This window comes from Nyctereutes procyonoides, unplaced genomic scaffold (assembly GCF_905146905.1).
Source record: "Nyctereutes procyonoides isolate TBG_1078 unplaced genomic scaffold, NYPRO_anot_genome, whole genome shotgun sequence".
NCBI lineage: Eukaryota > Metazoa > Chordata > Mammalia > Carnivora > Canidae > Nyctereutes > Nyctereutes procyonoides.
The window spans coordinates 6,008,754-6,297,111 of record NW_026575042.1 but is presented as its reverse complement, the minus strand read 5'-3'; the positions used below and the strand labels follow the sequence as shown (position 1 = coordinate 6,297,111).

At 38.0% G+C, this 288,358-nt stretch overlaps 1 protein-coding gene across 18 annotated transcripts; it reads right to left on the bottom strand.

The window, feature by feature from the left end:
- Window positions 1-65,462: 65,462 nt before the first annotated feature.
- Window positions 65,463-221,213, bottom strand: ARPP21 (cAMP regulated phosphoprotein 21). Of its 18 annotated transcripts, none has more exons than XM_055321601.1 (21): window positions 221,138-221,213; window positions 179,485-179,658; window positions 177,535-177,701; window positions 176,260-176,301; window positions 175,399-175,488; window positions 171,283-171,427; window positions 169,741-169,819; window positions 169,033-169,092; window positions 168,167-168,307; window positions 153,433-153,541; window positions 151,471-151,572; window positions 144,973-145,010; window positions 143,063-143,122; window positions 138,602-138,834; window positions 131,012-131,242; window positions 122,637-122,818; window positions 121,648-121,752; window positions 120,463-120,723; window positions 115,944-116,070; window positions 67,428-67,576; window positions 65,463-66,264 (listed from the first exon to the last, which is right to left on the bottom strand). In XM_055321601.1, exons 3-21 carry the CDS (start codon window positions 177,661-177,663, stop codon window positions 66,007-66,009), a joined length of 2,541 nt encoding a protein of 846 aa, XP_055177576.1. In that variant the 5' UTR covers window positions 177,664-177,701; window positions 179,485-179,658; window positions 221,138-221,213; the 3' UTR covers window positions 65,463-66,006. The 18 variants fall into 18 exon arrangements, with proteins under 18 accessions (XP_055177576.1, XP_055177581.1, XP_055177574.1 ...); XM_055321606.1 differs by lacking the exon at window positions 221,138-221,213 and adding an exon at window positions 219,860-220,099 and having other exon boundaries at window positions 143,063-143,119; XM_055321599.1 differs by lacking the exon at window positions 221,138-221,213 and adding an exon at window positions 219,860-220,098.
- Window positions 221,214-288,358: the final 67,145 nt, after the last annotated feature.

Below are 288,358 nucleotides of genomic sequence, written 5' to 3'. Positions count from 1 at the left end.
TTCTATTTGTAGTATTATAAATACTGTATAATTTTTTTAAAAGTCAAATGTAATGACTCAATTTTATAAAATGGTACCCGGTTTAATCCTCTAATCCTACCCATATTTTCAACCAATATTTAGAGTGCCTCTTCTGCATCAGGCCCCTCTGTAGGTGCCAACCTTAAAGAATTCAGACATAATTTCAGACTCTTAAGAGGATGTAGCCTAATAGATGAAGAAAGGGAGACAGAACATGAGAGACTCCTAACTCTGGGAAACGAACAAGGGGTGGTGGAAAGGGAGGTGGACGGGGGGTGGGGGTGATTGGGTGACAGGCACTGAGAGGAGCACTTGATGGGATGAGCACTGGGTGTTATGCTATATGTTGGCAAATTGACCATCAATTAAAAAATATGTAAAGAAAAATTTAAAAATCAATCTGTGGTCCTTACATATTCAGAATTTATTTTGTGAGGAAAAATTGTCTCGACATCATAAAACAATGACCAGCATCTGAGATATTGAAGTCAGTGTGCACCTAAAATTATTTTAAATATTCTTCAGAAATGAACCTTTTCCACAGTTCCAGGTTCTGAAGAAATTCTGAAATGTCAGTGGAAATTCAGTTATGATCCCAAAATCTACTGAGAGGGATGAATATCTAAACAGATTGTTATAGCATATGGTAAAGCTTAGGATGGACCAAGTAAGATTTCAGAGTAGGTATCATCTGAACTGACAGAATGAAAGTATATAGTGAGTTCAGCAAATGTGAACATTTGGGCAGGGGGGAAGGCGGGATATCAACTGGTAAGGTCACATGAGCCAAACCAAAGTTTTCTAATGAATTGCATTAGAGTCTACTGAATGATGTAGAGTGAATGTCTATAGTAGGTATTTCTTTTTTTTTTAATAAAAATATGTTCCTCTCCATAGATGAATACCTCAAACAGTACTTGAATCACAGAAACATACTGGAACATTCTGTCTCTGATGAATGAGAAACTAACTTTTAAACCACTTAAAATGTCAAGTAACATAGTGAAACTCTCTACTAGTGTGTATGAACTGTCAACGCTCATTCATGTTTCCTTGAACCTTGGAGCCTCTCTTTTTTTAGGTACTATAATCCTACAACCAGTGGACTTATCCTGAGGGATATGAAGATCATGTGCCAACTGAAGAATGCTTAAATCCCTTTGCTGTCAACTTCCTGTTGATTTTATTTAAATAAAAGCTTCCTAGTAAAAGGTAGAAAGTTTTGGTCACTTAAGTCCCCAGAAAGACTAAAAATGGCACTGGAGTTGTTTTTATGTGAAGATAATAAATGTAATTGGCCCAGTCGTGAAGAGTATGCCTATGATAGTAGAGCACCTGGTTAGCTATGTAGAGATCCAGCTGGCCCTCATACCCCACTTTATGAATTAACTTTTTATGAAAAAGGAAGTGAAAAATGAGAGTGACAAGAAAAGTCAATAAATCAAAAAGTAATGAGCAAAAACAGAGAGATTTAGAAGATACTTACCAAAATTACAGCTGGAGGAAGAATCAAATTTAGTATGGGTCAATTGACAAGTCTAAATAGAACCAATTTGTATCAAGACTTTTACACCCTAGATTTACTCTTTTTTTTCCTGTGTCAATTATTGACATGTTTTGCACAACAGTCAAGAATAGCAATTATTAATATACTGATCAAAATACTGAGCAAATTATTAATATACTGATCAATATACTGAGCAAAAACTCCTCATTTTAAAATGATTAACTCATTCAATACAGAGAATCTCCTACATCCCATTAATTACAGGTAAATAAAGCAAGTCCCATACTTCAATAGGCTTATAACTGAATAGAATAAGGAATACTCATTCATTTATTTGGCAAGCATTTTTATACCTAAAGACTCTTTTAAGTAGGGAGAATATAGCAGAGAATAAAAACAATAGGTTTTCTGCATGTAAGGAATTTTAAGGCATCTTTATATTCTTTCATAGCAGCTGTGGCAACTTACATTCCCACTAACAGTGCACCAGGGTTTCCTTTTCTCCACATCCTTACCAGCATTTATGTCCTATGCCTTGTTTATAATAACTATTCTAAAAGGTGTGCAGTGATACCAGTTTCCCCTACTATCCAAAAGTTGGCTTTATGTCTCTTTGCTTTTATAAAAGACTTACATTAATACCTGTTTTCACTAACTGAAAGAAATCCAAAGAGGATTTTGCCCTCACAAAATAATTGCTTATTTGCTTTATGCCTTTTTGGCTTATGAAACACTTCATAGGAATGCTCTACTTTTGGATACTGCAGGAAATCTCTATCTCAGTTTGGTTTTGATTTGAATTTCCTTGATGACTAGTGAGGTGGAGCACCATTTCATGTACTTTTTGGCCATTTGTATGTTTTCTTTGAAGAAATGTCTGTTCAAGGCCCCTACTCATTTTAAAATTATGTTGTTTTGTTCTTTGCTCTTAGGTTGTAGAGGTTCCTTATATGTTGTGGATATTAATCCCTTATTACATATATGATTTGCAAATACTTTCTCCCATTCTATAAGTTGGTTTTTCACTTTGTTTATTTCCCTTTTGTTGTGCAGAAGCTTTTTAATTTGATATAGTTCCACATGGTGACTTCTGTTTTTATTGCTTTTGCTTTAGGTGTCATATCCAAAAAATTATTACAGAACCCGAAGTCAAGGATTGATTTATTTTTTCTAGGAGTTTAATTTTAGGTCTTAAATTTAAGTCTATTCCATTTCAAGTTAATTTTTCTGAGTAGTGTAAGATAAGGGTCTAATTTCATTTTTCTGCATGCAGTTATCCAATTTTCCCAACATCATTTATTGAAGAAACTATTCTCTCTCTACTGAGTATTCTGTGAAATACTAGTTGACCTGAAATAAAGGGGTTTATTTTTGGCCTCTCAATTATGCTTCATATTGGTCTATGTGTCTGATTTTAGTGCTAGTATTATAATGTTTGATTCTTCTATCTTTGTACTATAGCTTAAAAATCAGAAAGTGGAATTCCTCTGCTTTGTTTTCAAGATTGCTTTGGCTCTTGGGGGGCTTTGTGACTCCATATGTATTTTAGCATTATTTTTATATTTCTGTGAAAAATATCATTGGAATTTTTATAAAGATTGCAAAGAATCTATAAATGTCTTTGGTAGTATTGACACTTTAATGATGTTAACTCTTCCGATCCATAAACATGGGATAAACTTCCATTTATTTGTATCTCCAATTTCTTTCATTTTATAATTTTTGGTGTATAGATTTTTCCTTTTCTTGGTTAAATTTATTTCTAAGTATTGTGTTTAGTGTTATTGTAAATGAGATTGTTTTATTTCTCTTTTTTCATATAGTTGATTGTTAGTGTATTGAAACACAACTTATTTATTTATTATATATTTTAAATATTGTATTCATTTATTTGAGAGAGAAAGAGAACAAGCAGGAGGTGGGGTGGGGTAGAGGGAGAATCAGACTCCCCACCGAGCAAGGGCTTGATCCCAAGACCTGAGCCAAAGACAACTGTTCAACTGAGCCATCCAGGCTTATTTATGTATGTATGTATGTATGTATGTATGTATGTATAAAGTAGGCTTTATGACCAATGTTGTACTTGAAGTCAAGACCCCAAGATCAAGAGTCATATGCTATACTGACTGATAGGAGCCTAGAAAACACAACTAACTTTGCACATTGATTTTGTTTCCTGAAACTTTACTAAATTTATTTATTCTAACAGGGTTTTTTGTAGATTATTTAGGATTACTTTTGCATTTTTATGAAAAATGTCATTTGAATTTTTGTAGAGACTACATTGAATCTATAGATGCAGTAGGTTTTGGTGGAAACTTTAGGCCTCATATAGTTGTGTTTTATTATTTTTTTATCCATTTATCCATTCTGTGCCTTTGGGGGGGGATTTAATCCATTTACATTTAAAGTAAATACTGATAGGTAAGTACTTGTAATTTACATCTTGTTGTTTTCTGGCAGTTTTGTAGTTCTTTTGTTTCTATCATTCTTTCTTGCTATCTTTCATTGTGAACTGATGATTTCCCAAAGCAATATACTCTGTTACCCTTATTTTTCTCTTATGTGTATATACTGTATGTTTTTGTTTTGTGATTACCCATTTTATTGATATTTAATTTTAAGCTGATAACAACTTACTTTGGATCACTTTTATGAACTTTAACATTTTACTCCCTGCCCCATCTTAGCATTTTATGCGTTGATGTCATGATTTACAATATTTTGCAAATGTGCCCATTAACAGATTAATGTACATATAGCTATTTTAAATATTTTGACTTTTTACCTTTATATTAAAATTAAGTGGTTAACAAACTATAGTATTATAGTATTACTCTAAATCTGATTTACCTTTACTCTTTTATGTTTTCATATTGTGTGATGCTACTACTAATTTGCATGTTTTCCTTTCAGCTTGAGCTCTTTAAAAAAAAAAAAAGAGATTGACTTATTTATTTGAGAGAGAGAGAGTGTGTGCATAAAAGGAGGGGTAGGGCAGAGGGGGAGAATCATAAGCAGACCTTTACCCTTCCCACTGCTGAGCACAGAACCTGATGCAGGGCCTGATCCTACTACCCAAGATCATGACCTGACCTGAAACCAAGAGTTGACATTCAACCTATGATGCCAGGCAGGGGGCAGCCCTGGTGGCTCAGTGGTTTGGCCCTGCCTTCAGCCCGGGGTGTGATCCTGGAGACCCAGGATTGAGTCCCATGTTGGGCTCCCTGCATGGAGCCTACTTCTCCCTCTGCCTGTGTCTCTGCCTCTTCCTCTCAATCTCTCTCTCACTCTGTGCCTCTCATGAATAAATAAATAAAATCTTTAAAAAAAAAAAAAAAAAAATGCCAGGCAGGCAGCCTGAGCTTGAACTGTTTAAGCTTTTTTTTTTTTTTTTTTTTTTTTTTGTACATCAGAACTTATGGTATGAATTCCCTCAGGTTTTATTTGTTTGAGGAAAGTTTTTATCACTCCTTGATTTCTGAAGACAGCTTTCTTGGGTAAAGTATTATCGGTTGGCAGGTTGTTGTTTTTTTTCTTTCAGCCTTTTGAATAGATCATGCTATTCTCTACTGGCTTGCAAATTTTTGCTGAGAAATCTGCTCCTAGCCTTATGAGGGGTCTCTTATTTGAGAGAATTTTTTTTTCTCTCACCACTTTTAAAATTTCTCATGCTTAAATTTTAGATCGTTTTATTATAATGTATATTAGAGAAGACAATTTTAGATTGAAATTATTTGGTGAACTATTGGCTTCTTAAATGTGAATGTACAAATATCTCTCCAGGGTTGGTAAATTCTCATTAATTATTTCTTAAAGTTTTATCCTCTTTTCCTCTCTCTTCTTGTGAGACTCCAAACATGTATAGATTGTTTTCTAAATGGTGTTACACAGGCATTCTTCATTTTTCTTCATTCCTTTTTCTTTTTGTTCTTCTGGATGATTTCTAATGATCTGTCTTCAAAGTCACTGTTTCTTTCTACTGCTTAATCCAGTCTGTTGTTGAAGTTCACTATTGAATTATTTAGTCATTGTCTTATTTTGTTGGCAGCAGACTTAAAAATAGGGTAATTATTAGTATTGAAATTGAAATTAGATTTCATAGCAAAGAAAATTATTAGTGACAAAGTAGGATATTATAAAGTGATAAAAGGATCAATCCACCAAAAAGGTGTGATAATCCTACACAGGTACACAAAAACAACAAAGCTTCAAAATACATGACACAAAGTCTAACAGAGCTGAAAGAAATAGTCTCACAATTATGGTTAAAGATCTCAATGACTTACAATCAGTAATTTATAGAAATATGAGTGCATTAGCAATAATATAGAACTAAAACCATCAACTGAAGGGTCTAATGAATATATGCAGAACATTTCACCCAGCACCAACCAAATATATATTCTGTTCAAGTACCTATGGAATATTCACCAATACATACCATATCCTGAGTAATAAAACAAATCTTAAATTTCAAAAATTTGAAATCATGTATAGTACATATTTTCATTATAATGGAATCAAACTAGAAATTAATAACACAACTACAACAGGAAAATGTCTAAATACTTGGAAATTAAATAAGATACTTCTAAGTAATCCACGGATGAAAGAAATTATTGAAGGGAATAAATATAATAAATAAAATGGAAACATATCAAAATTATGTGAGATGCAGCTAAGTCAAGGTGCAAGGGAAACTTATAGCACTGAGTAATTATATTAGAAAGAACTTAACCCAATAATCTAGGGTTTTATCTCAAGAAACTAGAAAAAAGAACAAAATAAACCAACAGTGAATAGAAAGAAGGAGATAGCATAGAGCAGAACTCAATAAAACTGAAAACAAGAAAATAGAAGGAGATAGCATAGAGCAGAACTCAATAAAACTGAAAACAAGAAAATAATAGTGAAAAATAATAAACCAAAAACTGGCTCCTCAATAACAATAAAATCAAAACCTTTAGTAAGACTGACAAAAATGAAAAGCAAAGATACATCAGGAATAAAACAGACGATATCACGACAGATCCCGAAATCACTGAGAAGATAGTAAGTGAAGACTACAAACTACTTTATGTTCCTAAATTTGACAATTTGGAAGAATCTGATTAATTCTTCAAAAACTACTGACTATGAGAAGTCAGCCAAATGAAATTGATAACCCAAATTATTCTGTAACTATTAAAGAAACTAAATTTGCAACTAAAATGTCCAAAAAATGATGTATCCAGGCCCAGTTTCATTGGAGCATAATTTTACCAAGCATTTAAATAATAATTAATGCCATTCTACACAATTTCTTCCAGAAAATTGAAGAGGATGGAGTACTTCCTAACTGATACCATGAGGGCAGAATTTTTCTTCTATCAAAATCAAAACAGCATAAAAAAAGAAAACTACACATGAATATATCTAATGACCTTAAATGTACAAATCCTCAAAAAACATTAGCAAATCAAGTTCAATAATGTATACACCAAGGCCAAGTGGGATTTATGCCAGTTATGCAAGGCTGGCTCAAAATTCAAAAATCATGCAAGGGTTAGGGAGAGGGATGGAAGGGCAAATGAGGCTATAAAAGAATATCAAAGGAGCCTTATAATAGTACATGCAAGGATCTTGCTTGTGGTGGTGCTTATAGGAAGCTACACATGAAATTGTACAGACACACACATAGGAATGCATATAAAACTGATGAATTTGGAGGGGCACCTGGGTAGTTCAGTCAGTTAGGTGTCTGCCTTCTGCTCAGGTCATGATTTCAGGGTCCTGGGATAGAGCCCCACATTGGGCTCCCTGCTTAGTCAGGAACCTACTTCTCCCTCTCTTTCTGCCCCTCCCCCTACTTAGATTTCTTACTTATTTGCTCTTTCTCTCAAATTAAGTTATTAAACCTAATGAAATTAGAATAAGCTGTATTTGATCAGCAAATTATAATAGAATACAACAGGCAATATATAAAGAGAGTAGCAAAGATTGTTCAAAAATTGAAGCCAAAAATTTCATATTAAGAAAGCATAAGAGGGGATCCCTGGGTGGCGCAGCGGTTTGGCGCCTGCCTTTGGCCCAGGGCGTGATCCTGGAGACCCGGGATCGAATCCCACATCGGGCTCCGGGTGCATGGAGCCTGCTTCTCCCTCTGCCTGTGTCTCTGCCTCTCTCTCTCTCTCTGTGACTATCATAAATAAATAAATAAAAATTAAAAAAAAGAAAGCATAAGAAATCTCAACCATGATAAAGAAGAAATCCACACCTAGACACAATAGTAAACTGTGTGCAACAAGGGAAAAAGAGAAAAAAATTCTCAGCAGTCAGTTAAAAGATTGTCTAAAGAGAAATAAAAACAGAACTCAAAAGTTAAGTCAGTAGTATCATAAAAGTGCTGAAAGAATCTAAAGTTGTTTCAAGAGGACAATATAAAGAAGTGTCAGAGAAAATAATTTTTTTAAATTTTTTTATCCAGAGAACTTCATTGACAGGATTTCAAAATCAAGGAAAATAATTCTAAACTTACTCTGTGATACATCAGGAATGGTAAGCAAAGAAAACCATGGGTTAAATTTTAGCAATTTCTGAAAATATAGAAGAATGTTTTTAATGTCTGTCTTACAAAGTTACAAAAATACATATTCTTAAAGTCTAATTCCTAGGTAACCAAAAATAACAAAATTAAAAATGCAAGGCAACGTTTGAAGTTAAAACTGCCTAAGTTTCTTGTATATTTAAGAGGAATATATGTATGCTGATTTGTTTTTTTTTTAGTTATGTATGTTAAAAATTTTAAAGTAACTACTAAAGGAATTTAGGATGAATTTAAAATTTTAAAACCAGTGAAGAAGAAAAGTGGAAAAAGAATTAAAACCTCAATAAACTAAAGGAAAGAAAAATATAAAAATTGAAGGGAAAAAGGAAAATTATAGAAGAAAATGTAAATGTCACATTAATAAAAATCATTAAAATATCCAATTAAAAGTCATAGATTATCAGACTAGGTAACAAAAAATGTATAGCAATATGCAATATAGAGATGTGTGTAAAACATAAGGACAAAGAAAGAACCATCCCAAAAGGGGAGAAGGGGTATAAAGGTGGTCTGGACACACCTTCAAAGAGATGATGATTGGAAAAGTTTGGAAGACTTCTGATTTCTGGCATGATGGAGTGAGAAGGATGAAAAGTCACTTCCCCAGAATGCAACTAAAGACCTGGAAAAAGTAGTCCAGAACAACCATTATAATGCTCAGAAATTTAACCAAGAAGCATACAGCAAACTGATATAGTTAGTAGTTAAAAACTACTGAAGGTGGATACAAAGCGTATGAGTATGTTATTCTTTGGGAGAGTTGCCTCCAAGCTCAATGGAATGGTTTTCAGCTAAGGTGGGGTAGGCTGTGTAACAATAAGCTTCACTGCCACTACCAGATGAGGTACATTTGAATCAAAGCACTGTCAATTAAAGGGACAACATAAGCAGCAAGTGGGCAGGAAGCCAGATGCTCGTCTTTTGGGAGCAAACAACAGACAAGTGGACTAACTAGGGATTTTACCAGGAGTTCCTGTAGATGAAAAACCCAAAGGGGACTTGATATTCTCATCCCATTTCCTGGGATGATTGGAGGCTATGTCAGAGCCCATCACCTGCATTTTCCTGATTGATAGAGCCCAAGCTTGTACAGAGTAGATGTGAGAGTCTAGTACACAGTAAAAGCCATAGAAGCCTTGGGGATAACCTGAATTTTTTTAAATTTTATTTACTTATTCATGAGAGACACAGAGACACAGGCAGAGGAAGAAGCAGGCTCCATGCAGGGAGCCTGATGTGGGACTCGATCCTGGGTCTCCAGGACCCAGGCTGGGCTGAAGGCAGCGCTAAACCACTGAGTCACCCACGCTGCCCTGGATTTTGAATGTACCTTCTAGCTTACAAACAAATCCATTAACAGAGGGTGGGAGCCTTAGTGACTTGAAATATTTGAATGCAACTTCTGACCAAAGTTTGAGCACTAAACTATGTGGCCACAGGGCCAATGATTAGAAAGCCAGAATTAAACATGAAGAGAAGAAATTTTTAAAAATGAGCAAATATGTTAGCAGCCACACATTGTGAGGGAGGCAGACATTACAAATACTATCTGAGCAAGTTACTAAAAAATCAAAACAGCAAACACCCTCAGACAGGGGAAGAACCCAGAATTGGTACAACATTTTATCTAAAATGCCTAATATTTAAGAAAATATTGCAAGACATTCAAAAATATATATGACTCATACTTAGGAAAAAAACAAGAGTAGATAGGAACTATATCTGCACATTCTCAGACGTTAGTTTTTACAGTTGAATAATTCAAAGAAGATATAAATTAGACATATTAATGAGGCAAAATAAACTACTTTTAAAATAAAGTGTAATCACGTTAAATCAGCAAATAGAAAATCTCAGGGCAGCCCAGGTGGCTCAGTGGTTTAGTGCCGCCTTTAGCCCAAGGCCTGATCCTGGAGTTCTGAGATCGAGTCCCACGTCAGGCTCCCTGCATGGAGCCTGCTTCTCCCTCTGCCTGTGTCTCTGCCTCTCTCTCTCTCTCTCTCTCTCTCTCTCTCTCTCTCTCTGTCTCTCATGAATAAATAAATAAAATCTTAAAAAAATAGAAAATCTCAAAAAGAGGTAAGTCCTAGAATTGCAAATAAGAAGGTTGAAATGTGATAACTGAGATGAGAAATTTGATACAAGGGCTCACCAGCAGATTGGAAATGGCAGGGGAATCAGTGAATTTTAAGATAGATTTAACAGAAATCATCTAATCTGACAAATTCATAGGAAAAAAGATTGAAGTATGGACAGAGCCCTAAAGACTGTTGGGACAAAATCAAAACATGCCAACATATGGGAAATGGGAGTCCTAGAAATATAGGAGGGAGGAAAAGAGGCAAATAAATCTTCAAAAATAACTAAAAACTTCTCAAATTTATGATAAATATTTGGCCATAATGCTAAGAATATCAATGAACCCCAAGCAGAATAAAATTAAAAAAAATTATACCTAGACCAATCAAACTGTTGAAAACCAAAGATGAGATCATTTTGAAGGCAGCAAGAGAGAAATGACTCATCAGATGGAAAAACAGATGATTAATGGCTGACTTTTTATCAAAGACAATGGCGTTCATAAGACCAAGTAATAAGATATTCAGTTTTGAAAGGAAAAAAAAATACTTCAATAATGAAGACAAAATGAAGACAGATTCTAAAAATGGAATTAATTGTTACTAGAAGACCTGCACCCCACCTCCATCCTCCAAAAATGTAAAAATGGTCCTTTAGTCCTTTCTCTATAACCTTAGATGGTAACTTGTATCCATAGGAAGTAATGAAGTACTGAAGAACTACTGAAGTAAGGAAGTAATGAAGAAAGCTGAAAAATTGAATATATGTGGATAATTATGCTATATATTTTCTTATAATTTTTCTACTTTACTTAAAAGATATAAGATGGTATAAAGCAAAAATTATAATATTGCATTATTGTTGTTATATAACTTATAGATTTAAAACACATGATAGCAAAAGGACAAAATGTGGGGAAGAAAAGATGCCTTGGAGTGAAATTTCTAATATTGTAGCTGGATTGTAACTGTAATTCTGAAGTCAATTGTAATAGATAAAAATGTACATTTTCACCTAGAACAACCATTAAGAAAATAGATGAAAATAATAGAGTAAAAACATAGGAATAAAAGTGTCATGTACTAAAAAAAGTTTATGAAAAATGGATGGTAAGAGAGGAACACAAAAGACAGGAGACAAATAGAAAACAAATTGCAAGGTGGTAAATACAACCACAGTAACAAATACATTCAGTGTCAATGTAATCCTCTGCAAAAGGGATTGTTACTGAGGATGAAAAAATAAGTTGCAACTGTATGCTGTCCAAAAGACACACACCCTAGATTTAAAAACATGAATAGATTGCAAGAAAAAGGATGGAAAAAGATATATCATGGAATGTATTAACTGTTATACAGCTGGAGTGTCTATGCTATCACCTTTCCAACATATAGAAACAGCAAAAATGCATGCATATCTTCACACACATATACTAAATGTTCACAGCAACTTTATTTGTAACAAAAAAAAAGAAATAATGAAAACAGAAACAGAAAGAAGACACATCGATCAACAAAAGAATGGGTGAGCAATTATAGAATGGTCAATCAAATAACATATAATGTAAAGCAAATGAACCACAACTGCTTGCTACAATGCTAATAATCCTATAAACATAATCTTAGCTTAAAAAGGAAATGGGCACAAAAGACATATCTAATGATTCCATTTATGAAATTTCAGGAAACACAAAATTAAGTTACTGTTAAATTTTGATAGTGTTAACCTTTGGATATCGGTGGGAAGCATGATGGAAATATGGAAGACTGAAAATGTTCTTTTTCTTGATCAGGGTGGTGCTTGGTATATGTGTATGTGTACATGTATGTGTGTTTTATGATTACCTACTAAACTTTACAATATACTGTATATATTTTATGTATCTGTAAGAATATATAGTAACAACATTTAACAGTGCTTAAAAACCTAAAAGGCTTTATGGTTTGCTTTTATATTTTCATCCATAAGTATTCTAAGTACATTTGTTCAAACACATATACAATTATACATCATAAAAAAACAATTATACATCATATATATAATTATATATCACACAACTGTAAATCTTTATAAAACACAACTATAAATCTTTTTTGTCTTCCCACAAAACTAATAATCAAGTTATAGTTCTTTGGTCAAGGCTCTCTGTAGTTCAAAATACAGAAAACCAATTTTTAATTTAATTTATGCAAAATAGGGAATTTACTATGCAAGTGTGGTATGTGAAAAAAGAGAATGGTGAAATATTTTTGCTGTGTCAAGGACAGGGGTACAGATGGGGCTCAGGAACAACTGTTTGTGGGTTACTATATTAAGTCAGTCTGGGTCAGGTAGATTAATATACTTTGTCTAAGTGAAGTGTCATGTTCCCACTGGAGTCATGAAAGAATGTGGTACGAGTGAGGAATTCCCTAGAGAATGTGGAAATGGGAGGGCTCTGAAAATTGTGGAAACCCACAAGAAGGAAAGAGAGAAAGAGAATACACCTCCCCCCCACAAGCTTTATTGAGATATAATTGATAAATCAAAATTGTAATATATTTAAGTATAAAATGTGTTAATCCAATTGATGTATACATTATGAAATGATTACCATCCCTCATCTCAGATAGTTACTGTTTTTGTGTATATGTATGAACACCTAAGATCTCTCTTAGCAAATTTCAGTATACAATAAAATTAACTATAATCAGTTAATATTTTTTTAAATATTTTTTTTAATTTATTCAGAAGAGACAGAGAGAGATGCAGAGACACAGGCAGAGGGAGAAGCAGGCTCCATGCAGGAAGCCCGACATGGGACCTGATCCTGGGTCTCCAGGATCACATCCTGGGCCAAAGGTGGCGCTACACTGCTGAGCCACCTGGGCTGCCCTAATCAGTTAATATTATTATAACAATTAATTATAATCACCACACTGTACATTACATTCTCAGAACATAACTCATAACTGAAAGTTGGAACTATGTTGTGCCCAACATGTCCCTATTTTTCCCATCCCTCCTGTAGCCCCTCTCTGTTACTGTGAGTTTGACTTTTTATTGATTCCACATCTAAGTGAGATCATATAGTATTTGTTTGTCTCTGTCTGGCTTATTTCAATTAGTGTAACATTCATCCCTGATGTCACAAATTGTAAGATTTCCTTTTGATGGCTGAATAATATTTCAATACATATACTAAATTTTCCTTATCCATTCATCTGTCAACAGATATGTAGGTTGTTTCCATATCTTGGTTATTCTGAATAATGTTGCAATGAACATAATAGTGAAGATATCTCTTTGAGATACTGATTTCATTTCCTTTGAATATATACCCAGAAGTGCTGGATCATATGGTACTTTTAATTTTTAATTTTGTAAAGATACTCCATACCACTTTCCATAATGGCTGCACCAATTTATATTCCCATTAACAGTGCACAAGAATTCCATTTGTCCACATGTATGCCAGCATTTCTTATCTTTTGTATTTTTGACTGAAGCTATTATAACAGGTGTGAAGTGATCTCTCATGGTTTTGATTAGCATTTCCCTGATGATTAGTGATGTTAAGCATCTTTTCACATATTGTTAGCTAGCTGTATGTTGTCTTTGAAAAAATATATCTATTCAGGTCCTTTGCCCATTTTTAAAACTGGGTGTTTTATTTTGTATTGAGTTGTATGAGTTCTTTATAGTTTTGATATTAAACCTTATTTGAAGCATGGTTTGCAAATATTTCCTCCCGTTTTATAGGCTGCCTTTTCATTTTGTTGATTTTTCCTTTCTGTGAAGAAACTTTTTAATCTCATGTAGTCCGATTCATTCATTTTTGCTTTTTGTTGTCTATGCTTTGGTGTCAGATAAAAAAAAAAAAAAAAAAAAAAAAAACATTGCCAAGACCAATATCAAGGAACCTTCATTCCTATGTTTTCTTCTAGGAGCTTTATGATTTCTGATATTACATTTAAATTTTTTATCTATACTGAGTTGGTTTTTGTCTTTGGTATGAGAGAAGGGTCCAATTTCATTATATTTGTATGTGGATATCCAATTTCCCAGCACCATTTATTGACAAGACTACTATTTCCTGCTTGTATATTCCTGGTATCTTTGTTGAAAATTAGATGACCATATATTTTTAGGCCTCTTTGTTTGGTTCTATTTGATCAATTTCTTTTAGCAATATTTTACAGTTTGCAGTGTTTGAATGTGTTCCTAAGCATTATCTTTTATGCTATTATAAATGGGATAATTTTTAAATCAATTTTTTGGTTAGAAATGTATACAAGGGCCATGAGAATCATGGAAGGGCATAAGGAAAATATGACCTATATTTTCCAAGCGTGTCTAGTGGAGGAGTAGAAGTTTAAATCAAACTTAAAATGAAGACCAGAATTAGATCACTGAGTGGGAAGATAGTTGTATTTGGCAAGGAAGGGAGCACAATTCTTTTGGAGAGAGCTCCCTAACTAAAGAGAAGAGGGGAAAAAAAATTCCTTGCATGACTGTAGCAAGAGCTGCATTTTGAGAAGGAATAAAGACATGTAAGATGAGGTTTAATTTCCAAATTAAAATATTACATCAATGCAAAGCATTCATTTTTTTCATACTGATTCTTAGAGAGGAGGAAGAAGTACATGCCAGAAGGAACTTCCCACCAACTGGAGACTTTTGGAAACTTTTTATGTTTCACAACTTGTAGAAGTATCAGCAAATATGAGATTCTTCCTTCTACATCTAACTTAGTTGGAAGGAGATAGCAAAGTTTCAAAGAAACATTTGTCTTCTAGTGGAAAATATACTGCTATATCAGATTGCAATTAGAAGAGTGGAAGATGGCTGCACCCAGGGCAATGAGCCTCCTGGACCCAGCTTGCTAGGTTAAAAGAGTTCCTGGTAGGTGCTTTTGCACTAGTTAAATGAAGAAACTAATGCAAAAACTTGACAAATATCTCCCTGTGGGAAAGACTTCCAGTTGAATATCAGGTTTTTGTTTTGTTTTTTGTTTTTGTTTTTGTTTTTTTGCCAAGTTCACATTATAAGAGAATAGCATCAGCTTGGAGTCCAAGGAGGCAAGTTGGGGTTTTGTTTTATGTTTACATTTTTTGAAGTTTTAGAAAGTCTAAGTTTAAAGAACTGAGTTAGACATATGCCCTATTCAGGGGGGGAAAAAAAAACAAAACTAAATTATAATCAGTGACCTGTGCAGAGCTCCTCTCCTTTAATTTTTTTTTTTTTTTGCTATATCCTATTGATCACTCCTTGTATCCTCCTACATAGGTGACCCATTCTAATATATCCTTACATAAAAATGCATTTTGTATAATGCATTGCATTTTGCTGTAAGTTTTAATTTACAAAAACCTTATTCTTATACTTTATTCTGTTCTTATTTTTGTGCTTAATGTGTATTTAATTTATGTTTATATATAGGATACAAAATTATCCACTGCATTTTAATCTATTTTTTATCTTAATGATGAACTCCTAATTTGCCTCCATTTCTAAGGAGGGCACTTGTGATGAGCACTGGGTGTTGTATGTAAAGTGATGAATCACTAAATTCTACTTCTGAAACTAATGTTACATTATATGTTAACTAACTAGAATTTAAATAAAAACTTGAAGCATCAGGGATCCCTGGGTGGCCCAGCGGTTTGGCGTCTGCCTTTGGCCCAGGGCGCAATCCTGCAGACCCGGGATCGAATCCCATGTCGGGCTCCTGGCGCATGGAGCCTGCTTCTCCCTCTGCCTGTGTCTCTGCCTCTCTCTCTCTCTGTGTGACTATCATAAAATTAAAAAAAAAAAAAACTTGAAGCATTAATTAATTAATTAAAAATAACAATGGGAAAAACAAATGCTTTCTTTTTAAAATATCTTCATTCTTGTAACATATGCTTGGGGCACAGGATGTACAAATATGCTAGACTGATTTTTTTTAAGATTTTATTTATTCATTTGAGACAGAGCACAAAGAGGAGCGAGGGGCAGAAGAGAGGGATAAGCAGACTCCTAGTTGAATAGGGAGCCCACTGTGGGACTCAATCCCAGGACCCTGAGATAATGACCTGAGCTGAAGGAAGATGCTTAACCAACTGAGCCACCAGGCACCCTTAAATGATTTTTGATAAAGATGCAAAAACAATTCAATGGAGGAAAGACAATCTTTTCAACAAATGGTGCTAGCACAATTTGATATCCATAGACAAAAACAACAACAACAAAACGACAACAACAACAACAAAAAAAACAACCTTGACCTATACAAAAATTACCTTATACAAAAGGTATACCTTATACAAAAGGTATACAAAAATTTACCTTACCTTACCTTACCTTATACAAAAATTACCTTATACAAAAATTTACTCAAAATGATCACAGAGTGAATGTAAAATGTAATTTTACATTAACTTTAAATCTTTCAGAAAAATGCTTAGGAGAAAATCTTTAGGGCCCAGAAAAATGTTCTTAGACTGGAGGTAAAAAGCAAGTTCTATAAGAGGAGAATAAATAATAAATTGTACCAAATCAACTTTTAAAATGTTGTTCTGAGAAAGACTTCATGAGGAGGATGAGAAAAAATGCTATAGAGATGCCTGGGTGGCTCAGCAGTTGAGCATCTGCCTTTGGCTCAGGGCGTGATCCTGGAGCCCTGGGATCAAGTCCTGCATCCAGCTCCCTACGTGGAGCCTGTTTCTCCCTCTGCCTATGTCTCTGCCTCTCTATTTGTGTCTCTCATGAATAAATAAATAAAATCTTTAAAAACAAAACAAAAAAAACAAGCTGTAGATTGGAAGAAAATATTTGCAGACTATATCTCCAACAAAGAACTAATATCTAGAATATATAAAAAGCCCTCAAAATTCGACAGTAAAAGTAACAAGCTTTCCAGCTGGAAATGGGCAAGAGATATGAACAGATATCTACTGAAGAGCCAGCCTATCCTTTCACAAATGAGAAGCACTTGAAATGATGCTAAATATTATTAGTCATTAGGGGATTACAAGTAGAAACTAAAGGGGGGGCACTGCATACTAATCAGAATTACAAAATTAAGCAGTGCAAAAAAATTTTGGTGAGTTTATGGAGAAACTGGATCATTCAGACATTAGGAATATATATTTGATATAACCATTTTGGAAAAGATATGGCAATTTCTTACTAAAACTAATGAAATGTGTTTCTTAAAGCCAAACATGTGCTTACCACAAACTTAGCAATTGCACTATTCAGTGTACATCACAGACATATAAAAGTTTATGCTTACACAAAGACATTCAAAAGTGTTCATAGCAGCTTCATTTGTAATAGTCTCGAGCTGTAAACAATCAAGTATCTTTCAACAGGTGAATAGTTAGAAAACTATAGTATATTCATACTAATAAATACTACTCATCAAAACAAAAAAAAAAGAACAGATTATTGATCATACAACAATTTGGATGGATCTCAATGTCACTATGTTACATGAAAAAGTCAAAAGATTACTGTTTTGGGCTGAATTATATCCTAAAAATTCATATGTTAAAATTTCAACTCTGTACTTCAGAATTTAGCTGCATTTGGAAATAAGGTATTTACAGATATGATTAAGTTAAATGAGGCTATTGGAGTGGGGCTTTCATCCAATGTGACTGGTGTCCTTATAAGAATTGGAAGAGAGAACAAAAGTGTGTGAGCACAGAGGGATGACCAGATGAGGACACAGTGAGAAGGTGACATCTACAAGCCAAGGAGAGAGGCCTCAGGAAGAACTAAACCTGCCCACACCTTGGCATTGAATTTCTAGCCTCCAGAAGTGTGATCAAATACATTTCTGTTATTTTAGTCACTCTGTCTACAGTATTTTGTTATGGCAGAGCGAGCAAACTCATATAATTATATGCTATATAATTCCACTCATACAACATTTTTGAAATGACAAAATTGTAGAGCTGGAGAATATATTAGTGATTGCCAGAAATTAAGGAAGGGTGAGAGAATGAGTAGGTTTTGCTCACAAAAGCCTAACATGGGGTACCCTTGTGAAGGAACTTTTCTGTGTCTTGACTACAGTGGTGGCCACATGTATCTGCACATGTGATAAAGTTGCAGTGAGCTGCATATACACACAAAATAAACGCATGTAAAACGGACAAAATATCAATAAGATGGATGGATTCTATCAATTTCACTTTCCTGGGTGTGATATTTATTGTACTATAATGTGTAAGATGTTACTGGGGGAGAATCTATAAACTATTATTTCTTACACTACATATGAATATACAACTATTTCAATATACAGAGTTTAAAAAGTATAGAAATATGCTAAAGCCTTGCACAATGTTATCTTTCTCTAGAGATAGTTTGAATTTGTTTCTGGAAGGTGCCTATGATCATTGTAATCCATGATTGCCTTAGTCTAAATGTAGGAATTGATCTCAGTTCAGGTGGAGATATAGCCTATGTGAAAGCTCTTCTATTTCCAGTTCACCTTTCCGAGAGTATAGCCCTTTGCTGCTATAATCAGGGATTGGCAAGAAGCCTCAGTGCCTGGTTTTGTAATCAAGTTTTACTGAGACACAGACACACTCATTTAAGAATTGTCTGCAGCCACTTTCATGCTACAACAGCAGAGCTGAGTGCTTACAACATAAATGGTATGGCCAATAAAGCTAAAAATATTTGCTATCTGGTCTTTGCTGAGAAAGTCTGCCTGCTTCCAGTCTAGCAATCTTTCTCTCTCTCTTCTGAATTCAGCAGAGGACTTTGGAGGAAAAGCAGCCTCAAATGACAGTCTTACCCTCTTTTTGCATTTTTTCCTAGATTTCTTTTCCTAGTAATGCTTCACAACTTTGTTATCAATCCAATGTCTTTAGGGAGGCTTTATTTGCAATGATTCTAATTGTTCCCAGCAGGAGGGTTGGTCTACTTTGCCTAGTCTGCCATCACCAGAAGCCAAAGTCTCAAATGCCCCCAGCTACTATTTTCAGAACATTTGATCAAAATGAAACTTCTCTATTAACCACACAAGCATGACTTTTCAAGATCAGAACATTTGGGTCATATCCATCTGAAACATCAAATTGTGAGTTTCACCATTTACTTGGGTTTCAGTCATCTTCATGGTGAGTCCCTAGTGAATTCATAAGACTGTCTGGCCATGTGAATAATTTGAGAATCATTAAACTAGAAATAGTCATTGGAATATCTATTATCTACAGGAACCACTTCAGAGTAACTAGAAAGAACAAGGTCAGGAACCTTCAGGTTTGGAGGCTATTTAAGGGGGTACAATCTAAAAGGCTGTGAGAGAAGTGGCTTTGATAAGCTTCAAAGAGGCACTTGAAAGAAATGGAAGCATGCTGAATACTGGGTGAGTAGAGATGTCATGGTCACGAAGGGCAGCAGTGAGAAAATTCAGGAATATGTAACTCCAGCAGAGAGACAGGAGTAAAAGGAGCAAAGGTATCCAATGGGATGCATAGAATTTGTTATATATATATATATATATATATATATATATATATATATATGTCCTTCCATTGACTGGTGGTCAAACACTGACCTCTTTGTGATAGCACCTTCAGATGTTTTTCACTATTTTGGGATAGGCTTTCGTGTCAGAATGTGTTGCCATGAGAACATGAATTCAGACAGACTTTTTTTTGTATTTACAATGAGATGAAAGTATTTTCCATTCAGAACATGTGATAAAACCCTCAAAATCCCCCCACTGTGAAGTTCCAACCCCTGATTCATTTATAGTTTGAAAACAGTAGCAAAGATTTTGTAGATACAGAGATCAGACATAACAGTGTGACATTGTTGTTAATCATTAGGAATGTGATAGCATCTACAATAACAAGCTTCACTCTGCCCATTGATATTGTTCAGTCTTATCCAATCCATTGTGCCTCAAAAACCTCCAAAAGGCAAATTATTTAGAAATAATGAAGAAAATTCTAATCATATTCTTAAATTCAAAAAATGTATTTTTATTATTACCTAGAATGTTAATTTCAAAAAGGTAATCTCAGGTAGATTGCAGTACTGACTGTACTTCATTCGAGAATGGCAGGTCCAGAGTCCACAGTGGAGAATCCAAAACAGCTGTGGTAATCACTAGCCCACATGGCACCTCTCTGAGAGTTTGAAATAACATTCTTTCCCTTTAGGGAGACACAGGTGCATTGATGTATGGCTTGGGTGAATGGACAGAGGATGTTTGTAGATTAGAAAAAGGAGCTATGGTTGGTAAGGGGAGATTGGACTTGATTTCATCTGTTCCTTACCATCTTGGCCAGATGTCTTTTTGTGAAGTAAATTATAAGTCCATGATGTCCCTGAAAGCAATCTTATATAAATTTTAGGAGTTGCGCACATCACTTACCTGGCATCTGGCTCTAGCAAAGTCATTTATCTTTGCTGCTATAAAATCATTTGAGGTCCAATTATGGGCTAAATGATTACATTTCAGAAGAATTGGTAATTTTCACTATGTATGTGTAATTTTATACATTAGTATAATATACTAGTATTTGAATTTACACTATTAGTATAATATACTAGTATTTGAAAGCCTACTATTAATACAACTGCCATTGTTACTACTAATGATAATAGCTAACATTTATTTATCGTAATAATTGCTCAGACCAGAGTGGAAAGCACATGATGTATCAACACTCCAGGCAAAATATGATAACAGAAATTTGATTTTCTTAGTTGAAGCATTCTGAACAAAATAACTTACCCACATATACGTTTTCAGTAATTGTTGCTGCATGAATGAATGAGTGAGTGAATACCAGAGCAGGACAAGTACCTCTGCCACATGGCCAACACAATACTCACTGTCTTTGGCCAAATTATAAAAATCACAATTGCTTTGAGGTCAGGCAAATCTGAGTTTGGAATCTGAAATGATCCTTTTTAATTAGATGATTTCAGAACCGTTGACCAGTCTTGCTAAGCTCTAGTGTCTTTCCCTGTAAAATTAGTAAAGAAATCACCCCCCACAAGGTTGTTCAAGAATTAAATAAAATTAGGTATGTAAAATGCTTTACATACTGTCTGATACCCAATACTGTCTTTGATCTTTGGTATAATTTTTATTTTTAACTTTAAAAAAAATTAGGTCTTCCCTCTTTATTGATGGAGTAATCATGCATTCACTGTTGAAGCCCAGAAATCTAGAATCCATTACCATGCTTTTCTCCGTATTCAACCCAAATCAACCCCTCAGAAATGTTACACAGACCAATATAGACATCTTCCTGAATTCTATCTTAACCATACCACTCTTCTGTTTGTATCTTTAAGCTGCCTCCTATCCCAATCCATTTCCAGATATGTGAGCTGGAGGTCCAGATGTTGGCCATCTTTAGTTGCAACACAGTGCTTCTGACAGCAAGAATACTGCCCCTTTGGGCAGCCCAGGTGGCTCAGCAGATTAGCACCACCTTCAGCCCAGGGTGTGATCCTGGAGACCCGGACTGAGTCCCACATCAGGCTCCCTGCATAGAGCCTGCTTCTCCCTCTGCCTGAGTCTCTGCCTCTCTCTCTCTCTCTCTCTCTCTCTCTCTCTCTCATGAATAAATAAATAAAAATCTTTAAAAAAAAGAATACTCTCCCTTCCACATGTGGGCTAAATCTGAGCATGTATCTTGCACTGCTTACATTGAGTGAGATACCAATCCAAGACTGCAATGGGTCTTTCCAGTCTTTCCAGACATTTCACAACTGTATCTATGTCTTTGCATTTCTAGGAAAGAATTTTTCTACAGAGTAGCTGCTTTTTACCTTTCAGATGGAATGAAGTTAGGAATGTTTAAGAAGCCACGTCCGGGCTCTTTCAGTCTACCATTTTGGCCTCCCAGACATATTGGCAACATCAAGACATTAGGGTTCTGAGGTGCTTTATTTGAATCCATGCATGCCTTCCTAAGTGGGTTAATTTTGCATATTTTTCTGTCTCCTAGGCAAGATGTATTCTGTTGGGTACAATGCCAAGCAGAGCATAAAGATTTGGTGACGTGTCATTTCTAGACCTCGGCAAAAAACATATTTCATGGTAATGCTCATTAGTCTGTGGCTCCTTTAATAAATGAGAACTCTCTGGAAGAACCAATAGTTTTACACATTGCTGCTGAGCATCCTAATCAATGAATTTGTTACTTTCTCACATCCTTATTTGAACACTCATTTCATCCACACAGACCGCAAATTGAGAAAACTGGTTGTTCCTCCTGATCAAAGTATAACTATCCTCTTACAGTTTCTGTCATCCACCTGTAATTTCTGTAGAGCATTATGTTAGGTGGTGAACAAATATGCTTGTATTATTTTTTCTGATCACAACCCAAAGATCCAGAATGAGTGGAATCAAGAAGGCCTCCATTGAAAATAGTGGAGTTGGCATTTGAATTTATCTCCTCCCCATACCAAGATCCATCTAAAATGACAGTGAAATATTATATCAACTCTGCAGAGCAAAGATGGGCACCCACCCAAAGTTTGATTCAGGTGCTGACACTGATGATGTCATACACACACACACACACATACCAGGAGGAAATGAAGAAAAATTTTTTACCCACATAATGAGACATTCTGAGGAGATCAAGGTGGCTCTCAAGTGATTTGCAAATGACTTGAGAAGTCAAGAAAAAGAAACAGCCTTTGAGTTTTCATTATGGTCTTTGAGTGCACCTGAGTCAAGATTTCTGCATATGACTTGAACTTCTCCCCAGTGGTAAAGAAGGGAGCACCCAGGCTTTCTCATCAGCTTCCCAGATTGGGGCAGAAGAGAAAGGGAGAAGACTGAACCTTACAAACTGCCAGGAAACAATTTTTAAAATTGAGTCTTTATTTCATTAAATTTAAAAGGTATGGCATGTACGTATAAAAATAACCCAAGTGGGAGCATCAGTGGGTGAAAATTTCAACAAGATGTTGAAAAATAAAAGCAGTGGAGATGCTGGCTAGAAGGATAGGGACAGAGGCTAAAGATGTATACAAGTGGGCAAGGATGTGGAGAGAGTCAGTTTACCCTTCAGTATCCCAGTGTACCACTTTTCTAAGGCTCCCAATGCCAGAAATGGGAGATAAGGTTCAAGGATGGAAATGGACATTGGTTGAATTATTAAGTGCTGATGTCCCTTAGGGAAACTGCTCTTGAACCACCTGAGGGCATTTTTATGACTTCAAGTGTCAATTACGTGTTGACAACTCACAGTCTTATAGCTTCAGTTCTGATTCTCTCCTGACCTCCAACCTAGACTGTGATTGTGCTATCCATCTCGTCAGAAAATGACTCCTCCCATCTCATACACACATTTTGACAGTGACAAAATCCTGCTGCTTCCATGTAGCTCTCCCTTTTTTCTTACTGCCACTGTTTTGCTTCAGGCTCTCATCATATATTACCTCAACTATTATTATGACCCAAATTCCCATTTCTGAATTCCCTTTTCTTAACTCATCAAAATTGATCTTCCTAAATATAAATTCTGATCACTTCTAGGCTTAAAATCTTAAATAGCTCCCTGTACATTCTAGGTATTTTAATATAGCAGTTAAGCTCACTAAAATTTGCTATTTCTTTCTCCCTTTCAATCCACCCCACCCACTCAGGGCATTAGAACATAGGCAATGCAAAGACAGTGTTTTATTTATATATCTGAATCATCAGCACCTAATACTTAACAGCTTAACATGAAAGCTAATTAAAAAGTATGTGGTACGAATAAATGTATTCCACAAGTGTTAGTACTGTCTTGAAACACTGACTTGATTCTCTCTGAATTCATTGTTCTTCCCAAACGATGCAACTCTTTCCACACAGTTTTTAATTCAACAGGGCTCAGAGAATAGACCCAATAGGTACTGAACTAAATGTTAAGAACTCATAATTTATAGTTTTAATATATGTAGTAAATCAGTGTCTAAAGTTGGTTTAAAATAGCATTCTCTAATTCCAAGCTTTCTACATGCATACATTTTACTGATAATACTGAAAGATTTTTTTCTCATGAATAGGATTGCTTTACTAAAGTATAATTCAGATGCATACTTGTGTCTCCCAATGATTAAGCTCAGCAAAACCAAATTCTACCATCTGAGAGTGTCCAAAGCCTCTTGAAGATTGCTGGGCATACCATCTGTTATCCTAACCCCTCTCCTCTGGGCTACTGTATTCATACATATGAAAACCTAAACATACACACTCTGCCATATAAGTCAAGTAACCAAAACCTTTCCACAAGATACACAGAACTTTAAAACTTAGGCTTTTCATTAATTTCCTCAAGAAATTCAATTATAGGGATCCCTGGGTGGCGCAGCGGTTTGGCGCCTGCCTTTGGCCCAGGGCGCGATCCTGGGGGCCCGGGATCAAATCCCGCGTCGGGCTCCTGGTGCATGGAGCCTGCTTCTCCCTCTGCCTGTGTCTCTGCCTCTCTCTCTCTCTCTCTCTCTCTCTCTCTCTCTCTCTCTGTGTGTGTGACTATCATAAATAAAATTTTTTTTTAAAAAAAAGGAAATTCAATTATACCCTTCTACTTTCCCAATGATTCCTTCTCCCTACTTTCCCATCTCTTCCCTTCACATTCTAATTTCTTACATCCCCTCTTTCCGGCTTCCTTAAAATTCTTCTCTTCTTATTTAACTGAGGAATTAATCTTCCCTTCTTATCACAAAACACTTACATAAGCATACTATTTGATGTACTCAGCAGAAAAATCTGATCATGTGACTGGACCCCCCTTCCTTTGGAAAACAGCATTATAAGTAAAATTTTATTTCTAATCTATTAGGAACAGTATAGGCTTTTTTTTTTTTTAAGGAACTTTATTTCTCTTACAAACCTCTTTGGGATCTTTTTAGAAAAAGTCCTTAATTAAAATTTGCCTTATAAAAACTGTATGTAAGCTAGCATTTGTTCTGAGTATATGGTCTTCCAGGAGAAAAACTTTCTTTGTTCCAACCTCAATCTGAATTCCTGACACATACATCTTCCTGCATACTAGGTCTTTCCAACCAGAAAACCCAGAGACTCCTCAAATTCAACAGGTCAGTAACCAAACTCACTTTCTTGGCCACAACCACCCCTGTGTTTCATATTTCAGTCATCAAGGTGAGAAACTCAGGCCCTCTTCTTCTCTTTTTAAGCAGTATTTATCAAATTTATACTTTGTGCCAGGTAAGATGCCAGTTTCCAGCAATAGAACCACAAACATGATTGGTTGTTTCTCTGCCATATTGATTTCTTTTTTTTTCTTTTTTTCTTTTTTTTTTTTTTTGCCATATTGATTTCATATCCCAGATTTTCCATATCCATTTCTACCTCTCCATTTAGTTTAGGTCCTTGCCAATCCTTATCTGAATTTCTGAAATTCTCTAATCATTCCTCTCTTCCTCCCCACCTTTATCAACATGTTTTTCCACTTGCAGAGCTGACCATGTTGCTTTGCTGCCTGAAAACACATAGTCAATAATATTGCATAACTTTGTCTGGTGACCATTCATAACAAGACCTATTATGATCATTTTCTAATTTATAAGACTACTGAATCACTGTTATACACCTGAAACTAATACAATACTGTATGCCAATTTTATTCAATTACAAAAAGAAGAAAGGCTCCACATGAATCCTGTGGTCATCAAAAATAGCAGACCCCTCTTGGCTGGCAAGGCCTTTCAGGATCTAATTCCTGCCACCAGTTTTATCTTTCTTCCTAATTATTGACCTTTAAAGTTCCAAAAAATCTATGCAAGAATTCATGAAGTGCATTGACAATCTTTGTGTCCTATGTAAAATAGCATTCCACCTATTTTCCATTGATTAAGGTCTTACTCATCATTCAAGATCTCGTATTACTTCACCCGAGAAGTCTTCCCTTCCCCACCGGTCTCCAGCTCATTCCATTGCTCTTTCAACTGACCACTGTTTTATTAGTGACCAAATAACCCAACATTGCAATTTATAATTCATCTTCCAAAATGCCTTAAGCTCCTGTATTGAAAGACAGCATTTAATTTATAGTTTTACTCTTATAAATCTGCCTGAATGAAAAATAAATGCTGTAACTGCTATAAATTTTGCCCCCAAATCTCAGGCGTGAAAAATATCACATTCCTTCATCTTATTAAATCCTATAAAGCAGTTCTAAGATTCCCTATATGACTCAGCTGGTGGCAAATTCAATCTCAGTCATGAGTTGTGGCAGCTCTTTCTCTATTCAGAAATATTCAAACTTTATGGGCTCTTTGCATTCCAGAATGCATGACAAAGGCCCTTCTAATTTCATTCCATGCTTAAGGCCATTGATAAACTCAAAATCCTAGTCTTTAAAATCCATTCAGGAAGGAAGTTAAGCTTTTTTGAACCCATGTCAGCCTTAGGGAATTTTGACTCCATATTCCAGGGCCTTAGCCATTTCTTTCATTTGACTTCCTTTCTCCAAACTTTGGGTTCTCTCACTCTCTAAATGATCCTGTCGTTTGAAGGAGCTCTGCAGTGGAGCTGGTTGGATGTTTTCTATTCACAGAAAAAGCATTAAATTTGTTCCTTTCCCGGTCTAAGAGAAGTCATCAAGAATATTTCCCCACTATGGTTGGCCCTCCTTTTGCTCCCCACCTGAAGATTTCATTTCTTTCTCCTACCAAATAAAAGCTTTCATTTGATGTTTTATTTTGGGATCTGAAAATGACTTCTTTGATTCCTACAATATTGTTGTAAGGAGTGAAAATCTCTTCTACAAAGTTCGAAGGAATTTGAGGGGGATTGATTCTTCCTATTATGCTCAACCTACTATAATAATGAAAACAAAGCATAAATACCTTAATAGATTATACTGTTGTTTATTGGAATAAATGGTAAACTACTTATGAGCTATAAAGTGAAAACTCATATAAATTAACACAATGTTTACTAATATTATCCTTACATTGCTTACAGATTTGTATTATCTGAAATAAGACAAATGTCTTTGAGGTCCTTGGATTAAGTGCCCTAAAGCTGACCTCCTTACTTAGCTCAATGACCATTAGGGGGCAGCCAAGAGCCTATGCTTTTGTTACATTACAATCCTGGAACATTTTCAAATAGATCTTTCTTGGGACTTAAACTAGGCAGATATTCCTACCAAAAAAAAAAAAAAAAAATCTATGTACTATCATAATGTGAAGTACTCTTTCGTATTATCAGTCTGATATCTTATGTCCACTAATCTCTCTCACTCATATAGCCACAGAGACCCCTCACAACCACATACCACAGCTACCACTAAGGGCTGTTTTTATTTCCAAAATTACATCCTCCCAACAGTCTTTTCCCCCTTGAATAGCTGAATTTTTTTTTAAAAAAAGAAAGACATAGGAATTTGACAACATCTGGAAAAGAACAAGAGGTGACATTAATTCATGAAACACATCTGTACTAAACAAAGACCAAACTAGCCAACATTTATGTAATGTATTCAGATGAGCCTAATTCTAGCTCCTTTGCAATGCTCACATTTGAACAAATAAAATGGCAGTGTGGTTGGATTAAATTTCCTGTGTTTTATCCTTGCCCCTGTATAGGCAAAAGGAAAATATTTCTTTTAAGAATATTTTCTTGTCATGTTGATGTAATCATAACTGGTTTTAACACACAGCTAAATTATATATATGCATGTGTGTGTTTATGTGCCTATGTATATATTAATCCTAATCCTCTCTTTTGTATATCATTTATTTTCTTCTTCTATCCTTGAATATGTTCCTCTCTTTCTTCATACACCCCAATACACACACATGCATGCACACAGATATGAATGAATTACATACGTATGTGACAAACTGATTAGAGTGAGGTTGACAGAGAATTCTTTGGTTTCCAAATTCTACTAAAGTAATGCCCATCTAGAATACTGTGACCCTGATTTTCCAGAGAGAACAATGAAGCTCAAAAAGAATTATCCATGATAACGTAAGAGATGTTGAGATCACAGCACCCACTGCATTCCATAATATGCTATGGAGGGAAGAATTGCAAATAGTAAGAATTCTTGACTTTCAAGATACAGGACAAGATATTAGACTATAATAAATCTTAGAGAAATTAGGGCAAAATGGAAACACTGTAGCTTCTCTTTATCAAGAGGATGGTGAAAGTCATCTTTAGTTGGCCTTTTAAAAACTATTGGATCTGAAACACCATGTTTTTGTTTTCTTTCATTGTTTTTTTTTTTCTAGTCTGTGCTTATTATCTGTCTTTTGTTCACTCTAGAAACAATGATCCCAATGGAAAAATTCTTTCCTCTTTGATCTGTCTTGACAAATCGGTTTGGGATTTCTTTTTTTTTTTTTTTTTAAGATTTATTTATTTTTTCATGAGAGACACAGATTGAGAGGAGAGGCAGAGACATAGGCAGAGAGAGAAGCAGGCTCCTCGCATGGAGCCGGATGCGGGACTTGATCCCAGGCACCCAACTGCTGAGCCACGCAGGAGTCCCTGGTTTGGGATTTCTAAAACAGATAAATGATATGTATGACAGAAGAGTCAAATCTTAAAGCTATATTTGATTTTTATCACCAAGACTACAGCATTTGAAACTATTCTTCCTGATTTTTTCAAGCTGTTGAATAGACTTAAATATCTTTCTTGGATAATCTTATTTCAGTTACAGTCAAACACCAGTGTTAGAAGAAAAAGGGGGAAAGAAGGAGGGAGAAGATGAAGAAAGGGGAGGGAAAAGGGGTAGGGATGGGGAAAGTGGAAAGGAGAGGATCAAAAGGAAGCCATTTACTCTTGAAGAACTTGTTTTTAATGAGTTGCCCAGGTTGATTTTTTACGAAAATACATCCGGCTGGGCCTTGTTATTCTTTTTAGCAAAACAGAATGGAGTGAGAAGATATGGTAATACTATAAGAATGCAAACAAAATAGAAATCCTACTTCTTTTGTCTGTGGGATCTCACATGAAAAATGTTGAGAAGTGGATGAAGTGCCCTCAACTGTTTATAACTTAGGAAATTGCTAACGTTTGGGTTCTAAAACCATCCTTCTTCAAGACAAATAGAAAATTGCTATAGTTAAGGATAAATAAGACACAAAGATAAGCAATAAAGGGCTTGTTGATCTGATTCTCAGTGATTAGGATTGTGAAGTTGTTCTATTCAGATTTACTCAGAATATTGAATGTTAGTTAATTTACCAAAAGAGTAAAACAAAGAAGTCTGATTTAATTTCATTATCTATTCAGAAGAGAATAGGCTACAAATTTGAAAGAAAAAAGTGTATGTGTGTGTATGTGTGTGTTTTCTTCCCCATCACTCAGGGGAGCATTTTTTAACTATGCTATAATTGATTTTAAAATTATCAATTTCTATTATTCTTCATTATAATCTCGACTTCCAAGAACTTGTTTTAGACTGCAGAGAAGAAAGACAATGTTTGAGGATAAGTCCTAGAAAATCCCACATATCAAGAGACCCAGCCAGGGAGAACATGCTCCTTCATTGCTTCTCTAAATAAATAAATGAATAAACAAACAAACAAATAAAAATAAATAATTAATTAAAAAAATAAATTAAGGTTGGGACAACATTTTCACTCAATCAGCAGAGCTGGGGACATGAAAACAAATTCTGAAGTAGTCCATTGCTACATAAAACTAACATTTCCAGTCAGGTTAATGTTTTAGAAATTTAAAATTAACAGTCCTGAGGATAAAGGAAGCAACAAGCAAGGAGGGATTGGGAAGGGTCAGCGAACGGTGAGTCAGAGGCCTAACTGTGGTCCTTTTCAGTTATGAAGATCTTTATGGAGATTATGTTTGCACTTTGGCCTTATGGAAAACCACTGAAGGTTTTTTTTTTTCTTTCCACTTGGGAGATGAGGTTTTCCCAATTTTCATGTATTGCTAAGGCTGAAAATGGGCCCCTGGCTCCAAATCCTATAAGGGATAATAGTGTTTCCTCCAAAAGAGCCTTTGTTATCTTGCTTTTCTGGTGAAACTCATGAGGAGTCAGTCTCTGCCTGATTCTACAGGAGATGTCACCAAAATCTTACTACATTCATGAGGGTTCCACTAACCAATGAGCTTGGAAGCTCCCCTAAAATGAGTCAATTCCAAGGTACAAAGTGGAGGGAACTCTTCTCCCTAGAATTCAACTTCTCTTTGGTCTGCTCTTGGCTTCTCAGAGAATCTCAGAGAATGCTTGAGAATTACAGATTGAAGGTATAGAAAGATTCTCAGTTAAACATGTTAATGTACACAAATAATCCTCCTTACTTCCTCTTAAACTCTAATACAGTGGAAGTAAAAGAAGGAAGGTATGAGATATGAGAATCAGTGGGAGACAACAGCCCATTTAAAAGGTTAACTCCATTAATTTTGGGGGCTGGGAAGAACATGGACACATGATTCCTGACTCCATATACCAGACAGAGTTGAAAGTATGTACTGAGGATGTTTTTAGGAAGCAAATTGATTCATGCCACTGGATCCCAGAAAGAGTGCAAAACTAGAGGTAGGATCTGAAGTTGGTGTGTTGGATGGAGGGGCAGAGGGAAGGATGGACAGTTTGTTCAAGGAGTAGTTAGACCCATTACATCATTCTCCAAATCCTTACACCCAGATGACAGCCCTCCACAACCCCAGGACATATTAGATTTACTTTTCTGGGGAGCTATAATTATGGATTGTGTGGTTATTAGGCATAGGTAGTAAATGAAATTCCCATCTGAAAATAGGTGAATGATGAGGGCCTCTGATCTATTTCCCTGCTTCAGCCACCAGACTTACCTACCCCAGGCAGGAGGTTAGGTTAGAGGATTCCTCAATCCAAGGACCATAGCTACAAAGAATAACGTTAGGGATATCTTAATAAAAATTCATTTAATTCCTTATCACTCTATATTCAAAACCACCTGTCAATTTGTCTTCCTTGTGTACTGTCCATTTCAGGCAGAATTTTAGTAACTCACTTGCAAACTTGAACAGACAGCCAAGAATCAGAAGAAAGCTTAAGGCAAGAGCATATTCATGAATTAATGGCAGGTACATAGAAAATGAAGCAAAACAACAAAAGAGCTGTAAAGTTTCCTCTTGAAAAGAAACAGTTGCAGAATATAACCATATAAAAATATTTAGATGGTTAGAGTAATATGAACACTAAATATTGATTAAATTAAAATTTGTGATATTATAATAGCAGAAAGAGGAGAGAAGGCCTCTGTAATCCCCATAAGATAAGTACCATCTTCTGATGGGATAGATAGATAGATAAATAGATACAGGTATATATATATAGATATAATCACATATATATGATTCAACTGTGCTTGACACAATTCTCTGTTTCAAGGTCAAATTAATTTTAAATCTAAATAGATCTTGGCCATGTGTATCTCTGATAGGGGTTTCCACTGTCTTTATTATTCTACATTTACATAAAAAATACAATTTTCTCCTAATTATAAACATAATTTATTGAGTAGTTACTATGTACCATTCCCTATAGTATGTGTCACAGAAGAACCAATGACAAAGCTATGATTGCTATCTAATTTTATAAATAGTAAGACTAGGTCTCAGAAAGTGTGTATAACTTCCCCTAATGGGTATTGAGATAACATTCGCTAGAAATATGGAAGTAATTTCCAAAAGAAATAGCAAAACAAGTTTTAAATAGCTGCTTCTAAGAGTAGGAATTAGGAATGGAGAGGATTGAGGTATATAAGTAATCATTTGCCATACAAGAAATCACCCCATAAGACTTAAAAAGAAAACACTTTTTTTTTTCTTTTTTTTTTTTCTTTTTTCTCTGGAGTATATTTAGTTTGGGCAGGGCTTGAAGGGAACAGCTCTGCTCTTTACAGCATCAGCTGCGTGGCTTAAATGGAGTTGGAGAATCCTTTGTTGTGGCAAATTTTAGAAAATATTGGAAGGTAGAAATATTGAAGTGTGACAAATTTTAGAAAGCATATTTACGTGTGTGCTGTTTATTTGCATTTAAACAGTAATATATGCTTTTCATCCAAATATTCATCTGATTCAGAATGGGACTGCATGGCCAGAATTGGCCACCATATTCCAGGGCTAACGTCTGCCTGTCCTAGAGTATCCCAGCCTTGAATTCCTGTTACGTTGGAATTCAGAACTATAAAAGGTTTTCAACTGTTGTAGATAAATAAGGAATGAATATGAAATTGAATATCAGAGCCAAGTGCAGCAGTGTTACATGTTCACCCTTAATGATACATCCAAACAGGTGCTGGCAGAGCTGACTATGAACATCAATCAGCAGGACACATAGCTGTGCCCTCAGGATCCCTGACACCAGCATGACATATAGACAAGATTCTGCAGGTGTCAAAATATCGGTGCTTGGAGCTGCATTCCATGGCTTTTCCCCAATTGACAGGTCTCTTCGAGATACCTTGGGATTTTGTCACCAGCTGGCAGTGTTCCATATCCCTTATCTTCTCAGTGTTTTATGATGCTTGACTGGTTTAACTTCAGAAAAAAAACAGCACAGAGTAGACTGGAGCAAGTAGCAACCACTTCCTTTCAGCTACAGATCAAGAAGTACCGAAGCACTGGGAAGTTAGGTGACTCATACAAGATCATAATGTCATAGATTCTGATGCCAGATCATATGTTCATTTATTTCATATCATTGAACAATTGTAGGTGCAGGGAACCAATTTAAACACTGAGCTTAGGTGAGTAAACAAGACAAAAGAGTGCCCTTCTGGAGCAATCAGATTTGTATGCTCAACATGGAGGACTGAGGCATGAGAGCAAGGCAGTGAGGATACATGGGGGGCTTGCACAATGGGATTCAGAAGGCAATATCTGACTTCAGTGATAAAGCATGAGTATGAATTTGCCCGAATGGTGACCATGTTCGTTTGTGTAGGATGGGAATGGGAGGAGGAAAAGCAGCATCTAGGGTCTAGAATGTTCAAGAAGCTCATACAAAAAAAGCACAGGGTCATGACATAGCACTTGCTCATGTTTTCACTTTCTTTTGACCACAAAGTGGTCTGTATAGCTGGGCATTATCACAATTATAATTTGCATTATCTGAACTACATGTGCTAGAACAAAGTCTTCTTAAAGCATTTAGGCAACAAGAGCACCAAATAAATACGGCAATTGATTAAACATGGGTATGTTATCTTTAAAACACATGGCACACTTTTTGCTAAAAAACTTATCCTGAATAAGAAGAGAATAAGAATTGGGAAAATTCAATGCTAAGAGGCACATAATCAAAATATTTAGTGATGGACCTCTGGACATTGGTCTTCTGCCCTTTAGACCAAACTGCGTGAGGGAAAGTTCTTTAAAGAGCTTCAAGTTAAAATTGGTAATGATCAATTATTCCTCAGCCATTAGCTCCTTTCTACAAGCACACAACTTATCCTGGTCTGGAAACAATCAAACCTGACAAATCCAATCTATACCTTGTTGTTAGCAGGTTAACTTCTGTACTTTCTGCTAAATTCCTAATCTCAATAGTCTTTGCCTTCTTCCTCCACTCATGTCTGTCTTAATCCAGCATAATCTAGCCCGCTGCCCCCCTCCCTATGTTTGTCCCCAGATCCCAGCACTCATACATGAATACTTAAATCGTGTCAATTCTCCATTGTCATGTAATAAGAAGTCCCAAACTTGGTAAAATAAAACAAAAACTATTAATTATCACAATTCTGAAGGTCAGGAACTGGGAAAAAGTTCAGCTAGGTAGTTCTTTTGTTCTCTGAAATGTTGACTGGGATCACTTGAGTGAGTATAATCAGCTAAGAGTTCAGATAGAACTGGAATATCAAGATGAACTTTCCTCATTTAGGGTCTCCCCGCAGGTGTTTTATAATCACTTAGTAGTTTAGCCTGGACTTCCTTGCAGTATGGAGGCTGGCCTCCAAAAAAAGAAGCAAGCAGAAGCTGTCATCCTAAGGCCTGGGTTTAGAAGTCCCAGGATGCCAACCTCTGTATTCTATTGATCAAAGAAAGGCAACACTGTAGCCTCTACCCCTTACTATGAGGAATGTAGTTTGCTTATAAGCATGGGAGGAACTGTGGCAACTCTCTGGAGATGATCTACTGAACACTCTAATAAAACTGCTCTCAAGGACCACAAATGGCATGCTTCCAAATAAATTATAAACCTCTTTTCTCATGTATCTGAGGTTCATTTTTTTTATAATGCATTAAAGCACCACAAACTGAGTGACTTAAAACAGCATACAATTATACTCTCACAGACTTGGAAGCTAAAAAACCCAAAATCAAGGTGTTGGTAGTATTGGCTCCTTCTGAGGGCTCTGTGGGAGAATGGGTTCCATGCCTCTCTCCTAGCTTCTGGTAGTTGCTATAATCCTTGGCATTGCTTGGCTGATGGATGCATCACCCTAACTCTGCTTTTGTTTTCACATGGCATTTTCCCTGTGTCTCTGTCTAAATTTCTGTCTTCTTAGAAAGAGATCAGTCATATTGGATTAGGGTTCCCTACCCCATGACCACATCTTAACTTGATTACATTTGAAAAGACCCTATTTCCAAATAAGGTCTAGATACTAGGAGTTAGAACTTCAACACATCATTTGAGGGGCATAATACAATCCATCATACCCATCACCAAGAGAAGTGGCACTGGGACGTTAACATCATCAGTAAGTGAAACTACTTAACAGTGGTCAATGCCATGTGCAACATTCTGAGTTTTTCTTTTTAAACATACTCTTGAGAATCTTGATTCTGGTATCTCAATTTGTGTCTCACAGCTCCTTGCTGCTAAGCAAATTCCAAACACCTATTGCATGTAGTTGGTTTGATTATGAGACCTCCAGGTTTCATGTGCAACAAGAATGGAATCATGCCCATACAGCAGGATAAATATACACATAAAATCCTACATGGTTCAAACTGTCTGACAAAGAGTGGTCACACACAGAGCTCTAAGCTCAAAAGTACACTACACTTCTAAAAGTGAAGCCTTGCACTTGAAATCCCACGTTGTCCAAATAGTCTTGTTGGTAGTATTTTATAGCAATATTTTAATCTCAGGTTAGAATCTTCTTGCTATTCCAAGGGTCAGATAATACATAAATATCAAATGTTGTTTTTTACACCTTCATTTTGGAGGTAGTGTATACTCATTTGAGACATTATGTAAAATACAAAAATGTACACTAAATAAAACAATCACACATAATTCAACTACTTAAATGCCACCTAATTTAAATTCTGGGACATTTCCTTCTAGTCTTTGTATACACAATATTTTACATATCATCTATGTCTATTTTTATGCTAAAGTGGCAGAATTGAGTAGTTGTAACAAAAATTACGTATCTCACAGAGCTTAAAATATTTACTGATTGGTCCTTTCAGGCCAAGTTTGCTGGCCTCTAAGCTAAAACATGCTAGCTTGGGCACCTGGGTGGCCCAGTGGTTGAGTCTGCCTTCTACTCAAGCCTTGATCCTGGGGTCCTGGAATCGAGTCCTACATCAGGGTTCCTGCTGAAAGGCTGTTTCTCCCTCTGCCTATGTCTCTGCCTCTGTCTGTGTGTCTCTCATAAATAAATAAATAAATAAATAAATAAATAAATAAATAAAATCTTTTTAAAAAATGTGCAAGCTCCGTCAGAAGAGTTCAAGTCTGTTTAATTTCCTGTAGTCTTTACATAGTGTCTAATATGTAGTAGGTGATAACACATTTGTCAACTGCTTTATATTGTACTTATAATACTGACTCTGCTTTTTAGTTAACACTGCATTGCAAAGATCTTTGAATTTTACTCAGTAGTTGGTATGCATGATCTTATTGTCTACATAGTATCTTGGTGGATGTAAGGGAAGAAGCAGCATGGATATTAACATTAAAAAGGTACTGAGTAAGCACTTTGCAGACATTTGTTTTATAATCTTAACAACTTTCTTAGGTAAGAATTGTTAAATTTTATCTTATTGTTGCATTTGGGGAAACTGAGTTTCAAGTGATTAAATAATTTGCATAAATTCACATTCCCCTATACTTAGACATTTTGCACTTCTTGGGTTACCACTATCTCAATGAAGACAATGTCTCAAGACATGTTCATTACCACATTGAACATGGACTTCTCTCATCTGTAAATTCATTTCTATAAACTGAATCTCCACAAGTGAAGTTATAGTGTCAAATTGCTCAGTTCATATGGCCAAATTATTTTTCAAGAGGACATTTAAAGTCATTTTAGGGTCCCTGAGTGGCTCAGTCAGTTAAGCATCTGCCTTCAGCTCAGGTCATGATTTCAGGGTCTAGGGATTGAGCCCCTCGTCAGAGTACCCCCTCAGCAAGGAGTCTGTTTCTCCCTCTGTCTGCTGCTCCCCCTGCTTGTGCTCTCTTTCTTTCTCAAATAGATGAATAAATAAATGAATAAATGAATAAATAAGTAAATAAATAAAATCTTTAAAAAATAAGGTCATTTTATTTTTGATCTAATTACTTTCATAAAAATAATCTAGTTCATTTGTAAAGCACATACACATGCATCACACATATCACACAGCATGCCTGAGTTATTAATATGAATCTCTTGAATAAATCCTGAGAATCAGCAGTTTAACACATTTTTCCAGTTGATGATGATTACGAGTGACCGTTAGTATTTGAGGAATCTTGTTTTTGTCTGAACAAATTTGACATTTGAATAGCCTGGTATCTAGAAATTTAAACCATTAATCTGCCAGTAGGACAGATAACGAAGAGTTTGCATTTTACAATGAGTGCAGCTTGAAATAATGTAGCTATTTCTTGATGGTCTCCTAAAAACATTTCCCTCTAATACAATATTTTGAAATAAGTCCAAAGCCAGCCTCCTACTTTGGATAAAACAGCTATATTCAGAGCAGACATTTGTACCTCAAAAGGTTCAATAAAATAAGTGATAGCTGAACACAAATACAATCCCAATGACTTTGGCAAACACTTCCTTTGATTTCTCATTATGAAAAAAAAATTTCTATTACTTTTAAATTTTGATTCGCATGCCAAATTGGGCATGTTTGTCAAAAGTAGAAAGGAGGGAAATGACAGGTTCGTATTTTGTGGGTTTTAGGTACCAGACCTAATGTAGTGGTGGTGGACGAGTGTACTGGGAGTTAAGGGAAAACAACTATCCAGAGGAGCAATATAGAATCAGGATAATGTTCTTGACTCAACGCTGGAGTTGGCTCTCTAAAATTAACTGAGGTCATTTGTGCAGTGGTTCCTAGCCCAATATGTGGCATAGGCTGCCCCCCACAAAAGATCTGAAAATGAGGTGGGTGGAAAGAACATGGACTTTGGTCTGATTATCCAAATAACTTGGATTGGGCCTATTTCAATCCATTTTACATGGAGGCTGTTGTAGGTGAGGTTAAGTTACAGTTCCTCAAAACACAGCAAGGTATGAAAAAATAGAACATATTCTTTTGAACAGGAGTGGCATTCAAGCAGAAAATTCAGTACTGCTCTGTGAAAGTTCTACTTGCTGCCTTGGGGTAGACATGGCATTTTCAAGATCTGGAGAAGTTACACACTTTCTACTTGGTTTACATATACAATTTTTCACACCAGAGTGAAACTTCTTTCTCACCCCCAATGCCCCATGTCCACTGAAAGGGAGTACTTTACCTGGGACATTTGCCCAGCCTGGCTTATATGAAAACTACCTGACTCTTCTTTCCATCCTAGTAGCTCAGCAAGTTGTCTCCTCCTGCTATTTTATGTCTTCCACTGCTGACCCAAATCATATTACATTATTCATAACTAGAACTGTAATCAATGCCTAGGATTCCAAAAGTCATCAACAAAACCAGTCTCAGAACACTAGTATTTGAGGGAGGAAACACAAATATTGCCTTTATTTTGACTCTTTTGGGCACTGTCATTGCCCCTAGCCACTCACTCATCCTTTCTGTATTCACTTCATCCCTCTAAAGTTATGTATTATTCGTACCTGAGAGCTATATCCTGGAAGGCAGAGGACATTCAATGTCTGTGTGTTAATACTGGCAAAAGCAGCCCCCTCTCCCAAGAATAGATAGAGACTATGTGGGAAAATACTCTGGATCCCTTGATTCTAAGTGGGGTCATGCTGAGGCCTATCCTGAAGTGTCTCTCAGAGTCTTGCAGCAGGGCTGAGATCTACTTTCCCATAGTAGCCCCTGTTTAACAACACATCCACTATTGGTTTCCTTCTCTTCTCTGCCTCACCTCCCCAATCCCTTAACTTGGTCTCCTGGGATCACACCCAGCTTTAAATATTTGCACTTGAATCATTGTCTCAGAGTCTGATTTCAGAAAGACCCCAAGTCAGTACAGAAGCTCCCAGCAGAGCTGGACAGATGACCTGCACTCTCTCAAAGGGCTCACTGCATTCTCTTCTAACCAGCTTCAATTCTACTGAGAATTTGGTTCTTACTTCTATTACCTCTCTTGAGACCTTTGTTCCCAAGCATGCAACTGGCACTCAACTGATATTTATTGAATTAATATTAATATCACCCTTAGAAATAATTATAGTAGTAGATGTCATTTATTGAGAAGTTTTCCTGCACCAGATAACATGCTTAGTACTTTATTCATATCAGTTCACTAATCATTCCATAAGCTTTGAATAACACCCTATTATTATTTATTATCCTTGTTTTGGAGAATGAGAATACTAGTTTGGTTAAGGTAAGAGATGGCACAAGATGAGTCTAGCTTCAGCCACACTCTTAACCACTGTACCCTCCTGGGCATTTCAAACTGCCTATGACAATTCAGTAATTGGCAATTTTTGTTTGAAAGGAGAAGACACAGCAGGCTTAAGTGCCTCAACTGATTTTTCCTTTCCCATTGGTTGGGGGTATTTGAGATTTTTTATAGTTTGGGAGCTCTTTCTCAGACATTGGCATTTGATGATCCTGTTCTCTGAGAGTTGCTCAAGAGATAAAGAAGAGGGCCCATCTCTCAATGCCTCCTCTGTTTGGACGGCCACCAGCCTGTGTGATAACCCTGTGTGGCAGAGACTTAAGAAAGCACCTTTCCCTAAGGAACCCAGAAATAGTAGCCTGGACACTTGGAGCCTAGTTGAATAAATGATATTGAATAAATTATATGATCCTTTCAGGGTTTTCATTATTGTAAATTAAGGGAGTTGAAAAAGTTGGTCCTTCACAGTTTGATAAATCTATGAATCCACAACCATTGCTCATCATGAGTCAAGAAGAGAATCATTGATTTCACACTTCTTTCTCGTTATTGAAGACACGTCTTGGGAGGCCTGGGTGGCTCAGTGGTTGAGCGCCTGCCTTCGGCCCATGGCGTGATCCTGGGGTCCTGGAATCAAGTCCCACATGGAGCTCCCTGCATGGAGCCTGCTTCTCTCTCTCTGCCTGTGTCTCTGCTTCTCTTTCTCTCTCTCTCTATTTCTCTTTCTCTCTGTGTCTCTCACGAATAAATAAATAAAATCTTTTTAAAAATGAAGACACACATCTTCATTGATTTTTGATTCTCTTCAGTCCTTGTGATACCCCTTGACATGGTTTCATATAATTGTCAATCTGTAACTTCCTAGAATATTACAGTTCAAAATACAATGTTCCAACTATTACAAATGATCTGTTGTTCCTTGACCACTGCATTCACTTTTATGTGTCTTTGTTACAGTGCTTTTTAACAATGTGACCTTGATTGTTATAAGTAGGAGCCTTTGGAGCCTTTTTTTTTTTTCTAAGTATGCTTGAACTTGAGGATTGGATCTAATACATCACCCTTCATTTAGTGCTTATACATACCTCATGTTTAGTGGGAATCAATATATATTCATGAATTCCATTTAGCAGCCAATGTGTCCTTTCATTACCATATTACAAGACTTCATGCTCTGCTATTCAGTGTAGAAAATACCGTTGCTGTGGGTCAGTAATTTCTACAATAAACCCTACCCTCGTCATCCCATTTCTTGCAAAAAACAATTAATATATTCTAGTCTCAGATGTAAGGACTTCTCTTCCTAAAGGTTCTGAGTGATGATATGTTAGAGGATTAAGATGACAATTTCAGGAGAGCTGACATTGAATCCAGGCTCTATTACTTATATGCTATTTACCCTGTAGACTCACTGAGCCTGAACTGACTCATTGCCAACATGGGAATTGTTATTGCAGAGGAAGAATGGATGGGTTAAATTAGATACTGTGCATTGAGTGCTTGGAGCCAAGGCTGGTACATAGTAAATGCCAAACAAGGCAATTATTATTATTATTATTATCATCATCATCATCATTATCATCATCATCACTACTACTACTACTACTACTACTACTACTACCATTACTGCTGCTACTACTATAAACTGTTGAGTCCATTCTAAATAGAGAATCTTGACCTGCAGTTGTTGCCTCAGTCGCCAAAAGTATGTTAGAGAATGGTCTGACTCAGAAATGAAGTCTCTATGCCCACAGAAACAAGAATGACAATGCACATTTCAGATTAGCTCAAGAAACAGAGGAAGAGGAAATTATATTTTTACAAACAAAGTTAGCTCTTGCTCCCAAAGATCTCTAGTGTTATCTTTTTTTGACTGGACAAACACAATTAGCTTGCAAAGGCAGATTTTATTATCGTTTTTCAACTTGATTCATATGGAGAAAGTAGGGAGAGAGATGAAGGAAAGAGAGAGAGAGAGAGAGAGAGAGAGAGAGAGAGAATTAGGTAACTGACCTGTCGCTTATGCCATGCAGGATACCGATTTACAAAATCTATATTGCCATGCATCTTGCTCCGTACCAAATACATCAGGATTATTGTAGGCATTTGGTAATCTCTCTCTCTCTCTCTCTCACACACACACACATACACACACACACACACACAATACATCTTATTTGACACAAAGGAAGAAAAAGCACTCTCTAGAGCTTCAGAGACATGGACAGCTTCATCTAAGAACTTAGAATGGAAATTTCATTTTTGGTGAGCTACTTGTTTGTTCAGCCTCACAAAGTCCATTTTTCTCCCTGACTGATCCCATTTTCAGATAGAATCATCACATGTCCAAATGCAATTGCCTAAATTGAATACATATGACTCACAGCCGTGTTTACAGAGTATTCTTCTAACCTAGAGACCAAGCTAGTGATTTTGTCATCATCACGGGAACTCAGTCACCCTCAGTTGAACATCCAGGACTCATTTGTTCTCATTAAGAAATAAAATTACTAGCCCCCTGTGTCACTGACACATATGTCTAGGGGAAAGGTGTAAAAACTGCAGAGTTGGGGAAGGTGATTCCTTCAGAAATAATGGTTGCTGAGTCTTACCAACCTGGAGTCTCCCTTTTATGTCTTTATCTTGCAGTTAATTCTGCACACTGATGACAGAGTAATTTCCCCAAAGCACAGTTCAGATCCAGCTCTACCCAAGCCAAAAGTCATCTCTAGCATTTTGACTTTCAGGAAGTGATTTTAGGAGAAGCTAGTATTCGAACTGGTGCCTATAAGATTGGCAGGATTTCTCTAGGGTGAGGCCTGGTGGAGATAATCCAGGGGAAGAGAAACAGTATGAATAAACAGAGAAGGCAGAAGGAGTTTGGAAAATAGCAAATAATTCTAGCTTGTTGAAGCCTAAAGTTTCTCCAGTATCTCTAGCATTGCCAATGCTGCAAATACTAACATTTACCTTTGGAGGTCCTTGAATTCGATCAGATTAGAGAAGATAGATAGATAGCTTGATTTAAAGAGGGAGGAGGGAGGACAGAAAGTAGGAGGAAGTGAGAGAGAAAAAGAGGGTAGGAGGAGAGATATAAGAAAAGATTACTAAGAAGTTTAACGGGAGACTGTACATAAATCCAAGATCATGAAGTATATGTCCCAGATTACAGGGACACGTATTGCTTACATTTTAACCTATCTTCTACAAGTGAAGCAGGTGTATATGGTTACTGGAAACTTTGTTTCATCTTGGGAAGTACAGATCTCTAAATTCTTTCTTTTCAAATTTTCTAGCCTGCCTTTATAGCAGCTACAAAGGTACATAAGAGTGGGAAAATTTGAACGAAGTGCAAAGAATTCTCTGTTGAATGTGAATTTCAGTCAGGTCTAAGGGTGCCTCCCTGGGTTCTGTCAAACAATTGTCCAGAGTCACTCTAACTTCATCCCTCTCTAAAACTCTGTCTGTAATGCCCACCAGCATCTATATGTTCTAATCCCTTGCTAGTGTTCCAACTTCATTCCACTGCATCTCTTAGAGCTTTCTCCCCAGCTTACTTGGAAGCAATCATACTGACCTTCTTGGAGTTGCTAAAACAAAGCAAACTGATCCTTGCTCAAAGCCCTTCACTACTCTTCAATCTCTTCCCTGAAGATCAGTGTTCTTGAACTTGACAAGACTCACTCTTTCCCTTCATTGTTATCTCAAATGACAGTCCTTGAGGAGGACTTCCCTAATCCCATTGGCAAAATTAGCCCCCTACTCACTCTCTTATACATACCACTACCACTTAACTCCACAACTTTAAATTGCCTTATTTATTCTCTAGTCTACATGTTTCTTATCTATTTTGTAGGTAATTATAATGAATTGTAAAGGTTAATGAGACAGCGGAAGACTGAATAAACAGCAAAACACTGAAGAAGGAAGGGCAAAGATGGAAGGCACCATTGATATCAAGATTTCTTATATGACTGCAGTGATCAGGACAGCATGGTATTGTTGATAGAATTCTATTCTATCTACATAGATCCATGGAACAGAATGCTATGCCTGGCAGTGGGCTCACACAAATCTAGTTAACTGTAGACACTCTGCTTTTAAGGAGGTGGAACACAGCTCCTTACTCCAGAAGTGTTGGCTAAATGTAGTCACTTCCTCCAAAGAGTATGGAACCTAGGGGAAAAGTAAAATAACTCTACTGTGGAGACCCCTGACAAACAAGACCTCAGCCAGGGAATCAAGGTCAACATCAGCAGTGATAGCCATGTTGGTACTATGTACCCTTGATATGGTGTGATGAATATGGCACTTTACCTCGTGCTCTTCTCCCAAAACCCATAGCTCCAATATAACTATGGGGAAAATATCAGACAAATCTAATTTAAGGGACATTATACAAACTAGCTGAGCATCAACCTTCAAAACTGTTGAGGCCATCAAAAGCAAGAAAAGTCTGAGAGACTGGCACAACCAAGAGAATCTTCAGGAGTCAAGACTAGTAAATTTACTGTGGTCACCTTAATGGCATCCTGGAATAAAAAATGGCAGATTAAAAACTAAGGAAATCTGAATAAAGTATGGAGTTTAGATAAGAATAACATATTAATATAAATATATACATTATAATAATATAATAATACATCAATATACTTTATTGTGATAAATGTACCATATTAATATAAGATACCAACAATTGGGAAACTGGATGTCATATACACAGAATCTTTTGCAATAATTCTGTAAATCCAAAACAGTTTCAAAGTTAAATTTTACTTAAAAACAACAAACTCTTCAGCATCTTCCTTTTTGAGAATTAGTATGAACATAAAAATATTAAAAGCTTTAGAATCCCTCCAAAAATAAATGCACAAACCAGCCAACAAGGTAACAATAGAAAGCTTTAATACAACCTAAGGAATTAAAACTTTTTTTCTCTCTCTCTGTTGCAGTTCTCATTCCATGATGTGTTTCAGAACCACATACTCTAGCACCCGCAGAGGCTCATTCTCCCTAAAAATTTTCATATATGCCTACAATTCATTGCCTCCATGTCTTTATGCAAGTTTTCTTCTTGTACCTGAAATGGCCTTCCCCATTAATGGTAAGCAGTCAAACGCTACATCTTAAAACCCAACAAGAAGGGTGCACCATCTGTCAATTTGTCCCTAATCCATCAAGTCTTCCCAAGTGGGAATAAAGCTCTTGGATTTACAATAAGCTTAAGCATTTTTCACAGTACTTTTCGCATGACATGACTTTTTATCTTATTTTTTTTTCTGTTTCTCATCTATCTCTGCAAAGTATATATAATTTTGATTGCAGGACCAAAGGTTGATTCATCTTTGTATTCATATAAACCTTTGCACAAAGCAGAGGGTTGCTCATAGGTTGGGTGCTTGTTAGATTACCTGCTCAATTTCTAAAGGAAAAAGCACATTTCAATTCTATTAGATTATACAGACATTCTCATTTGTGTCTTAATTTCTAACCATATAAGATAGGTGGACCCTGTGAGATTAATTTTACATGAGCAAGGCGATTGATGTCAAAGGAGTAAAAAAAAATCAACATGGGCTTCACTTCTGATTTTGACACATATATTTTCTTGGGCCTCTGGGCATCAAAGTCTCCCCTGCAAGCTTTGATGCATCACTTCATCACTAATGAAGATCTTCCTCAAACTCCTCTTGTTCACACATCCAGCTTTCCTTGAAAGATCTGAACAAATGTCAATTGCTTCCTGTTCTAGTTCATCACTCAAGATGCCTGACAGCATCTGATTTTAATGAATGCCACCAGGGCACCCAGTCCCCATAACACTACCTTCTCCCCTTGTTGGCTCACAGCCACAATAGCACTGCTTTGATGATGTGGGTACAACAGTCTGTCAAACAGATGTAATCACAAGCTACCCTCCATTTAACAGTCAATCAATTTAGCTGACATGATGTCCTTTTGGCTAGGTGTTTATATACTTATAATTGTTCTTGACTGCCTGTAAAATTCTACATCAGATTGAGCTGTTTTTCTAAACTTGTGCAGTGGTTATGTTCCTTGTTAAACCACCCAGGATTTTAGAAAATGCTTTGTTATCTATCTAAATCAAATTAAATTTAATCCTGAGCCTGTACCCCTCTGAATGACAAGAAATTTAAGCACAGTCATGTTTGAGGACTTCTTTTTTTTTTTTTTTTTTTTTTTAGCTGCAAACATTTTCTGAGTCTTCTGTAGCATTCAGGTGAGAAAAAGGGATGGGATAGATGGGCTTAGAGAGAAGTTCATTGTGATTGCCTCTTAAATGCTCCTTATCTAAACTCAGGAGTTAACCTCAAAGATGGGTGGCTCCCCTGCTTCTTGTCCAATGGGCATCCTTTGAAGTAATTATCACTGATACTCAGAAACAGCTATGTAATGCGTGGGATTCAGTGAAGAAAAAAAGAGAAAACTCAGAATCTCTCATTCAAATTTATTAAGAATTTCAACATGGTGAGAGCAGAGCTTTAAACCAAGAGCAGGTCCTTGTAAGTATGGGCCTGTGGAACTACAAAGATGGCATGTCCATGAAGCCTGATCTCCTATTACATTCTTTATGTCAGAAAATCTAGGTCACCTTGAATCACCTTATCAGAATTCAGGGAGGCTGGCTCTTTAAGGAAACAGATCCTTGTTAATTAGGGAAGCCACAAAACCTTAGCTCTTGGCTTCATTCTGGCCAGACTCTCCACCCCATTCTTTAAATGGCAATCTGTTCTCCTGCTGGAGAGAGCAGCTCTTTGTCTCCTTGGACTTTGAGTAGAGAAAACAAAGCCCCTTAAACCCTGCCCTGGAGCTTATGGAGGCTGCACTGCCTACAATATTGCTGCTCAAAGTGAGGTCCAGCAGCAAAGCATCAACCTGGAAGCTTGTTTATCAATGCAGAATCTCAGACCACAGCCAGATCTCCTGCAACCCAATCAGCATTTTTACAAGATCCACAACTCTAGGACTCTGTGCATCACTAATTCTTCTTAGGTTAAGGGCAGGGAGGAAAAGATAAGTTCTTCTCATGTTTCATTCTTCTATGCTAAGAAAAATGTACAAACTCATCATCCTACCCAATATTGTTAGCTCATAAATTAATTAATGGCAGAATTGAATTCCTGGCAAAGAGATGGGAGTCACAAATCCAAGTGCATCTAAAGGCCAGGAGGGTAACTGCTTGTGGAATGGAGGGATCTGCTTGTGGGTATGGTGGTGGCAGGGATGCTGGAGCTGGGGAAGATGGGGAAAAACATTCTCTTACATGGTTGCTGAAATGAAGCAGAATGGATTCTGTGCTATGGATCTTCTGATCTCAAGAGAAAGTTGGATTTGGGACTTGAAACCTTCAGCAACTAGTGAAAACAATTTAATGACCAAATAAAGCACATTTTAAGACATGTTTAATTGGCAGGATGATCACTCTTGTAATACTTTGAACAGGCATTTGAGAGGCAGCATCTTATAAAAGAGTGAATGACCTATCTACCACTCATTGTAATCTTAAACAGATTATGTGACGTCCTTTTTCTTTGAATTTTCTCATTCACAAAACCTAACCCAGACTGGTTGTGAATTATAAGAAATTGTCTGTATATGCAAGAGCCCTGGGTTTCCTGGATAAGCATTAGTAGATTATTACAAAATTGTCTGCAGTTACTCTTCCGTCTGTATCCATATTCCATGTGATGTGACTTTACAGCTCCTCCATCAAAAAGTGGAGACTATTTCTCCTGTCCTTGAGTCTGGTCTGGCTTTGTATTTTGCTTAAGCTCATAGAATGTGGTAGAAGAGTCATGTGTCAGTTCTGGGCCTTATTTCTTCCTCATTGGAATCCCCTTGCTGCCTTGAACATAAGCAGGCTGGCCTCTTGGAGGATGAGCCACTGTGTGGAGCCAGTACAGTTCCTCCTAGATAGGGCCATCCCACACCATTCAGCCCCAGGCAACCCAGCCTCTGACCATGCAGATCCATGAGCTTGACCCAAATCACCCAGAACATTGTGTAATTTTCTTTGCATTAATCTTTAGTTTTTGCTGAGCTTCTTGAATCTATGTGTCAACCATTTTCGGGATGTTAGGAGACATCTTGACCTGTTTGATTACTGTATCTCTCTGTCCTTTTATGCTTAGGACTACTTTCACCTATTTGTTAGACCATCTGTGTCCTACACGTTTCCTGTGCTGTTCTAAACTTTCCATCATTCCTGTGCCTTTTTGCTTTAATTTTAGTATATTATTTTCTTAATTTAAATTCAATTTTCCAACATATAGTATAACACCCAGTGCTCATCTCATCATGTGCCCTCCTTAATATATTCCATCTATCTTTGAGTGCACAAATTCTGGCTTCTGCTGAATGTCCCATTGCTCCAACCTAGTAGTTCCCAGTTGCAGGCATTGTGCTTCTTTTTTTTTTTCCTAGAATGCCCATTTAATTCTTTTTTGGTAAATCCCAAGTCTCAAATTAAATTTATTTTAAAAAATCTATTTTCTCTAACTTATTTATGATCATCATTTTCAACTTCCCCAGTTACTGCAATATCTTACTTAACTTTGGATTTGCTTCTATTATCTGATTCTTTTCTTTTTATTCTCCTTACAATGTCTTTTGATTCTTTTTATTTAAATTAGGCAATGTGAATAAAAAATATTGAGACTGATGATGATATCATATTACTTTTTTCCCAAAGAGGTAAAATAATGAAGTGAATTCATTTTAGAATGAATAAATACTAAGATGGAAACTAGAACATCTGGCTTGTAGTCCTGACACTCACTATAAGCTATCAAAATTTACCCTGAGGGGCTTCTGGTAGCATCAAATGCTCTCTACAGTCTTGTTATGTGCAAGAGTTTACAATTCAATGATTTCCTACTGCTATAGTGATGTAGGAAAGTCTTGTGGAAAGGAGAAGAATAAACAGAGTTTAAGTTTAGTGAAACCCTACCAACACCAAGGAAATACAAACGATTTTAAAAACATATTATGAACAGCTTTACACCAATAAATTAGGCAATCTAGAAGAAATGGACGCATTCCTGGAAAGCCACAAACTACCAAAACTGGAGCAGGAAGAAATAGAAAACCTGAACAGGCCAATAACCAGGGAGGAAATTGAAGAAGTCATCAAAAACCTCCCAAGACTCAAGAGTCCAGGGCCAGATGGCTTCCCAGGGGAATTCTATCAAACGTTTAAAGAGGAAATCATACCTATTCTACTAAAGCTGTTTGGAAAGATAGAAAGAGACGGAGTACTTCCAAATTCATTCTATGAGGCCAGCATCACCTTAATTCCAAAACCAGACAAAGACCCCACCAAAAAGGAGAATTACAGACCAATATCCCTGATGAACATGGATGCAAAAATTCTCAACAAGATACTAGCCAATAGGATCCAACAGTACATTAAGAAAATTATTCACCATGACCAAGTAGGATTTATCCCCGGGACACAAGGCTGGTTCAACACTCGTAAAACAATCAATGTGATTCATCATATCAGCAAGAGAAAAACCAAGAACCATATGATCCTCTCATTAGATGCAGAGAAAGCATTTGACAAAATACAGCATCCATTCCTGATCAAAACTCTTCAGAGTGTAGGGATAGAGGGAACTTTCCTCGATATCTTAAAAGCCATCTACGAAAAGCCCACAGCAAATATCATTCTCAATGGGGAAGCACTGGGAGCCTTTCCCCTAAGATCAGGAACCAGACAGGAATGTCCACTCTCACCACTGCTATTCAACATAGTATTGGAAGTCCTAGCCTCAGCAATCAGACAACAAAAAGACATTAAAGGCATTCAAATTGGCAAAGAAGAAGTCAAACTCTCCCTCTTTGCCGATGACATGATACTCTACATAGAAAACCCAAAAGCCTCCACCCCAAGATTGCTAGAACTCATACAGTAATTTGGTAGCGTGGCAGGATACAAAATCAATGCCCAGAAATCAATGGCATTCCTATACACTAACAATGAGACTGAAGAAAGAGAAATTAAGGAGTCAATCCCATTTACAATTGCACCCAAAAGCATAAGATACCTAGGAATAAACCTAACCAAAGAGGTAAAGGATCTATACCCTAAAAACTATAGAACACTTCTGAAAGAAATTGAGGAAGACACAAAGAGATGGAAAAATATTCCATGCTCATGGATTGGCAGAATTAATATTGTAAAAATGTCAATGTTACCCAGGGCAATTTACACGTTCAATGCAATCCCTATCAAAATACCATGGACTTTCTTCAGAGAGTTAGAACAAATTATTTTAAGATTTGTGTGGAATCAGAAAAGACCCCGAATAGCCAGGGGAATTTTAAAAAAGAAAACCATAGCTGGGGGCATCACAATGCCAGATTTCAGGTTGTACTACAAAGCTGTGGTCATCAAGACAGTGTGGTACTGGCACAAAAACAGACACATAGACCAATGGAACAGAATAGAGAACCCAGAAATGGACCCTGAACTTTATGGTCAACTAATATTCGGTAAAGGAGGAAAGACTCTCCACTGGAAGAAAGACAGTCTCTTCAATAAATGGTGCTGGGAAAATTGGTCATCCACATGCAGAAGAATGAAACTAGACCACTCTCTTGCACCATACACAAAGATAAACTCAAAATGGATGAAAGATTTAAATGTGAGACAAGACTCCATCAAAATCCTAGAGGAGAACACAGGCAACACCCTTTTTGAACTTGGCCACAGTAACTTCTTGCAAGATACATCCACGAAAACAAAAGAAACAAAAGCAAAAATGAACTATTGGGACTTCATCAAGATAAGAAGCTTTTGCACAGGAAAGGATACAGTCAACAAAACTCAAAGACAACCTACAGAATGGGAGAAGATATTTGCAAATGACTTGTCAGATAAAGGGCTAGTTTCCAAAATCTATAAAGAACTTCTTAAACTCAACACCAAAGAAACAAACAATCCAATCATGAAATGGGCAAAAGACATGAAGAGAAATCTCACAGAGGAAGACATAGACATGGCCAACATGCACATGAGAAAATGCTCTGCATCACTGGCCATCAGGGAAATACAAATCAAAACCACAATGAGATACCACCTCACACCAGTGAGAATGGGGAAAATTAACAAGGCAGGAAACAACAAATGTTGGAGAGGATGTGGAGAAAAGGGAACCACCCTCTTACACTGTTGGTGGGAATGTGAACTGGTGCAGCCACTCTGGAAAACTGTGTGGAGGTTCCTCAAAGAATTAAAAATAGACCTGCCCTACGACCCAGCAATTGCACTGTTAGGGATTTACCCCAAAGATTCAGATGCAGTGAAACGCCGGGACACCTGCACCCCGATGTTTCTAGCAGCCATGTCCACAATAGCCAAACTGTGGAAGGAGCCTCGGTGCCCATCGAAAGATGAATGGATAAAGAAGATGTGGTTTATGTATACAATGGAATATTCCTCAGCCATTAGAAACGACAAATACCCACCATTTGCTTCAACGTGGATGGAACTGGAGGGTATTATGCTGAGTGAAGTAAGTCAATCGGAGAAGGACAAACAGTGTATGTTCTCATTCATTTGGGGAATATGAATAATAGTGAAAGGGAATATAAGGGAAGGGAGAAGAAATGTGTGGGAGATATCAGAAAGGGACACAGAACATAAAGACTTCTAACTCTGGGAAATGAACTAGGGGTGGTGGAAGGGGAGGAGGGCGGGGGTGGGGGTGAATGGGTGACGGGCACGGAGGGGGACACTTGACGGGATGAGCACTGGGTGTTATTCTGTATGTTGGTAAATTGAACACCAATAAAAATTAATTTATAAAAAAAATAAGTTTAGTGATACCTTTCTGAGATGAGGAAACTCAGGCCCAAAACATGGGCAATGAGGTGGGTACTTGGCGGGATGAGCAATGGGTATTATGCTATATGTTGGCAAATTGAACTCCAATAAAAAAAATTAAAAAAAAAAAACACGGGTTAACTTGCTTGTAGCTGTAGAAATTGCTTAGGACTTTCAAATCAGCTTTACTCATGGACATTTGAGCATCCCCAGAAAAGTAATCAGGATCCTGAAGAAGCATATTTATTTTCAGATCTTTAAAAATATGGTTAATTCACTTTTTCAGTTAGCCATTAGTGTCAGTATTCAATGAGTAGCTAGTAGATGGTGTTTATGTATTTTACAATAAAAATAGAAATTATGTTATTTGAATTCAACTGAACACAAAAGTACCAACAATAGCCAAATGCCCAGAAAGTTTTGGGCAATTGAATTCTACTCATTTTAGCAAATAATCCACATAATCTGAGGCCACACATGTGCACGCACATTCTTTTCTTCTATTAACATAGTGTTAGTTCTGCTTTCTTTGCTGAGAATGTCACAATATTTAAATAGGCAGCCAGTATCCAGATGCCCATGTGAAGTAGAACTCCTGACACAGGCCAAAGATAAAATGCTGGTAGTACTCTAGGTGAGCTATCAAACCTCCAAAATGTATTCTTTTATACACTATACTGCTTATAAGAAGAAATGCAAGATATTTCTAAGTTGTGAACACTCACCAAACTCAAAGATAAAGCAATAAAATAAAATGCACAACAACAAACCCTCTTTACCTGTGTGTCTTAAAATTATTTTTACTTTTATTGTCAAACTTTTAGGAAAATGTAGAGAATAAATTGTGCAAATAATCAGATGTTTAAACACTTGTTTTTGTGAAATAACTGTTTTTATATTTATTTCACACTTTAAACTTCCGATCTAGTTGAAGCTTCTTAGGTAAATCTGCCCTTTCCATTCTTTATCTTCTTTTCCCCCAAATTAACCACTAGACTGAACTTAATATTATTCACATGCATATTTTATTGCATATTTTAAATTATACTTTATCCATATTCATAAACCATACCTTGATTTATTTGGAATGTTTTCACATTTATTTAAAATTGTATTTTGGGATCCCGGGGTGGCTCAGCGATTTAGCGCCTGCCTTCAGCCCAGGGTGTGATCCTGGAGACCTGGGATCAAGTCCCACATCGGGCTCCTTGCATGGAGCCTGCTTCTCCCTCTGCCTGTGTCTCTGCCTCTCTCTCTGTGTCTCTCATGAATAAATAAGTAAAATCTTTAAATTTTTTTTAAATTATATTTTAAGTATTTATATATTTATCAGAAATTTATATTTGGAGGACTTTTCCATGCTGATAGATGCAGCTCTGTTTCATTCATTATTACCGCTGCTTTATATTTCATTGTATGAATGTATTGACTTATCCATTCTCCTACTTGGATAATTTTGGCATTTAGATTAATTTTAATTTTTCTCTTCTAGAAACATTGTCATTAATCATTTTTGTAAGCATGTTCTTGACCACCTGTGCAAAGGATACTCTAGTGTATTTCCCTACAAGTAGAATTGCTGGATGCTGGATGTGCATATTTTCAATGTTACTAGATAATGCTACTTTCTTTTCCAAAGTGATGGTACCAATTTATTGTCCATATTCCCTGTTGTGGCTGAAAGCTCCCATCACTTCACAAAAAAAGAGAGCAAGAGCTGCATTGCTTCACATTTTCACTTAATACTTTTTTGTTATCAAATTTGTTATTTATTACTATTGTGAGAGTAATGTGTCTGGAATTTTAAATTTGTCATTTCCCTGACCACTAGTGATATTGAACTTTTATTTAAGTTTATGAACCATTCAGGTTTACTCTTCTGTGAATTGATTGCTTGATTTTTCTATTGAGTGGTGTCTTTTTAAAATTGATATATGAGTAAGTGTTCTTTATATATTTTGAATATATTTAATATTTTCTAGTCAATAGCTTTTCTCTTCACCTTGCCATGATGACGTTTCTTTAGAGAGGTTTTAATTTTTATAGTAACCAAAATGTAGTAATAATTTTTCTTTATGTGGTTATTGTGTCTTCTATAAAAATTCAATACATAACTTGAGGAAATGATATTCTTTTATAGTTTCTCCTAACATATTATGTATTTTTTTTGCATTTAGGATTTTCTTCTTTTTTCAGCTCTATTGAGGTATAATTGACAATGCTGTAAGATACATAAAGTATACACTATAATGACTTGATATATGTACACATTGTGAAAGGATTTCCTTTTGAGTTAATCAACACATCCATCACCTACTTCACTTATTTAGGATTGTCATCCACTTCTATGTTATTTCTGTAGATTTTTGTGTGATACAGCTTCTGATCTCATTTTTTCATTGAGATTACAAATATTTCATTCCCATTTCTAGACAAAATATCATTTTCCCAGTTTGCATCACATTATTTTCACCTGTGGATTATCTGTTTCTGGGTTCTTTATCTTATTGCTATGGATATATTAGTCTATTGTTGTGTTAATACCATGTATCTTTAATTATATACCTTTAGAAAATGTCTTGATATTTGATAGAGCAATGTCATCATCTTGAGTCTCAATATTCATATGATGTTCTTAGCTACTTGCTTTGACATAGGGTATTTAGAATACAATTTTGAAGGTTTTTAAAAATATGTAGAAACTCAGTTTAGAATTGATTTCAATTCATAGTTTAACATGTGGAAAACTGATGTATTATTTTACCAGCGTTTCCATAAAACAATACCACAGAATGGGTGGCTTAAACAACAGAAATTTATTTCTCACTATTCTGGAGGCTTAAAGACTATGATGTGTGTAGGTTTTGTGTCTTCTGATGTGATCACAGAAATACATAGATATTGTTGGGTTGCATTTGTTAATGTTGTATCCCAAATTTTTGCATTTATTTTCATGAATGAGTTTGGCCTATAATTTGTCTTATTCTTCCCCTGTTTTGTGTAAATTTCAGAGTTTTAGTAGATTCATACAGTGTTTTAGAGATAGTCTTTACAAAAACAAAAACAAAAAACTCTGGAAAATGTATGTAAGATTTTTCATGCAACCCACTGTAAACATTTCTGGGACTGGTGTTTGGGGACTGGAATATCTTTAACTATACATTATTTTTTATGTTACCATATCATTCAGATTTTGTATTTAGTCCTCATTTTTTGCTAATTAATATTTTGCAAATATTTTATATATTTTTCAAATTTATTGGCATAGTTGTTGAGAGTATTAACACTATTTTTATTTATGCTGTCCTTATATTTAAGCCCCATTTTCCCTTTCTAATATTATTTTTTCTTTTTCATTATCAATCCCATTAGAATAACAACACTTTTATTAATCTTTTCACCCACTTTTATTTATTCTAAGTAACAGGAAGGACCCCATCCAACAAAGGTTTGCATTTCTTTTCTATATTGTAGACTTCTTGCTGCTAAGTGACCTCCTAATTAGGAACACAGTTTTCAGGCCCTTTTCCAGGAAATGCATCTATGTGATTGATCTTCAATGTGAACAGAGGTCTGTGTGTCACCTCTCACCTTTCCTATGCACTGGTTGAATACTGAGGACTTTGGGACCATAAAGAAGGATGAATCTTTAAGATGGAAGGACTCTGGGTCCATGTCCCTGGCAGCCATGGGACTGCACCTCTCAAACCTCTGATTTCAGGGAGATTGAGTGAGGACCCCAGCCACTATCCTCTGAAAACCATCTCTGTCTTCACAGCAGTATCAGTTATTGCACATGCTGTCCAAAGGCAGTGACTGCATTCAGCAGAGATGCTAAGGTGGGCTCATTCCTGAGACAGGCAGGTCTCCTCTGACAGTTACTTTGACTTAAGGACTCCCCATTGATCTTGACGAAACTTTCTTGAATTGCATGGCATTCTGAGACTTGTCCTACCCAGACTTTTTCTCCTCCCCTCTTTCCTCTGTGGGGGTCAGACTTGCATGAGGGTCAGATGAATCTGTTGGCCTCCTCCAGCTCCCTTGGCATTTTTCCTTCCTCCTAAATCTCTAAAAAGTCTAATCCTATCTTGGCATATGCTTTTCAGAGGACCTAAACTAACACAAGTGGTGACAAGTGTGGTATAAATAATGGGCAGTAAGATGGGGTTCAGGACTGGCAAAGAAGACATCATCCATGGTTCCCTGGCACATAGCTCAGTGGCTAAATGTTGCAATGGCATTGATGGGGAAAGCATGTCTGTGGAGAAAAATGACCTTCTAGATAGAATGATTCAAGCATATAAGAGATATAAGGGGAAAAGCCCACAAAAGTAGAAGAGTGGTGGTTAAGGTTATTGATAAGTTGTGTTGACACTTTGCAGAAAGCTAATGAAGAACCAAAGACCATTAACAAACAGTTACAGTCTTAATGGCTAGAGGCAGAGGTGACTTTGGGAGCTTACAAATTGCTTTTAACTTCCACAGTGGAAGAGGGGAGAGAGCTGAGCATCAAACAACAAATATAAAATCTACTAGAATTTCAGATCTACAGAGATATCAAATGCTCAGCTGGGAAAGTCTGCAATGCTAAATCAGGGCCATAGTTGAGGAAACTAGAGACCCTGAAACATGGAATGAGAATATCTTAATTGATGTCCATCCAGGGGATGTTGGTTCTGTAGGTCCCTCTGAAACTTCAGAGCTCCCAGAGGAGGCAGGGTTATATGGAAGACACCATGGAAGTCGTGCTACCCCTTAGCAGATGCCCTTTCTTCCTCTTCTGGCTGCTAGCCTGGTAACCAGTGTTAAATCCCTGCATAAACTGATTGGACAAATGTTGGACCTGGTAAGGGAGAAATAGGTTAATAAAGGATGGAACAGTAATAGAACATTACTGTTCTATTAGAGAACATGTACCAGCAGGACCCAGAGGAATATTTTAGAGGTTAGATTCTGAGAGTGCTCAGAATGGGAGTTAGGATGTAAGACTTTCTCAGGACATGGAGTTTAACATTCTGGCAAGGACCCTGGGGATGGTTTTACTGTCCTGAAAAAAATGATGCTCAGTCCTGAGAGAAGTAGAAAAACCCAAGATGTACTGGTAGATGATGGAGAAGGAAATGATAAGCATGGAGGAGGTGGGCTTGCTGGGTGGATATGTTTTGAAAAGTCAGAAGATCTGCTAGAAATGTATCTTAGGAGAGCTGGAGGACACATGATTCATCAAAATCATCATACATATATTCATAAGAACACCAGCATTATTAAGATTAGCAGTGGCCTGCTCTCAAGACCAGGCTGATGGTAGGAGATGTGGTCACAGAGCTAGGCACATTATTATCTATAAGAATCATGGAACCTTGAAATGACAGTCACCGTAAGCTAAAGCCACAATTACTACAATGACAGGAGAGTTTGGGGTGGTATTTTGGGATGAAATAGAAAGGCAGACAACATCTACCACCAGAAAGGCAAGAGTGGAAGAGCAGGAGGCTGAAGGTGGCTGTTCCAACAAAAAGTTATTTCAGTAATGTTATTTTTTAAAATAAATTATAAAGGAGGACTAGGTTTTTGCCACCCCCACCCTCACAAAATTCTATTCTTGAAAGCTCTCCGATTGACTTATTTCACTCAGCATAATACCCTCCAGTTCCATCCACGTCAAAGCAAATGGTGGGTATTTGTCGTTTCTAATGGCTGAGTAATATTCCATTGTATATATAAACTACATCTTCCTGGGGAATATAAATAATAGTGAAAGGGAATAGAGGGAAAGGGAGAAGAAATGGGTAGGAAATATCAGAAAGGGAGACAGAACATGAGAGACTCCTAACTCTGGGAAATGAACTACGGGTGGTGGAAGGGGAGGAGGGTGGGGAGTGGGGGTGACTGGGTGGTGGGCACTGAGGGGGGCACTTGACGGGATGAGCACTGGGTGTTATTCTGTATGTTGGCAAACTGAACACCAATAAAAAATAAATTTATTATTAAAAAAAAAAAAGAAAGCTCTGTGCTTTCCATCCAAGGCCTTGAGTTGTCTCCTTTTTAACACTCAGAATTACCCTAAACACTCACAGTCCTGAATAATTCAGATGGAAGTTATGCCTTAAGATCATGACCTAGACTTTCTAACATAGGTCTTCAGAATCTCTTAGATACGTCAGGGATTTCAAAGCCACCTAGTCCAAATCTCACTGATCAGCAAAGCCTTTGGCAAATATTTCCAAATAGATGAGACCCTGAAATCCTATTCTCCACCACCTACCCCTCTTATTGGCCATAAGTCTCCCAAACTTCATAAGCACTCAGACTACCTAAGGACAATGACACCACAATGGGCACTGCAGTGATGGGCATATGGACAGCACTTCCAGCAGTGTTGAAGGCTTGGAGAGACTTCCTATATAAAGTCTCTTCCTTGTCCTTCAAGTTGTTAAGTGAAGGAGAAGTCATATGTCTCTATTTTGGAGATTGGTAAATAAAGATTCAGTGATTGAATAATTTATCTAAGGAGAGAAGATGAACCCCACAGTCAGGAAGAGGGAGTTTTAATGCAATTATATGAAACTTAATGAAAATAGCATGGAGAAAGGGAAATCTACTGGGTCTTATTAGGGGATTGGGAAGTTAAGACAAAGTGTCCAAAAGAATAAATGCTTGAAGAAACGAAAGCTTGTCCAATGTTGCCTAAGTAATATATATCAGGACTTGAAACCTGATTTTTTTTTTTTTTTTTTTTTTTTTTTACCCAAAGCCTGATTGTGCTCTATGAAACACAACCAACCATTGCAGGGCTGATGATGGACCATAGCAGACAGCATAGACTGAGGTTTGACTATAGCTTGAGACCTGCAGGCTGCGGGTCTGTTATAGGTTAAACTGTGTACCCCAAAAAGATATGTTCAAGTCCCAATTCCCAGAAATTATGAGTGTAAACTTATTTGGAAATAGGATCTTTGCAGTTGTAATCAAGTTAAGATGGGTCATGAAGCGGGCCTTAAACCTCTGATAGGTGTCCTTAGGAGAGGAGAAAAGAGAGACCCTGAGACAGAGACACAAATGACAGATAGCCATGTGAGGAAGACAGAGGCAGAGGTTGGAGCTAGGCTGCCACATGCCAAGGGACACCTGAGGACATGAAAACCTGAAAGAAATGAGGAAGCATTCTCCCTAAGATGCTTTGGAGGGAACACGGTCCTACCAGCACCTTGGTTTTGGACTTCTATCCTCTAAAACTGTACAAGAATATATTTTTGTTATTTGAAGCTAGTTAGTTTGTGGTATTTTGTTACAATGACCATAAGAAACTGATACAGAGTTTGAGGACAAGGGGAAAAAAAGAACTGTGCACATTCTCAATGCCTAGAGGCATTGTGGGTCCTCTGCCTTTATGACTTGATCCTTCCATATGAAGCTGAGCCCACACTTGGGCAGCCACAGTGAGTGTCCATCTCTACTGGTAGTGTAGTACTTGCACACAGACATGTTACGTGAGGCTGGATATGAGCACTGGATTTTGAGATTGTCCCAAGGGGAGCCCAATGCAAACAAAGACTGGGCATGGTTTAGGTGTAGTGTACTGTGATGGGAGCTGAGTGAGGGTGCCATGTGCCCCTTTTCCTGAATGAGTAGAGGACAGCAAGGTCAGAAGGTCAGAAAAGGAGTCTCCAGTCCTGGATTCTCTCAGAGAGTGTAAGAGAAAATTTTAAATATCACAAAAAATGTGTAGGTTTCCAAAAAGTACCTTAGTAGTGAGAATTTCAAGAAAAATTTTCAGGTGAATGTGGCAGCATCAGCATCCTGCTCATTTAGAATTACATGCAAAGATGCACTAAAACTTGGCTTAACCTCTACACATGAACATCGTTCAACCAATATGGCATTTTGCACTTGTGTTTACAAATGTAGCCTGTGTGAAACTGAGGGAGGCTAAGGGGTTTGCACAAATCCCAGGGAGCTTGTGTGTGTTGTGGCAGGCTGGGCAGGTGGGGACATTGCTGGGATTCAAACTTGAGACTTCAGACATCAAGTAAAGGAAGCTTTTTATATCTTACACCACAGGTATGGCAATAGGTTGGTGTGAAGGAGTAACCATGTCATGCATCCTTATGCCAGGTAACACCAACTGATGAACAATCGATCTATTAGTTGCTTAGGTTGAATAAGATTCGATCGACAGATAGATGATAGATAGATAATAGATGTAGATACGTGTGAAGGGGTGTGGACGTGTATCAACAAATATCCGAGGATACTGTTGGACACAAAGCAGATTTTGAGCAACTAGAAGCTCCTGTGCTTTCCATGCCTCTTTTACCAGTATTCCATAGAGCTTTATATTTTCACATAAAGAAAAACAGAATACAGTCACCATCATCTTCTGGTACAGTGGGGATCCTTCCCTGATGGAAAGGAAGCTAACCAAGCCTGGTAGTCCCCAGTGAAGATGACATACAGGCAAAGTAAAGCAATAAATCATCAAATGATCTGCCAGCAGACTCAGCAGCAAGTGGGTTTATCTACTGTCTTTTAAACAATTCTTTTAATGGCATCTCACTGTTTCTCCCTTAGGAAATCATTTCGTTGCATAATTGCCCTGGCTTTGAGTGAAATTTCCTTAATGTCCAATTTAAATCATTGCTTTTTTTCCATCTCAAGCCATTGCTCTCTATTATATTACTATTAAGCACTGTAACTCCTTTCTTTTTTGAAGAGGATGAAATTGGCTTGTCCATTTCATTTAGAAATGTGACCTCATTCTTGTAGATCAAAAATTTGAAACACTTGAAAAGGACAGGTGAGCATCCTGTTTCTTGGAAAAGCAGATGTTTTGTTTTTGTTTTTTGTTTTGTTTTGCTTCTGAGGTTTTCACCAGCTTAGAAACGGATACAATGACCCAGACGGCACTATACACCTGGTGTTTCTTGTAGCATCCCTGTAATGGAGAGGTAAACACACCCATTTCTTCAAGGAAATGGGAGCCTAGCATTAGCTGAGGCATTTTACACAAAGGAGGAGAACATATCTGCAGAGATTGAGGTGTCCATTGACTTACTTGCTCAAGAACCCAGAAGAATCAACTGCAGACTCCATGTGCAAAAGAGACAGAGCTATAAGAGGGTGGGGAGTCTTATGATAGCACTCTGGCAAGGCAAATATCGGAGTTTCAAAGCTATTAGCACAGTAAAAACTTTCAGGATACAGATGGAACAATATGGTCCTTAGTTGTACTCAGAACCCTCTCTTTTCTTGGGCCATTCTTATGGGGGTGCTGTGATAAGAAACGATTCAAAAATTCACAAAAAATAGTGTCCTATTTTGATTTTGAATACCAGGAATTTTATATCTCTGTGCCTCACCTTCTCCTTCTCCACCTTTGCATCCCCTTCCCCCTCCATCCCCTGTGTACCTCAGGCACTGAAGGAGTGAGACCTTGAGTATTCAAAAGGTGACTCTCCTCCAACAAGATGCTATCCAGCTGTATCAGTGGGTCTGGGCCTGTGCATCATCTGCACGCACACCATCATGATTGCCTGCTGGGTTTGCTTCTTGATTGTCTATCAAATCTAGTTTCAGCGTTCACCCCTATTGAGATTTATGTCTCTTCCTGTTTGCTCAATATCTGGCCTCTCCTGACTCCTTTTATGCCAACACTGGGAGTAAAATGGAATAAAGCAGTAAAACAAAGCAAATCAAATCATGAACACAAACATGAGAGCATTTCCTGAGCTTCCACAGTCAGGGAGTTGGTTAATATGAGAATGCAGCCTCATGCCCAGAAGAGGAATCAGTTCTTTGTTAGGACATCACTTGGGAAATGATTTTCCTTTTACGGAAGAGTAGCAGATGTCTGCACCCTCACTGTGTCCACAATGTTGAAGCAGTAGAGCACCCAGCTCAGAGTGAGCCTTCCTTGCCATTGGTGACATAGAATAGTGGTGTATCTTTTTGTAGAGAAGAATGGAGGCTGCAAAACCCCAGAGAAAGTGGATGATAAATGTTTGAACTTGAAACAAGCACTAAAGCTGAGAACTATTGGAAAATAATCTCAAAGCTCTAATGAGGACAACTTCCTTAAAAAGTAGAATTTGGGGGAGAAAAATAATATGGAAAGAAGCAAAGATTTTTGGTCTTGTGTAGAAGAAGTGTCATCCATAAGGGTACAGAAAACAAATGTTTTTTTCTGAGCTCTAATGGAAAAATGTTCTCACGATTTATTTAGACAAGGGGGTATATAGAGGAAATTGATACCAGATTTCACTGTGCATTGTGTATTGATACTGAATACTTGGCAGCGCTCCCATGCTGTCTCCAATCTCAACTCAGACTCCCTTTCTTTTACCCTGACAGGGTATGGTAACTGTGTCAGATGATGCAGCTGAAGATAGGGCATGGACATGTACAAGTTTCTGTCTAAGAAGGAAAAACAAGATCTATACTGCTATAAAAAGCTTGGCTGTGCCTGCAACAAAATTGCTAAGGGTTAAGAACCAAGGATCATTTCTGACTTCTCCCTACAAGGCTGCTGGCAGCTGTAGCTCAGTGACAAACCTTAACTATAATTGTGTTCATCTCCACTTGATGAATGAAGAGCCATTTTGAGTCTAACCCATCCAACTTTCAAGGTTGATGCTTCTTTATGAACCATGGCTGGATCATATCACCTTTGATTCAAAACTCTTCAGAAGCCCCTGTTAACTCTACCTGGCTGTCAAGGTCATGCTAACCAGGCCCACTGTAAAACTCAAAGTCCTCCTCCTGTCCTCTTCCTCTGTCTAGCCACCTCCCACTTCAACTAACCTGAATGAGAATATCCATGGGTTCCTGTGTTTGTTTGTTTGTTTGTTTGTTTGTTTGTTTATTTATTTATTTAGCTTTCAGGTATTTCTCTAGCTGGGGTGATGACTCACCCTCCTCTTGCCTGCATGTTCAAATTCCATCTAACCAGCATGGCCCAGGTCAAAAGCCTCATAAAACTATAGGCAGAAGATATCTGCTGCTTCTCTAAAATTTTTATGTGTGTTTTTCATTTGAGGCCTATGACTAATTTCCTATATCTTTAGTCATTTGTACACTGGTATAATTTATTCTAAAAACTCATAAACTTCATAAAGGCAGGGGTTCTAAAGACTGGCACAAAAAAATAAAAAATAAAAATAAAAGACTGGCACAAAGTGTGGAAACTAGCAAGTACACAAAAAAAAGGTGGTGGAATAAAAAAATGCATAAATCACTCTTGTTCTCTTTTACATTCATAGAGAGGTATGCAGAATCATTAGAGATAACTTCATCTATATATCTATATAACTGATACTATAATTTTAGATATAAATTCTTTCAACATTAAGGATTAAAAAAGAAAAGCCCAGAAATATTGTCAATATGGCATCGCCTTCAAGGCTCACACACTCATGGAGGAAAGCATGCTCACTAGAGCAGTTACCCAAAGATGACATAGTTGGAAGTAGGGTTGTGATATTACATGTTGATATATTATGTAGTTTCTATAGTGATAAATGAACTATATTTGTATTCTTTCCTTAGGAGTCTCTAACATAATGTTTTAAAATATATGTTCCTCATAATGTTAGTATTTTGATACAGTCTGTGAAGAAATGATATTGAGCTCAATTAGGTTTGAGAAACTGCAAATTATGTCACCCACTTGGAAACTCATAATCTATAGTGATATATTAAAAGTTTGCAGAAATTGGAATCTTTAAAAAGAATGCTTAATCTTCATTAACCTATTTCCCAACCATTATTATCCTTGGAATAGTCTTTTTCAGATAACAGCTCTCTGTATCTCTCTCTTTTTTTAAAAGATTTTATTTAGTTATTCATGAGAGATACACAGAGAGACTGACAGAGACACAGGCAGATGGAGAAGCAGGCTCCACGCAGGGAGCCCAATATGGGACTCCATCCCGGGACTCCAGAATCACGCCCTGAGCCAAAGTCAGAGGCTCAACTGCTGAGCCACCCAGGCATCCCCAGCTGTTTGTATCTCAAAACAAAAGGATCTACTATGGAAAATATTTTAGAAACTACTGTTCTAAGGTATTACTTGGGAACAAAACCCAAATTATTTGTTTTAACTCTTCTCTTAGGGTAAGATATTTATAATGCTTTCCTTTTTGGCCTGTGAGTGATCAAGTGACCTGCAATGACAAGTTCCAGAGTAGAGATGAGGGGTGGGCCTATACTTCTATGAACAGTGTATACCTGTGTGCACAGAATACAGGTAGTGCAGGATGGTGGTTTAAAACTTCCCACCACACTGTAGCTGCTGGTGAAAGTGGAAGGGGAGTCAGAAAGTGCATTTGTTAGACCTCAAAGCCATTTCTGCTGTAATGTCCTTCCTTCCCTGATTGTATTTGCTCTGTACTTCAAATCTCTCTTATAAAGCTTCTCTGGATCATGTGTACAACACTTATTTTTGTTCTCATGATTTATAACTTTATTTTAAATCCTCCAACCACACTTATAATTAATTACATAATTCCACTTCCATAACGTTATATAACATGCTTTCCTATCCCACCCCACATCCTGTGAAACTATATTAAAGCAATAAAATAATTATGGCTGGAATTCATTGGCATCCTAGTTAGAACATTTAGTTCCAACTATTGCAGAATAACAAAGTGTATGATCAAACTTACAAGAATAAATCTAAGTGCTTTAAATTTATTTGTACTCGTTTGGAATGGTGCCACATAATTAGGATATAATCAAGTATGCAATAAAAGTTTGCTGAATAAATGAATGCATAAGTCACTCTTGTTCTCATTTTTGCTTACACAGAGGATCATTAGGGATGACTATCTAAATATCTATAGTTACCTGTATATGTATCCATGGCTCTCTCTATAAGCTTATGAACTGAATAACATGTAATTACAAAATGTGATTGTGATAAAATTATTATCTAACATGAAAAATGGAATGTTCTGAAGATAACTTAAATCCTGGAAATGCTTCACTGATAAAGCCATCTTTCTATGCAGTCTTCTCAAATATCATAGTGTAAAAGACAGTAAGTATAACGTAAGAGCTGGAATAATATAATGCTGGTTGTCAATATTTAGAGAAAGTAGAGAAAAAAGGCTTGGCCTGAGACAGTGTCCAAAGGGCTTTATGCAGGAAAAGTCAACTGTCAAGTGGAAAAGAGTGTGGCACTTTTGCAGGAAGGTGACCAAAGACAGAGAAGGCCTGTCTTTACCACAGCATGATGTATGTTTCAGAAAAAGAAGGCTGAGTCATGCCAGGAATCAATAACAAAAAGGTAAAAGTTTATCAGAATTCTGTGAAAAGAGGATAAATATTCAGACTCATTTGGATCTTTGAGTTTGGAATCACTGCCAACATGAGAGTTAAATGGAGATTATATTTCTCAAGTGAATCTCTAGTGATTGGTCAGCCCCCTCCTTCCAGTAGGGGAAGGTATTAATTAGGCAAACACATTGCTGCTTCTCAGAGTAGCTATTGGTTTAATAGCTACTCAGCCTACTGGCTTAATGGCTCAATTAAAAAAAAAAAAAGCAACATCCTCTTTTTATAACATTTCTTCATGGGTAGGGCTTATTTATAATGAAGAATTCAGGATACTGACATTTGGGGAAATGGGACAGATGTCACAAGGAATGAAGCTAATGACAGAATATGTAAAAGTTCCACTTTAAAAGAAAAAGAAAAAGAGAGTATAAAATTGAGAAAAGGTAATTCTACATGGAGTTTTTAACTAGTAGTTTAATGCTACCTCCAACTAAGCCACATGAAAATGGAAAGATCTAATACAGTGAATGTGATAACATGAAGAATAATGGGAATTATCCAAATTACTTTCCAAACCCCCTCTCATTAATAATAATGATTTTTAGGCCGAGAGTATAAAAGAGAAAACCATTAGTCATTGTACTGTGATAGCAAAGTGGAAGCTGTAGGGTTATGTTCCCCCCATTAAATACCTCCCAGAAGGGCCAAAGCTGATATCTGGAATTCTGTTATTATTTTCCAAAGGTGTCATAAACCAACCTTATTGAAGAACCTACAGGGGATTTAGATAAACATTTAAGGATTAGACAGGAACAGGCTTCTTCTAATTTTTTTTTCAATGTTCTGAATCTTTGCGACTACATTGTTGATATATTTTACCTTCTTTTCGGTTACTAGAATAAACATTGGCACTTTTGAGTTGTTGACTACCCTCAAAGCCCATGGCACTTTACATTGTATGACTCAATATATTCGATAGAATTAGACCATGTCTCTTCCAATTTCCCTCTAAACAAAGAAAACTTGTTTTCCAGATAGGTGGTGGATTTCACCAACTTCACCAACTTCAAAGAAGTTGGAACAGGTTTTGATAGAGGTCTGCTATTATAAGTCACTCAGGTTTTCCAAACTGGGAAAGTACAGCTACATGCATTCAATACCCCTAAAACTAAAATCAAGGTATATATTTAAAAAATGTGAAGTTGATGAATGTTTGAAATGGAAGCCACCTTATTCCCAGGACCTCTGTAGTGTTAGGACAAAAAACTACAGTTGGTTAAGTGTTTGCCTCCCACATCTCCTGATGTGATCCCAGTTCACTTATACCTGGAACATCATTACTGTGCATTGCTCATGAATAGTGTTCAAAGGGATAACAGTGACATATACAAAAACACATATTGAAAGAGACAGTAAACCAAACTGGTGGTAAAAACATGACCTTCCTCCATAAGGTCAAATAGTTTTATTTTGATTAAACACTACAATACAGTATATATCCATTAAAAAAGAAAACTCTATAGTGTATATAAATTATTCCTTCCATTCATCAATTCTTTTCTTTTCTATTACAGCTTTGGTACAATGTGATTTCAGTATATAATTTTTAAATACTTTTAGCATCACAAACTCAACACAAAGTACAAAACTAATAATCCAAATTAGGGATATTATAATCTACACAGTGGTATTCAGTGGTAGGAGAAAATCTTACCTTGATGAAATCATGTCACTAGCTAAGCTATAAAGGCGTACCTAGCAGACATGACAAAAATATGCACCATTAACCAGCTAATGTGTGTATTAGTCTTTGTGGTTTTTTTTTTTATTGTTTTTTGTTTTTTGTTTTTTTTTACAGAATACCAGCAGCAATCGTTTGAGTGTTGAGTGAATACTTAAGTCCTCAGCCAGTTTCACACCTTGCTCTTCCCTTAAAGGCCATAAGTAATACTCAAGAAATGTACCACAGCCAGAGCACTCAGAATTTGACCTGCCACCCAGTGTTGCTCATACTTGCACAGTTTGTCCTGCAGCTAGCCGACATCACAGGGACAGTGCTGGAAGGGCAGTGTGGACCAATCAGCCTAAGGTTGTTCTGAGGGGCCGGTGGTGTGACGTTACAGTAAACAGGCATTCCAGTGGCTGGGAGTGATCCTTGACCTGCCTGGTTAGGTAGTATAATTGGCTGTTGGTATGACTGCTGGGGCAGTCCTTGAGAACCCTGGGTCATTGGCACCTGTAGGAAGACATAAGAGACAGCCCTTCATAAAGAGGTTGTGTTTGCATGTCCAGTGAGCTACTGTGGTGTCAGGAAAAACACACAAGCATTTGGGTTAGACCTAACTGGTCACCTACCCCAGCACTATCTTTTATCGACTGTTTGACATTGGCAAGTCACTTAACCTCTCTGATTGCCTAGACCATTTGCATAATGACACTTCTTCAAAGTGCCACTGAAAAGATTACAGGGATGATGTACAGTGCTGGGATAAGCCTAGGGATTGCTCAAAAGGTGCTAGTTCTGAGTTTCCTTCCTTCCTTTCTCATTACCCTCCCTCAGGGGACCCCAGTTTGGATAACCTGCCAGTGTTTTCTCTCAGTTTGGAAAGAGACACTCCCATTCTTGTTTCATGCAAATAAAGTGGCCTGGAGCCATAGAGCAAAAGAGGTTTTGTCCCAGGCACCTACCCCACTTTCAACCTGCAGCCTTAGAGGACAATCTAAAACAGAGCTGTAGGTAAAAACTGATGCAATGTGAATAAGGACTGTCAAGTAAGAGGCCCAAGGATAGGTTGTTTTGTTTTGTTTTGTTTTGTTTTGTTTTGTTTTGTTTTAAGGGCCAGAAGTAGCTGGTGGAGCAAATTTAACAAAGCCTGTCATTAACCCTTCACTTCCACTTCCAGTGTATGTTAGGATATAAATCACAAAAGGATGCATGACATTTTTTAAATACCCAGTATGGGTTTAGTCTAGAAAATGAGGTTGGTAAAGCCCTACCCATGCCCTTTGAATGAATCTAACATACCATTTAAAAATCTCTTTTAACTTAAAATGGTGAAATTTTGGAGGCTGTGTACAAAAATGACTAGAAATTTGTCATGAGGCTTCTTTCAGAATAAGCAAAATTATGGTGGAATAGCCAAAGGTCTTCATGAATAAAACTTTAGAACACAGACTTTTCTTCCAAGAAGTTTGTATAGAATCACATTTAGCAGGACATTCAAAAGCCACAGTAGTTAGAGGAGCATACATGTCTCATTTTCTACTTATAATCTTAACAGGGTGATGGGCATAGTACCCATCACCCCACTAACCAAACAATGAGAAACATACCCACAGCCTCTACTTTGGCAAGTGCTACTTTATTAAACCACAATTTTCCAAGCTGCTGATGTGCACCTGATAAGAAGACATTGCTGGGTAGGAGACCATCACGCTTTGCACCGGAGCTCCTGGTTGGTTGCTCATCACACTCTGACTTTGAGGCTGCTGCTGTACTCCCATCAGGCCTTGGAACCCCTGCTGACCAGACAAGACTGGCTGGTAACCTGCAAAGAAAAACCACCTTTTGAACTGGTTGTGCCAGGAAGAACACAAGTTTCATAGGGTTTAAGAGCACTTGTTCACAAGGCAACCTTCAGACATTTCAGTCTCTCTATCGGCAATATGTTATTCAAATGCTTATTTCCTAAGAATGTGTGTTTTTTTTTTTCTCGAAGAATGGACAAGAGTATGAAGCCAAAATAGTCACTGATACTTCATCGTTATGCAGAGTAGCCCAATGGGTATGTTATGACAATGGTAGATTTTTTTACAGCACAAACATGGCAATCTCTATTGGCATCTTTTGATAGCTATAAATTACACTTCTCACATTTGTTGCTTGCTTTGTTTCAATGATATTTGAAGTATTCACAAATTATCAAGTGTTTTTCTTCTAAAGGACTCATTCTCTTACTATCTCACCTTTCTACACAAACTCATTTCACCCAGAGATCAAATTGCCTAATAACTTTCTATTTTCCACCTTTTAGTGAATGATTCACTACCCTAGTTCAACGTCCACTGCCTTAAACAAAAGGCAGCAATAAGAGAAAAATATGGTATTCTTTTGTTTTGTTCTTCTGTTCTTTTGTTCTCTAGCTCCCAGGAGAATATTCTGGTAAAACACTAAGTCGCCATATACATATAACAGATAATATAGAATTCAGCACTTAAAAATTTTTATCCATTGCATCCTTCTGAGTGGGTCAGTTGTGTGGGTTTCTTTCTTTCTTTTTTGAAATGGATAATTTATTTGTAATTATTTTAATCCCCACCACAAGTGGTTTAAAATGCATTCTTAAAGGAAGTGAACTATTTGTATAAATTCTGGGAAGAAGGTTATAATTTAGGTGAAAATGATGTGGTATTAGAAAAATGAAACAATTCACTTCATGACATAAAACAAGGTCCTTCTAGAGCTCGTATTATTAACCATATTGACTTCTTGAGAGAAAGAAGAACTGCTGTTTTAATACAATTCTCTGAGAGGAAATTTTTAAAATCCTAGATTTTGTAAAAGATATTATTTATTTGAGAGAGAGAGTGAGAGAGAGAGAGAGCATAAGAGGAGGAAGGAACAGACAGAGAGGGAGAAGCAGACTCCCCACTGAGCAGGGAGCTCTACATGGGGATCTATCCCAAGGTGCTGGGATCATGGCCTGAGCCGAAAGCAGAGGCTTAATGGACTGACCCACCCAGGCAACCCTAAAATCCTAGATTTTTTTGACACAAACGGTAAACTATGTTTTACAATCAGATTTTAAAAATTGAAAAAAAGGATTAAAAATTCCTAATCAATATATTTATAAAGATTTGTATTTATTTATTTGAGAGAGAGAGAGAGAGCATGAGCAGGAGGGAGAGTGAATCTGAAGCAGACTCTGTGCTGAGCCACAGAGCCCAATTTGCTACTCAATTTCACAGCCTTGAGATCATGACCTGAGCTGAAACCAAGAGTCAGACTTTTAACTGACTGAGCCACCCAGGTACTCCTCAATATGCATTCTTAATAAATATCCTGTGTTTTGAGTGCATGTGAGAGTGCATAATCTCTGCAGGGGAAAATATGCTGCTATTCTTTGGAATACATAAAATTACCTTATCTTAGAAATATTGTGGAAACAGTGGTTTGCAAATAGTCACTAAGTTAGGAGAATAGTTCAGTTCACCAAACTAGATAGAAATAAGGTGTAGTCAGTCTGGAACACCCAAGAGAGGAAGCCTGGGGAAAAACCACGGTGGGGGGGGGGGGGCTGACCTGTGCCTGCCACTGGGCGAGGCAAATGTAGAATTAGAAAATCATCCTCTGATCTTCCTCCCACACCCCATTGATTTGTGTTCACATTAGTCACCCTACTAATGACCTCATAGTGGTTTTAACTTATTGAGTCATTTTAAATTCTTGTAAGGACACCACATATTAAGAATATAATTAAGAGTAATGACCATGTACTTTGTGCCCGTGGTACATAGTCAAAGCCTTCTCTGGACATGCTCTGTAGGCCTATGTAAAGACTAAGAAGTGCAGCTCAGGGTGCTGCATACTTAGCAGGTTTACAGGTTATACAATAAGGAAAACCCACCAGACAGGAACAAGGAGTTGGGGTGAAGGCCATGTCATGGTCCTCACTATCTCCCAGAATGCCTTGCATGCAGAAGCACTTGGGAGAAATTTATTTTAACATGCAGACATATCTCTTTTTATTGAGCTTTCTTGAACATGCTTTGCAGATACTGCATTTTTTTATAAATTGAAGATTTGCAGCAACCCTGCTTTGAACAAGTCTATCAGTGCCATTTTTCCAACATTATTGCTCACTTCATGTCTCTGTATCACATTCTGTAATTCTCACAGCATTTCAAATGTTCTCATTATTATGTTTCTTATGGTGATCTGTGATCAGTGTTTGCAAGTTGTGGAAACTCAGATGATGGCTAGCATATTTTAGCAATATAGATATAGATATAGATATATTTTTTAAAGTAGGCTTCATGCTCAACATGGAGCCCAAATGGGCCTCAAGAGACTTGACCTGAGATTAAGAGTCAGATGCTCACTCAATTCAATCATCCAGACATCCCATCAATAGTATTTTTTAATTAAGGTACACACATTACATTTTTAGACATAATTCTGTGCTATACTTAATAGACCATAGTGTAAACATAACTTTTTTTTAAAGATTTTATTTATTTATTCATGAGACACACACAGAGAGACAGAGAGAGAAAGAGAGAGGCAGAGACATAAGCAGAGGGAGAAGCAGGCTCCATACAGAGAGCCTGACATGGGACTCGATCCCCGGTCTTCAGGATCAGGCCCTGGGCTGAAGGCAGCGCTAAACCGCTGAGCCACCTGGGCTGCCCTAAGCATAACTTTTATATGCACTGGGAAGCCAAAAAATTCATTTGACTCACTTTATTGTGATATTTACTTCATTACAGTGATCTGGAACTGAACCCACAGCATCTCCAAGGTATGCTTGTCATTTTTTCTATTATATCCATTGTCTGAATCTTCCACTCTAATTCATGTATCTATTGGCCCTAAAAAATTTTCTTGCTATTGTGTTATTTTATTATGGCATTATCCCTAGCCATATCAAATTAATGCTAGCAAGAACTGTTACACATGTAAGAAAGTAACTTGGTATGAATGTAGAAAATTCATTACCAACAGTCTTCCTTACCATTGAATTCCACAGCAAAGAATAGGCAATGCGTGAACACTGTTTATAGTCCATGTGATCATAAATGTAATAGAGCCTCATTTCTGGTGGAAGATTCAAAGCACAGGTTGAAAAAGTGAGGGATGTCTTTTAAAATTCTGACTTACACCTGGTCACATGGTGAAAGACCTGTTGGTGTCAATGGACTTTTTGCAGAACACACATAACTAAGATGGGAACAAAAGGAGAGGAATCATGGAAGGGAGTGAGGGACAAGGAGTAGTGCAAGGGCCTTGCTTCTAAAGATTATATATTTGCCTATTGAACCATTCTTCACAGAGTCATCTTCAAAATATTCAAAACTACATTGAGGTGGCCTATGAGAGATTCATGTTTTGCACCAGCTCAAACCAAATTGAGGCTAAAGGGAATGTCTTATGATAATAGAGCTGTTTAGACAGAAACAGAAATGTCTTGATAGGAAGAGAAAGTGCATGTCAAATAATATTCAAGAAGAGAAAAGGCCAAAAAATAAAAAAAAATAAAAAAAATAAAAAAAAAAGAAGAGAAAAGGCCTAAGGAGGCTGTGTGGCCTCATCACAGGGCAGGTGCAGTCCTGAGGGTGTGGTGCATCTTTCGGAGAGCACTGATGCAGTGCACTGCAGTGGCTCCCTTCCCGGGCCGCCTCTGCCTCAGGATTTGTGAATATAAACACTCAGGAATGCAGAGCCATGACTTACCAGCTCTGCGCTGGGGTTCCTGTAGTAAACACACTTAGGGCACATGAAGATTTCTGTGGGGTGTAAATGATGCTCTACAATTTCAAAATGAAAACTTAAGTGTAAAGAAAGCCCAATTTATATTCATGAATCCCATTCATTTCTCAATTTGCTCCTCAGGCAAGAGATTTACACCTGGAATGGTTTAATTGGAGGTGCCCATTTCTTTAAATTACAGCAGGTAGCAGAAAGGTCCTTAAGACAGGAGGCTTTTTGGAATGTGAAGCTGAGCCCTGGTCCAGAAATAGACAAATAGAAATGTGAGAGCAGTGACCTAAGAATGAACTAACACTGTCTGCCCAGGACGCAGCATACCGGACGGCAGCGATGGCAGAGCTAGTGGCAACCTGCTTATCTCGTCTACTCAAATGAGAAATGTGTTCCAGTTTGTCAATTCTGAGCTGTGAAATGATCAGTTTTTCATATTTATTGAGGATTAGCAAGATATAATGCATTTTACAAAACAGAAACAGCAACAGTATCTGCCCTGTAGGCTTGCTATGGAAATCATAAAGACATTAGCTATTTTTATTTCTTTTTCAGTGAAGATTAATTCAATTTTAAAGTCACATGCATTATTTGTTTTCTGAAGGTAAAAAGGTTAGGAATGGACAAATGTCTCCTTGCAAATAAAAGAATGAACTCTTTTAAGATTGAGGGGTTCTAAAATTTAAAGTGTCTGGATTTTACCAATCTGAAGATTTAATAGTATTTCTACTAAAATACAACAGTTATTGAAGACTTTGTAACTTGAGGATTATTCATCAATATTCTGTCAAGGAAACATTTCTCTTCATGTACCGCAATTATGAAAAATCAGAATGTGCATTGATTAGGGATTATAAATTGGCATGATTGCGACTGACCTTATTTTAACCAGTATTTGAATATTTTGTTACAGATCCAACGTTGTGAAATGAATGTAATGACAAAGTAGCAAACTGCATTTTCAGGTTTTTGTTGCCTCCGCTGCTGTTGGTTACAGAGGTGATGATGAAGAAATGGGCAGTTAAGAGAGTAAATATCTCTAGAACAAATTAATGAGAAGCCAGCCACTTCTTACTGACTTCTGCAACCCACCCCACTGGTGTAATTTACATGTTTCATTTATTAAATAAAATATTCTTAATGTGCTGGAATGTCTTTTCAAATATTAAAATTAATAATTTTAATACAAAAATTGCTTATCTTGGATAAACAAAGATACAAACATTTCTCTAAGTTCCTAGGGAACACGCTAGCTGTGTATGAATCCAAATTCTGCTCTTTGTACATAGTTTTGAGATGGAATTTCAGTAACTCGGCTGTGGCATGGCTGGTGAAGAATCAGAAGAAAAATGCTTATTCAGATCTGGCCTCTCCCTTTGCTGAATTTTTACATTTTGTGTATTTGGACCATTTTCCAGTATCTTCCCAGCTCTGTTTCTTGGTTTCCTATCAATTCCTTTACACTTTCCATTTGGAAATGGAAATGAAGATTTTCCATTATAAACTAGCTAACTAGTTAGATTTGTTGATAACTTAGTCTAATCCAAACAGTGAATTAAATGCTTTTACCTCTTACCATGATAACCTGGGACATAGTCACTATTCTTAAGCTCCTTTTACAAAAGAGAAATCTGACTTAGAGAGGGGTAGTGTTTTGTCAAGGTCACACAATTACTAGGAGGGAAAGCCTGAATTTTAGTTGTGGTTTTCTGACATCAGCATCCTTGCCTATACTTGCTAAACTGTGATACTCTTTATTATACATTCTTCTAATTCTCATACCCTAACACTTCCTTCAGTGTGGCAGGTATTCAATGGTCATTTATTGAATTAATTGTTTTTCAATAATTGACAAAATTAAGAGAAAAGACTTTTGATCTACGGTTTGTCAAGAAGATCTTATTAGTATCAAAGAAAAAAATCAAAGGCAGAGCATAACTGTCCTGTCAAAACCAACTCATACCACTCAATAACAGTTTTAATATCTTTTCACTCAGATTAGGAGACACTAGATGGACAGATGGGTTGGAGTAGGGTAGGGGTGAGCTATATAGACTCCAGTCCCATCATTTACTTCATTCGTTTCTAATAAGCTGATACTATAGTTTTCAATTATTAGGACTATTTCAAATAATGGCTGTCTTTACAATCTTTGAAGACCTGTATATTTACTCTGGGCTGTTTCCTCAAAAATGATCTTAAAATATAAGGTAAAAGTAACTTGTGCCTACATTAAATACAAGATTAATCATTTGATTGTTTGAGGTAGCTGGTTGACTCTAGGAAAGTCACTTGGCCTTTGTAAACAAACTAGCATTAATAATTTTGAGAGACAGAAATAAAGAGGAGAAAGGAGATACACAGAGACCCTGTAAAATGACCTAGGATGTCAGATGAAGGCCTGGAGAAATCAAGATCCCCCAGGCCACTTAGAGATGGCTGTAATTTGGAGCTTATAGACTGCCATCATTATTATTTTCTAGTTCTATGAATACTATGACTTTTGTACCAAGTTTTACTTGCTACTGGGACACTGTCACTATGGTAGGGGGTCTTTTTCAGCTTCATCTACCTATAGCACCTTGATGTTACAGGTGGCTTTGGGTAGAGGGTATGGATAGGCAGCATAATATCTCTATGGTTTTCTGAAAGAGGAACCACTATCTTATGTGTTAGAGAGGTAGATCTGGGGTGATGCATGTCCCTTGCCTGTCACCCCACCCTCATCTAAAGTGGAATATCACTTCAACATCTTACCTTCAGGCCTCCCAGAACCAGAAGGTCTTCAGGTATTAAGGCAGACACCTGATTCTGGCCTTTGCAGATGCTGGCCTGTTCTAGTACAATAGTCGGACAATAAATCCCAGGTGTCACAGTGTAGGCCAAGTGGGCTCAACTTTGACAAGCAAGGTGTTAACCTTTTGAAGCACTTGCCTCTATGCCATACTCCTAGTTTACATGACCTAAACCTAAGTAAGACTTTTAAAATAGGAGAGCAGTATAGACTAGATTGGAAGCCATTTTTTTTATCTTTCAACAAATTAAGATATAGGACAAGAATACCTAGTCTAGAAATCATAATCAGATACTCTAATGCTCTTATATATGAAGTGAAATGGCACAAAATGGTCCCAAAACTTCAAAAAGAGCAGTGCAAGAAGTTGTGTTTTTTTTCCCCTGTTAAAGCCCATCAGGACTTCTTTCATCTTTGTGTATATGTCTGCCTCCACCTTATTTGTTGACTGTTTCTGCACCCAGCCTCTTTTCCTTGCCATTTATTATTCTGTGGTGTTAATTTCATAGGAACATGATGCAGAATGACCTGCAGGGAGTCTGCACGGGAACAGAGGAAATGCAGTACACGCCCGTGCAAAGACCAGTTCATCCTAATGAATTTGAGGAAGGCTGTCACAGGCTCTAAGTGGAACTATGCTTCATGAAGCAGTAGTTTTTCTTCACACTTGTTCTTTTGCTCATTAGCTTTCATAGTGCACAGAGCGTAATTCTTAAAAGCCTCTTTCCTGTCCCCTGAGAACATTCACACATGGGTCATTTTCTAATGGCAGTACACATCAGATGAACCAGCCTATTACTGCCAGCTTGGGGGCCTCTTCACTGCAATTATACTATCCTGATCCATGTTATCGCAACTACAAAGCTCGTTTTCTTTCTCTTTCTCTCTCTCTCTCTCTTTTAAATCAGGGCAAACATGAGAGACATTGTTGAATGACTAGAGGAATGAATCATGCATGGACTTTCAATGAACGCCTCTGAGAGAAGCTGTGCTAAATCCCATTTTAAATGGAAGAGGCTGTCATATTATTGAAGTAATTCTCTGAACTTTCCCGGCCCAGAGTGCTCTGCTGACAGCCAGAGAGCTTCAACAAGCCAGAGAGAGAAAAGCTGCATAAAAGACTCAAAAACGTTTTACTTTCCTAACAGGGCTGCTGCAAGGCTGCATGTCTTAGAAGATAAACTGGCGTTCTTGCATCCCTGAACCTCTGCCAGAATTAACTGTGGGCATAACACAGCCAGCCTGGGCAATAGCCAACCGCTGCTGAGGCAACGTGAGGACCTCTTTCCCTAGACTAGGCTTGGGGCAAAGTCAAGTTTGGAAATGGCTCTGATCACAGTCCGTATAATATCGTCCCCCTGGCAGATATCTTCACTGATGAATTGCTGTTGATCAGCTGGCTCAAACAGGATAATTGTGAGGTCAAGTGTCATGGGGTTAACACCACTGTGATCAAATGACCGTCACTGTCATAGGGCTACTGGGTATAACCTGGCCCTGGCCAACTATTTTGAAAATAAGTGCTGTGAACATAGATACAATATGTAGAAATTTGCCCATCACTGTAACTAGAAAAACTAGTTCCAGGCAACTAATGGTGAATCAAAAGTACACCCCTTTATAAAAGAAAGCATTATGCATTATTTTCCCCAAGTCATCAAACATAATTATCTTCTTTTCTTCAATTCCAGACTGGCAGGGTTCTTATCCAAACCTTATTCTAGTGGTACATTTAACAATAATATTGGTCTAGTGGCAATCTTCTGGGAAGCAATAGCACTGACCTAGGGCAGAGACCATGAAAGCATCTAGGAGTTTCAGTGGTATCACATGCTTGATGGACATGAACATGGATTAATTGACTATACCACCACCATCACCATGGTGAATAACAGTCATCCACTGGAAAACTGACTCTATGAAAAACAAAGGTCCTTATTTGTAGTTCTTCCTGGTTTCCCTAGCATAAATATTCCAAACATGGCCTATTTCAAGCTACAAACACCTTAGGAACTAGCTGGAAAGATTCCTTGATTTTTTTTTAACAGTTCTTCTGAGCCAGAATGAGATGGCTGGGCATAGTGGCATACCACTGACCTAAATTCATTGGCAAGCAATGAAATTTTTAGTTCAGTTCAGTTTCATTTTCTTATCCTTACTTTTCAAATCTTATTTACTATTTGCTCTTTGACATTTGGCATAAGAATGATTATAAGAGCCATTCACAGAGCTTAGGCAAGTGGTGGCAACCAGCTATGAATAGAAATTTGGATGGCCCTGGAATAGAAGCATGTCTCAGACTCTAGGATCACTGAGAGGCAGATTTACTTGTGGTGAGAGTGACGAAATGGGAAGCAAATGATAGGAGGCTTCTAGGAGATCATTTGAACCTAGTATTAGAAAATAGTAGGTGACTTCTAATAGGGTGGGATGAAGTGGGAATAATCAGGATAAAGGAGGTAAAACATATGGAGCGATTTATGAAAAGCCCACAGATGTGAGGAATATGTTCAAGAATTTTAAGTATTTAGGGGTGGCAGCAGGTTAGAAGTGGGGAGAGGCAGTACAAGGGGAGAGAAAAGGAGTTGTGTTCAAATCCTAGGATCTTGAGCACCATCTATAAAACTGGAACTTAATGTTGAAAAATTTAGGGTGCCATGTAAGGCTAATAAGCTGAACAGTAAAATGATGGATGGCCATTTCATGAATATTCTTCAGGAGTCACTTGGGGGTGACATTCCTAGAGGTAGGGAATCTCCCCCTGGGAGGCCATGGCAATCATCTAGGGCAGAGACAATGAAGACATGCATTGGATTGGTAGGGCTGGAGTGAATGGACACCTCAAAGACATACTTGGCCTGTGAACCATCAGACACTGGCATCTAGGAACTGCAGGGTGGAGTGATGGAAAGGAAAAACCCAAGAATCAATCTCAAGTCCTGGTCTGCTTAGGGGAGTTGACTATAGTGGCTTAGCAGTAAATATAAGAGGGACAAGTAAATGGAGAGGAGCAGGAAACACATGAATGAAAGAGGTGTAGAGTTCAGGCCATCAGACTGTTCTTAGGGGCACAGATTCAGAAGTCATCAGGACATAGTTGCTCTTGAAGACAATATATTTATGAGTGGGTACAGACTAGGAAGACAAACAAGATGGGGCCTTGAGGCATAATATTCAAATACTGATTTGAGAGAATGCAACACTTGAATAGAAGAGTGATGAGTGATGGGAAAATTAGAATAACCAGAAGGGAATGGTGTCATCAAAAAAGGGAGAGGAGTATTTCAAGAAAGAGAAATATGCTCATGACTAAAGCTGTAGAATAGCCAACAAAGAGAAGAAATGAGACCTTCGGTTCAAAAATAAGCTGGTCATCTTGACACAAGCAAAGGCAGTGATGGGCAAAGCAGTCAAATAGGAAGGTAAAGGAAGAAAGGAGAATCCTTTGAGAAGGCTGACAGTGAGACCAAGTTGTGGGCAGAGAAAAGAGCAAAGAGCTACAGAGGGACATAGAGTGAACAGGATTCTGTGAGTTTGGTTTTACTGTTTTAACATGTGATGAATGTAAGGGTTTTTATCTTTTAGAAAATGAAGTAAAGAGAAAAAGATTAACAATCTGGACGAGAATAAGAAAATCTACGAGCTTGTCATGATTCATAGCACATTATACATCAAGGGATACACATAACCAAGAAGGCTGGGACCTGAGTGACAGGGAGTCTGTATTTTCTTTCCCACCCATCCCAGTTTCCCGTGTGACCTCCTTACAATTATATACCTCATTTGACCCAGTAGTAATATATCTCCGGTCTTTCCTCTCTGCTAAATTGGTTGAAGACACAAGACAGCTCAGAGAACTTAGGAGGAGACATGACAAGATACTGTGACGTTATTTTAAGAAGGCCTAACTTTGTTAAAGTTAGGCCTTCTTAAAATACTTAAAATAACCAAGATAACTTCTGACAAGAATCTGAAGGAAAGAGGCCCTTATTCACTTTTTTTTTTTCACTTTATGAATCTGATCAGTGTCTGATTCACATGGAATTACAGGAAGGAAGTCTTAATTAGAGGTGAATGAGAAGCCCATGTTATCACAAACTCTCCATTCAAAATCAATCCATGGGATCCACTGATGTGATGACAAGCTCTACATTATCTACTGCAGTAGATAGTCAAGTGAAATTTCCATCAAGACAAAACTGAAACAGGCATGAGTAAGATATTTTCTGTTACACATTCTTTGAACATATGTGCAAAAATGCCAAGAGCTAATGTTTTCAAGATCTTTCATTTTTTCCTTAAAGTCTGAATAGATATAATCAATCAGTTTTGAACTTCAGGATGCCAAAAGAGTTAAAAGTTCAATTTATTTACATTTAATTACAATCCAAGAGTGATTGACTGATTCTAGATTATGCACTGTATAGCTAAAATGAATCAAAACAAAATTCACCACAGAACTTGATATAAATGTATGCATTCTACCTACAGCTGTTTTCCAAGAACAATCTGGAGATAGATCTTTGTACTGGTCTGTTTATAGATAGAATTTGGGAAACATGATTTCTGATTCCTTAATAGTCCTAATACTCTTTATCAATATTCAACAGATGACCCCAAAAATAAAGCCTCTGGTACCAGATGAGGACAATAAAGAGGCACATTCTGTTCATTTACATAATCAATTGTGGTAATCCTTGATAACAGTATAAGAAATACCTTTAATCTCACTATGTAGGAAACTGTTGTTTAAAAGCATTGTTTTCATCTGAATTGATACAGCAATCAGAGATCTTCAGCCTTGTCCACACAAATACAAATGTGCTTATCTCTTCAGCTGACTGGAATTGCAGCCTATGGTCAACATTTAAATTTGATTTTACAATAATTAAAGTGAAAATGAAATTGCAGGACAAATGGTGTGTCCTGAAGATTCTTTCAATCATCCCTCTAGGGCAGGCTGTCTCCCCCATGACAGAGCAGTTTCATTTTTTTTAGTGGCTTGCTCCAGGGCAGGAAGAGAAATGATTCAGATCATTCACTTGTTAACTTTTCCCTTCAACCTAAGGCATTCAGGGGTGATATTCACATTTCACATGGTTAAATGCTTTATAAGCACCCAAATGGAGTATGAGCATTTTAAAATAGTCACAACCTTTCTTGCTTGATGATCCCTTTCTGGCCTCAGAGGAACCCCCAACATGGCACAGCCAGGGGTCCAAACCTTAGGCAGAGGGACTCTGGGCCAAATGTACCACTGCTCTCTTCAGTGCAGTGAGATGATGCCAACACACTGGGTAAGGCAGAGCCAGCAAAGGCCTCAGGTTTTATCCTTGGCAGGACACCAGGCTACTCCCAGAAGTACCTCTGAGAAAGTACTGTACAAGGCCCATCCTTACCCAGTTTGCAGGGAGGCATCTCAGAGCTTTGGGCACTCAATCCTGCCTCATCAACCTGCTTCCATTTCCAACTGCCTGCTTCCCCATCCAGCTGGAGCTCTTCTCTGGGTCCATGGTTCTCAGTGCTGGCCTGTCTCTGAATAACTCAGAGGACCATTTAAAACATGAATCACTGGTCCCCAGTTCAGTAGGTTTGGTAACAATAATTTGCATTTTTGACACGGTCTCAAGTGATGCTAATACTGCTGGTCTGAGGGCCATGCTTTGAGAAGCACTGCTGGGCCTTGGCTCTCAAAAAATACCTTTGCCTTGAATTCCTATTGTTTAACCCACTTATTATTTTTCCCCTTACAGAGTGGGTGATGGGATCAGGCAGATCACACTCTGTGGGAGGCCATCTCTTCTCTTTGACTTGTATCTATAAAATGGGGACAATCTTATTCTCAGTGGATGTTAGGATGGACTATGAGCCCTCTTGTGTGACACACCCCAGTAACTGAGCACCTGGCAATGACCAGCATGTGTGACCTCCTGCCTCCCTGATATTTTTTTTTTCTTTTTAAAGATTTTTATGTATTTAGTCATGAGAGACACACAGAGACAGGCAGAGACACAGGCAGAGGGAGCTGCCCTGCCAGGAGCCTGATGTGGAACTCGATCCCAAGATCCCAGGATCATGACCTGAACCAAAGGCAGATGTTCAGGTGTCCCACCTTCCCCTGCTCTTTGCACTTTCCATCTTGTATGGACTTGGATTATATTATATTACTTCTTTAGGTCCTGCTTCCCAGGGAGATTACAATCCACAGGAAGAGAAAGTCTGTATTATGCATCTCCGCCTAGCCGACATTCAGGATTCTACATTCAGGATTTCAAGAGCACTTACTGACAGTACCAATGGAAAAACTGCTGTTACTACAATCACTGCACAAGAATCCTGCAATGTGACATAATAGAAAATAAGTCAACAAACAAAAATTTGAAAGAAAAGAATGAAGAAGTTATATACTTAGAACAGAGAACCCAAAGTTCTGTCTGTGCATGAGGGGTGGCAGGAGACAAAGGATTTGTCTACTCCACAGAAGACTGAAAAGCTGACTAGATCTTAACTACTTTCTCTTATTCCGTTTGCCTCTGGACAAGTTCCTTCTAATGGCAAATCAAGAGGGCATAGCACTGTTTTCTAAATTCACCTCTTGCTGTTGAGATGGAGGCAGAAATAGGCCCAGAAAAGCAAAAGAGTGGGAAATCTGGATAGGAGCTGACAAAGGGGGTGGGGGAGAGAAGGACAAATGCATCTGAAACAGATTATGCTTGTCATTCTCAACTCTGTTAGCATTTGGTGAGGCATTTTGGGAAACCAAAGGAGATGTAGCCTCAGGATGTCACTGTGAGTTTGCTAACCAATGGTTATGTGCCTTGTGGCTATGCCTCAACCTTCCTTTGTCCTAAAAGAAAAGCAGACAAGAATCCTAGACCTCACTCACATTCCCTGGTACAATTTAAACTGATTTTCCTTCTTTTTCTAATTCTCCTGTCGGTGCCCACTAAGCCTGCAGGCATTCAACTTACTGTGGACCATGGATCTGGACTTGCCTGATCCAACCAGCTTGAGGGGGTGAGGCTGAGGTTTACAGGTAAAGAAAGCACTTGCACAGGATCACAGAATTTCTTATAAACTGGGAACTAAATCTCATTTTCTTATTAGTCATTGTAGGAGCATACCTCCTACAATACTTCCTCCAAACAGGGCAGCCTGCACTGCTTGGAATGTTTCTGTTTCCTAAATGTTCACACTAAAGTTTTGTCGTGTGTCATATTGGAAATAATGCATGTGTATTTCATAATTGAACGAGAATGCCACTTCCTTTCCACATATGTGAAAACTCTACTATTATCATATTATTACTAAGAGCTTGGAGAAAAACATCTTGTGTACCTGACCTGAAGCTCACTGAGCTTGTCTACAATAGCTACCAACACACTTTTCTAAGATAACACACAGTAGGGCCTTAGGGAGGAAAAAATAAGAGTTTTGGAGACTCAGGGAACTTAAGAGTCACAAAAACCAGAATCGAACCATCTTTTTTGAAACTCATCAGCCAGGGCACCTGGCTGGCTTAGTGGTTTAGCATTTGCCTTTGGCTCAGGTCATGATCCTTGGGTCCTGGGATCAAGTCCCACATCAGGCTTCCCACAGGGAGCCTACTTCTCCCTCTGCCTGTCTCTGCCTCCCTCTCTGTGTCTCTCATGAAAAATAAATGAAATCTTGAAAGAAAAAGAAAGAAAGAAGAAAGAAAGAAAAAAAGAAAGAAAGAAAGAAGAAAGAAAGAGAAAGAAAGAAAGAGAAAGAAAGAAAGAAAGAAAGAAAGAAAGAAAGAAAGAAAGAAACTAACTCATCAGTGCAATGGTATCCCAAAGTTAAAGAAAGAAAGAAAGAAAGAAAGAAAGAAAGAAAGAAAGAAAGAAAGAAAGAAAAAAAGAAAGAAAGAAAGAAAGAAAAAAAGAAAGAGCAAGCTCATTAGCGCAATGGTATCCTAAAGTTTAGATACAGGTATTAGCAGTTATTTTCCAATAGGCAACATTCCCAGAGGTCATGCACTAACTCAATCTAGGAAAAGCAAGCATTCGCCCTACATCATCAAAGATGGTAGTAATACTTACTGATGTACCTATTCACTGAGCTAATCATTTATAAGTGGGTACATTTATTATTCTCATTTTACAGAGGATGAAATGAAGCACAAGGAATTGAGTAGATTGGTTAGGGCCACGTAGCACTGAAGCAACAGACTGAAGCAGGGGCATATTCTACTGTTTTATCTACCTCAGGGGCCTGGCAGGCAACAGTATTCCACTCAAAGGATCAATCTGAAGGAACATTAATAAAGACAGCAGCACCCATGAGTAGGCAAGTTAACAGAACAAGTGAGGGAAGAACCCAGAGCCTAACAACAGAGGGGGCACTGTTGTCACTCTTTGAAAGTCTTAGGGGGGGATCCAGTATCATCAGAAGCCTTAAGAGCTGGAGGTGTCCAGTGAGAATGGGGAAAATTAACAAGACAGGAAACAACAAATGTTGAAGAGCATGTGGAGAAAGGAGAACCCTCTTGCACTGTTGGTGGGAATGTGAACTGGTGCAGCCACTCTGGAAAACTGTGTGGAGGTTCCTCAAAGAGTTAAAAATAGACCTGCCCTACGACCCAGCAATTGCACTGCTGGGGATTTACCCCAACGATACAGATGCAGTGAAACGCAGGGACACCTGCACCCCGATGTTTCTAGCAGCCATGTCCACAATAGCCAAACTGTGGAAGGAGCCTCGGTGTCCATCGAAAGATGAATGGATAAAGAAGATGTGGTCTGTGTATACAATGGAATATTCCTCAGCCATTAGAAACGACAAATACCCACCATTTGCTTCGACGTGGATGGAACTGGAGGGTATTATGCTGAGTGAAGTAAGTCAATCGGAGAAGGACAAACATTATATGTTCTCATTCATTTGGGGAATATAAAAAATAGTGAAAGGGAATAAAGGGAAAGGAGAGAAAATGAGTGAAAATATCAGTGAGGGTGACAGAACACGAGAGACTCCTAACTCTGGGAAATGAACAAGGGGTAGTGGAAGGGGAGGTGGGCGGGGGGTTGGGGTGACTGGGTGATGGGCACTGAGGGGGGGGCATTTGGTGGGATGAGCACTGGATGTTATGCTATATGTTGGCAAATTGAACTCCAATTATATTAAAAAAAAAAAAAAAGAGCTGGAGTTGTCTTAGGGAGAACCAACCGTGTCCCTCATCGGCATCCTGCCTCCTGCATTCTGTGGCAGGCAGGGAGCCACTTAGCATTCCTGCCGCTGATGCCTTTTATTACCGGAATCCACCTGGAAGCCCCAGGGCAAAAGAACCTGAGAGATCCAGTATGTGGAGTCAGAATAGATAGAAAGAAAACAGCTATAGGATGGGGGGAGAGCCCAACAGAAAATAAGCCCACACCCCTGTACCTCAAAGACTACAAGGAGTACACTCCTAGGTCATGCACCAATTCCCAAACTACAATACTGACCTGCTCAAATAAAGATTCCAAAGAGAGTGGATAATGATTTTAGCAGTCTTGTCTTGTGGTTTCATAGATCTCTTTTTTCCTTTCAGAAATTATCCTTTCTAACACCTGATAATATGTCAGACTGTGCACTTAGCATGACTGCTTTGGCAATTAAGTAAATGTTAACTCTCAAAGTTATATATCATTAGATATTAGAGCAGACTATTTGACTCTTTACTCTAATTCTTGCCTTTCCATTTTGAGGAAATGGCAATGTTTGTAGGGAATTGATAATAACTTAGGAAGTACTATTAAGTAATGTTACTGTTTAAATATCTGTAGGGCAAAGGAAAAGAAAAAGTCAAATTATGATTCAACTCAAGCAGTTCAACTCATTTTGTTGAACCTGACATTTTCCTTCACTGGCAGCAGAACCCAATGGCTGAGATCAAATGGATAACAATGGGCAGAAAATATTTCAGGGGAAATTGATAAAGGAAAAAGGAGGATCTAGTTTATTTCTACAATGCCCCTAACTGACCTGTGCATTCCCAAAGCATATTTGGTTTAGAAAAAGCTCTGCTATAAATTGGTCTCCAATTTAGTACATGTAGCCATATTTTTGTTCAAACATTTAAAGCAACTATTGGTAAGGTGAAATGATTTGAAGGAATACTTAAATGAGACTTTAAGTAAGGCTTCTGGTGTTAAATCTAAGGAGTTTCTGTTCCCTAATGGAAAAATCACAGGGTCTGTCATCACAGACAAGGAGCAAAAGGCTACCTCTTCTATCCACTGGCTCTGTGAGTGGGGAAAGTTACCTAATATCATCGAGCTTTGTTTCTTGTTTCGCTTGCTTATTAACTGGGAGCTAATAATTCCCAATTTCCTAGGGCTTTTGTGAAAGTCGAGTAGTAATGAAAGTAATGTGACTAGCATGTTCTTCAGTGCATGGCATTTACTACATGGTGGTTGACATGTGTTTCCACCAAATGATGCTATGTAAATAAACGTATTCTCACTCCCTCCAAAATTATATCTTAAATGAAGAACAAACTGGGTGTTGATAGACCAGAACAGATTCCACCTGCCAAAAACCCGAAACAAAATAAAAGTACCTGGTACTGCTCCTTCTAGCTGACAGTATGGAGCCTTTGGTACCCCAAATCTCCTTATCAGCCAAAGCCCTGTCATTCAGTCCAGTTTACATGGACCTAACAATGGATAATGCGGTGATTATGCTTCTCTGCCCTTGGATATGGACGGGTCACCTCTAGTAGCAAAAAAAAAAAAAAAAAAAAAAAAAAAAAAACCCAAACAAACAAACAAACAAAAAACCAGCAGAAGCAGTTCTGAATGTGAAGGTTGGCCAAATACCCAGTAGAGCGCTGGATGGAAAAGGCAAGCTGGTCAAAGCTGGGGAGCAGATGTCCATGCAGGAATCATTTGGCAAGTCATCCAAGCACTGGTGGAACACCAATCTCTAGATTGTAGCTTTAGGACAGCCGGGGTACTATGTATGCCCTTTCGTTCCAGGCTCTACTCCTGTGTTTGTTACCAAAGATTCAGCAGAATGTGAGGTCTCCTTTTGTTTCCCTGTGAAAAACAAACCAGTTCTCCTCTGCCTCTTGTCTCCTAATCAGAGCTATGCTTGCGGCTCCCAGAGGCTTCGTGTGCTCCCCTTGATCAGAGTACACAGAAAAAGGAGCGCTCGCCTTCACCTAAAGCTATCTCAGAGCAAAAGGGTACTGAGTGCATCCTGGGCTCCAGCAGGCGCCTTTCAATCTTTTTCTGGTGACTTTAATAAGCCCATTTAACGGAGACTCTGTTATCACATCAAAGACAAGACATAAAGCAGCGGCCCCCTCATCTGCTTCCCCAGGCCAGCTGCTTTCACCAAAGGCCATCTCCTAACTTGTTAGACTATTACAGTGCTTCCCTACATCTAGAACCCCTGCGATGTTTGCAGAGGGACAGAGAATCTTCCACTTTCCAAATAGTTCTAAACTAATAATCTTGTATTGTTTTTTGTGCTAGATGATTAAGCAAGTGATTTTTGTGAAAAATTATCTTCTCAATTAATATATTGTTGATTATATATAGTATTCTTTTAAATGCAATATTTAATAATATTCACAATATATATGGGATGATTTTACTTCCTCCCATTCAACAAGTGACACAAAGTTTCATTTGTTTTCTTTTTAACTATGTAAGGGAAAAAAAGTCATGATTTGTGAACATATACCTTTTGAAATTTTGGGCCTGGAAACCAACTGAATAAAATATAAAATGAGCACTTTGGTTAAAGACATGTTAAAGTACCAAGACAGATTTGAAACATGAACTTTAACTTGATGTTTGGAAATGTTAAACTTTACGCATTAAAAATCAACAGGCTGGTTTTGATGATTTTTGTGTTTTGTTTCTAATTGATAAGACAAGGATTCACGCTGGTCACTGAAAGCACTTAGCTGCAAAAAGACACATGGTAGATCATAGATAGCCTTTATTCCTTCTAAACAGGAGGCCAAATTGGATATAAATGTCATCATTTTCCTCTTTTAAACTTTGGAATGTATTTATTTTTTACTTTTCATCACTAGTTTTTATTTAATATATATTGTCTTAAAGGAACACAAAATGAAGATTAAAATCTATAACTTTTTTTCTTTAAATCCTAGAGGCAAAATTTTTTGCAGTTATATGTAGGTGGCCCATATGCATCTATTAATGCCTGTTGCTCTAGTGCAATTATTAATAGCCTTCCTTTTCATTCTCAAACATGTGGGTTTAGATGATAAATGGTACTGTCACTATATATATATGTGTGTGCATAGTAACTGTGCAATATATAAGTAGGTATATATACACATGCACATCGATACACACACGTACTTTTACATAAAGATACATGTGTGCTTTTGCATGTATATGCATATGTACATGTAAATAAACTCTGATGAAGATAGTGATGATTTTATTGCAATGAAGTTCAGGAATACTACTTTGTGTGCTGCTCACAAATTCCATTACAACATTTCTTGTCCTTTCTCTTCCTGTTCTTAACCAATGGGCCATAATGCATACAAGTTAAACAATGTATAGCTTAGAATCAAAGCTATTTGAAACAGTTTGGCAGATAATTGGGTTCAGAATAGTGCCGAAGGCATGCGTGACTGAGTGAAGGCCTGCTCATCTAATCTACTAATGGCCCCCCACCCAGAGCACATCTTCAGAGTTATTTTTCTCAGGGGCAGGGAGGGGCAGGGAGTGGTTATATTAATATGATGTATTATTCTTCCTTAAATTTGGCACATTTACTGGTTTCGACAGCAAGGACTCCCAGAAGCCCTGAAAGCCCAGTTTGAGAATTGCTGTTTAAATGCTTTGCAAATCTTTGAAAGAATGAGCACTACAACAGTAGACACCACTGACTCTTCATTGGACAAGGACACTGGCATTTAACAATCACAGGGGAGGATGGATCATACTGGGAATGTGATAAAGTCTTGAACTCTTTTTCTAGTCCGCTGTACTCAGGCACATACAAAAAAAGTTTGCCTAAAGCTTCTCTGGTTTTAGGAACTCCAGAAATCCAATCACAGAACCCAGAATTTAAAACTCTTGATCTAGCCAGAGAGATGAGCAATTCTCATTCTTCACCATTCAAATATAACACACATCGAATGGAGTCCCCTTCTCACTCCTCCCTGCAAGATCCTAAGTGTTAAAAGCAGTGGAAGAGAGGGAGGCAGGGCTTGAGGAACACACTGGAATACATCGCATTGATGAAGAGTAATTTAATGTCACTTAGACAAGTTCAAGTGTCTATGACTGATCCAAGAGAGACTGCCGACGAAAGTAACATGCTCCTTTGAGAGACCTTTGCGAATTGACTATAGAAGGGAATTAGGGAATTTGTCCTGTTGTGCACCTCCCTAAGTATAAAGCCTATCAGTTAAATGACTCTCATTCAGTCTTATTTATGGCCATGATTTTTTTAATTGTATGTCACATGGGAAATCCTTTCTAAGCTATTATTAATCGGTAAGCACATTTTAGAGGGACGTTCTCCATTGTACCTCCACTCCATAGACAAAGAACATTTAACTATTAGGCTTTTGTACCTGTCATCATATGATGGCTGCAAAGACAGACACAGACACTGTCTTACCAAAGTGATAAAATGAGTTGCACAACCTCCAACAAAAAACGTCAGCCTAGCTGACCCTGTGCCTCCACAGTGCTGCTGGGGAACACAAAGCTACAAATGCCCGTATTTAAGTAGATGTAGCTGAAGATGCAGTGCAGCACAATAATTAGCTCCATTATTAACTTGCCGAAAAACACATAGAGCTGTTTCTTTTGAGAATACAATTTTAATTAAGGAAAGCTGTATTTCAGCAGGTGAGGGCCCTTGGAAAGCTTATATGATGAAATCTCAGGACCCTTAGGTCCTAAGCGGCCTGGCATTATTAACAAGATCATGATGAAGGACATAGTTGAGCAGTTTAAAAATAGATGATTACAACTCTTTTACCTAGGTGTGAAAGTGCTGTTATTTGATATCTAATACCCATAACCACACATCTAATGACATCTCAGTGGATGCACACCTCTCATCCTAAGATGAGTAAATCATTTCTCTGGGAGGAAGCAAGGATGGTTACTTGGCACAAATTGTCAAGTCATGAGAGGCAGTGTATTATGGTAAAGATCCAGCTTTGGGAGACAGGCCTCGTGTGTCCCCAAGAGCAGTTCCCTCCCATTGCCAAACCTTGATTTCCATCATCTGTAAATGAGGAAGGAGATACAATGATGATATCTGTCTCAGAGGACTGGGGTGAGGATTAAGTAGCGTAACACCTCTAAGCCTGCTGTCTGGCATATGGAAAGTTGCTTTTATTTAGAACTTTAAAAAAATTAAAGTGAAGTTAAAAATTCACTTGCTGCTAAGAGCATGCCACCCCCAGGGTTGCCCAAAAGGCATCACACTCTAATAATATGCTTTATCCTCAAGATGACATACTTTTATTCATTTTTCAAGACACAGTTTTGAGTCTTATGAATAGTAAGGAACTCAATGCTGAGGCTGGAGATATGGCTAAAAACCCATTTCTTAAAGTACAAAATCCTTTTGATCTCGCTTCAATAAAAAGTAAAATATCTATGAGGAACAGCCTGCTGAAGGCAAAAATAATTGCAATCTAATAATGCCAGGCTCTGTTACAGAAGTGCAATTCTGGAAGAACAGCTGATCCAGGTTCCGGCTCACACCCTACGCTGGGAAGCTGACATCAATACATCAACCCGGGCAGAGCTGGGCAGCTGTTCTCAGGCATCCTAAGCCCTTTAATTTCTCTGCAGCTAAGAAATCTGTGATCACCACCCAGATGATTGCCGAAAATAAAATGGAATAAAAAGGAGGATTACGTCTAGTAGAAGTAAATTCACTGGGCCAGAAAGAAAGCAGGTTGGCTTTGGAAAGGCATAAAGGAGATGTGATGGAGAATCTGAGATCGTGGGGACCACCTAGGAGGACGGGACCTCACCTCTGAATGCAGAAAACATGCCCCATCTCTGCAATAAGGATGGCCTTACTGATTGATCACTGACTGACTGCTTGGCAGTCTGAAAGTCAGCTCACAGCTGTACTCCCTCGTGTGGCTCTGAGCAAGTGCCTTTCTCACCTTTGGTCTTTGTTTTCCTGCCGTCAGTAGGACCCTAAAGTTGGGGTACTGAGCTAAACTGGCTCTTCTAAGATCTCTCCAGAGCCTGACATTTCTAAAAATTAAACAGGATTACTCTATGGAGAACAATTAAGTAAATGATTTTCTGATGCAAACTTTTTAAGCTCTGGAAGATGTTTCTCATTTAAATATCCTTTCTTTTGATCCCACTTCCAAGAATAGCTGATACTAATACTACTTTAACAGATGTCCCCAAATGCTTCAGATCTTAAACCTGTCCAATTCATCAAAGGGTACATTTCTGACTGGGCACAGTAACCAGCTGCAACCAAAATTAGAACTAAAATGGCTTCAAAGAACAGCTACATTTGTTACTTAAAAAGATAATATTGAGCCTGCACCAAATCTGATAGTAAGTTTGTTTAAAGAAAAAAAAAAATGGATCTTGCCTGATGTGAAGTGGATCTTTATGGAGCCTGTTAAGGTCAATCTAATCTATTTCTTTGGCAGAAAACAAACAAAACAACCAAAAAAAAAAAAAAAAAAAAAAAACAAAACCTCTTGATCTGAAGAAAGGATAGTTCAAAAGGCCTTTAAAAATAGTTTGTTCATGTATATGACTATGCAATGATTTTAAGTCACTTTTCTTTTCCTTCTTGAGGGTAATAGCTTTGTGTTATTTATCTCTGTCTCATTTTTCCCACTTTGCTTTCCCCACACCCTCCATGTGGTTGCAAAGCCTGCATACATAGCAGATGCTCAATAAATTCATTGTTACTCTTGAATAAATGTCCATAGATTTAAACAAAAAGGCATTGCCACCTGATACTACATAACATTTCACCTAAACATCTTGTTTCTAAAGAGTGGAACTCAGAGGCCAACAAGCAGAATAGACAAAGGACAGGAATGTGCCCCTGGGCCCTGGGGAACCAAGCTGGGAGGAACTCTGATAGTCTGTCTACTCTACTGACTTCCCATCCTGCCAAGTGTGACTTTAACTACCAAGGAAAGACATTTCATTTTTTTTTTAAAGATTTTATTTATTTATTCATGAGAGACACACACAGAGAGGCAGAGACACAGCCAGGGGGAGAAGCAAGCTCCCTGTGGGGAGCCTGATGCAGGACTCAATCCCAGGACCCCAGATCACGACCTGAGCCAAAGGCAATGCTCAACCATTGAGCCACCCAGGTGCCCATGGAGAGACATTTCCAACAAAATAAAGAGAAAGGGAATTCTCTCCCAGTGGAACCACAGGTCACACACAGGAATGCTGTGATTTGGGCAAAGCATGTAACTATCCCTGTTTCTCAAGTGAAAAATGAGAAAACTGGATGATTCCTCCAGCTCTAACAATTCATGCCCTTAATGTTTCACCCATATTGACAGGCATTCTTTTGCTCTACTTTGAAAACACTGGGTTCCTTATTGACAATTAATTCATTCTATTTGTCACACCAAATAACCATCCACTGACCAAAATAATATATCGCAGCAGTGATCTCCCACATATCCTCCTTATTGTTACATAAATCACCTAAGTGACACAAAATGTCTATTAGGGCATATAGAATCCTGGTGTGGGAATACAATCAGCAAACTACTGGTCCTGATTTTAACAATTCATATTTAATTCTTATGCAGGGTATCTACCAGGCTCAAAAATGATGCTCAGCAAGTGTGGCATCAATACAAGTTGGCAAAGTCACTGACCACCAGTGAAGACTCATAATCAAATATGTTCTCACTTCAGAAGGCTGGTGGGGGGAGTCCAGGCCATCCTTTAAGAGTCTTCAAAAATGTGGCAGTGACTGTTTCACCACAAACAGTAAAGGCTGCTTGGGATAACAAGAATGACATGAATGTCATTAAGAATGTTCAATCTCCAAATCACCAAGATAAAAAGCTGCAATTCTAAGAGGTAGCCTGAGCTGTCCAAACCTCAAATGGCTCTCAAGACCAAGGATGAGAAGTCATTTTTCTAACCCTACTAACACATACCCTTAAAGAAACTGTCATTACAAAATCCAAGCTATTCTTTCCTTGGCCAAGCTAGTGAAAAGAAAAGAAATGAATAAAAAGAATAATTTCAGACGTCCAAAACATCAAAGTGCCTTCTTCAAGAGAATTTAGGAGCCCAGCCAGGGCTCTGCTGGGAAGAAGGGCATCCTACAAAACAGGTTTGGTTTTAATCGCAGAGACGATGAAAAATCAGCATATTTTAGATGAGTATTTTGCTCATTAATGGGGCAGTTGAGAAACTTTCTAGCCACCTTTAGACTTTCACTGATGCAATGGTTTCTTTTAACTGTGACAACACAGCAAATTACAGTGAGTCCCTGGAATTGTGAAACCTCTCTTCAGTAGGATACATACCCCACACTCCCACAGACTTGTATACTTTTTATTTTTGTAGTTAGGGGTGAGCTTTTGTGAATTTTTAACCCAAACCACTCCATGCCCTTCTAAGCAAGGCCTTTACTCACACACTATGTTTCCATGTCAAACTGCCTTTTCTGTTTCTTAATTAGGATGTACTTCTTTGGCTACAGGAATGCATACTTTTCTAGGCGGGTAGCAAAGAAAGCTTGCCCTAAATTACTATCAAAGGGGCTGGATAGATAAAGATTGTTCTAGGACAGTCTGCCTGACTACCAAGAATAAAGCTGTAATCCAACAAATTATTACTCATTACAGTGAGGAAGGCCCTACAGCAGAGGAACAATGGGGTGTCTCACCAACAAAGGATAGAGGAAAATAGAGAGTTATCAGAGGGAGTTTAACAGAAGCAAAGCAAGGCTGTGTCAAGGAGTCAATATCCTGTCTGGGTTGCATAGTAGATCCAGGGTCCTATCTCCTTGGGAACCACAAAGTAGTGGTAGATTATGGAGTGTCATATCCAGAAGCTCCTATCTGAAACCCTGCATGTGGGCTCTGAATTGAGGCTGTTCTTTATGTTACAATGACTGAGGTCTTCCAAGCGAGAGTGGGGATTACTATTCTCAATGGATATAACTTCAAAGAACAAAGTTTGATAGTCTATAATTTTAGGGTACAAGATTTCCCAGTGAATAAGAGGACAGTAGTCATTATTCAGATAAGGGGGTTATTATGACTACAGCTCATACAACAGGTCCTGGGGAGACACATTTCCCATTAACATTGCACCTGCTGCTGTCTGTTTCTGATATTCCAGCCTGATGAATGGCTGCACAGATTTCTACTTTCTCAGGCTGAGCTAGTTTTCACTTTCACAAGATACAGATACATACAGAGAAAGAGATGGAGAAATAGGAGGGAGAGAGAGAGAGAAAGCATAGTGTCTTCAAGGATTATCAATCTTCATTTCCCTTTACCTTCTTCCCAGGTTTCCCACAGATGGAGCACCCCGCAAGCAAAATTCCTTCAATTCTAACTCTTTTTCATTTCCATAACATTTTAATTCTATAGTAAACTATGCCTTTGAAGCAAACTTAGGATACTGAAAAATATCCTGCCCGTGTTTAAGGGACAATATGACAATAAATTGCAAGCAATTAATGATAAAACAATTATAGTAATAATATCATCATACTGTAATAATTTGGAAAAGAATGCAGATGGCCTTTCAGTGAAAAGACAAATAAATGAGAGTGAGTCATGCTCAGTTAAGCACTTAAAAAAATGTTAAAAACTCAACATGCTACAATGGAACTTTTAGTATAAAAAGCAAATCTGTGAATGGGATTCTGCGTGGACGAGTTGCCAATTAAGTGTGCAAATGACCATCCATGAAGGATTGCTGTTTTATTATTATATAGCTCTTTTCTTTAAAAATATACTGCTATTAAAATCAATGATATTACCATAAACTATCAGTTGTTTTTCTTTTTTTGAATGGATATTTACACAATAGCAGTAGTCCCATAAATTATTGCTCTTCTAGAAAAGGAATCGCTAAATACATGTTAGGCAATGTGTCATATTTTGGGAAAATGAGTAAATCTTCCAAAAAATGATGATAATCTTTTACTTAAACTGTTTGGAGTGGAATTTGCCAACTGAATCCATCTGGGGGGCAGGAGGGCAAGAAACCAGCTCCCTTCCATGGTGTCAAGGAGAGAAGGGAATGGAATGAGGGCCTAGGAAAAAGAAATGGGAAGAGGCAGAACTCTACCTACTTAAAAGAGTTGAGAATCTGAGTGCCCATCTCCAACCCTAGCCTTTCCTCCATCCTTTCCTCATCCCACACCCATACACACACCCACACCCACACACAATATACACATGCACACATTCAGAGGAACACATAGGCAAGGAGCAGGGCATGAGCCTGGAGCTGGGGTGGGTTTTCCTGGGTTTGCCATCAGAGAGGCATGGAGGTAGAGGCCAGAAACCAGGAAACTAGGGGTAATGAGGGGATGAAAATCCTGGGGCGCGTCCTGATTCACCTGTTGTGATGCTTGATTTAGACATTGATGTGCAAGTACTGTTTCATGGGCAGGATGGGCCCACCCTCCAGAGGCTGTGAAACACTGGTTTGAAGTTATCAGGCATGAAGGAAGGGTTTATGAAGTTCTCAATAGCAGCTAGCGGGTAGTTGGATATAAAGATGAAGAACATGGCAACTCGCAAGAGAAGGGTAGAAGAATCTGAAATTCCATGATAGGACATGTAAGTCCCCTCTTGATAATAAAGACAGAAAGAATGAACGCTTATTCAAATATTGCAGTGCACATGGGAGAACCCTTGGCTATGAAACAAATAAATTAGTTTCTAATTATAAAAACTGGCTCCTTTATAGACACTGTTTTCTCTGCTTGGAATGAACTATTGAGGCGATTACAGACAAAAGTATTTTCCTACCATGTAAGAAGTGATGGCAAATTAGTTTATAAATATTTAGCAGTTTTTCAGTTAAGCCAATAAAGAAGAACACACTTTATTGTCCATCATGCTGAACAGAGTCCTGAAATACCATTAAAATTAGATTATGTTGTCCTCATTGGGAACTGCAGACACAATATCATTATATAATACATTTTCCCTCTCAGGAGTCTAAAGGGTTCAAATCAGGTTTGAATTCACGTTTGATCATTGCGAAATAAAAGGAAAATTGGAAGTCAATCCCAGAGATCAGTATGGGCAAAAATGTAATCCTGCAGCCTGATTAATTGGAATGACTGTCTTTAGAGCTGTCAGTAGAGACAGATACTTGCTAAACATCTGGTTTCTTCACCTCGTGCATAGCAGACCCAACAGGAACGATTTGTACAGAGTCTTATTTCTTTGTGGACTGGTTTCACTGAGACACTGGAGCAGTAAAGAGCTAAATGAAGTTTAACCCCAATTGCAAGCATTTAATGCCCGCATTATTACAGTAATCATAAAGGAATAAAGTGCTACTAAATAATAAGCAGGATAAAAACTGCTGCATTTCTCAGTGAGCTTACAGGACTTCCTTGGAATATTTCCTTGCATCTTAAAAAATATATTATGAGCTTCCTAATTTCATTTTAGGAAATGGGTTATGATACATTACAATTTACACAAATAAAAGTCTTGGATAGCATTGCATCTATAAAGCATGGAGATAACTTATTGTTCTGGCAAATGATAAAACTGCTTACAGTGGCAGCTGTGATTTATTGAAGCAATTCAAATACACTTGGAAAGTATATTAGCTTTGCCTCTACCCACAAAGGGCGCGTTTGTGCAGGGTAGGACACACCAATGATAAATTACAGACCAGATTCAAGTGAAGGCAATTGGCTCATCAAATACCTAAAGGCTCCAAATTACAGCAAGAATGTGTTTTCCATGATAATTCCTCATATGCAGTGGCATCTAGGGTAGGCAAAGAAACAAATTAGCACCTGATGGTTTTATTTTGTGATAGTGTTTTTATTATTTGTTTAATAATAAAGCTTCTCTTGTTTTCATCAATAAAGAGATTGGCACCTCCATACTGCATTCAACATTACCTTAAGCATGTGTGCCATTAAAACTATAATTGGTGGAGATTTACAAATTGGTTCCAGAACAAAACTTGGCAAAGACACATGCCTATATTTTACCAAAGAATCCAAAATGCCCAGTTTCTTCTTGAAAGAATAAAAACATGACTCTAACTATGGGACAAGCATTGAAAATTCAGAAAGTTTAATTTCTAGCAGAAGACCACCGAATGGAGCATTTTACTGCATTGGCTATTAGCCTGCCTAAGTAGAAAAGAGGTGCCTTGGAAGAGTAAATCTTCAGTATTGCTGCTCATGTCCTCTGCAGGCTCTATGAGTTCCCAAAGCTACATTACTCACCAGACCTGGCTGTCTATGCATCAGGCACTTACTAAGCGTCAACATGGAAACAATCTAGTCTCATTACTGCATTGGTGACTGATGAGTTAGGTCTAGGAGTATCTTCATTTTACAGATCAGAACACTGAGGCAGTGGTTAATGTGCCCAAAGTCAGCCATACAAGGCAGAGATCTGAAGCCAGTTAATCTAACTTCTTAGTTCTTATTACGAACCATTCCATTATATACGACAAATTATTTACGTGCAATAATTATTGAAGCCAATATATTTAAAAGGACTGATTTTTATCTTTTCCATCTTACTCAGTTTTGATCTCAGTAGGAAGAAATTACTTACATTCAATTAATTTACTAAGCATTCAGCATTCTCCTCTCATTACACTTTTATGTCACCTCTTTGTTTATTGGGATGGCTGAGCTTTATTCCTTGGAGAGAAAGCATGGAAAATTGTATTCTGGCTATGCCTGGTTGATAAGAAAGATTGCTGACTGACTTTCTGTACACTGATGCTTCACTTACATAATAAGCTAAAGGACTCAGGGCAAAGAGATGACCCTGTAAACTACATGTCAGTGTCTCTGTACTAAACCCCATGCTTTTCATTCTTACTTAAGAAGCTTATCTTCAGAATCAATCTCAGACATGTTTCTAACAAACTTTGTTATCATACTCTCAATCCTAACCAGAGAAGAGGTAAAAAAAAAAAAAAAAAAAAAGGAAGTCAAGGCAATTCTGCTTAGAATTTGGCATTTGACAGATGTAAACCAGGAAAAACAAGTATAGGCTTGGGATATTTAGGGTAAGAACAAACAATCTTATGTTCAGTGTATATACTTTGTTTAGTAAGGTGGGAAAGTACACTTCTGGATTTAAGTCCAATTACTTAAAAAATAATTTTAAAAAAATTCACCTAAGCAGAATTTTCTCTTTCAGCAATAGTACCTACATGAGAGAACAATGTATTTCTCATAATTTAATTCTGATGTGGTGACTTAGTATTTAATCAATAGAACATAAGAGAACTACTTCAGATCCTGAGTAGTGAAGAGGTTTTGAAAATATTTAGTATTAAACTCCTTGCCATAACTCAATAAGTAGTTAAATATCCTCTATAGACTCTGTATATCTATATACGTGTGTGTATATAATGAATATTTCTATTTTTCACATAGAAGCAACAGAACTATAATTTTTTAGTAAAAGTGGTAGACTTACATGTACCCCTCTATAAATAACTAGAAAAACAAACTGAATATATATGCAAACAGAAAACTAAAACTCCCACAAAACACTATCCAGGTGTCCCTCTTTTGCTGAGTAATTCTGTGTTCTTACTGACCTCTTTTGTGACCAAAGAAAACTATACTTGAGTGGGTCACCTGGAATTAGGGATGTAGGTGTGACAGTGAGGTCAATTCCTGACTTCCACCCATTATGTCCTAAGCTGCTATCCCCACAGGGCTAATGCAGGAAAGCACATAACAATCCAAATTTAGTCTTGAAGACCAGGGGCATATATCAGCCATTGGAGAGAAAAAATAAAAAAAGAACACACAGAGAAAAAAAATACTGAAATCTGTTGCCACACAACTTTATGTTAGTTAAGTGTTATACATCTAGTGCAAGCTCTCAGGTTTGAAAATCAAAGGCACAGTATTAAAAGCAAACATTTCTAAAAATGCTATTATTTATCATTCAAAAGTATGGAGACAATACAGCTACAATTTTTCTTGACTAAGAGACTTCACAAGAATTAAACTATTATTTCTATCTCTCTTACATTTTTTAAAACTTACCAACAAAAGTTAAAACTTTTGCCATACTCTTCAATGGGACAAGAAGAGATGCTAACAATTGCCTAAAGCAAGTAAAAATCTTTTTAATGCACTCTCAAATTCTTGTCAGCCTCAGTAATTCTACCCCATCTGAAAATCATATTTGGAATATAAAATGGTTATTTGCAAAATTTTACTGTTTATGAACAATTTCTGAATATTTCTGCAAGTATCAAAAGGCAATGAAAAATTTGGAAATAACATCACTTAACACTAGATTCCTATACTGGAACTGTGGAATGCCCCTCTCTAGGCCTCTAATTTGTCATTAAAGTCAGTTATGACTTCAAACTCAAAATCAATATACTATATTCACTTATGTAGAATCTATAAGATTCTACAGTGATCTCTAAAAGACTTTGACTGTCCAAAAGAAAACCACCAGGTTACCATTTGGTGATTGTCCAAGACCCATATGGATCCATGACATTAGGTAATAAATAGCTCTTTTCCTTACTGAGTGTAACTGCATGGTAAAAAGTAAGGTGAGGCAGGCAGCCACTGCCTGTTTCCATGCCCTCCATGAGGCATGTCAATGACAGGTGAATGTTACACACACATCAAGACTTAAATAACATTATCAGATGCACAAAATTCTAGGTAGTCCTCCACAGATGTCAACCCACACACTAGGTTGTGTTGACTCTCTTACGAGTTGTCCTAAGGCTGCATGAGAATCCCACCTTCTTCTACCAAGACCCAGTTCGGAAGGGAGATTTCCAACAGGAGCGGAAATGAGATAAGTGGGGGAACTCTTCATCAGAAGCATTGGGAGCTTAATGAACCCAAAGTATGCCATTTAATTTTATTAGAGAACTTTGGATAAGTATCCTCAATCCCAGTTGTGTAATCAATCATAATCTTAAAAAGACACACAGAATCATTAATCTTAGACCTATGTCCAAGGGGCTTTCCTTTATTCTCTAATTGTTTGGTCCTATGTTTGTATCCCCTACTAAGGCCCCCTGATTCAGTTCTCCTGTGGTTATTTCAAAAGTCTGAAGTATTTCAGAGAACCTAGACTGCCTGAGCATCAGAATCAGAAACATTCAGTAAAAGGAATCACTGAGGGACAGTGGAGAGATGACCCCTCCCCAGAAGGACTGGGTAATCTTGGGAATGATGGTGCTTTATAGTTTACTTGGCTCCAAAGGCCCCATCTGGTTTTAAACTTATGGGCATCAATACAATGCTAAATGAAGCCTTAACAAAACCCCAACATAGGCAAGTCTTTGAATCAGGATTCATCATACACTTACAAGCATCTTTTCCAGCATTTGGTCTTATTATTTTAGGGAATTGTGGCATCTGCCATTTGTTCATTTAAGAAATCCTGGGATCCCTGGGTGGCGCAGCGGTTTGGCGCCTGCCTTTGGAGGATCCTGGAGACCCGGGATCGAATCCCATATTGGGCTCCTGGTGCATGGAGCCTGCTTCTCCCTCTGCCTGTGTCTCTGCCTCTCTCTCTCTCTCTCTCTGTGACTATCATAAAAAAAAAAAAGAAAAGAAAAAAAAGAAATCCTGCCTGTGGGCCTGCTACATGAGGTTTATATTAACACAGTTGGTATCAACTGGTCGTAAGTAGTCAAGGATACTTTCCTTTGCCCACCTTTTAGCCCCCATGAATCCAATATTCACCAGAAATTAGGAGACATTATAATGAGAGGAAATACATGAGGACCTGCAAGTCTTAGGCTGAGGGTCCAATATGCTAATGACTTGAATAGTATCACACCTGTTGCCAATATTGTTGACTATACATTGAAAAGCAAATACATTGAAACTGAGAAATTATATTAGCATTTCCCTAATAGCATCACAAATATCATTTTTACAGTTGTCAAAGTAAAGTATAGTCTATCTTGTTTACAAACACAAATAAGAATATTTTCCATGACAGAAGATCTCTGCCATTTTGGTTTAAAATATATATGAAGAAATATCAACTAACTTTTGGGGAATCATTTTTTATGTGTAAGAATAATGATAAACATTCCATATGTGTATGTGAGTGTGCATGTGTGTGTCTATGTGTGTGTGGTTATTACAAAGTTTTTGACTTTGGTCTTTAGGGCTCTGTATTTGGAAAAAGCTCTTTGTTATTTAAACATGTTATAAAATCACAACAGATTGGAGTGGGTTTGTGATGAATAGTGCAAATGGCTTCAACATGGGAGACACCAGGTCTGTATCTCCAGATATCATTGCATTTCTGCCCGGTCCTTCTATGAGAGACTCAATAAACACTTGTGGAATAAATGCCTGGTTACAAAATTGATGTCTGCCTTTCACTTGGAAATTCAACCTGTAGAAACAGAACTCATGATATACCCTGGAGAAATCTCCTTGCTCACAAGGCATTAAAATCACCGGTGGCTATAACGGCTAATCTTTCCAGTCTCTACCTTCTGGGAATCCATATCTTAGCTCCCACTTTCCACCATTTAATAATATAGAATCACATTGGTTCCACTCAGATTATTTTTCCTTCAGAGAAGATTAGAATATTCCTTTTAAAAACAGAGTGACTGGCACTGAGGAGGGCACTTGATGGGATGAGGCACTGGGTGTTGTACTATATGTTGGCAAATCAAACTTCAATAAAAACAAATGAAAGAGAAAATAACAGAGTAGAACACCAACTTTGCTGACTGTTTCAATGGGACACCTCCATCTGCTTCAAAGCACAGAGGAGAAGGTAGTGCAGGAAGGCTATTCTCCAACACAAAGTTCCTGTCTTCATGTGAGCAGTTACTCTATAAATTCATCATGTTATTGCATAAAGAAGAAATTCTTATGAAGGCAATGAGGCCATATGAGCAGTTTAGAAGTCACTTTGCCTTATAAGTCATCAAACTTGCTGGCCAGATGCCACTTTTTTCGTGTACCTTGCCTCCATCAAAACACTCAGTCACCTTCTAGTCAGAATCATCTCTGAACACATCCCCAAATCTAGAGAAAACAAACATTTGCCTTATCAGATGTTATTCCGGGCAACACACACACCTTGAAAAATGTGGAAGGAAATGTGCATCCAGTTTGACCCTGACAGTATCCTGCCCATGGATATTTTAGAACATAGGGAAGGAAATAAAAATCAGAACTCTCAAAGTAGATTTGTTTGGACTGCGAAATGAAATCATCTTTGACCACCTGAATATTAATGTACGTTAATTCCTTGAGAAAAGCTGATCTCTCTGAGCATTAGAATCAGTTACACTTAGTTTAAAAAGAAAAAAAAAAAAAAAAGCTTTTACAGAGACTGGAGAAACACAGCCTCCCCATAAAAAATGAGTAATCCCTGGAGGGAGGTGGTTACCCAACCCTCAGAAACTCAGGAAAATCCAGTTATCTGCCTTTTTAATAAGTTCCCTTCCTCATCCTAATGTGGGTGGAACATCTCTTGGAAAACAATGACTTAGGAACTATGCAAGTGCATTTTTCCCATGGCTGATTTCTATCACATCATCACTCTCCTGAAGAGAAAGTCTAGCATCTACTGTTACGTGATGGGGTCTTTAACTGAAGTCTTCAATGTTTCAATTTGTTTTCACAATGCCTCCAAATTCTTCCAGGTACATAATAAAGTTCTGATAAATCGATGAAATTCATCTCAGATCCCTTGAAGGACAACAGACATTAAACTCCCAGTTGATTTATTTTTTTACTTTCAACTTCTACTTCCATGCCTGTTAGCTTCCCAAATTAAGCCATCTGTGGTGATTTCACAGAGGTTCTGGCTTCCCTGGAGACGCTCACATTCCCCAAACCCAAGAGAGACTTCTGCTACAAATCTAGCAGAAAGAGCCAGATGGCAGTTGTCCTATAAGTGCTGCCTGTCACCACCAGGCAAATGTACAGAATTGCATAGCCAGTCTTCGCAACAAAACTGCAGACCCAGAGGGCCACCAGTATGAGCTGGAGAAGGAAGAGAGCTCCCAGGGTGCTGAGAGCTGGCGTTACTGATTCACATAATTTATAGTCAGTTACTGTCACCACAAACCAACAACAAAGACAACAACAACAAAGGGAGAAAAAAAGAAAAAGAAAGGAAGCTTTCGGTGTCTTTTTACTCTGTTTTTCACAGCCTCTTGAATAAACCCTGGCATGTCCTTTTTAGGTTTTTAATCTCCAATTATAAACACACACAGATACAATGGGATGTTTAATATATGCCATCTAGTTCCTGAAGGTATAATGTAATTCCTACAACAATAGAGTGGCTCAAAATGAGAAGGAACACAGAAATGCTGTTTCTGTTCTGGTTAATTCTAGCTGGTGGTAAAACAATCCAACGTGCTAGTGTTTGTTGACAACATTATAAGAACGCTTTGGCAAAGCACATCAGTTTTCCACCTTAATATCTTTCCTCCCCTCTTCAGTTTGAAAAGAAAAGGCAGACTTACACAAGGCAAGGCAAGAGGCCTCAGAAGAAACCAAACCAGCTGACAACTTGACCTACGACTGCTAGATCTCATAAGTGTCAGGAAAAAAAAATGTCAGTTGTTTACACCACTACCTCCCCCCATATACAAACAAAGCAGATACTAATTATCTGAACTTTGTTACTTGAGCTGAAGTCTCATTCCTGAATAAGAGACTGAACTCCTGGCAAACTAGCTGAGCAGGTGGCTCAATTACCCAGAAAAGGAAGCAAAAGCCTACAGTACCCTAAATATCCTTCAATAACTGACAAGCTCAGCAGCCAAATAATTCAGAAATCAACTGTGCAGTCTTCATATTCTCTTTCATTGTTCTGAGGAGGAAAAAATACAGATAAGAGGGATAAAGTGGATGGGGAAGTATATAGAGCTTTGGCTCCCAGTACAGTTTTATTGATACCCTGGAGCACAGTGAGAGCCCAGGACTAAGAATCATATGAGTTAATCCCCATGCTGGCTAAATGACACCTCTGAAATTCGACTTCATAGATACCTATCTATAAATTCACATGCCTATATTTGCCTGTTTTCAATAGGAGGAGGAAAGTCATTTTGGGCTTATGGGAGCTTATTTAGAAGTATCCTTAATAAGTACGTCATGAGTTTTGCCAAATTAATACATTAATTTTCACAGCAGTCACCAAACATGCCATTACGTCCTGCCAGAAATTTAAAAATACCTTTGACGCAAATTTCAGAAACTGAAAGTAAATGTAAAAGTAAGTGCTACCAACCATCTAAATTCAGTTCATTAGGACAATCACATTCACACACACACACACACACACACACACACACACACACGGATCTTAAAGCCCAGTTTCCTCTTTCTCTATTTTTAAATGTCTAAAAAAGACCAGCTAAAGGCCATGATGAGAGAAGGCCCGTTTCACAGCTGAACTGTTTTCATTGATGGGGAAATAGAGCAAGAGGTTGGTAGTGGTGCCTCACACTCAATGGCTAGCTGATCAAGAGCAGGGATTCTTGTCTGAATGGTAGTTTCTGTGCCTGGCAAACAGCAGTGCAAGGGGCAGTAGGAAGGAGGGAGGGAGCACATTTTTTTTGCCACATTCCTGTTACCAAGGAAACCGTCTCCTTTGTGTAGTGTTCACAGAGGCACTTGAAGTAGACTCCAACTCAAAGAGTGTGAGCTCCTTGAATTGCATCAGTTTTAACAACGGAAAATTAAAAAGACAAAAGCACCTGACAGAAGGTGGAAAAATACCCTGAAGCTTCTGTGGTGTCTTCCTCGCTTGGAGAGAGCACTGGCAAGCCAATAACAACAGTTTATTATGAAATATTTGTTGGATATGGAAATTAGATAGGGTAGATAAATGAGAGATTTGAAAGCTTTCGTCTCCCCCCTCCACCCATTATATACTTTTCCTTTGAAGGAGAAACCAGGAATGTAAAGACTGCTTTGGGAATATTTCATGCTGTAACTGCTGTCATTCTAGAAGACTCCGTGGGGTGTTTGGGGCTAACTGTGAGTGGTTCCCAATGACTGAGGCAATGCCATGGGCCTCTTGGACCTACAAGGTTGGGAGCCGGGTGACTGCCACCGTAGTTATTAAAATTGTTACACATACTATTCCAAACTGAATCTTTAAATTTTCCATTTGTTTTCTGCCAGCATATAAAAATATTGTATGTTAAATAGTGATTCCTGTATATTGTTCTTATATTCTGCAATATTGTTAAATTCCCTAACGAGTTCTAGTAGTTGTTTTGTATACTGTTTAGAATTTTTTATGTAACTATGTGTGTCATCTGCAAATGCAATTTTACTTCTAAAAAAGACAATGCCACAGAAATGTTGGAAGAATCAGTTTACATGCAAGTATCAAATGAGTTTTGAGTAAAAATGCTATATTAATAAGGAAGTGGCATGACCCATGATTGCAATACACATGTGTGTCTATCATGTGTACATATATAGGCTCAAAGGAAGAAAAAGAAGACACAAAATAATTCACTATTGTATTGGCATGGAGTTTTTGTGTCTTTTAAAACATTCTTTACTGCAAGTACTGTGTTGTTTGGACAGTCTATAAAAATTGCATATGCAGAAGAAAACAAGAATTACCCATTAAAACAATCTTCTCTTCCTCCTAATTTTTGCCACAATTTTCAGCAAGGCAGGATCTTTTCTCTCAGATTCATACTTTGTATTGTTCTTTTTGATTCACCTCCACAGTAGAAGCTGAGCCTTTCAGACCAGAGAGATCTAGTTAGTCTCAACTGGGGAAATCAAGGTGTCCATCAAGATTCGCGGAAGAGGGCCTCAAGCTTTCTGATCTTCTCAATGTAATACCACACACTCTGGCTAACACTCATAGGTGAGTAATTAGAGTGATATTCGTTGATAAGTTGCTACTGTTGGAAAACAATGCATGCAATGCCTGCATGGAGCTGGCTCAGCAAATTCTACTGCATGCTCTTAAAATACCTTGGAATGTGTGCTGCACTGCACTATCCTGCATTCGGCAAAGTGTGTTTGGGGCTCTATTCTGGCTCCTCTTTCTGCCACGAATTTCTTATTCTCAAAACAATTATGACCCACATGGCTCATGAAAAGTGCAATGGTGCTGGACCTAATACAAAAATAAGAATAAAACACAAGAGTAAGAGCATCTGGGAGAATGTTGAAAATTCAATTATGAGTCTCTAGGTGCCTTCAAGGAAATGGTGAGGAATCAGGAAGAAGATGTCCGCAGGCAATTAGGGATTGGTGCCAATCCTTGAAGGGCATCAAAACCATCATGGCAGCCAGGGAGGGTCAGCAGGCAACTGGGAATAGCACCTGGGAGAGACCGCAGAGGGAGGTCTGTGGCAGCTTCAAGGATTTGGATGAGAGCGTAAGTGTGAAGGCTATTGCATGCTGCTGACATGCTCTTCCAAAGAACAGATGTGCAGAAATGCCTGTGCCATGGAATCATGTTGTAACAGCTGAATCAATTAGTGACCCTACTTGTAAGCATGCAAACCACCCTCCCCCCGCCCCCCCCCACCCCAACCCACCGGCTCTAAAGAGGGTGTGTGAGGTGGCAGTCACTGTGCTTCTTCTAGAATTATACTACTTCTCCTAGACTCACACAATCCTGTAGCCTTCTTGGGCTATAGGGATTGCTGCTTGGCTCTGAACTATAATGTTTATGAACCACTCACTCATATGGACAGCCCCACATTTCGGGGCTGTAGGGGGTGATTAGAATTTGTTCTTATGCTGATGGTCTGGGGAAGTGGCAAATGAGCATGTGTGAGTCCAAGCAGATTGGTTTTACTGAATATACATTTACATCCTCACAAAAAGCAGCATCTGAAGGTAGTGGAAAGAAGAAAGAATTTCAGAAACAGTACATTTCAGGGCTTCTGACTTCTGAGGTCGTGTCCTTTAAATTTAATGATGTGTACGCTGCTTTCTGTTCAAAGAAAGAACACCAAAATATCTAAGTGATAGTGAACCCCTTGGAAATGACAAATTTAAACATCATCTGACAATTTCCTGTGGGCACCACTGCATCACTGAACTTGGGAAACAAAATAAAAATAACATTCTTGTGTTGTTTTCCCTTTTTTTTATCACTACAAATTTCTGAGTTTTAAGTCACCAACCCTGAGGGTAACTTTATGTTGGCTCTCAGGACGACAGGGTGGAGAGATGACGGGTAAGAACTCTTGATGCCCCCTCATCAGAAGCTGGGGAAAACCCAGCATCTTCTTTTTAATCATTGGAATGTTGCATCATGTATATCTCTGGAGGAATGAGATGAGGTGTCCTATCTCATAATGGAAAGGAGTGTGTGGAATGGAAATAAGTTTAATAAATTAAAATGAGGAGAAATGCAGACAACTAAAGCATGATATGAAAATCACCCAGTTTAGAGTGAAAAGCATATTTATTATAAGGAAAAGAAACAAAAAAAAAAAAAAGAGAGAGAGGTCCAGAGAATTAAAGATAGAAAGTTAATAAAATGAGAAGATAGATTTGGAGATAGGGAAGCAGAGAATGCAGAGAAGAACTGAAAGAACAAAGTGCTTCCAAAGAAAGGAGGGGCTGAAAAATAAGGCAATCTATACACGGAGGCATAGCTCTCTGTAGAAATTAATAAGAAATTGGCAACATATTAACAGAAAAGAAAAGGAGGTGAAAATTAAAAGGTTGGGCCAAGACTGCATATCTTAACTTCTCTTCATTTAAGTCTGTGAAACCACCAGGTAAACCTGACCACTTGGAACTAGTAGTTTGGGTTCTTTAGATTTTTTTTTTTTTTTCTAGAGTTCAGATTCTCTCTTAGGAAAGCTGCACAGAAATGTCAGAATTTTGAAAAAAAAAAAAAAACATAATGTGTATGCTTTTCTTGCTACCTTTCTTTCCTTTCCATCTCTAATCCAAATCTTTCTTTCTTTCTTTCTTTCTTTCTTTCTTTCTTTCTTTCTTTCTTTCTTTCTTCTTTTTCTTTCTTTCTTTCTTTCTTTTTTTTTTCTAACAAACCACTGCTTCCACTTTTGGTTAAATAATACAAGAAAAAAAATAAGATACTGCTATGATATGTCTTATTCCCCATCTTTATAGGAAAACAGAAATCCTAACCACATCAGTAGTGCTTAACTGAAAAACAAATGAGTGTGTAAACACCAAAAGGTACATAAAATGCAAAGTGCCAAGCAACTCTTAGAAACATGTTGAATAAATCCCTTTTACTATAACCGCCTAAGACAGAGGGGACCTGACCATCTATATTGTTTTGCTAACCTACAAGATTTTCAGATCTAAAAATAGCATGATTCCTATTATTGCTCTAATAATGTTAACCTTTCTCATAACCCCAGCTTAATACTTCTCATTCCCATTTTTGTAAATGGAATAAGTAGACCAATTAATGAAAGAAACACACGAACATTTCCATAGAAACCTTTTCCAGACTTGTATTTTTAGAACAGCATGTTCCACAAGGATTATCCATGTGACTTCCACTGATGTTAACAGAAATCAGACAATTAAATCCCGTGTAACTCTTTGATAATCGACCCCCTCTGCTTTTAGTAACATAATAAAGCAGACACCCAAGGTAAGAATGGAGAATGGTTTCCTCAAGGTGGTCAAGTATAACAATTTCTCCGTAGCTTCTTTGAGTGATTACTGGTTATATGTTTTTTTTTATTTTTATTTTTTTTGGTTATATGTTTTTTAAAAATGTATTTAAAATACATAAATTAATAAGATTTTAAACATTAACATGCAATGTAAATCATACATAGGATAATTAGACAAATTTTTTTTAAAACTTTCAAATTTGGAGAAGGTGATTTATGGTTAAAAAAGAAAATCCCACTGTCTAGAAATTAATGTATCTTATTGATCACACTGGTATTCCAAATTCTTTCTTTAGCTCTGATGGTCCCTCTATCCATCTCTCTCCATCCCCAAGGGGAAAAAAGTCAAGGGGAGGAATATCATAAGAACAAAGAAAGAGAAGTGCTTTTTCAAAGATAAAACTCCTCTCAGCTGCATTGGCACTCCTTAATAAGTCACACTAAAAATACTGGATTCACTGTCAACCTTACGCAAGTGCTCTGGTTAAATAAATTTATAGACTCCATTAAGGTACATTTTGCCCCATCCCAAATGTGTTTCAGGAACATTAAAGAGACAATAATCCTTTTTCCTACTAGGAGATGTTATTATGAACAATATTCTATCACAACAAAAATAGTACTACTACAAGAAGAAAAAAGCTAAACATACGCTGTTTATTGAACTTCAATGCAGGCCTATCAGGAAAGGAACTGTGGCTTTGGTCTATTTTCAAATATACATGTGTCACAGAAAATGACATCTTCCTGCCAGAGATGCCACCGAGTCCATTCCTTTGTTAAACACTCAAAAGAGAACTAAATGAAGGAAAGAGCTGCCTTGAACACAGGGTGCTCTGAGTAATATTCAGGGTCTGGTTATTCCCTGCCATCTGAACACTTTCAAAACTAGTCAGCTGAAATGAGTGTTGATGGGAACATTATTCCTTTAGATTTATAGAAATCTCTAAATCAAAAAGAAAAAAAAATGAGAGAAAGAAAAGGAAAAGGAGATTCCTAAATTTCTCAGCACACACAAAAAAACTAACCATACTATCCCCTTGCAAGTGGCCCAAAGGATCTGTGACCTATTTCTCGGGCAAATGTCTGAACTTTGAAAAATGTGTGTATATGTTTGTTGCTGTGATTATTTTGTTAGGCTGTCTCTCTATCTGATTTCATAACATTTAACTACAGTTTTGCTTTTATCAATATTTGAGATGGCTAAGATATTTCCATTTAGCTTTTTAAATCTTCCCACATTCTCTTCTCTCTCTCACTTACACACATCAACACATACACACAGCCACCTAACTTGCTGTGTTCATGCTAACTTGAAAAGAGGTACACATATTATTCATTCTTTCAACATTTCTGAGTGCTTCTGTGTAGTGCAATCATGTTATATTTACTGTCTATCTCAAAATTTGGATCTGTAAACATGAATACACTAATTCTAAATATTTACTAGCTATAATTCATAAGAGTCGAATGCTAACTGTGAAGTATTAATTTTTGCCTGAAATGTAAACGATGTTAAATCGAAGAGTGAATTTAGGTAGGTTTTTTTCCCTTTGAAACACCTTATGCACAGGCCAGTCATGATTAAAAATTTGTTATGACATTGCTCTCCAGATGGCAGACCATTAGCATCCACATCCCCTAGGAGTGTGCTCGAAAAGTTAAATCTCAGGACTTACCCCAGAACTACTGTGTCAAAATATGCATTTGATCAAGATCCTGGGTGGTGTACATGCTCACTGAAGTTGGGGGAGCACTGGTTACAGTAACCCTCCCTCATAAACCCACAACATGTGAGGTGGTGAGAATGGCATTTATAAGCTGTTCTCAAGAATCCAGAGAGGCATGGAAAAATCCAGTGGCTTGTTATATAGTTAGCGTTTCTGACAGGCTGAACCCTCCAATTCTATGATTCTTCAGTGAAGAACTCCCTATACATAAAAGGTTTTCTGCATATGTAGAATGGAGGTTTGAATCAATGCAATCTATATCCTAAAGGTCTATGTGTCCCTAAAGATTCCTGGATTATTATGTTATCCCATCATCAGTTAGCAAAATAACAAACAGGATCAAACATTCTCTTCCCTGGTTTTCTCTTCCCTGGGTGTTCTTCCGTAAGCTTTTAATTGACATATATTTTGAATTCATGGCAAAAATTCTTTATCTGCATCCATCATTCTTCTCTCTGATTAGCGGGACAATGGGAAGCCTGTTGCAAGGCTTTGTCTCTCCTCTTTAATAGGACAGAGAAAGACAATACTCTAAGAGGTGGGGATACTCTGATTTCTGTCTTATGAAGTGGGAGGGGTGATAACACATCTCCAAATATTCTGGATATTGTTTTACTCTTGTTTGCATGCTCTCCTTATAACCTGCATGTGGTACTAAGTTCAAATATCCAAGGGCAGAATTTCACAATCAGACTTTGTCACACGGAGTAAGTCTGCTGGGTTTCTGAAACCTATATTTGTCACTGAATCTATAAAGATGGAGGTAGTAGAAGCCCCCTTTCTGGCTCTGACAAGAAAGACTCCACACTGAGCAGGAGGCCGACCTTCCACAGTTTCCTCATTTTACCAAACGAACATTTAAATTCTGTCTCTACTATTCATACCTCATGATGGCTGTTCAGCAGAGTGTAAGAGAAAATCCAAGTGAGGCTTATGTTAAATACAAGTGAAAGAGTAAATAAAGCAGCTCAAACAATTTTGAAGACCTCTGTCACTGTCTCCTGCAAGGATTCCAACTCTGCTTTGCAAGGTGGGTTGGCTCATCATTGACCCAACACAGAGCACTGACGGAAGCAGAGCAGGAGTAAATTAAATAGGTCTAAGGAAGCCCTACAAAAGCTACACAGGGTTTTGCAATATGATGCAATATTTAAGACTTATTTTTCATGGTTTCCTTCTGAGCTATAATTTGAAAAGTAAAACATATTCATGGAAATTGCTCTATGAAACTGATTTTTACCCAAATGAAGGATTCAGCAGATGGTTGGGAGTGGGAGAATGGCCAGGAAAGGGATTTAAAAAGCAGAGGTAAGAGGCATCTCCAGAGGTTTCATAATCTACACCAAAGGATTTGCTGCAGTTATAAACTAATCGAATTAAGGGTTCCCTCAATTATTGTGTTTCCCCCCTTCCTGCTCTGCTGACAGTCTGTCTTCCTATTACTCTACTTTCATGACATTTAAGAATCCAAGCTCTCCTGGTCTACTAGAAAATCAGCAGTTTTGGACTGCCTGTTGTAAACAGTATTCCATATTATTCTTCTACCTAAACCTAAAGTAACATTATTGGCATTAAGAAAAGTGCTAAAGCCTGGCAAGTGAGGGATGTAGGCAACAGTGTCTAGGAACAGCTTACCCATACCTCATTGGTCATAGGGTCTTACCTTCCAGATATTTTCATGGAATGTTTCTTTTTTTAGGGAATCAAACATGTCTTAATTATTTGAGGAAAAAAATGATAACATGCTTTGAATAACTTCAAAGTCTCCCCTGCATCCTTGGACTTCAGAGAAACTGGAGGTAACCTTTGCCTTGAGATTCAGGTCAGGACTGGAGGAAGTCTTACAGCTGGAGTCGTGACTATCACCTTTCAGCCACAGATAGAACTAGTAAGCAGAACATCAGCAAAAATACAGAAGATCTGAACAACAAAATAAACTGACAGGATTTTAATTGACAAGTCTAAAACATTCCACCAAACAACAGCAGAATACCCAATTGTTTTCAGGAGTTTAGATCATATCCTGGTCCGTGAAACCAACCTCAACAATCTTTTAAGAGTTAAAATCATACAGAGCATATTCTTTGACTGTAAAGGAATCAGTCTAGAATCAATAACAGAAATACAACACGAAAACCTCCAAATGCTTGAGTATTAAACAAAACACCTCTAAATAATCCATAGATCAAGGAGGAAATCTCACAGGAAATAAAAAATATATATACAGATGAATGAAAATGCAAATAAAGCACATAAAAATATGTGGCACACTCTTAAAGCAGGGCTATCACACAAAATGCTGGCATTGGAAAAGAGAAAGTCTTAAAACAATGATCTCACCTCCTACCTCAAGAAATTACATAAAGCAGTATAAAATAAAGCTAAAGTGTGAAGAAGCAGGAAAATAAAAAAGGCAAGAACAGAAATCAATGAAATCAAAACAATAAAGCAATGGAGAAAATCAATGAAATATAGTGGTAGGTCTTTGAAAAGATCAGGGAAATTGATAAACCTACTGAGACTTACAAAACTAAGAAATGAGAATTTAAAAATCACCAACAGTAAGAATAAAACAGGACATCTCAACATATCCTGCAGCCATTCAAAGTATAATAATGAAATAACCACTAATAACTCTTCACTTATAAATCCCACAACTTAGAAGAAATGAACCAATTCCTCAATGACCACAAAGGACCAAAACTCAGCAAAAGTGAGAAAGATCACCTGAATACTCTTATAACCATATCAATTTCATAATTAAAGGCTCTAGGAATTATATTTACATGAAAAGTAAAAACATAATGCTTCTGAAAATCCCCAGGCTCAGACAGGGTCACTGGAGGATTTAACACTTAAGGAAGAGTCAGCACCACTTTTACACAATTCCTTCCAAAAAACAGAAGAGGAAGGAACGCTCCCCAATTTATTTTCTGAGGCCATTATTATCCTGACACCCAGACCAGGACTTATTCATCTCTACATGCCCACTTAGGCAAGTGTATGGGGCCCTACAAGGCCATTTTTGTGGCTTTTAGAAAACGTGCAGGGTTGTGGAGAATGGAGAATGAAGCTACCTATACTTCTTTTTTAGTCAAACTGAGAAGGGAATTTGGATTTGGAGACAAGATTCAAGACAAATTCTTTTCTCTCTCTCTCTCTCTCTCTCTCTCTCTCTCTCTCTCCCTCAATATGTGATCCGCACATAAATGTTTCAGCTGTGCTCTGTCATTTGCTGTCAGTGACCAGCTCTGCACAGGAATAGGAAAGCCTGTGGTGGGTTGGGAGCCAAAGTCCAGAGTTCCCCCATTTGTTCTGCTATTAGTCAAACTGTGTACTTGGGTAATTAATTAAATGCCATCTACCTCCGAAACATGGGCCTGCTGGTTTAGTGCCAACATGCTCATTTCTCTGTGATTATCCATGACAGGAAATAAAGGCAACACTAGTAACTCTGTTCATAGGATTATGATATGGTTAATGTGCAAGTTTAAAACCAGGCCAGCCTGGATTGTCCTCCCAATCTGATCAACCCTGGGACCCTAAGTAACTTATTTCTGAACAGGGGTGTTCACAGCTACTATTTCCCTTGTAAATTTGTGGTGGGGATGAAACAATGCAATGTTTATAAAGACTTAGCATAGCAACTAGCCCATTAGAGACCTAACTGACGATGGCTAGAATTACTACTAACATGTTTGTGAGCTTAAAAACGTTTTTAAACCAGGATAAAGGCATAGCAACATAGGTATTAAGTAAAAGTGATATGCTAACTAAGAAAGCCTAAAACATTATGAAATGAAAGGCTTGCTCATCAGCACTTTATTTTGGTATTTGACCCCTGGGACAGCCACCTGTTCTCAGGTGGGACACCCTTGCTTCTAAGTCTTTCAAAGCTGGAAGGATTTGAAAACCACAGCCTTTTTAGCTCTAACCCGATAAGTGTCTTTTTATGTAATTTCCAGTCATCAACAACTGCCTCGTAAAGAAAATGATCTACCTTCACTGTGTGGGTACCTGATAATGTAAGTTGACAACACATTTTTTTTCCATTAGAGACACTTCTCTATTAATGGTTTTTATTTACCTTGTATGCACAGCTACAAAATTCAAAGATTACTGTTCAAATCTATCACTTAATGCCTACAAAATTTTTTTATAAAGAAGTGTAGGCTTCTTCTTCCAGATGCTTAGCACCTTGATCACCCACTGTTAGTGTAAAGAGTCCAAAATCACCAGGAGGAAGAATTTATTACATACCCCTATTGAGCCTCAGGGTAATGCAGGTGTCCTATTTAGTCAGTTGTGGAATATCTGATTTCCTTTATAAAAATTCACTGTGTGTAATCTTAGGGCCTAGGAAAGGTGTTGTGACTCATGGAGATTTCAATTTGGTCAAGAATGTAGAACAAAGAGACACTTTTCACTACAATTAAAGACTAAGAACAGTGTTGAGAAGCAAACTCTCATTTGGTTATAACTGAGACAAATTTGCTCCATGCTAACACCTAACCACATGATGTGGAGCTTTCTGTAAGCAGGCTCATCAGTACCAGATGAAGGCGGGAGAAGGTCAGATCACAGAGGAAAGAGAGCAGGAGGTGGAAGGAAGGGCAAGAGCAAGTCAGGGCATCACTGTGGGATGGTGCCAGCCCAACCCTGGTCCCAAGATCCATTTACAGAGAGGGTCTTTCCTCAAGCTTCTCCAGGAAATGTGGCTCCCCCAGGTATCCACCATGTTCCTTTGGAGAGTCTCTGTTAGTGTCACTAAACTCAGCAAAATGCCTCCTAGCTATAGTCATGTATTGTCAAGGAGCCATTGAATTAAGCTGGATTACCAGGATTTTGTTAGCAGAGGTGATTCTTAGTGATGCCAGGGGACACCGTCTGTCTTCCCAAACCTTTAGTAAATTCGACAGTGTGGTGGAAACTGTATTGAGATCTTAGGCTGATATCGGGTGTCATGGTCTCAAATGCCAAGAGCTTGAAGGTCTCATGTGTATGTTGATGCTGCCACTTTCAGGAGGACATCATTCACACATGATCTCCCCAGTCCCTACTGACCACCTTAGCTCCACTCACCTCCTTGCCACCTGAAGCACTTCTATTTTGGATATGATATTACTTTAAAATGCACCCTTCTAATTACAGTGTCATTACAGCGCCATGGAGGGGGCATTTCCATGGTGAGGTGGGAGCACAGGATAAGTCAATGCCTCCAGGCTGCCATGGAATGTAGCTGGGGCCAGTTAGGTCTCTGTAGATTAGTTAGATTGGGGGGAGCTTCTGCATCCCCAAATTCTCCCACCACGTTTTAAAAAAGATAAAAAATGTCACAATATTCTCACTAGTGTTGACACTCACTAACAAAGTTAGTGGAGAAGGATCAAGAGGAGCATGAGGCTTGTCCTAAGTCTACTTCTGTTGCCCAGTGAACATATTCATCCAACTTTCTCAGCCCCTCACACAGACCTGGTGTATCCAGGCTTAGTAAGTTCCAGAATGTTTGTAACCGTATGCCTGCATAGGAACTATACCCTAACACAAGCCTGAAATAGCTCTTTAGGAAACTCAAATAATGGCAGTAAACTAAAATTTAGTCAGTCATTATCATTAGACATCTGCATCTTTCTTCTACAGGCATTGGTAGCCTAAAGGAAAACTTCACAGTGGACTCTGGACCAGCAGGTAGGAGTCTTAAATTCACTCTGACAAACATTAGCAGGAGGAATGCAAGCAGCCACATTACTAGAGTACATACCTAACCTGATAGCATAGTTACCACCAAGTGATAGAAGTATATAATATTTTCTAACAATCAGAGAAAATATTACCAACTCTTTTCTTCAAGTAACTAATTATTTTAAACCCTTTTGTCTTCTTATGACTATAAAAATGTAAAGTCAATTCAGAAGTCAATATGTATTTTCCCCCCAAACTATTACAGTGTTGAAACAAAAGGGCATCTGGCTGGTTGCCCTACATTTCTTTAATTCTTCTCCCACAGACTTTAAATAGGCCTTGAGATGAACTAAAGAATATTTACCTATCTATGATACAGAAAAATTGAGGCATTTCCCCAATCTGATAAGATGCTAGTCGTGTCTGCATTCATACTTTTGGGGTGTCTGCTCTTGGTGTTAGCCCTTGGCAAGGACTGTGCTTATTATTAGCTTATAAAAATTGCACACCTCCTGTACACCACACATGTCTGTACATATCATATGCATATACATATAACCAGCATAGAGATCAGATGGCCGAACAGCATTGGGAGCACGTGCTGTAGCAAAACCTACTTACGGAAGGCAGAGTCTCCCAGTCAGGCGGTCTTCGGCATGGCAATTAGTGGTTTCCCCTGCAGGGTGGTCATCAGGAAGGACACAAGCCTCTCCCTAGCACAAGTCACTCAGCCCTGCTGGGTTCCTGCTGCTCTCTGGGCACTGGCATGCCATTAGGAGTGTGACACAGTAGGGAAAGAGACCGGTTCACTGTGAGACCTGCTACTCACTCTCGTACAGTGTATCGGCCCCCCTTCCCACTGCACAGTGGCTGCCAAGCTCTGGGCGGGAGGCGTGTGGCCCTCGAGAAAGTGAGCCATGGAGTCAGAGTTCCACCAGGACATGGGCTGCAGTGTCAGGGGCCTTCTTCTAAAGACAGGACTTTTTAGGATGGTATAGAAACAACCTAACTTGGTCCCCTCTAGCCTTAGGAACAGGGGAAGGATTTTCTTCAAGTTGAAAACAAAAACGAAAAGAAAAGAAAAGAGAAAAGAAAAGAAAGAAAAGGTATGAACTAGGAAGATAAGGATGTGGTCAGCATTCTGGTTTAAAAGAAACTAAGAAGATCCAAAAATAATTTATGGAAAATGTATTTAGCATGCATGTCTGGGGTGCCAGAGTGACGAGGGCTTCACCTTCTTGTACCTGTTACTTTTCCACACAGCATTAATCCAATGCTCGGTTATCTTCTCTGGGTAAAGGAAATGAGGCAATTTAAATTGCCAAGCTTGGATACTCATCCAGAGAGGACAGCTGAGAGATTTACATGCAAAAATCACTGGGTTAGGGGAGGACATGGAAAACGGATTCTAAGTACCTGCTTGCTGTGCTGTTTGTGGCATCTGCTGACTCCTCTGAGCACTGTACTGAACTGAGGCCAGGGGCCGGTACTGCTGCGTGGTTGAGGTAGGGTACTGACCAGATGGATAATAATACACGGACATCTGTGGAAGAGAGGAAAACCAGAGGGGATGAGAAATGTATGTATAAAAAGTAACATTTTTAAACATAAATATATGGTCATGTTATGATGTACCATGACTGCAGTACATTGTAAAGATGGCAATGACCACCAAACATGTCACCCGGCTCTATGTGTGCATGCATATTACCCTTCCATGAAGATGTGAAATCTAGCCCCCAAGCTCTTGCCATCTGGGCTGGTTCTGTGACTCTCTTTGACCAGTGTCCTGAGGCAGAAATAGTGACTTCTGAGACTTGCAAGCCAGGTCTTTATTTTTTTTTTTTTAATTTATTTTTATTTTATTTATTTATGATAGGCACACAGTGAGAGAGAGAGAGAGAGGCAGAGACATAGGCAGATGGAGAAGCAGGCTCCATGCACTGGGAGCCTGACGTGGGATTCGATCCTGGGTCTCCAGGATCGCGCCCTGGGCCAAAGGCAGGCGCCAAACCGCTGCACCACCCAGGGATCCCGCAAGCCAGGTCTTTAAAGAAGACTTGCACTTCTGCTCACACACAAGAGGAGCACCCAGCCATCAGAAAAAGAAGTTTAGGCCATCCTGCTAGAGAAAGAGGCCATGCGGAGAAGACAGGCACCCCAGTGGATGGCCTACACCGATGTTCTGGGCATGTGAGCAAGGCCATCCCCAGTCACGCTGCTGGAGCCATTACCATAGGAAGCAGAGCTGAACCAGCCTTGCTGAGTCCTGCTCTAATTGCTGACCTAGTCGTGAGCAGCATAATGGTTGTTATCTTAAAACAGTGGATTTTGTGTTTTCAAAATGAAACAAGAGCAAATGAAACAGTCATCTACAACAACAAAAAGTTTATGGTAGTTTTAAATATTCTATCTAACATGAATTATTTTTCTAATGGATACACAAGTGAGATGTGAAAATTGCTAATCTCTAGCCAGCAAGGAGCAGGGGGTTGGAATTACAGAATATGGTCAAGTCTGTCAAAGCACTTGGCGGAGTAATTGCACATAGCCAGTATCCAAAAGAATTTATGTTCAATCTGATAAAAGGAAATGATGTATAAAATATTGTTTATGTCACCTACTGTCACTTTCTAGTGACTGGGAATGTCTGATAATATTCTAATTACTTCGAATAAGATTCCAATCAAATGTCTCTTGAAAGGCTTTCTTGCCTGCCTCAGTTCATTTATATTAAGGCTGATCTCTTATTAATCTTAAAGGTTTTTTTCATCTCTGGGCTTCTGACCATTCTTCTATCATCTTCTTTAAAGTGTAGACAGAGGTATATCAGGACACATCCTACAAGTATCATGCGCACAAAATAAAATTACCAGCCATCTCTACTTGACACCTGTGATTTTAATGGGTATTTTATTTTCTGATTTGAGCATGTCAAATAGGAAACACTTTTATTCAATCTTGCAATTGAAACACACATACTGTTTTCCTGCCTTACCATAAAGTAGGAACAAAAGATAACTTAGTTTATGTTGAGCTGTGGTTCTGCAAACCCATGAAATTGTCATGAATTCTTTTTAAAGATTTTATTTATTCATGAGAGACACCCAGAGAGAGGCAGAGACACAGGCAGAGGGAAAAGCAGGCTCCCTGCAGGAAGCCTGATGCAGGGCTCCATCCCAGGGCCCTGGGATCATGACCCGAGCCAAAGGCAAACACTTAACCACTGAGCCACCCAGGTCCAGGTGCCCTAGAATTTTTATGAATTATAATTCTGACTGGCAATATGGATATCCAAGGGTAAGAGACTGAACGAGTCTCCACCAAACATGGGTCAGTATCTGGCAACTAATTGATTGTACATTTTATTTATAGTGATTTTTTCCTTCCTATTCCTCCCTTTCTTTGTAAGGCAGTTAACAATAAAAACCCAAATAATCCTAGAGTATTAACAGGTTTTAGTTATGCTTTGGTAAATCACGGTGCTAGTAAAGATTTCTACCATTATGCATCAGATCCTTCCTAAAATTAAGAAGAACTATTATGGAATTTATTCATGTGCCTATATTTCTATGTTCTTTGGGAAGAATAAAAGTTTGTTCCTTTAGGAAAGGAACTTGTTTCCTTGCTTATGGAATCCTTTCTTGACTTGATTCAATATAAGCTCATAAATATATGTTACCCAATCCTAGGGCTCTTCTCTCACATTCAATATGAAACATGAAAATACCTTTAGGGATGAGGGTCAGAGTTCAAACACTTGAAAATGTCCTGATGAGCACTAATGGTTTAGATGACAGTATGACGTCTTGAGGGAAGCCTCAATTTTTAGTACGTAGTTGTCCTGTTTTGTTCTTGTTTTTTTCCTCCCACCCTATCTTCTTTGAAACCCTGACAGGCTATGCTAGAGGTTTGATCACCTCCATCCAGTTCCTCCCCCAAGCAGAGCATTGGTCAGCTCTGAGGTTAGAGCTCCCAATTATATGAAGCAAATGGGACATGGACACGTGGCTCACCCTCATCCTCCTCCATGGAGCAAGGTGTTGAGTGGGGCCAAGAGGAGTCAGCAAAGGATCCAAATGAAAGGTTGGAAGGGATAAAACAGTAAAGATAGCTCCCAAAAGGAGAAAATGTATATTTTCAACAACTATGTATACTTTAAAACACATGGAGAACCAAATTATGAGCAGATTAGGAGAGGAAGGAAATAAATGAGAAAGAAGAAGGAGCCTTATTAAAAACGAAGAAAGCCTCTTCTCCCCACCTTCTTCAAGTCCCTCTTTGCCTTCTCCATGTGTTTCTTCCTTAACCTTCCAGGGGGTGTTCAGAAGGCCTACATAACACGGCAGACAAAACTGACTTCAAGGTTATTAAGTAGGTTCACTCTCTGCATGCATTTCATGTATTTCCATATGCTTGAGGATTATACCTCGAGTTCTTTTCATTGTTCCATAGTTGAGTAAGCAAGCTCTAAAATGTTTACTAAATTGAAACTCACAATGGATTATATCCTGTACCTAAGAAGTTCATGGATGTCCAGACTGACCATGAAACATGAACATCTGTTCTGGGTTTTTTTTCTACTCCCCTCCCTTTCTATTTCTAAATCTTTTGAAGAAGAGATGAAAGCATTTCTGTTGCAGACACACCAGGGGTTCTGAGTTGTCTTTGCTCCTGTGGTGCACTAATACTGAAATTCATTCATCAAGGAATTTTTTTTTTTAAAGCCTTTTAAAAAGTCTCCAATTAAATATCTTCCAACTCTTCTCCTTGATAGCAGAAATGGGTAAGAACACATAGATGCTGTTTAGGATAAAAGAGCCACAGTATTTTTCCCATTAATTAAACTGAAAGTATTTAATTTATTACTAAAATAATTAATATATTAATGAGGCCCTTTCTCCTGTAACTTAAAATTATTTTTTCAGATCTCCTTAAATCCTCCTAGTAAAGAGATACTGCAGAGAAGACAACTGAAGATGAACAATTAATTAATCATCCAAAACAAAATGAACAACTGAATGAAAACCATTTCATGGTGAAGGGTTCTGCATGGCTTGAAAATAAAATGATTTATTCAATATGTTAAGGCAGTGAAACAAATAATACAAAGGTGACACTGTACTTTAAACAGCTCATCCAATGCAATATTTCTTAATTAGGGTGGGATTTGTTTGGGATATATGTGCCTTGAAAATGGACCAGAAAATGCCTCTGTGCATTTTACATCTTGACAGTAATCACTTGCAATATTCTGCAAGGGATACCCAGGAGAGCACCAGAGATGTTTGGTGGTGAACAGTAACAGATAATCAGTCTTCGAAAAGACAGTAAAAATCAGTGATCTGTGGTGTCTTACATGCTCAAGTCAATTAAATATGATTAATGACTACCTGTGAGAGCACGCAGGAGCTCTGCCTCCCCCTTGGGAGAGGAAAGGACAGTGGATGTCCACTTTAGCTTCCTCTTTTTTATTCATAGGGGAGCTCCTGCCTGGAGCACCAGATTAGCTCCAGAAAATGCCTAAGGAAAAACCACATTTCTAGAGAGCATCAGGGGAGAGTTGAAAGTCCCTGAGGAGCAGGTTCTCTTCTTCCTTCCTGCTTTCAATTCCTAGGTAATCCGGTGAGCAAGACATTGCACAGGAGGGAATGCTTTCCTGCGGCTCCCATACCCACAACCTGGAAAATGGGACATTCCCTCATTGTATCACGGGCAGCTGGGTCAGTTTCACTAAACTTACTTTCTGAGCACCACAGCTTGGCACAACTGCTGAATAAGACAGACTAGGTCCTATACATGGGAGAGATCAGTATGGACCAGAAAGAGCAACACAGGTTGATCTGGTGATAGTCCATGTGGAAGTGGACATGTAGACGTCAAAATACCCAACAGATAAGCTATAAGTCACAGGTGCAAGAAAAAGCATGCTTACCTGTGCTGGTGGAGGCTGTTGCACAAATCCCTGTGGTGAGGGAGGGGCCTGGAGGACTTGCTGGGAGATGGGAGGTCCAGAGCCTGAGAACCCCCCTGTAGGGAGCTGCTGGCCTGTAGAGGCAATGACATAGCTTGTCTGTTGGGTTGGCTGTGCCATGAGGGACGGCGGATAGACAGGACCAGGTGGGGGCTCAGGAGTCTCTCCTGAGGATTGCCGGCTCAGGTTCATCTGGGTGAACTGTGTCGCCACATCGTCTCTCTGCACGGAAACAAAGAGGAAATTGGCAAGACCAGCTCAGTAATGGGAGAGGCACATGAACCACATGCTTGTCACTGTGGGTGAGGGAGGGTGTACAAATAGAAAACAATAACAGAAAGGAATTCTCTGCCCAGAACAAGAGAACATAACAAGGGACAACAGATTTTAATCATCCAGAGGATCAGAGATGGTAAATATTTGGCAAAATCTCCCTGTTTCAATGGGAAAAATAAATCATTATTTTTTAACTAAGGGTTCAAGCTCCTCTGGATGGCCCTGAGGCAAAGAGGGCTTGGTGTCCTGTCCTGAAGGGTTGGCTAGGCTTCACAGGAGTAACCACATCCTCAGCTTTCTGGAGAGAGGCAGAAGGGATTGTATTCACCATTACCCATGGCTGCTCTAGAGACGGAGCCACCACGGTGTCATCACTTATCAGGGAGTATTTTTACTGGCCTGGCCTGAAATTTAGTGCCAATGCTCATTCTCGCTGTCCAAAGGGACTTAGTGCATTGAGGTGAAAGGAAGGGAGAGTGGGGGATCAGGGAGCCAGGGGAATCGCCCGCATCAGTAGCACAGAGTGACAACCACCCCAAATGACTTTAGGCTGTTTCCCAAGCCATCACACAGAGTTCATGTGTCTCTCTACTTCGGGCTTCTAACTCCCAGGGCATCCAATTCCTGCTCAGCTGGTAAATTCTTAAAAGGGTACCCGATTGCAGAAGCAGCAAACATGGGGCAGACGACAGAATGGAAACCATTATTTTGGAGATGGGTTGCAGTGTTCTGGAATGAGACACTCACTCACGCCCTGTCGCAGTCAGCCCAGGGCACCCACCCAGCATCAGCCAGCCCTGCACAAGGAGCGGAAGAAAGCCCATGAACATGCTGTCTCAGGGGAAAGGTCACAAGCAGGTAATACGGTACCATGGGGAACTGCTGCGTTGGAGACACAGGCAGGAGGTGCTGGGGAGGAAAAGAGACCGCTGGGTATTGCACTGACTGGGAGGAAGCCTGCAGCCCCTGCACCGACTGGAGGAAAGAAAAAGCTTGATCAGGTAATGGGGAAGCACTGGGGGTGGAAATCCCACAGGAAGTCTGTCTTATCAGAAACACACCACCCACGCCACCCTACAGATCCTCTTGGCTCAGTGCACTCCAGAGAGGAAAACCAGCCACCAGTGGAAAGTCAAAGCCATGCAGACCAGCCAGCCAGCCTTGCAGGAGGCATGTTTTCTCGGAGTGAACACCACTTTAAGAAGTTACTGCCATACTTTTCATATCATTGTTGTTAGTGAAATCTATTTGGTCTAAGAATATTGCCCAGGGACAAGAAGGAAGGGAAAAAATTACAAACGAAGTTCACTCTAGCAATCTACTCTGATTTCTGTGGCAATTTCCATGTGTGGCTCTAGGGAGGGAGGGCCACTCTACATGTCCTGAAGAACAGGCAGGCCACCTCAGAATTAACTGGTCTCTGTCCTTCCCATTGTAAAGCATTCAATATCATCCCTTTGCAGACATGAGTGCTTGGTCTAGGTTGGGAATGAGTGAGCAAGGTAATACAAAGGCCTGGTTGGGGTTATGACTTCAGTCTCCATGATAGGCTCGTGATGCATAAAAATAGCATCTAGACCTAAAAGAAAACTTGGCATTCATTTTCGCTAGTGCAGCGTGCTCACCATGCAAATCATTGGATGGGGCATTCAAGTCTATCTAAACCTAAGGATCCAGATGAAATCTTATCAACCTGCTATCAAGGGCCCTAGGCTGCTAGGATTTATCTATCTATGAGTGGGTGGAGGTGGCCCCAATGGAAAGTATCACCTCTTTCTAAGGCACCTTTTACTGCTCTGAGGACCACACAGCCTTTGTCTTGGAACACTTCCCCTCCCCACCTTCCAACCTGCTCCTACCTGAGTGACCAGTGGGCCTGCCATGTGTGGCTGGGGTGGCTGCACCTGCTGCTGTGGCTGAGGAGAAGGCTGTTGCTGTGGCGGCTGCTGGGACTGCCCCATCATTGCCCCTCGCAGGGGCTGCTGGCTGGTGGGGGGGTTGTATATTGCAGGGGTTCCATCAGGATTCACGAAGGGCTGGCCTGCAATGGAATTGTAGCTGGGTTCAGGCGAGCTTCTCAGTCTCGCCTTTCGCAGGAAAAACCATGCTGATAAGATACTCAGCAAGTAACCTAAGGTAAAGGGGCAGGGCAGTGGAAATCCAGGGCACCAGAACCCTCACCAATGTGAAGACTTTCCTGTTTATGACCTGTTCGATTAAGCTAGCTAACAGCGTAAGCCCAGAGAAATTTAAGAAGCAACAACTAAATCCACTGCCTTCAGAAAGATCTGCCAAGGCTGAGTGCATGTGTGTACAGTGGCGCCCAGCGGAGAGGGCCTATGGACAAGCAATCTTCATGAAGCCATGTGTTTGCTGCCTGCACTTCATCGTTACCAGCAAGATTGCACACACTGAGAGATAGGGTCGCTTTCCCTCTACACATCCCAGCTACATTGGGTTACACGTTATTTACTAATACATTTGTTTTGCTTCCACTGGCCTTGTACCAATCAGAACTGTGGTCGGTTCTACTGATACATACACAACAGAATATGCCACATCCACACACTCGCTCCTCTAAACAGACTCAACAATGAGCAGACAGGGGTTTAGATTTTAAAGGTTATGCATAATAAACGTATCACAACATCATCTCCTGATGGTGAAGCAAAACATTGTTTCGCTTTTTGAAATAATGGAATGGCTCACTATTATTATTACTATTATTTGAGGAGTATTTCATGGTTTGCAAAATAGTATCATTGGATCCTCAGCATGACTCTGGGAGGAAGGACAGTATCATCTCCCTATTCTGCGGCTGAGACAGTGAAGGCCTACTGGAAAGGAAAGGAAGCAGGCGAAAGGAAGGAGCAGAAGGGAGGAGAACAAGAGCAGTAGATGGATGGAAGCAAGGAAAAGGAGAGGGAAAGGAAGGGAGAACAAATCAAGCTCCAGTGTGGCAGGCACAGGGACAGGCACCCTGTACACACTGTCTCAGCTCTTCTGGTGACCCACAGATGTGCGATCTCATTCCACTTTAGAGACCAAAAAGAAAAAAAACAAAAAAACAAAAAAAAACCAGGGTTCACGTGGACTAAGCAGCTCACTCAGAAATGCCAAACCAGTACATGAGAGTCAGGAAAAGGCCCGGGTCAGAATGACTCTGAAATCCATTCACTTCCCATTACACCAAATAACTTCAGTGGATTATCCAGGTTCACATAACATGTACACGCTACAGTGAGGTACAATGACAGACATCCAATCATAACTGAAAATCCTCCCAAGCAGATAGGTTAGAGCCTATTGTTCTGGGATGTGGGCACCATATGATGGCTAAGGAAGGCAGTCTTTTTCATTAACAATACATATTATTATTAATGATATATTAATCACCAGTGATGTGAATAAAATTAGCAACAAAACAGGTCAGAGAGTGAAAACATAAAAACTGACCCAAACAAAACAGTGCTTTAGTGGAAAAAAAAATATGTAATATCCAACAAGAATAGACTGTTATAAAATGGGAGCTACTTAGCTACTGAACACTAAGTGAAAGAAGCAGGTCCCCAAAGGGCAGCTTTTAGCGAAATATACAACTGCATTTCTTCTTTTTTAAAAGATTTTATTAATTTATTCAAGAGAGACACACACACACACACACACAGAGAGGCAGAGACATAGGTAGAGGGAGAAGCAGGCTCCCTGTGGGGAACCTGATGTGGGGCTCCATCCCAGGACTCCGGATCACCACCTGAGCCAAAGGTAGATGCTCAACCACCGAGCCACCCAGGTGCTCCTGCAACTACATTTCTAATACATTCACGGTCAGGCGGAAGTTACCGGTAATGGAAGTCAGAAGAGTGAGACCTCTCGGGGCAGGAGGGAGTCTACCAGGAGATGTCTCCTTCCAGGTAGTATTCGTACAGGGGTTCATATATATAAATACCTGCCAACGCTACATGTCAGGTATGTGCGTTTTATAAATAACAGTGAGAAGATATTTTGGAGGAGGTTTGGAAGGCAAATGGTAAGGTTGTAGTGAAGTCAAACAAATTGACCCCAAACTTGATTTAAGCCCAGTTAGGAACTGGGAGCCTCAGGTTCCCATCATTACCTCACAGTTTCAGCCCAAATGTACTTGCATGTGTGTAACATGAAACCCTTAAATGCTCCATACCTGCCAGAACTAAGGAAGTTCTGATAACAGTTTCATAACCAACTATAATGTGCCATGATGGAAGAGCAAATGTGCCAGAATTATAGTCACAGAACGACTAAATTTAGAGATATTTTTTAAAAAGTTACTGTTCGGGATCCCTGGGTGGCGCAGCGGTTTAGCGCCTGCCTTTGGCCCAGGGCGCGATCCTGGAGACCCGGGATCGAATCCCACGTCAGGCTCCCGGTGCATGGAGCCTGCTTCTTCCTCTGCCTGTGTCTCTGCCTCTCTCTCTCTCTCTCTCTCTCTCTCTCTCTCTCTCTCTCTCTCTCTCTTTCTCTCTGTGACTATCATAAATCAATAAAAAAAAATTAAAAAAAAGTTACTGTTCTTCATAGGTGCATGTTTTCTTACCACTGTCATTTAATTTTAGCTACTTTTGTTTTAAATACTTTTTTTCCAAAAATAACTTTCTATTAGATTTAAAATCTGCAACTCATTTTTTTCTCCCCAAAGCATCAACTTGGGATAGAATGAAAAAATGGTTCAATTTACAAAATCCCATCAGCCCATTTAGTGTTCTAATTCTTAATCCTCCTCCCTTTTTTATGGTAAAAAGAAGAAAATTTTAGATACCTAGCATTAAAAAAAAAAACTTCACAGCAACTTTATAAGAAATCATTTCAAAATCAGTCTCATTCTGTGCTCACACACACACACACACACTCACACACACAGAAATGGAAAGTAAAAATAAAATGATTTTTACTATATTTTCTATGACTTCCAATTTACCCCGGTGAGAAGAAAGGTAGTGTGAAAAAAGGACCATAATTAGGGTGAAAAACATGATCACAAATTATTCAGATGTCCTTTTTGTTTTTTTTTTTAAGATTTTTTATTTATTTATTCATGAGAGAAAGAGAGAGAGAGAGAGAGAGGAGGCAGGCAGAGGGAGAAGGAGGCTCCATGCAGGGAGCCTGACGTGGGACTTGATCCCAGGACTCCAGGATCATGCCCTGGGCTGAAGGCAGTGCTAAACTGCTGAGCCACCCGGGCTGTCCCAGATGTCCTTTTGATAAATTTTAGATCATCTGTGTGAAATATTACTAATGGGCTATGAAATAGGCAAAAGAAACATTTCCAGATAACTGCATATGAAAAGTACTCAGAACTCGGGTACTCTAACTTGGGTACTCTACACCTTGGGTGGAGATAGGTGGCAGGTTCTTCTGGAAGAGAAGAGAAAATATAAAGTACTGCTTTTATGCTCAGTAAGGAGAGGTGGAAAGAAGTGAGAAAGTCCCAAGAAAGATAGATGGCATGGAAGGGAACAGACACAATTTCCCAAGAGAATTAGGACAGGTGACTATTGGTTTTCAAGTCAGGCATGATTCTGGTGGCCTCTCTTAGAATCTGCTACTTTGGCCAATCCAGATGTAATTATAACCGAATATAGGCAAGTAGTTAGAATGACAGCTTCTAAAGACCAGAGGGGAAAGAAAGACTAGTTGGCCCTAGGACCATCCAGCTTAGAAGAGGTTTTCATGTCAGGAACTGCTCAAGCATGCCTGGCAGGCCCTGGCATGTGTGTTGGCACAGGTAAAGGGTGCAGAAGCAGAGGTAAATTGGGGTGCCATGAGCTGGCTAATTGCTCATTACCCTTAATATGTGGCCTTTGATGGAAAGCTTCTCCACTAACATGAATAATGTGCAGTAGATATTATTTTTTTAAATATTTTATTTATTTATTTGAGAGAGAGAGAGTGAGTGGCAAGGAGGAGCAAAGGGAGAGGGATAGTCTTTAGCAGACTCCTTGCTGAGGTCACAGCCTGACGTGGGGCTTGATCTTAGGACCCTGAGATCACAACCTGAGCTGAAACGGAGAGTCGGATGCTTAAGCCACTGTGCCACCCAGGCATCCTGTGCTGGACTATGTAATTATCAAGTATACTAATATATGATTATTGAGTATCTGCATGAGGACCAAGACTTGGTTATCCATTCTAGGGATGCAGAAACAAAAACAAAAAAAAACAACAACAAAAAAAAAACTGAGTCTGATCCCTCCCCACAAAGTGCTTATAAATACACTGGTAGTGAGGAAGTGAACCCAATGGCAATTCATACTAGAAGCAAAGTAATAAAATGCTCTTGATTTCTAACACCAAAGCATTTCTGCCACATACTTGGCAGAAGGGTATTTATTTAAAAAGATAGAGAGGGTGTGAGAAAAAGACTTTTCCTTTCCTAGTCTTTAGGAGGTGATCAATCAAATGATAAGGATGCTGCTGTTAACGGATAGGCAAAGGTTAACTCAGATCTCTTAAAGATACATTTACAGACATGTCACATACAAGAACTTCATGGTACATTTAAGAAAGAGGTGGAAAATAATAGAAAGAGGTGGAATCAGTTTGGATAAATAGTTGCTAGAAGTCCTGTGACAACTACAAAGTGGAGTGCTGTGAGAGACCATCAGGAGCATTTGAAAGAGATGAGCCCTAAAAGGCAGTTCAAAGCAAAGTCCCAGCCAATGGCATGCCCTTACATCACACACTTGTGAATTCGTGCCAGATGAAGGCAAAGTGAAATGGCAAAACCACATATATGGGCACTAATGAGTATGTGGGGGACGTAATCCCTGTTGGCATCTCTGGATAGCTCTGAATTAAAAGAAAATTGCCAAAGATGAGCTTTCTGCTAAAAACCTCTAAGAGGATACCAAGTCCAAGACATCAGGAAGATCAAACTGGAGAGTCAAACCCAGGTCTGCCTTATAAGGATGAATACATTATACGGGGATGACTCTGAGAAAGAACCTCTGCAGCAACTCACTCATCCAGGTGCCGGAAGAGCCAGGAAAGAAGAGGCCAGAGGTCCTGAGTTAGAAGCAGACCTGCTGAAAGCTGAGTCTAAGGCCAGACAAAATAAAAAGTTGTGATTGCGTTTGAGGAACTACCAAAATTTATGTGGGTGGGTTGAGTTCAGGTTGCCAAATATTCGGTACTTAGGAAGAGCCAAATCAATTGTGCTGATAAAGGAAGTTTCATTTTGTTTCATTTAGTAGACACGACTGGAAGTCATCTTGGTGTTCTCAGATTATTGCTTGCCCTATGCCTGCTTAAGATAGATACTTTAGGAATAAACAGAAAGCAGAATCATACCTGTAAATACAGAGAACAAACTGGTGGTTGCCAGAGGGGAGGGGGAAGAAGGGATGAGCACAATGGGGGAAGGAGAGTGGGAGGTACAGGCTTCCAGCTATGGAATCAATAAATCATGGGAATAAAAGACACAGCATAGGGAATGATAGATATTATTTCAATACTACGTAATTATTGAGCACATGTTAAGACTACTTTGTTATCCACTCCAGTGAAGTGAAAAAAATAGCCAAGGATGGCCCCTTCCTACAAGGAGCTTATAAATGTGCTGGTGACAGGGAAATGAATCCAAGGGCTATTCACACAAGAAGTAAAGTAGTCATGCGCTGTTGGTTCCTAACACTAAAGAATTTCTATCATGTATTTGGCAGAAGAGTATTTAAGGAAGGGTGATAAGTGTGGATTTAAGGAGTCTACAGCAATGATAGAGAAGGATGAGTTCCAGTCCAAAGAAGGCAGATTTCCAGTTTCCATAGCAGAGTCAATGAGACTAAATATATAGATGGATGAATGGATAGACAGACATGCACACATATACACCATAGACATATATACACACATATGTGTATATGATACATGATGGATCTGTACACATATACACATTTGCATATTTTCAATTTACAAAAATAAACACATTCTAGGAAAAAAGAAACATCATTCACCTTACACCCCACCACTCAGTCATGGTATACAGAATATTAATACATTTTCCTTCTGATCTTGGGATATTTTATTTGTCAAATCAGAGATGTGTGTATAGAGAAGCTGTTCAACAATGTTGTTAGATCCTTTTCCTCAGTTAGGATCCTGCTTCAAAAGAGATATTTTGATAACAGCTCTAAGTGAGTGGATCCAATAAATAAGAATTAGGACTGGGTACCAGAAAGCACTTTATTTCTTTTTCTATTATAAGCAAGATTATGCATGATAATATACACACAACACACGCACAACCATTATATCATTACAAATCATATTTCTTCATTATGCCCTAAAAATACTATTAAGCTTTTCTGAAACACAGCAATTTTGCTTAAAACAAATGACTCAAAACTAATGCTAGTGTGTGCTCTTGTCTGCAAGCCCTCTGTCTCAATTAAAAGTGAAGGGATTTAAGCCAACAGAGTCAGACCATACTTCTATCAGTGCCCAGAGTAATGACTATAATCCTGGTTTTCTTTTAATTTCCTTTTAGTGCTTAAAATGATCCAAATAAAATAAAAGCAATCTAATATTCTCCTTAGAAGTATCTATTTTGAAAGCTTTCAAATGGTTTTCAATAAAATGATTATGCCTTCTTTTCCCTCAAGCTTACGGCATTTTCAAAATGTCTCAATCAAACACCATGCCTTGAGAATGTGCCATATGTTTTTGTGAAAATGTAGCAATTATTCAAGTAACTATTTTACTATCATTCTCATGTTTCTCTGAATTTCCTAATTACTAGTAGTGCTATATATGTGAGAAGATTGAGTCCGATTGCTTTTATGAGATTCTCATTCACTTTTGCATTTTCAAGTTTAGCTAAACACAGAAATACCCTGGAATCATCAAAACCAAACCTTAGACATATTTTGAGACAATTCAATTTTTTTTTTCCAATTACTTGTAAGGGCTTCCAAAGAGGCGACTAGTCAATGTAAAGCCTTATAACCCTAGGTTTCCCACCACGGCACTACTGATATTTTGGGCTGGATAATTCCTGTTGGAAGGGGCTGTCCTGTGCATAGTAGGATGTTTAGCAGCATCTCTGGCCTTTACCTTCTTAGATGCCATTAGCAGCCCCCTCCTCCCTCAGTCATGATAGTAAAAATGTTGGTGGATATTGCCAAATAGCCTTGGAGGTATGGGCACAATTGCCCCTGGTTGAGAAGTTTCCCCCATGAGGCAGATGCTTATTAGTCTATTTACCCCCTATTTACTGATTCTTTGGAATCAGTGTGGAAGTTAACTGACCGCTGGAGAAATGAAAAAATGAAGAACCATTCATCATCAAAAAATGATCATCATCAAGTCACCATTTTCTAAAACCTCCAATTTTCCAAACCTCACCAAAAAAGTCTAGTCTTAGAATCCCTAAAATAAGTAAGAATTTGCTCCCTATGTCCTATTTGTCACTGTCATTCCTTATTCCCCAGCTAGAACTGGGTGAAGTTCTAAAGCAAGAAAGCAACTTCAATAGGTAAGAATCTGCTGTGTAAGAAAAAAAAAAAAAAAGAATCTGCTTGTGTGTCCCAATTGATATCTCAAGTTTGTGAAATATTGGATGCAAAAACACTTTTGACATAATAACAGGCTAATCTGGGATTTAGTCTGAGAAACACAGTATTTTAATTAGTATTTCCCAGATCATCACTGTATGTCTCTGGTCTTAGCTCTGAGGAATACATGAGACACACCATGGTCAAGACAAAGAGGACAGAGAGAAGAGTGGATATTTCTGGGAAGAATCTATACTAATAACTACATATCAATATTGATATCATTATAGAGATAGAGATTACAGCTATAGATATGCTCTTCCTAAATCAAGACCCTATACACTGGTTCATGCACCTAGCTCTTTTGCTCAGGAACTTTAATAAATTTTTTTTTAATTTACCACATTTATTTATTTATTTTTATTTTATGATAGTCACAGAGAGAGAGAGAGAGAGAGAGAGAGAGAGAGAGGCAGAGACACAGGCAGAGGGAGAAGCAGGCTCCATGCACCGGGAGCCAGACGTGGGATTCGATCCGGGGTCTCCAGAATCGCGCCCTGGGCCAAAGGCAGGCGCCAAACCGCTGCGCCACCCAGGGATCCCTTGCTCAGGAACTTAAAGAAAATTTGCTGATGAATTTATAAGCTCAAACACAAAAACAGAACTCTGATCTTGAGTCCCTGCCATAGCAGAGGTAAAGAACTAACCTGTATGCGGATTCAGAAGGATGCTTCCGGGTGGGATGCCTGTTGCAGCCTCAAGTGGAAGGAGGATGTAGCTGGTGCTGGGGGCTGCTTGGCCCCCTGCTCCACTCTCCGGATAGGGCACACAGCTAGGAGAGCCAGCGGCCACGCTGGCAGCCAGGGGTGTGCTCTGCAGGGGGGCGTGGGTGCGGGGCAGAGACCCCGAAGAGCCCGTGCTGCTGTTAGACTCAGAGCCTGCCACAGAGAAAAGGAACAGAAAATCATCCAAGACAGAGAGCTCCCGATCTAAATGCTTAGTTTACATAATCCATCCTTAAAGAATGAGACGTGAATACAGCAGGACCAGCGCAACATTTGGGGCTCACATTTTATTGAGATATCTGCAACATATGTTTCTGATGTGTTGATTTCCTAGGAAAAGGGAGGTTAAGAATGAGCACTCTCCTTCAGCCTCTCACATGTCCCTATCCTTTGGATGGGACCAAAGGATAGTCCTTTGGTACCCTGAAGGTGCCGACTCAGTGCCTGGAGATGCCCAGGAGTTATTAAAGCCAGGGGGCTGTCTCATTGGAGTTAGGAGAATAAAATGCGAGTTGGGTATTAAAGAGATTGTAGTTTAAGAAAGAGTCCAAGAATGTGCTGATCATGGGCATAGCTCTAAGTAAGGTGCTGGTCCTCTAACATCCGTAAAGCTGCATTTTAAACAGGCATGGCCCAAAATAATCTTTTCCCCTCAGATGTGAGTAGAAGAACTGGGTCACTCCTGCTGAGGGTGTTTAAGGTATGTATTTCACATAAATCTTATGAATATGCCCAAGAGGCAGACCCTAAAAGGGCTTGGCCTTAACAAGAATGCTGCATCATTGTTTAGATGACATAGAAGAGTAAAATCATGGGGAGGTTTGTAGACTGTGTATTTTGTAAATATGTAGGTAATTGGGTTCCAAGGTGGAATCTAACCCAACCGTCCCCTTCTCCCTCTACTGTGGACAAAGAAACACCTGTTATATCCCACGTCCATTAGGCTGTACCTGCCCTTCACCACCACCAGGGCCAAGCAGCTCCAGCACCGTTGACCATCGCTGTCCTGGGCACTGAATATTAACCAGAGCACTGGAGAGAAAATGCACCAAGTGACATTTTGCTATCAGTGAATTCTAACTAACAGATGATCTGGGTGATACCATAGGTTGCAATAGGAATTTTAAAAACTATTTGTTACCCCACAACCAACAATCGATGTCATTAAAAATGCATTCTTCTGTGTCATTAAAGGGAAATCATATATCAGAAAGAGTTAACATTGTTTTCAAGATCCTAAAATGTGTCCTTGAATTAAACTGGAGACCTTTAAAAATAAGTGATAGGAATGCAGTATGTAATTGCAAAGAAGAAGGGCCACTGGAGAGTTTAGAGGAGGACATAGTTTTCCAGGAGGAGGACAGTGATATTTATTTGTTTTTCTGATTTTTTTTTTTTATTTTATTTATGATAGTCACAGAGAGAGAGAGAGAGAGAGAGGCAGAGACATAGGCAGAGGGAGAAGCAGGCTCCATGCACCGGGAGCCCGACGTGGGATTCGATCCCGGGTCTCCAGGATCGCGCCCTGGGCCAAAGGCAGGCGCCAAACCGCTGCGCCACCCAGGGATCCCGACAGTGATATTTATTAAGCACTTAGTATGTGTGAGCACCTGGACACACTGTGATAATAAGTACTATTACTGGCTACACAGATAGGGAAGTTGAAGGATAGAGAAATCCAATAACTAAAGCCAACTGTATAGCTATGGACAGAGAGGGATGTGATCTGGGTAGGCTGATCTAGGTTTAAGTGTGACCCAACACTGCCTCCTGAAAGCAATCATATGCATATTCTAGGGACTGCCATGAATGTTCTCAGCTGGGAATCTTCTCTGCTTTTCCCGAGACTTGATTATTAATAATGATAAAGCTATAAGTTAATTCAGGATGTACCAATCTGGTTTAGAACGCTAGTTGGTTCTAAGTAATGTATGGGAGAAAAATAAAGAATCTAAATAAAAGGGGATCTGAAAATGCTAAGAGTAGTTTTGAGAGTGTATCGCTGACACGATGCCCCCAACATGGAAGCCCCAGTGCAAATGGTAGAGTATGTTTGTGGACTCACCCCATGTGATCTGATGCTACATACCAAGTCTGACACTAGTGTGGAGGGAAAAACAACAACAGTAATAAACGATAACAAAACCTCCAGGCCACAGAAATGAAGTTCATACAAAATAGGTTCAGCCCACCTCTGGGCTAAGGGGTCAGACAGCAGTGGGAAAGGGTCGGGACTAAGTAGGCATGTCCTGAGTAATTCGAGGTGTCATCTGGTGCTGGCATGGGGTGTCAAGAGAGGGGACTGATGTACACAGCTGATGTGCCACTCTGGGAAAACCCAGAGTGTTTTTTTTCTTTTTGGCTTTCAGAAAATGGCTATGCATCATTGATGTGCAATGTCACGTCCTTCTATCAACTGGAGAAAAGCAGTACCTTCACCAGGAACATGAGAAAGTGGGGTGCAAAGACAATGTAAAGAACCTGATTCCACAGGTTAAAAGGATAGAAAGGAGACAAATTTGGCTTAAACTCTCAACACTTGCAAAGATGGAGACAGTGAACCCTCATTAGGGGGGTGGCTCAGCAATCACCATGCAGCCAGGGCTAGTAACTGGCCTTTTTTGGCTGGCTTACAACCAACTGAACAGCCTGTAAGCATCAGTCTGTGTTCTACATATAGCCAGTGTTACTTCAGTGTTACTGAAGATCTTGATCAAATAAATGGATGCTAGCAATGGTGATGAAACGCACAGGATTAGAAGTGTTCAAAAAATAAAAAAAAAAAAGAAACTGATATTTGAGAACTTTACTGCTTTAGGTGTTGAGAGGCAAAGTGTGTCCAGTCTCCTTTTCTCAGGGACGTAAATGTTAACAATGGCAAATATTTAAACAGTATGTCTACATGACAAGCACTGTGCTCATCACTATATGAATTACCTGGTCTCATTTTCGCAGCAACCTCATTTTGAAAATGAGAACTGATCCTCAGAGATGTTAAGTAAATTTCCCAAATATACTTCACGTATGGCAGAGTCTGCATTCAGACCCAGGCAACAGGACCTCATGGACCACACCCTATGGCCAGAGTCACTTGAGTGACCTGCAGGTAGGGCCAGGGTCCTGACCAGGACTATGCCAAGTTCTAGGAGATACTGCTCAGAAGTGGAAGCTTGACTTTTAGGGGCAGCTGGTGGAAGGTGATGACTGATGGGGGACTCTGGTGAACACTCAAAAGAAAGATAGGAAAGGGAAAAGGGGAAAATGGGGGGAAAGTTGTATAAAAGATAGCAAGGCAAAGCAAAACTGAAAACTGGTCAGAGAGGAAGGGTGTGGGCAGATTCCCTTGGAGTAGGGAGAACCCACTCCCCAGGGAGGAAGCATCCTTTTAGTTCTTGTTCGGCCACTGACTACTTTTTTTTTTTTTTTTTTTTTTAAGATTTGTCTATTTATTTGAGAGAGAGAGAGATTGTGGAGGGGAGAAATAGGGAGAGGGAGAGTGAAACTCAAGCAAACTCTGCACTGAGCCTGGAGCCCAATATGGGGCTCCATCTCACAACTGAGATCACAACCTGAATCAAAACCAAGAGTCGGATGCTTAACTGACTGCATCCCCCAGGTGCCTGACTACTTCTTCAGACCTTTGTATCCTCTTTTGTAAAATATAAGTCACTGGACTAAACGGTGAGTAGCTATGAGGACAATGGCCTTAAAGTTCCTCTCAGCTTGACCAACCTTTGGATTGGCTTCTTTCAGAGGACTGTCCCTCTACCTCCCTTTTCTTAGAGCATTTCTGCCCCTTCAGGGTGTAAATCTTCCACTAGCCGCTTACCCATTTTACAATCAGGTATGTCTTTCTTACAGATTCAGGGGCCATCTCTTTCAAATGTAATAATCAAGAAGAGAGCAAGTGCTTTTGTCTGCCAGTTTCTGTGGGAGGGTAGAAAGAATCCTGACTTTGATAAGTTCCAATTAGCAAGGATGATTTCATTGAACTTACCAACCCCTGTCTACCTTGCCCCAGTGCTTTTCCAGTGGTTCACTCCAGCACTTAAAACTCCCCTGCAATTCACTGTACAGGGTGGAGTTCAGTCTTTCTCTCCTTGCAATAGTTTTGACCCTGACTGCAATAGTCATGAATAGAGCCTTCTTTATCTGTTCCTTTGGTCCGATGCAATTCTTTTATAAGGACCCTGAACTATAAGTAGTTTTCCCTGAATTAATAATTCAAGAAAATGTTTCTAGATTCAGGGGTCAGAGAATTCAGTAGCATGACTGAAAGCTTCTGAAATTTCAAGGAGAAAGAAATTGCATCCAGTCTGCATTAGCGCTGAATGAAACTAAATACGAAGACGAGGACGTGATAGAGAGATGAGGTGTCTTGCACTGCCTCTAAAAGTACTCTGGAATGTAGATGGGGAAGGTGACAACAACAAGGATACACTAGGATCCCGAAAACAAAATACCACACCATGTAAAATTACTAAAACAAATCATAAGGATATCTTATCTCTCCAGAGCAGTTGTTCTCAAAGTATGATTTGAAAACAAGCAATCTGTGCTTTCGTAAGTCCTTCAGGTGATTCTGGTGCAGTTAAAGTCGAGAACCCCTGGTCTGGAGATCGAGAGAGAGGACTATAGTAAAGCAATGTCTTCTGGCCAGAGTGGAAAGAAATAGATGTCTACTCATTTTCTAACCTCATTGCTATGACCAAGAAGCAGCAGAGGGTACAGTACAAGCACTGTTTCTGTCCTCTCCACATCCAGGAGGATGTCATGACAAAATGATGCAGTCTACCTCTGTAGGTGTGCACTGGACATCTGGTAGGTGATTGTCACTAAGCTCAGTGTTGGGGATACATGAAGGGAAAGACAGCCCAGGCCTTCGGAGCATGTGCTTATACGTTCAGACTTCAGCAATAAGCTCTTTATAAAATGTAGGAAAACATGTTCCCACCTGGAGAGAGTCTCATCATTATCTATTTAAAGCTTGAACCTATGTAATTAGAGGAGGAGAAGAGTAACTTAAATGTCACAACTCCAGGCTTGGTTTCTGAAAGGTCAAAAAAAAGTTTGCAATTCCAGTGTGAATAATGAGACAAAAAATTAAAAAACTTGCGCTGTTCTGAAGATCCATGACAGCAAAACTGACAGCTTTGCTTCATAAAACCATCCTGGGGAATTGTAAGTTTGTTTTGACATTCTATCTTGATCGCCTTTAATTTTTTTTTTCTTTCGGTTCCTGCACCTTGACAAGCTTTCAAAAGGAGACACTTGGATTAAAAAGGAAAAAAAAAATGTCTGAGGCACTTACAATTTCTAATCATTCTTCAAAGAACATGGCATTTTAGCGTTCTTGAAGTGTTTTAAATGTTTCCAAAGAGCTTTTCTTTGGAAGTGATTGGGGGGTGGTGTATGGAGAATGATGATTAGTTTAAAAATCTTAAGAGTTCTTTTGGTGTGCTGGAATTTTTAAGTGCACCGTTTAAGGTCCTTGGTTTTTGCATTTAAAGATTTAAAACTATTTAACCTTTCTTAGTTTACAGGAGCTCAAGTGCACCACAGTGGGTTTTCTTGACTTCAGTTGCTGCAATAATGGGATATAAGAGCAATTAATTAGAGTAAGAAATCAAGAATTCAGCAAGTGGTGATATAACAGAAGGCAGAAGGCAGTGTGAGCCCACCTGAATCTCTCCAAGGAGCAGGAAATATGTATATACAGTAGTGGCTGTGACTAAATGCTATTAATTTTCTGCCTGTGTAGGGAAACACGAGATAATTTCTTAGGAACATGTTCAGCAACACAATTATGTTAAACCATTAGCATAATGAGCCTAGATTTCAGAGTGCCCCCTAGTGTGAGTGTGAAGCTTGGCTAGGAAAGTATCCACAGTTAGGGCAACCCGTGTCTAATCTCTGGTTGGTGTTAGCCATTCACATTCCCCTCCCTGTCTTGCAACCCCCAATATGTGCGACATCCAGGGCATGTCGATGAATCACAGCTCTCAACCCCCACCCTAGGCAAAGCCAAAACCAAACAGAAACATTACAAATCATAATCACAAACTAAAGTTCATGGAGAACTACTGAATGGTCACCTGTTACCTTCCTGGGATTCTAAGATATTTTGACTGAGACCATTTGCAAATAATTTGAAAACGATGGTGAGGGATTCTTGGGAGACAGAGGAGCTAGGAATGGCAGACCATGTTGAGGATTTTTGGACTCATATGAACCCCATGATATTAATGCTTCCATCAGTTTAAAGTTGTTTCTAGGTCATGGTCCTAACTTGAACTACCTACCTCAAAAAGATCACTATTCACCTAGAAGAAAACACAAGGTAAAAAAGGAGAGAGAGAGAGAGAGAAAGAGAGAGAGATGCCTGCACCTGGCTACCTGGAACTCTAAGCCTTTCTGAGGCTCACTTTCCTTTTCTGCAAAGCAGGGATGGAAGCATTGAGTAACAGTAATAAAGATAAACATGAACTCATGTTTACGGAGGGCTTATAACCTACTTTAATTGCTCTGTGTATATTAACTTCACAATAACCTTGCCTTATAGGGACTACAGTTATTCCCATTTCTCAGATGAGAAAACTGAGACACAAATAGGTTAAATAACTTGCCCATAATTATACTAACAGCATACCAAAGCAGCAACCCAAACTATTAATACTGTAATTATCTTACAGTGTGGTTTTAAGAAACCAATCATAGTATTAAATTTTTTAAAAAATAGCTAACTTTTGTTAAAAAGTTATCATGTACAGGTGCTTTTGTAACCATTTGTATTTAAATAATTGAATTTAAACATATAATAGTTTGTTGAGGGGGAGTAACGTCATATTGTATTATAACCTACATTTCATAGTATCAAAGTTGAAATGACATAGGGTCACTTATGTCAAGAAGTTTTTAAATGGAGTCAGGAGGCCATTGAGGAGACGGGCATTAGACTTGTCCTCACCTGTAGAACTGTGAGCTTTTGAACTGGACCAGACTGCAAATATGCCAAAGACCCAGCCCAAACACCTGCAACATGCTTCAGTAAGAGACAGCTTAGTGATAGCCTTTGAAAACAATTATATTCCATCAAGAACAGCATTGTGCCATTAACACCAACAAGAAATTCTTTGTAAATAGCATATACAAGAGTTCTCTTTTTGCTTCAAAAACCTCTGACTTCTGCTCCCAGGTGGGACTATTTGGGTTGCTACCCGTATCTGTTTACCTTGAATTGTAATGCTTTCATTCCAAATAAATGCTCTTGCTCAGTTATTGACTCCTGACAGTTTCAGATTGACAACAGATAAGGAAGCCGAAGATTAGAGACCTAGGCACACAGCTAGCAAAAGCCAGGATTGGTATTTAAATTGCATGCCCTAACGCCCCCAGGTATCCCAGCAATTAATATCACCATCATTAATTCACTGGAAGCAAAGGGAATAATGACCATACCAGTTGGGTGGAATCTAGAAAATACAATAGGACATAAACCCATTCAGTACTAACTACCTGCTTTGGACAATTTCCCGGTACTCCTCGTACTGGATGTGCTGTCACCCCTGGTCAGCACCGTGATGCCCCCAAAACTTGCCGTCTTGGTCATGGTGGGCTTGAGATTGCGATTGGAGCTGTCAGAGTCTGTGCTGCTCCAGGCTCTCTGGTGGTCCGACCACTTTAGCTCATTCTCCGAGCTGCTCTGTCGACTCCCAGAGGTTCTCCCGGAGCCATCTCTGTTGCCTCTGGAGCACAGCCACCGGAAAGATGCACAGGGATAGTGTTACCTTCCATCAGCAGCATGAACATAGGGCGGGACCTTTCTTGGAAGAGCCATCTCCCCAAGACCCTTCTTGCAACCCTTCCCATGAAGCCTGTTGCCTTACAAACAGTGCCACATATACTTCATTGATGTGCAGATGGATAACATATCACATATAATATGCATGTTTATAAACAGAAAAACCAAACCTAGAAATATCACACCATCCCTCTGCCAGTGAAGGAGAAACAGGTAGGAAAAAACACGGTATAAAATACAGTGGTTAACTTCTCTTGTGGAGAGGAGAAGAGGATAAATTTTCCTGACCTAAGTCAACAATGAATCAATGTTTGGGAACAAATAGGATCTCAAATGATTCTAGAAGCAACTCCCACTGAAGACAAGCTTTGTCTGTCCCTTTAGCATTAAAGAATTGGGACTATGGGAAGATGCACACAGAACCAGTGAAGCCATTTGTTATTTTCTAACATTATGAGATGTTTATCTGAATTCATTAGGGCTTTGACAGCACAGAAATCACAGAAATTATTCTGTTAGCCTAGGGTGAGAGTTTTGCCCAGTGAGTTTAACCTTCTTGGGCAGAGGAAAGCATCTTTTAATCCTTTTCACATAGTAAAACTTGTGATAATAACAACACCAGTATAAACACTACACTGACATGACAATTTCTGAGAGGATCAATGGAAATGACAAAGCTCCACAGGTGAAAGAACACACTGGTTCAAAATTCAAATTGAAAAAGAGTGAATGTATTGGAAGAGATCCAATAAGCAGAAGTGAATTCTGAAGACACCAGAATATCTCTATGTTGGACACAAAAAATCACGTGTTTTATAGAGAAAGTTGATGAAATTTGCATTTTCATTGGTTTCCAATCTGCTTAAAGAACTTAGTGAATATTTTCAAAGCTTTTCCTGCAGTTAGAAATAAGACATGATGAAAATACTCTAAGATTATTCTCATGGCTTACAACTAAGTAAAGGGCAACATAAATCATGGGCAATAGATACAACCTCTAATTTCATGATCACTAAGCAACGTGGCATGCTCAAGTCTTGATCCAAATCTCACAGATGTGGTCAGTAGCTTTGTTAAAAATATTCTTCTAAAGACAACAGTAGACTGTGGAGATGTTTAGGAGTTCACACATGTGATTGAAATGCTCACCAACCAAATTATATGGAAGGTACACAGAACATTTTAAGTTTTGTTTCAACTTTACTTAATCAACGTTTTTTTCTGTTTTATAAGAACTTAAGATGGTAAATAGATCCAAGAGATAATAAAAATGAAATGGCTCATCTGTGATAGGAACTTTGTAAAATGAGGGGAGGACAGCAAACTCACAAAACAAAAAGCACTCAGTGCCCTGCTGTCCTGCATCAATATTTTCTTATATTCTCTCTGTTAACACCTCAGGGCTTGCTGGGCTTAGAAAGAGGATCTAAAAAAGAGACCACATTGTGAGTAGATAGAATCACACACTCACCAATGGCCAGGTGGCTTGAGTTCTTAAAACTTCTCTTAAATTCAATAAAGCCAGAGGAGGTAGGGTGGAGGGAAGAAATAGCATTTTCTAGGGTGTGGTGTTCCATTCCTGATTATTTTCCTTTTTTTTTTTTAAATTTTATTTATTTATTCATGAGAGAGAGAGAGAGAGAGAGAGAGGGAGAGAGAGAGAGAGAAGCAGAGACAAAGGCAGAGCGAGACGAAAGCTCCATTCAGGGAGCCTGATGTGGAACTCAATCCCAGGACCCCGGGATCATGCCCTGGGCTGAAGGCAAATGCTCAACTGCTGAGCCACCCAGGCGTTCCTGATTGTTTTCCTTTCAAGTTCCAAATTCAACTTTATTCTTTTTGCATTTAATTCTGATTAATTTGACTCGTTTTTGATTAAAGCCTGGCAAAAATCATTATTCAGCAATTATGAATGCACCAGGGATGTGACAATAGTCACACTTGTAGCTAATTTGGAATACTGCATATAGGAAAAGATTTGGGATAGTCCTTAGCCTCAGCATATAGGATGCCTCAGAAGGAGGCTCTCCATATGCAGGTGATGATCATGAACTATGCTTGAGTTTCCCTCTCCCTATGTACCTCTGTGGGAGGACATGCCAGTGTGGCTGAGCCTGTCTGCAAAGGAGTATCTATCGCTATCCTTGGGTGCAAAGTAGTGTGCTGGAGTTGGCAGGCTTCACTCTGGCATTGGGTAACTCCTCTAGACTTGTGCCACATGCTAAGCCAATAAGGCAAACTAAGATTTCCTTAACTTTTTCTACCTCTACTCCACCAATTCAAAACAGCATCCCAAATTAAGAGCTGTCAAAATTCCCAAAAGAGGGAGTTTAGGTTGCTGCTTTAGAGTTAACATTAATGAGATTTATAATAATGCATCTAATTCTGATTTATGGATCCCCACTTATACACTGAAACAATACTTTACAGCTCCATCTACTGATTATTCACCTTAGCACTCACATGACGAGGTGCAGAATTGAGTTTCATATCTATTTGGGAGTAGAAGCATAGACTTCATAGACAAGCATAACCACAAGTGCCTACCTATCTCCTAAGCCAAGTCTTGTTCTTTTCCTATTAGAAACCAGAAAGACAATAATAATGAAGTGTCTGCTCATCAAGAGAAGTTGGCCCTGGTGTATGAAATGAGAATTTGATCCCAGAGTAGTCATAAAGCATATATTCTCCAAGTTCTATTTCTCTGCTGATTAATATAAATAATATTTATTTCCCTTCATATCTGCACATGGTTTTGTTTTGTTTGCTTTTTACCAATTTAGATATGATGTATGCTTTGAGTTGCTTTTACCATTATGCAGATGTCTTTGTGCTAACTCATCTTCCTGAGTTTCTGTGTTTGGTGACTTGGTGGGTGATGCACTCATATTAGAGTTGACTGATCTGAGTAGGTGGTAACTCTGGCTAGGGACCAGATTTGGGCCTGTGTAAAACCAAGTGGCCTACTATAGGGGCAAGAACTCACATTTCACATATTCATCGGCCTAAATAAACCAGGCTGTGGTGGGAGTATAGGAGTACTGGTAAATTCTTCTTGTTCTCTGGGTTTTGAGAAGAACAATGCCGTGTTATCTTTTTAATCTACAAATGTGATAATAAATGTTCCATTGATAACAAGGGGAAGGCAATTAGGCTATGTAATTCAATCTAGAAAAGTGAAGGAAATTTTTAAAAAGTATTTTTATTTCTGCCAAGCTGAAAAGGGAACAAATTAATTCAACTTTTCTAATGATGAGGTCCTAAATTCACATTTACTACAAAAACTTTCTGAGCACTCAATCCAATAATTTTTTTTTTTTTTGGTCTTTTCTTCTAAGAGAGCAAGGGGTTTTGTTTGTAAACAAATAAGTTTTCTCTTTCCTACAACAGAGATGAATCCTAACATTCATAAAAGCAGTAACATATTAAATATATATAACATATTGAGTACATTGATAGCGTTATGTATTCTTTTTGCCCTATAGTGCATATTAGAGGTATATTTAATAGGGTAGTAACAATATGGGCATGGTCCCTCTGTTTTCATGGAGGTTTCAGCCTAATATAGAACTTAAAATATGCAATATTAACACATAATAAGTACATATATATCCATTCCCCTTATCTTACAAAGATCTTACCTTAAATAGTTCATTGTAATCGGAAGTAACCCTGTAATTTCCTTTAGAAATAAAATCTGTGCCTGAAAAATGCATTGTTTGAAGTATTATGATGGACAGTAGTAGCCAAAACTCAACTATCAAACGGCTTTGTCTTTGGTTTCTTTTCCACGATCAGGTATGTATATATAATTGCAGACTATCAAATAAATTTTAACTTGGTGTAATGTAATTCACCAAAGTTGAACTGAGAATGTTAAATCAGAGTGCTTCCAAATTTAACCTTTGAGGGGAAAACAAAAACAAAACCCCACCAAAAATGGGAAATCAGAGGAAGAACTCAAGAGGATTATATACAAAGCAGTAATTTCCTAGCCCCGTATCTCACATTATCCAATATGGCCTCAGCACTAGCTATGTAACAAGCTTTACAAAGATGTAACCAAACATATTTATTTCATGAACAGATATTTTACACTAATACACTTATATTTAACATTGATTCTGCCACATAATCTGAAAACACATTTTAAAAAAGTAAACCATACCAACCGAAAGAGCTGTCTTTTCTTATAGGTCTCATTGCATATGTTACTGTCTTCCAAGAGCCTACTGGAAATGAAAAACATGGTTTTTATGATATTAATCCTACTGACACTAAATGCCCTATGTTAAAAGGATGTGTACTCCTTTGTAACCTACCTCTCTTGCAAGTCAACCCCACAGACTATTGTTTTTGTGTATGATGTTGAGTTTTGCAATAATAAGTTAATGACACCCTGCATTTTCCCTATCCTAGGATTAAGGTGCCAATACTAGATAAGAAGGAAAGGAAGAAAAAAATAGAAGGAATGGAAGATGAGAGGAAAACAAAATAAGCTGATGTTTAATAGACATTTAATTAAATTTAGTTTAATACTAGTTGTGATTTTTTTCCCTTGGGTAATATAAAAGTTATCTTTTATTAGAGGATAAGGCAGAGTGAAATACTGACATTTCAAAGACAGGTATCCAAGAAATGTTTTTATTTTTGTAGAGAATCTACTCAATTATATTTCTGTTTTTGGAAATATCAAGACTTATTCATATATGCAATTCATGTATGTGACCAATTATTGTAATGAAGAATATAATTCAATTTGAATCTAAAAGACATGTAATGTGCATTAGCAGTCTTTTTCTGCAAAATCCAAGTAAATGAATAAAAATTCGGATGTAAGGCAGGGAAATGATTGGCTGGATGACTAGTGAATAATGAATTATACTAGTGAATCTCTGAATTATAAGCACTCCCTTCATTCTTTTAGTTAGAATATAGAATTTTGGGATGCTTCAGAATCATCCCAACAATGTTAGTGCTTATGGATTCTTAATTTAACTATAAATAGAGAACATTCACTTAAATCTGTACAGATTTTTGAGGTTGTTTTTGAATGCCTTCTGTAGACATGTTATCAACTTTCACCCATTCTTCTAGAAGAGATTGTTCAATTGAGAGGGTTAGTTAGCAGTTAGAAATATTTCTAACTGCTAAAATAAAAGTTCACTTTTTTCCCCAATCACCTCTAATGCCCAGTTTAAATTTTCTCTAAGTACTGGAATTTATCAAGCAGCCTCCATTTAATCAGTTTTACAGGAGCACCCATTAAGCCAACATCTGAAATAAAGTTAAGTATTGCTTTCTGAAGTGATACCATATTTACATTCCAACTTGCCCACTCTGATGCACCTCAAATGTGATTAATACAGCTAAAGTAGAATTCTTTAATTCGCCTTGAAAAGCTGCAATTAAATCAATGGAACATTTGAATACCTATTTCAGTTTAGAATTATTTCTTAAAAGTATATGTTAAATTTGAAAACCTTTGGCTCATATGCTCAAGACTTTGTATAAGTTGTATAACTCATTCATCTCACAACAACCACCCCCCTACCAACTCCCAAGTTAGTAAATCTAGATGAGCTTAGATAGATTTCCAAGTCAGACTAATAGGTTGTTTACAGTGAGAAACTTAAAACAATATTATTCCAATCTTTGTTTGCATGGCCATATATAAGTATGCAGCACAGGAAGTGGCTAATAATCTCAATATACAAATACTGTTAACAGCCTAATCCATAAGCCAATGAAATTGCAAGTTCATTTATGCCTAGTAATGCCTGGTAAAGGTAGCAGGAATTAGACTTCCGGAAGGACTGGAAATTGAGACTTTAAATAAGGAAAATGGACAAGCTTATGTTTGGAAGTAAAAGAGAAATATTTCCCCAAATTAAATAGTTTTTTTGGCATGCTAGATAACACATATGTGTATGCATATAAGTATGTACGCATAGATATATGTATTTACTTATACATATATTCAAGCACACACTTATATATGGGATATATACCCATGAATATACAGGACACACATAACAGACTTTGTTCCTCTAAAGACATGAAAAAACAAATTTCATTTTACCTGTTTTCCACAAAAAGGCTTTCCTGGGAGCAAACTGACTGAAAAATAAAAAAAGGCATTGTATCAGACGTTCTGGATGTGCTGAGCAATCCCAAATCCTTGCCTGATTTTAAAACTACTTTTCCCCTCTGAGAGGAGAAGAAATAAGAAAAATATGCACAATGTTTTGAATAAGTGGAAATAAAAAAGGAAAAAAATCGGTTAGAGTTAGAAGTGTAAACCATTCTCTTTCTCTTTCAGCACACGAGTACTTTTCCATGAGGGCATCTCCAGGTTACAGATAGATTTAGCCCATTCAGCATCAAGGTCAGAAGGAGAGAGAGGTGAATGACACTGTCGGAGAATCGGAGAACCATGTGACCACTGGATCCTGAGCTAGTGGTTTCTTCTGGGGCTGTGAAGATGCAGCCCCCCAACAAGAGTCAAAGGACTGGTGCAAATCAAGGCAGAGTGAGTGCACTTAGCACAATCCACCTGAGGATGGGAGAGCCGTAGAACCACAACGCTGCAGTTATTACCTGGCAATGATAGACTTTTGTGAGATAACAGATTGACTGTAAGACTCTCAAAATTGAAGAGATGCCATCAATCAATGTGGAGAGTGGGAAGGGTGCGCAGAAGACAAGTGAGAACAAAATGAAGCTAATTAGAAAAAAAAGTCAAGCCCATCTAAGTCAATAAAATGACTTTCTTCATAGCTTCCATTCCCCTAGCTATCACTTCTCTACTATCCTGTGTTTAATACACACATAGGGAAGAGAGAATCCCATTACCATTGCAAGCTGGGGAAAGGCAAATCAAATTAAATTTTACCAAGCAGAAAAAGAGAAGTCTAAACAAACTATGGTGCAATGGCCCTGTAACATAGTGACTGTGTTTAGGAATTAACAAAAAAAGTTCTCAAAGTACTGAGTTTCTAAACATATGTGCCATACTATATGTGTAGATTTTCTAAATGATGAATAAATGACCTGCTAAGCAGATAAATTGAGACCTAACAGGTCCATTTGAAGAGAAAATAAAACTAAAGTAAAAAAAGGATCTTTCAATATTGAATTCTTAAATTAAAAGATCAGCTAATGTAACCACTACTCAGAGAGGCAAGCAGGATATTGGTTTCCCTGTACATTTTGTTGTAGAAATCATTTCCTTCCACTAAACCAAAGGACTAGCTTTGGGCATAATGTGTTTTCCTCAGTGGTCTGAACGTTTCAGTGAGGGCATCTCTAGAACTATTTCTGTCTTAACCTTTGTGCATTTAACATGCATCCTGAGTATCAAGTGCACAAAAATCTTATTTAACAAAAAGAAAAAAAGTCAATTAAGAGAAAAGCTTTTCAGAAAATCTTTTTTAATTTGACATTTGTGTTTATAAATAAATATAATTTATGTACCACTGATATTATTCCTGTGAAGGTCTCTTCATAGCAAAAAATCCCACCACCTTCATTTCCTTTAGTTTGGTTTTACTCCTGGTTTGATTCAAATCATGGAATTAATTGTCTCAGGTATACATTAGGAGCTCAATACTTTGCTACTATTCAGCTCTTGTAGTCAGAAAGAGGTCAATTATGTTTATAATGTTCGGCTTGGTAGTGAAGTTACTGAAACTCTACTAAGTCTTTGAAAGAGTTGATCAAAGACACACTGACCTCTTCAGACTCATTAATCCACTGGTATTTGGGGGAAAGTTAAGCTGCCATAACTCTTTGAATGAAAAAATAAGGCACCTGCAAGTTCAAGATAACTTTCCCAAAAACATATCTCGAGAGTATTTTCCAATTTTTGTGCAAAGATCCTAAAAATTTATCACATGATCCATCCAACACATTTTCATAAATAAGACAGATATGGTTATGGGCTGTGACTCAGTAGCTGATGAAAATAAACTTTTTAAAAAAGTTATATTAATAACTTTCAAATTTTAATAGCAGAGAAAGATAAAATTGTCACAGTAATTAAGTGCAGCATTCAAAGCTGTCACTTATATGCATTCTCAGATATAAAGGGCTCTTTTTTTTCTTTCTTTTAAGGAGGAAATAATTTTGCCTAATGAGTTACAGAATTGTCTCCCACACCCCACCCCCAATCCAGGTGGCACTACATGCCCTTCTCATGGGTTGTCAGAGAAGAGGGATCCCGGTGCATGCTGGGGATACTGTGGAAGAGCTCCTCCCAGAATCCCTACTTATACATAAATATCCTTCAGAAACCATCCTCCAGGCAAAACATGTCTTTCTCAAATATATTGCTTTTTCAACGTAACCTTGCCAAAGCCTGCATCATTGCACTGAATTAATCATAAAATAAGCTGAAATTCTTGGTAAAGGAAACAAGAGTTGTATTTCAAATATTTCTGACTACAAAAATACTCATTTTTTATTTGAGAACTAAACTGTTGTGTGACTTGACTTACAACAACTTCATTCTCAAATCATAAATGTGTCTTATCTCAGGCTACCCAAATTCTCAAATTATATTGAAGTTATTTCTCTAGAAAATTCCCAAATAATCTGCATATTTTGATTGTGGACTTAAATTAAAAAACACACATGCACATACACACACACAAACACATACACCTTAGACACCAAGATACATTTGTAAAATATTCAAGAACACTACTAATTTTAAAATAAATTTCGATTTTGCTTAAGTGTAAATACCAGGAAGTATTTCTCTATAACTATTGTGACTTCAAGTAGAAAAATAAACCTGCAACATAAATATGTTGCTATTTGAACCTGTTTGAATGATTCCACTACTTAAATAATAATTGGCAAGGGAGGCTGCTTTTATTACCTCAGTTTTTAAATTATGAAGACACTAAATTAAAGGTCAGCTAAGAAAGAGATTAGACACCTATAACTTAGTTTCCTTATGCTGGATTCTTTGCATTTATAATTGACTTACTCTACTTGAGTTATTACCTTGTGTACCTCAACAATCTGGGAAGTAGCAATGGTCATTAGGGAATTTGGAATTGCATAGATGAAGGCTCTCCAAAGTGTTCTGTCTTTATTTGAGTGGTAAAGAAGATTTGTTACTATATGTATTGAAGGAAGTTCATACTGCTATGTTATGTCCCTGCATTTACATTAATAAAAGATCCAGTGATAAACTGTTAACACATGGTGGCCCCCAATGATCCCTGCCTGTTGGTATTCACAACATTTTGTAGTACCTCCCACATGGTACCAAGTTTGGTCTGTGCCTCCAGCCAAATACAGCAGAAGAGAAGATATGTCAACTCCAGGATTAGGTTATAAGAGCCTGTAGCTTTGGGCTCTCTTTCTTTCTCTCTTAGATCACTTGCTTTGGGGAAGCTAGTTGCCATGTCATAAAGACACTCGATAGCCTATGGAGAGGCCCACACAGTGAGAATTGAGATCTCTGTATGGCCAGTGAGGACCTGAGGCCTGCCGATAACCATGTAGATGACTTTGGAAGAAGACAACCATTCCATCAAGCCTTCAGATGACTGCAGCCCCAGCTGACAGCTTGACTCTAACCTCATAAAAGACAGCGACCCAGAACTGGCCAGCTAAGCCACCCTCAGATTCCTGACCCACAGAAACTGTGAGGTAAAAGCATTTTGTTTGTTTTAAGCTGTCAAACATTGGGACAATTTGTTATGCAGCAGTTAATAGCTTTAACACGGGGAACACCAGCCTTATGACTGCATTGTTTCTACAGAGCTACAGGACTAAGGAGAAAGGTGCTGGGCAACTTTTTTCCTTCTAAGATAGTGGCTCTTAGCCTTTTAAGGGTGATGACAACTTGCAAAACTACAATAAACAATAAAGATCATTTCCTTAGAAAAATGTACCTACAGTCATAGATGTAATATTTTGCAGATGATGTTGAGGACTTTATTTAATCTTTGAAGCCTTTCTATGAGTATACTCCGGCTAAAGGATGCCAATTAAAAAACCCTGGCCCCAGGAGATCAAGTGGAAAAGGAGTGCCAGAAACAGGCAGGTGCCCTACTTGGATTATTAACCCCAGCAGTGCTGGTGCTGGCTGCCAGGAAGCCTATCACAGGAGCTCACACCTCTACTCTACTCCTGGAGGGGGAAGAAGCCACAGCATTTCAGAGGTTGCCAATGATACCACGGACTGGAAAGGCTATGTCAGCATCTTGGCTTTTAAGCTTTCCCACACTTTAGCAGCCTGCTTTTACTCTTTCTTTCTTCTTTTCTTTTCTTTTCTTTCTTTCTTTTCTTTTCTTTTCTTTCTTTTTTTAAAGTAGGCACCATATCCAGAGTGGAACCCAATTACGGACTCAGACTCATGACCTGAGCTGAGATCAAGAGTCAACACTCAACCAGCTATGCCCCCAGGGGCCCCTCAGGCTGCTTTAACTTTTCAAAAAAATGTTAATTCAGCAGTTAGCTATAGAGGCTTGAAACCTCAGCACTTGCCTGTAATCTTTAACCTGGGACCCAGGTTCCTTGTGTTAATCTCCTTCATAGGGCTGTAGGGAAATGCAATGTGGACAGGGAGTCATACTGACCCCTCCTGCCTGTGGTGACCTCCCTATGGATGTGGGGATGTCCACATGAAGGGCAGCAGCACATGAATCATCCTCCTCACAGGTGGGCATCAGGGATACTTCTGCCACCTAGCCCTTGAGTGTTCAGCAGTATGGCACTACTTTGAAAAAACAACAACAACAACAACAACATATTATTTGTATATTATATGGGTGATTAATATTTGCTTTTCAACACAACTCATTCATAAATTTTATGACTTGCTAGAATGAAAGTCAGAGGGAAATTTTGTGTCTTCATGTGTGTGCACATGTATGTGCATGCATGTGTGTAAGACAAGGGGAAGGGAGGATGGGTAGAGAGAAAGAAAGAAAAAGCATAAAAAGTAAACTAGCCTTCAGAAAACTCTCCCTTCATGAAGCTCATCAGATGGCACGTGCCACCTCCCAGTCCAAGTCCACTGCAGGCATCCCTACACTATCATGACTACTATAACGGAGCCTCTCCTTACTTCATCCTTTTATCGAGGAAACACAATTAAAGGCCTACCATGTGTCAAGCTATGCGTTACACCACCAAAACTCTGATCATAAGAAAAGTCTAAATAGCCCACACATATGCAAAGTCTTCTAGAATTGCACATGGACACTATCCTTCTACATCTACCTCTTTCATACTCTGCTAACTCCAGAGCTCTGAGCCACATTATTCAATAATGAAAGTTCTATTTTATTGTATCCAAGAAAGGCAGCAAGAATCTAGAAGAGATAACAGGAACCTGTATAAACATGAAAGAATGCACTGCTGGTGGAATTTAAATTCCCTCTGCAGCTTTATACTGAAGGATCCAGCATGAGCTGGAGGACCAGAGAAACTGGCTTGGGCCTGAACCTCCAAGGTCAGAAGGCCTCCTCCATGCTAAGACAGACCTAGGTGGAGCCTAGGTCTCCAGTCTGGCTTGGTAATGGCCTGCAGAGCAAATCACAACAGGAAGTAGGATGGCCCCCCTAACCCAGCAAAGCCATGGAAGATCTACACGAAGGAGCTCCCATCTCTACTTTTGCAAAGGGAAGAGCCCACGACATCTTAGGAGGCTAACACGTGATTTCAAGGAATGGAAAAGCTTGCCCTTTTCACGTTCTTGCATTTAAATCCAACTGTTTTTTAAAATCGCTTTTTCTTTTTCTTTTTTTTTTTAAGATTTTATTTATTTATTCATGAAAGGCAGACAGAGAGAGAGGCAGAGACACAGGCAGAGGGAGAAGCAGGCTCCATGCAGGGAGTCCAACGTGGGACTCGATCCCGGGTCTCGAGGATCAGGCCCTGGGCTGAAGGCGGCGCTAAACCGCTGAGCCACCCAGGCTGCCCTTAAATCACTTTTTCATTTTTATTTAATTGCATTTGATTTTGGCCACAGTGGGTAAAAGGATAGAAAAAATCCCCACCACATTTTCTTTGCTGGGATTTGAACAAAAGAAATCATTTTATGATTATTTCCTTGATAAACTGCTCACAGACCTAATTTGATGTGAAACTGAGGAGGAGGATGAGTATTATCATTTCACTTTGATATAATAAAATGCCTGCGCTTCTAAGAATACAGAAAATTCTGTGTTTATGTATGTGATTAATAGAATCTTGTTCTTTTTTATATGTCTTTCCTCTGCACAATATTAACGCCAGAAAAGACAACAGTTGGCTGTCTGCAGGCTAACATAGATGTGGAAGGCATTTTTTTTTTTTCCCAATCTGGCAACCTCGCTGTGGACTTAGGGTCCATCTTACTGACCAAAATCACACCTCTGTTCCCTCTTAGGTCATATCCTGGGAACACACACAACCCTTGGCTACTTTTCCATCACTTCCCTGAACCAGGTCCTCTTCCAGAAACACCTCGGGTATGCTGCAGTTCGATTTGTCCCTGGCTCCAGCTTCCTGAGTCCTGCCAGCTCGCTGTCTGGGGAAGGACCACACTAAAGAGGCAATTAAAACAACTACTCACATCATGTGCAAATATTCTCTCCCTCACTCTCTGATATTCCTCTTCTCTCTCTTCAATTGATTTACTTCGTCTGTCATCTCTAAATGGATGCATTCTGTTTTGCTGAACAGAAAAAAGAAATCAGTACGGTTATCCAAGTTGAGCTGTTGGAAATCTGCAGTTAAGCAACTGTCAGCTGAGAATAATAAATGTTCACTTAAATAAATGGAGCATGAAGAGTCTCATTCCCTCTGGTCCCTAAGGCGGCTGTGCTGGTGTGTGTGTTGTGTGTGCATGACACACAGTGGCAGGTGTCTGTTGCTCCTGCTTGCTTCCGTACTGGATGCAGGTAAGACAGCTGTTTCCAGAATGAAGGCACCTGGATGTGTCAGGTGTTCAGCCAGTTCAGCTATGATGTGGGTCACAGTGATGGACTCTGTCTCCTTTGCTAACCTGTGTGCTTTGGGGTCCTCAGATGAAGGCATACCGTTGAGGAAGTAGCTGGCTAGTTCAAGGCGGTCCAGGGAAGAAATGGCTCTAAAAGCTTGGGTACTCGAGACACAGAACAAGGGAACAGAGAAATAAATGGGCAGAAAGGAAACTGGACATAATGTCTCCATGTCCTAATTTGTGTTTCTTCTTTCCTCAGTGACTGACTGACCTTGTACTCTGTGTTTGGTGTAGAAAGCAGAAACTAAATTTGAAAAGCCTATTTATTGTTCAGGGTCAGTATCAAGGTATCAAGGAAGCTTAAAGTAACAATCCAAAGAACCCAGCATGAGGACTGCCTTGCATCTGCACCACTGCCTGCATCCCCCCACCCTCCGCATCGTCTTCTTGCCATTCCTCACAACCTGCCCTGTGTTAACCAGGTTCATCCAACCATTCAACAAACGCCCACTAAGTACACGACACAGGCACATGGCTCAGAGTCAACAGGAGCTACCTGTAGCTGGATGGTGGTGGTGGTGGTGAGGGTAGGGAGAAATGAGATACAAATGATGAAAGGTTAAAAAAAAAAAAAAGTGCGTCAGAGACGCATGTACTGGCTCCCAGTGACTCACTGAGAGTAATTAAAATAACTTGAGTGAGATGCATATGGTCTTACCTTTAAGAATTCTAAAGCAGAGTCTATTTTCAAAAGATCTATTTGGATTGTCAGAGACACAAAGTGTCATTGCAAAGGCATTATGTAACTCTCTACTGTTCTAATTATTGTTTGACCTTGTTTTCCTTCGCCATTCACTCAGCTTTCCTCCTCATCACCCTGGGTCCCACACTACCCCCGGCCCCAACCTGGAGAAGAGGTTTAGCAAAGTCTCTCTGCCCTTGCCAAGGGACCATGAATAAGGCTCCCTAGCACAATGGAATGTTTTGTCACAAGCAGAATACACAGAAGGAGAAAGTTCTGCTACGGTTCATGCAAAACAAGCACACAGTTTACATGGACAGTAGAACATGGGAAGGGGAGGGGAGACGAAAACATGAACTCGATTCTTTTCTGTGAAGACTTATTTTAGGATAGTTGCAAAATCCACCTGTCCTCACCATAACAAGGTTTGTTGTTTACAGCTACACCGGTTGGTCATCGGTCCGTACTGAGAATCCAGCTCAATTTGTGCTGTAGGGGTGGAAGGGCTGCCATAGTTACACAGACATCTGGAAATGCGATGACAAAGCTTTTCCCGACAGCTCCGGCCGCTGGCATCCCAACCCGCCCAACACATGCAGCGGGAACTGCGCCAAGCACCACCCATGCAGCCCAACACAGAGCCATTGCTGAAGCAACCAGGACAGGTTTTCTTGGCTACCCACTGAATGCCAAAGGGGGAGGCCAGGGGGCAAAGAGGTTGGAAAGAGGACAGTTGTCTCAGAGGCAGGGGGAGTTGGGGGAGGGAGAAGGGGACCACAGAACGACAAGAACATAAGTCAGCCCACCTTCAAAAACAACAATGTCAGCCACTCTCAAACTTGAGAACCAACCTGATTGTCTTCTTTATCAATACTAGAGTTATCTCGCTTCAAGATAAACCGCTTCTGGGATTCTTCACCTTTTTCATCTTTTAAATGTTCACAAAACCTTTGCTCTGGTCTGCCAGCAAAGTAAAACATATCAATAAAAAAGTTTTCCCCCCATTTAAAGTTATTTTATTAGTGCTGTTTTTCCCCCATAGAGGCATTCAACTTAAAGAAAAAAAAAAAAAGAAAAGAAAGCAAAAGAAGTTACACGTGGTTTCGATGCTAGAATTGCTGGCATTATACAGGTAGGTTAATAATATGTCACTTTACAGGTCTTGTTAGAATACCTTTTGTTGTTTTGAATCCATTGTGTTGTTTGCTGAATGCTTGCTTCTCACCATGGCTGAAGTTAAAAAAACACTTTAAAGGCCTGAACACATATAGCGTATAGATGTTTTCTTTCATTGCTTCGACCTCCATCGCTCCTGAATTCAATCAAGTTCCCAGTCACAATGTCAAACAGATACACATGTTTAGAACTTGGGCAGACCATATTAATTCACCAGTGTCTGCAGACTACGACAACTCCTGTCATACCCTCCCTTTCGAGAGCCATCAGAATCCATGGTGAGAGAGGATCATCTATAAATTCTTTCCATCTTTGTCAAAGACAAATGCTCTGGCATCTGGCTCCAGTAGACTCTGACATCCTTGACCATGTCTTGTAAATCAGTTCAGTAATTGGGCAAACTGGACATATTTAGTTTAAATAACTTAATGGCTGATTAGCATGGGTAAAATGCTCCAAGCTGTTACACACTATTGATTAGTCAATTGATTTTTTTTTTAGGTTCTCTGAATCATTTTGTATTATTACTGGAAAGGGCTCCACATTAGTGTTAATTTCCCACACTTGTCACTGCATGGCACAGAACTCAGTGAATGGCTTGGGCATGGGTTCACCCCCAGCGGAAGTGCTAGAATGTGTGTCCCAGGTTTAGAAGTTGTGATTGATGATTCTCATTAAAGCATCTCTGTCATGTCTGATGTATTACTTCTGAAGTCCAGTGGGTTTTCTATCCCTACTGGGTTCATTATGCATTCTGTTATTGGAAAGCCACTTCATAGTGTCTGTTGTTTAATATGGGTGACCAGTAATTAAGGGAATCTCATAGTTTCCTTCTAACTCCAAAACAAGCAAATGGCATGTTGAAAACAAAGGAGTTGTTTAGTGTATATAGTTCAATTCTTGATGAGATGCAACCTTTTCTTAGATACACGTACACAAATTACACGATATTGGTGGAAATTGGAATAATACCAGCTATAGCTTCCAGAACTCTGTATAATTTTTGAAAAATGGTATTATCATCTTACTCAATCCTTACAATAAAACTCTGATGTAGGAGAAACAAATGTTTTATGCTTCTTTTACAGGTAAAGAAACCATCCCTCATGATCCTTCTGACTCGCAAGTTTCTAGACTCTCCTGGCAAGCCACAGGTATCAAACAGCCCATTCACATCCCTGCAGTGATGTGATTCAGCATCCCTGCTTACACAGCACACAGTGGGCTGGAGGCCCTCCAACCTCACACTGAAGGACAAAACCCCTGCATGATATCACCCGAAAGATCGATGGAAATGCTTTCCACAAAAATTAAAATGTAAAACATGACACAACAATCTGGAGGTGCAAATATGACATTTTAAAGTCAGAACAACTGAGGGAAAAAAGTAAACTTGCACTTTACTGTGAAAAGGCCATTCACAGCGGAGAAGTGAAACATGCTTCACGTGCAGCATGGTCACAGAACACTTTCTACTCCCCTGGAAGGTCTTCTAATGTTCCTTGAGTACTGGGAGACCACTGTAAATGATGACAATCTCCAGGAAGCTTTTTAAAGCTTCCTGATATTTTCGGCCAATACTTAGCTGTTACCTTGTTTTTGAGGCAGCAAGTAAAATTGGGATGTCAGCTTAAATACAAATGCTGATTGCATCAATGCTAAGTAAGTCTCTCCTAAATGTGCTTAAACTCCATAGTCTGGCGAATTCTAGTAGATAAAAATGCTTTGCTTGCTGCTAAGTTTACAGATCTATTTCTTGTATTTGTTGCTAATTGTCTGTAACTGTTCGTTTAGATAGAAAATCGTCTCAAAATGTGAACTTTTTGACTCATGAGCATAAGATGAATGTGCTTTAGACTAAATTCTTCTTTAAGAAGAAAACCGCTTTGAGATTTCAGCATACTAACCAGGGCAAGAATGTGAGGTCCATGTTGGTAGAAACCTTGTTTTTTAAATACTAAATTCTTAGTGCCTAGAACAGTGCCCGGAATATGGGAAGCATTTGGTTAAATAAATAAATTAATCATTGTATGAATGGATGAAAATTTAATAGAGATACATATGAATCACTTTATTTCAGGGACAGATCCAAAGAGTCACTGAATAAGATATGCAGTCATAAATTTTTAAATTATAAAACAGAACAAGAGAGTTTGGTTAGTAGGATCATAAATTCAAATTTAGAACACAAGGAAAATCTTTAAAAATCAAATTTATGTTTTGGTTCAAACTGATACAAAAGAATCATGTTACTTTATAAAAATTTTTATAATTTGAGGGTATTTTGGGAAAAGAGGTGGAAATAAAAATCTGTGGGGTTTTTTTTTAGTTTTAGAACTTCTCAGTTTAAAGTATCATAACTACAAGAGGTGTTCAAACATTATTTTTGAAATTTCATTTGCATTTCTTCATAGTGCTGGTTTATTTGTGGTTCATAGCAGGACATATTTAGGAAAAATACATATAGCACATTAGAAAAGAATAAGGAGTTTGTTCTAATCAATACTGTGAAAATGGTTTGGAGCAAAAGCATTTCTTGTTCTGATACATAGTATGCAAAGTGCATTCTCCACAATAGCTTTTCAAAAAATACCTTGTTTGAATTTTTTAGATTTTAGAAGCTAATAGTCTAAATTATTAATTTGTTCATGATATTCCAAAAAATATTTTGAAAATAACCATTTGAAGTTTGTTAAAAGGAAAAAAATACTTATTAAGATTGTTCCAGGTTGATTTTTATCAAGAATTAACTATTATTCTAGAGCTAAAGGGCAATTTGCAGTTTAAACTCATGCAAACTAAAGTATACAACTGAGTATTGCATGTGATTGAACTACAAATTACTGGTAATGCACCATTATATTAGAGTTTTTAAAAAATCCTTTTTACCACAAATTTAACATCATAGCAATATTATTTCTTAGTCATAAAATGAATGGAACTGAAGTAATATATTATGGACCTTTATTTAAAATGGGAATGAATAACTCAGTGTATCAATATGAGGATGTAACTCTAAGACAAACTTCACACTGCAAAATGTCATGGTATTTATTAAAATAATGATAACTAGAGTTGACTACATACATATCTCATAGTTATGTGTAACACATGCCTAATAGTTTTTTTCTGATGGACTTTAGTCCCTGGTGTATTATTTCTAGCTTTCACTAAATCATCAAAAAGCAGAGGAAAAGGACTTAATATTTCTTCTTGATGAAAAGGTAGTTTCTTCTTCTTAAGGCACAGTTTGTAGTAGGTATTTACTGTGAAACTCATTGTTCATGTGTGGTGAACAGTACTCGCATTTCTAGCAGTGTCTTGGTATCTCCAATCAAACCTCTGAAAAATCAGAATGAAGTCTTCACTGTTCCTTATTAGACACAGCTCATGAACAGAGAGGCAATGTGGCTGAGTGAGAGACCCTGAGCAAGACATTCAAACTCTGTCTTCTAATCAGTCTGTTTCAATTTTAGGGTTTTTTTCCCCTTGAGGCTTAAAATAAATGAACACTCATTATTATTTTTAAAATCTTTTTCATCTGGAAATATTTTCACTACCAAGTTCTTGAGACCAAATTTATTACTTTTCTTCCAAATAGTTAAACCTAATTCCCTGTCTCCCTCATATACACACAGATGAAGAATTCAATTCTATTGAATATGGACAGGCTCAAACGGGAGCCTTTGAATTTCATACCGAACAACTGAAAGACAGTCATCAATATGCATAAGTATCTTAACAAAGAAAGGTTTCTGTGCACAACAGGATAAAATATTTTGATGGTGTAAGACATCTATCAAAAATATTTTAATAGATGAACATATTAGAGGAGTCTAGAACTGCTCCTTTAGTGCTTTTATAAGTCTTCAATTAAAATATTTATAGCTGATGTCTTTTGTTTAAGAAATAAAGTCCTAGGGATCCCTGGGTGGCGCAGCGGTTTGGCGCCTGCCTTTGGCCCAGGGCGCGATCCTGGAGACCTGGGATCGAATCCCACGTCGGGCTCCCGGTGCATGGAGTCTGCTTCTCCCTCTGCCTGTGTCTCTGCCTCTCTCTCTCTCTCTCTCTGTGACTATCATAAATAAATAAAAAATTAAAAAAAAAAAAGAAAGAAATAAAGTCCTACATTCTTCTTCAAGTATTTTGCAGCTTCCACTACCATTTTGTCATTTTATACCTTTTTGTTCTCTTTTAAATGAGACTACATCTTACAAAACCCATATATACAGTGCTAAGTATTTAGTTTCCTTTATTAGCATCTTTCAAACTCTCATTCTCAATTTTATCATTGACAAATTTATTTTATTCTTCTCTGTCTCAATTGTACTGTACATAGAAACAGAGACATGCAAGCTAACATGGGACCTGACCTGAGCCCTCCTTTAACGTAAGGCTGTCGATCAGCAATGATAAAATTAAGCAGAATACTCAAAGACAACATGGTATATAAGGCATCTCCTCTTATTGGTGCCAGCACCCTGAAAAGCAGGCTAGGTGCATTAAGAGACTTGAGAGTATCAGTCGGCCCTGACAAAGTGATTCCATTTCTAAGAATGAAGCCAAAGAAAACGATAACACATGCATACACAGTTTCATTTTTCAAGACAGCAAAGCAGTGGAAATCCCCAGGGGCCTGATTAAGTAGTAGCTGAAAATATCTCCATATGTAAAATGCGGCTATATAAAATGATATCTAAGGCTACTGACTAACAGTAAAATGATGTCTAAAAGAATATACTATAATCACATTTATGCTGCAAGTATAATATCTATTAAGAATAATGATAGTAGTTGTCTCTGGATGTGAGGTAATGGGCAACTTTTACTTCTAACCTTTTATATATTTGTGATTATTATAATAAATAGCATTTTATAACAACAAATAATAAATGCTATTGGTTTAAAAAGATAGGAGACCAATTCAACAACCTACAAGTGGTTGGTATATAATCACTGGGCTGTGGACAAATAAAATATTCTTATCCTTTGAATATTTTCTTTCATGTCCTATACTATTCTATTACCTAAAATGAATATTTAGTTGTTTAATTTTTGTCAAAAACACTTTTATTGCTATGTCCTTGTTGATCAATACGTAGAGATGCACTTACTAATGACACTCTAATGATAATAACTGATAGTGTTCAATCTCAAGACCTTTTTTTCCTCTTTAAAGAGAGAATCCAAATAGTAATGATACAGAGAAAAGATAAGATACAGAAAAAAATAAGAGGGATGAGAAAAAAAAAAGGAGAAATTATGAAATTTGAAAAAGAGAAAGGAATCTTATGCATTAAGACCTAGACGGTTATATACATATAACCTTCTAAATATACAGATACATATCTGTATATTTATGAATTTGGCTGTTTCTGAACAATACCAAGCATGGTATCACCAACAATACCAAAGTGGCACACACATCAGATGGGTATGCTTAACCTAACAAAACAAGCATGTTTCTGGAAGTTTACCTATAAACTGAGAATTTCCACAAATGAGAAATTTTTTTTCAAGGCCCAGATTGTCACTGAACTTGTCTGTCTTTAAGTTCTCTTCCATCCTTACATTTCACTATTACGTGAACAGTAAAAGGTAGTGGCATTAATATATGCAATGACCAAAGCTCCATTCCCTTCAATGGAGCTTGAAACACAATGCATTTGAATAATCCAATATTTTTATATAAAATGGATGTGAACTACCATACCTGATTTAACATAGCAGTACTTTTAATAATTAAACTAAGTTTTTAACAACTCACATGTAAATGCTGATAAGTGGGCCTAACAAAAGTTTATCTTTGCAAAACATGCATTGTTGGGCCTTTTCAGCTCTGCATCTTACTAAATGTGTTCTTTTTGCAAATTACTTGATTTCCTTAAGACAGAGGTGTTGTTTTGTTATAAAAATGGGAGGTATTAGGGGATCCCTGGGTGGTGCAGCAGTTTAGCACCTGCCTTTGGCCCTGGAGACCCGGGATCGAATCTCATGTCAGGCTCCCGGTGCATGGAGCCTGCTTCTCCCTCTGCCTATGTCTCTGCCTCTCTCTCTCTCTCTCTCTCTCTCTCTCTCTCTCTCTGTAACTATCATAAATAAATAAAAATTTAAAAAAAATTTAAAAAAAATTATGAGGTAATAATTCTTATCTTAAAGTATTTGAGAGGATCAATGAGATATAAGATAATGCAAGTGTCAAGCCCAATGCCAGGCACTAGTACAGCACTCCTTAAATGTTATAAACCATCACTACCATTGTCCGTATCTTTTAGAGTAGTCAAAATCTAAAGGTACCATATCCCCAATGAATATTGAACCAGCATTTACATTAGTGTTAATTTTAATTAGGATAAATCCAATCTGTACTATGATATTCAAATAATAGTTTGAGTCATGAATTCCAAATGAAGCAGTAACAATTGTCTAAAAGTAATGTTTTCTTTGGAAACTGCTGAATGTGATTATTGTTTCTTGGCATGAAAAGCTTTTTGCTTACACATTACAATGCTGTGTATAAAAACATTCCATTTAAGCTTATATGCAAATATAGTACTTTACTTGCTGGGAAGGTCCAGAGTGATCAGTGTGCTTTAACTGATAGAGAATGACTAAATATTTTTTGTATGTGTGAAGAAATGCTGTTTTTTCATTTTCCTGGTTTAAAGGGCAGGTGAGTGGGAAGCGAGGGCTGTGCTCCTCTGGGAATAGTGTGGAATCTAGGAAGGCTAGGAGGGTGAAAGGAGGACAGCTGTGGGGTAAAATATATCAGGAGCGCATCCACTTCTCAAGGTAGATTCCAATTTATTGTTTGAAGATTGGTACTGATAATCTAGCATTTAAATATGAGATTCATTGGAAACCAAACACCTTCGACCAGTAAACCACAACTTCTCTTTCTACTGTATGGCCAATTCTATCTTTCCCAAAGTCATGATAATATGTTAATGGCCTCTTGACTGTCAGAAATCTTAACATCAACAGGACACAAGAACTACATCAAGAAGACCAGCTATTCATTATATATAGCCAGACTCAGATCTGTGAGTAAGCCTAAAAACTTTCCCCAGGACACAAGTGCTGATGGGACTGTCAACCCTAAAGGTAGATCCAGAAGCAAGAAGGGGAGAGCTCTGGAACTGGGTATAATTCTGTCGCCTACAGCAAGCAAAGCTGCAGGTGGAAGATAAAACTCTTGCACATTTGGGATAATATTGTACAGTGTACAGTGAACACCTCTCCAACTTTCCCAAACTGTATGACACAGATCATATATTTATGCACACACACAAGCATGCAGGCATGCAAACACACACACGCCTGATCAAAATTATCTTGGTTCCTTAAATAAACTACAGACAGAAGATGGGCATGTTATATAGCCTATATTTCTTTTGTTCAAAGCATGACGCTGAACATCGGAGAAACACTTTTCACTTGGCACAGTCTAGGAACATGGAATTGGGTTTTGTTTTACTTCTACATATGCGAGGACAGTTTTCCATCAAGTGTGTTCTGTGGTTCTGGAGTTTTGTTGGCACCACAGTTTTAACATCCATTTTAGTATTACTGTTGTTTCACTGAGTTTTCTGTTCAACTTTAAAAATAATGAAATGTGGGGGACCTGGGTGGCTCAGTGGTTGAGCATCCACTTCTGGCTCATCATGATCCTGGGTTCCTGGGATCGAGTCCCGCAATGGGCTCCCTGCTGGAGGAGAGCCTGCTTCTCCCTCTGCCTGTGTCTCTGCCTCTCTCTCTGTATCTCTTATGAATAAATAAATAAAAACTTTAAAAAATAATGAAATGCAAATTAGGATTTTATAAGGAAACCAAGGGATAGTGTTTGGTTTTCTTCTTATGTTTTCATCATTTCAGAGTATTGCTTCTATTCACATTAGTTCTTGTTTCCCTGAACTTGGGAGAAGGGTCATGGGTGAGGCAGGAACAGTAGATTTCAGTCTTAGATCTTCTATGGATTGAGTAAGTAAGATCAAAACACAAATCTCAGTTTTTGCTCCTGTAAAATGGTCTAGCTTCATCTACCTCGAATGTTGTGAACTAAATAAATATTTATTTATTTATTTAACATCATCACTCTGTGGAAAAGCTCTCTTAACAAAAAGTTATATTAAAGATTCTGTTGTAGAAGGAGCATGCATATTTCATTTCCAAAATCAAGGGGTAAATCATTCATGCAACATTCCAAGGCTCATAAATAATTTTAAGTGGGGAAAGGAACGCAATAAACTTATTTTCTCTCCTCACGATATGAGATTTACCTATCTACAGGATTCATTCTCTGAGGTATTTGAGAATAATAATGTGAGAAAATATAATAGTTGAGAGAAATGATATAATGTTAACAAATTGGTCTTACTTTGAGCTTCGGTATTGATTAAAGGACCAGGCTATCAGTTCAGTAAATAAAGCTTCATCGCTTTCCTGAGAGCAGTGTGATTCTTAGGTTTCTGATCTTTGGCTTCAAGTCAGATGCTTTTCAAGGCTAGTCCCATAAAAAGTGCAGAGTAAATTTATCAAAATTTAAAATAACAAGATGCCAACCAACCACTCACAGATGTACAAGAGCCACTTGATTAAATTGAGGTCTGATCTTCCGAGGATTTTTAAGCAGCAGTATCATGCTACTTGGTTACTGACAGTGCCATTCACATGCCCGACCAAAAAAAAAAAAAAACCAACAACAAAAAACAAAACAAAACAAAACAAAAAACACATGTAGGGGAGGGAAAACTTGGGGTTTTACTTAGTTTGTTTTGGTATAAGCCCTGGGTCACCTGCAGGGAATGAAATGCTAAGGATCAAAAATCAAGGATTCCCATTTGAAATAGCCTCTTCAGGAAACTGAGCAGAACAGACATCTGTTGCTGTTCTGACATCTCCTCTCTGTGTCTGCTGCCGGGCAGGTGGAAGGTTCCACAGTCCTCCCTCTTTAGTCAGACATATTCCGCACTTTAGGGATTCTTAACAAAGTCAACTGGGCTCAACTGCTTCACCAAAGAGAAGTTTTATTTGTAACTTGAACAAGTTCATGGCTCTTGTGATTTACCAAATAGCTAGCCCAGGTAATTATCGTTTCTGAAAAAAATGAACAAGCAAAGTATGGTCATCACTGCCCAGGTCCACATGTCTCAGGAATTCAGGCCTTGTGCTCACTTAAGATGTAGGCCCATCTCTGCCTTTGGGTCACTACTCATATTTCATGGTTTCTGGAGCAGGGACCTCTCTCCTCCAGTGGAGGTGCCATTTCCTTCTTTGCTCTGCACTCTGGAAGTAGGGGATTTGAGGCAATGACAGTGGGTGGGTGCCAAGTCAAAAGAAAAAAAATTCAAGAGATGACAACCTTTTAACATGACAATTATCTGGGACTAGTTAAACAGTTACTCTGACATATGCAAAAACATTCAGATACTCATGGGACTCTCTTTGCCTATGACTGATCTTGGCCCTTTGGAAAACACTAATGCAAGGAGATAGTTTCAAGCCTCCAAATGATAGAATCTGAGCTTATATCCTTTCCCTAAGATGGAGGAAGGCAGACAGAGGTGAGGAAAATCATCTAATAAGAGAACAATGGGATGCTTTGGGCTAAACACTTAAAAGAATAAGCAAATGACAAAGTATAGATCAGAAAGGCAGACAAAGCAAAGGGTAAAGTTTCTCATATAAAAATAGACTCATATATTTATAGCACTTAAATATTTTTCAATAAAATCACTGTTCATATTTTTAACCTCAATTCTAAAAACAAACAAACAAAAACAACAGTATAGAGAGTAAGTATGTTTTAAATATCACGTGTAGTACTAAAATAACAGAGGCCCTAACATTCCTACCTGAATTCCCAAGGGGCTCATTTGATGCTACCACTCGATCTGACAGTTAACAAAGAATCCCAACAAAAAAAAAAAAAAAAAAATTAAGTGCTAGAAAGTGAAACTTATTTCTGGCAACATATGGGGGGAAGAGGGATAAACTAAAGGGACAGAATATGACAGGGTGAGTCTCAGCTCAAAATCACCATTCTTCATTTCAACAAAAGGCAGTAAATTCTAATGAGAGGCTCCCTCAGCTATTCAGACCCAATCTGTGGACCAATCAGTGTGCTGGGAGGCTTCAGGTTACATATACTCACCTACTCTTAACCTGGCTAGCTCAGAGAACCACCAAGGCCACTGTGCTATGAGGGTCGAGGGTCGGGTGACTTCCTTGTCAATTCTCTAAAGTACCCAGGTTTGCTCAGAGGAAGGCACTTTCCTGGAATGTCTCCCACATGAGCATGGCTCTCATTTCCTACTCTCTCTGGACTAGTGCATCTGTCAGCCTCATCCCATGCTCTTGTGGCTCTGGCATGAAACCCTGGATTTGGACAATTGGGTTGATTGTTGCGGTAATTTTGTAATAATACAATAGGCAGGTTTACCTCCTACACTGACATTATTGATAAGTGTAGCTTTTTCATTTTTAAGGAGGGAAATGATTGGAGTAAAGCAAGGTTGAAATTGAATTGATATCATCCCCCTACCAAATATCATACCTTGTAATAGTGATAAACACAGAGGATGTAGCAAGAACTATCAAATTGTGGGAAGTATATGTTATTTACTGATACTACTGGGTTCATCTTCCAAAATATCTCCCCTTCCCTGCAGGCCCATTCATTATTTCTTATCAGACAGCAAAAGACTTAAAAGAGGCAGAATTCCCAACCAATCTGTGGAATCTTGTTGAGGATTTTGCTCAGGATGTTCTGGGTGTTTTTGCTCTAAGACAGATTATTTAAGAAAATTGTTCTTGATATTTAACAAACTAACTTGGATCCCAGCCACGCTAATCATTGCCTCTCTGTGAGTCCAGATTTGAACTTGAGTGCGTGCCTCATTTTCTGCTTCTGTAAAATAAGACTCTAATTACTTAGGTTGTAAATATGTTTTCAGGATGAAATGAAATAATATATATGAAATAAGATTATCCAGTGCAATGAATAATTAGTAGGTAATGCTCTTATATCACATGTAACTGAAAAGTCAGTCCTTGGACAAATTTTTTTCCATCATAAAGGACAGATACGTTTTACCTCAGGATCTTAGAAATACTAGACGTGAGTAAACCACATATACACACGTATGTAATCCTCACAGTATATTGTCATGAGTAAATGTTTTGAACTTCATATGAAACTATTCTATCTCTGAGAAAACTTAATATTCTCAAGTCACATTGTATAATCACTTGAACTGTTTATAACCTAGGAAACAAGGATTCCAGGAAATAAACGCCAGCCATTTTGTTGCTGATAGGTATCGATGTCAGAGGATCAGTGTCATTGAGGAAGAAAAGTTAAAAATTATATTAAAACATGCTTTTCTCTCTGTCAGTCCTTTAGTTCACTTTGTGTTCCCCATCTGCATTTTTCTGCATTTCTCCCAAGCTATGGTGCCATTTAAAATATGCACTTTTATGTATTTGCACTAAAGTGGCATCAGACTGCCCCCCACCCTGAAAGGGTATTCCCCAAACACAAAACCCATGAGGAGTCATCTGAGGAATTTCCACCTCTGCTTCCCTCCTTCATATAAATGGAAAAAACATCTCCAACCAATAAGGCACCTATTATAATCCATCTGTTACCGTGGTCCCCACAACCAACACGTGCCAATTGCCCTGAGAGTGCGACTCTCAAAAGTTTCAGAGAACCAAAGCAAATCAAGACACCCAAGACTTAAAATGTTCTGAAAGGAATATTCCAGTTTAAACTTCAAATCCAAAAGAACATGGTAACAAACTTTTAAAATACTTTTAAACATACATCTTTCTACAGAACAACATTTCTCCTCTGCTAAAGCTGCCAACAGTGATTCATATTCTGGGGATGTGACTTATTACTATCTGAAAAATGACATTTAACTCATCCACTTCTCTTGTCCTGAAAGATATCAGCACTCCCTCCCCCTCATCCCCAAACAACAGCCACTCAAATAGAGGATCGTCAGAAAGATGGCCAGAAGAGAACAGCACGACTTGACAGCTCTGGATTGAACATTAGTAAGCTCGACCCTTCAGGAAATACCTTAAAAGTCCATGATGTACAGTCATTTGTCTTTCTGTTTAGGCAAGGCCTGACTCACAGAAGGTGTGTACAAGAACAGGCACGAGGAAGAGCCAGTCCAGGCCTTGCATCACAGCAACCATACCTGAAGTGTTACTAGGATGTACTCTCTTAGCTCCTCCTGAAGGCATAGACATGAGGCGTCTATTTCAAATTGGCCATTAGAAAACACACACACACACACACACACACACACACACAAACAACCTAGTGTTCTCTGAGAAGTGAACAAGTCCAATAACATGATAATATGATACCCATTAGCCAGAAAATAAAAGTTTTAAGGGATAAATTATATCCTCCAGTCATATTTGGAAACTTGCAAGAATAACACAGGTTCAGACAAGAGCTACTCAATAGAACTTTCTGAAATAATGGCAATATGCTATATATGTTCTGTCTCATAAGAGCACTTGAAATGTGGCTAGCCTGACCAAGGAACTGAATTTTGAAGCTTAAATTTTGTTTGAATTTAATTGATTTAAAACAAAACATACATAGCTATATGTAGTTAGGGGCTACTGTGCTGGGCATAGCAAGTTTAGAACCATCACTCAAAGCCCACGGAGAGCCTTCACATGGGGCTTAATTTTCTCAAAAACCACTCTACCCAGAAACAGGTCTCAAACACGTGTGCTAATATTGTAACCATGGGATTGCAAAAGTGACATGAATTAAAAATAAATGCACTATCTCTACTAGTTGAACCTGTATCAAACAACATACTTGATCATTGAGCTTTTCCATGTCTGTTATGGCCTAAATAGAAAAAGAAGAGAAAAACAAATGGAAAAAAAAGATTGTCCACTGCTGGCCTATTTCACAATCAGTGTGTCCCGGCACTTACGGTATGTGAAAGTCATAAGTGAAACCAGGATAGAGAATGAAAACCCACAACAGCAACAATGAGGGATGCTTGATGGAGAGGGGACATATAAAGGATGAAAGGACAGTGACTTTCATTCTTATGACAGTTGAAAATGGGAGGTACATGTGCTAACAATCAGATAAAGTGGAACACTGATAAATTTAAAAATGTATTTTGCCAGCACAGTAGAACGCAACCATAGGACCCAATAATTCTGAAGCTTCGAGGACCCTTAAATATCATCCACTTTAAACTCTCCTGCAGATAAATAAGTAGTTGGAAGCCAAGAGAAGCGAAGTGCTTGGTGTCCCTGAGATAATAGCCCAGCTCCGTCCCAGATCTCTGTTTGTGTTCTCTCCACTATGACCTTCACTCTTGTTCTGTGGAACACAGACTGAACCTTGAGTAGAGAAAGAGCCTCATCTCTAGCCCTACTTGTCCGGCCTCTGGGGAGCAGAAAATGGAGTGTTTAAAACACGCTGCTCTGCTTGACACAAAAGCTCCCTTCACTAACACAGCATTCCTAAAAACCATGCAATTTACACAATTTACTAAGCACACTGTGAAAAAAGAAATTACAAGGCACAAGTGTTTTAAGCGAATGCTTTGCATAGGGACCATTTTTCAAGTTAACACGTATCTGCTATAAAAGGGGCTTGCACTGTGCTCAAAACACACATGCTTTTAAGAGATCCAAGTGCAAATTTCCAAAGCAAATGACTACTCATCCTACACTTTTGGGGACTCAATGGGACCGTGAAGAGATATTAAGATAGAAGCAAATGATTATTTTAAGGAGGAAAAGCAAATAAACATCTTCCTTTTAGAGCTAGAACTGAGCTATTCAGCTCAAAATTCTCCTTTTACAGGTGGAAAAAAAAAATGAGATGGCAGATTTTAACTGACTTATTTCAAGTCACACAGATATTAAGTAAAAGGATGGTGACTTTAGGCACAGGATTTCTGTCTCTGGGGGGCAAAGCTCTTTGTTAATCTAGAAACCACAGTAAGACAGATGTCTATGGACCAGAAAAAGAAAGAAAAGGACAATTATCCTGTATATGTCCTTGCTGTTTTAAAATGCCTGTTTTTTTTACTTGAGTTATACTTTGACATAAAATGTTCCATGTTTTTTTCTGTAATCACATGGAGTATTGATGGAAGAAAGAAAATTATGTTTCAGGAGCTGTGTAAAAGATCCAAGAATAAACCCACTTTACTGTCTAAATTTTATAAACTTTCCTGGTCCTCAGATAATCTTTTACAGATAAATGCCACATACCGCTGATAAGTGCAAGAGATAAATAACACTGCACATTTTAAATGCCATGTATTTTGAATTTTATAACATGCTCTTATAAATGAATCCATAAGAGAAAAAGAAAATGCTAAATAAATACAGCAATGGGCTTACATTCTTGTGTTGCTGGTCTTGTTGATGATAACAGATTTCCCTGTTTGATCCACATTGTGATCCAACCCAAAGTAAGCCGCCACTCGATGAACAAGCATCCTCTGATAGGATGACATCTGAGGGAACTTTTTATAATGATTACTGAAAAGGAATATAAGAAACAGTGGAATCAGCACTTGCGTTTTGGGCCTGTAGGGCATTCTATAGGTACACATGCAAAACCATTCCTATTTCATCCAAACCACTAAGCTTAGTTCATCTCTGGCATCACTTCATGTCCTCATTTCCAGACAATTTTCCACTTACTATGGATTTATCGATTAAGCTACAATAAGCATCTTTGTTTCATAGTTGCACATTTCTGTTAGCAAAGAGAACTTAATGTCTGTTGGAAAGTATTCTATTTTAGTCCATGATACCTTATCAACAGAGCCAGGCACGGGACAAATGATATGACATAGTATGTGACTGCAGATGCCTATCTGGAGATGTGTCATTACACGGTTTACACTGAAAGCAGCACAATTATGACCAGGCATAACTGACTGCAGCCAGCTGGAGCCCATTAAAAAACTATAATAAAAATGAAAAGGGTTGCTTCTTGTCACAGCTACTCTATGCTAATCAGCAGCCCCCTGTTTATAGTCATTTTGTCAGGAATTTAACAAGCAGGCACACACATGGTCCAAGCAACAATTCCCATCAATATATAGCTTCTAATCCTAATAGCATCTCCATTTAACAAATTGGCAAACATATTAAATAATGTTTTATCTATCTCTAAATCTTTCCAGAATGAATAATTAAATCCAAATACCAAACTAAGACACATCATATAAATTAATCAGCACTGCAATAAAACATACTTGTTGTCACCAATGAAATCAATAATTTCCTGCTCCATTTTCAAGAGTATCATCCTGTCCCTGCAAAAATAAATGTCAAAATGAAAAGGTTTGATGTACTTGCCATTCTCAAAGACCTAAAAAGTTCATTTGCATGTCTGAAAAAGATTGGTTGAACCCATGTGACTATAAATCTTTAATCTAGCTCTTCTCTGGAATATACAGTCCATATACATGTGATTTCATCCTACTTAAGATTATTTCTCATCTTGTTTGTTAAGCATTTTGTAATATTGAAACTTCTGTAGTTTTAATGTTAATTAAGACATGTAAGGGATTAAGCCCATAAGACACATCAGATACGTTGTATATTTTAAATTAATAGGAAACTAGAGCAAAGCAAAGCCCAATAAGTCAGTAGGGCATAATTGGTTTCTTTAACATTGATTCTAATTCTCTTTTTTTCCCTTAATCAGTATCTCTTTGTGACCAGGAAAGCAAAACTTGTGAACTATAATTTATTCTTTGAGTAACTACCCACGAATTAAGACTATCTATAAACAATAAACATGCATACTATTAGCAGAAAATAGAAAATATAAGAGAGAGTTTAAGACATTAGAAAAGGTGCCTACATTTTACAACTTTGTACTTGGAAGTGTTGGACAAATGACTTTGCAGTATTCTACTGGACTCTTCTAAAAATAAGAGGTTCATTTAATAATTTACCTGGAATTATTCTTTAATGTGTTAATCAGAAACTCATGTAAGTCTATGCCAGTAGAATCCGTGTATTCTTGGCTGCAATCTGAAACAAACAGCAGGATGGACTTGTCAGGAACGCTAATAAGGAAGAGGGGTGGAAAGGTTTCCCCCCTCTTGTTGGGTATATTTTAGATAAAGCTATTGACGTGAAGGTACATGTTTCAAAACTAGCAAATCAGCAGTATAACACTAGAATGAAAACCAGATTTGAGATGGAGGAACCCAGTAGATCCTGAGTGAGGAAAGATCCAGCCGTCACAGGAGGGGCTGTGGGCACAGTTGGGTAGGAGGTGGGTGGGGTGAAATGTCACGTGTTCATTCCCTGCTGTCAATCAGCAAGGCCATGAGCTACACGTGACAGGTACTACCAACCCACAGAGAGAGCTCTCAAGAGTTTGAGATTCTGGGAAACCCTTTTTCTCTTAAAACAGAGAGGGCAAAAAATGAAAGTTCTGTGATAAGACTGTCTAAATATTCATCAGTACAACAGAAGGGCACTGAATATTTCCAAGCCTTTCAAATCTTCTGATGCTGGCTAAAGCTTAATTTCTAAAGCCATCTTAGGAACCTGCACTTCTTTACTCCTGTCACACCTTGGGTTTTAGATATTCAGTAGCAGAAGTAATCATTATAAGCAGATACATGGTTACAGAGCATAATATAAGCAGACATCATTCCTCAGCTGATCAGATGCCTTGTTCTTTCTCTGTTATTAAAAAAAAATCGTCTACTGCAAAGCTATTTATTATGGTATTCTTCATTTTAACATAACTTAGTTTTGTTTTAACCTTTGTTTCATTTTATTTATTTTTTTTGGTTTGATTTTTGTACCACTGTATGTATGGCAACAATCTGAAAAGTCTGGACTATGGATTTGGGGTTTGAGAAGGTACAGCTTTTTTCTTTTCTTGGAAAAAATTTTATTGAAGTAGAAATGTATATTTTTTTAGGTGAGACATGATGTGGTGGGTTATGTGGGTTGCAGAGACCAAATCCATTTGTGGCAGATACAACGTCAATCACATATTCCCATGACATTGACTTATTTACGTCTATGCTTTGGGGACAACATCACTTGTTGGCTGTGAATTGCTAATTCATTATCTGTTTTTTAAGATAAACATGGAAGTTAAGATATAAAACTGAATACCATTACTGTACATCAGCTCAGGTTAATCAGACTAATGAACCTGAGTTAAGAGCAGATTTATACTCAGTCTTTTGTACAAACTTATCATTGAAAACAGAAGACCCAAATGAAAATCCAAAGAAATAAGTGAGCCTAAAAATAACCTTTCTTGATACACAAATAATGACACCATTAACAGGAAGGAAATAGAGTTTACATCTTTTACACACACACACACACACCACACCACACACACACACATATAGAAGTATACGCAGAGTCTGGTGGAAGGTAAATATGTGTGTAAATCGAGGATGTACTCTGTGACTATTTATCTGTCCAAATTCAGTAAGTTAAGGAAACATGTTCACATTCACCTTTTGATAACATTCTGATCTTGGGTTTTTCAGAGGTTTTATCTTTGTTTTTATCCTTTTCTTTTTCTCTTTCTGAGTCATCTTTCCTAGATTTATCATCCTCTTGCAGGCTGGGAAAACTGGAAAGCTGTAAATGAATTGATTCCTGTTGGGGAAAAAATATAATAATTTAGGGCCAGATTTAAGACTCTCTGTCTGGTTCCATTTTGCATAGAGGTTATTAAATACAGGAAAATGAAAGCCAGGAGCAGATTTTTTTTTTCTTAAATGGTAAAAAAATTAAACCTGTCAGAAAAATAATTTCCCTTTAGGGTGAATTAAACTTCAGAAGTCAATGGGAGGTCATGAGAAACATCTAGTACTAAAACTTAGCCTCATGAATATTAACTTTAAGCAAGTTACTTTCCCCTGGATCATACCTCTTATTTCCTCTACAGGTTTATTTTTAAACACTTAGGAAACATTTCCTTATCAGTCAGCTTACGTCACAGCCACTGCCATGTCTCAAAAAAAGAAAAAAAAAGCCTTTTGAGTTCTTTTTTATAATTCCTTATAAGGAGAAATCTGCACAAACATAGACAGATATTACGAATCATAATTACAGATAGAACAGACATAAAGGCCTTAATAGCCAATTTACAGTAAAAAGTCTGTTTTAGAACTACATCAACAATGATTTCTACTATTTACAAAAACCAAGCTAGGTGCAGGAATCCCGGGTATGGATGATTATCACACCTCGTTTACAAACGCCATTAGTAAGTCATCGTAATATATGGTTAGAATCAGCATTGCCTTTTAGAAAAGGTAGAAAGCAGAAATATATTTCCCATCAATTAAATATAAATAATATTTTAATTTTTGTATCAGTCAGTTCTTTCCAAAATGTAAAATCTCTTGAACTGATGCTTTGTACACTATTGACCATTTACAGTATTGGGACTGGATCCACTTTTATATTTATTTATTTTGCACTGGAAACAGATCGCTTTGTTTTAATCCACATATCAGCCATTGGGCTGATAACATGTTCACTGTTTTGAAGAAGAATGAGCCAAATCATAGTTTTTAAAAAGTTTTATGAAAAGCCTATCCTATGATTAAAACTATGACAAATTAACCAACATTAAACCTGCTTTCTCTTATGTAAGAGATCATTTGATGGGAAAGCTTTTTTCTACCGGTAACATTAAAATTTATGATGTGAAAGAAAAATATTCCCAATGACTAATAGTGTTTCTAACTAAACTAATGCTCCTGTACACGTGACTAAAGCAATGCTTGTACCTCCTCAAATTACGGCCATCTTAGGATTCTTAGGGTTCTTGATAAACCTGGCTAATCTAACAAGCATAAAACAAGACCACCAAAACCAAGTTTGTGTTTTAGTTGGGGCTCCATTGTGAACTCCTAGCTGGAATAAAAATGCACCACAGCTGGAAAGACATATGATAGAGAGGAGGAAATAAATATTTCTTTCTCATGATAAATATTTATCTTAGCTAGATTTCCTGACATCTACGTGTTTATCCTGGGGATGGACAGACACAAAATATGTAAAACTGAGTGTAACTTGATTATATATTCTTTTGTCATGTGATTTGGGACAGAAATGTCTTAGTCTGCAAAGGTTCAGGATGATTTTAAGGTTTTGATTTGCTTCTGCTTGCTAAGGAAACAGCTGGAACATTTCTGGTTCAGAAAACACAGTTGGGGGTTGGGGAAGAATCAACTCAATAATTGATCAGGAGGGGAAACTGAGGGCACCAGGCCATCAGAGTGGTTGGTCTCATTGCTTCTTCAAAACCTATTGCATCCCCCAGCCTCTGTCAGTTTGAGTCTACAATCAAAGAGGCCTGGAAGCATAACTACAAGAGCAGAGGCTAAAAGACATCTTCCACCAAAAAAAAAAAAAAAAAAAAAAAGACAAACTCACGCCACGTGTGGACAAATACTATTCTCAGAAAAATACCTGTCTTTTCTATACATAAATATATATTCTGGTGTTGAAAGAACACACAAAAGTGCTATAGAGTTGGTAAAAAACAATCTGTTATTTTTTAATATTTTTATTGATATGCTCAATAATAAAATACAAGTGTTAATAAATACATTGGTACAGGATAAGTTTATATCCAACAACAATAAAAGAATGATTCAAGTCACAGTAATACACTGATAGGTAAAGAATATAACATTAGAAAAGCAAAACTCCTTTAACTGAAGGACAGACTGAACCATCAGCTATGGGTCTGAGATCAAGTAATACAGGTAGCAAGAGTTTTTCCCACACAGGAAAATGAAGGCAGTTTTCAAATACTGTGAATATACAAATATTTAGGGAAGCAATACAATCCATATACTGTTACTGTATACGTCTGCCAGGGTTCTCTGGGATTCAGTTCCCACATTTTGTAAGTGCCGATGGTACCTAATGAAGGCATTTGCATATAAGCTCAAAGGTCTGCTTCTTTATTCCCTAAAAAGTAACACACCCACTGGCTACCATGTGTGTCTGGGTATTTTCTGTCGGCCGCCTGCTCCCGCCACCCCTGAGCCAGCCAAAAGAGAGGTGTGCAAGTTCTAATTCTTTCCTACACAGCTAGTCTTGGTCACTGAGCTTGAAACCAGCAGGAACAAAGCACCGATTGCATCTTATTTCTCTGTACCAACTGTATGGAGAAACTAGACTTAGGTCCAGAATGGGCACTACATACAGATGATCTCTTAAAAAATTTCCTCCTGGTACCTTGTCAAATGGCATGAGAAGCAGATTAAGTCTCTAAAGGCTGTCCTCCTCTGCCTGGTATTAGGAGTAGGGGACAACTGGGGCATGACTTCTCCCAGAGTCTGTCATTCTGCAGAGTTGACATATATTGTGTGCAGTACATTATAAGCCATCAATCAACATTTAAAAATATAAGCCATGATAGTCACATCATTCCCCCTTTTCAATCTCCATTAGAAATAGAAGCACAAATAAAATGCTGAAGAAAAGCCACACATTTCTCAGAGCCCAAGTAAAATAAAGCTTGTGTATGAAACATAGTGATGGCTAGAGAAAGATAGCTGGTCCATGCCTTACGACATGAGTGGCACGGTCAGAAAATGAAGCTAGGAAAAAAAAATACTCTTAGGACAAAATCTATAAGGTATTTATTTTTGGTCCTTTTAAAGAAAGTGCTCTCAATGCTGTCTGTATCCATGAGAAGAATTTAGAGTATTTCAATTAAAATAAAAAGAGGAAGGCAAACAAGACCAAACAAAAATAATGATATCTTAATCAATTTGCACTCCCCTGGGCTCAGATAAATCATTTTGCTGTTGTCTCGACTTCTCAGATAAAATAAGGAAAATTTCAGCTGCTAGACTATTTTTTATAAAAGCTAATACAATGCCTAAAAGGCAAACAAAAATAAATATGATATGAAGTTCCCATTTGGTCATGGGAGGGTTTTGACAGAATCTGAATTTTCAGGCCCTAATAGTGTTGCTATAAAGAGCAAAAATAAGTGGAAGAGCCCACAGTGATATATAATATTAAATTCATATAAATTTAATAATATGAAATCCACCATCACCTCAGATTTCATTTCTGGACAATTTTTCCAGCATTCAGAAATCTCTAACAAAAGCCCATAAAAACATGTCTCCAAAGATTAATGCACCTTAGTCACTATTTCCAAAGTTTCATAAGAGCCAAGAGTTGTGTTTCTTATAGGCAAGTGCATTTTGGGGAAGTGAGAGGTAAGAATCTCCAATAAGGAAGGAGATGGGATGCTTAGGACAATATTTGGTTCAGTCTTATCAAGAGAGAGCCTTTGAGGAAATTCAGCACTACCGTGCTTACTTTTTAAGTTTTTTGTTTTTTTTTTTTAACTAAATTCTTTTGAATTCCTTTCCATTTGCAGTTTTCAGAGAGTCTGGAAAAAAACAAACGTAATACTCTGTGACAAACTGTTAAGCTAGTTTAGAATGTCTCATAAGCAGAGGATGAAGCCGGAAAACTCTCTTTATTTTTTCTCCCCCAAAACTCTGTGTGATGCCAGACTCAGACTCATGCACACGAAGACAGATCCCATTCATGCAGTTAGTGAAAGTGCCAGGGGGTAATACCTGATCCTGAAGACTTTCCCCTCCTGGTCTGGCTGAGGATTCTTCACAAACGGCAAGACTGCGAGTCAGTTTACCTTTCCCTGCTCCTGACTGGGGAGGGGAAAGAAGAGGCAAGGCAAGGCGAATAAAGACAACAAACAGAAAACATTCTCCGGTCAATTCCTCACCACCCTCCCAGGACCTCCCAAACCAGATTCCTAAAACGAGCTTCAAAATGGCTGCCCCGTGCTGTCTGTCTACACCGGCTTCAAGATTCAGAGCCCCGTGTCGGTGGTGATGCAGGTGGAGGCGACTGTGAATAACGTGGATTTAAGGGGCACCTGTCGCAAATTGTGCCCCTCACATCGGAAACATGTAAAGAAGCAATTGCTGCCATTTTGTGAACATACAAGGAGAGAAGGATGACAGAAATTAATTTCTTCTAAGACTGAGTTTGGGAGGGATCTGATTGAAAATATGTTTAAGATGATGAGGAAAGGGACCTAAAACACACCGGCACCTGTTTACTCCAAGGGAGAAATCAACTGGCCAGACTAACACATCTGCCCCAGATTTTATTTAAAATGAAAACAAAAGAAGCTACTCATTTTGTAAAGCACTGTCAAATCTGCCATTGTGAAAACAGATCAGACACATGCATCTGCGGCTATGCGAACCCTAAATGCTCTAACTGCAAAGCATACAGAGAGAGACAGAAAGACAAGTGTAGTGTCAACAGGACCTCGTTGAAAGCAGACAGGGCCAGTGGAGCCAAGATCCACACGCGACGATCTGAACTGGCAAAAAACCTTTTAACCCCCATCTGAAATAAGCAACTGACAGCCATGATATCAGGTCAATGTGGGATCTCCAGAACCCTACCTTGGATTTTCTTCTTTCTTGGTTCTGAGCTGCCAGCCGCCTCTGTATGTTAGAAACAAAGTCAAACAAACAAACAAACAAACAGTAAACCAACAACCAGGGTGGGGGGGGGGGGGGAGAGGGAGAGAGAAAGGAAGTGTCATTAGTCCAGAAATCAATAACGTAATATAATCATTGTGGAAGGCTGCCCTGCCCTTTCTCCCTCAAACTTTTGACCTTTTAACTTTAGCTCCTCCTTACAGCAGCAATTGGGTAGGGGGCGCAGGGAAGCCTGCCTTGAAGGCTTTGGACCATTTCCTGGTTATCTACCTTTGTTCACTGATATACAAAAAGAGTTAACAGTTTGTAGTTTGGTTCAAATAAATCAATACAGGCTATTTGCAAGTAGTTTGTTTTCCCTCTACCAAATCTCTTGCTTTCATAAGTCATGGTGTACTTAATCCTATCACTCTTTCAGTACCGTCAATCATCCCTCAATCCCCCCTAATACTCCCCTCAACCACTCTTTTCTAGGGCTCGCTCTGGCTCTGGTTCTGGCTCTGTCTGTCTCTCTCTCTCTCTCTCTCATTGTGAATTCTAAGGCTTAGGTTTGTTTGCTAATATGAAGTGGACCTTTGCCTGCCCTCAAAGGTCCACAGAGCTCACATCTTTGATTTTTCTTAGTCTATCATGAGCTAGGTCTTTGGCTTTCCCAGAAATAGCAAATCCATTTTTAAAACTCAGCTAGCCTAAAGCTGCCTCTGGGAGAAACCATTCACAAACTCGTTGAGGTGGTCTGCAAATCACTCTGGAGATGCTGTGCACACATTCAGTCATTAAATACGATCTCTGGTTATTTTATTTATTTATTTATTTTCATTTCAAAGGGCATTTTATAATACCTTTGGTCAGAAAAAAAGATTAATATTTAGGAAAGGAGAGGAGTAGGTTTATGGATTTCCTACTCATTTACTAGACAAACTCTTTTTTTTTTTTAAGATTTTATTCATTTATTCGTGAAGACACACAGAGAGAGGCAGAGACATAGGCAGAGGGAGAAGCTGGCCAGTGTGGGAGCCCAATGTGGGCCTCGATCCCCAGACCCCAGAATCATGCCCTGGGCTGAAGGCAGACACAACCATTGAGCCACCCAGGTGCCCCAATACTACTCAAACTCTTAAGTGAAAAAAAAAAAAAAAACAACAAATGAACAAACGAACCTTCAAAGTATTCTGCATATGAAAGAAAGGAACTGCGCACAGTGGTGCCAGCCAGAGACAGGGTTTCCAAGCTCACCTGCAGTTCCAGCTTCTCCTCTTCATCCAGGCTCTCGGATTTCACAATGCCATTCTCTGGGGTGGCCGAATCCTGCTCAGTCCCGCCCTCCTCCACTACTGCCCGATTCAGGTCTCCTGGCTCAGACATTCTCCCAGACACAAATTAAAACAACAAGGTGTGATGCCCTACAAGGTTAAGAAGTCAGAACATAAAGTCAGTGCGTGGTGAAGCACTTCCTATTATTCTTGTGGTGTTTCATTTCTCCCTTTGTATTCAAATTCAAACGAGCAACTCAGGCATCTCTGCCAATTTTATACGAAAGGAGAATAATAAGGCAAGATCAAATCCAGTACCCAAGTCAGATGCACGAGGCAGATTCAGTCGCCCTGTCCACACCCCCTCTGCACCCATACACACACACTTGTGAATACACCTTCCCGGGGAAATGGGTTGACAAGTCTTAGGTGGAGACACAGAACTCCCACACACCTACCAGGCCCTATGCCTCAGGACAAAGTAGAAGAAAAAGAAAAAGAGAGTACTGCTCCAAGTCTTGAAGAGATAACCCTCAGTGGCTGAGTCAAGAGGTGGTATTGGAGTTCTGCTGCATGTCTAAGATGATTCAAAAATTATTTGCAAGTTTCAACCCATAGACAAGCTTTCCTGGGCATACAGAATACTGTGTACTCTAGAAGTAGGGGCAAAATCAATTTAAGAGCTGATAATTCTGTATAAGTACAGGATCTAAATTTGCAATAAACCTTTCGGGCCAACATTTTTCAGGCTTCAAACTGACAGCTACATTATTAAAAGCAAGAGTGCTCTCCTGAGCTCCTGCCAGTTGCTGGTGCTGCACAGAGCCTGTGGAAGGAAGTCTCTGGCAGGCAGCTCTAATGAAGCTATAGCCACTGGACCCCGCTACTATAGACTCACAGTGTACTACTACACAGACACTGGAAATGGCTTTTCAAAGTTAAAGCCTGTTATTATTTTTTTTCTCCCTACCTCCGTACAACCCCTGACACTTCCCCTCCTGATATGCTGTCAAATAAGATTCATGAATAATTTAGCATTTACTTCCTCCTCAGTTTTTTTTTTTAAGATGAGAGAGGGAAAAAAAGAGAAAGGAAAGAAATACAGAAGGAATGAAGGAAGGAAAAAGAAGAGAAAGAGAAAAAGGAATTGACATTGTGAAAGTCAGTTCTTCTGACCTAGAAAGTCAGTTCTTCCACAGAAATTCCCAAACAATGACTGTCCTCTTCCCAGTCATTACAACAGTAATGATTATTGGACAAACCAGGGCTATGTGTATTTGGGAGTGTTTAATCACCATTTACTAACTCAGTAACTTTATTTCCAACTGGATATAAGAAGCATAAGAAAAATCTAAACCATAGCAATTTCTGTTGCAAATTTAATAAGATCTACCATGACAGAACAGATGGTATCTAATGTTATCTTAAAAAAAAAAAAAAATGCAGGCTTACTTGGCAAAGGATTATGGGAACATAAAAGGAAGAGTTTTCTAAAGGATGGTGGCTCGAGTCTGTGAGTTACTGGTGAGCAATGCTTTTAAGTGTGGGGAAATTTGAGGATATTCCATTCAGTGTATTCAGATAGATTCCTCATATTTCGGTGACACTGGCTGGGTTATGTGTGTAGTTAACAAAGGTTCTGTTTCTCCATGGCTAACAGCCTGTTTCTCAATGTATTGGGTAGAGGGAGGAGATGGGACTTCCGTTGCCCTAACTCTGTCTTCAAAGCATTTCAGCACAAAAGCAGATTGTGACTAGATTTAAAATGAAATGAACAAATTGAGCTCTAATTTTATAAACTATAAGCCAGTTGAGTCCCTGCTATAGATCCGGTCTGTTTTGGTTACACTGAATGACCTCTTCTATGCAAACAGGCACATTTATATAATAACAAAATACAGATGAGAGGACAGCCAGACAACAAGGCCTTTACCTTTCGTGCAGAATTCCTGCCGTAGGTCTTGGCGACTTACTAGCGGCTTCTGTCGTTCTACACCGGGAAAATCCACACAATCGATCAGAGACAACTGGAGTCCCATGTCCCCATTAACAGTTCAGAATGCCCATCTCCATGCGATTCCCTTACACAGTTTGACACATCATCAACCTGAAAAAAGATGAAAAGTCAATAACAATAATTGCAATAGTCATGGTAGGGTGAAGGACCAAATAAATAAGACCAGATTTTGAACACTAATGACCAGCTTCCAGCAAATCACGTTCACAGCTTGATCCAGCCCCACCTGTCTCGGGCTGCCTGCTTCTTCTCTAATGAAGGCTACAGCCCGGCTGTTCAAGTCAGAGCGGCACCCACGCAGGGAGCTAAAATTAACAATTGCATTATGCACTGAAGATTACTCACTTCAATTTTAACCTTTTTTAGTGAAATCTCGCACTTTGTAGTTAAAAAAAAAAAAAAAAAACAAGCCTGTGTGTTTGCCTCAATGAGAATCCAGATCACCTATGCGCTAAAAAAGCCTTGCCTCCTTTTTTTTTTAACCAAAGTCTTTGTTTTCATTATAGATTAATATAATATACTTAAATGCTCTTTCTGAGACTCCTTTCTTTAGAAAAGTTATCCTAATGAGGCATATTTAAAGATTTCAATTTAACGGGCATTATCTATAAAAGTGAAAAAAAAAAAAGAAAAAAGAAAACTTTCACAAGGGCATGGCTGAGGGAGCGTTTTCTTCCTCACTTACAGTTTGGAAAGAGCTCCTAATGTTCTCGCTGGGCAGTGAACGGGGTCCCCCCATTCCTCTCCCTCCCCATCAGGATTGTCACCACCAGCTGGGCATTCTGCTTGACAGCACAGAGAGACTGTCAGAGGGATTCAACAGATTTGCAAACTTTGAGCCTGTTGAAAAGAATCCATGCTATAATGTGCACTTGCTTTTTCTCACAACTCCTACCGGAGCAGCGGCAAAGACAGCTTGAATGCAAACAGAGATGGATTCCTAATAATATTTGCCAAAACCAAGCGGTATCTCTCCCTTCTACTGCGACTCTAGGGCACACCTGCTAAATCCACCAGCATGCATACCTCTCCCATCACACACCCATCTTTGCAAACACTAAATGACTCTCAGTTATTTTGTCTGCAGTTGAAAAACACTCTCTGCCTCCCCCTTTTGCCCCCCTCCCTAGTTTAAATGAGCACAGCCGGTTCCTCACCGGATTTTACTGTGGTTATATTAACAACATATTGGATTACAACACCATTTGTTGTGCAAGAGAGAAACAACTGTTGAAGATGCGATCACTAATATAGTCAATAATTTCTAGCTATGACAGATAAGCGAACATGCATTGAGGACAAAAATGGATTGCTAGTCAACAGTCATTTTAATTTTTCGATTTTGACCAGTTTCACCATGGCTACTATGACTAACATTTGATATTAAATAGAAGTCAACATGTCTTAAAATTACAATCTATTTAAGTAACCAGTCCATTATCTAATATGTCGTAGAATAGGCACCAGTGATGAAATTACCACATGCTTTTTGGATTCTGTTTTCCTGTTCCCAAAGAAAATGAAGTTATCAAAGATCACCGAAATCTTTTTGTCTTCTTTCTCTGATCCTCATATTTGTACAGTGGCATTTAATCCAGCAGGCGAATGGCAATGCAGTTTTCAAATCTAAGCCTTAGATGCATTATTCCAGCCCCAGTAGGTGGATGCAAGATATAATTCTTTCCATGAAGAAAAAGGAAGAACAAACTGATATTCACGTAACCAACTCAGAGCGTGAACAGCCTGGATACATGTGTGTACGTAATTACCAGGACACGTTTTGAAATAGCACTGAGCTCTAAAGTCAGCGAGGTATTATTCTTGCATGCCTGAATCATAAAGTCATCATCTACCGAGATAAAAGGGAATATGGGCATATGGGAATGAGCAGAAAGGAACATATGGATCACAAATATTTTTGTAACTGATTAAAATTGTTCTCTTTGCTAAGAAAGCAGTGCCAGGAAATCAACCCTACTCCAGCTCTCTGTCTGTCAAACTACCCGACTCTTCCACTGCTATTTAATCTTAATCTGTTTAAATTTTTTCCCATGTTCACAAAAAGGCAAAATTATTTTTAACAAATATCTTTTATCCGACATTTGATTAATGGATATACTGGCCAATTTTTAATTGTTATAGTGGGAGGGGTGGAGGGAGCAAAAGGAGACCCTATACAAATGTACAAAATAAAAGTTACTGTAGTTCTTTCAGTGGAAACAATATTTTAATCATGATTTAAGGGATAAGTATTTCTTTAGCCAAGGCAGTCAATAGCTTGCAAACAAGCTATAGGAAATTGATCAGCAGCACTGTCAACTGTTTACGATGAGGAAAATAAGGAAAAGCACTACCACTTCTCATTATATTTATGTTATCACTTCTCGAGGTTACTTTAGAGTTGAAAAAAGAAGCAATTGTGGGATCATGGGGATGAGAAAGCCAAGGAAAGGGGAGCAAGGCACAATGCTGGACTGTCACGTGGAGAAAACTCAGGATTAGGTTCAAATTCCAGGAGTGATTTAGTTCTCAGCGGATATCTAAAATGGGAAATTAAAGTTGAATTCTATTAGCAAGGTCACTTTATTAGTCACTTTCCTCCTAATCCCTTCAGTAAAAATGAACACAGGATGACTAATCTTATACCAAGTCAATATAGGTAATGCATGATGAAATGCTACAATCAACATGTATTTATTTGAACAACTGAAATATTTCTCCCCTAATGTATTGCTCCTTCTTCTTTTTCTTTTTTTTCTTAAGCTGGTCAAAGTTCTGCAAATGTATGCCACTTATAAATTGTGGTAATACAATTTGTCAACTGGCTGTGTGAGGTTTTACCGTGACACCTTAGAAACTAAAGGTACATTCTATTCTCAAAACAGTTACTCTGTTAATGCTTTAAAATATTCTGAGTATGTAAAATTAAGTTTAAAGAGTAAAAAAAAAATTGGAAGATGATCCTTTCAGAAATGAGATCCAATATGGGATGAACAGGGTATATATACTAACATCTTCAGCACGTTGGAAATTTTCCCAGGGTGACAAAACCATCAATAACAAATTTTCACATAAGTTTCATTTCCCCCCCCAAAATTTTCTTTATCAATATAAGAAATGGTCAACCAGGAGGTCTATCCTTTAATTAAACTCTTTGGTCAACCCCATGCACAGGCATTCTATAAGATTTTTGAATTACTCTTGCAAATACCAAAATAACCAGACAATTGTTTTGTAGAAAGACCCTAGGGGCATGTTTAAGAAAAGGAATTTTCATACTAGGGTTTTAGGGGTAAAAATATTTTACTGATTATTCTTATTTGAATTTTTAAAAGAAATTATTTATTTATTCATGAGAGACAGAGAAAGAGGCAGAGACACTGGCAGAGGGAGAAGCAGGCTCCCCGATAAGCAGGGACTCGATCTCAGGACTCCGGGATCATGACCTGAGCCAAAGGCAGATGCTCAACCACTGAGTCACCTAGGTGCCCCTCTTATTTGAATTTTAAGAGCTTTGCAGCTTGTAAACATGTAGTAGATCATATGTAGAATATCACATTTTCTTCTTTAACCGGTATAATAAACTAAATGCTAGCATAACTTAGATCAGCATTTAGCAAAATTCCAATAATGAGCATAACTGACGTCACAGTTTTGGACATAAGAACAGCCCCACAATAATCACCTGTGCCTTTAAAACAAGAGAGGTCTGATCTCCGTAAAAGCAGCCAATGGAAAAAAGCTGATGTTTCCATTCTTCATTCTTATAACAAGTCTTATGGAACGTGTACCATGTGCAAGGGTGTTCTACATTATGATAGGGTATTCAAGTCAAGTAATACAATCTCAACAAAACACCTTTTTTTTCTAAAAATACAAAAGAAAAGTTAAATACTTCTAATGGATCCACATGAGAAATTTTAAGTAATTAAGTAATTTTATTTTCACCATCCACTTTGTGATTATTCATGCAGTGGAAAAGAAAGATGATTTTTGCTCTTATAATTCTTAAATATTTCCTCAGTGTATCTCAAAGGCAGGAAACATGACTTTGGGAAAGGAGTCTAATGCACTGGATTCCAGAGTAAGTATTTGGAAATCCCCAGAGAATGAACAAATTGATGAAAGTAATGACATGAAATATAGCTGGGGCTGATAGAAGATTTTACATTTGGGTTCCAGAAAAACAGGTTACATCACTTAGAATTTTTAGCTTAGACATGAGAAGACTTAGAAAGGACATCATAGCTATTTTCAAATGCTTAAGGAATATTCAGAGAAAGAGAAATTAGCCTTGGTCTTCCTCCAAAATTTAGAACTAGGAAAAAGAAAGAAAAAAATAGAACCTACCTTTTTAAACATAGAACTACCATATGACCCAGTACTTCAACTCCTAGATGTATATCTAAAAGGACTGACCAGATATTTGTATTTGTATACCAGTATTCATGGCAAAATTACTTCTAACAGCCAAAACGTTCAAAACAACCCAAGCGTCTATTGACAGATGAATGGATAAATAGAATGCACTATACACATGCAATGGGATATTACTCAGCCTTAGAAAGGAACAGAATCCAGATACATGCTACAACATGGATGCACTATGAAAACATTTTGACCCAGACAGAACAAATATTGTATGATTCCACTTATATAAAGTATGTAGAATAGGCCAGCCCATAGAAACAGAGAGTAGATGTTTTTAGGGGATGGAGGTAAGGAGGAAAGGAGTTGCTATTTAATTCGTACAGAGTTTTTTGAGGGATGATGAAAAAGTTGTGGGTATAGATGTGGTAATGGGTATGCAACACTGTGAATGCATTTAATGCCACTAAATTGTACATTTAGGAAAGGTTAAAATGACAAATATCATATTATGCATATTTTATTGCAATGAAAAAGAAACTACAAACCCTTTTTCTTCCTGAATATGATATAAATCACAAGTAAAGAAATCAATATACATACAAAGGCATCAAAGGCAGAAAATGACAGTACAAGAGGAGGAACTATCATTCTACTTTACAAATTTCCTCTGATGTATCGATAATATATACATGTAAAGATGGGATATCTGTGGATATAAGCCGCCCAGGTTTGTACTTGTCTGACATAGATACCCAATAAATGGGAACATCATCACCATATCACCATCTTAGCAGTCTTGTTTTTGGCAAGATAAGCTTTGCTATTTAATTTATTTTATCCAATGTGGACATTCCAAGAATAAAGAGGATAGGATGTTTCATTCTGGTGGAAGGTTCTGCCAGAATCAATGTGTGCGAGGCCAATGTGTTTTCACCCATACCAGGTAACAGACACTGCTTCTAACTGAAGAAAACAATTCTGGGCACATTCTTAGTGTAATGCAGACATGGGGCTGTCAATAATTTGGATGAGAGAGCTGGATGTAACAAAGCAGCTGGTCAGTAGGAGCTGGTCCCTGACATCAGGGACTCATTTTTTGCTTATTTTTTATTGTAGAAAAGGAGAATTTTCTGACCAAAATCAATGCCGCAGAGAACAGCGCTAATAACCCTGCTGCCATAATTGAAAATAATCCAAGACTCTGAGAAAGCATTGAGGATGATATGCGCCTTACTGTGTGACCACTGGGACTGGGACTATTCTTGGAGATTTTAAATAGTCTCAACTTTCACAATCCATACCAACTAATCACCACCTTTATCTCCTATCCCATCTTAGAGCCTAGAATGATTTATCCATTTACAAGGTAATATCATCTATCTCTTAGTCAGGTTCGATCTTAAAGAAAAAAAAAAATGTGCAAGTACCCAGAGATCCACAGCACTGCAAAGACTCTTGATATCAGCCAGTCTAGCCCACCTTCCATCAGTGACCTGGGCAAGATCCACAAAAATATAGTGACCGGGTGGGGTTGAAAACACTGTCATTTTGATTGGGGATCAGAGCTCTTGTTAATACCGTGTTCCTCTAGGGACGACTCTCTTAGAAATCTAGACCAGGCTCACCTAATCTATGCAATTAATATTCAGGATAGTGCATGAGAGACCAATAGATTGTTTTTCACTAGACCACTATCTTCCTTCCTCTCACAGGAGCCAGTAAATACTGCACAGAAATTGCACAAATACAGCATCTGATGATGGTGTTTCTTCTGATTTTATCCCTAATATTACATGGACATATGTAGTTTTCTAGACATTTTTCTTAGTCTTTCTCTTTTGAAATCCTAAAAGCTCATAAACCATAATTATCAGAATGACCTAAAGTTATCTGCTAGCTATCTGCCCAATTTCCTCCTTCTACTTGTAGAACTCACAGTACCCATCTTTCCAGAAGCCATACAGGAAATCGCATGCCTGCAGGATTCTCAGATAAAGTGTGCTCAGGGTTTGCAGGAAGGCATTATAAATTTTTAATGTGGAACAATTAATTAGAATCTATACTGGTGCCAGAACACATGTAACCTTTAGAAATTAATGTCTCCCTCCTTGATCTTCAGGCGAAAAAAATCAGGATCTTAGACTTGAGGAGTTGCCTTGCAATTCCAAGTATAACTAAAACACAATTTTTATGAACTTAAATAACACTGCTGGGATCTTGTTGATGATGATACCATGTAACTTTGCCAAAACAAAAATGTTCCTAAATAATTAGATTTTCCAGAAATCCCACTGAGTTACACACTCATCCTACATATTTCTCTCAATATCCCTGTACTGTGATCTTCTACAACAGGCCATCCTATTTCAGGGATTGGGGGGTGATCAACTGAAATGGTACTCTTGCTTGGGTGTTATTCATCTCACAGGTGCTCAAACATCCATATCCTAAATTCAGTCCCGTTCAATACAGTATTCAAAAATGTCCTCTTTTGGAGGATCTTGAGGCCAAGAAAATAATCCATTATCTATTTTCAGTTATTTGTACTGGAGACACCCTGTAATGGAGTGAGGATTTGTCATAAAATGCACATTTTCAACTCTGGCTTAGCAGATTCAAAATTATAAAAATTCATCATGAAGCAAATAGGCACTTCAAAAAAAGAGAGGGGAGAAATATTAATTTTATTCAGCACATGTGACATGAACTCTTCTCCTTCATTCCTACAAGAAGTAAAAGAAGCATCTGTCACTTCAGAAACAATGAAACTTAACAAATGTGACGCAATGATAGGTGGCAGAGTGGGAGTCATTAAATGTTTGAGTCATTAAAATCTTTCTTGCAGAAGAGAAGAAAGGAAGAGACATGTAGATAAAATGAATAAAAGCAAAGATAAATTGATAAATTGTTACTCTGTCGGATGTTTGAAATGACCATAAAATTCATGTTTTTCCCAAATGTAAATTAGGAAAAATAAGAGGTTTTCACTGCAATGGTATTTTTGTTTTCCCTTATGTCAACATGTAGTGTTTGGTGCTATAGATTATGAATACTTCACACCTTAATGTTGCTTTTTCAGAATTACCATTAGCTAGCATCGTTACCAAACCTAATCAAAGGGATTAACACAAGAGTTTAAATTACCCACCCATGATTTCACCTCTGCCTCCCCCGCACCCCCCAGCCCACAGCAGAAGAATAAAAAGGTTTTCCAAGGGAGGGAGGAAAGCAATCAAAGGGTGCTTCCCCAAAATAAAATGCTGAAATGTCCTAAGGTCTTTAGGGTCTCTGATGAAAGGACAGGCGTGCTCTACTCCCAAAAGGGAGGGAGAGATGTAGCAGAAACGGATGAATGCTGCCATCCTAAGTACAGCATGGGGAATTTCAGGAGACTCGGGCACAGAGGGAATTTCTACTTATGGAGGGTACCACCTCTCTGGGCTTCATTGTGTGTTAGCATCCTAACAGCAAGCTCTTTCAACAGAATCAACAACCCCACCAACAAATGTTTTTCTTGAGTATTTACTTTGACATGGATAATTTTGGCCTGTTTTCCCTAGATTATGACATTTTGTCCTCATATCAACCACCCCATTCATTGCCAGCCTATCACGGGGAAGACAGCAAGCTGCCTACTTGTCCTGTCTCTTAAGTGTGAAGTCAGCTGGTTGTTGACTCCTTCAATCACTGAATCTCCCAGGTCTTAGAAATGCAAATGAGTCATTTTTTAACAAGGCTCCCTATTTGAATCAAGTACTAAAAATCACTCTCCCCCCACTATTACATAAGTAGCACAGTGGTAGAGATTTCTGCTTGCTTAAGTCTACTTCTAGATTAACTTCAGTGCTACGAACAATGCCTGGCATGGAGTAGGGCTTGTTGCCTCAGTGAAGGAAAAGAAGCTCCAGATCTGTCTGCATTCTAATCAGTGATGACTGGGGGACTTTTCTGGGTTTCTGCTTTCTCCACCTAAAAGCCAAGGCATCTAATCACTCAGAGACCTACTTATCAATATGGTAAGGGTTAAGGTACTAAAAGGTAAAAGACAAAACCATGACATGTTTCTGAATGTATGGATCTCAAGACGGTTCCTGTCTGGCTTTGCTCTGATAGTGAGCCTATGCACTGGAGAGAGAGCATGGGAGCTTATTTATTGAGCATCTACTGCATGGGACATTCCATGACCTGCTGGATAGGATACCAGAGAAAGGAAAGAAATTATCCTGGACCCGAAGGAATTACCAATCTACCTAGAGAATTCGACAGACAAGAGATTTGAGAGCAAAGCAATCCAGACTAAAGCATTTAATACAAAGGACATACATATAGTACAAGGTTTTTTCAGTCTTCTGTTCTCAAAGGATGATTTTGACAGCAATCTTAAGGGAATCAGTAGATACAATTAACAGAAAACAGACAATCAAAGACATTTTTCCTAAAGATAAAAAGAAAATGTTGGTCCCCTGAATGGAAGATACACATGGCAGGCAAGTTTCTTCAGGCTGTTGGTAGTTTCTAAGTTTTCTTGAGAAGAGTGATGGCATCAATCAAACGCATACTTATCATAAGTCAGCTGGCCTTGCTCACATTTCCAGGCTAATGGGGTTATAGCAGTAGTGCCTCTCATCTCTTCTGAATCTATCTACCTCTCTGACTGATGACATGAGGTTTCCGTGAGTGCTCCCCCTACCGAGCTCCCACCCAAATATCACGACGCCTCTCAGGATGAAGTGGTGTGCACTTCAGGTGCAGTGGCATTCACACCACAAAGAAGATGATCCATCTCCACCGCATGTGCCAGCTCTGCCCCCTTCTCCAATGCAAGAGCCTTTGACTTTTCCTGTTGTGTTTTTCCCTTCTCTATACCACCTAACATAGTTCTACACAAAATCACGCAGTGACAACCCTACAAACCCAGTCGTGAAAACTAAAAAGCCACTGTGCTGAGGTCAACACATTTGCTAGCAAAGAATAGAAGTGCCCGATAAATATTTCCTGCTAGCCTCAGACTTCCATAAGAAGATGCCCCTAAAAGACTGGGTAAATGAATGCCTTTGACACTGGCATGTTTTGGGTTCCAATGGGTGGCAACATTGTGTTAGAATTTTTCCTCACCAGAATTAAATCTCTAGAAAGCCTATTTCAAAGGGCGATGTAGGTGAGCAACTGCAAAACCACCACAGGACAGGTGTGCGTTCAGCATCTCAAGTGCTGAAGAAGTGGTAAAAGTGCTTCAGATGATGCCTCCTCTTCTGGAGGACAGAAAAGCAGTCAGCAAGGGGAAGAAACGATTTATCTACATAGAGAGGCAGAGACTCGGGTGGAACAAATGTATAAGAAATGAAAACCAACATGCAAGACAGTGTCTCCAAGCTTTTATTTCTAAGCCACCAAGAGTTTGGCTTGATCTAGATCCTGCTCTAAATATAAGCATTCTGAAGAAATGTTGTAGATGACTAATGTGGCCACTGGAATGTATCTTGGACTGGTGATGTGCTTAACTCACAGCAGAAATGTGATCCACACCAGTTTGTTTAAAGGAGAAGTGGGTATTTTCAGGAAACTTACAACCTAGAGTCTGCATTTTTGTGGCGCCCAGGGCAGCCAGGAGACGTATGAACTGGTGAGTGCCTGCTTGTGTTGGGTGGGACTCCAGCTCTAGGGCCATCTGTGACAATGCTTTTTGGACCCCAGATGCTACACTTGGAAAGTACACGTGGTTGGTCCTTTGAAAAGAGACGGGCTGCAGTTTAAAGCTGGCTTGCCTGCGGCCACTCAATGTCAGAACTGCAATCACATGAAAGGCTAGTCAGACACGATGCTGTCTCCCTGCTTCTCCCTGTCCCAACCTCATGCAAAGTTTTTATTATTTTTTTAACAAAATGTTTTCACTTAAAGGGACAGTTAAAAGTTAAAGAGTTACTTGCATTCATTCAAGACTACAAGCATTTGCAGGTGAATACCTTCTCCTTTGATGGACCCTCCTACCTTGGATGTTCCCTGTACAAACCTTCTGACAAGACCCTTTAACCCTGAGAAACCCACATCAAGGCAAATGGGCTTTTTGCTTTTTTAAATTCTCTATATTTTTAAATATATAATAGATTTTGATAAACTTATAAAAATATGAGCTTTCACAAGCTCTGTGAGATATTACAGCCTGCTGGGGTTAGCCATTGATGAAGAAAGAGAACAAAATAGGTTCTCAAAGCACTCTATGTGAAAGAACTGGCAGAAATGATCAATACAATTCAAAAGACACATGAGCAGTCTCAACACAAGAGTTGAGAGATGCCAGGGCTGACTGTTCCTGTGACTCTTGAGTTGTTTGCAGGAATTCCCAAGGCCATGGGAAGATTGAAGATTTGGGGTCATTTTATTTATGGATTCTATAATGCCTAAGCTAAGAGCCTTGAGGGGGTTATCCATGCTATACATGTGTCGAATCATTAAAATGAAATAGTCTTGAAGCTTACTTGCTTTCTAGGCACTTCAATAGAAGAACACTGCTAGGGACCTGACGCAAATTGACATTTCTATAAGGCATGAGGCCATCTCACCCACTTCAGTGTCTCTGCTAGGCAACCTTGCACTTAAAAAATCAAATGGATATAGCATCTCTACAACAAAGTAGGACAGCCTGATCCCTAGAATGAGGCTGGAAATTGGTATCGCACCAAAGAACGAAAACATACGTGAATTCAGTTATTAAAAGTTTGCAAGAATGTACATCCGGGCTACAGATTGGAAATGCCAGGCTGAAATTGTCTGGGAAAGAAGCAAATTTGTGATTTGATATATCACAGAAATAAAATATCGGCCAATCTTATGTAACATGCAATACTCAGCTTTTGAGCTCCAGGCTTATATGTGATACCTTCAAGATTTTAAACATAAATAAAAAAGAAGTCAGTCATTTATTCATAATACATAGTAAGACATGCTCAGAAGTAGAATCTGTTTTGCTGGATATGGTCTCCTTCATAAAAAGTCCAAGACCTCAACACGGGGAAAAAACTATACAGTGGGGAAAAAATATCATAACCTTTCTTTACTCATAATGGTAAATTAGAAAGGAAGAGGAAGGAGGTGGGGATGGAATGAAAGGAAGAAGGCAGAGAGGCTGGCCCAACTGTCAGAAACAACATGTGAAATTTACCTGTGAAAATAGAACATGGACTATTTGGAGGAATGCATGATGAAGCCTGCAAAAAAAAATAATTTTCACACATAGATTTAAACACAGAAAAACAAAAAGAGTCAATCATCCATTATTATTAACATTTAAACAGAGACGAGATTGTTCATTAATTAAACAATGTGTTAGGGATAGCATTGCCCTGTATTTGCTAAAGTATGGTATATGGGAAAATATGCTCTATACTTCAAATGATTACATATTTTCTCTAAAAAATAAAAGAAGATATAAGGGAAGTAAAGAACACAAGGGGATCTTTTTACCTTCCAAAGTAATCTACATGAAGACAAGAAAAGTAATTTGGATGTATAAGTGCCAATAAATTCTAATTATATTAACATAAATAACTAGCCTCACAAGGTTTACATACTAAGTAAGGATGAAAGTCTATCTATCTATCTATCCATCTATCTACTGAGGAAGAGAGAGTGAGGGATGGGGAGAGAATGAAGGAGGGAGGGAAAGAGGTGGAAGGAGGGAGAGACAGAGACAGAATGCATGTGTGCTTGTACATATATAATTTGTACAGTCCCAGGCATTTGAAACAATCCTCTGTGGTCTAAAACTATACTTATAACCTCCATTTTAATTCTGGAAATACAGGCTCTCTGTTGAAAACTCTATGGTCTAACTATTCCTATGAGGCTCACACATACCCACAGATGCCAATTTCAGGTCAGGTCACAATTATTCTAATTCTCAGAGACCCCAGCATGAGCAAGAGGATAGTAACTCATGAGCAGAACATGTAGGCTCTTCCCTCTGCTGACAATCCACTGGACTCACCAAGATGCCAGACTTAATGTGATTCTGCAAACCTCAAAAAAGTGCTGCCTATCTAGATGCTCCCTCGTGCTGTAGCATTTAGACATGAATTTAATCAGCCACATTTTGGAAGACTTTTGTTCTTAAAAAAGTGCTGTGGTTACAAGTAAAAACCTTCCTCATTACCTGGCCTTCTCTGGGAGCAACCTGGTTGAATGGCCTGGGCTTTGTTGCCAGTTTTGTGACATGGCATCATTATTAAAAACTGGTTAGAAAATTTAGGAAGCTTTCTTTGAAAAGGTATTAGGATGCAGCATTTTCACATATTTTATCTTTTCAAAAGTTGTGTGAATGAGTCTGGAGTAAATTTATTGTTTTTTGTTTTTTCTTTTCTCCTTAAAGCATTATGGCTGAATTATTGGGGCATGCCTTTTAGTGGATTTTCAAAAATAATTGCAGGGTTTTCTTGAAATAAGTATTGGAGCAAGTTTCTTTTATGACTAGCATTAATAAGTTACCGATATTATATTCACCATGGCCTATTTATTAATTTAAAGATTTATTTATTTATATATTCATGACAGACAGAGAGAGAGAGGCAGAGAAACAGGCAGAGGGAGAAGCAGGCTCCATGCAGGGAGCCTGACATGGGACTCGATTTCAGGTCTCCAGGATCACACCCTGGGCGGAAGGCGGCGCTAAACCGCTGGGCCACCAGGGCTGCCTCACCATGGCCTATTTAAAGTGTACCCTCCAGCCTTCTTAATACAAACGCTATCTACACCTATACATACATGACCACACACACACCTGGGATATATGTACGTAGAGAATGCAATAAATACAATATTTCTTAGAAATAATATATACAGCTTTCCCCAAGAATTGTGGCTGCAATTTTTTTCTATCCTTATTTTAATAGAGATATGTTCCCGCAAAAATGAATACTTCAATATTTAAGACTACTCCTCCCCCCAAAATGGATAAAACAAAGTCATAGATGATACAGGGATATTCTAGTCACCATTCCGGGTACACCACTGCTGTAAGCCCAGTATATAAAGATATGCCTTTTTAAAATCAGTGTCTATTCAAGGATATATTTGGTGTCCAAATGCTGTCCCATTGCTAGCTCCCAGAGTGCATTATTTCAGAGAGCTGCTATATTGACATCATTCAAAATTTCATTACAAGTTAAGATACTGTACCCTCTAATTCCCCATTTCAAACTAGATTGTATTTCCCTTTAACTATAAGAATCTTACAGTGCCTCTTTCCTCTTTTCTTTATGCAGCACCTCTCCAGAATGTATTAAGAAGTAAGCCAAGCTTGCCATTTGCAACAATGTGGATGGAACTGGAGCGTATTATGCTGAGCAAAATATGTCAATCAGACAAAGACAATTATCATATGATCTCACTCATATGTGGAATTTAAGAAACAACACAGAGGATCATAGGGGAAGAGAGGAAAAAATAAAACAAGTCTAAATCAGAGAGGTAGACAAACCATAAGAAACTCTTAGTCATAGGAAACAAACTGAGGATCACTGTAGGGAAGGGTGATGGGAGATGGGGTAACTGAGTGATGGACATTAAGGAGGGCGCGTGATGTAATGAGCATTGGGTGTTACAGGAAACTGATGAATCACTGAACTCTATCTCTGAAACTAATAATACATTATATGTTAATTAATTGAATTTAAATAAAACTTTTTTAAAAAAAGAAGTGAGCCAAGCTACAGATGGAGGCCAGCTTTCAAAGAACATTGCAAAAAAGACTTGTTTCTTTAGGAAGAATCCATCAGTTACTTATCTCTCTTTTACATAAGTTATTTAAAAACAGGGACTATCCTTATTTTTATTGTACTGAAACACCGGACATTTAGTAATGGTTTGAGGAAGTACTAATTTAATAAATTAACACATAAATTTAACAAGTCATGAGATTACAGTGCCTTGTCATGATGCAAAACTGTAGAGGTCTCACTTTCAAATTAGCAATTATGTCCCCATTATCATTATCATTGCCATAAATCACATTGGTAAATAAAACTATTTTTACCGTGATAGAATTTAAGATTTTACATAAAAATGAAGCTAAATGCTAATATGAACAGAGTCAATTTGAAACAATTCCAATGCATCTATTGGATACTCACTCTGTGCCTGACATTATTTTGATGAAAAATATCGTATAAATGGATTAATCCTTAAATATTTCATTTTGGAGTGGAGAAAGCTGAGTCAGAGAGACATGAAGTAACATAGCCAAGATTTTACGCTAGGAAAGGGTGGGGTTAGAGTTCAAATTCTGACACATGGGTTCCCAAACTTCAACTTTAACTGCAACACTTTGAAATGAATGAGGATCACAGGTACCACAGGCCAGACAATAAATAATAATGGGGTCCCAAAGTGATGCCAGGAGTGACTCATGAGATGGAGGGTATGTGCATGATTACACCTTTCTAAATATTCTCAAGTGAAATTATTTTACTCTTATATTTAAAAAAGGAAACATAAAGATAGAGAAGAAACCAAAAAAATAGTGAGTGAATAACACTGCAAGTAATTAATTTGCAGTGTTAATTGCACTGTCCAGCATGTTTGTGGGGCAATGTAATTATCTATTTAGTCAGAAAACACAGAAGTAAAGGTAATGAAGAAAATTGTTAATAAAAGCAGAAGTATAATTACATCTAATCCAATGTGCAATAAAAGGAGCTAAGTCTATGAAAACACATTTTCATGGATATCAAGACAAATGGATGTCAAAGACAAAACTGATGAAAAATACCCTACACACAAACCACTGTAATAAAAATTTTAAATCTACTTTTAAAATGCCAAAATAATAAACATTTAAATTATTGCAACATATCTTTTGCACTTGGAATAAATATCAAAATCAATACAACTCAATTGCATTTAAAAATCAAGTCATCTGGGCAGGGGGGGACAGAGACAACTAGAATATAACCCCCCTCTCCTGGAGGACTCGGACTTGAGGGGGGACTTGTATTAATTGTTTACAAAATTGGGTAGAGTCTGTTAGGTGGGCAAAAACGAGGGTGCTTCTCAATAGGAGAGGATAGTTTCATGAACTCATGTCATGTTTACCCAGAGAATTTATTTCTGGTTTCTCAAATATAGGAAAGAACTTATCCTGAATATTTGATATGATCTCTTAACCTCCAAATGGATGTGTTTACATTACATAAAACAACTTGATTTTAAAAGACCCAGTAACTGTTGCTCTGTAGAAATAGATACATAGATGTGCATGGGTATCTCAATACAGTTTTGATTCTGTAGTTTCTTTAGAGTGCCCATGTATAGCATTTTGCTTAGAACTTTCCAGTTACTTTAACTTCTTTGCTTCTTCAAAAAACAAGCTCTCATCAACTGATCCTGGAGATTATCTTCACTTAACATATTAAACAAACAAATAAACAAACAAAAAGCTTAGGCCAGGGTCAGTGATGATGTTCAAAATCATGTGTCTATCTTTGTAAAGGCCACATGACCACTAGGACTTAGTCCTTCTTCTCCTAGTGCACTATCCTTCCCAAGCTGCTTCAGTCCATATGTAGAAAGACATAAATATAAACCAAATCATGTTTATGTTAAACATGTGCATTCTGGCTTAGGATGGCACCCTCAACTTTATCTTTTACAATAATTCCTCAAATGTCTGCAAATCCACTGACCTCAAAAGAGTGGAAGTCTTGCTTTCTTCACTGATCTAAAATTTTTCATGTAGTTTGAACGTCAGACAATTGTCCCCTAAATTAGGCCACACACACACACACACACACACACACACACACACAGCAGGTGGGTTAAGCCACTCAGAATGTGCAAGTGACACTTCTCGCAGGCCCCTCCCCGAATGCCAGATCAGGCCACATTGCAGCCTGGGGTTGGTTCCAGCTCAGAGAACAGAGTAGCAGCTGCTGGGAGCTGGCAGCAGCTCAAGTCTCAGCTGTATTCTTGGCCCCCTGCCTCCGCCAAGCACTTACTAGGGGCGCGTGACCAAGGAAACAGCTGAGCCCCCACCTCCAAGAGGAAATGCAACCGCCACAGCCCCCACTGCCACCTGCTCTGGGGCCAAACAAAGACCACGTTCCTGCTGGCTCTTGCAGGGGTAAGACGGACTGCTGAATCACTCCTGAGCATGCCAGAGCTGATCTGCTCAGGACAGGCAAGCAAAGGCATGGTCTGACAGGTTGAAGCATCAGTCTGAACACTTTGGCAGGCCACCTGGGGGCCTGAACTTGCCCGGGAATCAGATACGGTTCGGATGTTCAAATCATGGGGTCCTAATAGGACTGCTTTGGATATTCTCTGTAGCATTTTCCTTAGATACCCCTTGCCTAAACAGAAATTTTAATTTTGGTCTTGAAAAATCAAAAAATAGTGGGTTGAAAAATTGCTGAGAGCACAGAAGGCTGGCAAACCATTTCCAAGTTCACTGATTTCCAGGCGTCCTCTTAACACAACATAAGTACGAAAATGAAGCAAATGCATTAAATGTCCTGTATCTTCCTTGGCCTGGGACTCACGGTGTGGCCTTCTTGGGTGCTGTGGAACACAGACACAGGACAGTGAAGGTCCGTGGGGATGAGCCTGCCACTTCCCAGAACCAGGGCTCTGAAAGCTTCAACTCACGTCAGCACTATTAAGAGACATCCATGACTTCAAACATTGTGAAATCTCACCCTCCTCTGAGGACATGTCTGTGTCCGTATCTGTCTCAGAACAACAAGAGAGGCTACGCTTATGCTATTAAAAAATCTTCTGGAGATGGACAAAACATTGAGCCTTTGTGATGTGCATGTGGGGGTCTCTCATTCAATTACTTCTGTTTTGTGAATGTTTTGAAATCTTTCATAATAAAAAGTTTGAAGTGTAACAGTTTCTTTGGGATTAAATAATCTTTGAGTACAAATACTATGCACTCAAAGGCGGCTTTAGTCGAGATGAGAGAGATTCTGATTTCTGGGAGATGATACTTGTTTCCAGGGAGAATGTGAGAGGTTTGAGGACCCATTACAGACTGTGGCTTCTTTGAAAAACTGACCCATGTCGAGTCAAGGTTTTTCTCCCTAAGAGTGATACGAGACAGATTTTCTTCAACCCTGATGCATGCTTTGAAACAGACTAGCTCTAGGGCATCCTGGTGTTAATTTTTTACCTCTCTGGTCAACCTCAGGGGTAGACATAGATCCTCTTGGAGGACGGACCTCTTGGGGGATTATTTTAGCTGCAGAGAGTTGAGTGGCCCAATGGCACTTTTTCTACTGTAATTTATATGCAATAACTGATCGAGGTGGGAGAATATGATCTGGCTCTCTCAACCCTTGCAAGACCAGTTAAAGGCCATTCTAGCCAGTTAAAGAACACCTCATGGACTCGGAGTTCTTTGAGATCTGTTCTCATTCTTTGGCCTGAACTGTGGCTTGCCTTCTCCCTCTGCACACTCCTTCTCCCTCCCTGCCCCTCATGGCACTGGTTGCAAGAACTCTCCCCAGTAAACATGTGGCACACCAAATTCCATCTCAGAGTGAGCCTCCCAGAAGCCTACCTGGGGCACCTCAGGACATCCCTTTGGAAGGTGGGAATCACACTGTGGCAGTAATAAAATCCAGCTTCAGAATCACTGGTTGGCTTAAAACCCTTGTGAGTTTCTCCAACCCTTGACACTTCATTGTTGCTAATTCAAAGCTTTCAATATTTATAAAGGTACTAAAACATGTACATACAATTTGTGTTTGTATGCTGAACCGTAATTCTGAGTTACCAGTTCTTACATAACCACATACTTAGTTCTAGTCAATTAAAAAAAAAAATCTATGACTCTCCCCAAAGTTATAAATTCTCACTTATACGTGAAATGTGATTCTATTTTTTACCTCCAATTCTCAGAGGCCACTACTCAGTTACATAATCCTGCAACCTCAAATCTAACATATGTCTCCTTGTAGGCACCTCCAAAAATTACTACCCTAAATGCAATTCCAAAACCACTGGCAATGAACATGTTGCTGCTACAAAGGAGACGTTAAAGGTGCCGTGATAACCTATGAGTTAATGCCTATAAAAACGTTAAACAGTTTATGAAAAGTATTTCATTTGCTTCCCTACAATCACGAATAATTAGCTGCCACTGTTTCCACTCTGCAGATGGGATGACTGAAACTCAGCAGGGCCAAGAAACTTGCCCAAGATTATACAAGTTGAAAGACACTGTCCAGCCCTCACTTTATCCCCAGGAGATATTTATTATTGTTGTCTATCTAATGTACTCTTTTAGAGAACAGGCAGGACACAATATGGTCAGTTAGAACTGAATATGCTGATTTTAAAAATATTACAGCCAGCTGTTAAGAAATCTCTAAGTGTTCTGATTTCTCTGTGTTCCTCCATGCAGCGTATATGCATTAGCACTTTCCGGATTCTAGGAACAGAGCAGCCTAAACAATCATAATAGCAGCTAACATTGGCATTGGGTTCCTACACTTTGAGTAGTATCCTTTGAACTTCAGTAAAGACTCACAGAGTCCCTTTATCTCTCTATCCATCTTTATGTCCCACCATTTACCACTTCTCTTTCTGGATAGGCCTCGGAGGTGAAGTTTTAATAGCACGAATCATTATTCTCATGAGCATAGCTCAATAACTAATTTTCATACTCTGACAATGAATCAATAAGAGAATATTAAATTGTATTAGGTATTTGATGTTTTACAAGGCTGAGAAGATTTGTGTTTAAATTGGCCAAAGTAAAACATGTGGTCTCTTGGAGGACCCAGCTCTAATTGTGCAGACAATCCATGTGTGTGTGATCGTGTGTGTAATCAGGCCTGTTCACGTAATAGAGTCAATAAACAATTATTTAGTCAGCCCCTACTAGGTACACAACATCCCGCTAGGAATTGTGAGAGGTACAATTTTTACAGTCCAGCATCTGCCTAGAAGAGATTTATAATGTGCTAAAAATGATGACTTACTCAACTCAGCTCTTCAAAGACTTCTCTTTTTTTCCATAAACATGCTAAACAGTGAATTCCAAATGAATCCTTATCAAGTATTACACTAATTTTCAAGGGAAAAAGTTAGATTAAACTAATTCATAATCCAAAGAAAACTCCTTTTCTTCCAATAGGATGAAGAGAGTGATATCCTGTAAGTAAGAAAGGAAATATTTTCTCCAACTACTCAGTCAAGAATTAAGAATTGTCCCTTTGAATATAAGGGAAGGGAGAAGAAATGTGTGGGAAATATCAGAAAGGGAGACAGAACATAAAGACTCCTAACTCTGGGAAATGAACTAGGGATGGTGGAAGGGGAGGAGGGCGGGGGGTGGGGGTGAATGGGTGACGGGCACTGAGGGGGGCACTTGACGGGATGAGCACTGGGTGTTATTCTGTATGTTGGTAAATTGAACACCAATAAAAAATTAATTTATTAAAAAAAAGAGTTGTCCCTTTGAGTCCAACAATTACTGATGAGAAGTGAACTTTAGGACTGTGGTTTCACATTATCTCAATCTGTTATTACACATATTGAAGAGATGGGAGCCACCTCCTTCTCTCCCTCTCAAGTATGGCTCTCTTTTTTCTAAACCTTTCTTCATGGATGGGATGCAGAAATTGGAAAGAAGGGCACAGGTTCAGCCAGTGGTGAGGATGCTTCAAAGGGCAGAGAAGTGAGGCTGAAGCAAGAATACACACTTAGGGCAAATGTGCAGGGAGAGTGGTTGGCAAAGTTTGCTGACATCTGGAAGGATCAAACCAGAATAAGAAGCTGGAGTCAAGAACAAGCACAGATGTGGGATGGCAAATGGTCCTCTGGTGGCTAGACCCACCTTTTACAGATGTCATTTTGCTCATTGCTCAGTGTGTGAATAGACCAGTCCCCTAGGCCCTGCTAAAGCAACTCAAAAGAACAATTTAATTGTGAACATTTAAAATAATTTACAGTAATTTAGAAACAATTCCTTAAGATTGTTTATAAAACCATCTTTTGCCTTCAACCAGGTCAAAAAGAGTAAGAAGTCAAGGTCTGTTAACCTGAGGATCCCTGAGAAGAACGCCAGGAAGGCTTGTCAGGGCTAGAGCATGGATCTGGCCTGTGGCAGCATGTTTCATGCTCTCCCTGTGCCAGCAGATGGTGCAATGCACACCTGCGACACGTCACAAAACAGCTCTCTGAAGTTTTTATTACAAGAATTTACATGAATCTTTACACATCCAGGGTCCAGTGTACCCGTGTGTCTCTTGATTTAGCTGCTGCTGACCTATATAGTGCTTTTGTTATAAAACAGGAAGCCCCTCCACCAGTTGGGGCCACAGCCCAATCCCTCCAATCTCCAAAGATTTCCTTCTTTGGAGAAATCATTCTTACAATATGTGAGGGATTACGACTCTAAACCTATATATTAACCAACAAGATGAGATTAAGAAGTCACCTCTTCCCTTATCAAATCTCTATTTCCCCACTGCCTATGGTGAGTCTTTCTTTGTGCGCACACTGAGCTCTATCAGGGCAAACATCTCCATTTCAGGGCTCCTCACACAGGGTCCTAAAGTTGTCGGAAGCTCAGGCTGTATGTTCCCCCATGGACAGGGACTATGGCTTGCTTATTTGTGGGTCCCTAGGAATCACCAAAGTATCTGGAACATAATAGGAAATTCGCACATGTTTCTCAAAAGATCAATGTCTTCTGTAAATGTCCTCTAATCAACTGAACCAGGAGAGGTGGATTAGTTTTGCAATCATTTAAAATATTAACTGTTTATAGTATATCAATAGTATCATATTATAAAATATTTAGGCGGGGATCCCTGGGTGGCTCAGCGGTTTAGCGCCTGCCTTTGGCCCAGGGTGCGATCCTGGAGTCCCGGGATCGAGTCCCGAGTCGGGCTCCCAGCATGGAGCCTGCTTCTTCCTCCTCCTGTGTCTCTGCCTCTTTCTCTCTATGTGTGTGTATCATAAATAAATAAATCTTTAAAAAATAAAATAAAATAAAATATTTAGGCATATGCCTTGGAAAAAACTGATCTTGGCTTTATGAAGAACACAACTAAGATCAGTACACATTTTCTAGAAATACATTGGCCACCTTATTTTAGAAGTCCCTCTTCTGGGAAAACTGGACATAGTTTACTAATGACTCACTTCATGATTTCTGAAATACTTCATCTGATTCATCTGTGAGTACCTACTGAGTAGGTTATTATTATTGTCTTCAAGGGGTACTAATTGGCATTTATTTACTTAGTAGACCAATATATTAAGATTACACATAGCTGAAGATCCAAAAGACACAGTAATGACAGATGCACTCCTTTCTACAAATTCTGGGATAGATGATAGAATCATTAAGTGGGGGCTCCTGGATGGCTCAGTCAGTTGAGCGTCTGCCTTTGGGTCAGGTCAGGATCCCAGGATCCTCGGACTGGCCCGCATCTGGCTCCCTGCTCAGTGAGAAGTCTGCTTCTCCCTCTGCTTCTCCCCTGCTTGTGCTCTCTCTCTTTCTCTCAAATAAATAAAATCTTTAAAAAAAAAAAAAGAAAAAAAGAATCATAAGTGAATTTGCATGTTGATCAATGTTTTTCAAACTTTAGGTTATGACCTGTGAGGAAATCATGAAGTTAAATCATTGGGTTCAATTTTTAAAATGAAATAAACAGAACACAGAATGGAATGGAGTGAAATGAAGTAGACTAGAATAGGTAAGAATTAGAGTATATTGTTGCCCTTGGTAAGGCTAAGACTTCTTTTGTAAAATTTTATTTCACATATGTGTATGCAAGTGTGGGGTGTGTATCTGTGCACGTATACCTATGTCTGTGTGATGGAGTTCATATAAAAACATTTTTAAAAATAAGTCTGTCAAAAAAGTTGCTGGAAGAGATCACATAATGTTTTCATGGCTGAGGAGTAAATTGAAATATATATGTAACTCATGTCTTGATTACCAAAGTCAGCGAGAGAAAATACTGGCTGTGATAGGGATCCTGCTGTGAAATCCAAACATTATTTGTGAGATGCAAAGACCTTATCATTTAAATATGACGATGGATGCCTCTGATGAAGATAGAACATCTTCGTTAAAACAAACAAATGATTATCTTGGACAACAGTGTAAACAAGTCCCTAATTCATGAAGCTGCTAATTGCTCTTCCCAGCTGCAGAATATTGGCCTGCACTCCATGTCTCACCACATGTAAGTGTGCATAACACTCGCTCTTAAATTCAGCCTCACACGAGTCCAGCCAAACACACCAAGGTCTGGGGGCCAAAGAGGGTCAGTTCAGAAAGAACCTGTCTATTAGGTAGCTAATTAAGGCATCAAGTGCTTCATTTTATAGACATAGGTTTTCCTCTATGGTTGTGATGGGATTAAACTTGTATTTAAAGTACTTTATTTCCTCACAAGACTTACTGATGTGTCACCAGAAGAGCTTTTGAAGCATCTTTTGTAGCCAAAGGAAATTGATACTTGCTATCATTTTTATAAGTAAATCACAAAAATTGGTATCGGAATAATGGTAATCACAAATTCCCCTAGTGGTTCATATTTAACTCAAACACGTCTGCATTAACTCTTACTATAAAAAATAATAGTCACTATGTTTTCATATATTATATTATGTGCCAAATGCTACAAGGAATACTTTACATAGTGCTTTTAATTCTCACTGCCACTAATCTCATGCACAGGTATTTAAGGAAGGGAGGGAGACACGGAGGGAAGAAATGTTAAGTTTCAGAAAAGATGAGTCCCCGCCCAAGGTCAAATAACACTGATATTATTCAAATGTAGGTCTCAAGTACCCATGCCCTGTCAAATGCCTCCACTCATGTTGTTCAACCTATGCATTTGGTATGTGTTCACTGAGAAGTGAATGCAATATCCACGTATACAATCATGAGTGTTTATTCCAGAGAGATGCCAAACCACATAATAACTACACCTTTTATTATAACAAAGTATGAAAGTCAGAAACATGCAATTATTTTTTATTGGTAAAGCTGATTTGGATATCCCACTGAAATATAAGAAAAGCGTACTCAGTACTTGATTCTTTTACTAATCTTAAAGCTGAGAAGCAAATGAGCTACAGAAGATTCGTACTATAAAGTGGACGCGTGACCTCTGGTCCGAGCCAGAAAGTTACCCTGTCTGGAGAAGGGCTAGTTCTAAGGTTCATGAAATCTCATCTTGATCACCATGTTAGGATTCAGGTTTGGAAATTTCTTTGAGGAATGTGCCAGATCCTAAGATGGTGCAGTCTCAATCCATAGCTGTCTTTTGGGACTGGGTTCAAAGTAGAATCTGCACATCCTGCCTTGCTGGTGCAAGAAGGTCAATTCTGTTCAAGAGTTCATGAAATAACCTCAGGGTCAGTAGGTCACATGTAGACTGAAATGCACTATTGACAATTGCAGTCTGCCTGAAGAGGAGAAAATATCACAAAAGAAAACACCACAAAAACCAGAGTGTTGTCCATCCGTGAACTGCTTGGACTCTGAAGCTGGACTTCCAGAATGGAAGCCTGCTTCCTCTACTGACAGAGCAAGTTACTAATGGTCTCCATGCCTCAGTTTCCTTATGTGAAAATGGAAATAGGAAGAGCCTCTACCTCACAGATGATTGTGAGGATTAAACAAGTGAATTCATGTAAAGTACTCAGACAAGTACCTCACACATAGGGAGCATTCTATTATGTATTAGCAACTGACTCTCTCTTACTGGGACAAGCACATGCATCCATTCAACAGAGATTTATGGATATTACCTGATTAGAGCTCTGGCTGGAATTCAACTGCCAACACTTCTGGAGACCCAGACCTTCTAGACACTTCTAAAGACTTTGGTGTCTCTAAAAATTATAGACACTTCAAAATGATACTGGCTTCTGTCCAAGACTCTGAGGGAGCCATCACTGCGCTGTTCAAGATGTGGGTAGATGGCAATTCCTGAGGCTTCACACATATATGTAGGAGGTATCTGGATGACAGTTCTAGCATCGTCTGTCTTTTCCAGCTAGTATAAATGATAAGAACAAACCTGCCCGTGAAATTCACATCGAAAGTGACAAAGCTTACAGAGAAAGACTCCAAGAAGAAGAACAAAGGAGGAAATGGGATGACATTGCTAGAGATGACCAACTTCCAAATTTTTCCTAGGATTCCTGCCTGCAGCAAATGGCTTTAAGAACATTTATAAAGAATCCTTCTTACAGTTATCATTTGTTTCCTTTTGCTTGAGATAAAGCACAGTTATTTATTTTCACTTCATAAAATGGTGCAAATCCAGTTACTTAGTGAAACTAAAAACAGTACTATTCTTATTTTTATCTTTTTTAAATTGATAAATAATTTTCATACGATCATAAAATTGTCATATAGTAAACTTGGCCGGTTGTGAGTTGGGGCTATATAGTTCCATGGGTTTTAACACATGTATAAGTTTGTGTAAATAATCAGGCTACAGAAGAGTTCCAGCACCTAGAAGCTCCCTTGTGTCATCCCTTGCTAATCACACCTCCTCTTTGACATGTCTCTTGGCATTCATTAATTCATCCTTCTCTGTTGCTATATTTTTTCCATTCTGAGGTGTTATATAAATGGGATCATGCAGTCTGTGACATTTTGAGATTGGCTTCTTTCACTCAGCATTAAGCCCTCGAGAGCCAACCAAATTATTGCCTGGATTTGTAACTTGCTCCTTTTTTATCACTGAGTAATATTCCACTATATGGATGCACCACAGTTTGCTCAGTCACCTTTGGAAGGACATTTCGATTGCTTCCAGTTTGAGGCAATTATGAATAAAGCTATTATAAACTGCTGTCTACACAATGTTTGCATTCATAGTTTTCATCTTTAGTGCTCACTAGTTTTTATTTCAAGGTTGTTTTGTTTTTTTTTTTTTTTTGACCCCCAGAATAACCAGTTTTATAGATTAGGGATTATTCTATCTCCATGGACTTAAAGTCCTACACTGGAGACTCTTAGAATACAAGCTTGGGAGAAACTTTCAACTCCCTAAAATCATCCAGGCTCCTACTTCTTTTTCTAGTAGAATTTGTAATACTTATATCTTCTCTTAAGATGCTATATTTTTATTTTTTTAAATTTTTTTTAAATTTTTATTTATTTATGATAGTCACAGAGAGAGAGAGAGAGAGGCAGAGACATAGGCAGAGGGAGAAGCAGGCTCCATGCACCGGGAGCCCGATGTGGGATTCGATCCCGGGTCTCCAGGATCGCGCCCTGGGCCAAAGGCAGGCGCTAAACCGCTGCGCCACCCAGGGATCCCAAGATGCTATATTTTTAAAAAATAATTTTTAAATGAAAGTATATTGAAATAAATTTATTAAAATGTATTTGTTTTGAAATGTTACAGTGTTTCTTTAATGTTTCAGATCATGAAACATCAATCATGCAAAATTTACATTGACAAGTTTTATGTTTTAGATTGGTGGTTCCCATGTTATGGTCCACAGACCAGCAGCATCAGCACCACATAGAAACCTGTTGGAAATGCAACTACTTGGGACTCACCCCAGGTCCACTGAATCAGAAACTGCTGGTTGGTCCAGCAAACTGTACCTGAATAAAGCCTCCAACTGATTCTGATGCATGTGCAGGTTTAAGAGCCACTACTTTGGGGATGCCCTTGAGATGACATCCTTGGTACTCACCCACACTTCCTCCTTTCCATAATAGGATTCACTTAAGGAATAGGATGGCTCATTTGTATTGAGATATGGGTCCTAGATCACCAACTGACATTTATAAGACAGATGGTATAGTTCATTTTGGTCACTGGGGAAGAGCCATGGAATCAAAAACCTAAAGTCTACAGAGATCCCTAAGTCTTCATTTGAAAGGATAAATTTATCACCCTACCCTCTATTTCTATCTTACCATTTTATTGGTGCAGATGGGCAAAGAACAGGGATAGATGAAAGTTTCTTCTCTTTGTTGATACCATTCTATAACCCTATACTTAATTGGTATTATTCATTATCAGTGAAATAAGTGAATTCAGAAGGAAAATTAAGTAGAAAAGCAGCTAACTTAGTTCACACCATCACTGATCTCCCAATAAGAGGGAGTATTCTTTTTATAATATAACCAGATCCCCAATTTATATAGATATATCACATCTAATATATATTAGGTGTATGTGTATAATTTTATAATATAACCAGATTTCAAATGTATACATATAAATATGTATAAAATAAATGATACCATATGTAATACATAGTATATAACATATGTGTGTATATTTATGTATTTTTCAACATATACACAAATGTGTATGTATAAAAAAGTTTATATACGCATTTTCTGTTTTGTTTTCTCATCAGAAAAAAATTCCCCAAAATAAAATTACAGAAATCCTCTAGTCCTAGGCCAATATTTATCCAAGTAAACCTAGCTAATGCATATGATAAATTATACAGGTTAAGAAATTTGGAGCGATACTCTCTAAGGTAAAACACACTGCTATCAAATAAATCCTTATATTAACCTATAGATAGTATTTCTAAGATTTTCCATTTCTTCAAGTTAGCTAAAAGGGGAAAATAAATATGATTATTTTGATTATTAGTTTCCTTCAGGCCACAAAATATGGTGAAAACATTTACTTACTAAAAGCATGCATTGTTCCCAAATTTCCCTGTCCAATAACTTAAAAAAGCCACTGCCTTGACAAATAATTAATTAATAGGTTTGTCATACCTACTACGCTTCACTATTATTTCAGGATAAGCTGAAATTTCTGTTAACCTCACCACTTCCTTTATCTGAGAAACTGACACCCTGAGGGTAGAAGGGTAAAAAGGCCACTTTGATCCTGTACATCTGCCAAAAGCAACTGTCACCCTCTGTGCCAAACACATGGAATGTACAGGCAAAAACCGAGTGTGTGGTGCTCCAGGTGTCTGGGGCTTACTTGGTAGAAAACAAATTGGGGGCAAACACTCTATGAACAAAGCTCACACTGGCTAATTCTAACTCAAGTTTTCCTGAAGATAATTTCAGGGGGAACATATTAGTAAAAGCGGATAATTCCATCCTCAATATCAGTAATTGCATAAATAGGTGTTGGCAGGTGGACTGACAATACGTTTATGCACCTGGAGTTGGCTCTTTCCCGTGGGACAGAAGGCAGAGTATAAATAGACAATGTAGCACTTTCCCCAACTTAACAAGGGATAGCTCCAGAACCCTTATTTGCAGAGAAAGGTGAGCTGCCTTAACTACAAAGAATTGCAAAAGAGTACCAACAGCATGCATTTAAAAGACCAAATCCTGTGAATCCATTAGGAAAAAAAAAAAAAAAGAAAGAAAGAAAGAAAGAAGAAAGAAAGAAAGAAAGAAAGAAAGAAAGAAAGAAAGAAAGAAAGAAAGAAAGAAAGAAAGAAAACAAGAAAAGAAAGACAATTCTTCTTTAAACGCCACCTACAGGGGCACCTGGGTGGCTCAGCTGGCTAGCTGAGGTCCTGATCCCAGCCAGGGTCCTGGGATGGACCCTGAGCAGGGAGCCTGCTCTCTCCCTCTCTTACCTCTTCCCCTGTTTGTGCTCTCTTGCTCTCTCTCAAATAAATAAATAAAATCTTAAAAAAAAAACTCCACCTATAACTTAGTATCTTCAAATTATTTTTTCATTTATATGCTCAAAAAATCTTAATTAATATTTTCACTTAGTCAGTTATTCCTGGGTATCTGTTTTTGTGTAAGTGTGAACCATTGGGTCCCTTAAATCAAGACATTGCTTCAGATTGTTGGGCAGTGAGTAAAGATACATGTGTAGATCTGCTGTCATGTTTTTTTTTTTCTTTATTTTCCTTAACTATGTGATATGTGTTAACATCTTATAAAAGCCAATGCAAAAGAATCCCACCAGCCCAAAAATCATTTTATCTTTTTTTTTTCAGTAATCCATGGACACATAGAGTAGTTAATGACTCAAACTACAATTCTATACTATTTTCAAAACAAGCATGGATATATAATTTCATTACACATGTTCTTCTAGGTTTCCATGTTTTAATGGATAAACAGTCCCTGTAGGAGAAAGCAGGAAGGAGATAACATTTCCATTTTGTGGCAAACATTTTACATATGATAACTCATGAAGGGAGTATTGCTGCCCACAATATTGTAATAAGAAAATTGGGGGTGCCTGGGTGGCTCAGTTGGTTAGATGTCTGACTTCAGCTCAGGTCATGATCTTGGGGTCCTGGGATCGAGTCCCACATTCAGGCTCCCTGCTTGCTGGGGAGCCTGCTTCTCCCTCTCCCTCTGCCTGCCGTTTCCTCTGCTTGTGTGCTCTCTCTCGCTCACTCTTTCTGTCAAATAAATAAATAAATAAATAATCTTAAAAAAAAAAATAAAGGAAAGAAAATTGAAAACTTGCCTAGGCCAATGAGAGGCAGAGATGAAATTCAAATTTAGGTCACTTTGACCTTTAGCCTAGTGCCTTTCCATGACACCAGGTGAAAGTATGTCCCAAGCAGAGGTGAAAACCATTCTTGTCTCCAGGAGCAGCCACAAGTACAAATTTGAGATGCAGGCAGAAATATTTCCAGTCACTCTGTATCAGTTTTACAAAATAATTTCCATGTCTTTCTATGCCATGTCACCACCACAAATTCTTCCACTACACCTTGGTTCTCACTTCCTAATCTCTAGGTTAGCTCTAAATCCCTGTGTTTCCCATGGCTATCACATATGACAATGTAAATTACATTTCAAAGAAAAAAACTCAAGAAGGATGAAATACACATTTTTCTTTTTCCTTAGATAAGAATTCCAAGTGCTCTAGGACAGAAGCTTTGCCACAGCTGTGTTCACAACCTAGGGTAGATTGGTGTGAACGTCACATAGGCACACAAGTCCCTTTCACACAAGAGGTGGCTCATAAATATCAGCTAATATTTACACTGCAAAACAATTGAGCAAATTATTTTTCCAAAACAACCACCCACAAAGAGGTTTCGATCAAAAATGATCCAAAGGTAAAGTCAGAATTAATAGAGGAATATTGATTCTTCTTATCACCATCTTTGTGGCTTCCGCAAATGATACAGGGAGAACTACCGAAATCTTGGATCTCTATGTTGATAAAGAGTTTTTGCCTGGAGAAACGAGGTAATTCACAGAGCAGGAGTAAGCCAAGTAAAGTAATTCCCGCAGAGGAAAACAAATGGCACTAATGACCTAATCAATACAGAAATAAGTACAGATTTCCTCCACAAATGGCCACTCACTAGCTTCCCTAAAAATACAGAAACATACAGCATTCCTTTCCTTTAGATTTCCTTAATGTTTATGATGTACTTTACCCGGAATACCCAAAAGTTGGCTTCCTATCAGTTCAGTACATTAGTTCACCAAGACTTGAGGTAAAATATATAACCTCTTTCAAGTCTGCAGGTCTGGGTTCTTCTCACTGCTATGAATTCCTTGACTATCAGTGCAAACCATCTGATCCTCGCCTAAGCCCCAGGATCTAATCTATAAATGATAAAACAAGTGATATTCCCTCATTCTTTCCTAAAACATCAAAACCAATCTATTCTCACAGCTCGGTCAAAACAATGAAGTAATATTTTCTAGTGATTTTAGAAAAATTGATTTTAGAGCTCTTTTCTCTTGCCAGATCCATTGGGCAAATCTCTGATTATACACATGGCCTTCTGTTGGATATAGCTATTAGTTTTATCTGCTAAGTGTACAAATCACAAGTCTACCACAATTTTATTTGAGATCATTCCTAGTTCTTAGAAAAAGTCCCAAATTGCCCCTGGAAGGGTGCTAAGAGTAAACTCTCTATAGTATTTCTAGACAAATCCAGAAGGAGGCCTAGTTAACTTTCTTTGTAAAGAAGCATTGAGCCCGTAATCTTATCCCAGGAGAATCAGCAATGGCAAATAATAAAATACTACATGGGATTTTGTGTACACATGGAATTCTAAATCCTCCATGCCCCAAACTCTCTTTCCCACACATCAGGAAGAGAAGGGAATTCCTCCTATGGTTTGGTTAGAGCTGCTCTGCTTCTGGCAGGAAGCAGGGACTGGAGGCCACCAGCTTGCCAGATTCTCTTCTCCCTCCCTTCCTCACTCCTGCCTTTTAATCCAACACAGCCTGCTCACTGAGCCTTCAGAGGAGTGAATTCTCTCCCCACATCCTGGATCACCTTCACTATGGTTAATCTCTCCACAGGCATCCGCCCAGTAAACATGAGTTGTCACTGCTTCTGTGTACCACTGATTTGGAAATTTCTTGTGAAACTGCCTTTGCCTCATCCCTTCTCTCAAGATCATATTAACTGCGTGTTGACCTTAGTTCCCTCTCATGCAGATGGACAAGTGATCTATGTATTCCGTTCAAGTGGACTGAAGTTTCAGGGGCCTTGTTATTCCTGTAGAAGCCCTAGCCTGAGCTGGAGATCTGACAAAGGGACTTCTTTATGGGAGCCCAAACAATCATGCATGCAGTTAAAAATCCCACATACGAGAGCACCTCTTTGTTCTCTTTTTCAGAAAGATGAAAGTCAAGTCCACTAAGCTGAAACTTTAGGGGGGGAAATACAATTAAAACTTTACTAGGGGCTGATTTTATGTCCTGATTATTAGACACCATCAACAATATAAAGATCAATTTTTAATTCAACAGATTCTGATTAAATATCTGGTACATGCAAGCAAGGACTGCTAAGGACAGTGGAAAAAAATGTATTAGGAAATATGCTTTTAGGCCAAATTACTTTTTTTTGCTTAAGGCAAGTTAATTAGACAACTCTAAGCATGTATAATATGCAGACTCTTGATATAGGTATAGATACAGATATATGATGATTTTGGATGTATACCATATATATGATAGATGAGATATATAAGATAAACCTTATATATAAGATATATATGATGGACAAGATATTTATATATATATAGATAGAGTTATATAGAGTTATACAGATAGATTTCTCTATGTAATATTATATATACATAAAATCTGTCTACCCTTTCCTTGTTTTTAGTTTGCTATCCAGCAAATATCAGAATAGTGGAGGATTATAAACTTATTCTCAGATACCTTCTGAGAAGTTTCATTAGATAACTTTCTGATTGTGTTTTCCTTCAAAAAATGGCTGATATTCAAATTATAATAGAAAATTAAGCTCAATTACCTGACAAACTTATTGCTTTGCACAGCTCACCTTCTTCTGCACAGAACACTTACTTGCGTTTTCCCATTCCCTGATAGGTGAACCAACTGATTAAACCCCAGTTATGAGGGCAGTTTCTCCCCTCCTCTGGCCACTTTCACACAAGTGCAGAAATGATTCATTTCAGCAACAGCAAGAGCAGATGCTCCAGAATCAGAAACCAGATCAGCAACTCAGTCCAAACAGCTCACCCGGTGCTAAGAAACCAAAGCCTTCTGTGGGGAGCCAGGGAGCCTACCAGCAAGCCCATAGCGTCACTTGCTTTAATGTCTCAGAGGTAGTTGAGGATATTTCCATCTCCCAAGCCAGCCCAAATCTGCCACTTAAAAGCTTTCACCCATTAATGCAGGATTTAAGGTCATTCCTTCATGGATCCAGTCTAATCCCTTCTGGCTCAATGATTCTGATCTTCAGCCACCCCTTTTAGATGGTAAAAATGACACAATTGAACTGCTTTGGAGAAATAATATCTACGTGTTCACCTTATAGACAAATCTGATTTGGGCTACCCCTTCCCTTAGACACTGACACAAGGTACTGGCCTTGTTAGACATCAGGATTCTTACTCAGTGTACACTCTGACAGTAGTTCCTACTTTAGCTTGGCCTTTCGTATTTCATAGACATGGAAAAAGAGTAAAGCTATAGTCTCCAATTTTAACCATCAAAAATGTTATAGGGTAGAAAAAAAGAGAGCTGTACTTTAAATTACTAGCAACAACAGCAAGAACAAAATATTACAGGGAAATTTGTCTCGTTTATGTCATCAGGTTAAATCTCAAAAGGTTTTTATATGAAAAGATGATAGTGGGCAGTCCGGGTGGCGATTTAGCGCCGCCTTCGGCTCAGGGTGTGATCCTGGAGTCCCAGGATGGAGTCCCCCCTTGAGCTCCCTGCATGGAGCCTGCTTCTGCCTCTGCCTGTGTCTTTTCCTCTTTCTCTGTGTGTCTCTCATGAATAAATAAATAAAATCTTAAAAAAGAAAGAAAAGATGATGGCTTCTCTTTAGTGAATAATACCCATGTGCCTGTGCTGAGTACTTCATTTCTGCCTCATTCCTTCAAGGTATGCCTGATCTGACTTTATAAATGAGAAAATTGAAGCAATGAGGAATTCACTAAATTGCTAAAGCTGCATCACTAGTAATTTGTTTGTATTGGCCTGGTGTTGCTCACAATTTTATGTCGCTCACAATTTTACCTGCAGAAACTGTGACACATGGTGAGGTTTAGAGTCATGGCCATCGTCACACTGTTATTTACTCAGACCCAGAAGCCAGACATCAGGATTGGTTGTTCAGGTCCTAAATTGCATATTTATGGAGGTAAGTTGTGGAGTAGTAAGATGTGGATACAACACCACATTTACACCTTGCCACCCAAGGCCTTTTATTTCAATCCAAGTTTTGCACATATCTGTAACCGCAGAACCCCATGAAGGCTCTGCGGGAAAGCCTGTCTTCATCACACGCAGCCAGTCACCAGCTCCCTCTCAGGTAAGCCCAGAGAATACCTCTGTTAGGTTTAATCTGACTTTCCTTCGGGAGCTCTACTGAATTCAAAACATCTGTCTAGAGCTCCTGATATCCTATTCAACAACAACAAAAGGACTACCTGATATTATGGTCACATGTGGAAGAAAATAATCTCTCTTGGAGGGATATTTACCCTTGTCCTAGAATATATAATTGTTTTAATATATAAACACTCACATTTAACTATGTATACTCTCACATCTCTTGATGCTAAAAAAACTCCACTAAAAACTAAGTCATCCTTTGTTGTCGATGAAGACAATAATCATAATTAAAGACTAAGGTGTCCAGTTCGAGTATCTAACTGCGCTTACGCAGAGAGCAATGGTACGTATGCATAACATGATCCCACTCTCTATTATTTTATCTTTCCAGAACTCTGTTAGTGGTTATGTAAAATTTCAGGCTGGAAAAAGATTTTAATGTTCACAAAGGAATTAGATGCCATGACCAAAGTTAAATCATCACTGGAGTGAAAAAACAATTAAGAGTCATTAATACCAGCTAGCTGTGTTCAGTGGGGTTTTTTTAATTCATCTTTAATGCTATGCCAGTTATTTAGTGGTTTCCTAAAGTTCCATAATACCAATGTATTGAAGTAAGTTTAAAATAAACAAATATGAAACTATATAATTTAAAAGTATTACCTGATCATTTCCATAAGCCAGATAAAAGAAATAGGATCATAGATATGGCTGCAAAGTCCTGGCAATTAATAAATTTGGCAGAATTCAATAGCAATTTTAACTCTACTGTCTGCTGTGTTGGTTCTTTTTCTAAAAGAAAGAAAAGAAAAAGAAAGAAAGAAAGAAAGAAAGAAAGAAAGAAAGAAAGAAAGAAAGAAAGAAAGAAAGAAAGAAAGAAGAAAGCCATATTTCTAGTAAAAGGGTTTTTTTTAACTCTCAATCTCATTTTTTAAAATAGTTTTTTTAAAGAACCAGTACTATGTGAAGCTTGCAAATGCTGCAGAAATCTTGATTCTGTCACATATTCACATAGAATCTACTCACTTTCTGTCCAAAAGCTCTTTGGTGATTAAATTGAATCTAATGCCAGCAATGCTGGGATTTCCACCAAACTCACATTTTAACAAACAAAATGCTAAGAAAAACATATCAATGTAGAGTACAGCTATTTTCATATTTTCATTTCAAATTGAACTTTTCATAAAGTTCAAACTTTTAGAACTTCACGTGAGAATTTCAGCTTGTGTTTCTAGAAACATTTTAATATATAAGTTTTTATAAAAGCTACAAAAGCAATTTAATAGCTCTTTATTTTCCTATTGAGTTCATGAAAAAATAACAGTTAAGCAATTATGGGTAGGCCCTGAATTCCAATGAGTTTCCATGCCTTCCTTCACTCTCTTTTGACCATGGCTTGATGCTTCTAGGCCTCTGTGACAGTGATGAGATCACCTGAAAGCAACTCAAGTTACTGAACAGTTAGAAGATAGCTAGGTCTTCCGATTTACATGTCAAGGGGTAGTATACATGGACCTCTAGGATCTTAAAAGTTTTTGAAATTGATGTTCTATTTTGTTCTCCAAAGATGCTGCAACATTTTTACCTCAATTATTGGTGTTGCTTCTTAATTTCAAGTAGATCAAAATATGTCAATATGCGTTTTTTCCCCCTCTTAAAGTGTGATTCTAGGGATGAGAATGTTTTAAAGTGAGTATTGTATTTTAGCATTTAGAAAAAAAGCTGTTCATCTGGTTTCCACTTCCCTAGAGATGGTCCTCGTTCTTAAGTATTTAGTGTGTAATAAAAAATCAAGGGAAGATCATACAAATATAAGGGAATGCATATCCATTATTAAGCATTCCTGCACTAAATCTAGTTAAGAATTCACCAAGTTCTTCTTTTGGTTGTCCCTATCACAAGGACTTATTTCCTAGCTCGTGTGGGTATTAGGAAGAGATTACTGGTTTATCTTGGTAGATAAGCTTTGTGAATATGTCTCAGAACTGCAGAAAAAAGGATTATGTATTACACAATGTGATTCTGGGTGGAAACATAAACCACAAAATGCCAAACAAATCTCAAACTTTGCCAAAATATTTGAAATAAAAAGTGACATAATTGTTCTCTTGTTAAAAATCCCAAATCTTTTTTCTCGATTAAAACTATATTTTTAAATTTTTAATTATCTTAAAATCAGTGTTATTTACAGAAGTGATTTTGTTAACAAGATCCCAATATTTTGTGTATTATCCATTGTGGATTTCTAATTTAGGAACTGTTGTGTCATTCTGAAATAGTGTGAAATGTGAGAAGGTGGTTAAGAGGCCTGTTTTTAAAAGAGATAATTATGAGCAGATTCCCCTACCCCCTTCACCTGGAGAAAATGAAATTATTTCCTGTTGCTAGACAGAAGGAATAATTATAAACTATATTACTTTAAAATGCATAAATTTATTATGTAAATGTGTCTGAGTGGGACAAATTTGGACTAATTTTTCAGCATTTTAATAAGTTGAAATTGCAATTTTATCCTAATAGGCATCACTGGATTATAAAACTTAGAAAAACCTTATATAACATGTGGCATTGACATGTACATTAAGCAAGGGTATAAAAAAAAACTGCCGGAAGAAATTTCCTTGGGAAAAGTGTGTGGAGGAATTCAAAATATTGATCTTCTGTGGCCATAGATAGTGATTAACACTCATTCCACCTGGCAGCACTAAGGTCTATGCTGGCAGCTAGAAAAGAGGAGCAATAACATAATGCCAAAGATTCAGTTTGGAAATAGACAATTTGGTGTATTCAGGCCAATCCTTTTGTTTTTTTTCAATATACTCTCCATTTTCCCTGTATAATCATTTTAATTCATTTTTTGGTTTACCTGCACAGTTATTTCCCGGGGTACAGAAATGCCCTAGTAGTATTAGACAAAAGTGTATTCAAAATGTTATATGGGCATTTAATGCCTTAAGAAAATATCACCCGATGACAAAGGATTTTGAGACCAAAAGATAACAATGTTACCAAACATTAAAAACTGCTGAATAAACATGATACTCCATCCCAAGCACTTTATTCTTTATCAAGAATATTATATTTACTTATACAATTTAAACACTTTGTGCCTCAGCTTATATCTGACCCTCGTGGCAATGAAATGGTTGTGATGTAAACACAAGTAATAAATCCTGTGAACATCCAGGGCCAAGTTTAATCCAAAATGAGCAAAAATAATTTAGATAAGGCACTAAAAAAAACCAATTTACTAGGACTTGGCATAAATGTACCTTAAAGGAAACTAACACTTAGAAGCACAGATAGTCTGAAAAAAAAAAAAAATCTAGTCACAGATAACATCTTGCTACTATTCTTTACCTTCAATAGTCCTTCAGCACTTACTTATAGCACTGCTTGAAATTATTTATCATATGTAACTCTAAATGTTAGAATAAAAAAAAACAAAACAAAGTCAGCAGAAACATAGAGCCTCTAGAACCATAGATTCCCTAAATATAAAAAAGATCCTTTGTCTAAAGAAAGGAAGTCTGTATTTTAGAAGTTCATCACTGACTTAAAATGTGTCCAGAACTTTCCAGGTGACATAATGCATTTCCAAGGAAGCCAATTCATTTTCTGATTAGAATTTCACAAATTTCTAAGCACGCTACCACCGTGTGGTACCAGTTAGAACAGAACGATGCCAGTACTTACCATTTGAAGAGATGACTTTCACTGTCCACATCATCTAAGCCCCCTATTCTTTCCTAACCTTGTCACAAAGCAGATCTGCATGACATTAACTTAGATGCAAATGGTTCGTTTGCAATTTACACCCTTATGGACTTCAACTGTCTCCCATTTCCTAATGAGGCTCCTCAGTCATATTCACTTCTGCCTACATTGTACATTGTGTCTTCAGTGGCTGACTCATTCCACACTCTACTCATGTAGCTTATCATTATCTTGTCCACAGACAAATTTACATTGAATTCAGATGAGAATGCCCACTGACTTGAGAATCTTGAGAAAGGTATCGGCATTGGGGTCCCAATAGCATGACCACTAAAGACAATATGTATGACAGCCAGTCTGTAATTACTTTCCCCCCCTAGAAGTACAAAGTAGAAAACACAACAACAACAACAACAACAACAACAGCAACAACAAATTAGGGGAACTCCTTACCATGCATTTCTCTTAGTTTATTTGCGGGGGGATTATTCTCGGTATATCCTGGCAAACTCTAGAACAACTCTGTAGGTTGCTCTAACAGGTTTATTTAACAATAATTACATAACTCACTTCCCCACCTAATAAAAACTTCTCACTTTCTCTTATGTTTTTTATTAGTTTTGAAACTACTTAGGCATTTGTTTAATTAGCTTCACTTTGAACAAAGATATAACCTGATTACAGTATGTTGTTAATATGAAAATGAACAACAGAGACCTTTCCGATTGAGCGTTTTCAGTGCCTACCTCAAGACAGGTGTTCTGCATTACACAAACGTTGCAGACAGATGGCTTCGTATGTTTTACGCACTATGACATTAAGATATTCTCCCCTCATTATAACATTCCAAAAATTATTAGTACTGCCTCTGCTATCTACATTTTAAAAATACTTAACCTTCAGTAAGATGATCTGTTGTGTTTATCTCAAAATAAGGAGAGAAAACAACTCAAATATTCTATCAAGTTCAACCAAAACTTCCCGCTTCACTTAGTTGCCACAATTCTGGACATAGACTCCAAGTTTATAAAAGAAAGACAAAAATTCACAAGGCAGAGCTTCAAGTTGTAGCATCTTAGAAGGATGTTAGTTATTTCATGCCCAAAACATTTTACAAGCTCGAAACCCTTCCCTAGAACAGTATTTTAGGACTCTGAAATTATTTCTGTACTTCTCACCATCCAAGAATCTGACAGCTTGTACAAAAAAACGGTATGTGTGCTGCAACTCCTTGGTATCTCCTTCAAGTTTTAATGCATTCAAATGATTGAGTCGTCTTTCTAAGAATTAGAAATTCTTGAAGAGGTTTATGAAAACACAAACCAGACTATTCATGTTTAATTCTCTCACTAAAATCAATTGATTCCTGTTAGTACAATACATTAGGACTAATTAAAATCACCATATCCCACAGCCAGTCTGTACCTTTTCATATATCCATCTCCAGTATCCAAAACCATGCACTGCTCTGTCTTCCATCATGCTTCTTTTATTGCTGAGTGAGGCGCTCGCTCCTTCATTAAATAGCATTAAAAATAGACAGCACAGAACTCCCCAGTGGAGCATGCTCTAACAGGGCTAATGCCACAGTTCTCAAGGTAACCACACTCAGCTGGGATCTAAGAGGGAAAGTCACTGGGAGATCGGCAATTTGCAAATCTAATAGCTCACACAAACCCGTCTCTGTCTGAGTTGAATACTGTAAAAGAGAAATCAGCGTGTAGTGGAATCAAGTCATTGAGAAGCTGAAAGTCCATTTCTGAAGCTGCAGAAGTTTCTGTAAATATGCCTTACCTAAACCAAGTATTCTGTAGAGTAGGCTTTCACCCATGGCAATTGAGTTAAATAATTATTTATCAAATAACATAAATCACATCCAGAGAGATGGAGCCATATATGCATAGGATCTAAATGTCTTAAAACCTACATCTAAACCAAATTATTTACAGCAAACAATTAATGTTGATAAGGAAGCGCAGTAAGAGGTTAGCCTTTTGAACCTTTTGTGACAAAGTGTATTCCTTAAAGAATATACTAAACTCATTCTCCAGGAGATCTAAGAATATTCTGTTAGTTGAAATGATAAAAAGAAGTAAAGGAATGTGATGAGAGGAAATACAGGATCAAACACAAATACATACCTTACAAATCCATATAAACCTGAACTGAGCACATATATAATTTCTCACACGTGATCCATATTAGGAGTGCAGCAGAAGCAATTACTGCCAAAATAGTATATTACTTGACTATTCGAACAGAACGGAGAGCTAGAGCCATTGGCTTCCAAGTGACCGTCTTTTGTGAAAATGACATTAACTAAAATCCTATTAAGACATACAAGCCCCATGGTGACACAAATACAGAAGATCAAAGGAGTAGGTGCATCTATTTTCAAGTGTATGTCAAAGGTTTTCTAACTTTTACCAAATGAAAAATGATTTCCTGTCCTCTACAGTTCTCTGTTTTCTTCAAACAGTTATAGTAATTTTGATCTCCAGTGTAGGTGAGGAGGAGGTGGGAGTCCTTTGGAATTACAGCCTTTGAGCAAAATCTTGTGCAGATTCATTCAATTTTGGGGAATGTCCTTCTTTTTGGAGAAGCTAAAGTGTCATACCAGTAGCCTTTAAAAATCAGAACTCAAAATGGATATCTGCACTCGGAACACATTCCCAAGAAATGATTTCTACCAGCCTTGCACTGCGCTTACCAGCTTCCCTTCCCTTTGCAACTTTCAATGCCCCCTTTCCGTTTCCTTTCAGGCTTGGACTCTTTCTTGTCTCCTGTCTTAAGGAGGTGACCAAGCACTGAGCCTGAGCAGCTGTCAGCAACCACATCCAGTCCAGTTCTGTTTCTATGCATAAACACTGACTGAGCCCATTTCTCTTCCTAAGAAACTTTCTAAGTACATGTCAATTCAACTCAATTCCACCACCGTATCTGCAACCTGAGTCAGAAAACATTAAATTTGGAGTTTGCAATGCAACACAAGATTTCAAACATGTAAAAGTAAAAGGTAACATGTTTCCACCCGGGAAGCCCTTGGGAGCAGGACCCTGAGTCCTGCGGGAACAACAAACTGATCACAACTTTTTTGGCCCCTTGCATAGTGCCCTTCCAAGTGGAATAAGAGGATCTCAAACTTTCTACCTTGAAACCTGCATAAATCGCTGTAGATTTCTCTGAGGAAAAGAACGGCGCTTCTCAGTTCTCTTCCTGGTCCGCCTCATCTGGGGGAGGGGAGCCTACCCCTCCTTTGATGAAACATAAAAACATAATACAGGTATAACATCAACAATTTTCCACAATACGAGGGAGAAATGCAGACGAGAAACACACCTAAAGGAAAACACAGGTGTAAGACAGAGGAGCAGAAAAGAAAAGAAAAGAAAAAAAAAAAAAAACCACAAAAGACGCGCGAGGTTCACGTCGGAAGACCTTGAGCATTACCTTGACAGAACAGTGGGTATCCCCCCAGCGTCTCGGTGCCTTGGTCGGTGCGATTTAGGTTTTGGCTTTTATTAATATTGTCTCTCAATGGTTGGCTTGGTCTGGCTTGGCCTTTTGGTTGTTTTGGTTTTGGTTTTGGTTTGGTTTGGGTTTTGGTCGCTTTATTTAACTGCGAGCAAAAGGAGCTTTAAGGGCGGCCGGGGCGGCCGGGGCGGCGGGGTCCACGCGCGGGTCGGCTGCCCCCGCTGCCCGCCGGGCTCCGGACGAGCTCAGGGGCGCGGGGCGCCGCCGCCGCCTTCGCTGCCCGGCTGGCCTCGCAGGGTGGGCGCAGCCCCGCGTCCCGTCCGCCGGCCCGTCTGCGTCTGTCTGTCCGTCCGCACGTCCGCCTGCCTGCCTGCCTGCCTGCCTGCCTGCCTGCCGGCCGCTCCCCGGGCCGCTCGGCGCTGGATTCTCGCTGTGCCGCGCTGCCCTCCGCGCTGCGGCTCGCGCCCGCCGCAGTCCGCGCGGGGTCGGGCTGTGGGTCCCTCGGCGCTCCGGAGCCCACTAGCACCGCGGGGTCGCTGTCGCCGTCCTCCGTGCCCGCATGCTCGTCGGCGCGCGCCCAGAGCCCCGGCCGCTCCCTCCGGGGAGCGCAGCGCGTCTGCAGGGGAGGGCGCCCGCAGGGCTGCGCGCTCGCTCGCTCGCCGCCCTTCCTCTCTCCGTCTCCTCTGCGCTCTGCTCGCCCCGACTCAAGCTGTCTAACTGCTCCCACCTGTCCGCTGCTGTCACGCTGTCGTCCCACCCCGAGCCAGCCAGCCTCGGCCCGTCCCTCCGTCCCGCGCCCCTGCCTCCCGCCTCCGCCGCCTGCCCCTCCGCGCGTCCCTGCCCTCCCACGCGCCCGGCTCCTCCCCGCAGCCCCGGCGCGGCCGTCCCCGCCCCGGCTGCGGCCCCCGGCCCCCGGCCCCCGGGCCCGCCACGCCCGCCACGCCCGCCACGCGCGCCACACCCCGGCGCCGCGGGGGGCCGGGGCCGGGGCCGGGGCCTGGGCCCCCGGGCGCGGCCGGAGCTGGCGGAGCCGGAGCGCGGGCACCTGCCGGGTGCGCCCGGCGCGCGGGGCCCCCCGTTCCCGCGGCAGTTCCCCGCCCGCCCCGAGGCTGGAGACAAAGCGCCGGAGCCACGCGCGGCGGCGCGAGCGTCATTCATCAGAGGGCAGCCTGGCACCCCGGCCCGGCCCCGGCCCGCGCCCCGCCCCGCGCCCCGCGCCCCGCCCCGCCCCGGCGCCCGAGCCCTCCGCCGTACCTCCCCGGGGCGCCTCCGACCCCTGCGGACACCTGCCCGGGCGCGGCTCGCTGCCCGCCTCCGCGGCCCACTCTCGGCCAACTCTGCGGAGAATATCCCGCAACAGCAACTCCTCACCCCACCCAGACCAAGCCGGAGCCTCCGAGCTCTCCGAGATTCTCGGCGTCCAGCGAGGCCGAGGGTCCGGGCGTGCCGCGGGGCCCGTGCCCTCCCCCTCCCTGCGGCCGCCCGCGCGCCCAGACCGCGGCCCCCGAGCGCCGCCGCCCGCGAAGCGCCGCGGTGCCGCGAGCCCGGGCAGGGCAGGGCAGGGCAGGGCAGCGCGGGGCAGGGCAGCGCGGGGCAGGGCAGGGCAGCGCAGCGCGGGGCAGGGCAGCGCGGGGCGGGGCGGGGGGCCGCGAGCAGAGTTGACATCCGAAGAAATTAAAGCGCTGCATTTCCCATTTGTTCTGGAGATGTGCTATTTTTATTATCTGTAATTCATTTTTTTTTCATTGTCTCGGGGCACACACTACCAAAGGGGTGGGGGTGGGGGGGGAAGGAATCCTGGAGGAATGGGGATACGGTTCCGGAATACCGCCCACCCCTCCAGAGTGAATGTGGAGCCTACTTTTCCAACATTATAGGTCACCAGCCAAGATAGATCACTCTGGCTTTCTGCCCCCAGCTGAGAGCAAGGCATTTGATTCTGGGCTTCTTTGCTAGGTTGTTATTAATGTGAAGCGAAATTATAGTTGTACACGCCTGCATGGAATTGCCAAAGCTCATTTTGACAGTATCCAGCATTTCAGTTTTTAAAACGTAGACGCTGAATAACTATAGATCTGGTGCAATGAATACTCCATCCCACAATAAATTGAAGAGGAGAAAATCAACTTTCACCAGCTGCAATTAGTAACCCTATGAATAGACAACAAATAAATAACTAGCATAAACCATGCCATGAAAATTTCTGTGTCCTTTTAGTTTCATTTATTGGCATCCATCCCTAATGACAGAAATTATAAACAGATTTATTAAAGGATATGGCTTCTACTTTGTATAGGAATGTAATTTCAACGACTGTATCCCTGTTCACATATACTAAGATATTGATTGTAAATATCACGCAGATGATATGTGTAGTTCTAGAAAATGCTATAAAAAATCGGATAATGTCGTCCTTGTCCTTCATGAACAGATAATTATTTTCCAAATACTGGAAACTGTCTCCCTTGGGAATCAGCTCTTGCTGGAATAAGAATGAATCTGCCCTATAAGGTTTCAGCAAATGAAGCCCGAAATATTTAAGACTGTTATGTTGATCTATTTTCTGAGGATTGCTCCTCAGTGCTCTCCAAAAGCATTTTGACAGGCATTCCCTGTCCCCTCTCCAGCCAGCCAAATAGGATTCAAGGGAGAATTTCAAAAAAGGTATTTCTTATTAATTCTCTTTCCTTTCTTTCATCTGAAGTCATGTTCTTGATTATCCCTCTGGTAAGGGCTACACCTAAGCATCTCTTGAATGGATAGATGGGTGGTCTACTAACAAGAAACCTTAACAGCTTACTCTTAATACAAAGTTTTCCTGGAACGAATCAGATATCAATCTGAGAGATGACCAAAACAAAACAAAAACAAAAACAAAAAAAAAAACAATACCACACCTCTATCCCATAGACCAGTTATAGGAATTTTAGAAACTGAGTAGAAGGATGGGGCACTCAATCAGTACTATTCGTACTTATTATGTAAAAGAACAAGATGGAATATTTCAAGAACTTCAGTGCATACACAGACATGATGACACAATTTGTATTTTCTCATGAATTTTAGCCTTTATTTAAAAAAGAAAGCACCTGCATGGGTGGTGCAGTTGGTTGAGCATCTGACTCTTGATTTAGGCTCAGGTCTTGATCTCAAGGTTCTGGGATGGAGCCCCATGTCAGGCTCCCCTCAGCAGGGTGTTCCCTTGAGGATTCTCTCCTCTCTCTCTCTCTCTCTCTCTCTCTCTCTCTGCCTCTGCCCCTCCCCTTCTCAAGCATGCCTCTGCAAGCTCTCTCTCACAAATAAATAAAACAAATCTTTAAAAGAAAGAAAGCAAGCAAGCAAGCAAGCATTCTAAGAAGAATAACATTAACTTGCTTCAACTAAAATTTTCTACCTGTGGCACCTGGGTTGCTCAGTCTGTTAAGTTCTGGACTCTTGATTTCTGCTTCAGTCATGATCTCAGAATAGCAAGAGGGAGCCTAGTGTGGCCTCCATACTCAGTGGGGAGTCTACTTTAGATTCTCTCTCACTCTCCCTCTGCCTCTCCCCCTGCTTGCACTCACTGTGTCCCTAAAAATACATAAATAAAACTTTAAAAATTTTGTTTACCTGTTCTCAAAATATTTTGCCAACAAACTAGGAATTGGAGAAAGCTCAAGTTTATTCAAGGCCATATAGATAATTAGCATTCAGCTCTCCGGTGTTAAAATTTCTGTCCCAGTGTGGGACTGAACTATACTTCTGGGAATATGGGGCAGGCAATGAGCAATAGGTGATTCTTCTAGATATTCAGAAAGTCTATTTCCTTAAACAAATTTGAAACAGTTGCTCTTCCTTGCAGTCCTTGGCCTGTCGTTACCTAACTACTACTAGACTCATGAGAACTGCTGGGGACCTTATTGGGCCTCTGGGTGACAGGTCCATAATGCTAGTTGCAGAAGCGTTTATGCATCGAAAGCATCCCGACTTTAGGGGAGGTAGTGGTAATGGGGAAGGAGGAGGTTGTGCTATTACTACCTTCGTCTGGATGCCTTTGAATTCATTTTGTATCAGATTGAAATGAAAGAGCGTACATGTAACCAGGTAACCTCAGCTTGGGGAGTAGAGCTCACCTACACGCTGGCAAACATTTAAGACTGTCGACAAGCTCCTTTAAACACATATTCCCCTGAGACACTAAATGAGTGCCCTTTAATGAAGCTTCCAAATTAGATTTTCAAAAGAAGGCAAATTGCTAAAATAGCCTACTACCTTTATAAGCACCTTTTCAGCTGAAGCGAGAAGTGGAATTTCCATGCTGTTGAACTTCCATCATTCCTCAACAATTAGGCTGGGAGGAACGCCCCTGTGGGGCATTCTCCCCACCACAGGAAAGGCCCACGGATCCCCTGGAGAGACTTCTCATTTGCCCTGTTTTTAACAAAACCGTCTAGGGTCTATTAAATACCGGTCTTGGGTTTAAAGCCATACAAATATGCGAGGTGTGGAAAGGCAGGGGAATCAGAAGGGGGGGGGGAAGATTTGCATTTCAACCAGAAAAGTTTAGTTCCCCATTCTTATTTCGTGCTAAGCCAAAATAACTCTAAAGCACATTTCAGAACATCAACAAAGAATGTTACATCACGTATGCATCTGAGCATGAAGAAATGTCACGATCGAAAACAAAGAGGATTTGGGAGACGAGAAACCAAATGTTCTGATGGCACAGATCCCTTGACGGGCAGCCACGTCTCCTCTGTAGTCTGCAGCGCACAGTGGAAGAAAATTATCTTGACGAACCCTCGGTGTTCTCACAGGCAGACCATAAATGAACACTGTCCTGCACACGCACACAGTGATGCTTTGCTGAGAATGCAAACCAAGAAATTTCCTCAAAAATGAATTTGTGTAGTGTCTTCATGGCGATGCATCTAAATCAGAGGAGGGACAATGAGAAGGAAAGGAAGAGGCAAGTAAGGGGGTGTTTAGAAAAACTGTCGCTAAAAAATCTGAGCACCAGACGACTAGAAAGGCTGTTGCCTAAATTGTGCTATTTCTTTTCCTCATCTCTTGGGACAGAAATGCGGCATTCGGACACTTCCTTAGAATTGGGGTGTTTTGTCCCCCTGGCCCCCAGAGCTGTGTGCGTCCTCATTCTCTACATTCCCTGCCCTGAGGGACCCGTGGCGTTGGCGTAGCTGAGGCTTGTGCAGCAGGCAGCAGAGTTCACAGATGCAGGAGCCCTTTCTGACTGCAGTGCAGGTGCATGCAGGCAGGATGTCTAGCAGGCCCTGTCTGCGTGGCCTGCGTTAGCACTTCCCTCCAGGACCTGCTTCAGCAGGAAGTGCTCCCAACCTCCTGCGGAATCTACAAAAAGTGACTTTGATTCTTAAAAACTAAGCCCTGAAATGAAGCAATAAGAGTATATATGAGGAGAATGGAGGTTAATGTTAGCTGCTGGAATGCAAGGAATGATACAGAGCATAACCTAACGTTTGCCAAAGCACGGTGTGTCATCTTGCCTCTATTCTCACACTCCTGTTTCTGAGATACAGCATTTTCCTCGTAATGAACACTCTGCTCCTTTTCACTCAAAGGAAGACAAAGTTTACCAAGTTATTCAGAACTTGGAATAATATAGTTGGCTTCTTGACAATGAGATAATATTAAAAGGTCTATGAATTAGCCATTAGAATAAAGCAGCAACAATCCATTTCTAATGAAATACAGGACATTTGCATTTTAAGACCATGCTTCATGACTTAAAATGGTGTGTGTGTGTGTGTGTGTGTGTGTGAGTGGGTGGGTGTGTTTAAAAGGTAAAATATATCCACCATGTTCATATTTCTTTTTTTTAATATTTTATTTATTTATTCATGAGAGACATGGAGAGAGAGAGAGAGAGAGAGAGAGAGAGAGAGGCAGAGACACAGGCAGAGGGAGAAGCAGGCCCCATGCAGGGAGCCCGACGTTGGACTCGATCCGGCGTCTCCAGGATCAGGCCCTGGGCTGAAGGCTGTCCTGAACCGCTGAGCCACCTGGGCTGCCCCCCATGTTCATATTTCAACAGTGCTAAGATCTTATTGGAAACTCGGTTGTAGGCCATACCTGGCATCTGAAGAAGAACATTATGGAGATTTGTAATTTTGCATGAATGTATAGCTTGTTCTCCAAAACTACTCTTTGAAGAAAATCCCCCCTTTTTTTTGAAAACAAATGTACATTTGCAAAATCTATAGAGTCTTATTGTGAGAAAAAAAAGAGGTTGAGGGTCAAAATTTAAAAGGAACAAAATAAAAATATCTCAAAATACCACCACCCAAACAGCTATCACTTTGGTGCTTAGCCAATCTCTGTGCATATATATCCACAAATATAAAGCAATGTTTTACATAAATGGATTGCATAAATGCATGCTACTTTATAATCTGCTCCAGCTCCCTGCTTCTACTTTAGAATAAGTCATGGGAGTTCTTTCTGTGACATTGACTATTTCCATATATTAAAGAGCACATAGTAGCATATTAAATACAAGATATGTGTGTATTATACATAAGTGAAAGCTATTGGTGAACATGGCTTCCACATTGGAGGGTTATCCCCTCTGGGCAAATCTTCAACATTTGAGTTGATCATCAAGAGTACCTATACTTTACATTTTGGCATAACACTAGATTTAAAGATGATTTATAGCTTCAAAATATATTTTGTCTTGATAACTGATCTTTATTAAAGATATTTCCTTCCTGGTATAAATTATATAGATTTAAAAATAAACATAACATTAAAAACATATTAGGTGTTTTTCTATGCATATTTTTAATTAAATTGTATAAAATTAAGGAAAAATATTTGTTATGGAAAGAGAATTAAAAAAACATGTAAGTTTACTAATTATCTTTTGGATTCATACTTTTCTCTTATCACAGATACCACTATTTTTTCTTCATAGGAAAGGTAAGTATTTGAGGAAGCTGTGTGAACCTTTACTGGCCAAGAAGCTATAATTTGGTGGACTGCAGATAGCTGTCTTTTTTCATTCCAGAAAATAAAGCAAATCCCCAGGAACCATGGGAAAACCTCCAAACTATTGTTTTGATCCTCTTTCTTTGCTTATCATTTTAATCATTTGGACTACACAGAGCCAAAGATCACTAATTTGACTTACAGTATCATATATTTATCCTTTAAATCTTAGGATAGGAGTGCAGACACAGATACACAGGAATACATTTTCTGTCTCAGTAGACAGAAAAAAAAAATCAGGACTCATCAGCCTAAAAATTCAAAGTCACTTTCATGTTACTACATGTCATTAAAATCCATGGTTCACAATATCCAGTTCTTCCCTTCCTAGACATACAAGACACATCACTCCCTCTTGCACTCAGGAAGGGCCATGTGATGTGTTCTCATCATGGCATGTGGACAGAACTGATATATACCACTTCTGGGCTGAGGCAATGAAAAGCCTCTGAAATTATTCAGATTCTCTTTGACTCCCATGGAAAGAAAAATACGAATGAAGGACCTCTCATACAGATGAGATCAAATGTCCAGACATTCTGGCTACATGATGATGTAGACTCCATTGGCCTGGATCGCTGAGTGACTGCATGGAGCAGACTTCAACACTGACCCATATCAGACATACAAACCAAGCAAGGAAAAAAAAATTTATTGTATTTTGAGCTACTGAGTTTTGGGGATTGTTTGTTACCGCAGTGCAATCTCGATTGCCTGATTTATAAACTCTGTGTTAGTTTAACAGCATGTGAGAGAGTAACATTTACTGTAGTAAACTGAGGCCGGGACTGGGATTCAGGATCAGAATTTTGGTCTTACATTAGCCACTAAATTACCATGAGACTTGAATAAGTCATTTCTACTTTAAAGCCTCAGTTGCTTTTCTTTTCTGATTTTGTAAAATTAGGCAGTAGCACTAAGTGTTCATCTAACAAATATCACAATTCTAATTACTGTGTTATATTAGGGCTTGATATCTTCCAGGCGAGACACTCTTCTTTTTTTTTCTTTTTTTTTTTTTTTTCAGTTTTACTGAGGTATAATTGACAAATAAAATTGTAAGATATTTAAAGTGTAAATCATAGTAATTTGATATATGTACATTGAAAAAGGATTCCCACCACCCATCTAGTCAATTAATACATACATTACCTTGCATATTCATCATTTTTCTTTTCTGAGAATTCTTTTTTATAAAAAAAAAATATTTATTTAATTTAGAGAGAGAAAGGGAGTGACGGGGGGGGGGGGCAGAGCGAGAGGGTGACAGAGAATCTTGAGCAGACTACTACCTGAGCAGGGAGCCTGAGCCCATTGACACCGAGATTATGACCTGAGCCAAAATCAAGAGTTGGATGCTAAATGACTGAGCCATCCAGTCACCCTGAGAATTCTTATTTTTAATAATTATTCTGGCTACATTTTTTTTACCTTTACTCTTTGTTTTTTATTTGAATCCTAGAAATAGCCTAAAATTTTTTATAAAACATTTTCCTGGTAGTTTTATTGCACTGAACTTATACAGTGGTTGGAGAAGAACTAGCATCTTTGTTTTGACTTCCTAAGTATGAATGTAATCCGCGTCTTTTATTTACAGTTATTTTTTTAATGTCCCTTGGTATTTATCTATATTATTTTGTTATAGCCTCATTAATTTCTAAAGCTGTTTAATTGTACCATCTCTTATCTATTTGTTGTTAATATTGCCAGAATTTTTGTATTACTTCTTCCAAATAAACAACTTTTAAAAAATCTACAAATTCTATTTCATTAAGTCCTTCATTTGTATTTCTCTTTCCATTATTTGAAGGTTTTTCAATTATTATTTTATACACTCTTAAAGAGTAAGCTTAGTTCATTCAATTTTAATATTTCTTATTTCCTATTATACACACTTAATATACATTTTTTATCACAGTACGTTTTAGCTGCATATGAAAAGGTTTACCATTAGTACCTTCTTGTCATTTGACTGTATATTACAATTCCCATTATAAGTCATCCTGCAGACTATATAAATGATTTTTTCTTTTTAATTTTAGTATATAAAGGTACTATTTTATAGGGCGTGCTCACTTTTTATTATTGGGCTTTAATTTTATTTCATTTTCATCAATGATTTTGAATTTGTTAAGCTCTTAGTTAAGGTCTGAGATATGAACAATTTTTGTTAATAGTCTATGTGTTCTTGAGAACAATGCATGCTCTCTGATACAAGGTTCTATGTACATCTATTAGTTTGGATTTGTAAAATTAAACCGATTTGTATTTTTTTTAAAGATTTATTTATTTATTTGTGATAGACGGAGAGAGAGAGAGAGAGAGAGAGAGAGAGAAGCAGAGACACCGAAGGAGGGAGAAGCAGGTTCCATGCCGGGAGCCTGACGTGGAACTCGATCCCATGACTCCAGGATCGCGCCCTGGGCCAAAGGCAGGCGCTAAACCGCTGAACCACCCAGGGATACCTTTGAAAAAATCTATTGTCCTTTCAATTCTGATAGTTTGATCTATCTGTTTCTGAGAGAATTGTGCTAACATATTTTATTTTTCTTATGGATTTGTTAATTTTTTTAGATCATTTCAATTTTGCCTTATGCATTTTTATTGTGTTTGGTTAAATGGATACAAATTTACAAATAATATGTTTTCTTGATAGATTGTTTTCAATATCAACTATGCTATTTATATCTTTTAATGATTTTACACTAGATTCTATTTTGTCTGCCATTAATATAGACATTAGAAGTCTTAGTTAGAATGTGCTAATATGTATTTGATTCGTTTCAAATTTTCTGTATAATACATGTATATATATTCTCTATATTGTAGTTATGTGCCATTTAAAAACATAAAACTGATGTCCTCTACAAAATATAATCTCAGAGTTTGTTTTAGTTTGTTTGCATTAATCTTCCTAGGGACTTATCTCTCTGCACAGATTTCTGTATGATTTCCTCACATCTAACTTTGCCATTTTTCTTTAGAGTGTGTTTAGTGTTCTTCTTTCAACATCTATTGATTTTTAAATTATTATTTCAACAACTGTATATATTACATTTTATTTTATTATAAAATTTCTATTTTGTTCATTTTTCCAATATTCTATTACATGTGCCTAAATTAGGTTGATCTATAGTTTTTCCTTCTTATGCTTTCCTTATCTATTGGAAGTATCAGAGGAATTATTAGAATCACATAGTTAATGTACTAACTGACTTTCCATGATTTTCTGTCTTCCAGAAGACAGAAGTATGAATAAAAATAATTATCTGTATTAAAGTCTGATTTTGATGGCTTGGTAAAAAGTAGAATTTAAGGATACATTTCTTTTTTTTTTTTAATTTTTATTTATTTATGATAGTCACAGAGAGAGAGAGAGAGGCGCAGAGACATAGGCAGAGGGAGAAGCAGGCTCCATGCACCGGGAGCCCGATGTGGGATTCGATCCTGGGTCTCCAGGATCGCGCCCTGGGCCAAAGGCAGGCGCCAAACCGCTGCGCCACCCAGGGATCCCTTAAGGATACATTTCAATTTCAAGTGTGATTTCTGGCATATTCAGGATTTGTAGTTTTTCTTGTATTAAAAATTTAACTTTGTATTCTCCAAAAAAATTTCATTTTTTCCCCACATTCTCAGATTCTTGGTATACAGTTGTACACTTTATTCTTCCACACATTAAAAAAATTACCTCCTGTTATAGCAATGTACTTTTTATTTCTTTTCTCATACATCCTGATCAAAAAAGGGGTGCATGAATAGATGAATGGATAACCTGGTATCAAACTAGGATCAACAACTGTGGTTCTGTGAACTGTCATCTCTGCAATTGCCACAGAGCTTCTGTTACGTCTAAAAAGCTACCACATTTGGGAAAGAAACCCCTTCGAAGCCTCTTTTTGCAGTAAAGGTTTTGGATGACATTCTCAACTGAACCCCCGTCTTCCATCTACATTTCCTTTTCCAAGATTACTAATGCACTATTGACACTCCTTTGTAATTTCCCTATGCAATTTTGTCCATTTTTATGGATTTAGGCCAGAAAGAAGTGGCTTCAGCATATAGCTAGCATGCCATGGTAAAATTAACTGCATATCTTTTCTTTTTTCTTAGGTTTTTATTAGAAAGGAGAGAAGCTCATAAGTCACTCTTTCCCAAAAAGATGTATAATACTATATTTACATTATAAAACATGTCATTTTTTTAATTTACCTTTGGAAAGCAATATTTGCTAGGTTGGTCTATGCCAAACAGGTCAAAAACAAATATTATAATATATTTATACAAATATATTATATATTGGCACATATGCACACATATATAACAGCATATATAATATTATAGCACATATGGTATATAGTATATATATAAAAACTTTCAGCACGTTTTCTGATAGCTGTATAGGCTTGTATCTAACTTCAAAATTTTTCTTTTCAGTTGTGCTAATCTGCTTCTAAAATTGCATCAGAATGTGTGTGTATATATTCACATATCACATAATATTATATATTATATATGCTGTGTATTATATATGTATATATATTTACATAATATATACATAATATTTACATAATACATTTACATAATGTATACATATATAATATTATATGTGTATATATTATGTAATATATAAATATTATATATTATGTAAATATATATACATTTGTAATAAATTACATATTTACATAATATATATGCACATACATGTATTCACACAATGAAAGTTTTAAATATATAAGTTTGACATGTAATATATATTATATAAATATGATATGTTATAAGTTACATATTATGTATAATTAGCACACACATATAGATACACAAAAATATGCATTAACCTTTTTGGCAAGTTTCTTTGATGTCTAATATATATAAGCTAATTTTATCTAAGTCTTAAGTCAGTGTTCAAACTTCTTTCTTTTTTTTTTTAAGATTTTATTTATTTATTCATGAGAGACACACTGAGAGAGAAAAAGAGGCAGAGACACAGGCAGAGGGAGAAGCAGGCTCCATACAGGGAACCTGACATGAGACTCGATCCCGGGTCCCCAGGACCAGGCTGGTCCCCTTAGCTGAAGGCAGTGCTAAACTGCTGAGCCACTCAGGCTGCCCCAAACTTATTTCTTACATAGCCTTAAACCCACCCAGAAACAAAATATATTCTCTTTGGCCTAATTAAGAAGCAATTTTTATCCAGTAATTTAAAAAAATTCAGATAGTATAATTTTATTTTTTATTTTATTTTATTAAAATATTTATAAATACTTTTCATATTTTATGTTTTATATATTATAAACATATAAAATATATTTTATTTTTATATTTTATAAATATATTTGTTAAAATATTTTATTATTTTATATTTTATTCTTTTACACTTTTTATTTCTTTGCTAAGGTTTCCTATCTATTCATTTATTACAAGTATATTTTCACTTAGCTCATTTAGCTTGGTTAGGATCGCTGTTTTAATGTTATTTACTAATTCCAAAATCAGGACTATCTGGAAGTCAGCCTTCACTGATTTTTTTTTTCTCTTGATAATGAGTAACAATGTTCTGCAGGGCTGAAGTTTGTATATCAAACAGTTTTGGGTTGTATCACGTATCATGTGAATGTTACATTGTAGAGATACTATGTGGTTTTAGAGTTCAATAAGGAGTGTAGATATTTTTGCTTTAGCAGGTATTAACTTGATTGGGCTCCAACTGCACACTTGACAGTTAAGTCAAGCAGCTGAAGTCTCAGATTTTTATTTTTAAATTGGACTCCTTGCAGGCTACTTCTTGCAAGTGTGGCTCAGGTATCAACTAGAGATTTTATTTTATTTTATTTTTTATTTTTTTAGAGATTTTAGAAGAGACAGAATTTGAGGCTCCTTCTCTCTGAGTCTGTCCTTTCCAGAAATCTCCCCTTAATATTCGAGTGGTCCTTCAGATTTTTTGTGCCAATGGGTCTGTTCAAATCATAGTCTTTGCCAAAATACAGTGCTAACTTTTGATTGCCCTCAATCTACAAGCCATATAAAATGTTTAATTCAACCATACTAGTCCTTTAATTTAAGGATAAGTTCCCTTCCAAAATTTGCTTTCTTTTATTCCCCAGAGTTTATTATTGTCATCTCAGGGAGATTTGGTCTGTTAGAAGTTTATTCAGCCATACAGAAAGCAGACCTGAATATTCCCCTGAGTTCTATAAGCTTTTTTTTTTTAATACAGTCATCTGGAAGACAGCAAGAGGAATTAGAATTCATAAAGGTCATTCTAATAAAATAAACGAAATAAAAAAAATGTAGTAGGAAGGCTAATTAAGTGGTGAGACTCTTCATGGCATAGGAAAGAAAGAGGCAAATTAGAAGACAAAGAAAATACTATTCACGAAACTCTGCTTCCGAACACAAGGAAAAGATATCATACCCAGGTTCTCTTGCTTATGTTCTATTGTCAAAAGCTATGTCTCATTATCATGTCTTGATGTAAGGAAGCCTACACATTCCCAGGCTCCCTTGTCATCCTCTATAGTTGAGGAAGACTGGGAAAAGGAAGCTGAAATAGGTGTTAAGTAGATTGAAGTACATTACCTGCCACTGTCTCTACTTTGGTTTCTAAATATTTTACACACTTCAACCTCCTTATAAAGTTTGAAGACTGGATCTTCCTCTCTGAAACACAGGCATACTTGTTTCAACCAATCTAGTTTGGATAGATTTTTATGGAATAGAGTTCTTCAAGAATAGAAGAAAAGCATTTTATTTCATCAGCTCTCAGGCTTTGATGACAGCAGACACTTAAATCCTCTCACTATAAACAGGGGAATTATTTCACAGGACTTTTGGGTGTGTTTTTTACATCTTCCTGCTGGATATATTCACCACACTAGAGTGGATAAAATCTAAGCTGGTCTCTCAGATGAAGGTAAAATGTTTAAGGTTTCCTTCACTCTTCTTGTGCTTATTAACCTTAGTGCAATATAGCAGAATATTGCAAAAAGTTGTGAAGTGTGTATCAATTAGTTACAAATAATATTTAAATATCAACTATATTTAAATATCAAGTGTTGCCAGGTACTGTAAAAATACATTAAACTCAGTGTTATTTCTCTAACAATGTCATTCGGACTTCTCACATGCTTATATGCTTACTTGGAGAAGGTAAAGAAGGAAATCTAAATACTTTAAATTTTTACTTGGGAATGTTTCACCCATATGAAAAATGTTTGGCATGTCACAGGAAAGAAAAAAAATGTTTCAGAACAACTGGTCTTGCTTCTAAGAGAACACAAGGAGTTCCTATCGTAAATGGAGGAGTTGTTAAATAAAATGAAGCTCAAAACAAGAGGTTCTGAGTAGATGAGAGATATCAGCACCAGTGTCAATGAGGACAAAAATAGATGAATATTAGTGATAACCAATAACGCTGTATTAGTAAAATGTTGTCCCATGTGGCACTTCAGTATGCCTGAAAAAAAGGTCATGACAGGAAAAAAGCAGTGAAAGTATGTAACTTGTCCAGAATCTACAGGTCTATTAGGAGAGGGGAAATAGTGTGATGAGTCAGAAAGATATACACACCTGCCATGTGGCTTTTGAACCAGGGTAGAGAACATTTAGGTGAAAATAAAGAGAGAGAAGGCAGTACAGTGGGATCATTGAGGGGAGGACCCCTGGGCCAGATGGAGGCTGTGTTCCTGGCATTGGTCATAAAACTGGCACAAGGGGAAAATACAGCCACTGTGAGGGACCTCGAACACCTTTTCAATTGCTCGAAAGTCTGATTTGCCTAAAAGGTGTGAACCTGATAAATTCTTAATGTGCCTCTCTTGCAACTTCTAAAGAAGTTTGGATTAACTCACAGGAAAAAAAAAAAAAACCTCTAAATTATTCTACTACCAAATAAAATTTGGTAGAGATTAATGTGGCCACACCGGCAGTTTTCTAATAGGGTCAGATCTAAAAGGCCATGACTTAGAAATGAAACAGAACATTACCTGAAGCTTGTGGACAATGGCAGTGAGCACAGAGGTTTTTTAAGCAACATATTCAAATCACATGGCTGCTGCTGTGTATGATGTGCTGGTGGCTCCACACTCAGCTTCTGTGGTGGTGTGGCCTGGACCCATCATTCTGAGGAGCTGGTCATGAGGTGGCAAGAGAATTAATATTCATCAGTGATTATTCTTGCTCTCAGTGTCATTGCCTTGCAGGTTGCTCAGTGTTCACTTCAGGTGCCCAGTCTTTGGAAATTGATTGTTCTGGAAGTTTGCTCCCTCAGATATATGTGAAATGTATTGCAATAATTTCTACTTACCAGGAACAGGCTGCTCTCCATATTTAAACTGAGGACTCTGAAACTGTGGCTTTTCTTCCAGACTATGCTCGCCAGGATCTTGTGCCACCCTTTTTCAGTTAGGAAACTGAGAAAGTTGCATTAGAAAAATGGATGCCTTCAAATTTTCTGTGTAGTATCTCCTCGCATATCCGTCCTTGTTGACCTTAGCAACTCCATGATGCTTTCTGTATGATGATTGTCTAATGCTTCCCATGACATTAGTGCAAAGACGTAGCTGCTGTTCCACTGAATCAGGCCCAGTATGGCACTGGCAAAATTAAATTATTTTTTTATGGAGTTCTTTTTCTTTCTCTCCTTAGTATTTATAAGTTCTCCTTTATTTTTTTTACATGGAGCTCAGGCACAATTATCTGTCAGTAAGAAAACAATGAAGTCTGATTTTTATCAAAGGACAAACAGTTGACTTGTAGAGTCAATATTTTCATTATATTTTAATTTCTAAAAATAAAAAAAATGATATATACAAAAGAACTTTGAAATAAGCATAAAATTTTAAAGCAAGATACTCAAACAGTTCCAAATCCATGAACTAGACATTATCTAGAATGTTATCTAGAATATTTTCAGTATTATTGAAACCTGCCCATGACCTCCTCCAAAGTCCTATCCCATTCCTTCACTGCTAAATATCACTACTACCTTGGTTTTTGTTTTATCATGTGCCTTTTTAAATGGCTTGACACTATATATGTACGCATTTCAAAGCAAAATATTGTTAATATTTCCTTTTTTATTTGTATGAAGAAAATTTAAAAATACACATATTCTATCTGTAGTTTCTTGAACATGGTCTTTTAAAGTCAATACTATATTTCTAAGTTTGGCTATGCTTTCTATATAGCAGTAGTTCATTTCTTCACATTACTATGTAATATTCCATTGCATGATTAACCTTTTTTCCATGACAAACATTTGCATTGCTTCTGGTTTTCAACAACTTCAGGCAATGATGCTTTGAACATGCTGGTACATAGTTCAGTGTATTAGCTATGAAAGAGTTTCTTAAAGACATACATCTCAGAGTTGACTGGTCAAATCACCTAATTTGTTCATGCCTAACTTTTGAAGACTTAAGTCTATGGTCTAGTCCAAAACAGAAATATATTTTAGTTAATACTACATGTATCTCCATGATTATGAATAAATTTACTATTTTTTAAAGATTTTATTCATCCGTTCATGAGAGACACAGAGAGAGAGAGAGGCAGAGACATAGGTGGAGGGAGAAGCAGGGAGCCTGTTGTAGGACTCGATCCCGGAACTCCAGGATCACTCCCTGAGCTGAAGGCAGATTCTCAACTGCTGAGCCACCCAGGTGTCCCTTAAATATTTTATTTTAAATACTTAACACCATTAATGTTTCTATACAGACTCCTGGATTAAAACAAACAAACAAACAAAAATTCTAATTTTGTTCAGGGTGGCCAGGCTTCAGATGATAAAATAAACTAATTGAACAAAGTCAATCATAGCAATCTTTTTTCCTTCTGTCAGGCATTTTTGAAATATATCTCAGCCAAGAGAGTGGTGGTCATAATCCCCTTTATAAACAATAAGACATAAAGAGAAGCTTGTTGGGGGAACCTCTGAAAAATCTTTTCCTTCTTGATAAACATAGAGAAGGAATAGTGAAGAGAGAAAAATTACCAAGCACAGGAAGTCTCATTAATTTCAAAGGAAAAAAAAATGATTCCAAGAATCAGAGGTAATGCAATACATTGCACGATTCTTCAATTACATATTAATTTTGTATCTTGTTCAGATATTTCTAGGTCTTAGATGTACAACTTCAGTGAAATGTGTAATTCAGTCAAGTAATAATGGAATGATGTCAAAATAATTAAAATTCCTTATCTGTATATCTTTAGTAACAAAATATATAATCCATAGCAACACTCCTTAAAATCTCTCCTCAAACCCACTTCTCCTTCCTGAACAGCTACTTGTTACTTGGTCCCTCTCAGATCTTCCCCCAAATTTCTTTCCTCCTCCATTCCATTTCTATTTTTGTCTTTATTACCTTATTTTCCATATTTTTCTATTTCTATATCCCTAAGTATAAAGGCATTGGGATGGTTTGGTCAGCCCTGTCCTAGAATATAAGGGAAGGAAATCTTTTTATATTTATTGAGACATGTTTTATGACCCAGAATATTGTCTGTCTCAGTCAATCTTCCATGTGCACTTGGAAAGAACATGTATTTTGCCATTGTTGGCTACAGTGTTTTATAAATGACAGTAAAGTGCATTGATACTGTTCAAGTTTTCCATATCCTTACTCATTTTTCTGCCCACTTGTTCTATCAATTACTAAGAGTGGAGAATTGAAATTTTGCTAAGATTATGGATTTATTACTTATAGTTTCATCAGTTTTTAATTCATATATTATAAAGCTGTATTTAGGCACATATGTTTGGAATTTTTATGTTTGCTTGATGAATTGATCGCTTCATTATTATGAAATAACATTATTTTTCCCTTGTCCTCTTTTTTTCCTAAGTTTGAATCTTTTTGACATGAGCTTAATGTAGCCATTCCAGATTTCTAAATCTAGCGGTAGCATGACACACGTTTTATCCTTTCATCTTTAACTTATTTGTGTCTTTATATTTAAAATGCATGTGTTTCTTATAATGCATATAATTACTTCTTGCTTTTTCAATCAATCTTAAAATTTCTAACTATTGAATGGAGTATTAAGACCATTTGCATTCAGTGTGGCTCTTGACATGGTTGTGTTTAAGTCTGTCATCTTCCTAATTTTTTGTTTATCTTGTGTCTTTTTTCTTTCTCTTCTTTGCATTTTCTGCCTATTAATTTCTGTATTAATTGACAGTTTTCTGATACAGTTTTCTTTTACAGACTTATTGCCTAAAACTCTTTTAAAAAAAATGTAAGTGCTTGATTTAGTGTGTATAGTACACATCCCTAAGTTATCATAGTCTGTCTACAAGTGAAATCATGACCCTTTATGGATAGGCTAACAAATTTATAATATTATACTTCCCTTCCTCGATTTCCACTTTTAATTTTACACGTTTACCAAGTGTTTAAATATGTAGGTAACTAGTAAGCTAGCTAGATAGATAAAAGTATACATAGATGCTCTTTGTGGCATAATTTAAGAGTGAAAAGCAAGATGATCTCATTTCTAACACTTTAGCGGTATGTATACTATGTAAAGAGCTGTTAATCATAATGATATACAACAATATAAATTGACATGTAAAGATGAACACACAGACACAAAATGTGAACAGTAAAAGTATATTAAACATTAATGTGCATATATGATTCTTTTTTGCAGTTTTATAAAAAAAATTAGAGACACAACATACAATTAGAGCTATATGAATTTCATATGTGAAATAAGTGCATAAATTCATAGATAAATTTTAAAAGAATAAAATGTGATGCAAAATTTTAATCTTTAATTAATGAATGCCTTATGGAAGAATTATAAAGATGACTAAAAGAAGGCATAAAGAATAAAGCATGTTTTTTCTTCTCTTAATAGCAAACTAAGTGTAGACCAACTCTCTCACTAAATACAACTACCATCCCCATTACTACTTACCATTATTCTGGAGTTTCATCCATTGCAATAAAATGAACAAACTGGACATGGTAGGCTAAAATGCCTCCCCTACGAAGGGAAAAAAAAATCCATGTCCTATAAATTGTGTAAATAAATTGTGTAAACCTGTAAATGCTACCTTATTTGGAAAAGCAGGTTTGCAGATGTAATTATGAAACTTAAAATGAAAAGATCATTCTAGATTATACGAGTGAGTTCTAAATCTAATGCCAGAGTCCTTATAAAAGAACGGTACGAGGAGATTACACAGACAGAAGAAGAGAAGGCAGTGTGAAGAAAGAGGCACAGATTTATGAAAGATGGAGCAACCAAGCCGCCACCAGAAACAGTAAGAAGTAAGAATGGATTCTCCTCCCAGTGCCTGTTGAGGGAGGAGTAAGGTCAGGCTGACACTTGATTTCAGCCCATTGATACTGATTCTAGACCTCTGGCCTCCAGAATCTTGAGAGAATAAATTTTAGTTTTTTATGTCACCACGTTTGTGATGATTTGTTACAGTAGCCATAGGAGACCAATGCTCTAGAAAATAGGTATAAGCATTGGAAACAAGAAGACCGAAATAAAAATTATTTGCAAATGACTTTTATATAGATATCCTCCCAATGCAATTAATAAAACAGTTACTAAGATAATTCATTTACAAATAAAAAAGACAAAATTAAATAGCTTCTCCACATAAAAGTGATTACTCATTAAATGAATATCATAAAAAAGAAGCACAAAGATGTAACGACAATAGCACTAAAAATAAATCAACTACAACAACTAAAATAATACCTTAAGATAAAACTTAATATATACTGAAGATTTATGAGATTAGTATTATAAAATTAAAAATGTAGGAAAACTAAACAGATTTTGAATGACAGTATTCCCTATATCAGTCTATATGTATGTGAAATTCTACTTAATATCTCAGCTGGATTCCTTTGATTGAAAAGTGGAAGATTCTAAATTTTTATCTAGAAGAAAAATGTTTCCAATTTACCACAGCAATTTAATAAATGGAATATGTTAGTAAAATAAATTTTCATATGACTATAAAATATCTTTCCAATTTTGAATCTTTATATCATCATTGCAGTGCAGCAAAACAAAACAAAACAAACAAAACAATGGGAGAAACTAAGAAGTCTGGAGATAGGTGTATATTTGAATCATCTCCTATTCATGTCATTGGTGATAGAGAGATTTCTTTTTTTTTTTTTAAGATTTTACTTATTTATTCATGATAGACATAGAGAGAGAGGGGGGCAGAGACACAGGCAGAGGGAGAAGCAGGCTCCAAGCCGGGAGCCCGACGCAGGACTTGATCCCGGGACTCCAGGATCGCACTCTGGGGCCAAAGGCAGGCGCCAAACCGCTGAGCCACCCAGGGATCCCAGATGGAGGGATTTCTACCCTGGGGCTGTGAGGTGGTTGAACACAGGACACTTAGCAGTGGACATTTATTGTGCTCACAAATTTCTTCAGGAGAGAAAAACCATGTGGATCCACATGGGGGCTGCATGCAGGAAAAGAGTAAAGCACCAAAGGCTGTAGGAGGTAGACTGTGTAGTATTCAGTGGGTGGGGTTCTCCCTAAAGGTTATGCAGGAGGACACGATCGGCATGTTTGAATAATCCCATGGCTGTTTCATGATACTCACTACTCAGGTATAAGCAGGGACTCTGGTTGGCACCCTTGATAAAGAGGGTTGTTTGGCCTGGGGACTCTATTCCAGGGAGCACAGTGGGGAAGGGGTCTTATGGTTTGGCCACTTGAGGCCCTCCTGGTTTTACTAGATGTCAAGAAAGCATGTCATATTAGACCTTTCACCATAGAGTCCCAAGAATTTAGTGTAAAGGTTGACAAAATTTTTCTTTAAAGGTCCAGAGAGTAAAGATTTTAAGCTTTTTGGGAATGTGGTCTGGGTCACAGCTGCTCAATTCTGTTATAGCATAAAAGCAGCCATAGACAATGTGTAAACAAATGAGCATGACTGCTTTTAATAAAACTTTATTTATAAAAAAAAAAACAGGCAGCAGCTGGATTTGGCTTTCAGGACACAGTTTATGATCCTGATTCGGTAGATGACAGAAGTGTTATTGGAAATTACTGGGGAAATTGATTATGTAATAAATTCTGTCTGGACAGTTTTGCAAAATAAAATCTTAAATATATACTAAATGTTATACTAAAATGTATTCCGCAGTGTCTAGGTGGCTCAGGGGTTGAATGGCAGCCTTTGGCCCAGGCTCTGATCTCGGGGTCCTGGGATCAAGTCCCATATCAGGTTCCTTGCAGGGAGCCTGCCTCTGCCTCTGCCTGTGTCTCTGCCTCTCTGTGTGTCTCTCACGAATAAACAAATAAAATATTTCAAAATGAATAAATTTTAAAAATGTATTCCAGTCTGATTAACTATTTAAATGTAAATAAAGTATAAAGTGTGTGTGTGTGTGTATATATATATATATATATATATACACACACGAGATTTTAGTAAAGATTTTAGGCTTTTTGGGAATGTGGTCTGGGTCACAGCTGACCCATATGTAGTATATATTACATATATGTATACATATACATATATGTGATATACCCACTCATAAGTGGGTATGTAATCTTAGAATGTGGAAAGCTATTTGAGTATAGAACTGCTATTATTCAGGTTATGCCAGGCTGTGCTTTGGTGGGAGGAAAACTCTCTAAAATCCTTCTGGCTTTCTCTAACAAACATTTATTTATTTATTTACTTATTTATTTATGCATGCTTTTGCATAAAGTCTAATGTGGGTTGGAGGGGGCTTTTTTCCCATTTGGTCAAAAGTGGAGGCTCTAGAATCTTGTGTTACTCTCTGGACACACGCTGTAATTTGGGCCAGCCCTAGGATGTCACACCAGTTCTGAAATGGCATAGATATGGCATAGAGTTCTGGTCACAATCCTTGTCTAGAACTATACACATGGCCTGAAGGGGGCCTACAAAGGGGACTGGGAAATTGTTGGAACATAGATACCTGAGAAAGAAGTGTATAACCAAAGTTGAATTTATTCATGTTTACATCTGGGTATGAAGGGTGTCTACTCTGGGTCTTGCAGTTTCAAGAGTGCAGGAATTCTTGAGAACACACACACACACACACACGCACGCACCAGAGAATATAATGGGCCCCAATATCTTTGGAAATGAAGGACTTTGCACTTCAGAGCAAAACCCATAACTCTTAACCTCCACTCTCATGACTAACACCATTTCAGGTTTCAGGTCTCAGGGGGAAAACGCTACTCCAGGATTTCTGCCCTCTGACCTAGAGATAGAAGGCAACTGTGTTCAACTACCATGAAACTATTCTGTATTGCTAAATATAAAGATGGGTGCTGCTTCAGATGCAGAGGGAATTTGAGCAGTGGAAGCACTTAGTAAGAAAAAAGACAAATTAACATGTCAAATCTTTCCTCTGGATGTGAATTTAATGTTGTGTGTATATGTACGTACATACATATGATTTATACATATGTAATATGTTCCCAGTATTGCCAAGTGTCTGCTTTGTTGCTACTTGAGGTTTTCAATTAACCCCTCCCAAGGTATTTACTTATGTATCATCACACTATTCGCCTATTTGCAACAATTGGACCTAGTGGCTCTGGAACATGTTGCAATATTAAGCAAATTCTATTATTCTTAAATTTATATATACATTAGGATTGCCCAATAAAATATAGTACAGCCAGTTACATTTGAATTTTAAATTTAAAAAGTGGGTAACTTTCTAAGAATGAGACATCTTATATCGTATTTGGGACATACTTGTGCTATAAACAATTGGTGTTTATCTGAAATTCAGATTTAATGGAGTGTCTTATATATTATTTTTAAGATTTATTTATTCATGAGAGACACACAGAGAGAGAGAGAGAGAGAGAGAGACAGAGACATAGGCAGAGGGAGAAGCAGGTTCCATGCAGGGAGTCTGACGTGAGACTTGATCCCAGGTCTCCAGGATCACACCTCAGGCCTAAGGTGGCGCTAAACCGCTGGGCCACCGGGGCTGCCCGTCTTATATTTTTATTTGATAAAATTGGCAATATGCCTGAAGGACAATATCGATTGTTCACATTAGCAACTAGATGATATTAAAGACTAGAATTGTGAATAGTGTTATGTCTAAAAACATACTGAGGGGGGCCGGGGTGGCTTAGTCGTTTGGGTCTGCCTTCAGCTCAGGTAATGAACCTGACTCCTGGGATCCAGCCCTGTGTCCGGCTCCCTGCTCAGCTGGAAGCCTGCTTCTCTCTCTCCTTCTGCATTCCCCCACTTGTGCTCTCTGGCTATATCGTCCTGTCAAAAAAATAAATAAAAAATAAAAACATACTGAATATGATTTACAAAAATTTCAAAATATAAATGCAAATTAATTTCATTAAATTTTTGTTCAAATTTGTGATATCATTTTTTACTTCTTAATAGAAAATAATACTTTAGAAGAAAACTAACATTCCTGAAAATACAGTTTTTTGATTGTTTACATTTCTTTCATATTCAAGTTCTCTACACTTTGAATAGATATCTACTTTATATTTTAATCTTTTATCTGCTGTCACTTGAACACAGATTAGAGGACAAACTTTGCATAACAACATAATTATTGATTTTACCTGAAGGGAAGGCAAGAAAAGCCAATTGTATAGAATACATATACATTGATTTTTATAGTATATATATTTTCATATTAGTCATTCAAATACTGTTCAAATACTGTTGAGCCATCAGTAGAACACCTAGACATGAACAGTAATTATTAAATTCAGCTGTCCTTGATATTTTTTACTTTCAGTCATATAAATTCTATAAAGACTGTAACTTTCCATACTAATGATCATCATATAGACCCTTTGTTATCTGCTTCCCACATGTAAAAAAAAAAAAAAAAGTTACTCATTTGTCCTGGGAGACAATCTCAAATATCAACTAACCAACACATTTATTTCTAAACCTGGGTTCTCTCAATGATAAGTAGTAATTATTATATCAGATCCAGAAGGTGCTCCATACAATGTTCCAGAAATTCAGAAGTTTAAAGGAATTACCTGCTGGCCCCTCCTCCATCCCACCCCAAAATGCAAGGTTGGACAAGGAGAGGATAACCACAATAAACATATCCATTTGGAAAGTAGAAAAATGAGAGATACAGTCACAGGTTTGTAACATTTTAAAATCCTTCTGGGCAGACATTCTTCAAGGCTTTCTACTCTCTGGGTACAGAGAATTCTTTATGTCTTGATTCTGCTCTTGGAGAGAAGCAACCTTATCTTTGCTCTTGAAGACTCTAGATGATGCCCTCTGGGAGGTTCTTCCGTTTTTATAATATTTGGGACATACTTGTACTTCTTTGACCCTTCTGGAAGGTCATGCAGCTTTCTTGTTGTGCCTCCTGCCTGCAAAAATTTAAGAGTCAAAGGATCATTTTTAAGTCTCAAGCTCTTGGTGGTTTCTTTGGTAGTAACTATATTTCAAAACTTAGTAGGCTTCTTATATTTTGATTTCAGTAAATTCCACATGCTAACAACTGTACTTACAGTTCTCTTGCTCTTCTTCTTCTCCTCCTCTTTCTCCCTGTTCCCCTCCTCCTCCTTCTCCTCTTTGTCCTCTTCCTCTTCTTTCTTCTCTCTTTCTCTCTTCTGCTCCCAACAGGCTATCTACAATCATAGGTATGAAGGCTACACCCTTTGTCCAATCTTTGCCCTGAAGCATATTAATCCACTGAAAAAATTTGACAATAAGTATATAATCTACACTTGTTTTAATTTTTGCTTAGATCATTTTAATTGAATGATCAACTTTACAGGGTATTTTTCCATTCAAAACCTCTTGACTCTAGAAGCAGTCTGCTTTTTAACATTAGAACTTCTGCTTTTTTTTTCATTTCTACTCACCACCTGCTGTCTGATTGCCAAGCCAAAGCCTCCTCAGCTAGGTTTTGGTTATAGTCGTTTCTCTCTTCTGGTATAAATTTATTATAAGTCATGGCAACACCACTCTATACTTTAGGTTCCTGTGTCCAAAAAGTATTAGGTAATATGATTTAACCCCACCTCCTATCAGATGAAGAAAATAAAAACTCAGCAGTTTTATGTCACTTCACTAATTTGCATTATTTATGATGTTAATTGTAGACGTCAGGAATGAAACCCTCCACATCTCTCCATTTTGTTGGCTAGTGTTCTTTCAATTTTACTAGGGGGCTGCCTTGGACACTGTGTTTCTCCTTCCCATGTTAGTCAGGTGTGATATTGAATTTCTTTCTCCAGTCAAGGTGCTATTTTGAATAATGGAAAGTCTTCAAAGTTCCATATGTATGATGAAATGGATATCCTTGATTGATAGACTGGTTCCCTCTTCATGGGAGGCTTCCTCAGTTGCTCTAGGCAGTTACTGCCACCACCATCCAAGTCCGCAGAGCACTTTACACTGTGCTTATTCCTGTTAACACACTGCACCTTTACTAAATTTTACTTTGGGCTATAAACTCCTTGAAGGGAAAAGCCTCTATCTTTTTTCACTTTATTGGCACTTGAAAGAGTGCTTGGGGTAGAGTAAATACATATGCATATAGAAAAAATGGAGGTAGCATAGACAATCTAAAATATTGTATAAAGCATTAGATTGGAGATTCAATGTTATAACTGGGAATTCTGGGTACTGCATTTTAACCCTCCTTCCTCCCATCCTCTAGTGTTTCCAAAGGATTTTTTTTTTTTCCACAAAGGATCTAATGCTACATTTTGTTTCCTACTAAGGATCTGGCTAGTAATTTCTAGATAACTAAAAAACTGTTTATTGGGATCCCTTTCCTTTGTGGCTTTTTGCCCTGGTGCTTGGAAAGATGGAGGCGGGGTGTCTGGCCCTGAGTTCTGAGGAGGGCAGGCTCTCCTGGCAAGGCCACATCTCAGAGCAGATTACAGGAAATGCGATGGGACTCCCGGGATCCTCTGTCCCCAGAGACATTTCTTTCCTCCACAGGGACTAATAACCCTCACCTCTAAAAACCATTTCCCCCCACTCACAGTCCTAGAGAAAAAGGAAACCCAGCAAGGGCATAGGTCCATCTGCTACCACTCCTGGGCTCCCCTTCCTGCTGACTAATTTACGTGCGCGGTAAAAATGCTTGTTTTCCCAAACCAGAAATAAACAAAAATAAAAACTGCCCCCCACCCCCCCAACCATCAGCTTGGAAATTTCTGTGGATGAACTGTCCCAAAGTCAGAGGCACTCTCCCGGCACAATCCCTGCTCTGAAGGGGTCTCTCCACCTCCCCTTTTATAAAAAGACAACAAAACCAAACAATCTTTTCAGTACTTTCCACAGGAGCAACCAAAAAAAGGCAGGAAACTTGCAATTATAGGTCATTAACAATAATATTGTTATTGATGGCTCAGCGATTTAGAGCCTGTATTTGACCCAGGGCTGATACTGGCGTCCCAGGATCAAGTCTCGCATCTGGCTCCCTGCATGGAGCCTGCTTCTCCCTCTGTCTGTGTCTCTGTCTCTGTCTCTGTCTCTCTCTCTGTGTGTCTCTCATAAATAAATAAATAAAATCTTAAAAAAATAAAAATAAAAAACCATTTATCGTTTTACCTATTATAAAGAATTCAAGATTAAATAATCTTTCTAATGTGTGTTCTTTTTAAAAAAATATAAAGGTAGGTAGGCAGGTCTATAGAGACAGAAATTTTTTGAAGGATTTATGGGTATTATGATTTTAAGAGGAATTTATGGGACTATGGTAAGGCTAATTTTAGTAACATTAATAATAATAATAATAACTTACTGGGTATTGAATGAGAAACAATAGGAGCAAAACAATATGATCTGTTAAATCTTAGACAAAATTTTTCACACTTTAAGAGATGGAGTTTCCTAAATATATAAAAATATTTTGGAAGACACAAAAATATTATGAAAAACATTAAAAGATTGATATTAAAACATTTTATTAGCCCCATGCTTCAATTTTGAGCAGTATTGTTAGACTCTATGCTAAAACAGAAGTAGGCATTTTTGTACTTCTGTCCATCTGTATATCTCCCAAATTTTTGTTATTCAACAGAGTTGACTGTCAAACACAAATCACACAAATCAGTGATCTTATCCAATATTAAGCTTTACTAATAATTTAAATATACAAGAATTAAGATATCCAAGCAATGCAAAAAGAAGCCCCAGAGATCTTGCATGGTTCCTCAGCTTCTTTCTTCCTTTAAGGGACAAAAGGTCTTTAGGCCAAAGTAATATGTAAGCCTCTTATTGAAATTTGTCAAAGCCTTACACAATGAAAAATGTTTTAATCATAAACATATACTAAAACATGTTTTAGTCATATAGCTTACATGATATTCCTTAGGAAGCATGCTTCATAAATTCATTTATACTAGTCCATCATAAGCAAATCTAACTAGGGATATTCCACTAAGAATATTCCATAGATAAGAACTCTTTCTTCTGGGGATCCCTGAGTAGCTAAGTGGTTTAGCGCCTGCCTTCAGCCCAGGGTGTGATCCTGGAGTCCTGGGATAGAGTCCCACATCGGGCTCCCTGCATGGAGCCTGCTTCTGCCTCATTCTCTCTCTCTCTCTCATGAATAAATAAATAAAATCTTTAAAAAAAAAAGAGAGAACTCTTTCTTCTAGCAAATATCACTAGTCTATTTACCAAGGTGTTTAATTACCAATATGCTTAAAAGAAGTTTAGATAGAGTTCATATACTCTCCTTCCCCAACAACATCCTCCCAATAATCGTGGGTCAGCTGTTTTAACTTATTTCTCCTTAATACATTCTTCATTTCCATGGTCAAATATAAATTATGTACATTCTGTCCTTTAACTATAATTGGTTAATCTTATTCAATTTTTCAAAGTTTCTTTAATGCAGGATTGCTTATTTTGATTCATCTCTTGGTTGTCTGGATTTTATCAAATAATTATGTGAAGAATTTCTCATAGATGCTTTTTACCTTGAGATTTCCCAAGTTTAACAGTGTTGGACAATTGCCTTGAAAAATAGCTTCCCAGATAGAGTATTAATTCAATGTTCTCCTCCAAACCTACTAGACATTGGTCAACTTTCTTTCTTATCTTGACTGATAATGTTTTAAGCAAGGAGGGCAAATAGGTTTTAACTGAAGGGCAGACTGTAATCAGTTGGTAGCAACTGACTCAAGCAGTATATTCCAAGGTAGCATCTGGACTCTGCAGGTAGGAAGACCTTGATCAATTAGCCAAGTCTGGCAAAGGCCCAGGAGTGAAGAGAGATGGCGTAAATACCTTGTGATTGCTAGGCCAGCTGGAAGTATCACCTTTTCCAAGGCTGATGGCATTTCATTAGAACATTTTTTGAAAATAAAAATCTATTTGGATACAGAGTAATTCATTTCTAATGACAGAGTTCTGAAAATGCAAAAAGAGATTTTGCCATAGAGAGCTAAAATGGGAGAATTTAAAGGAGAAACCTAGAAATATAAAAGAAGAGAAAAATAGCAAAAGTATCAGAGTTAAATGCCACAATAAATATGATCAAATACCTCTCTAGAGTAGTTCATACCTTTCAAAGAAGAAATGGGCATTCTTCACAAACATATGAAACATTATAAATACAGATTATGTGCTAGGCAAGAAGGAATTACCTTTCATTAAAAAAAATAGACAACATATTTTCTAACCCTGATGAAATGAAATTGGAAAGCAATAATATATTCGTGGCTAATAGCTTTCAAAACATGTTGGGAATTTAAATTTCACACTTTCAAATGATAAACTGAATAAAAATGCAATATAGAACTACTTAAAATAAATGAATTTTTTTTTCCAAGCCAGTGGGAAGTAGCTAAAGCTGTTCTCAGAGGATATTTCATAGCCCTACATATGATAGATATGGATAGATAGAATATTGAATAGTGATTATCTAAGTATCCATAGAAAAATATAGAAAAACAAGTACAGTTAAACCAAAATTTAAAATAATATAAAAGGATAAGATCAACTTACTATAATTTTATTATAACCAAAACATTTTTTTTCAAAACAGTTTATTCTTTGAAAATCAGATAATTGTCTAAGAAAAAAATAAAGAACATACAAATAAACACTCTTAGGAAGTAAAAAGGTAACAGTGCTATAAATATGAAGGGTTCCTTTTGTTTAATTCTAAAGTAAGCTACAAACAACAAATGATTTTTAAAAGTTTGATGAAATGGGTATCTTAAAGTATAAGAAAAAAAAAACCACAGAAAGTAATTGAAAAATGCCCCACCCACCTCAAAAAATCCCCCATTGCTCATTAGTTGAAAAGAATCTCTAGCCCAAAAATATCTATTCCTAAAGGAAACCCATAGGATGAGAAGCATGTTTAGCATTAGAACCTTTAAAGGACTAACATATATTTTTATTATTACATTAAATTAATGTATTGCTCATTTACTCTAAAGTGAATAAAATGTAATTTAAAAACAAGGAAGCAATAGATGCCTAACTATAGAGAACATACTAATGATTACTAGAGGGGAGGTGAGTGACTAGGGGAGGGAAATTACAGAATGTACTTGCTGTGATGAGCACTGGATAGTGTGGATAGTGTATGGAAGTATTGAATCATTATATTATGCATCTGAAACTAATATTACACTGTATGTTAACTAACTGGAATTAAAATAAAAACCTAAGAAATATAAAAACAAGAAGCAAATAAGTAAAATGAAGCAAGTCACTAGCTTCCGCCTCCACCTTCTCAGTTCCATTCTCATAACAGTTCATGTCCAGCTCTTTTGCATTCAGATTCAGAAATCAGGCTCTTTAAATCAAGACACAAGCCTATTCTCCATATCTCCCCTCTCTATGACTCTTTCTTCTTCTTACCTGATGCCTTTGAATTCTTTTTTTTTAAAGAATTTATTTATTTATTTATTTATTTATTTATTTATTTATTTATTTAATTTATTTATAGTACAAGCAGGGGGAAAGGCAGAGAGGGAAAATCCCAAGCTGACTCCCCGCTCAGGACTCCATCTCATGACTCTGAGATCAAGAGTCAGACACTTAAACAACTGAGCCAGCCAGGCATCCCTTGTCTGATGCCTTTAATGTTCATTTTAAACAGGTTTCTTCTACACCAGAGCACCTACGTGGAGGAAGTTCAGCACATTGCTACTCACAGAGCATCTTTTGCCTGGCAAACACCCTAGGGGTGAGCCTGGATGAGGGATGGCATCCCTTGGGGTGGGGTAGAGATGTTAACTGAAATTCCACTGCCCTAAATGCCCTGCTCAGTGTTGATTTTAAGATGCGTGCAATCACCGTTTCTTCAAGCCACTCAGCTTTAGATTTAGTAATGTTTTCTGAAAATCTTTCACGTGCTCACAACTGTGCTCCTGGCTGAATAGGCTGATCTTCACAGAAATCTCTCTTTAACTACCATACTGGCTTCCTTTGCAGATCCAAACTGTCTCCACTTGAGTTCCCCGGAAGCAGATTCTGAGCTAGAGTCTCATCTGTAGCATATTTATTAAAAAGAACACTTGGGATCTACTTCTATGGAGGGGTTGGAAAGGACTGAGGATTGGAGACAGACATCGAATTGCCATGCAGTCCTGCTGACAGCCTCAGCTGACCTTTATGTACATACCCATGAGGAGCCCTAGAGCTATGATGGCCCCTCAGAGCTGCTCCTGCTGAGTGGGATGCCTATGCTTTTATACTCCCATAGCCATCAGTCATCAAGCACGGCCTGTCTCAGGAAGAGCCATGACCTTGTACAACCGAAGTAATCTCTGAAAGGCTGACAAGACTGTCTGCTAATAATCCTCCCAGTAACTGGGGTAGCTGTCCCTTCTGGAAGGGAACTCTGTGCACCATGTCTGCATGTGCACTATATATGTCCTACTGTGTACATATAAGGGACTGTAGCAGAAACTGCAACCCAAGTTTCTGCCTCCAGGATTGTAAGACTTTCTATTATTTCCCAGCTGTCTCTGTGGCCTTTTCACTACAGAACATTCATCTGTGGGGGTGTGGATTGTTCCAAGTGAGTCATGTGCGAAGTAGCTTGGTGCAAATGAAATTAAAGAGAAAAGGGTTTAAATCTTGACTCTTCAATGATTGGCTGTGTGACTTTGAGGGTACCAATCATAAGAGTGAACATTTGTTGAGCCTTTATTATATATTTGTGACTGTTTTACGTGTATTAATCTATCTGATCTTTGTGTCCTCGATTATAGGCAAAATACCTGCTGAACAGCTTTGTAATGTGAATTAAATGAGCTAACATATTATCTAAATCTCTGCATAGATTGGGCTTATAACAGATGTCAGTTTATTCCTCCCTCTTCCCCATAATGCATGAATGCTCTAGATCCCTGACATGTATGGATTGTTCTACCAGCTTTGACATACAATAACATTTATAATAATTGTTACTATACCTGCCTTTTATTGAGAGTCACCATTTTCCAGTGTGCTACACCTTTTACACATACAGACACATTGAGTCCTCATACCCTTCTCTGGCAGGGATTTGATCCCCTTGAGTCTTTTTTGCACTGAAAAGAAACCCAAGAGAAGAATATTTCTCTTCCCAAACTACTATCACTATTGTAATTCATTCCCTCCCCTTGAGCATACACACACACACACACACACACACGCACACACACACACTTCGTCTTAATTCTCTTTTTTAATTGCCTTCTTTCTGTTTCTCTTTGCCTCCATCTCTAGACATATTTAATTTTTTTCTATTGTTTTATATTCTGAATTATTTCATGCTCAAAAATTACAGTCTTGGAGAGAAAGAAAAGAATCCTCCCCTTTGCAAAGCTCAGCACGAGTGGGAATCCTGCCATTGAACAGTCTGTCCGTGTTCAATTTTAGCATCATATAATTTCCTGCATAATTGTTTAAATGTCCTCGTTCTCATCCCTGTCGCTCTCCCCACACTTTGCTAGTTTTTAAAGAAAGCATCCAAACTGCGTGTCTGGTTCAAGAGGGGATTTTACAGGGGACAAATGCCAAGATGCATCATCTGCCTCGACTTACCGCAGTACCTAGGAAAACACTGGTGTGACCAGAAGAGAAGTCCTCCTGCCGCTGCTGCCTTTGGTGACCTGTCTTCTCTGCCAGCCGCTTCAAGGCCAGGCATGTGAAAATTCCTTGTGTGTTTGTGTCATTCGATTCCCAAATATCACATAACCAAAAATATTAAAATAAAACTGTTCATAACATTTTCCTGAATGCCATCTGGGCCCCACTGGAAGCTGACACTATCTGTCAAGCTCAAGAACCACATTTTTTCCTCCTTTGTATGTGTTAATGTTTGTCATAATGGATTTCACTTTAATGCCCCAATTACATTTATGACATTCTTTCAACCGAGTGGCACTAATGACTTTCATTATTATTTATGCTCCTCCTTAATTATAAGACTCTCACCTCTCTCATTACACACACTCCTTCATAACCCCCTCACTTGCATACATGTTCTCTGGTATGAGGCTAATGTGCCTTGGCTTCCAATTTCGGAAAACACAATGATTAATTACTCTTGTTAAATCACCCTACCCTAGGGTGATCAGATTGGCAAAATGAGAAGATGGGCCAGATTGCTACTCCAGAAGGATTTCCCAGGACACCTGTCAAAAAGAAAAGAAAAAAAAAAAAAAAAAAGAGGAGCCCTCAACTCCCAAATAAATAAATGCATGGCATCCATGCTTATCTTAGCTCTGGATGAGTCACAAGGAGCCGTAAGTTTAAATTAAAATAAAATAGCAAAGCTTCGGTCCAAATGTCATGGTTTGTAGATGATGGTAGTAAAATCACAGTGAAATCACAATGAACTAAGCATTGTCATGCAGTATAGTGCTCCTTCCATCAATTAAAAATAGTCTCCAGATCTCCTGCTGTGGGAGATTACAAACATTGCACCAATTCTTTCAGCTCCTCATCAAGGAAAGGAATTTCTTTTACACCCTTTAAATCTAGGCTGGGTTTATGATTTGATTTAGCCCAAAGAATGTGGCAGAAGCAACATTGTATTTGTCCCTAGCCTGGGTCTCAAGAGATCTTACAGATTCCACTCTGCTTTCTTGGTCTCTCCACTATTTCCATGGGAAGAAATCCGGGCTCTTCAAATGGATAAAGGCACATTGTTGCAGACAGCTTCAGTTGACTTACCAGCTAAATGCAGATGCATGGGCAAGCCCAGCCAAGAGAAGCCAAATTCCTAACACACCATCAGCTAAATCCAGCCCAAATTGCCAATCTGCAGAACTCTGACCTCAGGAAATTATTCTTGTTTCAAATGTTTTGGATTGGTTCATTACACAATGCAAGCTAACTGGTATACTTGTCAAAAGAAAGGCATCTGGGCATCAAATCTATGATGAAGGTTGAAGAGAAAACTAATTGCTTTGCAGTAAGTGCTGAAAAGAAAAAATAAACTCAGCAGATCTGAGAAGGAGCTAGTGTTCTTATCTTCCTCACATTGTAAAACTAAGGCCCAAAGGTGGCACACCATCAGACTGATGAAATAATTTGCATGAGATCTTAGATGTGAAAGCAAGGTTCTAGGACTCTTTGGATCCCAAGATGATACATGTCCAAGCACCACACTTGTTGGCACACAGACCCAGACCATCCCACCATAGGAAGAAGCATTTCCTGTGTTCCTGTGCTTTCCCTACTGCTCTAACCATGGCTGGCAAGAAGAGATAGCTGGGGGCAGAGAGGGGGTAGGGCAGGTAGTAACACATGGCTTCCTGGTTCTGTCCTCATCAGCAGACAGACTTGTCCCCTTCACATCTCTTTTGTAAACTGATGGAGTTAAGAAGAGTTGGGGACAGAGCTACCTAAGCCACAGCCATTGGCACATTCAGGCAGAACTATACATTTTATCAAATGCCAAATTTCAGTGAATAAAATGCATATGCTCAGAGGCATGAGTTATGGTTAAAGAGTGAATGTCTGCTTAGTGGACTGAGCATTTTTTAGGACAGCCCCTAGAATCACCGTTATTAGCATGCTGGCCATTTGATCCTTCTTTGTAGAAAATTTTCCATCTAAAATCACAGTGTCTTAAAAATCAAGCCAGTCTTACCAAGACTCATCCTGAGAAACAAAAAAGGTTGAATCCCTTATTTTTAAACTATTGTATGTCTAAATTTGATTTAAGAGAAACATGTTGAAAAATAATAGTTTATTTACAATGTTCCCAAGTAATCCACATCCTAATTTGAAATAAATTTCCTCCTTATCCTATTTTGTTTTTATTTATTTTGTGTACTGTTTAATAATTTATTAAAAGATATTTACTCACTTAAAAAAAAAAACGGTACTCACTTTTCTCGTATTTTACTCAAGGCGTCACCCTGATGCCACCTATGAATGGGCTCCACCTTAGCCCTAATCAGTCTCTATAAACTATAAACTGTTTGATTTCTGAGATCCCTTTGAAATCTATAAAGCTCATTATTTTGTTTAAAAAAAAAGCATCTCTACTTCACCTACATTAGAAGTAGGCTGCAAATACATTTGGATATTGAGATTTTTCAAGAGATTTAGTGGCCTTAGTTTTGGAGGCTAAATTTTTTTATATGTTTTTATTTCTTTTTAAAAAATGTTTATTTATTCATTTGAAAGAGAAGGCAAGAGAGAGCATAAGTGAGGGGGGAGGGCATGAGGGAGAGGGAGAAATGACTCTCCACTTAGCAAGGAGCCTGATCCTGAGATCATGACCTGAGCAGAAGGCAGACGCTTAACCAACTGAGCCACCTAGGTGCCCCTTTAAGTTTTTATTTTAATTCCAATTGGTTGACATATAGTGTTATATTAGTTTCAGATGTACAATATAATAATTCAACACTTCCATATATCACCCCGTGCTCATCAGGATAAGTGCACTCCCTAATCTTCATCACCTATTTTGACCCCTTCCCTTCCCCCTCTGGTGACCATGAGTTTGTTCTTTGTAATTAAGAGTCTATTTCTTGTTTTGTCTCTCTCTCTCTCTCTCCCTTATTTTCTTCCTTTTCCATATATGTTTTGTTTCTTAGATTCTACATATGAGTAAAATCATATGGTATTTATCTTTCTCTGACTTTTGTTTAGCAATATTCTCTCCAGCTCCATCCATATTGTTGCAAATGGCAGGATTTCACTCCTTTTTATGATTGAGTACTATTCCATTGTGGATATATTCCACTTTTTTATCCATTCATCTATCGATGGACACCTGGGTGTTTCCATATCATGGCTACTGTCAATAATGCTATAAACAGGGCTACCTATATCCCTTTGGATTAGTGTTTTTTGTATTCTTTGGGTAAATACCCAGCACTGTGCTTGTTGGATCACAAGGTAGTTCTATTTTCAACTTTCTGAGGAACATCCATGGTGTTTTCCAGAGTGGCTGCACCAGTTTGCATTTCCACCAACAGTGCACACGAGTATTCCTTTTTTTCACATCTTAGCCAATGTATGTTGTTTCTTATATTGTTGATTTCAGCCATTCTGATAGAGATGACCCCTTATTGTAGTTTGATAATAAATGATGATGAGTATTTTTTCTGTGTCTGTTGGCCATGTGTATGTGTTCTTTGGAGAAATGTTTATTCATATCTTCTGCTCATTTTTTAATTGGGTTATTCATTTTGCGGGTGTTTAGTTTTATAAATTCTATACATGTCTACCCCTTTATCAGGTCATTTGCAAAGATCTTATCCCATACTATAAGCTGTATTTTAGTTTTGTTGTTTCCTTTAAAAAAAAGATTTTATTTATTTATTCATAAGAGACAAAGATAGAGAGAGGCAGAGACACAGGCAGAGAGAGAAGCAGGCTCCGTGCAGGGAGCCCGACGTGGGACTCAATCCCCCGACTGCAGGATCACACCCTGGGCTAAAGGCAGGCACTAAACCACTGAGCCACCCAGCCAATCCCATTGTTGATTGTTTCCTTTGTTGTGCAGAAGCTTTTTATTTTGATGTAGTCCCAATAGTTTATTTTTGTTTTTATTTATCTTGCCTCAGGAGAATATATCCAGAAAAAAAGTTGCTATAGCTGATGTCAAAGAAATTACTACCTGTGTTCTCTTCTAGGATTTATATGGTTTCAGGTCTCACATCTAGTTCTTTAATCCATTTTGAATTTATTATTGTGTATAGTACCAGAAAGTAGTCCATTTTCATTCTTTTGCATGTTGCTGTCCAGTTTTCCCAACATCATTTGTTGAAAAGACTTTTTCCCATTGAATATTCATTCCTGTTTTGTTGAAGATTGACTATATAATTTTGGATTTATTTCTAGATTTTCTATTCTGTTCTATTTCTCTATGTGTCTATTTTTGTGCCAGTACCATACTGTTTTGATCACTACAATTTTGTAATATAACTTGAAGTCTGGAATTGTGATGCTTCCCGCTTTGCTTTTCTTTTTCAAGATGGCTTTGGCTATTTGGAGAGGTTCCATACAAATTTTAGGCTTGACTGTTCTAGTTCTGTGAAGAATTTTGTGCATATTTTGATTGGGATTACATTAAATGGGTAGATTGCTTTAGGTAGTATAAACATTTTAACAATGATTATTTTTCCAATCCATGAGATGGAATTTCTTTCCAATGTTTTGTGTCTTCTTAAATTTCTTTCATCAGTGTTTTATAGTTTTCAGAGTACAAGTCTTTCACTTCTTTGATTAGGTTCATTCCTAGGTGTCTTATTATTTTGGGTGCAGTTATAAATGGGATTGTTTTCTTAATTTCTCTTTTCTTGCTTCATTTTTGGTGTATGCGCCAGATTCTGAACATTGTCTTGTATCCTGTGACTTGCCTGAATTCACATATCAGTTCTAGAAGTTTTTTTGGTGAAAATTTTCAGGTTTTCTATATACAGTATCATGTCACCTGCAAATAGTGAAAATTTTACTTCTTCCTTACAGACTTGGATTCCTTTTATTCCTTTTTGTCTTGCAATCCAGGAATAAATCCCACTGGATTGTGGAGGATGTTTTTTTCTTAATGTATTGTTGAATTCAGTCTGCTAGTATTTTATTACGAATTATAGCATCTATATTCATCAGGGATATTGGCTTATAGTTCTCTCTTTCAGTGGTATCTTTATCTTATTTTGGTATCAGGGTAATAATGACTTCACAGAATGAATTTGGAACTTTTCCTTCCTTTTCTTTTTTTTTTCCCTTTCTTTTCTATACTTTGAAATACTTTAAGAAGAATGGGTATAAACTCTTACTTAAATATTTGGTAGAATTGGCCTGTGAAGCCATCTGGTTCTGGACCTTTGTTTGTTTGAAGTTTTTTTATTTTGTTTTGTTTTGTTTTATAGACTCAGTTTCTTTACTGGTTATCAGTCTGTTCAAATTTTCTATTTCCTCCTGTTTCAGTTTTGCTAGTTTGTACGTTTCTAGGAATTTATTCATTTTTTTCCAGGTTATCCAACAATTTGCTGTCATAGTTTTACAAAATATTCTTCTATGATTGTATTTCTGTGGTATTGGTTGTTATTTTTCCTTTCTTATTCATGGTTTATTTGAGTTTTCTCTTTTTTTCTTGATAAGTCTGGCTAGATATTTATAAATTTTATTGATTAAAAAAACAAAACAAAACAAAACAAAAAAAAAAACTAGCGGGATCCCTGGGTGGCGCAGTGGTTTGGCGCCTGCCTTTGGCCCGGGGTGCGATCCTGGAGACCCGGGATCGAATCCCACGTCGGGCTCCCGGTGCATGGAGCCTGCTTCTCCTTCTGCCTGTGTCTCTGCCTCTCTCTGTGTGACTATCATGAACAAATAAATAAAATCTTTAAAAAAATAATAAATAAAAAATAAATAAAAAAATTAAAAACTAGCCATTAGTTCCATTGATCTGTTCTTTTTTTTTTTCTATATCATTTATTTATGCTCTAATCTTTATTGTTTCCTTCCTTCAGCTGGCTTTAGGTTTTATTCGTGGTTCTTTTCTAGCTCATTTAGGTGAAAGGTTAGGTTATTTCAGATTGTTCTTGCTTCTTGAGGTAGGCCTGTATTGCTATAAACTTCCCCCTCACTTTTGCTGAGTCCCGGAGGTTTCAGACCATGGTGTTTTCATTTTCATTTGTTTCCATGTACTTTTTAATTTTTGTTTTTTGATTACTTAATTGTTTTCCATTGTTTAGCAGCATGTTATTTAACCTCCACATATTTGTGGTCTTTCCAGATTTTTTCTTATGGTGAACTTCTAGTTTCACGGTGTTGTGGTCAGAAAAGATACATGGAATGACTTCTATCTTCTTGAATTTGTTGAGGTTTGTGTGCTAATATGTGATATATTCTGAAGGATATTCTGCTATTTGAGGCCTGAAAGTCCTGAATATATCTGTTAAGTCCATCTGTTCCAGTGTCATTCAGCCACTATTTTCTTGTTTACTTTGTTCTGATGATCTGTCCATTGATGTCAGTGGGGTGTTAAGGTACCCAGCTATTATTGTGTTATTATCAATTAGTCCCTTTATGTTTATTATTAACTTTTTAATGTATTTGGGTCCTCCTATAATGGGTGCATAAATATTTATATCATCTTGTTGCATTATCAATTGTTGATACATTGATATCATCTTGTTGCATTATCCCCTTTATTACTATCTAGTGTCCTTCTTTGTCTATTGTTATAGTCTTTGCTTTAAAGTCTATTTTGCCCAACATAAGTATTGCTACTCTGGGTTTCTTTTGCATGATAAATCTTACTCCATTCTCTCACTTTTAACCTGTAGGTGGGTGTCTTTAGGTCTAAAATGGGTCTCTTGTAGGCAACATATAGATAGGTCTTGTCATTTTATCCATTCTGTCATCCTAAGTCTTTTGATTGGAGCATTGCTCCATTTACATTCAAAGTAATTATTGATAGATACATATTTATTTTCATTTTATTACTTGTTTTGTGGTAATTTCTGAAAATTTTCTCTGGTCCTTGTCTTTCATGTTTTATTGATTTTTGTTAGTGATATATTTGGATTTCTTCTCTTTATTCTTTGCATATTTATTGTGGTTTTTAATATATGGTTACCACTAGCTTTGTATATAACTTCTACATATGACAGTCTATTTTAAGTTGATCATCATTTAAGTTGGAACCATTTTTCTCTGCTCTCTTCTCCACATTTTAGGTACTTGTTACTGTATTTTATATCTTGTTTTTTTGTGAATTCCTTGACTGATATTTTTAAAGATTTTATTCATTTATTTGTGACAGGCATAGAAAGAGAGAGAGGCAGAGACACAGGCAGAGGGAGAAGCAGGCTCCATGCAAGGAGCCTGACATGGGACTCAATCCCAGGTCTCCAGGATCACACCCAGGGCTGAAAGTGGCGCTAAACTGCTGGGCCACCAGAGCTGCCCCCTTGACTGATTTTTTTACGGAAAGATTTGCTTTGACTGTTTTTATGTTTCCTACATCTATACTGAAGCTCTTTATTTTGGAGGCTGAAGTCTTACTTGAGCATATCCTTACTATCAGATCGTTACATATAGAGAGATAACTGAGTGAAAGTATTAATGTGATTCCTGTAGCCTTCCGCATCGGACTTTGTAGTCATGTGATAATGTACATGTCAATTAGTTTTATGCAGAAATCTACACAATGAGACTGGTGGGAATCTAGAGTTGTTGATGAGCTCTCTATGGAATTCTTCCATGGGTGAAGTTATCTTGTCCTGCTGTAAGTTTAATATCACTCACATATTCTTCTATACTTGCACTTCTAAGTGCCAAAGTTTTATAAGTCACAACTCACCTAGAATAAGAAGTCCAGTGACAAATCCTGACTGTTGCCTGGTGGGTTACATCAGAATCACCTGGATGACCTTGTAAAATATCTGACCTCATGTTCTGACCTAGAAAATTTTAACTTATTAATTCCAAAATGGGGCCAAGAATTCTGTGTTGTTAACAAGCTTTTGAGACATTTTCTGTTTATTTCATGTGAGGAGATGAAAGAATGAAATGGGCTTTATTCTAAGTGGCAGAAATGTTATCCTTCTCTTTGTGCCCAACCCCTGATATTTGTTACTAAGGTGACCTGGGACGTTAACCATGGTAGAGTAGAAGGTGACATGAATGTAGGGTTGTTATCACAAATCTTTGCTGTGTGACCTCAAGTAATCACTTAACTTTTCCGGGTATCAATTTCCTCCCCTGTAAAAAACAAGGTTTTAGATAAGACTGCAATCACTATTTTTGATCAGGTGACAGGGAGCTTCTTTCAGGGTCACTGCAGCTGTGAGTCTGAGCAGTGGTTGAACAGATCAGGCCATACAAGAAATCCTTAAGTTGAGTACTCCTCTTTGATTTGTTTACAATGTTAAATGGAATTGTGTCTAGAGAAAGGGCTCCAATGATAAAAGTCTGGACAAGATGTCTCCAAGGGCCATTGTGGTTCTGCCATTCTGTACAAATAGCCATTAAAAGGAGAATTACACCCGAACAGGATCACTTGAGCAGTAAGGTTGATAACAGAGTCAGACTCACAGTTACAGAGCAATTAGTAGCAGCTCTGTCTGAAAGACTTACAGAAAGCATGGTCACTCATTGATTTCTGCAGCTATTAGAAACTAACTCCCTAAGCTAAGGAAACAAGCTTGGTAATCATGATTAGAACTCAATAATTGTGATCCTTTACTTGTCATGCTGTGCCTCTGTTGTTATACAAGGCAGAGTACTAACTACAGTTGCTTCATAATAACCTCTCATACTACATTTTCAGTGTTCAGAGAAGGTAGCTTAGCATATTTTTCACTCTCCTACTCATTCTTCAAAATCTTGCTCACATGCCACCCCATCAGTGAAACCACTTCTCATCCTGCACATCTCCACTTAGGGAAGAATTAATCATTCCCAAACATAAGTTTTTTCAGCATCTAATGTGAATAGTAAATAAAACAACAATAATGACTATCATTTATTCTCTTCACTAGGCTTTCTTTCTTATCTCAGGAATTACCTATGTTTTATCCAAATAATAGTAATAATTTCACTTTAATCAGATTTTCTCCATCATCAAACTGAGTGCTGCCTGTTGTTTAGCAGTCTTTTTGGTTGATGAATGAATGAATGCTTTCTTTATTTCTTCTATATTCTCATTCTCCCAATCCTCCTAAACTATCTTGGTTCCAAATCAAGGCTCTTAGTCCTGATTCAGTGACTCAGCTAGGCTGTGATCTAATAAAACAAAACAAAACAAAACAAAACAAAACAAAACAAACAACAAAAAAAAAAAACACTGAGGTATGGCTGACCAGTGAACTAACTCATCAGATCTTTACTTCCCCCAAGAAAGACACGTTAGCTTCCCTAACATCCAAGTGGTGTTACGTGTAAATGCAATATTTTGGAGCTCAGCTTTCTTGCTTCCTGGAATGACTGTAGGATCCTTTGTCCTCTAAAATCCAAAGCACAAAGTTTCAGTTTCACACTGTCCTTTTCTAAATGTTCCCGCTATTTGGTTCCCAAGGAATTTAAGCCTTCATATGCTGTCAGCTCTATGATGTCATGGACTTTGAACCCTTGTTGCATAAAGCATTTAGCAAAGTAAACCTTCATCATACTCACTAGAAAATATGATTTGCTTCTTAAAGATTGTACACTGTGAGTGGAGAGAGGAGACTGGGGAAGTATAGAGAAACCCTTTTATTGGTCCTATCATCATTGAGGTTCTGTGCTTTTGAGTTAAGATGATTTTACTTTGTAAGTAGTATTTTAGTCCCTATCTGCTAATTCCCGTGTGACTCTGGACAAGTGTCTTATAACATCTAAGACTCAGTTTCTTACTTACAAACTATGTGACATTAGCATTGATCTCTTTGTATTTTTGTTACAATTTAAATGAGGCAATGGATATAAACATTGTATTCAACCTTGTATCAAGAATGACAAAGGAAATGTTCTAAGCATAGAACAATTACAATTAGATATTAAACATTACCCTTTGTTAATACACTGAATTCTAAATATAGATTTTTAATGTTAAAACATCTTGTCATTTCTGGGGTAGTTCCTGATTTCCAAAATTAATTTGTGATTTATCTTGGATTTATCTTGGATTATCTTGGATCATGTAATGGTAGAGAACCCTAAAAGCAGTATCAGAAAACAATAAAGACGATCAAGTGGATTGTTTATAAAAATGACTGCAATAATTCGGCTCCAGGCATCAGACATCTTTTCTAATATTATTTTGGACTTCCTCCCATCTGGTGGTGGAGTTCTTGAATCTGGGCCGAGCTTGTGACTTACTTTAGACAGTAGGCTGTACCAAGCAGAAGTGTCAGTTTCAAGCCTAGGCCTTAAAGTTTTCAATGCTGATGTTTGCTCTTTCAGAAGCCTGCCTGATCACCATGAGAAAGTCTACAGCAATGATGCTGGAGGATGAGCAAAGATGCACGACACTGTTACCTCTATATCACCCCACCAATAGTAGGCAACTTTCAGACACACAGTTCTTCTGCAGAACTGAGGCTAACAATATATTCAGGGGAGAGACCTACTGAGACCAAAGGATCACTCAGCCAAGTCCAGGCTAAATTGCCAACACACAGACTTGTGAGCTGCATAAATGGTTGCTATTTTAAGCCACTGGGTTTGAGACTGTATTATTATGTAACAGTAGTTAAACTAAAACACAAGGCATGGGCTTTGAGATCTGCCAGTCAGATATTTAATAAGGTTTTCTTCACCACAGAAATGTAACTGATGGCATGTTGTTTGATACTGTCATATGCCTATTGAACTGGATTTTCCCCAATTGTAGGATAGCCATACTTCTCCTATGAGTAGGAAAAGGCCAAGAGGGGTCAGATAGATTGGGCTTGACTACTTACATAGTTCAAACTTTATTCCAACTTAAAAATGCAACCTCAAACACAGAAATACACCCTCATGTTTGACTTTCTCATAAACTCCTAGAGACCTTCCTTGCTAGATCTGTAAGGTTGCAAGGTGAGACTTTATAATTATGATATATAATAGTAGAATAGCTAGAGAGTAAGGAAAATATGATTTAGGCCTTGCTCTCATTCTGTGAATCCCAATTCCACTCTAACCCAAATTTGCTCATTGTTCTCAATTTACTGAATGCCAACAAGTTCAATCAGATAATGTACACAAAGCATAGTTTAATCTCCAGAGAAAGGCTCTCTTTTTAGAAGATGTTTTATACAAAGAGGGTTGTATTCACTCTCCCCTATACCTGTTGTCTCCCTTCTTTCCTTCCCTTCTTCCTCTCTCCTTTCTTTCTGCCTCTTTTTTAAAATTTCCTCTTCAATGTAGATTGCCCACTGTGGTTGTAAATGATTAGCTTTGTTGATCACCCATGCTCCTTTGTTTTGAGTAAAGTTACACTTCTTGTGATGTCTGATTTTCTTAATTAGTGCATAATCAGAAAGGTAGAACATAAAAGTCAAGGGCAGTATCTTCCCATCAGCAATTCTATATGTAACCAAAAAAACCACTGAGTGAGATGAAGGTCAGAGGAAAAAAACAACAGCAAACAAACTCAAAGACCAGAAGAATTAGAGGAAGTTATAAAAAAAATCAAGTCCGCTTTCTGAAACGATGAAAATCCTAAAGGATATCAAACTTACATCAAAGATAATCCCAAAAGTATAAATGAGAAGAATCTGAGGACTATAGAAAGTTATTAACTTTAAAATAAATTTTATATTTGATATTGAAGAAAACTTATAAGTTTTTTGAGCTTTGCTTTGAAAAATCACTGTAAAAGTAATACTGGTATTAAATACTAATTTGATCTGTGCTAATGGAGTTAAATAAAAATTAAGCTTGCCTCCATTCCCTCCCAAACTAGTTTACTCCCTAGGAGTGAACATAACCATTTCAGGTGATCAACACTATACTTCAACGTGGGAGCTCTTTCTGTTGCCTTTTCACTTGGTCTACTGGATCCCTGACTTGGATCTTCCATATTCCCTCCTCCCTCTCCTTCTTTGTTTTACTTGTTTTTCTTTGTTGCTGTTGTTGTTTGTTTGTTTTTGCCAGAGTTCACTTTTTTTCCCCATGAAAGTTAATAGAAATTAAATTTGTGCATCCATTTCTGAGTAAGTCTTTATTTTGCCTTCACACTTTATTTTGTTCAGTGTTTGTAATCGAGGCTGATCCTTGAGGAATGTTCTCTCTGGGAAGTCAGTCATCATGTTACAAAGCATCTCAATAGAAATGATGAAAAATAGGCCATCATTTTAAGTCACTATAATTTAGAGGTATTTGTTCTGGAGCCAGTTGTCCACAGTTAGACTAGGACCCTTCATTTCCTCCAGGAAGATTATTTTATTTTTATTTCTTCACAGAGGATCACTCTGGTTTCATTATGGAGGTTGAATGAGCCATATCATTGACTCTTGATAAAGGATAGGAAAAAGAAAAGATGTGATTGACACATTTATTCCATAAGTAGTTTTTAAATTGATCATTTGGATTTTTATCCCTCTCATCCCCATTGTCTGACCCTCCCTCCTCCAAGTTTGAATTTCTCTATTCATAGAAGAGCATTTCTCATCTTCTTCAGCCACTTCCAAAGGGCACTAGTAGCTGTTTCTCTCTGCTCTAGTTTGTCCATCAATCCATTTCCAATCACTTGTTATTGTCCAAAAATTTGTCTAAATTTTCAGAGCTGACAGGGACATGGCCTTTCTCTCTCATCAGTATTGTTTTCACTCTTTCATCTTAAGAAGACATAGACTTTGACTACACATATATAATCATTGCTATTTATCATATCTTTAACATTGAAATTGCATAGATACAATCAAAAAGAGTGCCTGATTGTAGCACATTTTAATGTCCTAACCAGGCAGTTACATCCAGAATAACAAATATATGGCTGTGGTATCTTTTCAAATCTTGAATTATGATTTGTTCTCTTGTCCACTGCATGACTGCATGAGCATGCTGAAGAATTTAAAATTCCTACCACGGGTATCTTTTGTCATTTTCTACCATGGTTTTGTAGATATACTTTAAGAGGATTCATGATCCAAGGCTTTTCTCAGTTATTTTTTTATATAGTAAAAAAAAATTTTTTTGGCTTTTTGAAGATTATCCCCAATGCCTTCCTCTAGTCACCTGTATAATTGGGTTAAGAATCTTCTGAATGACTAGAGTAGTTAAGAGTTGCCTAGATGATAGGTTGTATTTAGTTTTAAATTGGAAAAGTAGTTAAGGCTTCAGGAGCAGGAAAAATGATGACAAGAGTAATGTCCATCTCATCATCACAGAGCCTAACATTTGAAGTACATCACTGGTCTTATCCCTAACCCTCCCTTTCATATATCCAACTCACCAAATCAGACTAGTTCTCACTTATAACAGACACCTAAAGCTACAGGCCTCATGTCATTATTTAGGAGATTTTTCCCATCTGAAAGGCATTGCCAATTCTATCTTTCCCTGTAAAAATATTCCTAGGTCAACTTAAATGTTGCCACATTCAGAAAGCCTATGCCATTCTGCCAGCTGAATTTTCTGTCTCTTCTAAATAAGCTGTCATAACATAACATCTGTCACTTTTTCTAGTTTTCTGTTATTTGCAAATATTTTAAGATATTCTTTATGTATTAAATTGTATGTGATAACTCCAGTATATAAAGTCTTCGCTGGTCTGTTTCTCTTGCCTTAGTTCTTGCTCATGGTATCTTTTTACTTTGTTTGCTTGGTTGCCTTCACAGTGGGATGCTTGTTATATTTGTAAAACTATTTTAGGAATATCAGGTCATGGATGAAGGTGTGCTGTTCTAAAGAGGATATGCACCTGCTTTTCCCAAGTAGCTGAAGGCACTCAGTCTTAGACCACCTTAAATCAAATTCAAATCATGAAGTCCATATGAACCAGGCTACAAAAATGCCTATGATAATTTGATTCAATCTTATCCCAAGGCTGTAGTGTTTTAGGAGACAGGATATTTGTGGGTTTATGTTCCCCTCATTGTGTGAATTCTGATCATTAATTATTTTCTGTCACTCAGAGTAAGGTATCAAAAGTAAAATTCAAATGCCCAGGATCGAATGCCCTCAAGGAAAAGCTAAATTGCTTACCTCTGAGTTCCCATTTTCCTTTCAAATTTTCTGATTGTATAATACATTATTATTTTGTTAGTTTTTGCTGCCAAATTTTTGAAATACTTTTATTTAGCATTTTATGTTTATCATCAGTTGGTCTGAAAAAACTTAGGACATCAGAAGTGCTCAAAGTAGAATATCTACATAGCTCCAATTCCCTATTTTATTTTATCTCTTATTACAGATTTGTGTCCATTAATTAGTCTACCAGATTGCAAAGTCCTTCAAACAAAAGGCAAATTTTAATCATTTTTGTATCCTTTCCTGACTTCTTTATTTCATAGACACTAGAAAAAGAGATTGAAAATTGTGTCAATTTTTATGTTTTCCTATAATTTATGCATTTCATATAATTTCCATATATTATTGACATAAAGTTTTTCAGAATATCCTATTTGTTTATAAATGTAGGATCTGTAGTGATGTAACTTTTTTGTTTTGATTTGTTATTGAGCCTTGTCTTTTATTTTTCCTTAATTAGTTTTGCCAAAGCTTTTCGATTTTATTTTTTATTTATTTATTTAGTAAAGATATATTTCTTTTTTTTAGAGAGAGCAAGAACATGAGCAAGAGAGACAGAGGGAGAGTGAGAGAGAATCTGAAGCAGACTCCATGCTGAGTGTGGAGCCCAATGCAGGGCTTGATCTCAGGACACTGAGCCAAAACCAATAAACAGATGCTTAACCAACTACATCACTCATGTGTCCCAGTGCTTGTCAATTTTAATGTCTTTTCAAAGAATTGAACTTTGACTTTGTAGATGACCTTTATTGCATGTTTTTCCTATTTCATCATATTCTAAATTTATCTTTATTATTTTTTTCCTGAAATTAAGTTTATTCTTTTTCTAAATTCTTAATATAAATGCTAAGAATATTGATTTATGTTTGAGTGTTCCTCTTTTCTAATATATGCATCTTAGGCCATAAATTCAACTGTAAACATGACCTTAATGACATCTCATTTCCATTAAGGTATATTCTTTTTCCTATGGGTTATTTAGAAGTGCATTTAAAATCCACAAATACTGGGGATCCCTGGGGGCTCAGCAGTTTAGCGCCTGCCTCCGGCCCAGGGCGCCATCCTGGAGACCTGAGATTGAGTCCTGCATCAGGCTCCCTGCAGGGGGCCTGCTTCTCCTTCTGCCTGTGTCTCTGCCTCTCTCTCTCTCTATGTCTATCATGAATAAATAAATAAAGTCTTTAAAAAATAAATAAAATCCACAAATACAAAAAATAAGCTATAATTCCATCAATACTAGAATAGATAGATGGTAAAATATTCATAGGATGAAATGCTACTGGCAAATACATTGAAAGAACTCTGTTACATAAGGTGACATGGAATAATTATATCTGTAACAACAGAAAACAAAAAAATAATAAACACTCTTATCTATGAATATGTATTATACATAGGAAGATACAAATAGTTAAACATAGACATAACTAAAATACTGCAGGGTGTTAAATGCTGGGATAGAGATCATCAGTATAAGAGTTGATAGATATGAGTGGAAGGCTTTGAGAAGTGGCTTTCCAGGTACTGGTGATACACTAATAATATGTTATTTAACCTTAGTGATGGAATATATTCACTTTACATCATCTTATCATCCTATACAACTACAATTTGTGCAATATAATGTTTGTAAGTAAAATGCTTGAAATAGTGTTGGATTTATTCAATCAATGTTTTTGAGTCATTATTACCAGCAAGATATACTGGACATCAATGGGTATAAATGGTGAATAAGAAATGGCTTCAACCTTTACAATATTATAAGTTAAATGGGAAGAAATGATACAACATTTCTATGACACCTATTAAAATAAGTGTCATAAAAAGGACAAATATGGGACCTATACACAAATGGGAGAAGGAAGGAAAACTTCCATCAAGATAATTTAGTTTGATGGGAGAAATACCAGTAGATTTGGGTGTGGACACCCAACCTGGAGGGTTGGGAAGTTGGCAAGTAACAATAATCTTAACAAGAGACATTTACTTTTTACCTTTACAACAATCTTGAACAGGTACTACTATCCTCATCTTACAATTAAGGAAGCTAAAGTACTCATAAATGAAATAACTTTTACACAAGTAGCCTTTAAAAAGAGAGTCAGGAATCAAACCCAGGCATGTTTGCTGTAAAGCTCAGGTTTATAGGCAGTCCTCTTTACTGTGCCTTATAAAACAGCATGTCAACAATATGTAAGAGTTAGCAAAGTGTTGCATAGGAAAGCAAATACAAGGCATAATTCAAGGAAACAAACATTTCAACTTATTATTTTGTACTTATAAGGAAAAAGCATTCCTCTGAGCACCTCTCTCTAGCCTATTCCATTCCATGTAGTGAGGCTTGATTAAGGACAAGCTACTTCAGAGGCTTGTGGTTCATCTCTATGTTTTTGAGTTTTACTGCCTTAGACTTAAGGAGCTGACATCCCACCAATTAAAGTGGATTCTTGAATTTGTTTTGCAAATTGCATTGGGGAAAAAAGGAAAGTATGAGTAGAGGACAGAGAGAAGAGCCAAGCTCTGTAGGCTTTAGCACCCATTTCTTTTTTCCTAGTTGATGCAAGTGTTAATTGAAAATGATCCACTTATTTCTCAGGAGAAAAAAAAAAAAAAAACGTCTAGTTTTCTGGGTCTGACTTCCCTCAAAGCCCTTGAACTTGACCACCTCTTTGGTAGGCTTTCAATGGGCAAGCTGTGTTGAATCTGTCTTTAGTAAATTTTTTTTTTTTGAGTAGTAAATGTTTTTAAATTTAAAAGAGCAAAGCAAAGCAAATTAAAATTAAGCCTTTCTAAGGAATGAACATAGGTTGTATCTCCTCCATAGGCACCATTCCTGGTGTTTTACACTCAACTTACATCACTTCACTTTCATCCTGTCTAGGTGCCACTGAGCATTCGAGTCTCCCATTTCTGCATGAGGGTAACATTAATGCACCTAAACTTTGGTGCCAGAATACATGCAATAGAATCCTTGCTTTCTGTGATCTTAGGTAAGTTACATGTGCTACTGAATCTCTTTTCCCATCTGTATAGTGAAATAATATCTCTTTTGATTTTCTGTGTATAGAGTTCTTAGCACAGTGCCTTGCATAAAGTAAGCTCCCAATAATTGTCACTCCATGTTGCTTAGGTTGCTTCTATAATTACAGTCTAGGGCCCCATTTATCAAAGCTTTTTCCTCTCTCGTGATGCCACTATTCCCAGGGCCTTTCCACACTGGCCTCCTATATTTATTAAGGCTCAAGTATCCAAGCAAAGTTAACTTTCTCTAACATTTGAGGTCTGGCCCTTGAGAGTTTTCAGTGTGCTGAATTTGCTTCTATAATAAACTCACTCCTGCTAACTAGGGAAAGATAGAGACCATGTCATGGACCAATCACACCCATTTTCCCATGTAGCCTTCTGACATCAAGTTTCTTTATTATTATTAGCTTACCCAAAGCAATGACTGATGTTTCAAAGTCCCACCTGTAATAACATTAATCCTGTAGTTAAAATATAATTGCATGATTCCTAGCTTACCAGAATATTGCCTAGCTTTTATTTTAGCTATTTAAATAACATAGTAGTGTAAACCAATTCTGATTTTTCTTAGGTTGCAGAGAGATACACAATCCAATGACAATTCCTATATTAAAATGCAGTAGAAAACTCTGAGGTCTTAAAAATTATGAGGTTTTAAGCTGAAGATTTCTCTTGATGAAAAAAAAAGCATAGAGGTCTTGAAGTCTTTCATCTCTTTTATAAATACCTTAAAGTTTAATTCCTTATTAAAAACTTAATAATAAGCCTTATAATCACGTCACTAGATTTATAGTATTTAATGTTGCTTTCATGATGATGATTTTCAAAGGAAGTTCTTACTTATATTGTATGTAAAATCAAATGTTATGTGAAAAAAAAACCCTTTCATTTAATTCAACAGAAGGTAAAACACAGTGAATTAACTTGTCATTGAATCTTTGCCCAGTTATGCTAGATTGTTTGCTAAATAAAATAAAAATAACTGAATCTTACTTAGAACTGACAAAATAATGCATAATTTTGCCAGATCATTATTCACAGTACCCATGATATAGAAACAATCTAAGTACCCATCAATGGATAAATGATTAAAGAAAATTATGTATATATATATATATATATATATATATGCATATATACATACAGAATATAATTCAGCTTTAAAAAAGATACAAATCCTGCCATTTGCAAGAACTTGGATAAACCTAAAGGGTATTATGCTAAATGAAATAAGCCAGACAGAGAAAGACAAATACTGCATAGTATCATTTATATGTGGAATCTCAAAAAAGAAAACAAAATACACAGAATAGAATGGTTGCCTTGTCAGGGGTTGAGAGATGGTAGCAATAAGGAGAAGTTGTTAAAAGGTACAAATCTTCAGTTATAAGATGAATAAAGTATGGGAATATAATGGATTATATGGTGACTATCATTGATAATATTATATTGTATAATTGATTTTTGGTGAAAAAGTAGAACTTAAGTGATCTTACCGAAACAAAATAACATTATCAACAACAAAGAAAGGTAAGTGTGTAGAGTGACAGATGTGTTAATTAACTTGATTGTGGGAATCCATTTACACATATTCATATATCATCATGTACACTTTAAATATATTATAATTTTGTCAACTATATCTCTAAGAATGTATATTTAATGTACAGATTATATAGAATATGGATTCTTTTATATATAATATATTCTTTCATATTTTATTTAAAATGTATATTTTATTTTACACCTTGTTTTATATTTTATACTTTAAGAATACATATGTTATGTAGAAAAATATATACATTCTTTTATGTTCTATGGTATATGTCATTGAAACCACTGTTGCTGAATTTTTCCTTATGGATATCTTTTTGATTACTAATTCAATTTCTTGCTATACATTTATTCAGATTTCTATTTCTTACTGATTCACTTTGTAGTGTGTGCCTTTATCAAAATTTATACACGTATAACTGTATCCATGCTATCTAATTTGCTGGCATGTGATTGTTCATAGTTTTTATGATTTTTTTTCATTTCTATATGGGCAGTATTAATATTCCCTCTTTAATTCTTGGTTTTAGTAATTTGAATCTCCTCTTTCTTTTCTTGGCTAATAGCTAAAGTTTTGTCATTTTGTTGACTTATCTGAAGATTCAAGTTTTGTTTTTTCTTTTTCTTATTCTCTCACAAATTTCCAATGAAATTTTTACCATTTCTTTTCTTCTGCTTTTGTTAGGTATATCTTGATCTCCTTTTCCAGTGGATTAGAGTGAAAGGTTAGGTTATTGACTTGTGATGTTTCTCTTTTATATGGGTGTCTCAAGCTATAAATTTCTCCATAATCATTGCTATGTCCCATACGTTTTGTTATACTGTGTCTTTATTGTCATTCATCACCAAGTATTTTCTGATTCCCCTTCTGTTTCTTGAGTCTTTGGTTATATAGAGTATATTATTTTATTTCCAATTTCTAACTTGGTTTTTGTTATTGATTTATCATTTTATTCCATTGTGGTTAAAGTAGATACACTACATGTTTTCAAACTTTTTAAATCTATTGAGGTTTGTCTTGAAAAATATGATCTATTATGGAGAATGTTCAATGTTCACTTGAGAAGAATGTGCGTTCTGTTGGTGGTGGGTAGTATGTTCTAAAGATGGCTTTTAGGTCAAGTTGACTTCTAGTATTGCTTAAGTCTTCTGTTTCCTTGTTGATTTTCTGTCAAGTTGTTTTGTTCATTATTGAGAGTAAGGTATTGAAATATCCAACTATTATTTTAAGATTTTATTTATTCATGAGAGACACAGAGAGAGGCAGAGACACATAGGCAGAGGGAGAAGCATCAACTATTATTTTTTAATTGCCTGTTTTCACTTCAATTCTATCAGTTTTTGCTTCATGTATTTTGGGGGCTCTGTTATTAGGTGCATATATGTTTATAATTGTCATATCCTCCTGAAGATTGACATTTTTATCATTATATAAAATCCTCCTTTTTATCTCCTGCAACATTTAATTTTATTTTAAAGTCTATTTCGTTTGATATTACTATAGCTATTCCAGCTTTCCTATGGCTTCTATTTGCATTATGTATCTTTTTCCATTCATTTACATTCAACCTATTTGTATCTTTGAATATAAAGTGTGGGTCTGATAGTCATCTAATAGTTGGATCTTCTTTTAGTGTCCATTCTGATAATCTCTGCCTTTTGGGTGTTTAATCGGGTCACATTTAATGTTACTATTGATATAATTGGATTTATGTTCACGTTTTTACTTTTTGTTTTGTTTCCTATCTTTTTGTTTCTGTATTACTCTTTTATTGCTTTCTTTTGCATTAAGAAGATTAATTCTAGTATAACATTTCAATTCCTTTCAATTTTTACATTTTTTTCAGTGTATTATTTGGAGCTATTTTTAGAAAATGTTTTCTAGGGCTTATTCTGTTTATTTCTTGAGAAAAAAAAAATCTTCTGCAATTCCTCAACTGCATCTGCATGCTAACTCTCCTTATTCTTACAGTGGTGCTGATGCTGAAAGACAATGGACTGTGGGTGCTTGCCAAACCATCACTATTCATGTGTGTGTGTGCCCTTGCACCCATCTGCTTATAAGCAAACATGCTAACATGGTGGAACCAGGTTGGTGTTATAATAAGGAGGTATGTACTCAGAAGTCTTTTAATTAGTCCCCATTTCCATGGGTGTTTGACAGAGACCTAGTTGAAACCTGCTATCATCTCAACTTACATATAATTAATTCTTCTGCAGCCAGTGGGAATGACCAGTTGCAGGAAGCAGTCTGTGAACAGCACACTACCAGCAAACTATCATTGCTTTCTCTTGCTCTCCCTGCAAAGCATGGGCAAATTAATGAAGGGCTTTATCTTTATCATAAAACAACAGTCTCCACAGCCCTGAGAATGCAAACAGTAACATAACAGAAGCATGCTGTAAAGATTAGTAGCAGAGAAAAGTAATGAATAATGTAACAAGATCTTAAACTAGATTATCACACCAAGGTAGCTTGTCAGAGCGCTGGGTAGCTTATTTGACAATCCATCTTCCTCAGCAGTAGCAGAGCATGTGTTGGCCAGCCTCATTAGAACACTTCCATGCAGCTCCTGTCCAGTATTCTTATATATTAAATTCATGCCACAGAAAAAGCAGTGCTGTATCAATGGTTGAAGCCACAAATTACATGGCACACTGTACCCATATCCACATAAGCCAAGAGATATTGACTTGGGGTCACCAAAAATAAATAAAAACATAAAATAAAACAAAACCTAGCAAAACTGTTTTTCCATTATAAGCATTTCACCAAAGAAGCATCTTAAGTACTCATAGAAATTTCCACTAAATATTCAAACAACAGAAAACCGTTTTGGAGCAATTAAGACAGCAGCTGTCTAGGCCCATGCTAAATTAGTGGAAACAAATAAACAAAACTAGGCAGTTAGACTAGCCATTTTATTAGCTGGTTCTAAAACTTAAGGTATCACTATCATGGTATGCAAATGTTTTCTGAAATATTTATATTCCCAGTAATATTTTGTCAGAATAAATACCACCTAGTTATACCAGAGTCCTCTGTTAAGTATGCTAAGTGCTACGCAGGAAAAGGAATAGAAAGTAATAAACTTTACATTAGAAAAGTATAACCTGAACAGAATTCAGTCCAAGGTCAAGAGGCTTAAGTTTCATTTGGTTGGCTCTTTCCAAACCAGAATATCTAAGTCTGATTCACAAACAAAAACTAATTCCAGTTGAGCATGGCTATATCATGCAATTCCATCCTGCTAAGCTTTGTATCATCCTAGTAGACAGACACAGGTGGCCAGAAGACAGAGCCATAGTACAGTGGTTAGGCCAGGAAGTGGCATAAATCAGTCTCCACTGAACTATGATTGGGAGCCAAGAGTGCAGTTTGTTTGTTTGTTTATAACAAACTCTTCAGATTCTTAAAAAAAAAAAAAAAAAAGCATTGTGTGTTTCCCAGAAAGGCTTATATTTACTGTCCAGGGTGAATCATAACAGCAGGTTTAGCATTCATCAGCTAAGAGACTGTAGAAGCACAAAAATCTCTTAACAATCAGGTGGACAATTTCTCTTCTGTGGATCAGTGTCTGATCTAAGTTTTATAGAATCTAGAACATTCACCATCCTGAATCTGTTAACACCATTATTATAATATTTCTAATGAATTATTTAAAATTGAATTTTTTCTGAAGTTATATACTTATAACTGTCAGCCTTTGCTAACAAATTTCTTATAATGGCCATCTTTGAGATGGACTCAAGTGAATTTTACTTCAGAACTTTTCCCAAATTGGAGATATCTTAATTTACTGAATTTCCTTTTGAAACTCAATCTCAGCTGTTAAGGATTGGAATCCTCAGTTTAATATCTTTCTTAAGAAGTATAACAATTAGGGCTTAACCAGAGAAGTAGAACCAGTAAGATCTACATCTGTATTTCTATCAATGTCTTTATTAATGTATCTTATCTCCTGAATAGGAGATTTGTTATAGGGATTTGACCTTGCACAATTGGCTTCTGCCCTAGTGCCGAGTCTAAAGTGAGCAAAGCAGGCAAATAACAGTTCTTAAATATTCACAATTGTTAGCTGGGTACCAGTTGCACTTGGAATATGAGCGTAAAGTAGGCGAGAACAAGAACAAACTGGAAGCAGTGAAAATTTGCTGACATTTGTGAGGACAAGCTGGAGCCCCTGTCAGTCTTTGCTTTGAAGTGACCAACTTTGATGATGCAGGTGGCTTGCACTACAGAATTAAGCACACAATTGCCACGGGAGTGGAGATGCCAAAGGAGGAAAAATAATGATTGCTGGAAGAGAGGGGGACCCCGCTGTTGAGCCTCACTTGGCCAATAAAGGTGAGCCAGCAGGTGTACGGTATGTGCACGAATAGCAACAGTACCAGACATCACAGACATCACACTGACTTGCCAAGTATAACCATGGCTGCTGTTTTTCTTCCACCTTCCAAATCTTGAATTTCTCTTCCGGTCAGTTCTTATCCATAACCATACAGACAGAGGAATTCTGGAAGACATCATTCTGAATTAGCTAAACTGACACAGTAGAAAGTCACAATAGTAAGAAACATGTTTAGCTCAAATACTCCACTAATGAGTTGTCCCATTTATGTGTCACAATTTAGTTAGTTTTTTTTTTTGTTTGTTTGTTTTTAGTGATGGAACAGATACTTATCCACTAACAGTAATATGACAAAATGGAATAAGAAGCCATAAAATACTATTGATATAGAAAGTAGACCAAACCGTATATCATCTATCATCTATCTATCTATACACACACACATATGTGTATGTATATATATATGTGTGTGTGTATACCATATATATATGTATGTAGTAGATATATATATACACACACATATAAGGTACCATATATATATATACATGGTATATATATATATATACACACACACACATATAAGATATATATACATTTAAGTTACCATATATATGTATATATATACCATATATATATATGTATATATATATACACACACATATAAGGTATTTTAAGAAAAAAATTTATGAAAAGGTCCAAAACGATCCTACTTGTGTTAAAATAGCAATAGAAACTTATACATAGAAAAAAAATAGATTAGTTGATATTAACATACCTTTTTTGAGCAGGTTAATTTTCTTGTTTCTACTTTTGTAGTTTTCTGTTAGAAAAAATCCTATCATTTCCTATATTTTTTAATGGCTCCAAATGGTTTTCTAAATTAACATAAGTAACAATGGATGCATTTGAAATTAAGTCAGGAGATTAGTGTTAATTCAGTGCATACAAGGCACTGGGCATTTCTTGAAGATTATATCATTTGATCTATGGTTTAAGAGCAATAAAACTATATTTGTCTACAAAGGCAGTGCACCTTAGTAGCTAAGACTGGACATTCAAGTGAGATTTCTAGAATTTCACACCCTTCACCTTCCACTTACTAGATGGGTAATGCTGGACAAATCATTTAACTGTGTTCTTCTTTTAAAATAGTGGAAATAATAGAAACCGCAAAGGTTGCTGTGTGGGTTCAGGGAGTTCCTATATATACACGAACCATTTAAATGAAGCATTAAATGAAGACAGGCATTTATTTATTTATTTGTTTGTTGTGTTTGTTTTAAAGATTTTATTTATTTTTTCATGAGAGACACAGAGAAAGAGAGAGAGAAAGAAAGACACAGGCTGAGGGAGAAGCAGGCTCCATGCAGGGAGCCCAACGTGGGACTGGATTCCGGGTCTCCAGGATCAGGCGTTGGGCTGAAGGCGGCGCTAAACCGCTGAGCCACCCAGGCTGCCTCCAGGCCTTTATTTAAATGCAAGGAAGTTTCACACAAGTGCTACTATTTAGTGCTATTATTGTTATGTGGGATAAAAAGATATACTAATTCACATTTTCTCTTTAATTTGAATTAATGAGATTGTTCTGCAGAATTTTACACATATATTAAGTACTATTTGGCAAGTTCCAACAGTTTCTTTAAAAAAGTGTACAAATATGTATTTAGGGACACCTGGGTGGCTCAGTTGGTTACGCATCTGCTGTTGGCTCAGGTCCTAGTCCCGGGTCCTGGGATCAAGCCCTGCAGCAGTATCCTTGGGCTCCCAGCTTGGGTAGTCTGCTTCTCCCTGACCCGTTGCCCCTCCCCCTACTCCTGTGAGTTCTGGCGCTCTCTCTCTCAAATAAGTAAATACATCTCTTAAAAAAAAAATGTGTTCACATTTATCCAACATTCTTAACTCATAAATACCAGGTTATAAGCAATAGAAAATATGACAAATTCAGAATTATGTTCCAGTCATATGTTTCCTAAACCAAGCTTTGCCAGCAAATCACAGGACTAATTCTTTCTCATTCCCTTTCTCTGCTGATGTGCTTTGTAATCAAGAGCAATTTCAAACTAATATCTTGGCTTACTAATTCTTTTCCACCGGCTCCAAGAAAGGAGAAGGAGAAATTCAAGATACTATTGGTTTAATAGCTGACTGTTAGTCCCATTGCCTCATGGAGACAGTGGGAACATATTGTGTGGTCATAGTCTCAAACGTCCTCATTCGATGGTCCATAGAACTAATAAGCAATGAGACCCCCTCAGTGAAAATGAGCATAGCCCTAAGGCAGACCAGAAAAAAAGAAAAAGATGCAATAGTAAGCACAGGTTGCCCACCCCCACCACTGGATTGTTTTTGGACATCCCTCATTGGTAGATTCACCTTCAAATCTCTACTTGCAACAGTTCTTCCAGAAGCCCACAACTCCTTTTCAGACGAGTCTAGGAAAGGGGGATAAACAGTTATCTACCAGTTTATTTTGTAAGAGTGCAAGGCCTATAAAGCAAAGCAGTGCACGTTAATAATAAAAGACATACAAGGCAGGATCTGTTCTGCTCACTATTATTTTTCTGCCATGCTTTTTTGAAGTTTTCTTCAGCAGCATCAGGTTTACAAAGCCATAAGGGAATAGTATTTTTTTTATGGAACATTTTTTTGAGAAAAGTTTTGGAAGAGTATTAGAAGTTTGAATACAATGGTATAAAGGCATAAATTTTAACTCAGGCTTCATCATTTATTAGCAATTATGAACTAGCTTGAACTTGCTAAACATCAATCTATTCATATGTACACTGAGGGAAATAGTGCCTTTCCCATGGAGTTGTTAAGAAAATGAAATTAACTTATCTTTGTAAATACCTAGCATATTCAGCAGTTACCCAGTTGATGCTAGGCCCCTCTATTTAGCTTAAATATACTATTAATATCTATATTAATACTTGGGAATCCTCATTTTTCTTTCTTTAGCCCTCTAAGACTCGAGCACTTATTTTTGTACATCTGTCCTCTGTTTTCTTTTGCTGGACTAATATAGTGGATGTTCACCCTCATGCATACATCCTCTACTTTTCTTTTGAATTTTCTCTTATTTTCTAACTTTGTATTTTATAGTATTTTAGATTTCTTCAAATTCTTCCAACTCGTCTTGATTATTTGAAATTTTGCTACTGTGTATTTTTTATTGTGTATTTATTTATCTCTTTTTTGTACTCCGATTGTTTTCTTTACTTTGGTATTTTTGTTTCCTATTCTGGTTGCATGGCTGCAGCCCCTTTTCTTACTTTTCTGGAAATATTTATGATAAAGTCATATTTTGGACATTTTATTCTGCTTCCTGTATTCTTTTTTTCTCTTTTCACTTTCATTTCCCTTGTTATATTTGATTATATTTTTCTCTAGCTCTGTGTTTGAAACACTCACCAAATGTCTTTGATTATTGGTTGCCCCTTTTGTTAAAGACTAAGGCACTAAGCTATCTATTGGAAGCTCTGTGTCTGTATGGGAGAGGGAGGACTGACTGAGCTTCCTCAAGTAGTGATAAGGTAGGGATGAAACATTTTGCTATTCCCTTAACTGAGGAGATATTAGGCCACTTGCCTAATTTCAGGAGCCATCATTTGCACGTCAGCACCCTGTTTGCCCTCTCTGCATTCCCTGTTGTTCTGTTTCTTTATAGAATTATCCTCTTGCCCTTCTGGGTTAGACCTGGTTATGTGGAGTTTGGAGCAGAGCCAGGGATCTAACTACTCTTCATAGAAACTTCCAATAGTCCTCTAGGTTCATAGCTGTAATAACGCTATTAACTCATTGATTCCCAATAATTCTGCATCTTCCAAAACTTAGCCACTATTTCCCATCGGCTATCTGCTGTCTTTTCCTCTTTGTCTTGCCATCATTTTAGTGGGAAAAAGATAAACATGTGTGTTTCACCTATAATATTCATCTGGAAATATTCTGCTGAGGCTTTTCTACCACTGCATATTGCAGAGGAAATATGTAGGCAAATCAGAGTTGTAAACCAATCAAATGGTTTATGTTTATGAAAGTTCAGGTGGAATAGAATTAGGTGGCACTCCCTCTCTCTCCCTTTATCACTAGGGCAAAATTGAGGTCATTCATTAATTCTAACCAGTCCATGATATATGTTATCTGTGACAATTAAATGCTACTGTGGCTTGCAGCCTTCAGGGATGAGAGAATTTGGTAATTCCTCAAACATTTTGTAGCAAGTGATCAAGATAGACAAGAAAACCAAATAAGCCAAGATTAAATTTTGACATGGCTCATATGAGGTCTGAAAGCACTTGAGGCCACAGAATCACAGTGAGGAGCCATTCAGCCCACACAGGGGCAAACATCATAGCTACAGGAAAATGTTGTATCAGTTATCTGCATAACAAATGGTTCCAAAACTTAGTGCTTAAAAGAACAGTAAATGTGTATTGTCTTTCCCAGTTTCTGGACCAGGAATTCAGGAGTGGTTTGGCTGGGCAGAGCTAACTCAACATTTATTCTGAGTTCAGTTAGATGTCGATAAGTGCTGCAATCATCTGAAGGCTTGACTATGGCTGGAGGATTGGCTTTCAAGGTAACTCACATGGCTGCCAAATTATCCAGGCTGTGAGCAGGAGGCCTCAGCTCTTCTGTCTCTGGACCTCTTGAGTGACCTCACAACATGGTATCTATTACTCCTCAGGGCAAACAATCTAAGAGAACAGAACAGAAGCCCCAGGCACCTTAACTGACTAGTCCTAGAAGTTGTTCATTGTCAGGCCTGACCAGCCCTGATTCAGTGTGTAGGGAGACTTGCAGGGGGTATAAATACTATAAGATAAGATCATTAGAAGCTAATTAACAACAGATGTCAAATCATTCTATAAATGTGGAGAGGTGAGCTGGAGCTAATGGGAGGTGGTTAGGGGTTGGTTATAAACATGATCAAGTAAAAGAAAGAGGCAGGTAGGAATTGCAGCAGGAAGTGAATCTATAAAGGTTGGCAAAGAGAGGTTGTGAAGTTTTCAGCTCCCACAGGCCAATCAGAAGGGTGTCCTCAGCTTGAGAAAACTATGATGACCTGAAAGACATAGGGCATTTTAAAGGCAGGAAGATGATAGGAAGTGGAACAAACATTAGAAAATGTGTGCATCTTTCTCTGTGCTACCTTCACTTTTGCTTCCTTTTGGTATTATTGAAAGTTGCTGACCGTGTTCTGAGGTTATATGAATCTTTGAAGAAATATCATATGAAATATTCAAGAACCGCTTAAACCTTAAGAAATCAGTCTGTAGGAATGTCACGATGCTGTTTAACAGGTGTGAACACATTTTATTAAAGGTGAACTGGGGAACCTCTGTTCCTCCAGCAGAGCCAGTATTTATTTTTTGCTTATTAGTTATCTCAGTTACTGCTCTGAAAAATGAAAGGGCCATCTGGCTTGGAATAGAGACCAGAATGGAAAGGCTCTGAAGTTCATGGGATCTGCTTTTATTATTATAATGAGATTTAGAATGCTGACAGTATCCACATGGAGGGATTGGGGACAGGAAAATGTATGGCCTCAGCCTCAGTGTCTCCTGTTTGTCTGTCTCTTATCTCTGTCTATTTCTCACTATCTCTCTTTGTTTCTCTCTGTTTTTCGAAGTATCTTATAAGAATCAGCTTACAATATATTTTCCAAGTTGATGTGTGTCTCAAAGTAAAGTAAATTAGAAATAAGCCTGATCTGTTCCAGTCCATTCTGTGAATGGGGCAGAGAACCCTCGCTTCTTCCAGCATATCAATGCTTCCCCCATATACAAATCACTATTTCCATTGTTTTCTAGCAAATCCTGCTTTTATAAATGGACCAGAGGAGAGAGAAGCACAGTCAACCAAGGGTGTGCAGCTCTGCCACTTGCTAATGACCAGGTCATGTGACCTCTTCCAGCTAGCTTTTTCATTCTAAGTTCCCCTTCAGCCACTCTGTCAATCTGTATCTACAGAGACTTTCTCAGGTATTTGGGAATGAGGTGGTAATACTTTCCTCTGTAAGAAAATGCATGTGTAAAGGTATACGATATAGATGGTCATTGTCTATTTGCTGATAATTAAATTATCTACTATAAATTTTACAAGACCAGATTATGGTGTTAGGGAATGCAGGGAACAGGGTCCCCTAGAGATTATAGAACAGATCATTTTGGTAAGAGTTGAAGGAAGTAAGAAACAGTGTTTGAGACACTGCTCAAGAATAAAACTTAGGGGTAGTGAATTGATTAAGGGAGGTGTGAGCTCCTGGAAACACAATGACGTTATTAAGTGAAAAAGTAGAGAACCACTAATAATGAACTTTGATTACTTTATAATTTTGCCTTGAGCGGGCCAATAATATGAACACTAAAGATGGCTGAAGTGGCTGACAGCTTGACAACTTACTCTGACCCTACCTGGCATTGGTTTAATGGCAGTACTGTCAAGATATAAAATTTTTTAATGTATATGATATTCAGAGATGTCACTTATGACAGGATGAACAGTTAATAAAACAACAACAAAATTAAAGACAGACTAGAAAAGCTTTCAAAAAGTCATGTCTGAGAGTATGGATTATTTTTAATTTAGTCAGAGGTAGAATGAATCCCACTATGAAGAAAGATTTTCAGATTCGTGACAATCACTTTATACAATCTGAGTCCACAAAAAAGTCTACCTAAGGCTTCAGAAAAGACATTTTAGAGAGCCAGTCCCATCAAAATATTAACTATAAAAGTCAGGAATGCACAGTTGAATGTTAAAAGTAAAATCTCTTTATTATTTCATGAATATAAAGACATGTAGTCATCTGGAATGATTTATAGCAGAATAACACACACACAAAAAAAAACCTCTGTAAGAAAAGTCATGTTTTTGGAAATATAGTCAAAGAAGTTTTTAATGGATTTTTTCCTAATTATATTAGATATTAATACATGTTATTAATAACTTGAAAATATGAAGAGTATAGAGAGGAAAATAAAAATTACCACCTACTACTATCAACACTATGGGTCTTCTTTTCCCTGCAGAATTATAAATTTGACTATATTAGGCACGAGGGATTAAGCCATTTGCGTTTTGTGAATTATTCATATTTTCATAACTTTCATAAATATACATTTCTTTTTTTTCATTAAAATGTTTAAAACTGCAGTTGACTATGGGAACAGTAATTTTCTATAATGTTATTCTGTCGACTTGAACAGCAAATTCTTGTTTACTAAATTATTTATTTTAATCTATTTTAAATATAAATTATATGTATTAAAGGTGTGTAGCATGATTATTTGATATACATAGTGAAATGATTACTACAGACAAACTAATTAACATCTTACCTCTTCACATGGTTACCATTTGTGGATGTGTGTTGTGAGAGCACTTGTAACCTACTCTTTTAGCAAATTTCCAGTATTTGATGCAGAAATATGAAGTATAGTCATCACATTGTAAATTAGATCTGTTGACTTATTTATCTTATATAACTGCAAATTCTTTTTTTTTTTTTAATTTATTCATGAGAGACAAAGGGAGAGAGGCAGAAATATAGGCAGAGGGAGAAGCAGGCTTCCTGTGGGGAGCTGGATGTGGGACTCGATTCTGGGATCAAGCCCTGAACCAAAGGCAGATGTTCAACCGCTGAGCCACCAGTTGCCCCTGCAAATTCTTGTTTAAAGTATTCTAGATACTATTATTAGGGCCTTCCATGTGCAGCATGATTAATGTTACCTAAAAGACTTTTGATATTTATGATGGATTTCTTAGTAAGGAATACATGATAGTAAGGAATACATTTCTGATATTTATAATACATTCCTTAAAAAGGAAAGCATATATAGGCCCTATACACTGGGAAGTTTGATATGAATGTATGAACTAACTTTAAGGCTATCTGTTTAGTTCTTCCAAGGTCAGCTTTTTCTCAGCTCTTCTCTCAAGTCAAAAACTAAACTGTAGGATCTTAGCAAAACAGAGCTGCACCTGAGTCCAACTTGGAAGTATAAACAGGGGGTTTTAACATCCAATTGCTTTCCCTTCACCCCTAACCTCATTCCTGGCCTCTAATATGCCATCTTTTAATTCCAGAGCCTTTGGTCAAGGCTATGCCCTCGAGTCATGTCTTCTTTTCCTTCACACCAACTACTGGGAACATGTGTTCATAAAGGAATCATCACTTTCACAGCAACGGGGTAGAATAAATATTTCAATTGAACCAAATAGACTCTCTTTTCCATTTCTTAGTGGAAAAACTCTCCCTCTCTGGGGCTCAGGCAGCCTGAAGATAAGGTCTTGCCCTCATCATGCAGACCCAAACTAGGGAGGCTGACCCACATACAGAATAGTATTGCAATGTGGTAATAGAAGAAAGAATAGGGGAAAGGTCCTTAGCTCACAGTAAGCGGAGAGAAAAATTGACCCCCAGAATCATCCAAACTTCTCTGATTATGTTAGCTTGGGGTCTTTCTTTTAAGGATGGCTGCTAAAAATAGTATTTTGGTTTTGTTTTTTTGTTGTTGATGTTTGTGCTTTTTTTGTTTGTTTTTCTCTAAGGAATCAAGTGAAAAAGACACCATTGGTTGGTATTTTATAAGACAATTGTTTTTGCAAATGTGGCTAGTTAAAAACAAACAAAAAAAAAACACAGTCTAAATAGTTTTCAGTTTACTACCCATCTGAGACTTGATTTAGCTCAACTAATGAAAAAAAAATCCAATAATACTTTGGCAAGATAACAACTTTTTTTTTTTTTTACCTAGAAATCTTTCTTACATTACCAATAAGAAAGTCAAATAGTAAATGTATTTCTAATGACCTATTGAATGCAAAGAAGGTTTAGTTTTCTTCTGCTTTGATCTTTTGTACCTCACTATCTTGTCACATTAGTAGTTGTGGCATAAGACCTCAGAGATCAGGACTTATTTCTCACATGTCTAGTGACACTGTATAGGCCTATATCGCCTATAGTAAATAATAAAATAGAAGAAGTTTCTAGATAACCAATGAAGCATTTGCTTCCATGAGGACTGAGCTATGTCATTACCACTTCTGTGTAAGTGAAAATCTTGCAAAACGATATTTAACTGGTGTTCCCAATAGGCAACAACTCCACCCAACACATCAAATAATTAATATGAAAGCATATACATAGGTGTCAGGAAAATACTGAATGACCCCTGTATCTTTACACCATATTGTGTTACAGCTTTCAAAATGAATTGCTAAAAAAAAAATCATACTCAATGAAGTCATTCAAAATTGCTGCCCAGTCCATCAACTGTCTTGGATACCATACATATATTTTAATATTATATATATTTTTTCCTTTCTTAACCGCAACATTCTAAGGCAAAGAAGATGTAACTGAAAGAGGTATTGGGGAAGTCTGATGGCCTTGAAGATTGATCCAAAAACAATCAATTCTTTAGTATGTCTGTAGAGCAGCAAGATTGTTTAGTATCAGTCCTATATTTTAAAATATTTTATTTAAGGAACTTTTACATTCATGACTTCACGAACCTCACTGAGTCTACAGAAAGGAAGCAGGATAGATATTATCTTTTAAATCATAAGAACAATATATTCAAGAATTTCATAATTTTCTCAGGTTCTGAAGCAAGACTAGAATCTAGGTTTCTCATCTCCTTCCCCTGGGAGCAATGGTAGCATAAGGAAGTAGTTCTCATTAATAAATGGACAACATACCTATCATCACAACTTAAATATAATATACCAGTCCCTCAGCTAACATAATCCTGTAAGATTCCATCATTTCTTGAAAATAAATGTAGAAATACATATTTGTTAAAGATGTGATCTGTGCTAAGCATGATTGAAAGTACTTTTTAAATAATTTCAATGGGTAAGTCTGGGCTCAGTTGTTGATGTCTTAGACTGGGACAGTTTAAATAAGGTATCTATTGCAGATCCTTCCACCTTTAAGATGACATGATTCAGTGATTTGAGATTCCAAATTAAAATATAAAACCAAACTAAAAACTCACATCCTTTCTGAAGCAAGCTAGTAAGTCAACCACATCTTTCCCATTTTGCACACACCTGTCCTTGAATGTACTTATCTCACTGTCACCTGTCATGGTCAAAGTGTTTCTAATTGGGCAAAGCTGCTGCTTGTATATTTGGATTAAATGTCACCACAGGATAGTAATTTCATCCCTGGACCAAAGATTTCCTATGTGCTCTTTCTTCTCTTGAGACCATCTGGATCTAATTAATGTCCTATATCTTCAATTACCCAAGAGCACCCCCCACAACATAAAGGTCAAGAGGGTAAAAATTTTGCCTCTTTTGTTTATTGCTGAAACACCAACACCTAAAATTGTGCCTGAAAACATAAGCAGCTCAATAAATATTTGTTGAATAAATAATTGGTTTACAAGCTGATTATTCTAAGGGCATCTGGTTGACTCAGTTGGTTAAGTGTCCAACTCTTGATTTTAGTTCAGGTCATAATCTCAGGGTACCAAGATTAGCCCTGCACTGCCAGGCTCCACCCTGGGCATGGAGCCTGATTAAGATTCTCTCTCCCTCTCCCTCTGTCCTTCTCTGCACTTTCTCTCTTACTCTCTTTCAAAAAACAAAAACAAAAAAACACAAAAAACTTATTACTCTAAATCAGAGATGGGAAAACCAACCAAGGCCCTAGATTGTTTATCAATTTCTATTTTTGATCTACTACCTGTTAATCTGAGTTTAAAAATTTAGCAAAGAATCTCATGTTGTAACATAAAACATTTATAAGAGACACACCTTAGATATTAAAATGTTTAAATTTAGGTATAGCATAGATTTCCCACAGGCCTTACCTCCAATGGTAGCAGTAAGGATGGTGATCATGCTAATCTTGCAATCTTCCCATGCATTATGTAGGCCTTAATCCTCTCAGTGCCAGTCCACAATATAAAGGCAGAACTAAAAATAGTGCTTTTTCCCCCTCTTTTCTTCTGTATGATCTACAGTTTCCTTACCTTGTGAAATTATGCTTAATGATTAATCCTGTCTAATTATAAGGTGCTTTGTTAGTGAGGATAAAATTAGATAATTGATAGGATGTCCTTTGAAATGTGAACTGTGAAACATTCAATCCCTTGCCATTCCACAGGTATGTAGCGGCTTTTATTTAAATCAAAATGTGGTTCTCAGCATTTCCTAGTCACTGTGCAGGATACAGAAATGTTCTCTAGAGCTATGCTGTAGGATTTCTTTTTCTTTAGTGCCTGTGGCTCTTGGTCACACTGCTTTGAAGAATGGAGAGATAGACTGTACAGAGTGGTGCATCCCAAAGTTCTAAGTCTATGGATTTTTATGAAATTTTGGGGGGCTATTTCAATCTGACCAACTTTCCATGCATCTGCCACTCAATCAGATTTTGGTCCATGTGCTTACCTACCTATCAGGTAGTTGTTTACTGTGGGAAAGAGTAGAGGGCTCCTTCCAGGGTGGTGTTAAAATATTTTTAAGGTTAGTTTCCTCTTGCGGGGGGGAGCAGGGGGGGGGGCTTGTCCCTAACAGTCTCTCTCAGACCATCCTTCATTAGCTAGATGTGAACTCTTCTCACCACTACCTCCTACCACGTGCCTTCTCCATTGCCCATGATGTGCAGTCTAAAATTTTCACCAGAGATCATTCTTTAGGGCTTAGAAGCTGTTATCTGAGAACACACTATTTTCTTACACAGTCAGCAGGACTGACAGGTGTTTCTATAATGGGATAAGAAAGATAAAGGGTGAGAGTTAGTTCTGGGAAGCCCTAACATGATGGCAAGGCCTCAGGGATCTGAGTGGATACAAACAGAAAGGTCTCCTGCGTACTTTTGTTAAATTCTAACTTGGATAACCCAAGTATCCCTTTGGATTAAAGTTCTAGCATGGTCTATATGCTGCTGGGTATGTGGAAAGTCCATTTGTTTTACCCTTTTCTCTTGGGACAGCAGTTTATAAATCATGTTATTCAGAGAGAGAGAGAGAGAGAGAGAGAGAGAGAGATGAGGCTCAAAATATCTAACAGACTTGTTGAGGGCATCTCATTGACTGAACAGATCTTAGAACTGTAGTCCCCAAATGCCATCTTGTGCCCATGCAACCACTGGCTTGATTTCATTTAGAACATGAAAGCCTAGAATTGCCAGGATTGGACACAGACTGCTATTTAACTATGTATACAAGGGCTTTGCCACCTTCCAGATCCCACCTGTTTAACTTGTGCTCCTGTTCCCTCCTCTTCACTTCAACCTGTACATCCAACACTGAAAAGAGGAAAATGAACTTGTAATGAAGCCCATGAACCCCAGCGAGCACCAGCTGTCTCTAGAGGGTATTTGAGAGAAAACTATGCAAGCTTTAAATTGTTCCTCGGAGTTTAATTATTGAAAAGCACTTGAATATCTTGGTTTGGGGATGTTCTCTACTCATCAATGCATTTTTATGACTTCACACAAAAGGTATTCTCAGAAATGGAGCAAAGACGTTAAGATGAGTCTTTTAAAAATAGTGCATGTTTGTGGTGTTCTATTTAACAATCATTTATTGAGTATTCAATAGGTCCAGGAACCAGGGACTAGGCATGTAAAGATAGATCAAATTTTTCATGTTGTTATAGATTTTACAGTTAGAAACAAAGTGATTATGACATGATAAGGTATGTGTTATATCAGTTACTTAAGAGAGAATGCTATTAAGAAAAAAAAAAAAGACTAACTGGTGTTAGCATTTGTTTTCTGCACCTCTACCTCCAAGAAAGCAGTCATTGTTGAGGTTCTAAAAGCCAACTATTCTGTTGGGTTTGGATTTTCCAGGGTAGAGGGAGGGTATGGACCAGAATATCTGATTTAGAGAAGTTGTAGTAGCTGGAATTTCAATTCCAGCTTGTTGTGGAGCAAGAATTGGGCACTGAGGGGGAAATTGAAGACAGGTGTCCTTCTGGCACCTTCTTCTCTGGGTGATGGGGTGACCGAAGGACCTGCTCCTGGTCTGATGTGGTCTCTACTACAGGTCCTTTGGTCATTGCTCTTCGGTCCATAGTGCGGTGGCAGATGGGGTGACAGGACAGCTGTGATGTGGCATCTGAAATCAGCACTGTGGAGTAAAGAGAGATGACCAAAGGACCCACAGTAGAGACCACATCAGATCAAGAGCAGGGCTCTTCCTTCCTTTTCTAATGACAGGTAAGTTCCGGTTTCTTGTATACTTCAGAATAGGAAGAGGAAGACTGCAATAACTCAGATTAAATAATATGTCATTCAGATGAAAAGGAGGCTCTCTGAGCAGATTAAGTATGATGATAAGAAATTTAAAAAGACATTTCTTGCACTTGAGATTTGGATAAATGAAACCTCATCTGTGGCTCCTTCTTGTTCACCTTCCATCATCCTTGTGGTTTCTGGTGTATGTTTTTACCCACTTCTTTTTATCTAACTTC

Coding starts and splice junctions, on each gene's coding strand:
- ARPP21 (XM_055321601.1), bottom strand. CDS start 177,663: ATGTCTGAGCCAGGAGACCTGAATCGGGCAGTAGTGGAGGAGGGCGGG. Junction 169,820..171,282: donor GATCAGAATGTTATCAAAAG/GTGAATGTGAAC, acceptor TGTTTGTTTCAG/ATTGCAGCCAAGAATACACG. Junction 143,123..144,972: donor AGCCTTTTTGTGGAAAACAG/GTAAAATGAAAT, acceptor TTTCATTTCCAG/TAGGCTCTTGGAAGACAGTA.